This window comes from Callithrix jacchus, chromosome 1 (assembly GCF_049354715.1).
Source record: "Callithrix jacchus isolate 240 chromosome 1, calJac240_pri, whole genome shotgun sequence".
In the NCBI taxonomy this organism is placed as follows: domain Eukaryota; kingdom Metazoa; phylum Chordata; class Mammalia; order Primates; family Cebidae; genus Callithrix; species Callithrix jacchus.
Window position 1 is genome coordinate 198,266,368 of NC_133502.1, and position 243,758 is coordinate 198,510,125.

General features: G+C 50.8%; 1 protein-coding gene and 2 long non-coding RNA genes across 5 annotated transcripts in view; all 3 read right to left on the reverse strand.

Moving 5' to 3' along the window:
* LOC118146318 (uncharacterized) overlaps window positions 1–5,078 on the reverse strand; it is a 7,610-nt gene extending 2,532 nt beyond the window's left edge. The window contains exons 1-3 of the long non-coding RNA XR_004731998.3: window positions 4,931–5,078; window positions 3,970–4,040; window positions 1–1,935 (exon numbers count right to left, since the gene is read on the reverse strand). The exon at window positions 1–1,935 is cut by the window's left edge and continues 800 nt beyond it. This is a non-coding gene — a long non-coding RNA (uncharacterized LOC118146318). The remainder of the gene's footprint in view (window positions 1,936–3,969; window positions 4,041–4,930) is intronic.
* A 6,271-nt stretch (window positions 5,079–11,349) lies between these two features.
* Window positions 11,350–33,474, reverse strand: LOC144579536 (uncharacterized). Its single transcript, XR_013527347.1, has 3 exons — window positions 33,314–33,474; window positions 30,937–31,178; window positions 11,350–11,916 (listed from the first exon to the last, which is right to left on the reverse strand). It is a non-coding gene; the product is annotated as an uncharacterized LOC144579536 (long non-coding RNA).
* Window positions 33,475–69,964: 36,490 nt separating this feature from the next.
* MN1 (MN1 proto-oncogene, transcriptional regulator) lies at window positions 69,965–227,948 on the reverse strand. Of its 3 annotated transcripts, XR_013522043.1 has the most exons (4): window positions 222,927–227,948; window positions 107,460–107,586; window positions 76,512–76,597; window positions 69,965–70,146 (listed from the first exon to the last, which is right to left on the reverse strand). XR_013522043.1 is itself a non-coding variant. In XM_078337095.1 (3 exons), the coding sequence occupies exons 1-3, from the start codon at window positions 226,720–226,722 to the stop codon at window positions 91,795–91,797; spliced, it is 4,035 nt and encodes a 1,344-aa protein (XP_078193221.1). In that variant the 5' UTR covers window positions 226,723–227,948; the 3' UTR covers window positions 91,780–91,794. The 3 variants fall into 3 exon arrangements, 2 of the variants coding, with proteins under 2 accessions (XP_078193221.1, XP_002806601.3); XM_078337095.1 differs by lacking the exons at window positions 69,965–70,146; window positions 76,512–76,597 and adding an exon at window positions 91,780–91,906; XM_002806555.5 differs by lacking the exons at window positions 69,965–70,146; window positions 76,512–76,597; window positions 107,460–107,586 and adding an exon at window positions 175,850–178,700.
* Between the last annotated feature and the right edge of the window lie 15,810 nt (window positions 227,949–243,758).

The window sequence follows — 243,758 nt, forward strand, 5'->3', positions numbered from 1 at the left end:
GGGAAAGAAAGAGCAGGCAATCTTCCAAGCCGCTTTGCTGAAATCCCAAGAATCTTCAATCCACCTGTGGTAGGAAGGTCTGTCACTGAGTAAGCGCCTACTGTATTCCCCTCATGCTGCATGCCTTGCGTGCACTGGCATCTTCACAAGCTCCTCGTGAGGCAGGGGAGGCTTGTATCCTCATTGAACAGGTGAGAACACCAAGGCACAGCAAACCTGAGTCACTTGCTTGAGGTCACACAGCTGACATGTGCCACCATTGGCATTTGATCTAATGTCTACCTGACCCTGAGTCTGTCCCTGTAACCGCTCACCTACATGGCTTCTTGATCATTAACCAAAACCCCCCAAATTATGATTGACACCCATTTGTTCATTCTTAGAAGATGGACTGAGGTCCACTAGACGCCTCGTAGGTGCCAAGCCTCCTGGATGTTGAGCAGTGAACGCTGCAGAGAGAACTCTCTGCCTCCATGAAATTTATATTCTAGTTGAGGGGAGGAAGGTAATAAATAAGTAGGGGATATAGTGGAAGGTGAAGAGTGCCATCGAGCAGGGAATAAAGCAGGGAAGGGTGATGGGAAGTCCTGGGGCCAGGATAGCAACTTAAGAGGCTTGCCAGGGGGACCTCGCGGAGAAGCTGGCAGTGGGGCCACATGGGGAAGGAGAGGAGGAAGACGGCCCTGCAGATGTCTGAACCTGGAACAGCCATGGCAGGGGGAAGAACAGATGCAAGGTCTGAAGCAGAGAGTTCTGGGGAGCCAGCAAGAGGAAGTGGAGGTGTTGGGGCGGGACCCCGGAGATGGGTGAAGGCAGAAAAGTGTGGGTGTCCCAACACATTGGTGCTGACTGTGGGTGAGAGGGAGCTCTGGGAAGGCATGCAGCAGATGACGTCATGTGCACTCATGCCTTGGTCCCTCGTTGGGCTACTGGGAGGCAGGGATGGACGTAGGAGTGCCTGCAAGGAGGCTGCTGCGATAATCCAGATGAGTGACAATGGTGGCTCCAGCCTGGGTGGTCAGGGGCCTCTCCATGTGGCCTCTCCTGCCTCTGTCCCTTGCCCCTGGGAATGGTTTTAAAGGCCTCTCCACTGACACTCACTCACTCTGGCCGCTGCACAGTCCCCTGGGGCTTCCCCACTCTCTGGCCTCCACATGGCATCTGTGATCAAGGCCGCTGCTGGAGTCTCCTCTAGACCTTGCAGCTCCACGGCAGGCACAGAGCAGCCACTTGGCAAACGTTGGCACTCGCTCATGATTATGGAAGGTCCATGCCTGGGCGAGAGACAGAGACACGCAGAGAGTCCTAGTCCCCAGAAGCACTGGAGTCAGACAGGTTTGGGTCCCACGCTGGTTCCGCCCCCTGCACCCTCGCTGTGGGACCCTGACCACATTGTTCTTCTCTCTGAGGCTCAGTTTCCCCATCTGTAAAATGAGGAGGGTCAACTCGGGGTCACACCCTCCACCCAGAGCTCCTCTCTGACTCCTCTTCGGCGATAACCTGACTTACCGGAGCCTACGCTTCAGTGTCTTCCCAGACAGGCCCTGCCACGCGTACAGTGCCCCTACCTCACTCTGGCCAGAGTCTGTGGCTGCCTCGGGGCTCCGGGCTTCTGCAGCTGAGCATCCCGTGAGGACAGGAGATGGGCCTCGCTCCCTCCTCTGTGCAGTGGGCACCGCACCACCTGGCTCACAGCTGTCTCCAGTCATTCCTGGGGATGATGTACACAAGGTGCCTAATCCTGGCAGCAGGTCAGTGAAGCTCCCCGTGAGAAAGCCACACAAAGACAGAGGTGGCACTGGAGTGATGTGGCCACAAGCCAAGGAGCGCCTGGAGCCATCAAAGCTGGCACAGGTCAGAGAGCGTCCTCCCTGAGCCCTCTGGGCAAAGCACGGCTCTTCCAGCATCTTGATTCTGGTCTTCAGGCCCCCAGAACTGGAAATAAAGTTATCTGTGTTACTGTTAAGCCACGTTTTGTGGTCATTTTTTGCAGCAGCAACTGTGAAAGCCCGTTCCCCTGTGAAGTCAGAGAGAATTTCTGATGGTGACTCCCCTGGTAGGGTGAGAGGAGCCAAGCTGGGGCATGCACTCTGCTTCCCTCAAGGTCGTGACTGACACCACCCCAAGCCATGTCCTCTAGAGGACCCAGAGCATGCACTTCCTAGCTGGCCTCCCCACAAGTAGGACCTGTAATCAGGACCTATTATTGGGAAACTAATAACAGTTTTTGGTTCACTTAATATTCCTGCATCACTATGCTTGCGAATTATAGCTGCTGACACATCTCTTTCCCTCTAGACTGTGAATGCCTAGAATACAAGGACCATGTTTGGGAGCCTACAGACTGCCCTAACCACACTGCATTAGAGAGAGTCAGCCCCCGCTGGGTCAGGATGGAAGAGACTTCAGAAACCCTAGGAACAATCCCCTTAGGTCAGGACCAGAGGGTGGTAGGTCTTGAACCCAGAGCCCTGGACCCCACCCACAGCTCCTGCCGATCAGACCTGCAGCCCCCCAAGGGCACAACATCTTTTCAGCCAGCATTTAAGGCCCTGCCTGAGGGAAGAGTCCGAGAGAGAGGGAGAGAAAGAGAGAGGAGACCTGAGGATCTCGATAGACTTGTGGTTCATTCAGTCAAGTCTTTGAGAGCAACTGCATTTTATTAGTACCAAAGAATTGAGTGCTATGATTCATGAGACTCAGAAAGAATTGGCTCCATGCCCCGAGCCTACTGACAGGTGAGCTGGAATTATAGCTGGTGGAGAGAGTTTGCCTGTGGGTTTCTGGGAGGGAAGTGAACTACTTATGCCAGCCACTCTCTCCACCCCCACACACCATCTTCCAAGTGCATCTTCTGATACACACTCCAATCCCTATGCCAGGTGGGAGATGCCTTGCGACTTGTTGCCTCCTGCTTCTTCCTAGCAAAGCTTAGACTAAGGTCTCCAACATGGTCCAAGAGTCCTGTCATGATGGCTTCTGGTAAACCCCAGAATCTGGTAGTTCTGGGGAAATCCCTGGGGTCCCCTCGGATCCCCCAAGAAATCACTCATAGTGATTAAGGAAGGTTATTGCCCAGCATATGCTTGATTGACATTGGATGGATGAATGGATGAGTGGATGGATGATTCGTGGATGGATTGATGGATGGATAAAAGGAAGGAAAAAATGAATGGATGGATAGATGAGGGGATGGATGAATGAATGGATGGATGGGTGGATGGATGGTTTGTTGGATGGAGAGAAGTAAGGAAAAATCAGTGGAGGATGGATGGATAGATGAAGGGATGGGTGGAAGGAAAAATGGATGGATGGATGGATGGATGGTAGGGTGAATGGGTGGGTGTATGGATGAACAGAAGGAAGGAAGGGAGAAAGGAAGGGTGGAAAGATGAATGGGTAGGGGGGTAAGGGAATGCACGAATGAAAAAATGAGTGGATGAGTGAATGAATGAGTTATTTTAAAGTTAAACAACCCCAGATTGAAATTATTTCCCACTAACATCTGTATGACTTGTTCAAGTTACTTCCCACCTCTGAGTCTGAGTTTCCTCAGTTGGAAAATGGGGTCATACAGCCCAGCTGATGATGCTCATCCAGAAAGTGGGAGTGATGATGCTGTGAGTTCTAAAAACATGGTGCGTATAAAGAGACTGGTCCAATTTTCACCATACCCTCCTCAGAGTCTCCTGGAAGTGGTACATCTGGCACACAGTAAGTCTTCGGGAATAATGAGGTAGCCTTTAGTCAGCCTAAGGGGGCTGACTTTTATGACTCAGACCACCTGATTCTCCTTAGGTCTGTGAAAGCTCTTTCCTCTATGAAATGGGAGATAATTTCTGATGCTGACTCCCCCTATAAGGTGAAAGGAGTCAAGCTGGGGCATGCACTCTGCTTCCCTCAAGGTCACGGCCGACACCACCCCATCTTGTCCTCTGGAAGACCCAGAGCATACACTTCCCAGCTGACCTGTCCACAAGTAGCCCCTGTCAAAGCAGCAGCCCTTTTCTTCCACCACCTCGAGAACTGGAGAAGGGGCACTGCAAGAACAGAAAGAGGCCGGTGCTCTACCACTCCAGGGCACCAGAAAAGGTTCCCACCATCCCAACCATCACCAAAGGGAATATGTGGGGGCTTGGGAAATTTTCCAACTGGGCTTCAAATCCACAATTCTTGTGTATATGCCACTCCAAAAGATTGTGTGAGCTGTCATGTGTCACAGAGATGTGAGTTATGAAAATCATTCTACTGCGTAAGGATAGAAATTCTCATCTCATCACCCAGGACACAGGCTGACTGTCCCCAGTGTGAGCAACAGAGGCCACGTGAGTGAGCCTGGTGGATGAACAAAAGGTGTGGAATCATTGTTCTCGGCTCTCTGCCTGTTCTATTACAGCAAGCCTCAGAGGTTCTGCTGGGAAGACCTGCCATATTCTGGGATAAAGCGAAGTCCCGAAGGGTTATCCCGTGAATGGTCCCAGCTCTTCCTATCCAATCCTTCCTTCTAGAATAAAACAGCAGAGAATGTTCTTCTCTTTCCAGATGCATCCTCTAACAGGGGCCCCAGGAAAGGGCTCCCAGAATAATTGAATAATCCCAGATGAGTGTGAACAGCAGTCGAGGAGGTGTGTGGAGGAGGAACCCAAGGTGAAATTTATTTCTGTCAACTGGTGGTCTATTTCCCTGATACCATTTCCTTGTATACAGATAAGGAGTTATCTTAAATGACCATGTCTTTTTCAATTTGTACTTAACAGTCAATCCCATTTTCCTTATATGATACTATCGCAGCTGGATGAAAAATGCATTCAATAATCCCTAAGGATCTTCATATATCAATATCAAATGGTCTGAAATTGACCTGTTATAAAATCCAGTCCTTCAAGCTAGCAAGAGACTAAATCAAAAAGAAGCAAATTTTAGCACTCACCAGGTTTTGCATAAGCTGAATGCTGCAGCACCAAAGCCTGTGTTTTCCAGGGTCTTAAAAAGAATAAATGCTTATCCCTTAAAGAAAAAAAAAAAGGCTGAAATATATATATCTGGATTATTGATACATCTGCCTAATGAATGAAGCTTCTTAGAGGGTCACACCTGGCAGAAATACTAATAAGCAGGGGGTGTTAACAAGATCCTTCCAGTGAAAGTTCATAGGAACCCCAGGTTTGCGCTCCAAGTTGAAGAATGTTGTGGAGCCCCTGGGGAGGGAAGCACCTCGGGCTCAGGAGAGAAGGTGCAGATGTGCACTTCACAGAATTGTCTATTCGTGTGTCTTGATCTCTTCTCAGTAGTAAATATGTAATAGGTATTCTTCCAAAGCTTATCTGATGGCTTGATGTGAGCAGTTAAAATAAGAGGAGTGAGTCATTGCTGACAGCTCTTAAGCTGCTCTTAGCAAGTCATCAGGAGTTCTACTTGGGAGAGCGGTTTTCTTCCTGGCTATAAAGCTGGTGAGCTCTAAAGTGTCCCAGATTCACTCCATTAATAGTTACAGTAAAAGAAACTTCTGGCCGGGTGTGGTGGCTCACACCTGTAATCCCAGCTCTTTAGGAGGCAGAGGCAGGCAGATTACTTGAGGTCAGGAGTTCGAGACCAGCCTGGTCAACATGGTGAAACCCCATCTCTACTAAAAATACAAAAATTAGCCTGGCATGGTACTGCACACCTGTAGTCCCAATTACTAGGGAGGCTGAGGCAAAAGAATCTCTTGAACCCCTGAACCCAGGAGGCAAAGGTTGCAGTGAGCAGAGATCATGCCACTACAGAGCTTGAGTTCAAGCCCAGCCACTCTGAACCCAGAGATTATGCCCTTAACCACTGCACAGTTCACCCCAGAAGGTGCTTAATTAATATTTGCTACTTAGAGGAGCAGGCGCAAATGGAAGGAGGAGGACAATGGTGGCACTAATGATGCCTCAAAGTGTCCGGGCTTCTCAGGGTTACAGACAGGAAAGGAAGGTCCGTCCCCACAGTTGGGGCAATCAGGGCAGGCTTCATGTAAGAGGTGGGTTAACCAGGGTCCAAAAGGGGACAGACACTGGAATGGGTTCTTTCTGCTGCCCTGATGTCTCACCCTTGCTATCAGTTTGGCAACATGCTGAAGTCTGTGGGAAACCAGGATGGAGAAGACACGGATATTGCCCTCAGGCAGGAATCCGATCACTACAGAGGTGGGACACAACAGCAACCTCCAAGCTGAAGGTAAGCTCCCCTTTGCAGAAAGATGGGAGACGGGGGAGCCACACAGGCTGGGTCCAAATTCCAGCATGACCATCCTCGAGTCTGTGACCCTGGGCAACTGACATCACCTCTCTGAGCCTCACGGGTTGGTATCTGGAAAGCAGGGCAACAAAGCCAATCTTGAGTGGTGGCAAGCCCAAAAAATCACATCAGAGAAATGCCCAGCGCTCCTCAGGTGCTCATGAAATAGTAGCCCCTTTCCCATCTGTAGGGAACACCAATTCCATGATGCCAGAGATGGCATCTGCCTTGTTCTCTTCTGGGTCCTCAGTGCCAGACACAGGAAATGCTCAGTGCATGATTAACTAACGAATGGACAGATGGACAGACAGATGGATATGGAGTGACCCAAGCTCCAGACATCCCCTCCAAGGGACAATGCCCTACAGCCCCCATGCCCTCCCAGGGGAAGCATCCTCCCTCCTGTAATTTAACCAGGGAATCAGCCCTGGGAGTTGGGGGCTTGTGCTCCCCAGCCCCCGGTCCTCTCCCGGCTCCTTCTGGCTGTTTCACTATAAAGTGCCCAGGTCACCGCAAATCCTCATACAGATCTCCAAAGCGTCTGAGGACCATCAATCCTGCTAAACATGAAATCCAAGAAACTGGAAATTGCACCAAATATCAAACCTGCCTCATCCCTATCCAATGCTCAAGGATTTGATGAGCCAAACTCCTGTCCGCGGGAGGGTGGGAGTGAGCAGGGGCAGGGTGGTGGGAGCAATGAGAGTAGCGGGGCTGCCCCCAAAACTATATTCAACAAGTATCTTCTGGGCATGGGTTGACAAGCACAGCCAACAGCCATCAGCACTCACCATGCACCAAACGCCGTGGTGTGCGGTTTGTAGGCACGTGCCATCCTACTCATCACAACACAGACCTTGACAAAGACTGCTATTTCTTCACTCCCCATAAAGGGGAAACTGAGGCATGGGCATTAAGGAGCCTTCCAAGGATTCCCAGCCAGCCAATGGTAGACCAGGATTTGAACTCAGTCTGATTTCACCATTGTCCACCATGCTACCCACGCACTTCTCTACGCCAGACCACACTTGGTGTTTGGACGACACAGATGAAAGATGAGGCTAAGCCCTCTTGGAGTCTGCCATTCAGCAAAATGGGCACTGGCTGCAATTCTGCAGATATATTGGTATGTCATGTTGTATTCATGTACCCATCACGAATGTTTTGGTGGTGGTGAATATGAAGCTGTCAGAGCAGAAGCAAGGAGGGCTTCCTGAAGGAGGTGGCATCTAAGGTCTAAGTCATAACAGTAGTAATGGCCACATTTACTGCAAGCTGCCCAGGAAATGGATAAAACATTAACACTTTACTTGCCAAAGGATAGGGATCTGACCCAAAACATGGTGTCCTCTTAGCCTCTTCACATCTAAACTTGTAACACTCTCCGACAACTGCTTATCTGATTCAGAATAAAACGCAGACACTGCTGCAGCCTGTGTGTGGCCTGTCTCCTGCCCATCTCACGATGCTCTTCCCCATACCCACTCCACTCCAGCCACACTGGCCGTCTTCTTCAGTCTCGAACACTTCTGGGTCTTGTCTTCCCCTGGACCTTCACCTGTACTGTTCCTCCTGCCTGGAACGACATTCCCCCACTTCTCAAGTAATCAGCCTCCTCTTATCTTTGGATCTCAACCCAAAAGTCCTATCCTCACAGAGCCCTTCTCTGTCCAGCCCTGTAGTGTAAAGTAGCTGCCCGTCAGGTCTCCATCGATGCTTATTCCCTTGGGAAACTTACAACTTACAGATATTTTTTAGAGTTGTGTCTTGGCTTGTTTAAGCTCTCTCCCTCATTAGACCTAGACTTTGTGGGGGCAACGGTTACCAGATCTGTCTCAGTCACTGCTCTGCCCTCCATGCCTGGCATGCAGCAGGTGCTCAATACAGACTTGGCAAATGAAGAATGAATGAACGAATGGACTAGTGGCTTCTACATTTGAAGAACTGACATCAGGCAGAGGACTCAGACCTCAGGCTCCCCTTGTGTAGTTCTGAGAAACTGAGCCAGAAGAAAAGAGAGGGGTAGGCACAGCAGGGTCATTACAAGTGTGACCTACTGTGTGAAAGAGGGGATCAGGGATGACCTCCTGGAGACACAGCCCAGCTGGGCCCTGACATGACCAGGAATATGCTGGGCCAAGGGAACAGAGGCCACAGGGTCTTTCTTCCACATCCCATGTTTTTTAAAGTGTTTTTTTAAGAGAGTTTTTAAGAGTGTTAAGGACCACCTGCATTAGTATCTCTGTGAAGGGGAAGATGGGTATTTTCTAAATTCAGGTGCCTAGGCCACCCTCCCTAGCCTTATGAATTAGAATCTCCAGGGTTGGGGCCTGGGCATCTGCATTCTCAGCAGCCCTCCTAGGAGGCTCTGAGCACAGCAGAGTTTGAGGAACACTGCAGCTCTAAAAGTCAACCAGAAAACCAGAGCCAAAACTGTGCCAAGAAGCAAGCTGATGACACCCGATCCGGAGGTCCAGTTCGCTTCAACCCCAGAGCTTGCTCCCTCTCTATCCGTAAGAGTGGCACATCCCAGCACAGCCCTTCCTCACTTGGGTCACTGAAAAGACCCCGAAAACCCTTCCCTGCGTGGTTCAAAGGGACTTGGGCTGCCCTTGGGTCTCCACAGCTGCACCCCAGGAACCTGCTAAATCAGAGAATGATTTGCAAACACAAAGCAAACATCACTCATCCTGTTTGGTGGGTGGGAGAGCTTTTCTTTTCTAAAGAGAAAAAAAAATCCCTGATGATTGACTGCGTTTTTGCATCTTCCAGCCATTTGTTGCCATGTAATATAGACATTTGCCTGTCAACAAAAATGCCGTCAGTTTTACAAACACACTTCTTCTACTGGCTTCATCGGGGGGGAGTGTTTTGACTGGCTTCACTTGTTGAGTGTGTACACTGCTCTGCCCCAACCAGCTGCAATACAGACTCTGGCTGCCCAAAGTTTCTCTTCCCAGCAAGCCTCCCTCCCTTTGGAGCAGCAGAATCCAGCCACCATACTTATTGGATCCATGAAAAGCAGGGGCGGGAGAAAGAACTCAGATTTGGAATTCAATGCTTAGGCAAATAGCTTTCCTTCTCTGGGCCTCAATGGAAATCAGCCTTGAATCTTCCTTGGGAAGATTAAAGAAGATCATAAAAGTCATCACAGTTTCCATCCTGCTCTCTTGGATCACACCTTCTGGGGAAAGCCAGCCACCATGTTGTGAGGATGCTCAAGCAGCCCTGAGGACAGATCATGTGAAGACCAAGAAGAACTGAGGCCCCTGATCAAAAGCCAGCAATGAGTGAGTCGCCTTGGAATTAGAGCTTTCAGCCCTGGTCAGGACTTCAGATAACTGTAGCCCCAGACACCTGACTACAGCAGCAAGAGAAATTCTGAGCCAAATCCATCCAACCAGGCTGCTCCCAAATGCCCTATACGCAGAAATTATGAATGATAATAAATGCTTCTAAGTTACTAAGTCTTAGGATTGATTGGTTTCACAGCAATAGATAACTGCATATCAGATATATACCCAAAGATAAATTATCACCAATATCGATTATTTCTTGTGTGGCAGGTACTATGCTCAATAATTTACATAGGTATCTCATTCCATCTTTACCCCACACTGTGAGGCAGATGCCAGTATGAGATTTGTTTTACACATAAGAAAACTGAGGCTCAGAGAGATTCAGCAACCCACCCAAGGTCACACAGCCTGAAATCGGCAGAGGCAGGATTTGAGCCCAGGTCCCTCTGACCCTAGAACCACAATTCTGAATTACTATACTACACTGCATTCCAGATATCCATATAAATTATTATTATCACTAGCATTAACTTTTAAAGGTGTGCTTTTTCCCAGCAGGAGGACTTAGAAAAAAAGTAAATTGCCTTTGGGCCCTTCAATCCTTCATGTTTAATCAGACAAACTCCAGACCTTCTCTCAGGGACTGAAGTCAGGCAGCTGCAGGTGACTCTGAGGAGGAGGAAGGAGGCACAGAATCCCTGGGTGGGGATTCCCAGGGCAGCGCCACAGGAACAGCCTGTCTGCTGCCTGCCGGGGCTGCAGGAGTTAAAGAGAACCGCCTGACTGCAAGAAAATCTCTCCAACGGTGTTAGAGCAGGGGAAAAAGGCAAAATGATTGTAAATTCCGCCAGGGGAATTCTGCCATGAATCCGGCTCACCTTTCGAAGACCCCCCCTCCTGCTGCCACCCCCCCCGCCCCGCCTGAGAGGATAACTGACCTTTGGAGGGAAATAATGAAAAGAAGAAATTCCTTGGAGAAAATAATGTGTCCGGGCCCCAGTAATGAGATCGGCTCCTTTTATGTTGCCATGGAGACGGCAGTCATTTTATAATACAAAATACATGAATGGGTGCGGGCGGGCGCAGCCTCACCAACGCAGGGGGGGTCATGGGCAGTGTTGGGGGGGCAGATTAGCCTCTTGCAGGCTGTGGTCTGGGGGTCGGGCGAATGGCTGGGGTCAGGGGCCACCGTGCCTCACTTCCCCAGAGAAACAGGCCCGGCTCCTGGGTTCTTCTCAGGCTGGGGTCTTGGGACTCAGAGATGGGCTGGGGGCCTGATGGGTGACAGCAGCCTCCATGACTCCTGGGAGAGGGCAGAGAGCAGGCTCTGGCAATTCATAACTTTAACCACAGGCCCACCTCTCATGGCTGTGCCTGCTATGTAACCTAAGACACGGTTTTTCCGCAGCTGTCCTATGAGGGAGAGGATTATAGCCCTATTTTACAGATCAGGAAACTGAGGCATGGAGAGGTAAATCAACTTGATCAGTGTCACACAATAGGGATTTCAGCCCAGATATGGCTAGAGCTGAAGTTTTGAGTTAACACCTGGGACTCTGGATGTCAACTGGGAGGTTGGTACAAGGGAAATTTACCGGGTGCTGAAAATGTGCTATTTTGTAATGGGTGGAACATACATGTAAAAATGCATTGAGCTGCTCTTTTAAACTCTGTATACTTGACAGTTTGTAAGTCAACTTTTTTTTGAGATGGAGTCTCGCTCTGTCTCCCAGGCTAGAGTGCAGTGGCGCAATCTTAGCTCACTGCAACCTCCTCCTCCCAGGTTCAAGCAATTCTCCTTCCTCAGCCTCCCAGGTAGCTGAGATTAGAGGCACCTGCCACCACGCCTGGTGAATTTTTGTGTTTTTAGTAAGGATGAGGTTTCACCACCTTGGTCAGACTGGTCTCGAACTCTTGACCTTATGGTCCACCTGCCTCAACCTCCCAAAGTGCTGGGATTTCAGGCATGAGACACCACGCCTGGCCACTCTCATTTTTAAAGCTTCAGTGTGCGTGTGTGTCTATTACAACATGAAGTCTCTGCTGTCAGCCATATCTAAACTGAGACCCCAGACCAAGCCCCAGCTTCATGTGTGACCTTGGCAGGTGGCTTCCTCCCCCGGGTTCCCCTGTCCTGTCCTTGCCTGTAAAATGGTGCAATACGGTACCCGTCTCCTAGGGCTGCTCAAGGACGTTATGCACAGGATGGACTGGGTACAGGGCTGGGGCGGGGAAGAACTCAGACATGCTGCCGGATCTTATCTCTCTCCTGATGTGTTTCCAATGTTAACATGATGCTGATGGCGACAGGAAAAGCGGGGGGTGGTAAGAAAACTTGTGACTTCTGGAGAAAGACCTGGAAGAGAGGAGAGAAGGGAAACTGGAGCTGAGAGAGGAAGAAGGGGAAGAGGAGGGAGACAGAGAAGAGAAGGAAGGAAAGGAATGCAGGAAGGGGAAGAGGAGGAAGAGTTCAGTGAGCGGAAAAGAGGCAGCCAGGGAAAAGGTTCAGAGGTAGGAGTCCAGGAGAACCATGCACGTTCCTGCTGTGTGTTCTTGGAGAAAGCGCTGTGTCTCTCTGAGCCAGGGCTTCCACATCTGCAAAAAGATTACCCAAGAGGTCCTTGGAGCACAGAGAAGGTACTCAGGCTGCCGACAAAGAAGAGAGAAAGGAGGCAAGGGCTGGAGGTGGTGGGGCTGCCCTTGCTCAGAGCCTGAATTTAGCTCCACCCCCCAGGCAGTGGCCGCCCCTCTGTCTATTCCTTATCCTTGAAAGCCAGCTCTGAGATCTGCCACCAGCCATGGGAACAGCAGGTCAGTTCCAGCAGAGACCCTCGAAGGGAAATGCAGTGACAGCCCTTAAAATAACAGTCCCGGTCAGCTTTTTATAGGGCTGAGACTGGGCGGGTAGTGCAGGCACGAGTGGCAGGATCTTTGTCTGCGAAGAGAAATTAGGAGAGGCGTGGATGGTGTCTGCAGAGAAGCTGAGGTCTTTTCCAGAGGGAAAGAGTGGAAAAACGAAGTCACACATCACCTGGGGGCTGGCCTACAGCCAGAGCCAAGCTGTGGGCTCTGGGGGCCCCAGGCTCTGCCCAGTGCCCACCTTCTAAAGGTGGCCTACCTATCCCTTTGTCTCTCTGGAACACAGGCTTCACCACCAAGCAATTCCCTAGCCAGCCCTGCTGAGCGCTGCACATCTGTTACCTTATTTAAGCCTCATGATGTATGTTCATCCCCATTGTACAGATGAGAAAACTGAGGCTCAGAGAGATCAAGAAACATGCCTAAGGTCACCCAGTTGGTGAGAGGCCTGGTTGGGATTTGAGCTCACACCTGCCTCACTCAGAAGCCCACACTCCCGACACTGACATTCTCCCTCCTTGCCACCTCCCTGAGAAAAGAGGGACAGTCCACACCCAGCCTACAGCTGCATTAGGACAGGGCACTATCATGCCATGTCCTTGCCGTCGACTCCAAGCCTCTGAAATCCCAAAACTGGACTGGGGAGTCGGGGGTGAAACAGAGCCTAGCCCAGGGTTTGGGAGAAGTAAATGCTCTATTTGAGGGCACTGGTATTTGGACCAATTGGATGCGTCTCAGAAAGATTCCATTTTGTTCGTCGGTAACCCCAAAGAAAAATGTCTTGGGGCAAAAAGGAAATGTCAGAACAGGCCTGCTAGAAGACGACGGAGCAATCTTTCATTCCCGTGTTCTGCTACGTGCTGCCAATGAAGAAGCCGGATAAGTTCAACATGAGACGTTTCCAGCCAAGATCTGTAGAAGCCAGCTTCCAAGCTCAGTTTTGCCACTGACTCTCCGCGCGACATGGGCCTTGGTTTCCCCATCAGCAAATTGAGAACTTAAGAGACCTTTAAGAGTTCTTTCCAGCTGGGCGCGGTGGCTTACGCCTGTAATCCCAGCACTTTGGGAGGCCGAGGCGGGTGGATCACGAGGTTGAGATTGAGGCCAACATGGTGAAACCCCGTCTCTACTAATATACAAAAATTAGCCGGGTGCGGTGGAGTGCGCTTGTAATCCCAGCTACTCAGGAGGCTGAGGCAGGAGAATCGCTTGAACCCGGGAGATGGAGGTTGCAGTGAGCTGAGATTGTGCCACTGAACTCCAGCCTGGTGACAGAGCAAAACTCTGTCTTAAAAAAAATTCCTTTTCATTTTATGAGAACACATGGACACAGGGAAGGGGGTACTACACACTGGGGTCTATTGGGGGGAATAGGGGAGGGACAGCTTGGTGGGGAGCTGGGGAGGGATAGCCTGGGGAGAAATGCCAAATGTGGGTGAAGGGGAGGAAGGCAGCAAAACACACTGCCATGTGTGTACCTATGCAACTATCGTGCATGTTCTGCACATGTACCCCAAAACCTAAAATGCAATTAAAAAAAAAAACAGAAAAATATAAAATAAAATAAAATAATTACTTTTCATTTTAAATGTGTTCATTTCCCATGACACCCTCGAGAGGCCAACCTGTCCCTGTTGTCCCCATTACATGATATGAAAACCAAGGCTTTGGAAGGGCAAAGGGCTAGCCCCTGGTCTCATGGTGGCTTCAAGCGGGACTCAGCCTTAGAGTGCCTGCTTGGACCTCAAAATTCCACTCCTGTGGCTAACTGCCCCCTACGCCATGAGAGCCCAGCACCCTTGCAGAGCAATGGGTCCCTTTCAAGAATCTGGCTCCTCAGCCTGGGGCCCGATGGTGTCACGGAGACATCTAGGGGCAGTCTGGCAACTCCCCTCAGGCTCTGGGTCTCTGAGACACTTCTGGCTCTTTGGCCAGGACCACAGCAAACATCTGTGGGAAGGGAAGGAGGGGAGGAAGGAAGCTGGTGCTTCCAGGGTCTAAGAGACAGAGTCCTGGCCCTGCTCCAGAGAGCCAGGTAAGCACTTCCATGGCAGGTTCTGGAATGTGTCTGAGTCCGTGCATGCATGCACATGGTGTATGCATGTGTACGTGTGTTTGTATAAGCACTGCGTCCATCGTGGGTTGTATGTGCATGCCTGTTGTGTATGCATGTGTCCTTGTGCTGCATCCATGTCTGTGTGTGTGTGTTGGTGTGCACACATGTATCGTGTCTGTGCTTGCTTGTGTGTACATACATGGCTAGGTGTGTGTGTGTATATGTATGTAACAGGGATATATAGCAATAGAGACTGGGCCCGAATCCCAGCCCCACCGCTTCCTGGCTGTGTGACCCTGGACCAGTTGGTATACCTCTCTGGGTCAATAACAATAGCACCCACCCCATCCAGCTCATGAGGCTTTGTGGAGCTAACCCACGAAGACCAATGAACACCAGCCCACAAACACAGCAAAAGCCGCATAACTGGCTGCAATTATTCCTCCTCTTTTCCTGCCGGCCGCGTCTCTGGGTGCTGCGAAGATCCAGCCATCGGGGCCGCCCCCTGTAAATTCAGGAATTGCCTGCCGCAGGAATGCCATATTTCTATCATCTCCCAGACAGCGTCAGCCTTCTCGGAGCTGTTTCCCTTTGGCTCGCAGCCAGGTTTAAGAGTCTTGCGAAAATTCCCAAGACCTTTAGCCGTCTCGCCTTGAGAAGACAGGACTGCTGGGCTGGGGAGAAAATGAGAGGCTACCGAAGGCAGGAAGCAGGCTGCATTCCTGGTCCCAAGGAGGTACGGCTGGCGGGAGGCTCAGAAAGTCCAGGACATTCTTCTCCAAGTTAAAAATATGCAGCACGTCAGCTGCAGCAAAGGCCTCTCTCTGCAACCCAAATCTGTTCCAGAAAGCAGAAAGGTACAGCAGCATTGACTTTTCAAGCCAAGAGGAAAAGAAGGTCATTTGGTCCCAAAACTGAAGGCTCCCAGCCGGCCCATGTCCTCCTCAGCGGTGTTTCTTCCACCAAGTCCACGCATTCTTAGCCACATTCTTCAATGTACAGCTCCCAGATCGGGAGGTTCAAATCGCAGCTCCACCCCTGACTCACTGTGTGTCCTCTGAAGACCTGGTCTACCTCTCTGAACCTCAGTCCTTTCAACTTTAAAATGGGAACAAGAAGAGGTGCCTCTGAGGGTTAACAGAGACGGTGTCCGTGAAGCAGAGCCTGGTCTCCTCCCAAACTCAGGTAGGGCCTACCCCCGGGTGAGCGCTGCCTCTCCTGAAATACACACTTGTTTGAGGGGCAGGGAATGCCCCAGGCTTGGGAGTCGGGAGATCTCAGCTGGGTTTGCTGTGTGGCTTTAGGCAAACCACTGAACTTTTGTGTGTGACATTTCCACTTCCCCACCCATGAAATAAGATGGTTGAACTGGATCAGTAAGTCCACAAAAGAGTTTTAAACACCCCAGTGGCTGGGAGATGGTAGGGCATAAAACATTTTTTTTAATTCTCAAATATTTATTTTAATGTGTATTAAAAATATCGTCATCACTTCCAATTTAGGATGTCATGGATATTGTTGCTAAGGCTGAGGCTAAAATTTTTTTTAATTGAGTTAGTGTAAAGTGGATTTAAGGAAGCGCTGGATTAATAATGGGGGAGAAACTAAGTGGTCATGAAAGACCGAGCCTGGGGGATATTCCACAGAGAAGGTAGCTTCAAACCCTGGCTTCTCTCCTTCTTGGTTTTGATATTATGAGTAAGGGCCTGGCACTATGGTTCATGCACTTCAGGAGGCCAAGGCAGGAGGATCACTCGAGGCCGGGAATTTGAGACCAGCCTGGGCAACATAGTGAGACTGCATCCCTACAAAAAAATTTTTAAATAGCCAGATGGAATGATGTGTGCCTGCAGTCCTGGCTACCCAGGAGGCTGAGGTAGGAGGATCACTAGAGCCCAGAGGTTGGAGGCTGCAGTGAGGACCGCACCACTGCACTCCAGCCTGGGCGACAGAGCTAGACTCTGTCTCCAGAAAAATGAAAAACAAAAAAATAAAATTACGGGTAAGTCATAGCATCTCTGAACCTTAGTTTCCTAGTCAGTGAAACGGGGTAATACAAGTGCCCCCCAAGGCCACAAGGAAGATCTAATGGGAAGATGGCTTGCAAAGCACCTGACAAGATGCCTGGCAAATGGTAGATGCCCAGAGGAGTGAGTGTTACTGCAGAATTTGTATCATAAGCCTGAAGAGTTAATCATCACATCCTGAATTACTATTAATTGTACTATTTTCCAGACACTGTTCCAAGCGCTTTATATGAATACAGCTGTGATCGTTTATGAAGCCCTGATTGTGTAACAGGCCCTTACCGCATTTTATCTCATTTAATAGCTCCGTAGTTCACACAAACAGCTCAATAGTTCACGCTTCCAACAGATGTCTATTGAGCATTGACTTGATTCAAGACGGGGAGGGTTCCAGAGTAAACAAGCCGGGAGAATCCCTGCCTGGGGAGGCCTCAGTGATACAAGGGCTGTTTTACCGCTGCGAGGGCTTGGGGATGAGATGGAAGGCTAGGGCAAGGCAGAGGGCAGATGCCGGCCTGAGTCTGTCCGATTCAAGTATCCAGGCTCTTCCCACAGGAACTCTGCGGCCCTGGGTATGGTCAGAGCATCTTCACACCCAGGCAGCTGCGAAGGAGATTGGAGATGCATCCGTGTAGAATACAAGCACGGGGGCCGACAGTTACTCTCAACTTCGATGCTCCCTCCCTTGACCCCACTGGAGGACATGAGTGTCCAGGAGGCTGAGACAGCCCCAACCACCATCATCTGCAAACAGAGAGATGGGATTACTGTCACCCCTTGCCCATGCAAGGGGGATCACCATGGGACAAAGTGACCCCAAGTGCACGTTAATGAACCACCAATGCTGAACTTGACATACTGGAGGCTCCAACTCATTCCTAAGGATCCTGGACCCTAATTTTGGCCCATAATGGGCTCCAGGTACTGTCCTTCCAAAGGAGTGAGTTGATCACTTACAGAGCACTAAGGGTTGAATGAGATGGGGCTGGGTGTGAGGAAGGATAAGAGGAGGTATGGACACCATGCGGCTCCTGCAAATCGGGCAGCAGGCTTGGCCTTCCTACCTAGACTCTAACTTCCCAGCTCCTTGACATGGACCATAAAACCTGAACCTCAGCTTTGCCATCTGTAAAATGGGGATAACCCTATCAGCCTTGCAGGGTCCCGCAGTGAGCAGGCGGGAGTCATAGTCCAAACCCGGACCCTTGGGCCTAAGCCCTCTGGGACCCACTGCCTCAACCAGAGTCTTCCACCAGGACCAGAAGCAGCAGGGGGAGCGCAGGAGGGAGAGGATTCGGAAGGCTCCAGTCCCCTCCCCGCACTTGGCAGCGCTTCCCCACACGTGACAATGGTGTGAACACAGAGATGGAAGTAACAGCTGGTCTCTGTAAAATGGGGATAACCCTATCAGCCTTGCAGGGTGCCATATGTGTGGAACTGCACACAGGGTGTGCATCACAAGCAGCAGCACAAAAGAGGCCCAGGGTCCTGCTACTGCTTTCCCATGCAGCCTCCATGAGCTGCTCTCCACGGCAGCTCAGTTCTGGGTTCTGTTTCAGCAGCAATGGGCCAAGCAGTCTAGCACAAGTGCTCCTCCTCCAGGAAGTCTTCCTTGACTACCTCTTGTCAGGCTGATTGCTCCTACCTTGAATCTACTGCAGGACTTAGAGCAAAATCACAGGTCATTCCACTGCCTCATCTTCAGGTCGTGGCAGCATTTAGTGGCACACAATGGCCCTGCTCACCTTACAGATGAGGAAACTGAGGCCCAACAATGAAAAACAGGGTCATAGTGGCTCTCTCCACCTCCCTGCTTCTCTGGACTCTGCCTCCCCACCTCTCTAAAGAACAACATAAAGCAAGCAGCCGCTCACTGAAATCAGCCTGAGCCAAGGTACCCCTTGACTTCTCCAGCCAGGAACCCCGAGTCTTGCTCTGGCCGCAGCCCTGGTGGCTCCAGATGGGGGCACCGAGGCAGGTCGGCAGGTTGCCACCTCCTGGCCACTTCTGCAAAATCAAAGCACCAGCAGGAAGGGGGTGACACCATATGTGTGCCAAGCAGACATGCAAGGGTGCCCCTCCGTGTGCACTGCACGTGTGCCTGAGAGCTCACTCACATGCATGTTACAACTTCAGCCACACGTGGCTGTGCACAGGTGAGACTAGGTCACACGTGTGTGCCTGAGAGTGTCCCGCATACATGTGTTTAAGTGTCATATGGCGGTCTTAGAACAATCTCTAAGCTCACAGTAGCACATGGAAGAATCTGAACTAACGCCACACCAGGACCCTGAATGTGCTGCCTTACCACTGCCACCATCACTGACCTCATCTCCACCCGCTCCATCCTGCCTTCCTACCACTCCTCAAGGCCTCGTCCCTCTTTGGGAACATTCTACCCCCAGATCTTCCCATAACTGACCCCTTCTCATCCTTCACTATTTCAATATGGCTTTCAATATGGGGCGGGGAGGTGGGAAGACGTCTCTTTGATGCCCCCCTTGGACCCCCCAAGACGCTTACTATCATACCCCAGGTTATTTCCAGCACAGCTCCTCCCCAGCCTAGATGATTTTCTTCTATGTGGTTTGTTTTGGGCTCACTGAGAGTTTGCCTCCCCCATTAGACAAGACATTCCACGAGGATGTGGACCTCTGCCATTCTCAACACGAGCAAGTGTTGCCTAACAGGACCTGCTGGCGATACACTCATTTGGCTAAACTGTAGAGTGTACACACGTGTGTGCACAGGTGTGTGCCCGTGTGTAGGGCTTGCGTGTGCACTCGTGCGCTGGTGTGTCTGCATGTGTCTGTCTGTGTCCATCTCTGAATGGATGTGTGTCTGTACCCTGTGTGTCTGAGGACGCAGGCGTGTGTATTCGGGGAAGATGTCCCAGAATGGAAGACACTGGCTCGAGTCCAGGAAGCGCCCTGTCCCTTGGGTAGCTTTCCCGGTTCCATCTCTGCAGAGCCTCCAGTGTGGAGAAGAAAAGGTGCCCACGGCTGCTGTGGCTTGAGTGTCTGGGTGCGTCGTTTCATTTCATCTTCCCTACTCTAGAAGACGTGGGTCTTACTACTCACTCACAGACAAGGACCTGGGGAAGGGAAATCTTGCACACAGCCCCGCAGTGAGCAGGCGGGAGTCAGAGTCCAAACCCGGACCCTTGGGCCTAAGCCCTCTGGGACCCACTGCCTCAACCAGAGTCTTCCACCAGAACCAGAAGCAGCAGGGGGAGCGCAGGAGGGAGAGGATTCAGAAGGCTCCAGTCCCCTCCCCGCACTTGGCAGCACTTCCCCACACGTGACAACAGTGTGAACACAGGGATGGAAGTAACAGCTGGTCTCTGCCCCAATCCAGATGTGGGAGAGACAGTTTCTCCCAAAATACTCTCACTGTGAAGTCAGAAACCCTCCCAGTATAAACAAAATGTGCTGCTCGATGCTGGGAAGGAACTGCTCACATCTCCGCCAACCGTCCACCTGCTCCCGAGAGCTCACCCGGGCCCCCCGCCCTCCTGCCGTCCCCTCTGAGGGTCGTCTCCAGCTAAACGTCTCTGGGAAGCCCCTGTTAAAACACAAACCCATTCATCCTGGTAGAACCAATTACAAATGCTCCTTGATTTACGTTGGGACTGCGTCCCGATAAACCCATGGCAAATGGAAAATACTGCAAGTTGAAAATGCATTTAATACACCTAATCTACCCAACAGAGCAGCTTAGCCTAGCCTACCTCCAGCGAGCTCAGAACACTTACATTAGCCTGCAGCCGGGCCACATCATCTAACGCAAAGTCTATTTCATAGCAAAGTGTTGACTACCTCATGTAACTTACTGAACACTGTACTGAAAGTGAAAACCAGAATGATTGTATGGGTACTCAAGGTACAGTTTCTATTGAATATGTATCACTTTCAAACCATCTTTATTCTACGTTTGTGCTTAATTATTGAGACAGGCTCTCACTGTTGCCCAGGCTGGGGTACAGTAGTGCAATCACAACTCAACTCCTGGGCTCACGTGATCCTCCCGCCTCAGCTTCCGGAGTAGCTGGGACTACAGGTGCGGACCAGCATGACTGGCTTTTTGCTCTCAGTTTCTGGTATAGACAGGGTCTCACTATGTTGCCCAGGCTGATTGTAAATTCCTTGGCTCAAGCAATCCTCCCACCTCAACCTCCCAAAGTTCTGGGATTACAGGTGTGAGCCATCACACCCAGCCTCGAACCATCTTAAAACCAAAAATGTATATGTTCAGCCAGGGACCATCTATACACAATTGGGTCTAAACAGAGGATGGGAACAGGTGAGAATGGGACGTGGGACAGACGTGTTTTGACAGGGAAGGGGGCCCAGTAGGTGATTCTAAGTTTTATCTGTCCAGCCTCTTTCCTTGACAGTCCCTAACGCTGCCTTTGTCTCCAAGGGAGAAGTTTCTGGATCCCCACCCGTGTCTTGGTCTGCCCCCTTCTTGTTCATGCCGTTTCACCTGAGATTTTATTCAAAGGGAAGATGTTGCTGCCAAAAAAAACAAAAGTTGAGGAGGAAGATAAAGTCTCGAAAACCACTGATCCAACTTAACCCAAATGCTGGACAGGAAACCAAGACCCAGGAAGGAGATGTGACCTGCTGAAAGGTAAACAGTGGATGTGAATAAAGTGGGGCGGCATTCGGGTCCCCCATCTGTGAATAAAGTGGGGTGGCATTCAGGTCCCCCATCTGTGAATAAAGTAGGGCGGCATTAGGGTCCCCCATCTGTGAATAAAGTAGGGCAGCATTCGGGTCCCCCATCTGCTGAGCCACTGGTGTCGGGCCCTCGGATAGGGGGTGGAAGGGACTCTGGGTTCTACAAGGTCCAGGAGGGACAGGGACTTCAGAAGGACAAGGCGTCCTGGACACAAGCCCCCCTCCTGGCCTAGGGTCAGGTGAGAGATGGGAGAGAAATGACGGGGATGTCGAGGGAGTTTTGGGAGACAAGCAGGCCCATCGGTCATCGTGGTCACCCAGCCTTCTGCCTGGAGTCAAAGACAAATCCATGAGGGTGGGAATATCTATCGGGGTGGGCACGCTGGGATCTGTTTCCTCATCCCAAGAAGGCTTCCTCACCACTCAAGCCTGTCCAGGTTCCCCGGGAGAGACTAAGCCTTGTCATCATTGAAATAGACACAGTGAGGCTCTAGACACTCTAGCTGAGCATGTCCACAGGAGGAGGATTAAGGCTTGGGCAGGATTTGAATTCATACAGCCCAGCCACAGAGCCCGAGTTTGAACTCCACCCTAGATAGCTGGGAAGAGGATCTCACGGCTAAAGCCAGAAGGAAAACACAGGAGCTCTTGTGAGCCCAGGGTGCTTGAAAACACCCTCATCGATGGGTTTTCAGCCAAGAGACCCGCTTAGACAGGAGACAGGAGCAGCTGCTGTGTTCAAAAAGCATGAAAAAGGCCAAAAGTCGGTGGGCTCCGAGTGGGGCGTGGATCCAGCGTCGCCCCAGCAACCCTGGACAACAGCCTCATAAACAGGAGGGGCCCAGGAAGAGGCAGCCGGGGAAGGGCCCTTCCCAGCCAGCCCCAGGATCCAGGGGTGCCTGGCAGAACCAGAGAGCTTCGAGGAGCCAGAAATCAGTGTGATGTGAGGTGGGAGCGAGGAAGACCGAAGGCAAACAGGCTCACAGCCATCAGGCTTGGGGCAATTCCATAGCAGGGGAACCTGGAGAGCAGCCAGCCCATAGTCACGGACACCTGGAGCTGGGAGGGGCTTTGAAAGTCTCCCAGGCCAACCCCATCATTGATGCCAGGGGCCCTGTCAAGGAGTTGTCTAGGATCTGCTTGCACACTTCCAAGGACGGGGAGCTCATTCCCCATTTTAGGTACAGACTAATGTGCTGTCTTTCCATGGAGCTTAATCGGCTTTCCACTCATTTCTCCACCCCTTGGACCCCACTAACCAAAGCCTGAAAAATTCCCAAGTCCCATTTATACTGTTTTCTATTTGTCTATGCCTTCATTAAAAAAATACAAACACCATGAGAACTGCATGAGTGTTTTCACTGGAACACTCTTCCCTACTTCCTAGAACAGTGCCTGGCTCGTGATAGAATAGATTCTCAATGCATATTTACTGAATGAATGAATAAATGAATGAATGAGGTTGGGGTGAACAGACAGGGAGCATTCCTCCTTAGGTATTTAGGTGTTTTAGCTAAAGTGCCCAAGCTACACTGGTTCGAGAAAGAGTAATTTACCCAGGGCAGACAAAGACACTCAGAGAAGGGATGCCTAGGTGTGAGTTCCGAGGTAAGCCAAGGACCAGGTGAGAGGGAAGAACCATGGAGGCAGGCAGAGGCCAGGAGGGCTGAGTGTGTGGTCCAGGACCAAGACTGTGGATCAAGTGAGAAATCAGGGTCTCTTGTTATGCCTTCAGGGGGCCATCATGATCCTAAGAGCTTCATGAAGCCAGATGCATGGCCCTTCAAGGTGAGCGAGAAAGACCCTGCAGGATCAGGGATAATAATCTCCCTCCCAAAAATACAGCAACCTTGTGGTTCCTCACAGCATCCTTCAAGGGCAGATATAAACCCAGTTTGCAGATGAGGATGCTGAGGCCCAGGAAGCAGCGAAGGCCGAACTGGAACACGGGTCTTCTTCCCCCATGCCATGTTTCCCTCCCCTCCTCTCCTCCATATTCCTCCAGAGGGCAGAGGAGGCAGGAAGAAGCTGGAAGCACCCTGGCCCTTTGGCAAAGATACCTGGGGCTGCCAAGTTGGCAGGCTGAGGCCAGAATGTAAGGGGAAAGTTTGAGCTCCCTCCTGCATAGGTAGGACGCCACTGGCGGCCTTCCAGAAGCAACAAAGAGCGGTGGATTAAAGCAGTGGCTGAAGCTCAGTCACCTGCTCCTTTCTTGCTGTGTAACCTGATAAGTAAACAAGTCTCTCTGAGCCCCCCTTTTCTCATCTGCAAAATGCCAATCATCAGAGCAGCTGCCCATGGGGTTGGTGTGGACACAGTGAGAGATATGTAAGCCACAGCCCCTTGCATACAGTAAGTGCTCAAAAAATGTTGGTTACTCTTTTTCTTTTTTTTTCACTTTGATTGTCTGTTTGTTTGTTTTGTTTTGTTTTGAGACAAAGAGTCTCACTCTGTCACCAGGCTGGAGTGCAGTAGTCTGATCTCACTCACTGCATCCTCCACCTCCCAGGTTCATGTCATTCTCCTGCCTCAGCCTCTCAAGTAATTGGGATTACAGGCACGCACCACCATGCCCAGCTAATTTTTATATTTTTAGTAAAGACAGGGTTTCGCCATGTTGGCCAGGCTGGTCTCAAACTCCTGACCTCAGGTGATCTCGGCCTCCCAAAGCGCTGGGATTACAGGCGTGAACCACCACACCTGGTCAACATTGGTTATTCTTATCAGATCTCAAGAAGTGGCATCTCTCCAGCCTCTCATCACAAATTGGGTCCTCTAAAGGGAGCCTTGTCTTCAACCTTCAGCAGCCCTCCCTATACCACGGGCACATTTGGGTAGGCGTGTGTCGAGGATGTGGCTGCCTGTTGCTGCACCCCAAGAGTCTTAAGCCAGCGTCAGCAGGGCAAGGTAAACCAACTCACTGTAATCTTCATGACTGCTCGTTAATTCTTCTCTCAGGGACATCTTTTTCCCAGCGTTCTGCCAACTACCTGTCCTGCGATATTTCCTTAGAGTTAAAGGAGGAGCTGCTGGTTTACTAATTTTGGATTTGTTCACACCCAGGACTGGAGAAAGATAGAAGTCCTCGGAAATCATGGCTCACTCTCAGAATTTATCCATCCCTCTAGTCTTCCACTCATCCATCCACCCACTCTCCCATCTACCCACCCTTCCTCCCACCAACCTATCCCTCACCCATCCACCCACCCACACACCCATCTATCCATTTCTTCCTCCATTTCACCGATATTCATTGAGCACCTTCTCTGCGACAGACCACGTGCCTTGTACTGGAGGATACAGGAGTGGACTAGATAGACACGACTCTGCTTTTGTGGAATTCACAGCACAGATATCAACTGAATAGTCAGCTGAATAAATGCATCTCACCTTCTAACTCTTTCCCCACTCTGAAGGCAGAGAGAGCCTTGGAAAACCCAAATCTCTGGTTCCCATTAGCCTGGAAACAATGACCCCCGCTAGACTGGGAAGAAAATACACTCTCCATCATCACTGCTGGAGTTGTAAAGTGTTATAGCCTTTTAGAAAAGCGATCTTGCTACACCTCTGAAAATGTAAAATCTACCTTATGCCCTAGCAATCCCCCTTTTGGGGATCTCTCCCACAGAAACAAACGCACAGCACTTAAAGCCATGTGCTCAAAAATGTTTCCCGAAACATCATTCGAAGAAGCAAAAGAAGAGGAAAGGCAATGCCCAACAGATGCCCTCAGTCAGGGAATGGTGGAAGCATCAGGGCACACCCATGCCATGGAGCATTACACAGCCCAGGACAGGAGGGAATAGGGTTGTACCACTCAGCTCAGGAGATTACCCGGAGATGTCTGGCATGGGAAAAGCACTATGGAGAAATCCTGTGCAATGTGATCCTGTTGTTGTGAAAGGAACATCAATCACGATGCTTCACACATGTGATGACATGAGTATGGGGAGAATTATGACAATTCTGGGAGAATTCAGACTAGGGAGTTAACTGGGCTGACCTGGCTTGGGGGGTGGTCTGCACTGGGAGGAAGACGTGGAGGAAGCCAAAGAGAAAGAAAAAAAAGGAAGCAAAACTGTCAGCACTGAAGAAACACATAAGTGACATGACATTTGTGCAGGTATATAAAATTACATATGTGGTATCTTCGTTTGCACTGCCATAACAGAATACTAGAGACTAGGTAATTTATACAGAAAAGAAATGCATTTGGCTCACGGTTCTGGGGGCTGGGCAGTCCAAGATCAAGGAGTTACATCTGCAGGGACTTCCTGTTCCATCACCCCATGGTGAAAGGCAGGAGGCCAGAAAAAAAAAAAAAGTATGTGCAAGAGAGAGACAGCAGGAGCCAGACTTACTTTTATAACAAATCCACTCTCACCATATGAAGCCATTCCCCACGATAGCGATATTAATCCATTTATGAGAAGAGAACCCTCACAACCTAATCACCTCTTAAAGGTCCCACCTCTTAACACTGTTATATTGAGGAGTAAGTTTTTAACTCACAAACTTTGGGGGGGCACATTCAACCCCATAGCACATGAGTAGTGTATAAAGGAATTAAACCCCCCAAAAATGTCAGAAAAAACCTTAATCTGATTGTACCTCCCCACGTGCTACCCCAACTCCTCTCTTCGGTCACCCTGGCCTCACTAACTGCAATACTGACCCTCCTTCTTGTTACCAACATGTCATAATTTCCTAAACAAACCCAGATTCCATGTGCTGTTCCTCTGCCAGGGATGCCCTTTTTTGCTGCTATATACATCATGGCCTCTTTTTCAGGTTCCCTGAGAGATGTTCCTCAACCCTGAATACTAAGCATGAGCTGACACTGATGGGTGCCTACTGTGTGCCAGGCATGAGGTGGGCTTCAATCTCACACTGGCCTTGGGTTTCTCTTCTCTGCTCTGCTACCCAATATTTGTACCAAGCACAACCACCTCCATCCAACTTTGGCTCTTCTTCTGGAATCTCAGCTGCATTGATTCATTCCAGTTTACAGAGGAAGAGACTGAGGTTGAGTGGCAAAATATAGCACCCAAAATCACACAGCTAATGAGGCAGGATTTGAATCCAAGGCTGATCTGAGTCCTGGCCTTCTCCTCCCTATTCCAGGCTGCTCCCGGAGAGGTAAAACAAGCTGTGAACTGGAATCAGTAATGCAGTTGAGGATTAGTATCTCCCTTTCAGGTGAGTTTGTTGCTCAGCTGCACACTCTGGAGTGAAGGGTAAGGATTGCAGCAGCTGTCACAGAGCCCCTGATATGGTCAAGACCTCTCAGACCTTCCAGCTAGGGAGATACCCTTGGCCCAGCTCCCAGTCTATGGCCATCACCACTGCTCACCTAATATTTACCCAACTCATTAAACACCTTCTTCCTGATACCTTCCTGGCCCCCCTGCCTCCTATGTCAAACAAGTGCAAACACCAGAGCTTCCAGAAAAGGTACATAAATCACCGGGTCTAGCAAAGAACTACTATGTCCATCTCACCTCTGGGAAGCAGTGGCTGGGCCCTGCCAGACTTTAACCAGATGTTCCCATTTTTGGGCTCTGGCCTGGTATTTACACCAGAAGTTTCCCCCAGGGTTTGAGGACAAAGGTTGCATCAACATAGCCTTACCATTCAGAACCTCACCAAAACAGGCAGGGCTAGGAGTCACAGGAGATAAAAGGAAATTGGAGCCCACTAACATCTCCAAGTGGGTGAGTGATCCAAGCCCAGAAAGGGGGAAGACTTTGCCTGAGGTTGCACAGTAATTTAATCAAAAGAACTGGCATTCCTCAGTAACACAGGAGGTGTTCGCTCAACAACAAAGTCACCATCATCATCATCACCATCACCATCATCACCATCACCATCACTATCATCATCATCACCATCATTATCACCATCACCATCACCATCACCATCATCACCATCACCATCATCATCACCATCACCATTACCACCATCTCCATCATCATCACCATCATCATCATACCATCACCACCATCATCACCATCACCATCATCATCACCATCACCATCACCACCATCTCCATCATTACCATCATCATCACCATCACCATCATCACCATCATCATTACCATCACCATCACCACCATCTCCATCATCACCATCACCATCATCACCATCACCATCATCATCACCATCATAATCACCATCATCACTATCATCATCACCATCATCATCACCATCACCACCATCTCCATCATCACCATCATCATCATTACCATCACCATCATCACCATCATCATCACCATCATCACCATCATCACCATCACCACCATCACTATCATCACCATCATCATCACCATCACCATCACCACCATCACCACATCACCATCATCATGACCATCACCATCATCACCATCATCATCACCATCATCACCATCATCACCATCACCACCATCACTATCATCACCATCATCATCACCATCACCATCACCACCATCACCACATCACCATCATCATGACCATCACCATCATCACCATCACCATCACCACCATCACCATCACCATCATCACCATCACCACCATCTCCATCATCACCATCATTATCACCATCACCATCATCACCATCACCATCATCATCACCATCACCATCACCACCATCTCCATCATCACCATCATCATCACTATCACCATCATCACCATCATCATTACCATCACCATCACCACCATCTCCATCATCACCACCATCTCCATCATCACCATCATCATCACCATCACCATCATCATCACCATCACCATCATCATCACCATCACCATCACCACCATCTCCATCATCACCATCATCATCACTATCACCATCATCACCATCATCATTACCATCACCATCACCACCATCTCCATCATCATCACCATCACCATCATCACCATCATCACCATCACCATCATCATCACCATCATCATCACCATCATCACTATCACCATCACCATCATCACCATCACCATCACCACCATCTCCATCACCATCATCATCATCACCATGACCATCATCACCATCACCATCATCACCATCATCACCATCATCACCATCACCACCATCACTATCATCACCATCATCATCACCATCACCATCACCACCATCACCACATCACCATCATCATGACCATCACCATCATCACCATCACCACCATCACCATCATCACCATCACCACCATCTCCATCATCACCATCATCATCACCATCACCATCATCACCATCACCATCATCACCACCATCTCCATCATCACCATCATCATCATCACCATCACCATCATCACCATCATCACCATCACCATCACTATCATCATCACCATCATTATCACCATCACCATCTCCATCATCATCACCATCACCATCACCACCATCTCCATCATCACCACCATCACCATCATCACCATCACCATCATCATCATACCATCACCACCATCATCACCATCACCATCATCATCACCATCACCATCATCATACCATCATCACTATCACCATCACCATCATCATCACCATCACCATCATCACTATCACCATCACCATCATCATCACCATCACCATCATCATCACCATCACCATCACCACCATCTCCATCACCATCATCATCACCATCACCATCATCACCATCATCATCACCATCACCACCATCACCATCATCACCATCATCATCACCATCACCATCACCACCATCACCACATCACCATCATCATGACCATCACCATCATCACCATCACCATCACCACCATCACCATCACCATCATCACCATCACCACCATCTCCATCATCACCATCATTATCACCATCACCATCATCACCATCACCGTCATCACCATCACCGTCATCACCATAATCATCACCATCACCATCATCGCCATCACCATCATCATGACCATCACCATCATCACCATCATCACCATCATCATCATCACCATCATCACCATCATCATCACCATCATCACTATCATCACCATCATTACCATCATCATCATCATCATCACATCATCACCATCATCATCATCGTTTGTAACCACCCACCCTGGAGGCCATGCTGAGCCCTCAGGACGATGCTAAGCACTTCACATGAGCTCCTGATACACTTTGGACATTCATCCACTCTCACTATTTCTGCCCCTTCAAATAAATCCTTCCCCCACTATTTGTCCACCTTTTTTTAACTTTTGGGGACACTTTCTTAACCTTGATGTCATCTGAAGCAATAACATCCACGAAAGTGCTGACAGGATGTGGCTCATTCTATTTGTGTCCAATATACACTAGAACAAATACATGAAAATAGAAAGTTTGCTCATCTCTTGCCCCTTCTGCTGATCAAATTCACACCACCCCTTGGTAAATGCTGTGTCCTCTGGTTTAACCTTCAGGATGACCTTTCACATTCAGGAAGCTGTACCCTTTCACCGACCAGGTGAACTGAGGCTTGGAGGGGTAAAGTAGCTTGGTCAACCAGCCCTAGAGCAGCAGAGCCAGAATTCAGACTAGGGCTTGTGTGATGCCAGGACTTGGTTCAAAACTCCTCCTTCTGCTGACTCTTTGAGTCAAATGTGCCAGGAAACTTTTAGCTCTACCCAGCAACTAAAAAATAGCAGAGGTGAAAGGGACCACCCAAATAGAAGTGCACCCATTGTACAGATCCAAAAACTGAAGTCATGATGGCTGAAGTGTAAAATCTCAAGTGGGCCGAGATCCAGACCAGTGAGAGGCAGACCGAGGTAGCCCAGGAGGTAAACAATGGGCCTCCCTCACCATCGGAAATTCTGGAATCACCATGGCACCCTTTTGGACTCTTAGCTATCCCACCACAGACCTTGGCATGACCCATCTTCTACTGGTATAATCCTCACCCCAATCTGCCTACCTCCACTCAACTTAAATGTACCCTCCTCTGCAAGACCCCCCTCTCCAGATAGGACTCCCTGCTTTTCCCTTGTATCCCAGACTTTTTATTTTTTCTCTTTATAGCCCTTCAACACAATTAATAATCATGACTTCATTGGTGGATTGATTTGATTAATGTCTGCCACTGAACTGTGGGCTCCAGAGGGGCAAAGGCCCTGTCTTCCCAGTGCCCTGCTGTTTACCAGAGCCAGACACAAGGTCAGGGCTGAGTAAATATTTGTTGAATGAATGAATGTGTGGATGAATGAAAATATGCCTTGAAGGCTAGGACCTTATAAGACTTACCTAACTCTTAGCACCCAGCACAGTGCATAACACCTAGGAGCTTTCAAGAAGGTCACCAGGTAGAGGGGAGAGGAGGGAGGGAGGACGAGACGCAGAGAAAGGAAGAGGGAGGGAAGGATAGGAGAGAGAGAAGGAAGAAGAGAAGGAAAAAGAGAAATAATGAACTTCCACATTTTAAAACAAAAAAGACTTAGACCCAGAGGGGAAAAAAGAGGTTCCAAGGACACGCAGCAAGACAGCCTCCAGGTCCCCAAGTATCACAGCCTCTCGGTACAAGTCCATTTGTCCACCTGCACTCTCATCTTCTGTGCAGACACGAGGCAGGCCTGCACCGGCCTTGAGCTAGGGCGTCCGGAGCTGGGGAAGGCGCAGGGCAGGCAGCCAGCCCCCTTGCCGGGTGTCCCCAGGGTCTGGACCTCTCAGAAGCTGGATGATTGTAAGCCAGAGGACTTCTGGCTCTCCCTCCTGTGGGCCACAAGGTTCCAGAAGGAAAACAGGCCCTTCTCTTCATCTCACTAAAGTTCAGTTTCCCCACCTGGAAAATGGGGGTTATAAGCGTACCCGCCTCCTACGGCTGCTGTCTGGATCCAGTAAGATGATCCATGAAACACACTCCGCATCAGGCCTGCCAAGGCGCAGAGGTCAGAGGATACCCACTCATTATCATCATTATTTGTGTCTGTGTCCGTCGTGAATGTAATTCCATGTGCCGTTCCTTTGAATTGTGTGACATTCTTCCTTATCCTCCTCTCCCATCTTATCTGCAGCTTGCAGCTTCCACAGCCCCACTGGTCAAGCTGGGTCTGGAGACAAATGGTGCAGGGGTTACCTGGAGGCATCAGTGACCGTCAAACTCTCAGATCCCAAGCTGCAGCCAGAGACGGGGACCCACAAATGTCAGGGGCAGTGGGGAGGGCTCCTTCTGAGCCAACAAAACCACCATGCACCCCCACAGGAAACTGCGACCCAGGGCTCTCAGGTCCTCAGGGGAAGCAAGAGGGCAAGCTCACAGGGGTGTCCAATATTTTGGCTTCCCAGAGCCACATTGGAAGAAGAAGAATTGTCTTGGGCCACACATAAAATATATTAACATGATAGCTGATGAGCTAAAAAAAAAAAAACGGTCGGGTGGGGGCTCAAAAAATCTCATAGTTTTGTAAGAAAGTTTACAAATTTGTGTTGGGCCGCATTCAAAGTCGTCCTGGGCTACAGGCAGCCTGCGGGCCATGGGTTGGGCAAGCTTGCTCTAGAGGCCGACCCAAGATCAGATTCCAACCTGTCCTCCCTGAGTCTCAGTTTCCTCATCTATAAAATGGGGCTGGTGGCAGTACGTGGGTCACAGAGCTCACTGCAATTCACCATGCTATTTGTGCTCACATGGGGTAAGGGGGAGCAAATGCTTCACATGGAGCTCATATGCTCAGTCAGAGAGACATGAGAACAGGCTGGGCATGGTGGATCATCCCTCTAATCCCAGCACTTTGGGAGGCTGAGGTGGGTGGATCACTTGAGGTCAGGATTTTGAGGCCAGCCTGGCCAACATGGCAAAACCCCATCTCTATGAAAAATACAAAAATCAGTCAGGCATGGTGGTGTGCACCTGTAGTCTAAGCTACTTAGGAGGCTGAGGCAGGAGAATCATTTGAACCCGGAGGCTGAGGTTGCAGTGAGCTGAGATGGTGCCACTGCACTCCAGCCTAGGCAACAGAGCGAGATTATGGCCTATATGGTGGATTTGGGGAAAGGGGCCATGAAGGGAGAGGAAACCAGGGCCCTCAGAACTTGCAGGAATTTTCATCATATCTTTAGATTCAAAGTCCACACTGTGGTGGGAAAAGATTGGTTCCCCCTGGGAACAACTGCAACATCCCCATAAATCACATCCAGCTACATGGAGCCAGCAGAGTCAGGAATGCCTTCCCCATCCTTCTAATTTCCACCAAGTGGCCTCCCAGGCCCCCTGCTCAACGTAGTGCTCAGATTCCAGTGCTGAGAGTGGTGGGGCCCAGCCAGCTCTGGAATGCAAGCTGTAGAGAGCTGGGATCCTTCCAGAGCCGAATGTCTGATCCTCCTTACCTCCCGCATCAGACAGAAAAACCAGAAGCCTCAAGCACAGCCACCCAGAGAGACTGATTTCCCTCCCGTAGTGTCTCCTATTCCCAGCAAACAGCTCTCCATGGGCCCTGCTCCTCTCTTGCTTGAGAATTTGTCATGGCTGCCAGCTGTAATCCAATTCCTCACTGACATTCAAGGCTCTTCACAGTGGGCCTCTTCTGCTTTTCGTGTCCTTTCCTCAAACCCCCACCCTCTCACCACCCACAGGCTGCCTACTTAGCCACACCAGTCTTCCCCAAATGCCTTCCTGTCTTTTCACCTTAAGGCCGTCTCCACTTGCTGCTCCCTCTGCCTGGAATCCCATTCGCTTTCTCTTTCTCTCTCTGGAAAACTCCTATTAATCCTTCAGGGTCCACTTCAAATGGTCCTTCTTAGTAAAACTGACCTGGAGTCAGCCTTCCCTGCTCTGTGTGAGCCAGCACCTAATTCATACAACTGTGGACACACGCACACACGCACCCCTGTCATTACCTTAATGTCACAGCAAAGCAAGCCCCTTGGAAATCATCTAATCCTGGTCCTAGTTTTTAGTGACAGAATCCTGTGTTCAAACAAAATTCTGAAATGAAATTCCAAAGTATAAAATGGACAAATGTAGGTTGGCTGTACATAAAGTACAAGGAGAGAACTGCAACAGATGAGATTCTTTGCCTCAAAAGTTACAGAAAGTCAACTGGAAGTTGCTGAAGCAAAAAAAAAAAAAAAAAAAAAAGAGGAATTTATAGGCTCATCTAACAGGAAAGCTCAAGACATCAAACTGAGCTGGACTCAGGAGCTAAGACAACGACATCAGGAATCTGCCTTGTGTCTTGGCTCCCCTCACCTTTGCATTGGCTTCACTCTCATACATTCTCTTTCCAAATCATGACCAATATGGCCCCCAAAGCTCTAGCCTCCCGTCCTCCCTGCTCAGACATCCCAAAGGAAAGAGTCTCATTCCAGACAGTTCCAGCAGTGGTGCCAGGGAAAAGGTTCATCAGCTCTGATGGCTCGGGCTTGAGTCATGTGATTGTTCCAAACCAATCACAGTTGCCAGGGCAATGTGCTGATCTCATTGGCCAATCCGGAGTCCTGTGACACCCTCTGGCGTCAAGGATGAAATAATCCCTTCAGAACCATGTGGACTAATGACAAGGAAAGAAAGATTCCCCAAGGTAAAGTCAGGGTGATAGCACCCAAAAAGGGAATCTTGGTGGATCCCCAAAACTCATGCCCACTCTGCTGAAACCTCACCCCACCTGCCTCTCTTTCAACCCTCATAACATTTTCTGAAGCCATAGGGTTCTGCAGGTCATGGCTTGAAAACTACTCATCTAGTCCTGTTTAATAGAAGAAAAGTAAAGGCCCAGAGAGGGAAAGCACCTCCCCAAAAGTCACACAGCACGCTCCATCATCAAGCTCCCAATTCCTTGAAAGCACCTATGCCTCATTGATGAGTCTCTCTCCCGCTGGGTCTGTAGCATCTCCATTACCAGGTTTGGCTGAAAGGATTTGTCAGTTGTCAGCCTGCTTGTCTAACTAAATTAATGTTTTACATTTCTCTTCCAGTTTGCAAACTTTTTAAAAATTAATCCCATCATTTCAACAAGTGTAACAACTAAATTATCATCTTTACATGATTAAGGAGCCTGCCGCGTCTTCTCTTGGCAAACACTGCATGCACATAATTTTACTAAATGTAATAAACCAACCATAGAACTATTAATTTTGCCACGGTATTCATAACAATTAGAAACGCATGAACCTTAAAATGATAAAAACTGAATGGAATACTGAAATTGCAGGAAATCCCCAATCCTCTCACTGCAGGCTGAAGACAATGTCATGAGATGCAGATTAAGGTCGAGAAACAGAAATTGGATGTCGTTTGCCTCTTAGCTCTATTGTAGTACACCCAGAATGAGACAGATCAAGATGGGAGCACTTGGCTGACTCAATGAAGCTTTCCCCTAAATCTAGACATCTATGAGGAACAAAGCATCAGGAAAAATTCTCTGTGTTTTCAGAGCTTGAGGAGCCTCTAAGAGTTTCTAGTCCTGGAATAACAAATACGTGGCAAAAGTACCACCATCCCACTTCCCACACCTGTGGCAGACATTATTAATTCATCACAGCACTCTTTGCTGCCGAGTTCAGACAGCTTGACAATCTCAACACAGACCTCCAAGACAGGCACTACCAATCAATCATGAGATGATCTTATTTGTCATTCCAGATTTGGCCCAATCTTGCAAGTTTACAGGAAGAGAAACTTGGCTGCGGAGAGGAAAATGACTTGCTCAAAGTCAAACAGAGATTCAGGACAGAGTTGAAGGTAGAAGCTGGGATGCTGTGGCTTTATTACAACAGGTCAGGAGACTGTACGGTCACCAACAGACATTTTTTCTCTCAACCTCCTAAAAAGGAAGCCAACTCCACAGACCCCTAGCAGGTCAGATACCCTCATGATGCCCTCTTCTCTTCCTCCCCCCAGCATCTTTTATCAAATTTACCTAGGTCTTTTCTTTCCTGCATTAACAGTGGAACTACACGTAGCTGCAACTTTCCTAGAGAAGAATTTGGCAGCTTGTATCAAATGCCTTAAACATCAATTCTCTTGCTTGAAATATACACAATTTATCTCAAAAACATAAAGGACAAATGCCCAGAAAGAATGTTCATCGTGGTATTGGAAGGAAAAATATCACAAACAGCCTAGTACTTTATTCTAAACATTATAAAATAAGATTTGTATTAACACAAAAGATGATGACAGTCTTTTTTAGCAAGAAGTACAGTTTTTTTAAACAGTATATGTAGTTTGGTGTCACTTTTGTAAAGAATAAATATTGACAGACATATGCACAGCCAGAGTTGCCATACACAGTTGCCCAGGCTATGAAACAGATTACTACAGCCAGGCAGAATTCAACATGTATGACAGTTTCCAGAGCTGGGCAATGCAACAACCCTGCATATAGCTTAAAAGAATTGACACGTTATTTACCAAATAGTAATAGTGGCTATGGGGGAGTGGGAGGGTGAGTGTTTAATTCTTGCCCTAATTTTCTAGCATTTCTATAATGAACATGGCTCACTTGTGTAAACATATAAAATAGCCCTGTCAAAGCACTTTCCTGATTATAATCTAATTTATACATACCCTGGCTTACTTTGAGGTGTGTGTGTGCGTGCGTGTATGCATGCGTGTGTTATGATATTAACCAAGAATTGATGGAGGACTTACGAGTCCCAGGCACTGTGCTAGGGATACAGCCCCAGCCTTCATGAGTTTCAAATCTAACAAGACCCCATGAAGGCATCCTTTGGGATGTTCTGTAAGGTATATTACGGGAAGCCTGGCCTTCCCAACAGATCAAGCACCTGCGGGAAGATACTGTGCCTTGTCAATATCCTTAGACTACAGAACTGATGCCCAGACACACGGCAATGGGGGCTGGGACCAGCTACTTTCCAGCATACCCCTGCGGTGAGAACACTGCGCCTTAGTCTCCAGAAGATCCATGACACTCAGAATTTAATCCTTGAGATCTTTGAAGCCAGCACACCTGGGTTGGAATCCAGACCACTGAACCTCCACTTCCTTGTCTGTGAAATGGAGAGAATCACAGATCTCTAACTCCTGAAGATTAAGTGAAGTAAGACGCACCGTGCACAAGGCCTGTCTTAGAGGAAATGTTCAACTGACGGTAGAGATGATCATGTATTTTTATGATAATCGTGTCTGAGCCCCAGCTGATGAAGGGTCTAGACAGAAGCCCCATTCAGCCCTTCTGGACAGGCCTGGAAGAGGATTAGAAAGAAAGCAATTTTCCAAGCTGGAGATCTCCAGGTGCCCTGGCCATGGACAGCAGAGCTGGCCCAGGGGACAGGGGTAGCCGCTGGCAAGAGAAGTGACAGAACTTTGTAAGGTTCACTTCTCTTGCTCCCCCTCTCTCCACTTCAGGCCCCCAAGCATTCAGCCTCAGACCTTTTTCCCTGTAGACAGCAGCTTGTTTCCTCTGTGGAAACTGCGATCTGTGCGTCTACACCACCCACCACCCTTTAAGTAAAATAGAGATGATCTGAACAGGTCTGAGAATTGGCAACTCCCTTCCTTGGCCTCCACATGCTTTCTTCTAGGCCAAGAATCTCCCAGTTTCCCCTAAGAATGAATCACAAGCCTATTCCTAAATAAAGAGAGCTAGACTCAGGGTTGGAAGTCTTGGCTTTCAACACCAGCTCTGCTATGTGACTAAGCAAGTTTCCCTATCAGGGGCCTCAGTTTTTCACCTGTAAATGGAAGATTAGATACAATATTTCTTTTTTTTTTTTTGAAACAGAGTGTCACGCCATCACCCAGGCTGGAGTGCAGTGGCCCAATCTTGGCTCATTGCAACCTCAGCTCCCAGGTTCAAGCCATGCTCGTGCCTCAGCCCCCTGAGTAGCTGGAATTACAAGTGCATGCCACCATGCCCAGATAATTTTTGTATTTTGAGTAGAAACGAGGTTTCGCCATGTTGGTCAGGCTGGCCTCGAACTCCTGGCCTCAAGTGATCCATCTACCTCAGCCTCCCAAAGTGCTGAGATTACAGGTGTGAGCCACAGCACTCGGCCTGCTAGAAATGATCTTTCTATGGGTTCTTTCAGCTTTGACAGTCTGACTGACACTGCACCAGTTGTGACTTTAGACAAGGCTTGGTGTTTGGTGTCTTCCTCCCTGCATCCTGGAGCCATTTCCTTTTCCAGCCTCAGTGCCTTTGCACAAACCACTGCACCTTTCAAAGTGTGCCTTTCCCAGGTGGGGCTCCTTTCCCTGTCCCCCAAACAAGACTCAAACCGCCTTAGCCTGACAATCTTCCCTGAACAACATGTGCTCACAGCTCCCAGATGGCAAGCCCCGTTTTACCCCCAGCCCTGAAGACCACCTCCCCACAGCTGGACCCCATGATACCCCTGTGCTAAATGTCCAGGCCCCTGGAACCCACCAGGTGCCTTGTCAAGCCCCAACCCACCAAGTGCCTTGTCAAGCCCCAGTGCTTGAGACTATCTCTTCTGAGGACTTAATTGACCAAGAAGATGGAGACATTCACTCACTCATGAGCATGCACGCGGCTTCCAGGTTGTGATGGAGGCTGGAAAAGCAAAAGTGAGTGAAGACCCCAAGAAGAAGTGAATACCAGGAAGTCACAGCCTGGGGCAGGAGAGCAGCAGGAAAGCAGATCATTTCAATGTATTGTAGCTTTCCAGGCAGAAAGGGCAGCGGGTTGCAGGTTTCAGGTACAAGAGAGAAGGGACCGAAGGTGGTTTGCTCTCGAGAGAGGTAGGCTATCTGGAGGTGGGCGGGGCTGGAGGTAGGCGGGGCCTGGAAGCCAAAGATGGGTTGTTTGTGGGCGGGGTCTTGGAGGGGTGAGGCTGGCAGTGGGCGGGGCCCAGTCCCTGTAGATCTCAGGGGCTTTAGTGAGAAGCTAGGGCCTGGGAACCGGTGGAACGGCTTTAAGCAGGGTGTAATCTGCATTTTGAAGAAGTACCTCTGGCTGCTGGGTGGAAGATAAGTTGTGGGAGCAAGAAAGGACTCAGGAGTGCCATTGCAGTCGAGGGGAGGGAAGATGGTGGTCTTAATGGAGTGGAGACAGTAGGCGTGAGGAGTGCAGGAAGAAATCAAAAGAGATTTGGGAGGAAGAATCTTAAGGCTTTGAGGTGGTCGTGACTGTGGGTAAGGGGGAGAAGAGTCGAGGGGGCCTCCAGGAAAGACCGAGGTGGCCCTGCTATTTGTGAGACAACCCCAGAGGAGAGCCAGGTGGGTGATGGTGAGCTGAGTTTGGGAAGTGGTGAGTTCCAGACATCAAGTCCCCACAGCTAAACACACAGCCAGTGTTCCAACAGAAAAACGAAAGAGTTGAAAATCGCATTGTTCAGATGACCCAGTAAATGAAAGACCGGAGAGTGGACATTTGCAGCAGAAAAAAGGTCAGGAGGTGTGAAACGAGGGTCCCAAAAGCAGCTGTTGAAGCCCAGGATGCCCTCATTTACCCAGAGACTGCTGGCATCCAGAAGGCACAATGGCCCCAGAACCAGAGGACCTGGGTGGTACCAGGCCAGCCACTGGATGATTGTGCCATCTTGGGCAATTCCCTTAGCCCTCTGAGCTTGGTGAGGTTGCTAGAAGGGTCAAAAATAAGACTGTGTGGGTGGGAGAGAGCAAGACAGAAGGACAAACTTTCTCAATGGGAAAATGGAAAATGCTGGGAAAACTGTGCCAGGTGTGGGTATGAGTTTTATAGCTTATCCCCACAGTGCCTCTGCCCAGCCGGTGCCCCAGGCCAGCAGCCCCCGGGTACCCAACTTGCTTGGCAACTCTCTATGAAGAGCCTGCTTGGCCTCCCTGATTTGACCCCTGAAGATGTGTTGAGTCCCCATTTACTGGGGAATTGGAGGAAAATCAATGTGAACAATGCGGTCAAAACCGTGTCGGCAGGCGTCGCGCTGGGCCAGGACTGAACGTTGCCAGGGACTCGATTGTGCCCCTTGTCTAGCAGTGTGTTCTCAAAAGTGAGCTGTACCCTCACTGCAAACCCAATAAGTCTTTCCGTTTGACTGGAAACTTCACATTTTTCCTCTTTAGAAAAATGTCACCGGCATTTCTCTGTTTCATTACTCTTGGTAGTGGCTGCTCTGGCCATAGGGAAATTGCTCAGGGGGGGCAGCTGCCTATACCAGCCACTGCCGCCAGACTAGGCCCCAGCTGGCTGTGGTCCCAGGCTCTTGCTGGATGCGGACTTCGCTTGCCTTGAGTGTGACACCCCCTCCCGGGGCTGGCACCACCTCAGCTCACAGGCTGCAGACCTCAGGAGCTGCCCCACTCCTGCCTCCCCATACCTGGCCCAGCAGGAGCCCCCCTCCCTACCCTCACCAGGCCTCCCTGCCATTAGACCAGGTACCCTCTGCCAAGCCCTGACCTTATCTCACCAAGTCTGTCTCTCTCTGTTTCCACCTTTTATGTCTCTGTCTCTGTCCCCATCCTTCTGCACATTTTTATCTTTTTTGTATCTGTTTTTTCATTCATCTCTCCATTTAGGTTTTCAGCAAACATTTATTGAGCACCTATTTGAAAGGCACTGTTCTAGAATCCAGGGATATAGCAGTAAGACAACGTCCCAGAACTAATAACACAGACAGTAAACAAAGATGCAAATAGATGCATGTAGACCGTATTTTATAAAGCTGGCCACAATATCTTCCGCCTCTTGTTCAAGAGGTGGAGCCCTTATCCCCATGTTTTTGAAACTGGGCAAGCTTTTATGACTGCCTGACAAATTGAGTATTTTACTTCCAAGGCTGGATCATAACAATGTCGTGTACTTCCACCGTATGCTCTCAGGAGACTCACTCTTGGAAACCAGCCTCTATGCTATGAGGAAGCCCAAGCAGCTCATGGAGAAGCCCACAGGAACATTAAGAGGAGCTCCCAGCCAGCATTCAACCTGTCAATCACGGAAGCGAGCCATCTTGAAAGGGATCTTCCAGTGTCCAAGCAAGCCCCCTGCCCACACTGCTTGGAGCAGAGGAGCCGTCCATGCTGAGCCCTATTCAAATTAAAGATTAATGAGCCAAATAAATGACTGTTGCTGTTTTAAGCCACTAAGTTATGGGGCAGTTTGTTACGTGGCAAAAGATAACTGGAACAGCATATAAAATAGGCATAGTAATGAATGCTAGAAAGAAAAATGAAGCCAGCTGAGAGGAAAGGGCAGTAAAGCAGGGAGGTCCAGCCACTACTCCTCCCTAGGCTGGAGATTATCAGATTAATCGCCAGCCCCCTGGACATGCTGGAAAGGAGAGGTCTTAGAGACAGTGCCTCTCCCAGGGTAGGAATTCCAACCACAAGCCCCCCACCCCCCCCCACCGCCCCCAGCCACTGTTTGCCCACTTCCAGTGATGCAGAGATCACTCCCTGCTCAGCCAGCCCTACTGAACAGCTCTGGCTATGAGAACAAGCTTCCTTTCCCATGAGGAAACCTGTCTCCTTGCATGCCCTCTGGGGCCATGTGGACACATGGCAGGGACACGTGTCTCCGAACCACCTCTAGTCTCTCCCGCATCCATGGTGGTCCTTAGAGACAGGGCCAGTCAGACGGCTGAGACACTATGAATGTATTCAGGAGCAGGATGGAGTCACAGCCAGGGAAAACATCTGCCATCATCTAAGGATGGGGATTCATGAGGACACTAAGAATCGGTATGCCTAAACCAAATTGTAGGCAAAATTGTGCTCCCATATGCATAAGCTTTGCTGAGGAAATAGTCCACCAAGGAGGCCCTGCCTTCACCCCACCCCACTCCAAAATGTTAACAACCCCCGGAATAAAGCATAGGTTTTGAAGTCACATAGCCTGAATGTCAGTCTTGCTGTGTGATCCCGGGAAAGTCGCCGCCCCTGTCTGAGCCTCAAAGTCAAAGCAACACAGATGTACTGGTCACCTCCAGCAGCTTGTCCAAACCCCCCTGGTTCCGATGCCCTCAGCCTGAGGTCTGCCCTATTCATACTTCCCCTCTGTGATCATCTACTTACTATTTTTCTCTAAACTGACCTCCTTCTTTTACCTAAAAAAATGTTATTAAAGTAAATAGATAAGGACATTTATTTTTAAAACTTTTATCATCACCTTCAATAGGAAACTAGCACTGCATGCCATAAATTAAAAAGAACCATAAAAATACAGACAAAACATTGCCAGCTTTAAGACGTCCTCTGCTGCCCACCCTCACCGTGTTGTACACAGGCAGACTAGCAAGTTTGGAGAGGAGTGTGGAAGATACATGAGACTTTCTCCCATGCTGTAAGAAGGCTGATGAAGCTCTAGAAGAGAACCACCTTCTCGCTGCCTGATTTGAGCTATTTAATGTCCTCTGTGTCCGCAGCAGGTGATCCAGCCCTTGGAAAGACCTGAGGTCCCGACCTACAGTGGCCAAGGCGGGGAGGGGGTTAGATAACCTGAGTAAGGGGTCCCTGTACTCAGACACCCAACAATGCCTTTTGACCCAAGCCCACTGAACAGTCAGCAAGAAACACAGATATCAAGAATAAGAGGCACTTGAGCTGGCTTCTGGGAGAGCAGGTGGGTTGGGAATGTCTCACCTTGTGGGCTACCATGGGCCTCAGGACAGGAGACATCAACCAGCATGGCTGCAGTCGGGCCCCAGAAGAACACTGGGGAAGCAGGGCTTTGGGGGCAGATGCAAGCCCAGGGGCACAGCAGGGGTACCCCCATTTTGCTGGGGGACCTTGCAAGCCATATACACACACTACGGGCCTTGATTTTTTTCAGCTTCTTTGCTGACAAGTTGTATGTCCCTAAGTGAGTGGCCTTACCACACTGAGTCTTGGGTGCCTCATTGTGCCTCAGTTTCCCCTCTATAGAGAGCCTATTTCTCCATCATGCATAGTACACAACGTCCTTAGGAACCAATGATACTTTTGGGAGCTTTGAAAACATTTTAAAGGAAAGAAAGAAGGTTTTGAAGAAAATGTTTTCATACACAAAATTAATATTTTCACCTTTATACCCACATAGTCATGAAATATATTTTTTAATATTTTTAATACAGAAAGGGGCCCAGGAAAGGCATCATGTGACCTCTATAAAGTGGGGAAGATAAAAATATTTGCATGGAAGTTGGGCGCGATGGCTCACAGCTGTAATCCCAGCATTTTGGCAGGCCGAGATGAGCGGATCACTAGAGGTCAGGAGTTAGAGACCAGCCTGGCTAGTATGATGAAATGCCATCCCTGCAAAAAATACAAAATTAGCTGGGCGTTGTGGTGCATGCATCTATGTTCTCAGCTACTTGGGAGGCTGAGGTTGAAGAATCACTTGAACCCAGGAGGCAGAGGTTGCAGTGAGCCAAAATCGTGCCACTGCACTCCAACCTGGGCGACAATGCAACAGAAAGACTCCAATTCAAAATATATGTGTGGGGGGTGGGGGTAAACCCAGCCTGCACCCAGCATGAGTTCAACAAATGCTGTTAGCATTTTGTTGGTGTAGTCCTCAGAGGAGGGAGGAAAGAGCACTGTTTGAAGTTGGGAAACAAAGTGTTTTGGGCTCTGTCCTGCTCTGTGTAACCTCTGAAAGCTGTCTCCTTTCTGGCCTCAGTTTCCCCAGTGGCAGAGTAACAGCCTTGGAGTTGGGGGTCTCCTTCTAGCTCGGACCTCTGCCTTTCCACCTGGAGAAGCAATGAGATCCTGCACCTCCCCAGGCAGGTGAGCTGGCAACGGGCTGGCCCACTCTGAAAGGTCATCTCATCTCCCAGTCACGTAAGTATTACAGGTTCAGACAATAACAGTAGCTTCTCTCTTCTCTCTTTTTTTGTTGTTTTGTCTATTTTTATAATTCCCGGATGTTTGGTTAGGCCCAGCCCCAGCTCACAATGTTTTCCCTGGGCTGTCTCTGATTCCCATGCTCCCCGCACCAGGTTTCCCTATAGGGACTGGTAAAACATCTTCCTATAAACAGGTTCCTGGACACAGCCTGGGAGAGGGGAGGCACCTGAATTTGCAGGGTGTCATTGCAACTATCACTTCCCGAGTGCCTACTCTGTGCCAGATGCTGTTCCAGGTCCTGGGATACATGAGAGGCAGGTCTGGGAGCTTCCTCAGTGCACAGTGTGGAGGGTAAGGCAGATAGAGTGAGCGCATGGGGTTGTGGGGAGGGGAATGGGAGGGGAGCATGAAAATGCCCCAAGGAGGCAAGTTCAGATGGGTCAGCAAAAGTTTCTCCTAAACATAAAGTGATGTCTGCCTGGCGCCGTGGCTCATGCCTATAATCCCAGCACTTTGGGAGGCCAAGATGAGTGGATTGCTTGAGGTCGGGAGTTCGAGACCAGCCTGGCCAAAATGGTGAAACCCCCATCTCTACTAAAAATACAAAAATTAGCTGGGTGTGGTGGCGGGTGCCTGTAATCCCAGCTACTCAGTAGGCTGAGGCACCAGAATCGCTTGAACCTGGGAGGCAGAGGTTGCAGTGAGCAAAGATCTCACTACTGCACTCCATCCTGGGTGACAGAGTGAGGCTTTGTCCCAAAAAAATATATTAAAATAAAGTGATGTCTAAGCTGGGCCCATACAAATGAGAGGCAGCTAGGAGGAGAGGGGAGGGAAGGGCCTCTTAGGCAAATGGGATAGAGTATGGGAAGACTGAGTTTGCATACTCAATGCAATGAAGGAGGTCATCCCCATTTTACAGGTGAGAAAACTGAAGCTCAGGGGAGGTCTCAGAGCTGGTGAGCAGCGGTGGGATAACTTACACCCAAGCCTGCCAGGTTCCAAAGTGTTTTCATAATGATTAGGTGATACGCCTCCTCCCCAGCCCCAGCCCCTGCACCCTGCATTCCCCATCCTTCCAGGCTTCCCTGCAGGAAGAACTCAGAACCCACCAGGGAGCCTAGGAGTGGTTTTAGGGTCTCCACAGAGGCTGTCACCCCTGTGGAAAAGGGGCAACACCCCAAATTCCACCATGAGAGCGACAATGGCCCATCCCCTGCACAAGCACCACCCTCAGTGGGAATGGAAGCCTGGGTGCCTGAGGTAGGCAATGCGCCTGTCAGACAGAACGCAGGTGTGGAAACTGAGGCTCAGACAGCTGAAGCCCTTTGCCCCAGGCCAGTGGCCAGGGAAAGGGGCGTGGAGTTCCCAAAGGCTAAGTTCCTAAGCTCCAGCCCTGTCTGTGGGCACGACACCCCTTCCTCGGCCCCTCAACCCGGGCCCCAGCCCCCTCCCGCCCCTTCCCCCAGGACAATGGGGCCTTTCATGACCAGACAAAGGGAAAAGTTTAAAAGGCGAGAATTATGTTTCCACCGCAAATGGGGAGGGGCGGGGAGTGGGGGGAGGAGCGGGGAGGGGCTGCTGCGGCTGCCGAAACTGGCCGGTGTGTATTTATTCATGTCTGACACAACACAATTTGATTTTCCACATAAAAGATCAAATAATATTTCAGTTACAGTTAATTACACACCCCAAAAGCACATCAAAGGATGGCCCGCGTCTGCCCAGCCCACGCTTTGCAGCTCTGCGTGCGCCTAGATTTCATGCCCGGCTTCTTGGGGTCTACGGCCCAGCGGCTCCGCATTCACTCTCACAGGAGCCTTTGAGGCTGGGACCCAGGGCCCAAAGTGCCTCCTAAACCCTGATGCCCCTCATGGATCTTCCAGGACAGTCCCAGTCCCCACTTGATGCCTTGTCTCCCCACCAAAACAATAGTCCTGGAGTCTCATTCCAGCCCATGTCTTCTCCTGAAGGGAACCTTTCCCCAGTCAGCAGCAAAGGGAAGAAGGTGGGCACCATTACCTCGTTTGTTACATGGGGAAACTGAGGCTTGGAATGGAGCCATGACTTATCCAAGCTCATACAGCCTGAAAGCCGTCGAGAAAAGACCTCCTTACCTTGTTCAAAAAAGGTTCTGGGTCATTTTCAGGTCGTTTAAAGGGAAGCCCACAAATGACATAAGAAAGATGGTTTCTGCATTGTGTTTGTTGAATGAATAAATAATGAGATAAAAGAGAGGACTGAGAAAATAAATGTGAAAAAGGAAGGAAGAGGAAGGAACAGGAGGGAAGGGAGGGAAGGAGAAGGAAGGGGGGGAGGAAGGGAGGAAGGAAGGAAAGGAGGAAAGCAGGAAGGCAGGAAGGAAGATTAGGAGAAAAGAATTTGGTTCTACCTCAAGCGTGTCAGCAGAGACATATTTTTCTCATGGGAGCTCTGCTGCCTAGCAAACCACAGTGTACACAACTTTCGGGATGCAGGGGGACATCCTAAGCAGGGTGACACCTCTGAAGCGTGACCTTGGAGGGAATCACTGGACTTGTCACAGCCTTAACCCATCCTGCACTGCATCTCACCTGAGAATACTCAGGTGTGCACAGGGTTGAGAAATTTCCAGAAAAATTTTTGAATTCTGGAGTTGGAGATTCACGGCATCTTAAAACCAAAGTATTTGTGAAATAAACTTGCAGAACCTGAAAGTAATGGGATCTTAAAGACCATCAAGCCAGAAAATTCAAGAGCAAGAATCCCCATGGGTGTCTTCTCCATTAAGTGAGTCGTGAGGCCCAGAGGTGTGTGTGACCCCGAGATCACCCAGGAGGCAGGACTGGGTTTCTCGGGGCAGGCTGGGGTGGAGTCCAGTGTGTCCCCGAATCCCAGGCCCTGGCAGAGCTGCTGGCATCCCACTCCTCTCTGAACTGGCACTTTGCATGGTGCAAGAGGGCAAAACCATTGGGTTGGGTTAAACCCCAAGTCTGTCAAAGCCTGAGAGGGCTCAGCTGACCTTGGGGTGCAAGGAGGATCGTGATATGCACCCCTTGTTGTGCCACCATGCCAGAAATCCCAAGCAGAGCTGCCTGCCTTCAGGAAGAGCCTTTGAAGTACCCTGGGAAGATTCTGTCACTGGGCATTCCCCAGGGTGGCAAAAGTTCCCCAGAGCCCTGGAGAAATGGGGTGCAGTGACAAGGGCTGGGAGCCCCAAGAAAAGGGGACTGAGGCCTGGAATGGAGTCAATGCCCAAGCTCATACAGCCTGAAAACCGCCAAGGAGACCTCCCTTCCTTGTTCAGAAAAGGTTCTGAGTCATTTTTATGTCGTTAAAGGGAAGCCCACAAATCACATAAGAGAGATAGTTAATGCATTGTGTTTGTTGAATGGATAAACAATCAGATAAGAGTGGAGGATGGGCCCCCAAATGCAGCTTCTCTTTCTCCCCTCCCCAGACCCTGAAAGAGCCTGAGTGTAGAGCTGGAAGCGGGTTTAAGTCAGGGGTCACCACATACCCGCTGGGACAGGCAGGGTCAGCTGCCTCTCCTCTCTGAGTCTCCATTTCCCTCTGTGGACTCTGGACTGTGAGAGGCTCAAAGGAAGCAGCCTCCCTGCTTTGGGCACTGGAGGGAGTTGGGGACTGCAGAAAGGCTGGCAGGGGCCAGGCTAGGGGCACGGGGCATGGGGAGGACAGCAGCTATTCTAGGTCCCTCTCCTTCCCCCAACCCGCCCCCCTCTGGCACAAGTGCCCCCTGAGACCTAGGCGACAAACGACCATCCTGTTTGCCAAGGAAAGATGTTTCCTGTGCAGGCCACAGCCAAGCTGAACCTGCCCAGTGCCCACCGCAAGCCCTCCCCAGCAGCCCCCACTCCTCCGCCGCCTTGGGCCAAAGCTCAGCACACCCCACCTGGCTCCCGTTGCACTCCACAACCACCGCATCCCCCCAGCCTCAGTTCCCTATTTCACAGCCAGAGTCAAGATACTCCAGCCTCGAAAGACTGAGCCGACTGGTAAATTAGATCAACTGTGTCAGGCCGGCCACAGGGGAGGCTTTCCCTGGGCTTTTGTGGGAGGACTGTAAGATACTTCTCAGTTTCTGGCACACAGAGGGGAGAGTAGTAGCCATGGAGATATTGGCTCCCGCTAATGCCATGTTCAGGCTCTCGTCATCAGCACCCAGCACGCTGAGACACCCAGGGTGCCTTGGGGGTGTTTGCTAAGCTTGTCCCTGGGTATCTTTTTCTTTCCCTGAGGACAGGGCTGTGCTTTCTCTACCTCTGCACCTTGTATCTAGTCTATGCTTCAAAATGTTTATTGAATGGGTAGGTGAGCGGGTGGATGGATAAATGGGCAGAGGAACAGGGGAATGGATGGATGGTTAGTGGGAAAGAACAATGAGTGGATGAATGGAGAGAATTTAAAAGGAGAAAAACCAACAGTGAAAAAATATTCTTTTGCCATAGGACGCAGGGGTCCTAGATTCAAGTTTACCACCTCAACTTAGTCCGCTGTGCGGCCTTGGTTAGTTGGTTCACCCTCTCTGATCGTTTCCTCATTTGTCAAGTGAGCATGGTAACAGCTCTGCCAGCTCCCTGGGAGATCTGGAAGATTCCTTCCAGGCTAGTGGGAATGACTTCTTAGGCTGTAAAGAACTCTGCCCTGGGCAGGTGGTGGCCAGTCCCGAGTCTCTTGGGGAGGCAGGCAGAGCAGATGAGCCCAGGGCAGAGGGGTGCAGCCTGGCAGGTGACGGGGCTGCTGACGGCTGCCACCCTAGCAGGTTTTAATCTTGTATGGCCTCCGCAGTGGGCAGCAGCTCTCACTCTAGTAAAATTTTACAGCCTCTGAGAACCTGCAGAGAACTGCCAGGGGCAACTCACTGGAGATTTATGACCGGCTTCCCCTCCCTGGCCCGGGGTTCTCTGCCCAACTCAAAGCAAAGCTGAGTAAGGTCCCTGGGCCTGGCCAGAGAGACCTGAGCCCCTCTGCCCGGCAGGGGAAGAAAAGTGGAATCAGAAGGGATAGATGCGGCCTTGTGGTTAAGGTCAGAGTGGAGGCTGGATGACGGGCTTGGACCTCAGGAGCATTGCTTAGCCAGGTTGCGACAGCGACCAAATCACACCCTGTATTAGGTTTCAAAAGTGCCCATTACCTGGGGTCCTGTTGGGGAAGGCCAGAGAATGTAGCCAAAGCAGCCATTGTCTCTTTCAGTCCCTGAGTATACTCGCTCCCTCCCGCCACAGGGCCTTTGCACATCCTGTTTCCTCTGTCAGTTGCACCTTCTCCCCCAATTGATTTGCAGAGTTAACTGGCAGCCACGTGGGCGTGTAGACACGTGGGTGCATATTGCATAAATGAATGCGTGCGTTCGTGGCACCTGTCCCTGGCACACACATGGGCATGGGAAGAGGCCTGGCAGGATCTCACCTACAAGAAAACCAGAGGACTCTCATGGAGGTGTTGAGCACTAGGTGTGGCCACCACACATGGGCTGGGGTGCGGGTGGAGCTCTCATTGCTGGGAACAGGAGAAAGAGACAGAAAAAAAGAGAGAAGAGGCTGAGAGGCCGAAGATGGAGATAAGGAGGCAGGAGAAAGCCGGACCGCCGCCTCCCCGGGCCTGCTCCGCGGTCCTGGAGACCCCCTGACTTCCGAGGGCGGCGCTTTCATCGCGCGGCGGCCGGCGGCGTGGTCAGCACCCGTCAGGCTGATTTACTGGCGCTCGCCGCCCGCCGAGCACCAGCAATCAGCCGCGCCGCCAGATCTATTATTGATGAACTTTCCGAGGCCGGCTAATTAACTGCACGCACCCACGGCGGGCGCCGTGGCAGTGGCGGCTGAAATACGGGCCTTGACGTCCCAGCCAATGTCACGGGCCCTGCACCCACCCCGGGATGGGCCCGAGGGGAGGGGCGGGATCTCAGCCGCTGGCTCAGTCCCAGCCACACCAAACCCCGCCCCAGCAGGCTCTAGCCAGGCCCCTGTGTGGCCTTGGGCAAGTGGCTGAATCTCTCTGGGGCTGAAGCACAGATGATCCCTGCAAACCCCTCCGCGCTCTGCAGACCTTGGTAGGCAGTGGGTGACAAAAACTTCCAGTGACTGGCCCATCCATGGAGCTGGGTTCTAGTCTCAGTCCTGCGACTTCCTGGCTGTGTAGGAATTTGACCTCTAAGAGCTCCAGTTTCCTCATCTAGAAAACTGGAACAACACAATCTGGTGTGGAGACCTGAGGTGAGAATTCAGTCTGTTCCCTGGCTGGGACGCTGGGGGGATGAGGTCACCCCTGAACAGTGACCTTCTGGGCCCCTGCCTGGTATCATCCAGAGATCTGTGGGGAGCTCACTCCTCTGTCCTGCTTCTGAGGTGGACCCTGGCTCATGGGCACTGGAGGGGCATCTAGTCTGTCAAGCTATTTACGGAGTGCCTCAAAACCCAGATAGAGGCTGGGGAAGAAAAGTCAGCATGAGAGAGTCAGGGAGGTCAGGGCGGGGGTCAGATTTCAATTTAGCTTGCTGTCCAGGAAGGCTTTCTGGAGGCAGCTGAAGCACCAGGCAAGGAGTGGTGGGTGAGTATTCCAGGCGCAGGGAGCAGCTAGAGGTAGCAAGGAGGTGGGCAGATGTTCCGGAGAACCTCCCAGTGCGCAAGGGAAGGCGGCTTTCTTCCCCTTCGGTGGGAAGTGACATCTTCAGCCTCTCATAACCATCTGGGGTCTCCTCACTGTGTGGCGGGCAGGGGGCTCAGAAACGTGTGTTCCCCAAGTTCCTGGATGCTGAGGAATTCATTACCACCCCGACCCCCACTCAGTGGGTCCTGCTGAGGCCAGGGGTGCAGGCCTCTGTGGGTCTGGGTGAGATCCTCTGGGACGGTACTGAGGAGCAAGGGGACAAGGACAAAAACAGCTTCTGCAGCATTGTGGGGTCCAGAAACGCTGTGTGGCACTGGACAAGTCACCTGTCTCTCTGAGCTTCCTCTGTGTCCCCAGAGTCCTCTGTGACCCAGGGAAAATTCTCCATATGGAAAGGATATTATTATCCCTGTTAGTGCCATTGTTTGAAAGAAGGCTTCAAAGACTCACCTCAAGTCTCAACATCCGATTTTTTTACTTCTGTTTTCTAGATGAGGAAATTGAGGCTCCCAGAGGTCAAATTCCTGCACAGCCAGGAAGTAACAGAATCGAGACTGGAACCCAGCTCCACAGATGCGTCAGTCGTCACTGGAGGTCAAGATCATAACTTTGGGGCCACACAGACCTGGCTCTGCCGCTTCCCAGCTGAGTGACCTTGAGCAAATGTCTTTTCTCCCCCAGTCTGTTTCCCCATCTTTAAAATGGGTAGCAGTGACAGTTGGTTAATGGGTTGCTGGAAGGAGTTCATGAGTTAGGCTGTCCATGGCAGCTGGTACACAAACAGTAGACAGTAGGTGCTGCTCATACAGCATTTTCCTTTCACTCTGTCCTTCTGAAAAGCAGGCACATCTGGCCTCCTGCCAGTAACAGCTGCCTCAGGGCTCCCAGCTCCCCCCAACAAGAAAACACCTGTGCAGACCCCCCCTTTCCGGCCTTATGGAATGAAAATAATGCAGAGGCCCACATTTCCCCCCTGCAGACAAAAACCAAGAAACAAAAATTCCAAACTGTCCCAGGACGTGTCTGGAGCCTCAGGAATGACTGCAGCCAAGATGCCTCCCCAAGGCATGAGGGATTCACTCAGTTCATCCTCACAGCTGCCTGAGAGACCGGTGATCCTACCCAGATGGGCATTCCCATTTGCCAGATGAGAAAACCGAGGTCCCCAAAATAGAAGCCAGTGGCCCCTCACTGGACCCCCTGGACCCAGATTTGCCTCCTGGAATGTGGTACAGGGATGCCGGGGACTGTGGAAGGGCAACCAGGAGAGACTGGAAAGCTGCTTAGTTCATTCTCCAGTACTGGAAAGTTCTAGGCAGGAAAACATGCTACAGAGTGTGCTGGGGCAGATCACAGACAGTGAGACAAATGCATTGAACATTAGAGCACGACAAGCCTGGTCTTTCTTTCAGCTCTCACGATTGCAGCAAGGAGAAAGCCTCAGCTGGGTGCTGCTGGCTATTAGACTTCTAACAGAGAGGCCACCAAGCCCAGCCCAGGAGGCTCAGAGTGGGCCACTCTACCACACTACATTTGCATCTCTTTCACTTTTTTTTGTTTTTTTTTTTTAGAAACAGTGTCTTGCTCTGTCTCCCAGGCTAGAGTGCAGTGACATGATCGTAGCTCACTGCAGCCTCCAACTCCTGTGCTCAAGCAATCCTCCCGCCCTGGCCTCCTGAGTAGCTGGGATACAGGCGGACGTCATCACACCCAGCTCATTTTACTTTTTGTAGACACGTCTTATTACAGTGCCCGGGCTGGTCTCTAACTCTTGGCCTTAAGCAATCTTCCCACCTTGGCCTCCCAAAGTGCTACAGGCATGAGCCAAGGTGCCTGGCTGACACTTCCATTTTAATACAATAGTTACACTTCATTTACGGGCAGTTTTCAATTCAAAATAGTGATACAAAGTTGCCTGTGGGAATAAAGCAAGTCCCTCTTAATGCACATTAAGTGAAAAACAGTATCAGAGGAGGTGTGTGTAAGGAAAGCATTGGGAAGGAAGGCAGGCAGTTTGAGAAATGTGGTTTGTTTCCGTCTCAATAGATTGGTGGTTTGCTGGTCTTACCTGCCCCCTGGAGGGTGCCCCATACACACCCATTGACCAGCCATCTGCTAACATTTAGTAGGTGCCCGCCATGTGCCCAGTGCTGGGCTGGCTGCTTATAATACTCTATGCAATCAAGCAAGTAACCCCGTCCTCTGGAACTTAGGAACTAGCAGAGAAATAGACACATGAGATCCTCACAGGCTGTAATACAAGTGCTGAGGTCCCAAAGTTGTGTTAGAGAAGATTGAAGGACATGGGTAAGATGAGGGGTGGGGAGATTAGAGAGTGTAGACAGGGAAGGCTTCCTGGAGGAGGTGTCATATCTAAACTGAACCCAAGGGTAGGGGAAATCCCAGCTGCGTTAAGAGCAGATGGGACAGCAGATGCAAAGGCAGGCCCTGAGGCAGGAAAGGGCCACCCTTTGGAAGAACTGAAGGGGGAAATGGGAGTGAGGCCATGGGAGATGAAGCAGAACCTTGGACATCCTGGGAAAGAGTTTGGATTTTGTTCTGGGCACCATAGGGAGTCACTAGGTTGTTTTTATTTTGCTTTATTTTGTTGTTGTTGTTGTTGTTTTAATCAGGAAAGTGACCTGCTTTTTGTTTTTAGTTTTAAGAAGACCCCTCTGGCCACTGCTTGAACCCAGGACTAAAGTGATTACAGTGGGGGAGGGGAAGGAAAAAGGAGAAAGAGGGAGGACAGTGGCTTTGTCTGGAGTAGTGAAAGCTGGGTACAGAGAAGTGGTCAGATCTGAGGGGGATCTGAGGTACGTTGGAGGAAGGGCTGGGGCATTTGTTGATGCATTTAACAGATAATTACAAAGCATCAACTGTATGCCAGACCCCAGGCTGGGCACCAGGAGAACAGGGACAAATGCCACACAGAAGCCCTGTCCTCATGGGACTGACTGCCCAAGGGGTGCACACATCATCCATCAGGTTTCAGTGGATGAGTGGCGCATGCGTGCACACGCACACAAACATGCATATCTGCACAAGCCCACTCTCACCCCTCCCAGGTCCGCATGCACACGCAAACATAGACACGTGTAAGTGCCATGTGCACATACTCAGCCCTACTCGCCCATGTACACACACACGTTCACCAGCTTCGCTTATAAATATAACTTCAGTGGCTGGGCACGGTGACTCACACCTGTAATCCCAACACTTTGGGAGGCCAAGGTGGGCAGATCGCTTGAACCCAGGAGTTTGAGACCAGCCTGAGCAACACAGGGAGACTCCATCTCTACAAAAACTTGTCAGGCATGGTGGTACGTACCTGTAGAGGCAGCTACTTGCGGGCCTGAGGCGGGAGGATCACTTGAACCCATGAGGTCGAGGCTACAGAGAGCTATGATTGCGCCACTGCACTGTAGCCAGGGTGACAGAGCAAGACCATGTCTCAATAATAATAATAATAAAACCTCAGTGATTGCGCTTAATCAGGGCTGACGTTGCCAGTGAATCACTGAGATTCCCTCACTCCCCCTTTACCGGTGATTCATTGAGAATGTGCTGCACCCTCGCCTCAGCCCCATGAACACTGCGAGCACCAAGTTACTTTCCTTTATTGCAGCGAATGACATGTGAATTCATTTTTCCACCTATTATGCACAGAGACAGGAGAGGCTGAGTGATTATTACCCGCCTGCCATTATGTAACATGACAGAAATACACCACAGCTGGCTGCTGTTGGACACCTCTGGGGCCTCCCAGAACCTGCTGGTCTGCAGGACACAAGGCAAGAGCCCTATTCTGTAAGCCAGGTGCCAGCACGGTCACGGTATCACCTTGAGACTTTGGGCAGTTTACCTTGTTGCTTAGGGCCTCAGTTTCATCATCTGCAAAATGGGGCTGAGAGGCATGAGCTGGATGATCTTTTGAGGACTTCTCCAACCCTCCTGTAGATGATTTTAGGGGTCAGGTTGGGCCCTGCCTAGACCTCCTCTCTCTAGGGCATCAGGGTTGTGTTTGTCAAAGTGTAAGAGAGTGAGTCCTCCCCTCTGGGTCCTCCAGTTCATTCATTCGTTGAGCAAGGGTGGTTGAGGGTCTGCATCTGCCAGCCCTGTTCCAGGAACTGGGCAGGGGGCAGTGAGCAGAACAGACAACATTCCTGCTTAACGCAGCTTACATTACAGTGACAATACTTCAGCAACAAATATCTGCGGGTGGAAGAGTAAGCAAATGAATGAATGAATCTGGGCTGGAAATGGAGATTGGTGAAGTGTTAGTAGATGCTAGATACCAAGCCCAAAGAGTGGGTGAAATGTCCCAGGAGGGAGAAGGTAGACAGCCTGAACTGAGCCGCAGGACCTCCAGCCTATAAGACAAAAAGAAGAGGAGCTCACACGGTTACCTGAAAAAAAGTGACAGGGAGACAGGGCAAAGCCGAGGTCCCTGACAGGGGCCAGAGGAATGCAGTGGGGAGCCTCAGAGATAGCAGAGAAGAAGGGACCCAGGTTAGCAGTGGGGCCAGAGCCTTGTGTTTTCACCAGATGCAGGGTCTGATCCTCATGGGTCCCCACAAATGTTGATGGGATGAATCCATTATTGGGACCCACACCCCAGCCTCTGCATCTTAACCTCAGAGCCACCACCTGCCTGGACAAAGCACTGAGCAAAGACAGTGCCTTAAGACCGTCATCCTCGTGCTACTGTGCAGTGGATACTTCTTGGGCACCTACTGTGTACACAGCCCTGAGGGCACTTCGCCTGCAATCCTATCATGCGCCTTTCCCAGTATAATACTCAGTGGGAGGAACTGACAAACCTGCTTTACAGAGTACCCTCAGAGGAAATGAGGACTTTTCCGTGGTCAGCTAGTTTTCAAGAAGTGGGAGGATCTGAATCCCGCAGGGCATCAGAACCCAGAACCACCACCACCACGTTACACTGGAGGACCCACAGGCACTGTGCAAAGCAAAAACCCCTAGCACGCAAGGGGCCCCTCATCACTAAGGCTCCTGGGTGGCGTCCCTGGGCCAGGTTTCTGCTCCTTTGGAGCTGCCCCACCCTCCCATTCTAGACCTCCGCAGGACATGCCCACAGTTGCACCTTGCTCCTGCCGGCTCACCCACCCCAACAATAATTGGGAAATCCCGTTGCCAGCCAACTCCCTGAGCCGGATCCCTGGTTCCCAGCAACGTTCGGTGGAGCCTGCAGGTCCCTTTCACAGCTGCTACTGATTACAGCTACTTAACTGGCACATTAAGCAGGGAGTCAGGAATTAGGAGCCGCACTCAGCCCTCCACTTCACATCACCCATCACTTGACCTGCTGTTTCTTCAGCCTCCCCTCAGCCTCCGCTACATCCAGCCATGGGGGCTTGCACAGTGCCCCACTCAGTCATGCCTGGTGTCATGGGCCCTTACTCCAGCCTTGACATTCCCAAACGACAGCCCTCTGGGGCTCATCAATACCAGTAAGTTTGCCATTCACTGGCAGTTGTCCTATGGGTTTAAGGTACGATCCAGTGCTTCCAGTGCAAATGTCTGGGAAACGGCACACTCCTTGCCATGACTCACAGGGGTGTGTTTCACTGGGTCACCAAGGAGGCCCTGGGCTTTCCTCTCGCCACTGCCCCCAGGCACGGCCACCCAGCCTTGCTGAACTTCCGTCTGCATTTGATCAAGCAGTAACCTGCTTCCCTGCCAGGCCTTTGCCTACGCCGTTCCCTCTGCCTGGAGCACCCTTCCTTCCCTCTGCTTGGAGCACGCTTCCTTCCCTCCTGCGTTTCCACCTGCCCACCCCTCCCTGTTTTCATCGGTGGGTTTAGACCCGTGTCTCTAACTGCTTGTCCTGTCCTCCTCTCTCTCCCCCATTCCTCGTCACCTTCTTGGGAGGCAGGGAATGTGCCTGTTCAACCACACTTTATGATCGTAACGGTGAGTGAAATCATTGGAGCTGTGATGTACACAGCACCTACCATGGGCTGGCACAGTGCCAAGCACATGTGATGACTCGTGGGGATACCAGGTTCTGAGAGGGAAAAATACTCACCACTCCCCCTGGGGGCTCCCAATCCTTCATTGGCGCCAGTAAAGCAAAGCTGCTTCTAGTTCCAGCCCCAGTGGGGAGGAAGGCTCCATGTCACTCGGATCCTGGCAGGGAGGGGTGGGGTGTCATCTTAAGGCCTCCAGCCCCTTACCCAGGCCCTGCCTGAGCCACAGACACAGGGTAGGGCCCAGTGGCCGGTCCGCCTTCCCCTGAGAGCCCGGTGTTTACACCATTACACCCTGGAGAAGGAATTCACTGTCTTCATCCCGAAATAGCAGGGAAGGCATTCTGGCCAGACAAGTCACCAACAGGGCCCTGGAGAGCTGCTTCCCACTTTTATAGAAATAAAATAAATACCCAAAGAGGGCTGCTCCTTCCAGCTGGGAAAAAAAAGCCACCTGTGGCTTCAAGGGAGTGGGGCTGGTGTGTGCGCCAACGACTGGCCGGCTCCCATCCTGCGGGTGAGGATGCTGCGGAAGGCACTCACCTGGGACGGACAGGGATCTCCTGTCGATGTGAGGAACAGCCCTGACCTCCCCGTCGGGGATGTTTGCTGCCCAGGGATGAGGCCAAGTCCTGGGCTAAGCAGAGGACTCCTTTCTGGGCTTCCTGTTTTCCTCGCTGTTGGATGAGAAATGGGTTTTTTCATCTTGGCCCCTCTGAACTCTGCAATTCTGTAGTAAGTGAAGAATCGGAGGCCCAGAGAGGAAAGAAGCAGGTCCACATGGCAAACCAGGGCAGGGCAGACCCTCGGATCAGGCTGAGTCCCGGAAGGGGAGTCAGAGTGCCCACCAGTGGTTTTCAGACTGTCTGCCGTGGAACCCTGGGGGTTCCGTGAAGCCTCCTCAAGCATCCCCATGGAGTATGAATGGGAGGAAGCAAAGAAGGAGGGTTCCCGCCCCTCATCCCCTCGCAGCCAGGTCAACCCTTCTCATCTGTCTTATCGCTGGAATCCCCCAAGCTTTGCCTTGACCAACATTGCCACAGATAACAAAGTAATTGGAATCTCCATGACTGAACCAGCAGGATGGAAGGAGAGAGAACAGCTTCCTTCCTCGATACCTTTCGGGAAACAGCGTGGAGCTGCGTCTTCTCTGAGGTGAGTTTTTTCATGTGTTGAGGATGGATTTCCCGGTTCCTAAAGAGAAGCCAGGAGTCTTTTTCTCCACATACGGTGGGTGTCAGGCCAAGCAATGACACAGGTTCCCCAGCTGTGTAGAACAAGCAAGTTTTAGTGCTGCCTCCCACCCCCTACCCCAGTGGGGAGGAAGGGGCCCCGGGCACTGGGAGGAAGGGTCAAAGGCTCCCTCTCAAACTCTGGTGGGGAGGGTGGGTGTCATCCCAAGCACATCTGTTGAGCCAGGAAGCAGTTGCAGGATTTCAGGGGCTCCCCACCCCCAGGGTCGCCAGCACCCCCACGTCTCTAGGGCTAGCCATCCCACCAGGGGCTCCCCACCCCCGGGGTCGCCAGCAGCCCCACATCTCCAGGGCTAGCCATCCCACCAGGGGCTCCCCACCCCCAGGGTCGCCAGCACCCCCACGTCTCCAGGGCTAGCCATCCCACCAGGGGCTCCCCACCCCCAGGGTCGCCAGCACCCCCACGTCTCCAGGGCTAGCCATCCCACCAGGGGCTCCCCACCCCCAGGGTCGCCAGCAGCCCCACGTCTCCAGGGCTAGCCATCCCACCAGGGGCTCCCCACCCCCAGGGTCGCCAGCACCCCCACGTCTCCAGGGCTAGCCATCCCACCAGGGGCTCCCCACCCCCAGGGTCGCCAGCACCCCCACGTCTCCAGGGCTAGCCATCCCACCAGGGGCTCCCCACCCCCAGGGTCGCCAGCAGCCCCACGTCTCCAGGGCTAGCCATCCCACCAGGGGCTCCCCACCCCCAGGGTCGCCAGCACCCCCACATCTCCAGGGCTAGCCGGGCACATCCGTGGTTCTTGCTGAGTGCATCCAGACATTCTTGGGCTCAGCCACATGCACAGAGATGGCCTTCCGACTCCCTCAAATTTATCACTTGAACCCTGAATCAGTCACGCTCTTAACATTCTAACAGGGCACTGGGACCTACATTCAAACTGCTGCACTCTCATAAGTTATATGGCCCTCTATGGCCAAGGACCCATAAGCTCATATGGAGGGTCAGCCCAGAGACTTGTCACAAGGCCATGATGCGGGTGGGAAGAGGCCAAGGAAGTTTGCCCCCTGTCCTTTAAGGGGAGCCCCATGGTGGGACCCGCATGCAGTGGAGTCAAACATGAGTGCAATGAGACACCACTGTTTCCCACCTTAGTGTATTCAAATCCCAAGACAGGAGACAAATGACAGAAAAATAATATAATTAAAGGACAATGACAAGGAGTTTTCCCATTTCTTTGCAATTTCTTTTTTTTTTTTTTTTTTGAGAGGAAGTTTCACTCTTGTTACCCTCGAGGCTGGAGTACGATCTCAGCTCACCGCAACCTCTGCCTCCCAGGTTCAAGCGATTCTCCTGCCTCAGCCTCCCAAGTAGCTGGGACTACAGGCAGGTGCCACCATACCCGGCTTATTTTGTATTTTTAGTAGAGACGGAGTTTCTCCATGTTAGTCAGGCTGGTCTTGAACTCCTGGTCTCAGGTGATTCACCCGCCTCAGCCTCCCAAAGTGCTGGGATTACAGGTGTGAACGACCCCACCCAGCCTTTCTTTGCAATTTCTGGAGTGTCTGGTGTAGCTGATTTTACCCACAAATGAAGAAAGCCTTCTTCACATGGGGTCAGATCAGGGGGTGCACATCTTTCTCCCTCAACCCCTACAAGCCCACACCTCCCTACCTCCTTTCCACTTTATGCCCTGATGAATTCCTTTAACCAGCACTGGGTATCGTTTCTGTTTGTTTATTTGTTTAACAAATCATTTTCAGCCATGATCGGGCTTAGCCCCACCCCCAACCCACCCCCTGGGCATCCTCTTCTGTGGATCCTAGAGGACCCTCCAGGACATCAGGGGTCTTAACCTCAACCCCAGCCTTTGGAGGATCAAAGGTGGGCAGCAGACCAGGCCAAGCCGATACACTTGGATCCTCAACATCCCATCCAGAATAGATGGCTGGGGGAGGGCAGGCCCCTGGGTGCACAGAGTCCAGGATTTCCACAGTGAAGTACAAGAAAATGTCCTGCTTTGTCATGGATCAAAATTCCAGATTTGACGTCTTGGTCATGGAGCTTTGAACTGGCTGTCAGAGCACAGACCAGAGCCAGACAGCACAGACCTGTGTGTGGCCCCTGGATCTCTGAACCACATCTTCTCAAGCACTGGGATCTCAGAGTTTGCCGAATTTTGAATCTATGCAGTAGAGATGTTTTCATCGAAAGGGCTCAGAGGGCTGCATCGTCACAATCCCACAGGCGATTTCACAGTCTCAAAAAGAAATCATGTGCATTGTTTTCTTATTTCAATGTATCGAATTCAGGTTTTGAATACATTTTAGGAAAGGCCAATAAATGAAATATCATGAAGGAAAATTGCGTAAAATCGGCAAGCCTGGAAATCACCAAGCTTATCATTTTATTACCTTTACATTTTTCTGTATACATACATTATGCATTTTTACATAAAATAGGATAACACAGATAATTTGACTATAGTGAAATGATCTTTCCCTGTCGTTAAGCATTCATTTATTCACTCATCCGCCAACAATTTTTTATTGAGCAACTACTCTATACCGGGCACTGTTCTAGATTCTGGGGATATAGCAGTAAAAAGCAAAAGGAGGAACAAAACCCTTGCCCCGATGAGCTGACGTTCTTTTCCTACATTCTGCTAATGGACAGACTGTGTAATATTCCCTTGTGGGGATGTAGCGTTCCCCATTTAACCAATCTGCTGTGATCGGGCATCTAGGTTACTTCTAGATGTTTGCTGTGACGAATATACTTTCACCACTGAATGTTTATGTGATGTTGTGCTCATTTATCCCTTAAAAATGGAACTCTAGAAGCTGAATGGCTGTGCAGAGAGGTAAATATATGCTTATGACTAATGCTTTGGATGTCTGCTTCTAAACTGCCCTCCAGGAAGAATTGCACCAAGGTGGACTTTCACTAGTAGGGAAGGTGGGTGTGCATGGAACTGGGTTTATTTAGACTAAAGAGGAAAAAGTTAAGAAGTTTCTTAGTCCTAGGAAATAAAAGTGTGATACGGTTTCCAAGACATTGGAGGCCGTTAAAGGCCATTTTCTAGGGAGCAGGAGACGAGCGGCAAGCAGACCTCACTGCTGTAAAGTAGGGACACTTTTCCTCGTGTAGGCTCCTTTGGAGAAGCAAAGTCACTCCTCTGCTGTTTCCAGAACACAACAATGAGCTCTTGAGAATGTGGTCAGCTCATAAATCACCCATGTCACATACACAGGCACACAAAATCCCAGAAAGACAGAAATTATACAAAAAAAGGTGTATATATATATATATATATATATAATTTTGAGACAGAGTCTTGCTCTGTAGCCCAGGTTGGAGTGCAGTGGTGCGACCTCGGCTCACTGCAACATCCGCCTCCTGGGTTCACGCGATTCCCCTGCCTCAGCCTCCTGAGTAGCTGGGACTACCTGGGCGTGCCAACATGCCCGGCTAATTTTTTGTATTTTTAGTAGAGAGGACTTTTCACCATGTTAGCCAGGATGGTCTCAATCTCCTGACCTTGTGATCCACCTGCCTTGGCCTCCCAAAACGCTGGGATTACAGGTGTGAGCCACTGCTCCCAGCCCAAAAAAGATTTTTTATTCCAACTTTGTAAGCATGTTTGGCAATTCCCTTTCCAACGTTACCTTTTTTTTTTTTTTTTTTTTTCTGATACAGGGTCTTGCTTTGTTGCCCAGGCTGGAGTGCAGTCCCATCACCATCCGGGGCTTGAGTGATCCTTCAGCTTCAGCCTCCCAAAAGCTAAGAGTACCGGTGTGCACCACCTCACCCAACTAATTTTTTCATTGTTATTTGTGTAGAGGAGTCTTGCTATGTTGCCCAGGCAGGTCTGGAACTCCTGTGCTGAAGTGAACCTCCTGCCTCAGCCTCCCAAAGGGCTGGGATTACAGGCTTGAGTCACCATGCCCAGAGTCCCTCTCCAATCTTCTGACTCATATCACATGGTGATACAAGACTGAGAAGACCACCCATGGTGGCAGAGGGACATTCAGGCCATGGGCACGTGTCCTTCCTCCACAGCATGGCCTTGGTCCTCAAGTCAATCTGTTTTGAAAGAACATTTAGTATCAGCAGCATATGTGGGAAAGCAATGTCAGTTGTGACAAAACATAAGTAAACACCAAAGAAATGAGCTCAGTGAAGATGTGTTAGGAGGTCCTAGCCACCTATCTTTGCCTGCCACATCTCCGGCCTGCAGCTCGGCCCCTCTTGGTTAAGGAGGTAGATGACTGGGAGGCCAAGGTGGGTGGATCACAAGGTCAAGAGATCAAGACCATCCTGGCCAACGCGGTGAAACCCCATCTCTACTAAGAATGCAAACATTATCTGGGCATGGTAGCATACACCTGTAATTCCAGCTACTTGGGAGCTGAGGCAGAAGAATCACTTGAACCCAGGAGGACGAAGTTGCAGTGAGCTGAGATCACACCACTGCACTCCAACCTGGTGACAGAGCCAGACTCTGTCTCAAAAAAAAAAAAAAAGCTGAGCAGGTGTGAGAGCCAAGATGGCACCCGACTGAGACCTTCCCTCGACAGTGACGCAGAGGACTGATGGGGAACATAAAACAGGAATATACTCCTCACCAGGGCTTGATGCAACTTACTGCCATGTCCAGTGTGCCAATGAACAGTCACCCTGGCCTTGCCACTAGTGCCTATCTCTTGCCCAGAAATGAATATAAGAAAATCAGCTCAAAGGGGAGTTGCTTAGCTCTCAGGCCCCATTCCAAGCGCTTCACATCTATCAGTAAGATCACGTTAATTCCCCTGACAATCCTCAAAGTAGGTCCAATTGCTATCACCAACTCCATTTTGTAGATAAGGTAACAGAGACTCAGAGAGGTTAGGTGACTTGCCTGAGATCACACATCAAGTGCAAAACAGAGATGAGGTTTGAACCGGGCAGCGTGGCATCTGAGGCCTTCTTTACAATCACCTGACTATAATACCTCCTTCCAGGTAGGGGAGATTCGACATGGGGTCTGCCCAGAAGTCCTGGGTATCATTCTTTCCCCAACACCTTTTAGCTGAGTGGCCCTGGGAAAGTCTCTTCACCACTCCTAGCCTGTTTCCCCATCTGTGAGCCAGGATGTGGGGGTGAGGGGAAGACCTCTGAGATCTGTATCCCAGAGAGGGAGGGAGGGCTGGAATCCAGCATGGAAGGGAGGGAGAGGCTGAGCCCTAGAGGAGACTAGTCCAGGCAGGAATGTAGCAGGCTGTGTGGTTTTCTGGCTCTAAAATCACTCCCCAAGAGGGCACAGGGCACATTAGGAGGGCAGCTGTTCCTCCTGAGAATGAGAACCCACCTCCTGAGCCTCATGACAGGATCCACAGTCACTGGGGTACCCACAGACTGACCACCTGTTAAACCCAGAATCAGAGGCACATCTCAGAGCTGTGCCCTTCAATCTAATTTAGGAGGTACTCTCCCTTTTTGCTTTGGACAAATTTGTCTCCCAGAGGTTTAAAAGACCCCTCAGGGACCCCCTAACACGAAAGGGGAGAGGCAGGTCCTATAAGAACAGACGGGGCTGCGTCAGGAAGTGCAGCGTCCAATCCAGGGCCTGCCATCCACAGCCACACACTGTGTGATGCTCAGCGAGTCCCGCCCAGCACTGGTTTCCTCATCTGTGAATTGGGAGCGCATTGAAGTGCTCATTGATTGCTTGCAGGTGCCTGCCACAGATGGGCCTGAGATTGCACTGGATCTCTTCCTCAAAAGGGCCTTGAGAGGTGAAGGCACCCTGAGCCCCACTGAGGAAACTGAGACAGAAATGTGATTCTTATCCAAGACCTCACAGCTGAGAAGTGGCAGAGCTAGGAGGTCTGTCAAGATGCTGGTCCCATGCTCTTTGGTCTCTGAGGAGCAGCTTTTGGAGAGGCTCTGAGCCCTGGTTTCTGGAATCAGGGTTCAGCCCATTCCCTAGAAAGAGAGGTCTGCTGCCAGGCACGGTGGCTCACGCCTGTAATCCCAACACTTTGGGAGGCCGAGGCAGGCCAATCACGATGTCAGGAGATCGAGACCATCCTGGCTAACACAATGAAACCACGTCTCTACTAAAAATACAAAAAATTAGCCAGGTATGGTGGCAGGTGCCTGTAGTCCCAGCTACTCGGGAGGCTGAGGCAAGAGAATCGCTTGAACCCGGGAGGCAGAGGTTGCAGTGAGCCAAGATCATGCCACTGCACTCCAGCCTGGGTGACAGAGAGAGACTCTGTCTCAAAAAAAAAAAAAAGAAAGAAAGAAAGAAAGGGAAGTCTGTTCCTTGGCTCCCTCCAGAGATCTGAAGCTAAGCAAGGAAGGAGGCTGCAGCTGTGCCTCAGGACGCCAGCGAGGTTTTACACCCACCACAGGCGAGGGGAACAACTGGCTGCTCTGCCCTGGAAAAACCTCACATCCAGCCCATGCAGAAGAAAGGACCATCCCATTTTACAGATGAGAAACCAGAGGCCCGGAGCTTGAGCAGCTCATTCAAGTCCACTGTATGAGTTTCTTGTTGCTGCTGTAACAAATCACAAATGTAGTGGCATGAAACACCACAAAGCACCTTATAGTTCAGATCAGAATTCCAGAACAAGCTCTGTGGGGCTCCTATGATTTGGTTCTGTGTTCCCACCAAATCTCACGGTGAATTGTAATCCCCACTGCTGGAGGTGGGGCTGGTGGGAGATGACTGGCTCATGCGGGCAGTTCCTAATGATTTAGCACCACCCCCTAGGGCTGTTCTGGTGAGAGCGAGTTCTCACGAGATCTGGTTGTTTAAAAGTGTATGGCACCTCCCTCCTCTCTCTCCTCCTCTTGCTCCAGTCTTGTAAGACATGCCTGCTTCCCTTTCGCCTTCTGCCATGATTGTAAGTTTCCTGAGATCTCCCAGGAAGCAGAAGCTGCCGTGCTTTCTATACAGCCTGCATAGAACTCTGAGCCAATTAAACCTCTTTTCTTTATAAATTACCCAGCCTCTGGCATATTTTTACCTTTTTTTCTTTTTCTTTTTTTTTCTGAAATGGCAACTCATTCTGCCACCCAGGCTAGAGCACAGTGGCGCAATCTCAGCTCACTGCAACCTCCGCCTCCCAGGTTCAAGCAATTCTCCTGCCACAGCCTCCCGAGTAGCTGGGACTACAGGCACCTGCCACCACACCTGGCTAATTTTTGTATTTTTAGTAGAGACGGGATTTCACCACATTGGTCAGGATGGTGTTGAACTCCAGACCTCGTGATCTGCCCACCTCGGCCTCCCAAAGTGCTGGGATTACAGGTGAGAGCCACTGTGCCCGGCCTTCAGGCATTTCTTTACAGCCGTGCAAGAACAGACTAACACAGGGGCTAAACTCCTGGCAGGACTGCATTCCTTCTGGAGGCTGTCGGAGAGGATCAGTTTCCCCACCTTTTCCAGCTTCTAGGAAAGCAGCTTCCACCAGCATTCCTTGGCTCATGGCTCCCTCTTCCGTCTTCAAAGCACATCTCTCCGTCCTCCTTCCATCTCTTTTTCTGACCCTGACCCTCCTGCCTTCCTCTTATGAGGACCCTTGTGATGACATTGGCCCACCCAGATAACCCAGGATAATTTCTCTATTTCAAGATCCTTAACTTGAATGTCTCTTTGGTCACATAAGGTAACATATTACAGGTTCTAGGGATTGGGACGTGGATATCTTGCAGGTGGGAGATGGGACATTATTCTGTCTACTGCAACCACTTGGGAGGACAGTGGCGAAACCAGACTGAGCCAAGCCTGACTGGCTCCAAAGTTTGTTTCCTCTATCCCCAGATTCACCCAAGGCCCTAAAGAATGAAGGCTAGTGCTGCCAGGTAACACAGAGAACAAATCATTGTTTCTTAGTATGAGGATATCCCAAATAGTTCATGAGTCAAACATACTAATTGTATATGTTGCTTATCCAAAATTCAAATTTAACTGGGAATCCTGTGTTTTTATTTGGTAAATCGGGCAATCAAAAAAAAAAAAATCTCAGGAAGAAAAAGGAGAAAATTTGGGTTCAAGTCCTGGATCCAGCCAGGAATGAACTGGGAAGCTTCATTTTCCCTCTCTGGGCCTCAATTTGCCCATCTGTAAAATGAAGCAGTAATAGTGACCACCCCCACTCCCCCCCAAAAAAATATGCCATCGATAGCACACAACAGCAAGTGTTTGCACGATACAGAGAGCTGTGCCCACCGGAGCAGCCAGCTCCCCACCCCCGCAACCCACAGGGCAAGGACTGAAGAGGCTATTCCCAGGGCCCAGCCCAGATGGGGCTTAAACTCCAGTCAGACAGGAGCCAATTTCCCTGGCTCATTATCCCAAACCAAATTAGGGGCAGCCCAGGCTGTGCCACTCGTGGCTTAATTGGGACTCACAGACACCCCACCCCATGCCTTCTTTCTTTCCCACACCCCCGTCCCCAGCCAGGCGGTGCCTTAGGGGAGGCAGAGACTGCCTGGGCCTTACCACCTGGGCCCTCGCAGACGCCCCAGTGTAATCAATTAGACCTAGGCCAAGCCGGCTCGGGATGGGGGCGCCGCTGGGCAGCTGGGCCCGGCATCGATCCCGGCCCCTCTCGACCCCCAGGGAGGGGAGGCAGCCAAGACAGCCATGCAGATGGCGGTCTCCATGGCCCTCTGCCCCCGCCCCCCGCCCCAGAGCTGCCCGTGGGTGTAGTCAACCCGGACAGGGGACAGTGTCCCTCGTGGGTTCTGCATGAGCCTAGAGGCTGGCCTTTGTTGCTTGGTCCCCAGAAGGGGCAGAAAATATTTAGGAAATACTGTCCTGCTGGGGTCCACATGTCCCCCCCAACTGGAGCATCCTTCATCCCTCTAAGCCACCTGGAGGCCTCCTCAGGCCCTATTCTAACCAGCCCAGGCCCCCCAGGGGGCATCACTCCAGAGGCTCTGAACACAGCAGGGCAGAGTGCGGCCTTTGGAGTGACTCCACGTGGGGAGCCTGGGCTGGTTAGGGACTTGCTTTGAAGAATCTTCTCCTGGGGCCTCCCCCTGCTCCCTTCCCCCATCACAAAGGTTGGTCAGGCGAGCAGGGCAGGGGGGCGGCGGGGGGGTGGAGGGAAGACAGGAGACAGAGCTGCTGGCAGACGAAGGATTCCCATCTGGGGATCATGAGGAGGCCTGGGGGCCCTGGGGGGCACTGCCACCATCCATGCTATCTGAACCCTCACCCACCTCCCACCACCCCAGGCAGCAGGCATGAAAGCTTTGGGACCAGAGAGGGTGGTGTCGAGGGAAAAGGGACTTCCTGCCGGTGTTTTTTCGGGGGACTGTGGGGGGTAAGACTCTGTTTGCAATGATGTGGGTTTCAGGGGGTACATGTGCCTGAGGCAGAGAATTCTCTGCATCTGGATGACTCTGTATTCCCCATGCCAGGCACACAGTAGGTGTTAAGAATCATTTGCAAAATGGGAGGCGTGTGGGGTCTATGTTTCTGAGCTCTTGTAAGTTGGCCTGGAAGGGAGTGTGCATGTGAGGAGCATGTATATGTGAATATATGTACATGTGAGCATGTGTGAATATGTATATGAGTGTGCATGTGTGTATATGTGTGTGTAAATGAATGTGTGTATATGTTAGTATGTATATTTGAGTGTATGTGTGTGTATATATGTGAGTGGGTGTATATGTGAGTGCATGTGTGAATATGTAACTATGTGTATATATGGATGTGTGTATATGTGTGTATGTTATATGTGTGTGTATGTACATATGTTTGTGTATATTTCAGTGTGTATGTGTGAGTCTGTGTATATGTGTGAGTATGCATGTGTGTATGTAAATGTGTGTATATATGGATATGTGTATATGTGTATATTTCAGTGTGTATTTTAGTGTGTATGCATGTGTATGTGTGTATATGTAAGTATGCATGTAAGTATACAGACATATATACACACATATATAAATGTGTGTATATGTATAATGTGTGCATATGTTAGTGTATATTTGAGTGTGTATTTTAGTGTGTGTGAGTGTGTGTATATGTGAGTATGCATGTCTGTGTATGTGTCTGTGAGTCCATGCGGCATTTTTCTCCCTCTGGGCCAGCATGTGTATTTAACAAAGGACGTGGGTGCTTTGTCCCCCGCCTTGGAGTCCTCAGGCCCAGGAATGCCACTCTGTGTCGACCTCAAGCCTCAGCCTTCCTACTTAGGAAGCATTCCTACTCCAGCCCTGGGGTTACACCTAGTGAAAGACAAATTTAGAAGCACGAAATGATGTAAAAATAGTAAGATAAAACTCACCTATGGTGACACCACCTAGAAATACACATGAATCTGAGCCCTTACCCTGGGTCCCCCCAGTAAAGGAAGCATTGGAAGTAGGGAAGGGCAGCTGGAAGAGCAATAGGCATGGAGACTGCGAGTCAGTACATGCAAAGCACTTAGGAGAAACAGTGCTGGCCCCACGCAAGCGCCATCAGAGTGCTCATTAATATCGTCAGTCATCACTATCACTCACTGATGCTTCCTTACCTGAAGATGTGCCCTCTTGGCCATGCATGGTGGCTCATGCCTGTAATTCCAGCACTTTGAGAGCCCAAGGCAGGAGGATCACGAGGTCAGGAGTTCAAGACCATCTTGACCAATATGGTGGAGCCCCATGTCTACTAAAAATACAAAAATTAGCCAGGTGTGGTGGCATGCATCTGTAGTCCCAGCTACTGGGGAGGCTGAAGCAGGAGAATCACTTGAACCTGGGAGGTAGAGATTGCAGTGAGCTAAGATCACACCACTGCACTCCATCCTGGGTGACAGAGCAAGACACGGTCAAAAAAAAAAAAAAAAGATGTGTCCTCTCCTTGTCACTTTCGCTTATTAGTCCTCAAGCAGTCATTATGACACCCACTTTGCAGATGAGAAAACTGAGGCACAGTAACAGATGGCCACTTGCCAAGCCCACCCAAAGCCTCATGAGCAGCCCCAGGACCCCCTGTGCCATATCAGTCCCTCCCTATCTGTCTGAGGCTGAGCTGGAGAAGGCTGGGAGGACAGAGAGGAGGTGTGGAGGCCAAAGCCGCCCTCAGGCCCCACCAGGGCCATGCTTCTGAACTAGAGGGCTGCAGTCCAGCCACCGAGTGCAGGCTGGCTAATTGCCGACATGCAGCGCTGCCCTGGACCGTGACACAGGCCCCTGACAGACATGATTTATGAGGGCCCTCGGCAAAGCGGAACCCACTCAATTGCCTATTACCTCACTTAGCAGACACCTTGTCACCGCCCGAGAGCCGGGTGTTAAAAATACAAACCAGGCGGCCAGTCAGCCCCGAGCGTGGCCCCTCCACCTGCTCCACCCCAGATAACCAGCCTTCCAGCCAGCCAGCTGATCTTGGCTCAGCGGAATTTGGGAGGAGATGCTGAGAGTGGACTCATGAAGTAGACGTCATCAGGCCTCAGTCTCTGGCTTGAGGAGCAGGGCAGCCAGAGCAGGGACGGGACACCAATAACCAGACCAGACTATCCACTGTTAGTGCCCACTGCAGAGATAGGGACAGTTGAGGCACAGCAAGGCACAGTCACTCATCGGGGGTACTGGCAAGGCCAGGAGTGGATCCCAGGGGTCCCACATCCGCACCGTCTTTGCTCATGAACTCACCTCTCGTGGCTCTGAATCCGCAACCGCTTGCTACAAACCGATGTGCAATATCTGGGCTGCCAGGATTTCACAGCCCCAGCCTCCAAGCCTGGCATCCTGCACCCTTCCTGGCTGGGCTCATCGCCTTTCAAACAACCCCACAGAAGTCAAGGTTCACGTGGACTCTCCCTCAGCTTCCTGGCTGCCAGTTAAACTAGGAACACACGCGACCCCAACTACTAACTCGCAGGACTCACGCGCAGTGAAAATGCAGGACCTCCTGTTCAACTACTAAGGACATCAAGACGGTGACAGGAGAGGATGAAACCAAGCATGGGCCCTTCTGGGCTTGAGGTGCCGCATGACTGCAGGGCTCCCATGCCCATGACACTGGCCATGACACCTACTGGGTGCCTGCATGAAGCTGAGCTTTCACCTCCTTTGCTCATTCAGTCTTCACAACAACCTTGGGGAAGACATGCTTCGGAGCTCATGTGCATTTGTGTGTGTGTCTCTGTGTGTGCCCATGTGTGTCTCTGTGGTCATGTCTGTGTGTTTCCATCTATATACACCTGCATGTGTCTGAATGCATGTCCACGTGTGTGTCTCTGGGTGTGTGTCATGTGTATTTGCCTGAATGTGTCCATGTGTGCACGTCTGAGTGTGTATACGTGTGCGTGTGTCTGTGGGTGTACCTGTCCATGTGTGTGGGTGTGTGTACCTGTGTGTGTTTCCATGAGTGTGAATGTGTGTACCTGTGCATGTGTCCATAACTGTAGGTATATGTACCTGTGTGTGTCCATGAGTGTGGGTGTGTGTACCTGTGCGTGTGTCCATGAGTATGAATGTGTGTACTGGTGCGTGTGTCCATGCGTGTGGGTGTGTGTACCTGTGCGTGTGTCCATGAGTATGAATGTGTGTACTTGTGCATGCGTCCATGCGTGTGGGTGTGTGTACCTGTGCAGGGGTCCATAACTGTGGGTATATGTACCTCTGTGTGTGTCCATGTCTGGGTGTTTCTTTTTGGGAACATATGTGTGTTTCCTGGCAGAAGTTTTAAACAGCCGAAGAGAAGATCAGATTAAAAGCAGTTGGCACACTGGATGAAGCCTGGCTTTAAGAGATGGGATCCATTCTCCTGCCAGGTCCTATGTGGGTCCACATGGGATCATCAGCTGGGTCTGAGGGAACTCCCTGGGTGGGGCTCCGTGGATCTTTTGGGCAAGCACCAGGCTCTGCAGGCCTCATCGTAAGCACAGCCAAGTGAGGAGCAGTTTCACCCACTCCCTCACTTACTCAGCTGCTCATTGGGCACCCCGTTCGCACAGACAGGAGCCAGACCCACCCATGCCCTCTGGGAGCTCACAGCCTAGTAAGCAATTCAGGTGGCACAGTGAGTTGTAGGGATCTACAGGAGGCCACCAACCCAGCCAAGGGACAATCAGGCAGGCTTCCTGGAGGAGGCAATGTCTCAGCTGAGACTTGGAAAGGAAGTGGGAGTGAGACCAAGAAGAGGGAAGAGTGTCACAGACAGAGGAACAGACCAAGCAAAGGCCTGGGGGTAGGACAAACCCAATCATCCAGCCCATGGAAGCTTCTCCTGTCCTCCTGCCGCTGCACCCTTGCCAGCTCCCTCTCTCTCCCATCCCTCCTTCAGGTCCCGATTTCAACTTCCCTTCCTCCAGGAAGCCTTCCCTGATTGTGCATAAGTATACACATACACATACACACACGGTGAGTGCATTTACCTGATCTTTGTCTTCAGGCATGTACCAGAGTATAACTAAGCTCAAAAGTCATCGTCATCTTCTCTGCATGGGGCACTTTTGTCCATATCCCAATGCCAAGAACAGTACCTACTGGCTCATAGTAGGTATTCAACACATGTTTGTTGATTGAAGAAATGTGAGAGAAGACATGAAGGGTTGTGTGCACCTGTTGGAATGAAAGAGCTGCAGGGGCTTGAGATTTTAGGGCAGGAGTGCTTGGCACCGTCCATGTAGGGACTGTGACCAACCCAGACACCACCATGGTCAGAGGCACAGAGGCACAGAGGCCCTGAGGCAAATCCTGGCTCTGTCTGGTCCCAGCTCTGTGACCTTAAGAGACTCTTAGCCTCTCTAGGCCTCAGTTGCCTCATCTATAAACTGGGTTCTCAAGAGGTTTAAATGAGGTTATATAAGAAGTGCAATTACAAGAGTGCCCACCGTGTTCAAGCTGCTCAATCGGCATGATTGGCGTGTTATTCTTTTTCTCTATCTCCCCTGCATTCAGCCCTAGGCCAGGCACTCATGGGCTGTCAATCAATGGAGATACTATCATCATCATCATCATCATCATCATCACTGAGAAAGACGGGTCAGGCCATGAGAACCAGTCACCTGATGATAATCATAACCCCTGACCGTCACATAGTCCTGAGAAGTTATCAAGAGCTTTTCCCGGGTGCTGCTCCTCCAGGTTTCAAGGGCAAGTCGGGAACCCTCCATCTTCAGCCTCCCTTTGGAGTTTCACACAGTAGCCCATCCTCTGCTTCTCCGCCCCTCACTCCCTTACTTCCAGCCAGTTCAGTTCTGCTCTGAACTCTGGGAGAGGCGGACAGCTAGGCACTGGGAGAGTCAGTGCAGCCTCAGGCCAGAGAGTGGGAAAGCGGAAAAGTGCAACCGGCCGGCATTTCCAGGCCTGGCAGGAACTGTCAGAGGCCCTGCTCTGGCGACACATCTGTACCCTCCATGCCTCACCCACCTCCAGGATCCTCACCCTGGGTCCTCCAGCCATACTGAGATTTAGAATCAACATTTCTAAAAAGCACAGCTGAGGCTTTTTTAACAAGGTCATGCATTCATTCGACAAACACTTCTGGCTCAGGCGCTGGAGAAGCAGAAATTCGGTTGATACGGCCTCTGCCTCAAGGAGCTCCCACTTCAAGCAGGAGGAAAAGTGGTGGCTTAGGCGAGAACATGGGGCTTTGGGAAAGCAGTCAGGGCAGCCACAGCCCTGAAGCAAAGATGTGGGGGAGGAGGAGTGAGTGAGGGCAGGGGGAGTTTCAGGCTTAGGAGAGAACATTGGGCTTTGGGAAAGCAGTTAGGGCAACCACAGCCCTGAAGCAAAGATGTGGAGGAGGAGGAGTGAGTGAGGGCAGGGGGAGTTTCAGGTAGAAGGAACAGCATGTGCAAAGCCTTGGGGGCTGGAGAAAATGGAGAGAACTTGAAGGAATGCGTCAGAACTGCATGAAAGACAAAAGTGGGGGAGGCAACATGTGGCAAGAGAGGGGTATCTGCTTCCGAGACTTCCCTTCATTGGAAGGCAAAGCCAGGGAGAGATTTGGTCTTATGGGTACTTCATTCATTCATCTACTTGGTCATTCAACAGTTACTGATAACATCCTGAGTCAGGCATTAGGTGGGTCCTGGGGAGAGGAGACAAACAAGGAAAGGGCATGAGATGGGTGAGGAAGTAGGGGATGTGGGGCACAGCAGATGGGGAAGGCATCAGGGAAGACTGCCTGGAGGAGGAGGCTCCAAGCAACCTGAAAAATGCCTCCTCCTGCCTCTAAACTGAGCTCAGGTATCCAGAGGGAATATCAGCCCCAAAGCTCTCACCCCTATCAGTGGTAAGGAAGGTCCAAAATTCTCCAAGGAGCTGGTTATCCACTCATTCATTCATTCATTCATTCATTATTTCACCCAGCATTTCCTCAGACAGAAGACCCAGACCTGCCCTGAGAGGCTCCCAGTGCCACTGGAAGGGAGGCAGAGGTGTGAACACGCAAGCATAAGTCAATATCAAGGGCAGTGGAACATGGACATCCAACACTAGCTGTCAGCACACCCCCCTGGGAGCTTTGTAAAAAACAGATTCCCTGGGCCCCATGGCGAGCCGCTGACTCTACCTCACGGAGTCAGGCCAGGGAATCTGCATCTTAAAATTCCTTGGGGATTGGAGATGGCTCAACCTGGCACTTGCCTGATGATGGTCATTTCAGAATCCATCTGTGCCAGGAGCAGCAAGTCCCCAAGGGACTGGGAGAATCAGGCGGCAGCCAGGGACAGGGCCTCTGCTGACCTCAGGTTTTATTGTAGCCTCTGGCAGGTCCCCAGGAGGCCCCATGGGAGGGGCTGAGGATTTTACAAGAGGGATTTGCAAGGGTGTTTTCAGTCTAGATGGAGGATCAGCCTGGCCGTAGCCAGCCCCGCAGGTGTGGAAACCAGGCACTGAAGTCTAATAGTACCCACCCTGGACAAGCTGGCCTCCCTGGGTCCCAGGGTGAAGACGCACTGTCAGAGATGAGCAGAGAGACCTGTGTGGACCTCTGAGCAGACCTGGTGTCTGGCAGCTTGAAACAAGACTGTGTTTGCAAAAGTTGGGTGAGGGAGGCTGGGGGTATCATCTCCATTTCACAGATGCAGAAACTGAGGCTTGGAGAGGCCAAGGCCACTGCCATACCCTGACTCAACCCAAGTCCTTGTGGCAGTGAACTAGATCTTTGCTCAAAAGGCAGCCCCAGTGCCTAATGGAAGCCATTCCAAGCCAATGATTAATAAATAATGTGAACACTTGATGTTGGCAACAAGCCAACACTTACAGGATCTGGGCTGTGCCAGGCACCATTCTAAGCACTGGGCATATTTTGCCATTAACTCCTTTTCATCCTCCAAACACCTACAGAGCAGGCGCTAATAGTATGCCCATTTGACAGATGAAATGAAGCTGCCACCCAACTTGGGAGTTGGGCGGAAAGATCCTTGGAGCCCCAAGTGCCCAGTGTGCCTTTCCCTCCTCAGGCCACCTCTCTGAACCCTCCCAGCCCTCGTGTTTATTCTGATAACCCCCGCAAACCCAGGGTCAGCAAGGGGATTAACGAGGTGGATGGCAGCCCCCAGGCTCGGTTTGCACCTGCCACTTAGAGGCAGAAGGCAGTCTGGGGTCAATGGGCAAAGCCAGGCACGAAGTCTAAAGCATGGGTTTGAATCCCAGCCCCGCTCTGGCTTTTCTGAGCCTCGGTTTCCTCTGCTGAGAAATGGAAGCACCTATTCCCACCCCAGCTCCCACCCAGCATGGCGGGTAGGGCCAAGAGAGCAGAAATACTCTTCTCCACCTGCAGATGAGGAGGCTGAGGCCCAGAGGGGCTGGCAGATGCCCAAGGTCCCCTGGCTGGACCAGGAGCAAATGAATGCTTGTAAATCACATGCCCCTGTCAGAATAACAATGAAAGGGGAGCCGAGAAACAATGAGGGCCCAGTTGGCTCTGCCCAAGGGGGCAGTAGGCCCAGGTCTGTCTGACTCCTGGGCTGACCTGACCATTCTCAGCAATGGAAGCGGGGAAGGCACAGGCACTGGGGTTTCATCCAGTCTCCTGCTAACCAGCTGGGTGACCTTGGGCTAATTACTAAACCTCTCTGAACCTGTTTCTCAGCCTCAAAATGGGGATGATCACAGTAAGGCGGTTGCAAGAATCCAGGAAGGCAGGAGGTGTGCAGATGCCTTTTTCCAGATGGGGAACTCAGGGTCCAGGGAGGTGAAGGGACTTGCCCAAGTTCACAGGGCACCCCCGCAGCTGAGCACAAGCCTGAGGAGGAGGCGCGGCAGGGAGGCGGGATCGGGAAAGGGTTGCCTGCAGCATGGGCACTGCAAACTGCAGGGCTGGCACTTGCAGGGCTGGCGTTCCAGGTGGAGGAGCCCGCCTAGGCAAAGGCCAGGGGCTGGATGGACTGAGAATGTGTGGAGGGAGCGCGGCGTTTGGATGGCTAGAGAGAAGGGGGCGTGAACATCTGCAAGTAGGTGTGTGAAAGGTGGCTTTTCCATCAGCGTGTGTGCGTGTGTGCTTACACACATGCATGAGTGTGAGTGGGATTTCTTGGCCGCAGATTCCCCCATTAACGCCCCAGTGTTTGTTTGCTCAGTTCTGCTCCCCCATCGGCCCTGCTGCCTCTCCGCACCCCGTTTGCCAGTCGGCTCCCCCTCCCTCTCCTGAGGGCTCCATGGGTCATTAAAACAGAAACAAGCCCCTGCTCTGATGGCTAAACCAGATGCCCAGGCCCCATCCTGCCTGGGCCCCATCTCAGGGTCAGAATGAGCCGTGGAGCTGCTGGGGAGGCCCCGCCCAGCTGCATCAGCCCGTGGGGGGCCTGGGGTCCCAAGAGGGACAGGGCCAGACTAGGGGAAACCCAATCCCTGACACATGGAGATCATTTGCAGAAGGAACAAAATCCGTGACCAACTCCAAACGGATGCAGAGGGGAGGGAAGCGGGGCTGGGCAAGGGGTTCTCAGGGCCATGGGGAGATGGGGGCTGAGGCAAAACCTGGGCTAGCCCAGACGAAGCTCTGAGGCTGTCTCAGCCACTCTCTCTGGGAGCTGCTTGCAAGGCTCCCACCCTCCCTGGGCCCCTGTGTTCTCCATTTGAATATGGTGAGGACTGAAAGAGAAGATTCAGAGCAAACATCTGGATGTGTGCCCAGCAAACAGCCTGAAGCAAACAGATTGATATATAGATGAGAAACTGAGGCTCAGAGAGGTTGTGCAGCTCACCAAAGGCACACAGCAAGTTAGCCTAGGAGTGGGTGTCGAATCTCCCAAGAGGGAAAATGTCCACAGGGAAGGGACTTGGGCAGCCAGTCATGAAGTGCAAAATCAGACACACCGTGGCCTTCATCTCCAGTCAGGCGACTTTCCCTTCTAACCGTTTTACTGAGGGCCTCAGGACCCTGACTCATGAACTCCACTCATTTGGGGTTTTTTTTCTTTTGAAACAAGGTCTGCCTCCATCACGCAGGCTGGAGTGCAGTGGCTCTATCTCAGCTGACTACAACCTCCACCTTCCAGGCTCAAGTGAGCTTCCTGCCTCAGCCTCCCAAGTATCTGGGACTATAGGTGTGTGCCACCACACCTGGCCAATTTTTGTAATTTTTTGCACAGATGGGATTTCACCATGTTGCCCATGCTCATCTCGAACTCATGAGCTCAAGTAATTTACCTGCCTTGGCCTCCCGAAGTGATGGGATTACAGGCTTGAGTCACAATGCCCAGCCCTGGTTTTTAAATATAGCTTGTTGAGATATAATTCATGTACCATACAACTCACCCATTTCAATACAATGCATTAAATCCATTTCAATGCATTATACAATGAACAACTCAGTGGCATTAAGTACATTCATAATATCATATAACCATCACCACTATCTCTCTTTTTTTTTTAGACAGAGTATCTCTCTGTCACCCAGGCTGGAGTGCAGTGCCAGCATGACCTCAGCTCACTGCAACCTCTGCCTCCCAAGCTCAAGCGATATTCCCATCTCAGCTTCCCAAGTAGCTGGGACTACAGGCACACACCACCATACCCAGCTAATTTTTGCTTTTTTTTTTTTTTTTTTTTTAAGAAACAGGGTTTTGCCACATTGCCCAGGCTGGTCTCAAACTCCTGGGCTCATGTGATCCACCTGCTCAGCCTCCCAAAGCACTGGGATTACAGGCATAAGCCACCATGCCCGGCCACAACTATCTATTTTTAAAACTTTTTTTATCCCCCCAAAAAGAAACTCTGTACCTACTAAGCAGTAACTCTCCTATTTCTCCCTGCCCTCTGCCCCTATTAACCACTTTCTGTCTCTGTGAATTTGCCTATTATAGATATTTCACACAAGTGGAGTCAGGCATATTTGTCCTTCTGTGTCTGGCTTATTTCACTGAGCCTAATGTTGTCAAGGCACATTCATGTTGTAGCATGTATCAGATCTTCATTCCTTTATATGGCTGAACAAGATTCCATTGTATGGCTATCCCACATTTTGTTTATCTATTTGTCCACAGATAGACACCTGGGCTGTTTCCACGGCTTGCCCACTGTGAAGAATGCTGCTGCGAGCGTGGGTATACGAGTACCTGGGCAAGTCTCTGCTTACAGTCCCTTTGGGCAAATCCCCAGGAGTGGTACTGCTGGGTCATATGGCAACTCTATTTTTAGCTTTTAAAGGAACCACCAAAAAGCGACTATGCCAAGAGTCTAAGGCCCGCTGGCTCAAAGCCCAGCCTGTGTGAAGGTTCAGGGGCTGCCGCCTGACCTAGCCCTGATCACCTCTCACCTGGACCTTGCAGTAGACTCCTGGCTAGCCCCTGCCTCTGCCTCAGCCCCCTCCGATGGCTCCTCGCAGGCAGGAGATCGTCTGCAGCTCTTCAAAGCCATGCACAGCTCCCCATTGCTTCCGGGATAAAATCCTCAGGCACTGTGCCCTCCATGATGCCCCTCCAGTCCCCTCCAAGACCACACAGCCATCTCTGCCCAAGCACCCCAACACTTACCACGTGGGACAAGCCATGTACAGACTCCATGTGTTGGGGGGCTCCTTGAGGCTAGAGACCATGTCTAATTTATGTCTCCTCATGGTCTGGAATAGAAAAGGTCCTTGGTAAATAAGTGTGTTGCAGAGATGAAGAAACCGGGGCTCAGGGAGGAAACTGACCTGGCTGAGCACCCGGAGCTGGGAAGTGGAGGACCTGATTCAAGAGACGGCAGGTGTCGAGTAGGTGTCGAAAATTAGTAAGCACTGATTCTCTTCTCACCTCTTATCCTGGGGAGTTGAAACGCCCCTGGGTCCAGCCCAAGCCCTACTTCTAACTCACTGTGTGACCTCAAGCAAGGTGATTGCCCTCTCTGGGCCTCAGTTTCCAATCTGTGATCAGGAGGAGCAGGTCCCCATCGTCTCTGCGGGCTAGAATTTGAGGCCTCTCTGGTCACGCCACCACCACCCCCAACAGATTCCTCAGGGCTCAGCTGGACCCCTCAGCCAGCCCCTCCTGCCCACAGGTAATTAGAGGAACACAGCAGGGGTCGAGGGCAGGGGGAAGCCCCAGCAGGCAGCTCCTTCCTCTGAACGGGGCCCCTCAACCCTGCCCGCCCAGCTCCTGCTGTGGGAACAAAAGGCCTGTGGACGTTCAAAGCAAGGCAGCGGGCGGGAGGCCAGCGTGGGCGGCCGCAGAGATGGCCACGGGGCTCGTGGCGGGGATGACCGACGACTGGAAGCTGTCCCCATCCATCAGTCAGTGGTGACAGCTCCCGGGGACCTGCGGCCCCCCTTGGCCCTGCCAGCTGACCGTCCCGGCTGCAGCAGGCCTCCCTTGCCCGCCTGGTGGTTCCAGCCTGATGGCCTGAATAATGGATCTGCTTTGAGCGTCCGGTCACAGTGACAGACACATCTCTGATCCATGCTTCTTGCTTTCCCTCACAACACATTACCCCCTCAGCCACATCCCTGGCCACCAGACCCCAATGTAGAGAGAGAGATGTGGCATATGTCACCCTCATTCTGATGGAGCCATGGATACCAAGCCAGCGTGGCCAAAGTCAGGTGGCCTGGGGAGTCCGGGACATTACAAGAGCTTGACCTGATCTGCTACCAACTCACTGGGTGATCCTGGGCAAGTCCTGGTGCCTCTCTGGGCCTCAGTTTCCCGTCTTGTGAAATGAAGTTGTCATCGCCAAACTGATGTGTGAGCTCTGTGATGCTCAGGTCCCCAGGAAGACATGGAGAGACAATGGTGAGATGGAGCCGGGCAGACCTGGTTCCAAATCCAGCCTCTGCTTTCCTTTGTTGTGTACCCTGGGCAATTACTTAGAGCCTCTGAGAGCAGCTCCTGCCCCACTTCCTCCTCTTCCTCCTTGGTGTATAATGAAAAACATCCCCCGACTTCAAGGGATCATTGTGAGGTGAAATGAGCTTATATCTGCAAAGCGCTCAGCCCAGAGCCTTGCATGATATAAGCACTCTGTCGAAGCATCACTCACTGACCTTCCACAATAGGCTGTGAAGCGCTAGGCACTATGGTTATAGACATAAATGAGATCAAGAAACTGACGTGAGGTGGGGCACGGTGGCTCACGCCTGTAATCCCGCACTGTGGGAGGCTGAGGGGGGTGGACCACTTGAGCCTAGGAGTGGAAGACCAGTCTGGGCAACACGGTGAAACCCAGTCTCCACAAAAAAATCAGAAAATCAGCTGGGCTTGGTGGTGCATGCTTGCAGTTCCAGCTACTCGGGAGGCTGAGACGGGAGGATCGTTTGAGCCCAGGGAGGTTGAGGCTGCAGTGAGCTGTGATCATACCATTGCGCTGGGAGACAGAACAAGACCCTATCTCAAAAAAGAAAAGAAAAGAAATTGCCTCAATAGAACCCACATTAAACCATCAGCTAAATGACTAAGCAGTTACACATCATGAATGCTGGGAAGGAAAAAGAGGAAAGGATCCAGGAAGTGTCTGAGAGGCAGCATTGGAGATGAGATTGGAAAAGCATTCTGGACAGAGGGAACAGCCGGTGTGAATGCTTAGAGGCAGGACCATGCTGAGTGTGTTGAAGGGACATAATGAGGCCACTCTGATGGAGCAGAGCTACGGAGAGAGAGAGACCAGGCAGTGCAGTGTCTACATCCAGAGGGTCCTGCTTTGCATTCCGGCTATCCCTTCCAGCCAAGTGGCCTTAGGGAACCTGCTTAACCTCCCCGTTCTCCGGGCCTGTGTCTGCTATGTGAGAACAATCCTGGAGTTTGCCTTTCCACACATGAGGATGGAAAGGAGGTGGCAGGCTACGGCGACTGCAGTGATCCCACATGAAGGAAGCCCTCAGTCCCGTCCCCGGGAGCTATTTTTTTCATCGTCATCTTCGTCATTGTACACCATGTTGGGCAATTTGACAGATATTGTTGGCTGGCTGTCGCCAGGTGCTTTTCTTTTAGAAAACACTGCAGTCCAGGGGTGTTGACTGGTACAAGAAAGTTCCTACAGCTTGGGTGGTAAGAGAAAAAAAAAATTGGAAACAACCTAAGTGTCCGTCACCAGAAAGATGACTCAATGAGCAGTGACATATTCACACTGTGGAATCGTCTAGCGCGGTGACAGCGTGTCAACTGGAGCATCACGTATCAACAAGGATCAGTCTCAAAATAGGACGTCGAGCCAAGAAAGCAATCACAGAATATACATATGGGATGCTCGCATTTATAGAAAGCCTCACAACATGCCAGGCCACACTGTATACCTTTTATGGACACACGCGTAGGTAGTGTACCCGCCAAGCACAGACCAGGCGTGGAAAGGAGATAAAGTGGTTCCGGATCTTAGTTCAGTGGGGAACTGACTACCCAATGCTCTCTTTTGCTGTCTCTGTCTTATTTTATCTGTGCGTGTGTGAACATAAACTTATTTTTTTCCAGTAAAGTGTGTTTTGTATGTATTATAATTATTATTCTTTAGTAAACTTTAAGTTCTGGGGTTCATGTGCAGAATGTGCAGGTTTGTTACATAGGTATACATATGCCATGGTGGTTTGCTGCACCCATCAACCCGTCATCTACATTACGCACTTGTCCTAATGCTCTCCCTCTCCTAGCCCCCACCCACAGGCCCCAGTGTGCGATGTTCCCCGCCCCGTGTCCATGTGTTCTCAATGTTCAACTCCCACTTATGAGTGAGAACATGCGGTGGTTGGTTTTCTGTTCCTGTGTTAGTTTGCTGAGAATGATGATTTCCAGCTGCATCCATGTCCCTGCAAAGGACATAGACTCATCCTTTTTCATGGCTACGTAATATTCCATGGTGTATATGTGCCACATTTTCTTTATCTAGTCTATCATTGATGGGCATTTGGGTTGGTTCCAAGTCTTTGCTATTGTGAACAGTGCACAGTAAACATATGTGTGCATGTGTCTTCATAGTAGAATGATTTAATCCTTTGGGTATATACCCAATAATGGGATTGCTGGGTCAAATGGTATTTCTGGTTCTAGATCCTTGAGGAATCACCACACTGTCCTCCACAATGGTTCAACTAATTTACACTCCAACTAACAGTGTACAAGCATTCCTATTTCTCTACATCCTCTCCAGCATCTGTTGTTTCCTGACTTTGTAATGATTGCCACCCTGTCTGCCTTATTTTTGTCATTCTGGCATACTACATATTTTAGCCTACTCTGTTTATCCTTCATCCATCTTCTGCTCAAGTGTAAGCTCTACGAGGTCAGGGCTGAGATTTTGCCTGATTCATCCTGTGCTGTATCCCTAGTGCCTAAAACTGTGCCTGGAACGCAGTTCCATAAATAAGGACTGAGTGGATGGATGGAAGGAGGGCGGGAAGGAGGGAATGCACACTGCAGAGAGAAACTCAAGCCCTTCCTTATACTAAAGAACACACAGAGGGCCCCAGATCAAACCAGAGGGCTAGGCTGAGGGACAGGAGAAAGGTCAGCCCTCCCTTACCTCTGCCCCCAAGGGCCCCACTGCCCCACCCCAGGTCGTGGACTCCCACGCCCCCAACCCCCTGCCTGGAGTGGGAGGGGGAGCATCTGCTGCAAGGACAACCCTTGCCCCCCATCTCACTGGGAAAGACGACAGGCGCTGAGGTCCACCCCAGGGCATGCCAAGGCTGCCTATCTGATATACAAGAGATTTTTCACCTCCAAGTCAGGATGGCCAAGGAAAAACAAATGCAGCAAGAGCATGCCCAGCACGACTGCTCTTTCTGGCCTCAAACTCCTGGGCTTAAGCAATCCTCCCAGAGTAGCTGGGACTACAGGCATGCACCCGTTGTCCTAATTATTTTTTTTTTTTTTTTGAGATGGAGTCTTGCTCTGTCGCCAGGCTGGAGTGCAGTGGCGCAATCTCGGCTCACTGCAAACTCTGCCTCCTTCGTTCAGGCGATTATCCTTGCCTCAGCCTCCTGAGTAGCTGGGACTGCAGGCGCATGCCACCACAGCCAGCTAATTTTTGTATTTTTAGTAGAGACCGGGTTTCACCATGTTGGCCAGGATGGTCTCTATCTCTTGACATCATGTTCCACCTGATTCAGCCTCCCAAAGTACTGGGATTACAGGCATGAGCCACTGTGCCCAACCTGTCCTCAATTTTTTTGAGATGGAGACTTACTCTGTCACCCAGGGTGGAGTGCAGTGGCATGATCTCGGCTCACTAAAACCTCTGCCTCCTGGGTTTAAGCACCCACTACCACACCCAGCTAATTTTTGTATTTTTAGTAGAGACGGGGTTTCACCATGTCACCAGGCTGGTCTCGAACTTGAACTCCTAACCTCAGGTGATCTGCCCGCCTTAGCCTCCCAAAGTGCTGAGATTACAGGCATGAGCCACCACGCCCAGCTCATTGTGCTCATTTTTGAAGACACTTTCCACTGGCGGACACTGACACTGTTTTCTCATTATTTTTGGCTTCCTTTTAAAACCATATTTGTGTATTTTAAAGTGAATCTACTTAAAGAAAAACAGTAAATAAAGAATGCAGGCAGTACTTAGTTATGCCAAAAAATCTGTGGCACTCACCTCCCACCTGTCTCATCAGTTCATTACTTGTCGGTCCCAGGCCCTGCCTCCTCCCTGGGGCAAAGTCCAGAGGGCAGGAATTTGTGCCTGCTTAGCTCATGGGTTTATCCCAAGTAGCCTAAAGCAGTGCCTGGCACAGAGCAGGTGCTTGACAACAGTAAAGAGTGGTTAAGTGAAGGGGGCGGTGATCTAGGAATGGGGTATTGAAAACGTGCAGAGCCAGCTCCAAGTCTGTGATTTTGTCTGTGCTCCCACTCTCCAGACAGCATCCTGTTTTCCAAGATTCAATAAGCCTTAATTTTAAAGTTCTAGAGAGCTTAGATCTCAGAATTCCTGACACTGCAGTCCTCTGATTCCATTCTTGTCTGCTCCAGAGGTCCTCTGCAGCTCAGATACCATATAGGGGCACTCAAAGATTCTAAGAATGTGGTATAATGATGTTGTTTTCTGGGAAGCCAGGACCAGCCAAGACTGCAGAAGCAGGTCCTCCATCTAGTGCTGAGCAAACAAGAAGGAGAGGGAGGAAGAGGGGCAGAAGCAAGAAGAGGAGGGAAAGGAGAAGGAGCAAAGGAAGAGGAGGAGCAAAGGAAGAGGAAGAACAAAGGAAGAGGAGGAGCAGGAGGCAGTGAGATGAATAGGAGAAAAAAGACAGAGTTGGAGAGAGAAAGAGAAGTGAATTGAAGAGAAGGGAATGAAAGAGAAAGGGAGAGAGCATAGGAATGAGGGGGGAGAGGAGAAAAGAAAGAGAGGTGGGGAGAGCTCCAGAGAAAAGAGAGAAGTGCCCACATTTACATGGACATCCTGGTCCCTCATGAGTTTCTCCCCATCCTTCACATGGCAAGGGGACAGGCTATCCAATGCCCACCTCCTCCCTTGGGTTGTGGGTCACCTGGGCAGCAGCTCCTCTCCTCCTTCCACAGAGTGATGTCATGTGACTGAGCCCTCTAGGGAGCAACTTGCTGGAGGAAGAGGAGGTGGAAGCTGAAAGAGTACAAAGACTAAAAGAGCTCAATAAAAGATGGATGGATGGATGGATGGATGGATGGATGGATGGATGGATGGACGGACGGACGGACGGATGGATAGATGGATAAACGGATGGCCGGATGGATTGATAGGTGGATAAATGGATGGATAAGTGTATGGGTGAGTGTGTGATGAGTGGATAGATGGATGGGTGAATAAGTGGGTGGATGGAGAGATGGATGGACAAATGAATGAAAGGAAGGATGAATGGATGGGTGGGTGGGTAGGTGAAAGGATGGATGATAGATAAGTGGATAGATTGTTGAATGGAGAGATGAATGGATGAATAGATGGATGGATAGATGGGTGGGTGGGTGGATAGATGGATGGATGGATATAGAGATTAGTAGTTGAATAGATGGATAAGTGAGAGGGTAGGATGGCTGGATGGATGGATGGCTGGATGGATGGATGGATGGCTGGATGGATGGATGGATGGATGGATGGATGGATGGATGGATGGATGCATAGATGTGTGGGTGGTTAGGTGGATGGATGAATGGATATAGAGATAAATCATTCAATAGATGGATGAGTGAGAGGGATGGATGGATGGGTGGATGGATGGATGGATGGATGGTGAAAGGAAAGAGGGAGTATAGTTTGGTGGATGACTGCATGTTAAACAACCTATCCTAGTGAAGTATCCCTCTCCACTCCTCCCAAATCATTCCAACCGTTCTCTACCTTCTTCATCACAATCCTGTCCCAGACATGTCCCTATAACTTAATATCAAGAATAATGACTGCAAGAAAACAAATAATAGGAAGGTAAGAACAAAGCTTCAAATATGAGGAGCCTACCAGCCAAGAAACAAGCAGCCCTAAGAACATGAAGATGGGCCAGAAGTGGGAGCATAGCCATGCTTGGCACGGTTAAGGAGCACAAATGCAAGCAGCGGTTGAGGCCTCATCAGTAAGGAGAAGAGTGAGGCACCCAGGCAGAATGTGAATTTTATCTCAAAAGCCACAGGTTTTAAACAGAGGACTGACAGGGCCATTCACACTTTGCCAAGATCACCTGGTGGAGAAGGAGATGGTGAGAGAGAGAGAAGAAGAAAGGAGGGTCACGCAGAGGTGGCCGCAGGCATCCAGGTGAGACACAGTGGCGAGGGTGGATTTGGGCTACATTTTGGAGGGAGAGTTTTCAGGTTTTGAAATGGGTGGGTTGCAGGGATGAACCAATGTGGGAAAGCAAGCATGGCTCCCAGGTTTCTGAATTGAGGTTTTCAGATCATGGGAGGAACATATATATTGAGTTATGGAAGGCTGGTTGAGGTTTCGGGCATTGAGATCAGAAATTTTTTGATTATTCATATAAAAATATTGATGAAACACCTACTATGTGCCACGTTCTACTATCCTGCAGTGCTGGACTCACAAAGAATGTACCAACTTCCCCACCTCCCAGCCACCCAGCACAGCATGTACCCGACAAGTTACCCACCAGCTCACCAAATCCCCCAGGAGTGACAGGACCAAGTGTTGGGGGTGTCAGGTTCTCGCACCTCCCGAGAGAAGCTGGCCCAATGGCTACAATGTCCAGCCTCCCGGGGGGAGCAGGCAGCCTCCTCGAGTGGCCATGTGCCCCCCGAGTGCTAATCCCCCACCCCCTGTCTCCTGGACCTGCACACACAGGGCTTGCACAACGGCAGCCCATGTCACCCGCCAGGGTCCATGCCCTCACAGCGGAGAGAATAGCTACCAGCTGGTCCTCGCCGGCTGTGTGACCTTGGGTGGGCCACATTCCAAAAATAATCACCCCAGGAAGGTGTCATCCATTCAACTACCGACTGCTTGGCACCTTCTGTGTGCCTGCCAGGCTCCGAGGGAACAAAAGTTACGCCCCCTTCAGAGCTCCCTGAGCATCTTACTCCCCTTCCCAGTGACAAATTAATCCACAAAGATTTCCAGAGCCAGGGCTTCTGGGCAAAGTCAAGAAAAGACGTAAGTGAATCACAGATCACAAGCACCCTCCCATCTGTTGAACCCTCATGGTGCCCTCAGGAAAACCAGGGGGGCAGGAACTGAAGCCTCCATGGATAAGTGGGGAAACTGTGGCTCGTGGAGCTGAAGGGTCTTGCCCCAGGTCATGTAGAGACCCCGAGGTTAGTCAGGTCTCAAATCTGCCTCTTATGACTTCCAGTTAAGTATCCTGGCACCAGCTTCGTGTGACCAAAACAAGAGGGAAGTGGCCAGGTGGCACGGAGGCTCTCGAAAAGAGAGGAATGATTAAGACATGGGATATGTCTCACGGGGAGACTAAGGGGGACTTTTAGGGGTCTCTTGGCCCCTTTCTTTCGTCCCCTGATCATTTGAATTCTCTTCATTTCAAAAAAAAAAGGCTAGAGAGAGCCCCAGATGCCACGCAGGAGCCAGAGTTGGAAAGATGAATCGTTGAGGGTTACGCAAGGCTTCGCATGTGGCTAAATTTAAAACTGCAATGTGAACCTCAGGACAGAATAAAAACACTCAGGGGGAAGGACCGGGGCCAACACCTCCCCTGGCCTTCTTAGTACACCAGAGGGAGGTAGCTCCCCGCTGGACCCAGGAAGAGGCTCCTGAAGCCAGCCTTGAAGATAGCAGGGGAGTTACCAGCCCACCCTGGGTACCTGAGGAGTCCCTACTTCCTGCCTCGGGGGCTGGAAGGAGAGAGAGAAGTCCCTCTTTTTAGTGGGTCTTCGGGCAGATACTAATACTTCCTGCAGAAAGAGCAAGTTATCTTTTCCTACAAACTCATCTGCACGAAGAGTAGAGTTGTTAATCAAGTGAATGAACACTGATATGAAATGTTCAAGCAAGCACAAATCCACTCCTTACAAGGGTCTCTTGTCTCTGGTCTGACCTACTCATCACACGTGCACAGTTCACATGGCATTCACACTGGTGTATCAAACACAAGTGTAATATATGAGTCTGCTTGTGTAAGATTCCAGACCCAACCTGCCACATCCATTCTGACATACACATACTTACAGGTACACACCCCCACACCCCCACACCATTCTCGCCAGGTCTATCTCTTTCGAAGAGTTTACTGCAGGCCAAATGCTGTTCTCGACAGTTTGTATGTGTTATTCATTCAGTTCTTACAACAAGGCTAAGTGCTGTTATCATCCTCATTTTACAGATGACGCTCAGAGAGGTTACATGGTTTGCCTGAAGTCACTGGCAATTAGCAGAGCTGGGATCTGAACCCACAGCAGGCTGGTAGCAGCATTCATGTTCTCAACCACCATGAAGACACAAGGGCCCTTGCACATATATAAACACAAACGGGCACTGAAGCATGTTTTTCCTGCTTGCAGGACACACACAGACACACACACACAGCAACAAATGTGTGAGAAAAGAAAGAAGGACCCCAGGTTGTGTGGACCACAGGGACTCTGCACCACTCACTCATCCAGGAACCTGGAGGATGTGAGAAATTTAGGAGCATAGTGAGAAGGGGGAGTATACAGACCTGAGGTGAAGCCAGGACCAGGGATTGAAGGGCCACAGGGTCAGGGACAAGGTGCAGAATCACATTTATGTCCTTCCCCCACCTCTAAAGCACCTAGACTTCTTGCCCACAAAGCCCAGGCCTACCCTTCCTGAACCAAGGCTCTGCTAGGCACGGTACATCTCTGCTGAGATACGGCAGGGCCTAGCACTCTGGCCCTTCGCCCTGCCAGACAGCTGTCCCTTCCCACTAATGCACTGCTTTAGGGGACCTGGGGCCTGCTCCATAGGCATGAGTGGGGCTTGAGTTCTCCCTGGTGGGGAGGCAAATAGGCAGGGGCTGTGGTAAAGTTCTCTAGGACATGAGAGCTTCGCCTCTCCAAAGCCTGAAGAAAGCAGAGGTGAAGGTCTGAGTTTGAGCCTCTCTGTCTGATTATAAAGTGGAGATCACAGTAAAACATGAGCCACAAGGTGGCTGTATGAACAAAATGAGAAAGTAGGGATCCAGGGCTTAAACAGGTGCAAGGTTCTCCCTTGTGTACTCTGTGGATGTTCATATGATTACCCAAAAGAATGGAAATCAGCCTATCGAAGAGCTATCTGCACTATCATGTTTAGTGCAGCTCTGTTCTCAGTAGCCAAGATCTGGCAGCAGCCTGAGTGCCCATCAATAGGTGAATGGATAGAGAAAAGGTGGAACATATGCATGACGAAGTTATATTCAGCCATAAGAAAGAACGAGACTCAGGCATCTGCAGTAACACGGATGGAACTGGAGGTCATTACGTTAAGTGAAATAAGCCAGGCCCAGAAGGGTAAACTTCGCATGTCTCACTTATTTGTTTGAGTCAAAAATTAAAACAATTGGACCCATGGAGACAAAGAGTAGAAGGATGGTTGCCAGAGGCCGGGAAGGGCAGTTGAGGGGTGTGGGGAGGTGAGAACTGTTAATGGGCACAGAAATGTAGTTAGAAAGAATAAACCACACCTAGTATTTGCTAGCACCTCTGGGTGACTACAGTCAGTAACAATTTAATTGTACATTTTAAAACAACTAAAGGGGTATAATTGGGCTGTTTGTAACATAAAGAATAAATGCTTGAGGGGATGGATGCCCCATTTACCCTGATGTGATTATTGGGTATTGCATGTCTGTATCAAAATAGCTCACGTACTCCATAAGTATATATACCTACTATGTTCCCACAAAAATCTAAAAACATATTCATATCATCATCATCACTCTACCTTGGCTTTTGTTGAAATTCGATAAACACAGGAGTAAGAGGGGAAAACTGAAGGGCACCAGCCTTTGGAGCTGGAGTGCCAGCACCTTGGAGAAACTGAGGCCCAGAGACTGAAAGGGACAGGGCAGAGCCAGGGTGGACACGGCTGGTCCCACAGAAGAGGGTGTGTCAAGCAGTGCCACCAGCTCAGACGTGGCAGTACCTTTGCCAACCGAGGTTGCAGCAGGAATGATCAGGGCAGCAGGCTCTGAGGGACGATTGCATGCCAGGCAATGTCCACATAGCCTCCTGGGGGTTCTCCGAGCAACCGTAGGCCACCGGTGTGTGAGTGCCATGTCCCAGATGGGGAAACAGAGGCATGAGACTCCCAGGCACCTGCCCGCGATCCCAGAGCCAAGTAAATGACGAGGCTGGGACTTGAGCCAGTTCTGACAATTCCCAGATCCTCTGCTCCAGCCAGCCCCAAGCCCCTCCCTCTGTGGCCTGCTTCCCCAGGGTCCAAACTCCAGGCAGTGGCATTTTCTTCCCTTCCTGTTGCCCAGATGGTGCCTGCCTCTTTGTCTTGAGGGTTTTTTCCCCTTTCCTTTTCTTTTTCTCACTTGCTTTCTTTCTTTTCTTCCCCCCCCATATTTGAAGGGTGACAGAACAACTCCCTGGATGGCATGGGAAAACAAAAGGGACTGCTGTCCGCCAGCCCAGTGGCAGCTGTGCCACCCAGAGCTGGGGGATATGGAAATGAGCTGGTGTGGACGCAAATGAGGCTTCTGGGTGATTTGCACAGAACTGGCCTGGACGGGGCCGAGATGGAGCAGGTGGGGAGGGCTGTCTGGAATTTTCCCAACCTTCCCCCAGGTACCTTGTTTCTCCAGGCCAGACTTCCCTTGAGAAGGCCTCCCTAAAAGGTCTGGCCTCTGCAGCAAGAAATACCTGGGCAGCTGTTGGGGTTTCATCATTTCTATCTGTGCACGCAAAATTAATTTTCTGTGTGTTACCTCCTTGTGCAAATAGATGGCTAGTTGGAATTCTTTTAAACCAAATTTGGAGGGTTAATTTGGGATAGTGTAACTTAACAAGGTTTTCCTGTGTGACAATTGAGTAAGAAAGACCACTTCCATGAGGAGCCACGGTGGAAAACTCACAGAGGAATCCCACTGATCCCCGGGCTGAATCCCAAGAGCAGGCTTTGGTGTGCTCTGGGTAATGCTTTAGCACAGAGTTCAGTGTGAGGGTGAGGGCTGCAGTGATTCTCCCCAGAGTGCATGGGTAGAATGGAGGGTGGTGGGTAGAACGAAGGGTGTAGTAGAAGAACAGCTGGATGAGGGGAGGCAGGGAGGATTAACCAGTGGGTGGATAGATGGATGAAAGTACTGAAGCACAGAAGGATTGAATGGAGGAAGAGAGGGAGAGAGGGAGGGAGGCAAGAAGGGCAGAATGATGATGGATGGATATGGATGAATAGATGGATGGATGAAAGGAAGAAAGGATTGGTAGGAGAAAGAAAGGAAGAGAGGAAGGAAGGGGAAGGGAGGAGGAAAAAGGAGGAGGGAGAAAGAGGAAGAGTTGAAGGATGGATGGATGGATGGGAGGAAGGAAGGATGGGTAGGAAGCAGGGTATACTAGAGGAACAGATGAATGAGGGGAGGGAGGGAGGGAGGATTAACTAATGGATGGAGAGATGAATGAAAGGATTGAAGGATGAAGGATGGAATGGAGGAAGAGAGGGAGAAGGGGAGGGAGGAAAGAAAGGCTGAATGATGATGGATGGATATGGATGGGTAGATGGATAGATGAAAGGATGGGTAGGTGGAAGGAAGGAGGGGGAGAGAAGGGGGAAGACAGGGAGGGAGAGAGGGAGGAAGAATTGAATAATGGATGGATGGATGGATAGATGGGTAGGAGGAAGGGTATTCTAGAGGGACAGGTAGATGAGGGGAGGGAGGGGGGATTAACTAATGGATGGGTAGATGGATGAAAAGATTGAAGGATGAAAGGATGGAATGGAGGAAGGGAGGGAGAGAAGAAAGAAGGGCTGAATGATTATGGGTGGATACGGATGGATGGATAGATGAAAGGATGGGTAGGAGGAAGAAAGCAAGGAAGGAAGGCAAAAAGGAAGGAAAGAAAGAAGGGAGGGAGAATCAGTTGAATGACAGATGAATGTGGATGGATGGGCAGATGGGTGGATGGGAGGGTGGGTGGATGGAAGGAAGGGAGGGAGAAGGGAATAGAAGGTGTAGTAACTTACTCGGGCTGTATTATGCACTACATGTTTGTGTGTTCTGCAAAATTCATATGTTGAAACCCCTCTCCCCAGCGGGAAGGTTTTAGATGGTAGGGAGTTGGGGAAGTACTTAAGTCATGAGGATAGAGCAGGCATGATGGGATGAACGCCCACACTAGGAGACAGGAGAGTACTTCCCTGCTCTCTCTCTGATCTCTCCCATGCAAGGTTTTGGCAAGAAGACAGTCATCTTCAAACCAGGAAGAGGGACCCCATCAGAACCCAACCATGCTGGCACCTTGATTTCAGACTGAGGACTAGATTCCTTCTGTTTAAGCCACCCAGTGTATGATCATTATGCAACCCAACTGTCTAAGACAGGCTGCCATGACAAACTACCTAAGACTGAGTAGTTTAAACAACAGGAAGTTATTTTCTCACAGTTATCGAGGCTAGAAGTCCAAGATCAAGATTCCAGCTGATTGGTTTCTGGTGAGGGCTCCCTTCCGGGCTTGCAGACAACCACCTACTCACCGTGTGCTCACACGGCCTTTTCTCGTTGTGTGCACAGAGACACATAGAGAGAGGGAGAGCTCTGGTGTCTTGTCCTATAAGGACGCTAATACTATCAGATCAGAGCCCCACCCTTATGGCCTAATTTAAATTACTTCCTTAGAGATCCCATCTTCAACATATCTACATGAAGGCTTAGGGTTTCAGCATATGAATTCAGGGAGACATATACCTTCTGTCCACAAGTTGACGAGCGAATGGGAAAAACTAACATCCTTCCCTTATTCTTTCATTTCTTCAATAAGCCTTTCTGAAGCCAGGCTATAACAGGGAAGAAGACAGACATGTTTCCCCCCAGACAGGGTCTAGCAGAGAAGCATCTGGCTTCAGGGTCAAACAGTCCTGCCTGGAGATCCAGGCTGTGTGGATGATGATGTGACCTCAAGCAATGACGCCTTCTCTTAATCTGTCATCTCCTCATCTGTAAAATAGTAGTCATGACAGTCCCTGCCTCCTACAGTCGCTGTGAGCTTTCGACGCATTAGGATATAAAACTCCCCGTTAACTTGTTAAGAGTAAGTAGCTGCTGTGGCCACGCACGCTGCCTTTGCCACTGGTTCACTCTATGGTCTTAGGCAAGGCTGTGTACTCTCTGAGTTGAACTCAATCTCATCATCTGCAAAACAGACATCGTGTGCCAGCTCCAATCTACTGCTCGTTGGCTGTTCAAATGAGACAAAGGAAACCGGCAGGCTGTGTAAGCTATAACACGTGTGCTACGCGTGAGAGGCCGGGCATTGTGGGTCGTAAGCCCACAGCCACATTAGTATATGAATCTGGGCTCCCCAATAGATTGTGCACTCCCAGAGTGCAGGGTCTCTGGCAAACTTATCTCGGCTGCTCGGTATCCAACATGCAGCAGATGAGTAGGTGTCCCATGCATTTCTGTTGAATTAACGAAGTAAGGGAAGTGATTACCTTGCCAGGCCCAGAATTCAGAGGAAATGATAAATATGGTCCCTGGTATATTTTAGAGTTATCACCTCTTTCTCACCATGTCCGGCTGCCATTTCAGACCTGTTACGTGACCTCGGACATAGTCCTTTCTGAGCTTCCTCCTCTGGAGAGACCCTGGAGGCTCATCACCCACAAATTCTGAGGGTGATAGGAAGGGGTTGGTAGGAGAAACATTTAAGAATATCATTTTTGTTAATACAGTTATGGCTGGGGTATAGTACGGCTCACTTTGGATTCAGACAGTTCATTTATTGGCAACCTTGGAGGTTGCTTTTCTTCTACAATCCTCAGTTTTCTCATCTGTGACATGGGCACAGATGGCCACTAATTCACTGGATATTGATTCACTGGTAATCCCCAATGGTAAGCTGTATTTTGAGCAATTCCTATGGGCCCAGCAACAGCAAAAATGGACCTGTTTGCCTCGCAGAATGACCCCGGCAAGTTGGTTTTGATTCCATTATTCCCGCTTCAAGATGAGAGGCCCGGGTGACGGGGTAAGGAATGGCATTCCCAGGATCACACAGGACCAAGGTGGCAGTCAAACTCGGAGCAATCTACCTCTGAGCCTTAGCTAGCTGCCGCCATATACCAGCCTCTCCACTCAGCACTCCCATGAGTCCCAAGCAGGAGATCACAGCACAGGCCTTGGAGCCAGAGATTCCAGGAGACCCAGGCTCGGCTGGGTGATTCCAAGCAAGTGCCTTGACGTCTCTGGGCCTCCCCAGGTTCACCTGTAAAACGAAGCAACATGATGATGTCTTGCAGTTCTCCATGGACATGCCCAGTTTACGCCTGGTGAAGAGCAGGCTCTCCTTCCAGCTCCATGCCTCTGCCTGCAGGCCCACCTCCATCCATGGACCACCCTGAGGGCCAATTTATCAGCTCACAGCCAAAGCCACTGTCAAGACAGCAGAACCACATATACCAGCCACAGGTACCACTTACCCTCCCAAGTGCTCAGGATGTGTGAAGCCCCGTTCCTGCTTTAAGTCTGAATGGCCTGGAGACAACCCTATCCCCGCTTTGCAGGTCAGGTGGATCCCCAGTGTGGTCAGAAGGACTGGATACACAGCCAATGAGCTACAGTCCGCAGATGTGACCCAGGTCTGCCAGCCACACACATAGCGTGGCCTCTGTGACAATCGGCTGCTGGCATTTAGGTGACGCTCCCATGTGCACGTGTACTTCCTCCCTCTAGACGGAGGAAGCTGGGCATTGGCCCTTCAGGATTATTCCACGGAGAGTCCATTTTATGGCTTTGGGAACTGAGGCCCCCAAGATGCTCAGAGACATTCGGCTCTGTCACTCCATATTGACTGAGCTCCTTTTCTGTGTCAAGCCTGGGGGATCAGTGAGGCTGAGACACAAGAGGATCCTTATTTTCAAGGTCATTCAGGAAGGGTGTTGGGATAGTCCAGGCTGCCTTATCCTCCAGCCAGGATGAACGCGAGTTTAGGGGTGAACAGAATCCAGCTGCTCCACCCGCACCCCACCTTCCATCCCAGGTGTGGACAGGAATCATCATATTTCCACATTTCTCCCTTTGTCTCTGCCTCTGCCAACCTCCCCTGCATCAGTACCAAGCCAGGCAAGGGACAGGTGGGCTACCTCCTCCCTCCAGATATGCCCCATGGTTATACTTCTGGGTGTAGTTACTGCCCAGCTGCACCCTCGGGCCCTTCAGATGGGTTTTCTGGTGATTTAAGGTGTATTCATGTATCAAAACACAAAGTACTCAGGCCCACATTTCAGTGAAGGACAGTCCTGAGCATCTGGAAGGGAAATATTCATATATACATACACATATCTCATGGCTAAACCGCAATGTCTTGTCATATTGGATTCTGTGACTTACAGTTCTCTCCTCTTCACTGCACTTGAATATTAAATGTTGTATTAATAGCTCACTCTTAATTATCCATGAGTAATGTACTACGACCTGGAAATTAATGAAGGGAAGGGCCCAATCGAGAATATTTCCCACTCCTCTGGGTTCCACCGGGCTGATGGGAGGGGAGAGATTTGCATATGATTTGCATGAGAAGCTGTAGGCAGAAAGAAGATGTATGAACTCCAGTGTAGGGGCTTGCTGGGGACCCAGCCACTTTCCAAATCCCTTCCGCTTCCCACTCCTAACTCCCAGCATTTGCCCATACTGATCCTTCCGCCAGGAATGCCCTTCCCAGCTGGCTGCGTGTGTGGGAGAAGCATGATCACGGCAACTACTACCCATGAAGCACAGCTTTGTGTGTGTGTGTTGGTTTTTTTTGTTTGTTCGCTTGTTTTTTGAGACAGGGCTGCCTCAGTTGCCCAGGCTGGGGTACAGCAGTGCAATCTCAGCTCACTGCAATCTCTGCCTCCTGGGCTCCCGTGATCCTCCTGTCTCAGCCTCCCCAGTAGCTGGAACTACCAGCACATGCCCACATGCCCAGCTAATATTTGTATTTTTTGTAGAGATGAGGTTTCACCATGTTGCTGGTCTTGAACTCCTGAGCTCAAGTGATCCACCTGCCTCGGCCTCCCAAAGTGCTGGGATTACAGACGTAAGCCACTACATCCGGCCTCAGTGGTTTCTAGTATAATCAAGAATTGTGCAACCATCACCACTGTCAAATTCCAAAACATTCTCATCACCCCCAAAAGAAACCCCATAACGTTAGTTATCACCCTATGCCCCTGGCTACCATTAATCCATTAACACTTTCTGTCTCTACAGTTTCCTATTCTGGATATTTCATATAAACAGAATCATACAACATGAGACCATTTGTGTCTGGCTTTTTTTTTTTTTTTTTTTTTTGATTAAGAGTATTACTCTGTCACCCAGGCTGGAGTGCACTGGTATGATCATGGCTCACTGCAGCCTCAACTTCCCTGGCTCAGGTCATTCTCCCACCTCAGTCTCCCAGGTAGCTGGGACTACAGGTGTGTACCACCACATCTGGCTCATATTTTGTATTCTTTGTAGAGATGAGGTTTTGCCATGTTGCCTCAAAAAAGGAAAAAGAAACCATTGAATTGTACACTTCAAATGGGTGAATTGTATGGTATGTACATTATATCTCAATAAAGCAGTATAAAAGTGTATCCACTGTCCATCCAGGATTATGCTGTTCCCTCTGGCTGGAGCACCCTTCTGCATCTGTCTTCCTCCATGGGCATCCCCCAGGAGCTGAGAAGTAGAGCCTAGGGCAGGGCAGGAGGGGCCTGCAAAGAAGCGCCCTACACTCCCGCTGCACCCATGACGGGCCGTGTGACCCTCAGCAGGTGACTTTGTGTCCCCGACTGTTGGTTGAGTCTGAGCCTGTGGGTCCAGTGTGGTGTGCCCAGGCTGATAAGAGGTGCTTGGTTCAGGCTCTGGCCTGACCTGGTTGTCCAGCGAGTTGTAGTCATCGGGCTCCTCACATGGCATGACACTGATGTCGCAGGGAGGCCAAGCAAAGCAGCGCATGGCCAGCTTGGCTTTGGCAGATGCCCTGGAACAGGAGTGGCATGTCACTGGGGCTGTGCAGGGCAGGCAGGCCCCAGCCAGGCCAGGGAAGGGATTTGCTGTTCCCATCTCCCTGCAGTGAGGGCGGGTGCTCCCTGACCCCCACCCACTATCTCCCTGATACAAGGAGGCCTTGGCCTGTGACCCAGCCAGTGGACCTGCCCACTGCATGCTCCCTGGGAGACAGGCCAGAGAGCTGGAGGGAGGGCAGGGTCCCATCAGAACCATGTGCCAGGGGGCTGGACTTGCAGAGGCTCGGCAGAACTCCAGCCTCAGCCCCACGCCAGCCAGCGGCTTTTCAGGACATGAATCCAGTCACGTCTTCCCCTCTCTTAAAACTCTCTGCTCACCTTTTACCATGGCCTCCAGGACCCTATGTGTCCTGCTCCTGTCCAGCAATCTGATCCCGTCTCCTCTCACTCTGCCTTGCTCACACCAAGCCAGCCTCCAGGCCTTTGCCCTGGCCGTTTCCTCCGGCCTTCCCGCCGCTCCCCATCCCTCAGCCCCCAGCTCAGAGGTCACCTCTCAGAGAAACATCTCTCCCCACCTAAAGGAATCTGCTTTGCTCTTTTTTCTTTTTCTGTTTAGAGATAGAATCTTGCTCTGCTGCACAATCAAGCTGGAGTGCAGTGGTGCAATTATAGCTCACTGCAGCCTCCACCTCCTGGGCTCAAGCAATCCCCTCTCCTCAACTTCCTGAGTACCTGAGACTACAGGTGTGTGCCACCAAGACTGGCTATTTTTTTTTCTTTTTGAGATGGAGTCTTGCTCTGTCTCCCAGACTGGAGTACAGTGGCATGATCTTGGCTCACTGCAACCTCTGCCTCCTGGGTTCAAGTGATTCTCCTGCCTCAGCCTCCTGAGTAGCTGGGATTACAGGTGCACACCACCACACCTGGCTAATTTTTTTTTGTATTTTTAGTAGAGACGGGGTTTCACCATGTTGATCAGACTGGTCTCGAACTCCTGACCTCAGGTGATGTGTCTGCCTCGGCGTACCAAAGTGCTGGGATTATAGGCGTGAGCCGCTGCACCCAGCCCTATATTAATTTTTGGTAGTAGTAAGGTCTCACCATGTTGCCCAGGCGAGTCTCAAACTCCTGCCCTCAATCGATCCTCCCCCGTCAGCCTTTTAAAGTGTTGGTATTACCACTCTGCTCCCTTCTGCCTCAATTCTATCTTCATGTACAGATAGCACCTACCCATGATTGTCCAGTTGCCCAAGTCAGGCAGCATAGGTCCTGGCCCCAGGTCTGCCCCTGATTCACTGGGAGACCCTGAACAGATCACACCTCCTCTCCAGATGACCGGCCAGACCTTTATGAAGTGGAGGAATCTCCTGTTTGATTCAAATCGTAGGTGGCCCCTAACACCTGAAGCAGGGAGAGCTGCCACACGTCAACCCTGATGGTTCTGCTGGTGGAAAGGTGAAAGGTGGGGCAGGGGCAGGCTTCTGCTCCATTGTATTTTTATCATTCTTCAAATTTTCCCCAGTGACTAATTCTTTGTTCATCAGAGTGTAAAGAGTATTTGGGAAAAAAATTGCTAAATCTCAACTGAGAAGGTAGGGCGAGATCATTTCTCCGGGTTCCTCCAGGTCTGGAAAATGCAATGGAGAACTTTAGCAGAAGAGAGCAGAGGGGCTCTTGTTCTCAGAGGGGTTTCACCATGCTGGCCAGGGTGGTCTCAAGCTCCTGACCTCAAGTGATCTGCCTGCCTCGGCCTCCCAAAGTGCTGGGATTCCAGGCGTGAGCCACCGCGCCCGGCCTGTACCCCATATTGTTTCTTATTTCTCCAGATCCCTCCTCATCTTGGTCAGTGGCTTCTGATTTCATTCATTCATTCACTCACTTAACTCATGTTCCTTGAGCTCCTGCTGGATGCTTGGAGCTTTGCGGGGTGCTAGAGATCCAGCCAAGCACACAGCAGACAGATCCTGGTCCTTGTGGAGCTGGGGTCTGTGGTCAGTGCCCCCAGGGGTCAAGGTCCCTCTGAGTGTGATGGATGACTGGCCCCAAGTGGACAACTACAGTCACCATCCTCGGCTCCCACTCTGCACTGCTATTAACACAGCCTCCCATGATGGTCATTGTCCCATAAAGACTCAAGCCCAGTAAAATCCTCAAGTCTCCCCAGGAGCTCCTGTCCGGCCAGGGCCCCATCTTGATGACACCATTAAATCTTGAGGGTGGTCACCCATCTTCCGGCTTTCTTTCACTAAAAACTAATATGAGTTTTTTTTCTGATTTTATCAAAATAATACATGCTTATTGTAGCCAATTTGGCAATGTAGGTATTTGTCTACATCACTAGCTGTGGGACTTCAGGCAAGGTGCTTCTCAGAGCCTTCATGTCGTCATCTGTGAAAGGGAGCCAGTCTTAGTGCTCACGTAACAGACTCATTGTAAGGAGTGAAAGAGACTCCAGAGGCATGCATCTGGCACAGAAGAAGCTCAAAATAAATGCACTAATATGAAGACCAAAAAGAGACCTGGAGCCCAGCATCAGAGACAGACCCAGACAACATCTTAGAATAGGTTAGACCCTTCCAGATTTGTTCTTTCTGCACAGATGCAAAAAGAGAAAGAGATAGATGTAAACCAACAACTTTTCATGAAAATAGAGATCACGTTGGAATTCTATTCTCATTTAACAGACTGAGAAGTGGACCCACAAAATGATCATGTCACCTTGAGCCTATAAAGACCTTTCCATCTTTTAATGTCTTTAATGGAAATGCAAAGTTTTAGCAAACTGCCCTTTTACTAGTTATATGTAGGAAAGTGGATTTCCTGGGCCAGGCATGGTAGCTCACACCTGTAATCCCAGCACTTTGGGAAGCTGAGGTAGATAGATCACAAGGTCAGGAGTTTGAGACCAGCGTGACCAATATGATGAAAGCTCATCTCTACTAGCTAATCGGGAGGCTGAGGCAGGAGAATCGCTTGAACCCAGGAAGCAGAGGTTTCAGTGAGCCGAGATCGCGCCACTGCACTCCAGTCTGGGTGACAGAGCGAGATTCCATCTCAAAAAAAAAAGAAAGTGATTTTTCTATGTCAGTAAGTTCCAATTTTGTGGCCGAACTGAATTTCAGCGTGTAGCTAGACCTTCACTGATTCAAGCAATGTCAGTAAAAATAAGTGGTAGTAAGCAAAAACGAACAGCACAGTACATAACAATGGTTATCACTTGAGTGTTGTAACAGTGTTGGTCATGTCGTTTGTTTCTGCTTGTTTGCTGTAAGCAACATTACCATAGACAACCTTGTCGATCAAATATTTGTCCATAAGAAACAAATTCTTTAGGATTTCTAAAGGAATTCATCCCCAAAACAGAGACTGCGAATAATCTTTCCCAAATGTTGTTGCCCTTTGTGATATGCCCGTAGAGAAAGGACCAAGACGTGTTGGGCATTTTTTAAGTGCCAAGTGTTATGCTAGGCACTCAGCCCAGGCATTAAATCTCCAGGCAGTGTCTCACACCCGGAATCCCAGCACTTTGGGAGGCCAAGGCGGGAGGACTGCTGGAGGCCAAGAGTTTGAGATTACTGGGTCACACAGTGAGATGAGAACCCATCTCCACAAAAAATTACAGAAAAAATTAGCCAGGCTTGGTGGCACACATCTGTAACACCAGCTACTCAGGAAGCTGAGGTGGGATGATCACTTGAGCTCAAGAGGTTGGGGCTGCAGTGAGCTATGACTGCACCATTGCACTCTTGCCTGAGTGACGGAATGAGACCTAGTCTTGAAAGAAAGAAAAATAGAAGAAAGAAGGAAAGAAAGAAAGAAAGAAAGAAAGAAAGAAAGAAAGAAAGAAAGAAAGAAAGAATCTCCATAATAATCCTTTTATTGTTTGTTTTGTTACTTGGATGGATATACAAAATTTCAGCAAACTGTTCTACTACTTATGTGTGAGAAAGCCTGTCTCCGCACACCATCACCCACATTGTGCATTATAATTTGTATCAGTCAGCTATTGCTGTGTAACAAACCACCACAAAACTCAATGGCTTAAAACAGTAAGCATGTATTATTGCTCATGCAGCTAGAGGTCAGCTAGCTGGTTCTTCTGATCTTAATCCGCCTTACTTGTGCCTCCCTGGCTGGCTTTGCTGATACTAACAGGGCTCTCTCAAATGTCCAGAGCTTGGCTCTACTCCACATGGCCTCTCATTCTCCAGCAAACTAGCTTGTTCCATGGCAGCAGCAGGATTTCAAGAGAGCAAATGGAAGCTGTGAGTCCCTTATGGCTGAGGTTCAGAACAGGTACAGCATCACATCATCACATCCACCACATTCTATTGACCAAACCGTGTCACATGACCGAGGCTTGATTAAAGGAGTGGGAAACAGACTCCATGTCTTAATGGGAGGAACTGCAAAGCCACATTGCAAAGAATACAGATACAGAGAAGAGAATTTTTGCAACCAATCTATCACATAGTTTTTTTTAATTTTTAATTCAATTCTTAAAGTTTTTGCCAATTATCTAACTTCAGAAAATGTTTGAATGTGTAATCTTGGATTACACCCTGCTTTCCTTCCCTCTGCTACTGACCACTCATCAATTGAGTCTTTGCACCCAAACACTAATCTCTATATTCACCCTGGCCCACACTCAGCCTGGAAGTCCAGCCCATGCTCCTTCTGGAAGCCAGCCGTCACCCCCACACTTCAGCTCCTCCTTCCCGTAATGAATAGCCCAGGAGCCTGCAGGAGAGAGCCATGGCCGACCACCAGCACTTCCCCCGGGCAAGCCCCATGATGACACCATCCATCACTGCCACCCTCAGTGGCTGGGTGCCCCAGGCCCGGCCAAGGAGGAGAGGAAACACTGCCCACAGCTCAGTGAAGCCTTTAATGATTACGTCAAGTGGCAAGCCATTTATTAGTCTCCTTAGCGGCCAAAAAAAATAAGGCCTGAGACGCCAGCAAGCACATCAGGGGCCTGTGGTTTTATTTTTTATGATCACTTCAAGCCTCAGACACCGAGGGGAATGTGGGTCAGGAAGGGAGGCAAGGCTTGGGGGCTGGGGGAGCAGGAGTTCTGAGCCCTAAGCCAGTCTCTGCAGAGTGACGGTGGGCACAGAGAGTTTGTGCGGCCCATGCAAGGTCACACAGCCCCCAGGCCAGCGACCTCCCTCAGGGTGGCAATGTGCCTCCCTTTGCACCTGTGTTAATAGTGCCTCCACTTCACCATCAATTCCTTCAAACCTTTCTTTGGACATTGGTGAATAAAAATGACACCTGAGCAGACATTAAAAGGGAGTGCAGAATGTAGGACACTCTGGAATTGGAATGAGAATACCAGGACATTTCACTTCCCTGAGCTTCCATTTTCTCTTCTGTGGAATGGGCATGATCAGAGCCAGCTTTATGGCCAAGAGATCTCTGCTGTTGCACAGAGCATGGCACTCAGAAAGGCTCCGAGCTAGGTTTAGCTTTTGCGGTTGGCTTCTTGAATTTTTTTTTTTTTTTTTTTGAGACAGAGTCTTGCTCTGTTGCCCAATCTAAAGTGCAGTGGCACGATCTCAGCTCCTCACTGAAACCTCTGCCTCGCAGGTTCTAGCAATTATCCTACCTCAGCCTCCAAAGAGCTGGGATTACAGGCGTGCACCACCACACCCAGCTAAGCTTTATATATTTGGCAGAGGCAGGGTTTCACCATGTTGGCCAGGCTGGTCTCGAACTCCTGGCCCACCTCAGCCTCCCAAAGTGCTGGAATTACAGGCGAGAGCCACCATGCCCAGCCACTATCTTGAAATTCTTAATGTTTGCACCTCTCTCTGTTTTGTGAGTGAAGCCCAGTGGGGCAGCGGAGCACGCAGGTGAGCAGAGAAATGCACAGAGAACGGCAAGCGCTTACTATCTTCATACGTTTACCGCACATTTGTCCTCCTCTTGAAACAAGGAGGACTGCAGCTTTGCTCTCTGGTTTTTGTTTTTTGCTGCCTTCATACTCTCATTGCTATTTATTTATTATACTTTAAGTTCTGGGCACATGTACAGATCGTGCAGGTTTGTTACAAAGGTGTACACGTGCCACGGTGGCGGCACCCTGCAAACGTGTTGCCACCCTAAGCATATCTCCTGGGCCAGGCTGGGCACCTCAGAGACTCTCAGAGAGTGACTCACCCCACCCAGTCAAGGGCTCCATCTCTCCCTTTGCAGGTTCCTCTCCTCCATCAGAACCCAGGTCTGTTCTCCTGGATGACACCCGTCCTCTCCCTGCCACATCCAGGCAGGTTCCAAGCCCCTCCTGTCCACCTCTTTCTCTTCCATTTCCACTCTAGTTTCATGGCCCCTGGAATGACTGCTCACCTGGAATGCCTGTCTCCTGCGGGAACCTCCCGGCCTCTACCCTGTCCTGCCCCCACCCACTCTCTTTACAGGGCCAAGCCCCAAGCTTCCACATGGGGCCACAACACCCCACTCTGGGCTCTAGACATTCCCTACCGACCATTGGCTGGTGGCTCCCATGCTCTACGTGTCCTTCATCCCCCATGCCTTCCTAACAGCTCATGTTTATTGAGCACTACTGTGCGCCAGGACCCATGCTAAGCATCTTGCATGAATGAACTCATTTCGTCCTCATAAGACCCCTGTGGCATACACAGTGTGAATATCTTCAACTTACAGGTGAGGAAACGGAGGCACAGAGTAGGTGATGTACTTGCTCTAAGTCACACAGCAAAGGCCAGAGTGAGGTTGGAGCGCAGCAGACTGGCACCCATACCCTCAGCCATCACAGAACTTCTCCTCTGTACCTTTGTCCAAGTCAGGGCTTTCTCTAGGAATGTTATTCCCTGATGGACTTAATCCACCCTTCAGACTCCAGAAATATTTGCCATGTCAGTGAGTGGATGAGTTTGTCCCTCGCTTGCTGCAACGCTTTGGGTGAGTCACTTCCGCTCTCTGGGCTTCCATTTCCTCTTGCATCCAAAGAGAATGAACTGAGACCCACTCAGTGGGCCAAGTGAAGCCTCAGACCCGCTGGGATTGGCTGCAGCTGCTGTGAGACAGCGAGACAGAGGGAGCCGCCCCAGGGGCCCAGGTTATATCTGGGCCATGACTGAGCGTGCCCGGCCCTGGACCATCTGTCTGTCCACATCCGTCACTGTGGGGAGGGGCCAGGGGGCCATGTCCCTTAGCTTCAGACCCACATGACACCTCCTCCCAAAAGGGCAGAGCCCGGCCTGGAACAGGCAGCACGCAATGCCTACTCCTCCTGCACTTGACCGGCTCACCCCTGCACTGCAGGACTCACACCCTTCCTTCCTGGGCAGAAACAGCCCGGAGGAGCCTGGGCTGATCCCAGCGCACCCTCAGCCATGACCTTGGGAAAATCCTTTGTGCAGCCAGAAAGCAGATAGCCCTTGTCCCACTAATCCTAATAACCCATGTCAGCAGGCTCCATGCACACTGTCTCCTTAGACTTGCCCAACAACGCTGTGAGGAGGGTCCTCATCTTACATCCATTTTACAGAGGGGGAAACTGAGACACGGAGATGCTTGGGACCAGCCCAAGGTCACACAGGCCCAGGTGGTGGCCGCCTGGCCCCAGAGGCTGTGGGTTTGAATCATTGAGCATTACTGCCTACCTGTGCCAGGCACTCAGGGGCATGGGGACAGTAGTGACCAAGGGCAAACCCAACGCTCACACTGGTGAGGCTTCCATGAGCAAGTACATGCATTCGACGGACCACCTGTCATTCCTACTGGCCACGTCGAAGGGCCCACCCTGGGATCCCAGCCCTGTTCTGCCCCATGCCCTCAATGCTTGGCAAACACCCGACTGTATCGCTCCTTCCAAGGTCAAGCTGTGTGGACCTTGGGCAAGTCACTTCACCGCTCTGGGCTGACTTTTTCTTATGAATCAATATGCCTTGCAAGTACAATGGGCCACGTGAGCCCATTGACTTGGCTGGAACCTCCAAACTGTCCATAGAGGTTGACAGATGATCCCCATCATCCAAATGAGGAAACTGAGGCTCAGAGAAGAGGGAGCTGCTTGCCCAAAGTCAGGAAGTGCCTTAGGGGGATGGCAGAGGATGTGGATGTCCACAAGGGTATAGGTGCTTCCTGCCCAGAGCCAGGGGCTGGGATCAGCCAGGAGGGAGGAATGGTAACCCCTCCTCTTCCCCAGCCTGCTTCTCCCTGCCCCCTCCCCCACCCTCCCCCTTCCCCCTCCTGAGGTCTCCAAACAAAGCTGCCTTTATCTGGACTGTAGCTGCATTCCTCAGTGACACATGAGGACAAAGGCGGGGGCCACCGGCAGCGACAGGAAAGCCCTACCCCCCAAGCCAGTTTACAGCCTTCCCACGCCCCGCCCCCACCCGCAGGGCCTCCCCGGGCCTCCCGGCCTGGCCCAGGGGAGCTCTGGGAGGAAGCTTCCCCCAGGACCTGCCTGCTTGTCCTGGGGAGGAGGCTGAGCTTCTGCAGCCTGGATCCAACCCCAGCCCCGCCCGGGGCCCCACATACACTGCAGGGCCTGGGTGAGTGTCCGCATCTCCAGGCCTCTGTTTCCTGGTCTGTAAAATGGGAGCGGACTCCGGAGGGGCTTAGTGAGATCGTGCAGGAGGCAGCTGGGCACACTGAGAGGACCGCCATGCCTGCTGGTGGTGGCACTAGCATTGGTTTTCATTTCCAGCTATCTCTAAGCCTCCTTTGGTTTCTGAGTGCTGCTGTCACCCCAGAGGATTGCACATGTTGCTCCCTCTGCCAGGAACCTGTCCCATCCCTTGGTTCCTCCCCTGGCTAAATCCTGCAGGTGTCTTCCTAAACATCCCCTCCTCCCCTCCTCCAGGCAGCCTGCCCAGATAGCTGCTGACTCAGGCTGATTTAGGGACCTTCTATGGGCTCCTCCATGGCCTGTGCAACCCTATCACAGAGCGCAGTGTCTTGAGTGAACACTACCTGCTGATGGTGGTCACCCCTCCAGGCTCAGAGCCCTTCAAGGGCAAAACCAGGGTGGTTTTGTCCCCTGCTGTGTCCCCATTGCCTGGCACTGGGACTGGCCTCGCTCAGCCATTGCTGGTGGGATGGGTTGGTGGGTGATGTAGCAAGTGAGTATACAGGGCCCTGTTTTTTCTGTCTTGCTAGAAGACCAAGATAGAAGGAATACAGGAGGGAAGGAAGGAAGGAAGGAAAGAAGGAAGGAGAGAGGGAGGGAGGGAGAAGGGAGGAAGGAGGGAAAGGAGGAAGGGAGGAAGGGAGGAAGGGAGGGAGTGAGGGAGGGAGGAAAAAAGGAAGAAAGGAGGAAGAGAGAGGGAAGAAAGGAGGAAAAGAGAGAGAAGAAAGGAAGGAGGGAAAGAAGGATGGAAAGGGAGGGGGAGGGGAGGGGAAAAGAGGGGAGGAGGGTGGAATGAAGTCCCTGGAAGAGGGAAGGGACAGGGACAGGTATGTTTCCAATCCACAGGGTTGGTTAGGGGAGAGAAGAAAAAAGAGGCAGGTCTCTGAAGCCAGAGATGGCACCCTAATCCCACGTCATCCCTCACTAGGAGTGGAGGCTGGGGCTGCAGGAACAGGATAAGGCCTCAGAGGTTCAAAGAAATAAGAACTGTGGCCGGGCGCAGTGGCTCACACCTGTAATCCCAGCACTTTGGGAGGCCAAGGCAGGCAGATCATGAGGTCAAGAGATGGAGACCATCCTGGCCAACATGATGAAATCCCGTCTCTACTAAAAATAGAAAAATTAGCTGGGTGTCATGGCAGGTGCCTGTAGTCCCAGCTACTTGGGAGGCTGAGGCAGGAGAATCGTTTGAACCCGGGAGGTGGAGGTTGCATAAGCAGAGATTGTACCACTGCACTCCAGCCTGGCGACAGAGAGAGACTCCGTTTCAAAAAAACAATAAGAAGAAATGCAACAGCCTCTCCCCTCCCCTTCCCCACACCCCCGGCCCAGCCCTCCTGGAAGAATGATCCACGTTCTGACCACTAGGGCCCTCCAACCAGACCCGCACCATGTGGTGTCCAGACATTGCTAATGACTCACCCACCCTATTTCCATGCTTGTCCCTGGAGCACCTGCTGTGAACCAGGCCGGATGGAAACCACACAGAAAGGGGAAACTGAGTTCAGTTCCCCTAAAAGCTCACAACCTGGACCCACAACACAAGAAAGCGTTCTTGAGATGATCTGGCCAGACCAGAGAAGGCCAGATATTTGCCCAACATCACGCAGCAGGGCCCAGAAAAGTGAGAATTGGGACCCAGGGTTCTAGACTCCTGGCCCAGTGCTCCCCTTTCTATAGCACCCGTCCAGGCGGTGGTGGAAAGCCAGGTGACAGTGACCAGGAGAGATGAGGAGAAGGAGAAAGAAAGGAAGTGGGGCTGTACATTCCTGCACCAAGCACGTCTCTCTCATCCAGGGTGCTGGGAACTCTCCCAAACACCCTCCGAAGCCAGCTTGATCATTCCATTTAAAACATAAGGAAGCTGCGGCATGCACCTGAGACTCAAGCCCAGGTCTGTCAAGTCCCAGAGGCTGGCCTTTTGACAATCAGTTGTCCTACGGATCTGTTCATATAGGCCCAGACCAAGACTGCTAGGCTCTAGTTCCTGGGAGGCGCAAACTTCATGTGAAAGGAAACAGTTTCGGGCTGGACGCAGTGACTCACGCGTATAATCTCAGTGCTTTCGGAGGCCAAGGTGGGAGAATTGCTTGCATTCAGGAGTTTGAGACCAGCCTGAGCAACATGATGAAACTTTATCTCTACAAAAAAAATTGTAAAAGTAGACAGGCCTGGTGACACTTGCCTATAGTCTCAGCTATTTGGGAGGCTGAGGCAGGAGGATCGCTTGCACCCAGGAGCTGGAGGCTGCATGAGGTAGGATTACACCACTGCATGCTCTGGTCTCTCTCTGTCACTCCAGCTAGGTGATAGAGCGAGATCCCATCTAAAAAATATTTTTTAAAAAAAGGAAGAGAAGGGAGAAAGGAAAGATTCCTTCCCGGAAGCTGTTGACAGTATCAAGGTGGGTGAAATGTCTTCACACGGGACACCCGAACAACTCTAGTGTCATCTCGATGCAGGAAGCCTGAGTGTCCCCCTGGGATTCATAGAGTGACCCCAGTGTCCATTCTCAAGTGTAAGAGCCCACAATGGGCTACCACACCCAACCTTGGCACCCAGGTCCCTCTGTCCCTGCAGCACCCCCAGCCCAGAAACTGTCCCCCGGCCTGGCTCCAGCTTAGATGGGTGGCTCCAGGGAGGCTGGTGTCCTTTCAGCTGGACATAAAGGCTGTGTCTAAAAACAAACAAACGGCTTCTGGGGCAGAGGGCAGGGAAGTGGCTCCAGCAGGGTGTTCGGGCCGCACGCCGGCCATTCAATCAGACCCTCGGGGCTGTGAGGGGAGCGGCGGAGAATCAATCATGGGCCGTGTGTGTTTGCAAAAGGACGTGTGTGGCCGTGACAGCAGCGGGAGCCCTGGGGGAGGCCCCCCGGGGACACGTGTCCACCACCTGGGCTTCCGTGCCTGCTGAGCTCTGGGAGGCGGTGGCTGCGAAAATACAGATTCCTAGGCCCCGGCCACCATCCTGCAGCCAAATTGCCAGAGTCGGGTCCAGGACTCTAGAGTGCCTTTGAGGGTCTCCCAGACACTGCTGGTGAGCAGCCAGGCTTGGGAACTGCTGCGAAGCTCACCCAGCCCCAGATAAAGTCCTAAGGGTGGAATGTGAGCAGTGGAGAGTGGGTGGGGGGGGGTGCCGAGGTAGGATCCATGGTGGGAGGAGACGGAGCTTTGCAGTCAGATCTGGCTCAGTTTCTATGACATTCTGTAATGCCCAGCTGCAAACTCCAGCCACCCCTTCCTCCCTCTCTCCCGCCCTCCCTCTTTCTCTCTCTATTGCTTTCTCTCTCTTCCTCCCTCTCTCTCTCCCTTTTCTTTTCCTCTTCCTCCCTTTCCCTCTCTTTCTCTCTCCTGTCTTCCTTTCTCTCACTTCCTTTCCCTCTTCCTCACTTTCTCCCTCTGTCTCTCTCTCCCCAGTTTCTCTCCCTGCCATGTCTCTCTCTCCCCCTTTCCCTATCTTTCTGCCTTCCTCTCTTTCCCTCTCTCTCAGCCCTTTCTCTCTTCCTCTCTCTGTCTCCCTTTTTCTCTTCCTTTCTCCTTCCCTCCCTTTCTCTCTCCCCCACTCTTCTCTCTTCCTCTCTCTCTTTCTCTGACTCCTTTTGTCTCTCTCTTCCTTTCTCCTCTCCCTTTCTCTCTCCCCTACTCTTCTCTCTTCCTCTCTCTTTTTCTCTGACTCCTTTTGTCTCTCTCTTCCTTTCTCCTCTCCCTTTCTCTCTCCCCCACTCTTCTCTCTTCCTCTCTCTCTTTCTCTGACTCCTTTTGTCTCACTCTCTTCCTTTCTCCTCTCCCTTTCTCTCTCCCCTACTCTTCTCTCTTCCTCTCTCTCTTTCTCTGACTCCTTTTGTCTCACTCTCTTCCTTTCTCCTCTCCCTTTCTCGCTCCCCTACTCTTCTCTCTTCCTCTCTTTCTCTGACTCCTTTTGTCTCTCTTCCTTTCTCCTCTCCCTTTCTCTCTCCCCCACTCTTCTGTCTTCCTCTCTCTCTCTTTCTCTGACTCCTTTTGTCTCTCTCTCTCTCTTCCTTTCTCCTCTCCCTTTCTCTCTCCCTCTTTCTTTGCCCAGAGCACAGCATCTGGCACCTAGTAAGCACTCAATAAATATTCACCAAGTAGATGGCCCCCTGCTTTCTCTCCTGCCCCCGGGTGTCTGCCTGTCCCTTGCACCCCTTCCTTTTCATTCTTGCTCTCTGTGTCTCCAGCACCTCTGAATCCATCTGCAGTGGCTGGAAGCCCATTCTCCAATTGCTCACCCCAGCATTCCGAGGCCAGGACTGCGCTGCTTCACCCTTCAGAAAGGCATGTTGGGGCTGGGAGAAAGCAGACCTGCCGTCGGGAAAAGCCGCCCCAGGCCTGTCCCCACCTGAAACCACAGCGTGCTGCCTGCATCTCACCTTGCATCTTGCAGTGTGGCTGCGATCTTCATTCCCAGCAACCCTCCTTCCTGCAGCTGGTAATCACCGGCCTCTTCTGTAGCACCAGGGACCCTAGCTGAGCCCGTGTCCTGCCTCTGTCCAACACCTGCAAAAAGAGAACCACAGGACAAAAATCCCCATTGCTTGCGCAGATGAGGAGGCCAGCCAGAGAAGGGAACAGTGACCTGGGTCACCCTGAGAGTCGATGGTAGCCCTTATGACCTGCATTTGTGGGGTGTTTTGATCTCCCGGAGGGCAGCTTACAATCCCAGACTCTCCAAGCAACAGAGGGCCCAGCTGTGCGAGTCTGCATGGCCCCCAGTTACAGATGAGGATGTTGAGGTCTGGAAAGATGACTTTCCAGAGGGCTCAAAGAGCAGCAGTGGGGTTATTGGGGAGGAACATTTGGCTAATCAAGAGGTAAGGCCTTACTACACTGGTCCCACATCATACATGAATTTAACTTAACTGAGTTAAAGTCCACTTAACTAAACACATTTGCCCCTCGCACCCCAAAAGGGAGATTATATGACAGGGGAATCCCCACACCACTCACTTTGAAGGTGTCTGCTCCAAACCAAGCCCTCTGGTCCGGTCTCACATGTCTCTGAGTAGGTGCACCTGGCTCCTCCCTCTCCCTGTGAGTGTCCTGCCCCTAAACACAAGCCTTTACTGCATCTGGACCTTGACAAGAGAAACAGTGATCTGTCCCAATGCAGGAGGAAAAATGGGCCGTGCTGGATTTACTGAGAAATGGTGGTTGGCCACCTTGAGATACCTCAAGGTATCTAACTGTTCTCACAACAGTTAGAATGGCAATCATTAAAAAGTCAGGAAACAGCCAGGCGCAGGGGCTCACACCTGTAATCCTACCACTTTGGGAAGCTGAGACAGGCAGATCACCTGAGGTCAGGAGTTCCAGACCAGCCTGACCAACATGGCGAAACCCTGTCTCTACTAAAAATATAAAATTAGCTGGGCGTGGTGGTGCATGCCTGTAATCCCAGCTACTTGGGAGGCTGAGGCAGGAGAATCACTTGAATTCAGGAGGCAGAGGTTGCAGTGAGATTGCACACCAGCCTGGTCAACAAGAATGAAACTCTGTTTCAAAAAAAAAGAAAAAGTCAGGAGACAGCAGATGCTGGAGAGGATGTGAAGAAATAGAAATGCTTTTACACTGTTGGTGGGAGTGTAAATTACTTCAACCATTGTAGAAAACAGTGTGTGACGATTCCTCAAGGATCTAGAAATAGAAACACCATTTGACCCAGCAATCCCATTACTGGGTATATGCCCAAAGGATTATAAATCATTCTACTGTAAAGACTCATGCACACATGTTTATTGTGACACTGTTCACAATAGCAAAGACTTGGAACCAACCCAAATGCCCATCAACGATAGACTGGATAAATAAAATGTAACGTATATACACCATAGAATACTATGCAGCCATAACAAAGGATGAGTTCATGTCCTTTGCAGGGACATGGATGAAGCTGGAAACCATCATTCTCAGCAAACTAATACAAGAACAGAAAACCAAACACTACATGTTCTCACTCATAAGTGGGAGTTGAACAATGAGAACACATGGACACAGGGAGGGGAACATCACACACCAGAGCCTGTTGGGGGGAGGGAGACTAGGGGAGGGATAGCATTAGGAGAAATACATAATGTAGATGATGGGTTGACGGGTGCAGCAAACCACCATGGCACGTGTATACCTATGTAACAAATCTGCACGTTCTGCACATATACCCCAGAACTTAAAGTATAATTACAAAAAAAGAAGAAGAGTTAGGTTAAACACTCCCTATTGAAGGATTTTTTCTTATGGTAACAAATATTATGCTGTAATATCTGTATTCTAAATGAAAAATAAAATTTGATGCCTTTGATAAATGAAAAAAAAATGATGGTTGGTTCCAATAGAATGGCTTCCTAAAGAATTTTCAAGGTCATTTTGACTATACGTGATTTTCCCCTTAATCACTTGTCCTCTGCATAAGATGCAATCCCACTGGCTCTCCAGCAACTATAAGAGAAACAAAAGACCTGACATTTTTAAGTCTTTTTACCAGAGTATAAACTACATGCACAAAAATGCACATTTTTTAAGTATACAGCACAACAAATGCTCACCAAGTGAACACATCCCAATGACTAGCCCCCACGGGTCCCCCTTGTTACCCTCCTATTTAGTAACCCCTCAAAGGTAACCACTATCCCATCTTATCTCTCCATAGATCACTCTCACCTATTCTTGTACTTTTCGTATAAATGGCATCTTGTAGGATGCACTCGGCTGTGTGGAGCTTGCTTCACACAGTATAGTCTCAGTAAGGCTCATCCATGTTGTCTTGTGCAGCATTCATTTATTTATTCCCTTTAATGTTTATCAGTCCATGTGTGGCTCTACCACAATTTATTTATCCATTTTACTGTTGATGATGTATCAATTAGTTATTGCTAAGGAACAACACCTCCCATAGCTCAGTGGCTTCAAACAGCAACCATTTATTTAGCACATGCTTCCAGATGTAGATTTGGACTGGGATCCGCTGGGTGGTTCTTCTGCTCTGGGCTGGGCTTGGCTGATCTTGGCTGGGTTTGGCTGATCTTGGCTGGGTTTGGCTGATCTTGGCTGGGCTTGCTCAAGTGTCTGCCTTCCACAGCTGCGGCTGGCTGGTCTCAGATAAAGTCAACTCTGAAAGCTCATCTCTGCTCCACCCACTTATCCTCCAGCAGGCTAGCCTGGACTTTTCACATAGCCACTGCAAGTTCCAAGAGAGCAAAAGACCTCTTAAAACCTAGATTTGGTTCTGGCACATGTTGCTTCCACCACATTCTATTGGCCACAGCAAATCACCTGACCAACAGAGATTCAAGGGAGAAATAGACTCTGCCTCCTAATGGGATGGGCTACATAGAACCATGACTATTTTTGCAATCTGCCAAATGGCCAATTCCAGTTTTCAGCCAAGAGAAATAATTCTGCTGAGAACATTCTAGTATATGTCTTCCAATGACCATAAGGACATATTTCCAAAGGAGATATTCCTAGGAGTAGGATTGCTGGGTTAGAGGAAAAGCCTTCATCCTTATATGGGCCCCATACAGGCCTGTTTGTTGGAAAGAAGCTGCTGTGAGATTTGCAATCTTAAGCAAATACCCCAAAGGGGCATCCACAGATTTTGAAGCCCCTCTCACCTCCAGACAAGCTCCTTCTCTATGCAAAAACTTTCCTTTCCCCTTCTGCACCAGGTGGAATATTCTCCTACCAAAATGTGTCAACCTGGGTCCTCAGAATGTGACTCTGTTTGGAAATAGGGCCTTTGCAGCTGTAATCAAGATGAGGTCATACTGATTAGAATGGGTCCTTACCTCACGAGGTCAAGAGATCAAGACCATCCTGGCCAACATAGTGAAACCCCATCTCTACTAAAATATAAAAAATTAGCTGGGCATGGTGATGCGCATCTGTAGTCCCAGCTGCTTGGGAGGCTGAGGCAGGAGAATTGCTTGAACCCAGGAGGCGGAGGTTGCAGTGAGTGGAGATCGCACCACTGCACTCCAGCCTGGCACCTGGTGACACAACGAGACTCTGTCTCAAAAAAAAAAAGAATGGTCCTTACCTAGTGATTAGTGACTTTATAAGAGAAAAGGGAGAGAGATTTGGATACAGACACTCAAGAAGGCCATGTGATCACAGAAGCAGAGACAAGAGTGATGCATCTAAAATCAAGGACCCCCAAGGATTGCAGACACTGGCAGAAGCTGAAGGAGACAGGCAAGGGTCCTCCCCTAGAACCTTCAGAGAGAGCATAGCCCTGCAGACATCTTGATCTCCGACTTCCGGCCTGCAGAACCATGAGCAAATCCATTTCTGTTGTTTCACACCCTTCCATGTGTGGCGCTTTATTATAGCTACCCTAGGAAACTAATACACCCCTCCTACCATCCCGCTGTTCTGTCCTCTAGTCCAGAGTGGGAGCAAAGGGCAAGCTGCCCTGTGGCCCTTGTAATTGACCTTTTCATGCCGTTTCGTCCCCAGGGTCACACGCGTAAGCACGTTACTGAGAAGATTTATCCCAAAGCACGTACGGGGCTCCGGCCCGCACAAACACTTGCCTGCTGGTTTACAGTGATTTACTCGCAGATTACCCTCTGATGGAGGGGGCCCCAGTCTACGTGCCTCTCTCATATATCAAAAAGGAAATCCTGAAGACATCCCTATAAACGCAGCAGGGAGGAGAACCTGCCGACTCCATAAACTTACACGATGTGGCGAAGTCAGATGGGCCATCTGCTTCACTCCCCAATCCAGATGCACACAGAGGCTCGCTTGTGTGATCCTCCATCACTCCAGACACGCCCCTTCTCTCATGTCTTCTCTGCTGCATGGGCAGCAGGGAAGCCCATGAGAGGGCACATTGGGGCAGGGGGCATCAGCTCCCCCTCCTCCCAAGGCATGCAGTGGATCAAAATCATAAAGCAGAGCCATGTTCAAATGTTGGCTATTCCTGGGCTCCTTCTATGCCTTTTCTGAGTTTCAGTCACCTCGTCTGTTGTGGTGGACTCCAATGAGACAGCATGCCACCTGACCCAATCGATGAGTCCCCACATTCACTCCCTTCTGTGAGGTGGTATTATCAGGACTCCTGGCTGCAGGCGACAGAAACCCAATTCACAGTGGCTTAAGACACAAACAAGAATAACAATCTGTCTTCTTGAATACCTGAAAACTCTTGAAGCTACAGCTTCAGGTGTGGCTGCATCCAGGGTCTCCACAATGCCAACAGGAAGCTGGCTGTCTCTTTCAACTTAATTTTTCTCTCATTCAACTTTGTTGACAGGCAGGCTTTTCCATCAGGGTGGCAAGATGTCCCCTCAAGCTTACACCCTGTGGTTTAGCAAACCCAGCAGAAGAGACAGTCTCTCCGCCCTGGACTGAGTGAGGAAATGCTAATCGATTAGCAGCAAGGATAGCGGGAGGTGTGAACGCATGCCCAGATTCATGGACTAGGGTATTTGTGAGATATTAGCCACTGCTTCCACCCTAGCTAATCTTTGCATCCTCTCAAAGAAAATTTGCTCCTCTATGGGTCTACCCCTCTGCATGTAACATGAGGGTCCCCCTGCCCTCTATGGGGACGGTCTCATCTCTAGACCCTCCCTCTGTCCCCCACTCAGGAGCTGCCCTCCCCGCTGAGAGGTGCCAATACCCATCTCTGACTGATCACCGTCTCCCACGTTGTCTGTTACTTTCTAAGTGCTGTACCCTGGATCCTTCAAAACTCATACTTTTAAGGCTGAAAAGCCAGAGATTCTGGTGACTTAAAATAAGCTTTTGAAATACAAAAACCACAAACTCGACTCTCTCATCCTTCTCTGGTAACATCCATCCCTGAGGCAGAAAATACAGAACGCCCTGTGGTCGCCTGAGTGGAGGAAGGATGGGGGCGGGGAGACATTGGCCCATGTATCAAAGCGTCTCTCTGCCTGAAAGACCTCTCCTAAAAGACACAAGCTATTAGGAGCTCTGGCAACAGCTTTATCTTACTCTCCTTGGTATCCCTGATGACTGGGCAAAACAGTAGCTGCCCTGATTCCATAAGACAGAAAGGGGTGACTTATTTAATCCCAGAGCCACAGAGTGGAAGTCCCCAGGAGGCAATTTAAGGAAGGACTTTGAGGCATCAGAGCCATGCAGAGATAAATGGGCTTCTTCGCCAGGTGGTGAGCTCCCTGTCCCTGAAGGCAGACAAGCAAAGATAGCTTGGCAGAGACACTGGAGAGAGTATTCAGATATCAGATGGGCAGTCAGTCACCTGGAGCGCTAAGAGAATTGGGCAGCATCTATTTTTGCTAATCATTTGGTATTCTTCGATGTTTAGGTCATAAAACACTGAAAATACTCTTGGCGAACATCCAAATCCCTTTGCATAATCTCCATCACCCTGCAAGTCTGATTCCCACCTCCCACGCCAAACCCATTTCCACTTGCCTCCCCATTCCCTCCAGCCACGCTGTTCCCTCCTCAGGACCTTTGCTGATGCTGTTCCCATACCCAGAACCCTCCTTCTGCAGATCTAGGTACAGACAGCTTCTTTTCAGTCTTCAAATCTCAGGGCAGATAATATATTCCCTTCTCAAGGAAACTTCCCTGATGACTCGATTTAAAAACTCCTCTCCAGCCGGGCGCAGTGGCTCATGCCTGTAATCCCAGCACTTTGGGAGGTCAAGGCGGGTGGATCACGAGGTCAAGAGATCAAGACCATCCTGGACAACATGGTGAAACCCCGTCTCTACTAAAAAAAAAACAAAAAAAATTAGCTAGACATGGTGGCGCGTGCCTGTAATCCTGGCTACTCAGGAGGCTGAGTCAGGAAAATTGCCTGAACCCAGGAGGCGGAGGTTGCAGTGAGCCAAGATCGCGCCATTGCACTCCAGCCTGGGTAACAAGAGCAAAACTCCGTCTCAAAAAAATAAATAAATAAATAAATAAAAACTCCTCTCTCACCCCATCCCCCTCTCTGCCGTTAGCCGGCGTTCTTTTTCTTGGCTGCACTGACCATCATTTGAAATGATCCTATTTGTTTATTCTGTCTCTCCAACCAGAATGGAAGCTCCCCAAAGGGTAGGAACCTTGTCAACCTGTCACTACTATATCTCAGGGCTTAGTCCGCTGCCGGGCACATAGTAGATGCTCAGTAAGTACTTGCTCAATGAGCTGTATTAGCTGGGGTAACACTTGATGCTCCAACAGGTAAGCCCCCAGTTCTCAGTGGCTTAACACAATCATTTCGTTCTCTGACTCTGAAGGCCAGGGGTGTTTCCCATCAGTAGGCCACCATTCTAGGGCCCAGCCACCTTCCATTTCATGGCTCTTCCATCCTCTAAAATGTCAGAGTCTCCTCCTTTCAACTGCAGGTGGAGAAAGAGAGAAAGTGGGAGATTTTGTGAGCCAGTGGGTGGTTTATGGGCAGGCCTAAATGTGGCTTATGTCACATCTGCCTCCATGGGCCAGAACTCAATCACACGGCCACAGCTCTGTGCAAAGGAGACGGGAAATGCGATCTCCTTGTGTGCCACGAGGAAAGTGGCTGCAGTGAAGAATCTGTCTCTGCCACAGAGGGAACGGATGAATGAACAAATGCGATGATCTCCAGCATACCTTCCAGCTCAAGATCTCATAAAATTCCAAGTCCCGCTGGTCCAGGAACTCCAATGCCAACTGCTGCCTGCCCTGTTTCATCTCCACTGTTGGAATGACCGAAGGTAAGTGCTCAGGGACCGACAGAAAGTGCTGCCAGGGCCTGCTGGCCCCAGATAAAAGCAGCCCCAGAAATCTGGGCCTTCCTGAGAGACACCTGCGTGGAACAGCTCTCACTCCTGCAGAGCAAGGGAGAATTGAATCCATTCACTCAGATGACTTCACACTGGGTTCTAGCTGGGATCCAGCAGGCTTGGAGGAACTGGGGGCAGCCCTGGGGTCCCTGAAGGGCCTCCAATGGAATTTAGCTCCATAAACATCCGGAAGCTTTTATTTAGTCCCTTCCCTGTGCTACTTACTTTCTCCAGTGGTGGTTCAAACGTGCAAGGGCTAAGAGCAGTGCCTGGCATGCAGTAAGCACTCAATAAGTGTTTGCTAGCCTGAGCTCTTTCACCTTACAGTGACTCCGTGCATTCATTTATCTACCTAACATGTACTGCCCATCCCTGCCCTTCACTGAGTCCTGGGAATGCAGCAATGAGCAAGAAAGAGAGTGGGGAGTGATAAAAGACATCGACCTTGCCCTCACAGAGCACCCAGTCTGGAGGAAGACCAGCATTACCTAGGAATGGCTGCAACAGGAGAAAAACTGCACGTAGTGTGCACTGCTTTAGGAGAAGACTCTGGAGCTCTAGGGAGAGCACCTGGGGGCTTGACCCGGCCTGCGGAGGGCAAAGTCAGAAAGACACTCTGCCTTGCCCTTTCTGATCCTTCACATACGCATACCTTGGGTCTAATCTGGGGTGCCTCTCCCACTAGTACGTTCTCCTGGACAAACCTTTCTTCCTGGTATGTGCCCAGAACCAGCCTGAAGCTGGGAGTCTCCACCCATGCCAGTATCCATGGCCTGGTCCTTTCCTGCTGTGTGGCTGTAGCCAGGCTGGAATGGGGGAGGACTCAACCCTGTGGGGGCTGCAGGTTGTGGGGTAGAAAGTGAGGGCAGGGCTCCATGCTTCCTGAATCTTGATCCCAAGATGAAGATACCCAGTCCAGAGCCTGAGTGAGGACATGTCCAGTGGTCTCTGATTAAAGCTAAGTGTCTTCCTTGGTGCCCTTCTGTGCACATCCCATGTGGTTGCCTCGGCCAGTGGGGACCTTGGCACCTCCCAAGGGGCCCACATTCCTAAACCAGGCTCCCTGAAGCCTCTACATTTGCTGATGCTCTGTAGAGCTTTGTGTCCGATTGTTTGAAAATTATATTGCCCTTGCTTTCATAAAAGTGTTATCGAAATGAGTGAAGACCAGACACCCAGAAGCATTTATCCCCAGAGGAAGAAGGGCTGTTCTCATCGACCTGGTATGTTGCAGACCGAGAAGGAGGCTGCACAGAACAGGCCAGAAGTGGCACATCTTTCGCCTGAATCGGCTACTTACTGGATGAAAATCCACCCAGATGAACGTTCAACCGGGAAGCAGAAGAGCTAACGAAATGGACACGTACAAAATACTGGAAACAGACTACCGACGACCGTGCCCAAATGGTGTACTCGGAGACTAGTTTAGCTCTCCAGGGATTAAATGCTCACCTCTTTATAACATGGGGGACCGATGCTCGATTTCCACACATTTGAATTTCATACCATGCATGCAAATCTGTAATGCATGAAACTGGACGAGGCGGGGGAGTTTCAGTGTGCTCTGCAGAGCGCCTCCTCGGGGCTCACTCTGCCTGGAACCCGGGGACCCCACAGGGAAATGAGCAGGATCAGGACCCGGCCACCAACCCCTGGAAAACCTCCCCCAGGGTGAAGGCCACCAGATTGCAAGGCCCTGAGTCCACCCCCAGGAACGAAGGTCAGCCTGCCTCTCCCTCCAGCCTGCATCCAGCCCCAGGAGCAGGTGATGGGGGCATCTGACCCTCCACAAGCCCCCTAGAAATGGGGGGAGGGGACATCAGATGGAGCGCGGTGCAACCCCATGTGTCCTCGGGAGGCCAAGGGCACCCAGGACGTGGAAATTAAAAAGGAGGAGGGGAGGCCCAGCATATTAACCTCCTTAATCTTTCATTTCTGACACAGACTGTGGTCCCTCATTTCAAAGAATTTCAAGCTAATGTCTGGAGGGCAGAAAAATCTATTTCCCAATACGCGCGGCAACTTTTTCACCAATCGACTGCCCTTCCTGGTACAATCAGCCGAGCATTGATTTTTTTTTTCTTTCTCTCTCTTTTTTTTAATGCTAAAGCATCATCCAAAAATCTATCAATACGAACAACATCTTTGAAGAAAATACCAGGAGGCCCGGGCTGCTTCTTCATTAACCCCAAAGCTGCCGGCCCGAGATGGGGCCAGGGAAGGGACTGTTACTGGGAGATCCAACCTGAGGAGCACAGTTGCGACACTTGCTGGAATGCTGGGCTCTCTCGGGATGTGTGGGTGTCGGGCATCGTTGGTCCTTAGGTTAGAACCCCTTAGAACTGGGGCCAGTGAGGTTATTTCATTGTAAATTAATTCATATTCACTAAGATTTAAAATTCAGTTCCTTGGCCAGGCAGGGTGGCTCATGCTGGTAATCCCAGTGCTCTGGGAGGCCGAGGTGGGACTAGGGCTGGGGCTCAGGAGTTTGAGACCAGCCTGGGCAACACAGTGAGATCCCATCTCTACAAAAAAACTTTTGTTTAATTAAAAAGTTTTGTTTTTGTTTAATTTTTTTTATGTTTCTTTTTTATTATTATTAGCTTTTATCATACTTTAGGTTCTGGGGTACATGTGCAGATCATGCAGGATTGTTGCACAGGTACACATGGCAATGTCATTTGCTGCCTCCATCCCCCCATCACCTACATCTGGCATTTCTCCCCATGTTATCCCTCCCCAACCTCCCCATCCCCCCACTGCTGTCCCTCCCTTGCCAGCCCCAACAGATCCCAGTGTGTGATGCTCCCCAATTAGTCAAGCATGCTGATTTGTGCCTCTAGTCCCAGCTCCTCAGGAGGCTGAGGTGGGAGGATCACCTGAGCCCAGGAGATTGAGGCTGCAGGGAGCCATGATCACACCACTGCACTCCAGCCTGGATGACAGAACAGGACCCTGTCTCAAACACAAAAAGAACAAAAATAATAAAATAGGCCAGGCACAATGGCTCACACCTATAATCCCAGCACTTTGGGAGGCCAAGGCGGGTGGATCACCTGAGGTCAGGAGTTGGAGACCAGCTTGGCCAACATGGTGAAACACGTCTCTACTAAAAATACAAAATTAGCTGGGCATGATGTGTGTGCCTGTAACCTCAGCTACTCCAAAGCCTGAGGCAGGAGAATTGCTTAGAATCCAGGAGGTGGAGGTTGCAGTGAGCTGAGATTGTACCACTGTACTCCAGCCTGGGCAACAGAGCAAAACTGTCTCAAAAAATAATAATAATAAATAGAATTCCTCAGTCAAATGAGCCAAGTTTCAAGTCCTCCATGGCTGTGTGTGACTCATGGCTCCCTTGTGGGACACCATAGGCCTAGAACATTTCCATTATCATAGAAAGTTCTAGAGAACAGGGCTGCCTCAGAACAGGACTCAGCACACTTTTTCTGCAGAGCCAGTATTCTGAAAATGCTTCATATCTTGATTCCGATGATGATTTCATGGGTGTAACATGTAATATTTGTGCATTTTACTGTATATAAATTTTGTCTCCATGAAAAGAAAAACATTTTTAGAAATGTTAGACTATCCTAGGGAGACAGAATGCCTGGAAAGTTCCAGTCCTGCGGGATCCCTGAGCTTATCCTTACCCCAGGGTACCCTGGTGGGGCTTCAGAGACCCCCAAAGAGGGAGGATTCTGGGGAGAGGGCTCTCACTCATAACCCCCTTCCCCAAATCTGTATCCTTTTTAAGGGTTCTAGGGGCTGAGAAAGAATTTAATGACAGCAGCAATGGAAACATCAACTCTGTCTGTTTCAAGCTTTTAGGAATGTGGAAATTCTTGAAAAAAGTAGGAGGTGGAACCCATGGGGAGAGGGTTCATGGTAGGGGTGGGATATATGGGAATGAGTGAGTGTGGCAGTCTCGGCACCTTCGTTCCCGCTTCAGCCAGGGCGGCTCCCATGGTCTGTATTTTGCACTTGGGTTTCTGAGCAGTAAGAATTCACTCGTGGAGAGCTTCAGCTCCGTTTCAGAAGTGTGCACACCACTGCCTTTTAGTCTTGGCTTTTACCCCAAAACAAGCAGTAGAGTAGATGGTTAAAGGCACATGCTGTGATGCCAGAAGGCTGGGTTCAAATCCCAGCCTCAGCTGTGTGACCTTGGGAAAAGCTCATTTCTCTGTGCCTCAGTTTCCTTCTCTGTAAAAATGGGGATAATGATAGGACCCAACATAGGCTGTTCTGAGAACAAGAAGCATTATTCTTTAGAGTAGCTGGGATTACAGGCATGTACCATCACGCCCAGCTAATTTTGTATTTTTAGTAGAGATGGGGTTTCACCATGTTGGCCAAGCTGGTCTCAAACTCCTGACCTCAGGGGATCCACCCGCCTTGGCCTCTCAAAGTGCTGGGATTACAGGCATAAGCCACTGTGCCCAGCCTATTTTATTATTTTTATTCTTTTTGTGTTTGACACAGGGTCTTGCTCTGTCATCCAGGCTGGTGTGCAGTGGTGCGATCATGGCTCCCTGCAGCCTCAATCTCCTGGGCTCAGGTGATCCTCCCGCCTCAGCCTCCTGGCACCTATCAGCATGCCTGGCTAATTTTTTTTTTTAATGTGCTTGGAAGGCACATTGAACTGAGCTAAGCATCTCCTGTTTGTTTCAGGTCTGTCTAGGATGATGCCCTCATTTATTCCTTCAACACACTCACCTGATGAAGACGGCAGGCCTTAGGAAAGAAGGCAGCCAGGCCAAGTCATAGCAAACACCTCTCTTTTCCTGCCCCAGGTGGCACCTGCCTCTCACCTTCCAGCGGCCCCACCAGGTCCTTCCTGCCCCACCAGTCAGGTCCCTAGGGCTCGGCCTGACAAAGGCTGATGACTTATCAGGATACGCAGGCCACAATCCTGGAACGGACTCTGATTCAGCTGATCCAGGAGCCATCAGTGTCTGATGTCCCCATGTCAAAAAGAGAGGCCATGCTGTCCCAGACCTGGACTGGCTGGGATTTGAACCCAGCCTTCTGTTGTAAAGAGCCCAGACTCTCTCTCCAAGAGGTGGGAGCCTATTCCCTGACCCCTTGCACCTGGAAGAGACCCCACTCTGGGACACATAGGCAACCTGAGGCTCTGTCCCCATACATTCACCTGTTCATCCAACCTGGTGGCTTCTGGACCCAGGAAGCCCTCACCTTCAGTTAGTCACTCATTTGACAACTATTTATAGGATGACTACTATGTGCTAAACTGAGTCCCCGAGGCTAGAGACATAGGGAACCAGAGACACAGTCTGCCCTCAGGGAGTTCACATCTAGTTAAAGAAACAAGCAATAAACAAGTAGCGATCATTTCATCTGAAGATCAGTTCAAAGAAGAAAATAACTCAAGAGACTGGAAGCACATGTGGTCAAGGAAGGCTTCCTGGAGGAAGTGACAATTACACAGAAACCCAATAGACAAGAAGGAGCTAAACACGGGAAATTATGGGTGAAGGGCATTTCAGGGAGAGGGAAAGCCATGTGCAAAGGCCGGGAGGTGGGAACAAATTAGAGAATGAGGAATGAGGAGCAGAATAAACTAGGAAACTAGTGGTCAGAGGTGAGAATGGCCATGCCCACCAAGGCCTCAGCACAGCTCTCTACTGCCTGCTCAGTTGAACCCTGCTTTGATCTGGAAACATGCAGCTACCACCTATCACTGACAGAGCCTAGTGGCTATCAGAGCTACAGGGGACTAGGTTCAAATCCAGCCTCAACCTCCTCCCAGCTGAGTAACCTCAGGCCAGGGCATGACCTTCCTGGGCCCCAGTTTCCTCCTTGGAAAATGGGGACCTTGTGGGGTTGCTGCGGGGGTCAGAGCATGCGTGTAAAGGGCTTAACTCAGTGCCTGGCACGCAGTGAACGATAGCCCTTTTCCCGATGTTGGCTGAGACAGAGAATCTGTCTGCCCTGACGTCAGGCAGGGCCTAATTATAGACGCCCAGAGGTCACTTTCAGCCCCTTGTGACTCAGAGGCAGTGCCAGGCAGCAGATAGTGCAAGGCCAGCCCAACCAACACTGAGCCACAGGGAGTGCCTCAGTTTCCCTGTCTATTAATCAGAGATATCAGCAGGACCTGCCTCCGAGGGCTAGGAGAAGACTCCAGGATGGGCCTAGGACCTCACAGGAGCTCTGTCAACCTCCCGAGTCCACAACTGCACACACAAACGGAAAAATCATTGTAATTTAGATAAACGTTCCCTTGAGGCTTTCTTTCTTTTATTCAACAAATATATACTAAGCCCTTTGGTGCATGTGGCTCTATGTTAAATACAATGTGAACAAAAAATGCCTGCGACAGCCACCAAGGGTTTACAGAGCCAATGAAGAGAGTCAGCAAGGTTACAGGGGCATGTTTAATGTGCTCAAAGAACAAACTAGAGGTTCCAGAAAGAACCATTCTTCTTCTGTGTTCTTCCACAGCCTCACAGCAGCCAGGCCTTGTCCAGCAGGCCTTGGTGTCTGAAAACTTGCTGGGGCAGGCAGAGAGTCCCCCACCTTGTCCCTGCATGTGAGATCCTCTAGTGTGACCCTGGCCTCCAAGAGGACCACGTTCACCTCAAGATCTCAGTTCAAGGGCTGGGTCTGCTCATGCCTTGCTGTGAGAACTTGGGCAAGGCATGGAGCCATGCTGTGCCTCAGTTTCCTCACCCGTGCATGGCATGAGTGATGGAAAGAAAGAAAATGCCTGTTGGGGCTGCCTGAGGGGTTAGATGTGATCACAGGGGCAGAGTGCTCTGTATTCAATGCTCCAACTGGAATCATTGCTGTCATTACCCTTTATCTAGGACAAGAGTGCCTAATCTTTTGGCTCCCTGGACCACATTAAAAGAAAATAAAAGTCTTGAGCCACACGCAAAATATGCTAACGCTAATGACAGCTGATGAGCTAAACAAAAATTGCAAAAAAAAAAAAAACTATCATATTTTAAGAAAGTTTACAAATTTATGTTGGGCCTCATTCAGAGCTGTCCTGGGCTGCAGGTGGCCTGCAGGCAGCAGGTCGGACAAACTTGGTCTAGGGAATGATCCAGCACAATTATCACCCCTGGCTCAAGGAAGGGAGGCATACCCTCTATACACTCTCAGCTCCAGCCCACTCTTGGGTCACTACCCCACTTTTGGGTCATTTCAAGATCACCCCCTGAAAATGAGGGTGCTGGGCTAAGTAGGGGTGACCACCACGGACTTTTGTTTTCCTCTCTATCATAGAGTTTTTCATGGACAGCCCGTGATCATGCATGGACTACATTTCCCAGGTTCCTTTGCATCCAAGTAGGCCCATGTGACTAACTCTGACCAATAGACTGTAAGAGAAAGTGATGGCTATGCCTTCAGGGCTAAGGTGACTAACAAGCAGGTGTGTCTCCTCAGTCTCTCTTTCCCCACCTGCCTGCTGAAAGGAACAGAGTTCAAAGTAAGCGTTAATGATGGTAGAGCCACAAAACAGAAGGGGCCTGAGTGCCTGAGTCACCACCTGGAGGCAGATTGCCCAACCAGAAATGCCAACAGGGGTTGTAACATTAGTGATAAATAAACTTATACTGTGTTAAAGCACTGACATGACAACTGCATTTGTTAGAGCAGCTGGCATTGCCTCCTTAACTGTTACATATACATTATACCTTTTTTTTCAGTTGTATATGCATCATCTCACTTAGCACTCAGCAAATTTCTAACACCAATAATGTGAGATACTGATCTTTTGAGCATTTATTTTGGGCCAAGCACTGCGCTAAGTCCTTTATATGCATTTTCTTGTCTTAACCACAATTCTATAAGATGGGCTCATAGGATTATTATCATAGCCACATTACAGATTAGAAAACTAAGTGTCAAAACCTTCAGAATCCTGCCTGGGGTAATCAGCTAATGAGTGGAAGTGGCCGGGCCAGAACCCAGAGTTTACTTTTTTTTTTTAAGACAGAGTCTTGCTCTCTCACCCAGGCTGGAGTGCAGTGGTGTGATCTTGGCTCACGGCAACCTCCGCCTCCCAAGTTCAAGTGATTCTTCTGCCTCAGCCTCCCAAGCATCTGGGACTACAGGTGTGTGCCACCATTCCTGGCTAATTTTTGTATTTTTGGTAAAGACAGGGCTTCACTGTGCTGGCCAGGCTGGTCTCAAACTCCTAGCCTCAAGTGATCCACCTGCCTCAGCCTCTCAAACAGAGTTCACATTCTTAATGGCTGCACCCATGGCCTCCCAATACCCAATAAGTTAGATATTTCAAGCCCTGATCTGTAAGTGACAACACTGAAGCTCAGAGAAGGTCCACAACTTGGCCATGCTTCTGGATATAGTTTGGCAGTGATTGGCTCAGAACCAATCCAGAGTTGTCTGGGTCCTGACCGGTGCTCTTGACCTACTCACATTGCTGCCTTGCTTGCCTTTTCCAGTGGGCACTAAAGCTCTGACCCTGTTTCCATTCCCCAATGTTACAGTGCCACGGCTGAAGGCAAACTTGGCATTCATAGAGCCTGTTATAATGCTAAATAAATTTTTCTCTTGGCAGCCTTGACACTTATTAAGCACCTGGAAGGCTATTAGTGCCTTGTGCTGTCCAAAACACTCTTAATTACTGTCTAATCAAGGTATCTTTCATTCTAGGGGGAAAACAAGACAGAAAACAGGGGGAGATGTTCATGAACACCACTTTTGAGTCCTTTGCTGTGCATTTCCCTTCAGCCGTCACATCCCCTAGGCCTCATTCAGGAAAGGGACTAAAGAGATGAAGATGGAGGAGAATGGTGTCTAAACAAGGCTTCGTTTTCATCCAGCAATCTCACTCTGTGGACTTAATCTGAAGACAAAATGGAATGAATGAATACTTAAGATGAATATAACAGGATGCTGATCACAGTGTTGTTGATAACAGGGAAAAATCAGAAACACTGGAAATGCATGCCAACAGGACACTGGTTAAATGAACTGTGGTGCATTCATACAAAGAAGTACTATGCAGCCATTCAAAAGAAGAACATGAAACCATGTGGACTGATGCAAACCAATCTACAGAAAAAGGGGGGTGCAGAATAGTAAGCCTCCTGTGCACCCATTTGTGTAAAAACTTAAGGACATGCTTTTATTACAATTATCAACATTTATTAAGGCATTAATACACACTATTTTAGGTAGTCAAATGCATTGCCTTATTTACCCCTTGTAAGACTCCTATGATGTAAAAAATATTCTCATTTCCAATTTATAGATGAGGAAACTGAGGCTCAGAAAAATTCAGTAATAAGTACCCAGGGTCACCTCTTTAGTGAGTGGCAAAGCTGGGATTCAGATTCAGGAAGTCTGAAAGCCACTACTAACCATTAAATGACAATGCTTCCCCAGACACAAAGAGAATGATTGACAGGAAAGTCCCATTTCTTTAAAATCAGGGAGAGTTGGAGGTACAAGATATATAAAAGACCACTGGGAATTGAGGGGATAAAGTTTTAACAGCCACATGGGGACAGGAGGCAAAGCCTGGAGCCCTCCAAAGGTGGAATGTTGAAACTGAGACCACTACCTAAAATCTGGGTCCCCAGAAGGTAATATTCTCAAATAAATAATAAAGTAGGGGGAACAACCGTGTGCAGGCAAAGGACAGCAACAAGAAATTTTGTCCATCTTGGCTTGGGTTCAGGGAAAAAACAAAACAAAAACTCCCCTAAGACTGTGTGACTATGGGTGTGTGATCACACCAATTTGGTGTTTAAATCTGAACTATCTGCATAGATGGGAACCCCCAAACTGAGAAAAACATAAACCTCAGACCAGGAGTGATGATATCATGGCAAGCAAGGCAGAAACAAATGTGCAACCAGACACCCTTGACCATGCCATTCAAGATTCCCACAGATACTGCCATGCCTAAGATGAGCTTGCAATCCAAAATTATAAAACACATGAGAAACCAAATCACCATGAAAATACCTGGAAGGTCACATGAGGTACTGTTAGCAGTGGTTGTCTTTGGAAAGTGGTAATGCAGGAATGAAATGGAGCAAGACTGACTTTGTACTGAATACACATCTAAGGCAGTTTGAAGTTTCTTAGAGTAATGAGTTTGTAATGCTTTCTTCATTCAGTTTTAAAATATGAGAATCACTTCTTGGCCTTTTGGCTAAGATCAAGTGTAAAATAAAAAAATATTTGAACTGAAAAGAAAAAATGGAAGGAAAGAGGGAGTGAGAAAAAGAGAAAAATTAGCTACAAGCCTCAGCCCCCACCTCCAAGATCACCTTCCTACCTCATACACAAACTATGTGCTGTGGCCACTGAGTCTGATGATGTGTCACAGAAAAGAGTAGGGGTCCTTCCCGTTTGTCAAGCATGCTTTCACATATGGTAATAAGCCACTTTGTCTAAAATCCGTGATTGGGGTTGGTGCCACTAAATTGCCTCCAGTCGAAGGAAGCCCCAATTTTAATTCTGTGGGCACCAATCTACCAACAATCTCATTGTCTCTACCTCTTCGGTATTCTTCAAGTCTCACTACATTTGCCCATCCCCAGCCCCCTCCTCTGTCCCAAACGCATCTCATGCCAGGCTCAGGACATAGACCTCCTGCCTCTCATGCTCACTCCACTAACCCATCCTCCAGGCAGCAGCCAGAGTGAGAGTTCCAAAATGCAAATCAGATTACCATCCTGCTCAGAAGCTCTGCACTCCAGCCTGGGCGACAGAGCAAGACTCTGTCCCCAAAACAAAAAACAAACAAAACAAAACAAAAAACAGAAATGCAATCTCAGCTCATTGTGACCTCTGCCTCCTGGGTTTAAGTGATTCTCCTGCCTCAGCCTCCCAAGTAGCTTGAGACTACAGGCGCCAGTCACCATGCCCAGCTAACAGTCCTGGGAACAAATGGCTCTGGAAAGCTGGTGTATCAATACCTCAGCTTCCTCGCCTCACAGGGCACACACCTCTACATGCTCTCCCTGAGGTCTTACAGGCTTGAACTCCAGTTGTACATCATGGTAACTGGCTCGACCCACACTCCCTGGATTAGCTGCCTCCCTCTCCCTGTCTCACTGCCCTACTCCCCTTCAAGCACTTCCTGGAATCATTTATCAGACAAACCACTTGCCATTGAGTCCTTGCCTCTGAGCAACCTGAACTAAGACCCTTCAGAAAAGGTTTTTTCTACACTGCACCCAGCACAGCTGTACCTCTGCATCTCCCCCAATGGGAAAGGCAGTCCCTCGAGGACAGGATGGTGCATCCAGGCCCTGGCACAGGGCCTGGCACACTGAAAACACTGGGTAAATACATGTTGAGTTGCTGACTGAATAATTCGGCCCTGTAAAGAAAACAGAACATCTTCTGGAAGATGCACAGGCGCTCATATTGCCAGCAGGGCTTCCAAATTAGTGGTGGAGTGGGTGCTGCTTTAATGGAGTCCAAGTTTCTACTGCATTTAGTGGCCTCCGTTTGCATGTAGAGAATGGAGAAGCCAGAACACTGGGGAAGAGTTTGTTTCCCTAAGTGGATTAAATGTGCCCCCCAGCAACCAGTACCCGCAGGTAGAGATCTTCTTGATATGCAGAGTCTTCCTGAAGGCCTCTAGAAAGAGCCTGACCGGTTGGGCACAGTGGCTCATGCCTGTAATCTCAGCACTATGGGAGGCAGAGGCAGGTGGTCACTTGAGCTCAGGAGTTTGAGACCAGCGTGGCCAACGTGGTGAAACCCCTTCTCTACTAAAAATACAAAAATTAGCCAGGCAAGGTGGTGCCCACCTGTAATGACAGCTACTAGAGAGGCTGAGGCAGGAGAATCGCTTGAACCCAGAAGGCACAGGTTGCAGTGAGCCGAGATCGTGCCATTGCACTCCGGCCTGGAGTGACAAGAGCAAAACTCCATTTCAAAAATAAATTAAATTAAAAAAAAAAAAAAAGAAAGAAATAGCCTGACCCTGCTGCTGGGTCACCGGACACTCTCAGGGAAGTCTCTTAGCGGGGCCAAGTCATTTTCCACCTTCATGCCTTTGTCCAGGCCGTGGGTTCTGCCTGGAATTCCTTTTATCTACCTGCAAAACAATGGTTTATCTTCCAAGATTTGCCCCAAGCAGCACCTCTCTGGGGTGGTCTTTCTTCTCTTCCCTTTCTAGGACTTCCCAACCTGAGCCCTGCTTTTCATCTCCATGGACACTTTGGGTGTTTTTTGGATGTTGCTTCTGGGGCAGGAATCCTGTCTGTTTCTCTCCATGCTCTGATGCCTGGTATACAGTAGGTTCCCAATGCTTGCTGACATGTACAGCTTTTCCTCCTTGGTTCTCAGCCTGAGAAGCTTGAGGCTCACCCCATGCCTTCACCATACCTGGTCACAGCTGGGATCTCAGAGGCCCCAAGTGAAGTGCCAGGAGGATTCCTAGACTTCTGGAGAAGGAGAAAAGAGATGTGGAGGGAAAGCCAAGGACCTGGGGTGTCTGGACAAGGGGCAACCCCCCAACCCACTCCTAGATCCTAGGGTGCCACGTCAGCACTGGGCCCCCTCATTCCATCACCCATCAATACTGCAAAAACCTGGAAAGAACTCTCTCCATCCTGGTCACAAGATCCTACTGGGAGGCAGATTTCTGAATAGAGATGGAGACAGAGACTCAAGGTTCTGGATTTGGGGCAGAAGGTCCAAAGCTTAGTCCATCATGTAGCCTCAGACAAGTTCTGTGAGCCAAGGTGGAAGAGACCAACAGACAGGTTCCAAATGCCCCTCCTGGCTGTCCCTCCTTGGCAGGACCCGGCCTGTCTCAGCCTTCCCACAGGCAGCTGTCATGATTCAATAAGATGTGTTCAATGAGATGTGTTCCAATCTGCACCCAGCTAATGAGCACCTACTGTGTGCCAGGCACTGCGCTAGGCCCCCAGGGTTGGGCAAAAAAACAAAATAGTTGGGGACTCTTCGTTCATGAGGAAGAGGAAGATGAGGCATAGCAGAGTGGACAACAGTGGGAGGGGAATAGGAAGAGGAGGAAAAGGTGGGCAGGACAGTCCCTCACCAGTCTGGCAGATCGCTGAGAAGATTGGGTTTGATTCTAAAGACAACAGGTCTCAAGAGGCTGAGGCAGGAGGATCACTTGAGCCCAGGAGAAGTTCGAGGTCAGTCTGGGGAAGGTAGGAAAGGAAGGAAGGAAGGAAGGAAGGAAGGAAGGAAGGAAGGAAGGAAGGAAGGAAGGGAGGGAGGGAGGGAGGGAGGGAGGGAGGGAGGGAGGGAGGGAGGGAGGGAGGGAGGGAACAAAGAACAAAAGAATAATGAATGAAAGAGAAGATAAGGAAGGATGGAGGAAGGAAGGAAGGAAGGAGAGAGAGAGAGAGAAAGAAGAAAGAGAAAGAGAATGAAAGAAAGAGAAAGGGAGAGAGGGAAGGAAGGAAGAAAGAAAGAAAGGAAGGAAGGGAGGGAAGGAAGAGAAACAAAAGAAAGAGAGGCAGAGAGACAGAAAACAGGACACCCAGAGAAAATTTCTAGCACAATATAGCCTCCCCCAACTTGCACCCCTCCAAGGTGCCCAAAACAGGTATATTTGGGTCGGGTACAGTGGCTTATGTCTGTAATCTTAGCACTTTCGGAGGCCAAAGCAGGTGGATTGCCTGAGCTCAGGAGTTTGAGATCAGCCTGGGCAACATGGTAAAACCCTGTCTCTACTAAAAATACAAAAAAAAAAATACATATATATATAATATTATATATATATATATATATATAACTGGAAATGGCAGCATGCGCCTGTAGCCCCAGCTACTCGGGGTGCTGAGGCAAGAGAAGTGCTTGAACCCAGGAGGCGGAGGTTGCAGTGAGCCAAGATCACACCGCTGCACTCCAGCCTGGGAGACAGAGCGAGACTCTGTCTCAAAAACAAACAAACAAAAAAAATAGGTGTATCCTTGTCTGTCATCCATGGGCATCTGGCCTTTTCCCCCAGTAACCATGCCTCCCCTTTCTACAGGCAGCTGCTTGCAACCTTTGAGTGTTCCTGGCTCAGTCTCAAGAACTAGAATCCTTGGCCGCCCTCTCAAAGGGATTATATCACTCCAAAACAAAGTTAAGCAAGTTAGAGAAAGCAGCAAGAACCACACCAAGGTGTAACAGAGACTCCGCAGCCATCGCACTGAGCCCTTGTCGCTGTCTGGGTGGAAGGCACCCTGTTCTGCCCTGCCCTTGTTCTTTTATATACTCCCAAGGGGAGCTCGTGCATCCGATAAATGCGTCGTCTCTGTTTGGGTCAGCTCGGCTTTGCACTTTCCCTTCTTCCCACATTCTTTCATGAGGTGATCCTTGCTGTTAACAAAACCTACTCAGTACATGCCATGCTGGTATGAAGCTCAGGTGGCTATAAGGAGTGGGTGATCAAAATTTAGAGGCTGAGGCAAGGAAGATTGCTTGAAGCCAGGAATTCAAGACCAGCCTGGGCAACAGAGCATGACCCTATCTCTACAAAACTTAAAAAAAAAATAGCCAGGTGTAGTGGTGCATGACTAGTAGTCCTAGCTACTCGGTAGGCTGAGATGGGAGGATCTCTTGAGTTCAGAAGTTCGAGGCTGCACTGAACTATGATTGTTCCACTGTGTCACAGCCTGGGTGACAGCACAAGACTCTGTTTAAAAAAAAAAAAAAAGGCAGCCTCCCAGGGAAGGGTTTCTAGCCATCTGTTGATGATCACTGACCTGGGAATCATGGGGATTCCTGTTCTTCCTCCATCCACACCCCCGGACTCAGGCATGTGAGTTGCTACCAGGCCACCTTCTCACCAAGAGTTAGAAGATCTGCCCACAGGGCTGGGGAAGAGTTGGAGCTGTCACAAATAGTGAAGACTGGTGCACTCATTCTTGAAGCATCTTATTGACAAATGAATCAGTGGTGTAAATAGAGCAGGCAGCCTTTCCATCAGACTTCTCCTCTCAGCCAAACTCCTTGGCTTGCCCTCCAGGGCTTTTCATGTCTGATCACATCCCTCCATATCCCAACTTCCCCTCTTTATTCCAGCCCCATCACACCAGCCAGCAGTCCCTTTTCAGCCTCTGTACCTGTGCACATGCTGGTTCTTCTTTCTGTGCTGGGTAAATTTGTGTGCAATACCCAACTAAAATGTCCCTTCCTCCAGGAAGCTCCTCTGGTCCTGAGTCTGTCTCTCACCTTAGTCTGACATTCTAGTCCATCTCCCCCATTGGACTAGAAGGTTCTTAAGGGTGGGAACTTTGTGTTTTCTACCTTTACAGATGGCCAGCACCCAGTACTAGATGGTCCTATGGAGTCACGTACCTTAAGCTCCAGACCCTCGGTTTCCTCAGCTAGATAATGGGATTCTCATGTCAACCTCCTAGCATTGTGGGGAGGAGGAAATGAGCAAGGTGTGTGAAGCTCCACATAGAAGCTGCCCCTCACAGCAGCCCCAGGGGTAGACAGAACAGAGCCAGCCCCCACCTGAGGGGAGTGAGGATGATGACCTGTATGCATTAGTCCCCAGCTGCAGAGGTGCAGACCATGGTTCATTTACTCCTGCGGCTCAAAGCCACCTTCGTCTCCTGTCCTCCCCGTGACCCTGCAGAGAGAGCAGTCCCTGCCAGGTTAACACTCACTGACCTCATACCATGCCGGTCAAGAGACCAAAAGGAGAACTCATTTCCCAGCCAGGGGCCAGCTGTCCTCACAGAAGTCACGAGGCTCAGCACAGGTGAAAGCTGAGCCTGAGTCATGAAGTGCCTGCCTCCTCCCCTTGGCCTGAGCAGGACTCAGACAGAACAGGGTGAGGCTCTCCCGGTTCCCAAGGACCTCCTGATGCCAGGAGCTTCCCAGACGTCATCTCAAATCCCTGCACCACCCTGGTGAGGGGTGCACCCTTAGCATCTCCACTGTACAGATGGGAAAAATGAGGCTGAGTGTTGAGTGACGTGCCAAAGGTCTCACAGCTGCTAAGTGGTGGAGCCAGGATTTGAACCCATGTCCCTAGGACATTCCCATCTTCTCCACTTCCTGACGTTGGTCAGTTTCTGCTTTGGGTATTTTCATCCTGGGAATACCATCCCCACCCCAACATGCACACTCTTTATTCCATATGTGCAACTGAGTGGGCCTTTGAGAAACAGCAGATAAAGTTACAAGTTCTCACCCAAAGCTCCAGAATGTTGTCTCCACTGAGGGTCAGAGGGTTGGGAGCCTAGGTCAGCCAGCCCCGTAACTCACAGCCTGGATGAAGGGGGCTTGTGCCAAAAGATTGATCCCCCTGCTGTGTGGAGAGGGTCAGGAAGAGGCCCAGATCCACCCTCCCACCTGGCAACTGCATTTATTGAGTGCCTGCTCTTGTCAACACCCAATGAGTGGCTTTCCTTCACTTCCTTACATGTGTCCCACATGGTCCTGCATGGTCCTGACTCCCGGTCTTGATGCCCACAGGCCCTCCCTCATCTACTCAGCAGACATGCGTTGAGCCCCTACTGTGATAGGCACTGGGAAGAGAGCAAGGGAGAGGATGAACACAGAGTCTCTGTTCTGTTATCACGTGGAGGAAACAGACAATACACAGCAAGGTGAACCAGTCGCTAAATAAGTCAAGACTGCATGGGGCAGCAGAGGAAATGAACTGAGCACTGTGCATCACATGGAGGGCAGTCGGGAGGGCTCCCTGGAGGAAGAGGCACCTGAACTGAATGCTCAGAGATAAGAAGGCAAGGGTCTGGAGGAGAAGCGTGGATTAGGGTTAATGAAGCAAAAGAAGCATTTGCACAGTTCCTACCATACAGTGGGGCTCCCTCAATGTCATCCTTGGTGTCTCCCTAATATAACACCACATAGCCACACCATCCTTCAGCCACCCAGCACCTTACAGTTTATGTAGTGCAGAGCGCTTCACAGTTTATATTGCATGTTCCCTTGCAAGACCTTCTTAGCTCCTCACATGGGCCCTGCGGTGCAGAGATGAGGACACTGAGGTTGAGAGGAAAATGTCACCCAAGGACACACAGCCAGATGTCTCCTCCTAGCCCAGGTCACCCGCCTCTCTCTACCTGCCTCTCTACCTTGCCCTGGAAGGCAGCAGCTGGAGGACCCCTGCCTTGGCCTTCTCCCAGGCCCATCAGCCTCCTGGGAGGGAGGGCGGCTCTGCACCAGCCCATATATAACCCACTCCACGCACCTTCTCCACATGAATAAATGGGGAACAGTAGGGTCATAAATCCTGGGACTGCCAATGTCCCCGGGACCAGCTCTTTCTCTGGCCACGCACTAGTACTTTTTACAACCCATTAATTAGTCCCTCTAATAAAGTTTGACAAAATGATAACTTGCCCATGAAAAGTGTTGTAATAAATACATTTTCCCTAACTTTTGACCATTCGAGCATAGCCGCCTCATAAACCCTCTGCCACGGTTCACTGCCTTATTGTCTCTCTATATTTCTCCATCACCGTGGAAGTTCGGGGCCTGGGGCCTCATGGACTCAGGACAGGCCTGGGCCTGATTCTGGGACCCCAGCATCATCAGGGAGACAGCTGCGGGTGGTCCCTCCCCTGCTCACAGACCTGCAGTGGCTCCCACCCCCCAGGATGGCTGTTGCCAAGCTCCACTCTCTCCTTCCTGAGCCGTGTTCTAGCCAAGTGGCCGCTGAACAACCATTTCTGGACATGATGTTTTCTTCAATATGATTCTCTTAAATAAGCTTATTTTGCAAGGAAGCTTTAGAGCATTGTTATGGAAAACTGGAAAAGCTGTATAACCATCATTGAAAAGGAAATACAAATAAACAAAATGAAAACAAAAAGATGTCACGAGGCTGGGCATGGTGGGTCACACCTGCAATCCCAACACAATGGGAGGCCGAGGCAGGCGGATCACTTGAGCTCAGGAGTTCAAGACCAGCCTGGGCAACATGGCAAAACCCCGTCTCTACAAAAAATACAAAACTTAGCCAGTCCTGGTGTCGTGTGCCTGTAGTTCCAGCTATTGAATGGCTGAAATAGGAGAATCACTTGAGCTCAGGAGGTCAAGGCTGCAGTGAGCTGTGTTCATGTTACTGCACTCCAGCCCTGGGTGACAAAATAAAACCCTGTCTCAAAAAATAAAATAAAAAATAAAGGCACCAAATCCCAAACAACCAGTACTACTTTTTCTCTGGCACTTTGAGCCCCAGGCCTGCCTTCCCCCTTTTTGTTGTAAAGGAAGAGCAGTGAGGTTAGAGAGGTGTTAAAGACACATCAGCACCAGGCCGAGACTTCCTCCTCAGTGTGGACAGAGGGTCTGAAGAGGGATTTCAAGAGGCAATGATCTCCCTTGGAGAGGCTCCGAGTTGAATGCCACATCCCTGCACGCCACCCAGGAGAGTCCTGCGCAGCAGCTGGGATGGTACCCATGGCCTCGGGGTGGGAATCTGGTCAGAGAAGGGGCTGAGGCCCCATGTGTAAGCCCCAGGTACCTCGCCAGCCCACTGTGCTCCACAGAGGGGCACGAGACAGGGTTATTCCCGCTGCACCGCAAGTCAAGAGAGTGACTATTGTTCATAAGAAAGAATCAAAACTCAAGGGCTGTGTGTGGGGAGCAGCCTGGAAAAGCATCAGTGTTCACGCCCAGCCATCCAAAATCGTTTGTCCCTTCCCCTTCCCATTTAGGGGAAGGGGAATTTACAACCAGTCCTTGGCTTAGCATCTGATCAGCACTGACCTCCTGACCCGTCTGGGGTTCCCCGATTTCAGACCCAGGGTCTCTTAGACTTCTCCACCCTCCTGGACTATCCTAGCTGCAAGACCAGGTCACCTCCCCAGGCTCATCTGGGACTCCCGACATCCTTTTTTTTTTTTTTTTTTTTTTATTTGAGACAGAGTCTCACTCTCTTGCTAGAGTGCAGTGACAAAAACTCAGTTCGCTGCAACCTCTGCCTCCCTGGTTTAAGCAATTCTCCTGCCTCCATCTCCCGAGTACCTGGGATTACAGGCACCTGCCACCACACTCATCTATTTGTGTGCGTGTGTGTGTATTTTTAGTAGACATGGGTTTCACCATGTTGGCCAGGCTAGTTTTGAACACCTGACATCAAGTCATCCACCCTCCTCAGCTTCCCAAAGTGCTGGGAAGACAGGCATGAGCCACCACACCCGGCCCGAGCTCCCAACACTTCTGTCACCTAATGTAATGAGTACGTTGTAGTGTTATCGTTCTCCATCTGTGTTCCAGCGCCAGGCTCTGCACAGAGGAGGGGCCGAGCAGTGAGGTGTGAACAAGTGAGTGAGTGAGAATCGGAATGTCTGATGATGTGCCACCCCACTTCACAGATGAATAAAGCAAGGCCCAGGAGAAGAAATGATGAGGCCAAGTGCCAGCAAGTCTGAGCAGAACTAAAACCCTGGAATGCTACCTTTAAACCCTGCTCAATGCTCATTCTTCTGCAGCCACAAAAACCCAGAGAGATACTTTTGGCTGCAATCGCTGCCCACCGGGACAGATATGTGTTTCCTATTCCTGTGCCAACCTCAAAAATGTGAAAATTCCCAAAACCAACTGCTTGTCATGATAGCTGACATGGGGCGTCCAGTCCCAAGCTCTGGCCCTTGCCCACCAGAGTTGGCCTTGAGCTCTGTGGTCCTTGTTGATGGAGGGTGTGCCCAGGCCCGACCCAGGTGTCCCAGGTAGCTGCTGCCTGTCCATCACTGCCAAGACTTCCAACCGTGCTTCAAGGATGGTTGTTTGTGCCCATCTGACAGGTAAAGGGACTAAGGTTTCATGAGCAGAAGGCATAAAGCCCAGCCTTAAAACTGCTTGTCCTCAGCCAGGCGTGGCGACAAGCGTCTGTAGTCCCAGCTACTTGGGAGGCGGAGGCAGGAGAATGGCTTGAACCCAGGAGGCAGAGGTTGCAGTGAGCTGAGATCACAGAACGAGACTCTGTCTCCAAAAATAAATAAATAAATACACCTCTGAAGGGTGATCACTGGAGCTGGTCCTGTTCTGAGACCGCAGCTCATGAGGAGTGATGTGTCTGCCACACAGTGCCTAAAATCCCACCACTAGTCTCTCTCACATGAAAAAATCAACGTATTACTAAAAGCCTCTTTAGAATAGCAGCAAGGGAGTCTAGTACAATGGAAAGGGCAACGAGTTAGGAACAAAAAGATCTGAACTCTAGCTGTGGTTGTGCCATCAGCTCACTTTATGGCCTTAGATGAGTCTATCTAACACCCAGTCCAGACCAGTTTTCCAGGAGTATGGATGGCGGAGGAATGGGGGAAGAGTGTGGGGCTGGAACATTGTTTCCCATAGCGTGGGGTGTGTGCCCTGAGAGATTCATTTAGGGGGATACATGGACTCAGCATTAATGATTACATAATGAATGCCTAATTCATTATGAGAAACTATGAGTGAGAATTGAGTGAGTGAGTGAGGCCAAGTGCCAGGCCAATCCAGGTTTGGTGGATTATGCCTGAAATCCCCGCACTTTGGGAGGTTGAGGCAGCTGGGTTGCTTGAGCCCAGAAGTTCAAGACCACCCTGGGCATCATAGCGAGACCCTATCTCTACAAAAAGCTTAAAAAAACTACAGGTGTGTGCCTGTAGTTCCAGCTCCTTGGGAGGCTGAGGCAGGAGGATGGCTTGAAGCCAGGAGTTTGTGGCTGCAGTGAGCCATGATCACACCACTGCACTACAGCCTGAGTGACAGAGCAAGACCCTGCCTCAAAACAAAAAAATAATTGTGTAAATGAAATCACTGTTTCCCTTCTGATCACCTTCCTGATTACTAACAGGAAGAAAGCCTCAGTTTGGTGCTGATGCGTCTTTAACGCCTCCCCTTTTGCTACCTCTCTTTTTAACAAAAACCAAGCAGACCTCAGGCTGAGAGCCCTGGGCAGACGGTAGCGCCTGGCTGGACTTTCGCAGAGTCCCTCTGCTTTGGTTTCACGGTACTTTTGTTTAAGGTCACCATCTTTTCAGGGCAAGTGGAACGTGCTTCCCATTTACTCTAGCAGTATAAAGTGTCCTTTTTAAACACGCTCATTTAAGCTGAAAGAATGAGTTGATTTCATGAAAAGTACCGAATCAATATGAGCATCAGTGGAAGTGAAATTAGGAAAAATGGCAAAGTGGAAAGTGGATGATGGGCTGGAGGGGCTCTTTCGGGGCCGATGGGGGCTGCCAGGTTCACGGACTGCTCACCGTAAACAGCAGCCCCTCACTTCACAGTGTGCAAAAGCCTTTTCCAAGCAGGGTCTCAGTCAGTGTATGCGACGCCTGGTGACCCTGTTTTCCAAGGCCTACCCCACGGCCACGTCTGAGAACCATCCCAGCTGCCAATCACAGGCTAACACGGGTACTTTACAGACATCGCCAAACCACGCCCTTTACCTGGCTTGAGTGGAGGGCACGACTCGAACCCCACACTCCAGAAGAGGAAACTGAGGCTCCGAGGGTCACATAGCAGTGCTGACAACAGAAACGCCTTGTCTCCCAGTTCCGGAAAGCGGAAGTCTGAAATCCAGGCATCCACAGGGCTATGCTGCCTCCAAAGGCTCTCGGGTGGAATCCTTCCCTGTCTCTTCCAGCTTCCAGCGGCCCCGGCATTCCTTGGCTGGTGGTGCATCCCCTCCAGTCTCCGCCTCCAGCCTCCATCCCCACATGGCCTTCTCTTCTGCAGCCTCCTCCCTCCTTCTCCGTCTGCAAGGACACCTGTCATCAGACTTTGGACCCTTCCTAATCCCGGCTGATACCATCTCAAGATCCTTTACTTCCTTCCATCTGCAAAGACATTTATCCAAACAGTGACATTCACAGTTTCCGGGGGACATCTTCTGGGAGGTGGGGGTGGGGTCACCACTTAACCCACTACAAGCAGTATCAGGATTCACGCTTAGGATGGATCCGAGTTTTCTTCAGTGGACACACAGGCACAGCCCGGAGCCCACCTCCCCTGCCCATACCACCATGGGTTGTCCACCCTGCCCCCTCTGACCCAGAAACCCAAGAACAGCAGGCACCTGGTGTGGCAGGGACCAGGCCTCACACAGTCTCACGCTCCGATTTAATTAGGACAGAAGACTGAACTCTGCTCAATGATACTGGCATCAGCCCACCCACCTGCCTGGGGACCCATCTCTTTGAGGAAATTTATAGCCACAATTTAGTAGGTGAATTATGGCTGCTGGCACCTGAGCCATGAGAATTGCCCAGGCACATTAAATGCACCCTCTAACACCCCTTGATGCTGGAACCACCCTCACAGAGCCTGTAAAATAGGGAATGGCAGAGAATGGGGACCCTCACAGGAGCCACGGGAACCCCAGGACTGCAGCAGCCTCCTGAGCTGGGGGCAGAGAACTGGGTTTTCCTCCCAGCACTGCCTCGTTGGGTGAGCTGTGGTGGGTCCCTGGCCCTTTCTGGGTGCCAGTGGCCTGGCGAAGCCAAGTGTGGTGTGCAGGCCAGCAGCATCAGGGAGATGATTAGGAATGCAGAAACTCAGCACCGCACACTCAATCCAGACCTGCACGTTAACAGGCCCCACTCCTGGGGTGTGCAGCCAGAGTCACGCTTGGGAAGCTGTGGTGGAATCACAGGGCGGAGTATGCCTTGGTCTGTGGGAGGTGCTATAACAAAACGCCATAGAGTGAGTGGCTTATGAGCCACAGGAATCACTGCGCACAGTTCCAGAGGCTGGAAGTCCAAGATGAGGGACCCCTGGGCAGGTTCAGAGTCAGGTGAGGGTCCCTTTCCTGGTTCCTAGACTGACTTCTCACTGCATCCTCACGTGGTGGAACAGGCAAGGAAGCCCTCTGGGGCCTCTTTTATAAGGGCACTAGTCCCATTCATAAGGAATCGACCCTCATGATCTAATCACCTTCCAAAGGACCCACCTCTTAACACCAACACCTTGGGTGTTAGGTTTCAACGTACAAACTTTAGGGTGACACAAACATTCCTACCATAGCAGAGTACAGCCATGCAAGCCTGGGACACCATGAAGCCAGTCCCCAACATGGCCCATGCACATGCTCACAGTCCCCACCACCCCTCAGAGACACTACACACTGCTCCCCCCACAGGTGCGCACACACCTCACTTCACACATTCATGGAAACACATGCTCCAACACACAACACGTACTCATATATGCACCTATGCACAATCTGTGCCCATTCCCATGTATGTCGCTGCTGGTAGGACTGCAGGCAGCTGAGAAAGACAGCTTGGGGTTCTTCGTTTGTCCATTCAGCATATTTACTAGCCAATGACCGAAACCAGGCATGCACCAGGCGTCCGTGTGTGAAGCTGAAGAAGGAGGAATCCCCGGTCCTCAGCTCAAGGTCACGATGTGATCTGATTGATGCAATAAAAGGGGGCTCTGCACAGTAATGGGAGAGGGGAGAAGGAGGAGATAGATCAGCCCATGGGGAGAAGGCGGACCAGAGAGGCTTTCCAGACAAAAAGACCTGGCTGGATCCCAGCAAATAAGTATGAATGTTCTTGGCAGGCAAAGTGAGTGTATTCGTCTGTTTTCACACTGCTGTAAAGAACTTCCTGAGACTGGGTAATTTATAAAGGAAAGAGACTTAATGACTCACAGTTCAGCAGGGCTGGGGGGGCCTCAGGAAACTTACAGTCATGGCAGAAGGTGAAGGGGAAGCCAGGCACCTTCTTCACAGGGCAGCAGGAAGGAGAAGTGTTGAGCAAAGAGGGAAGAGCCCTTTATAAAACCATCAGATCTCGTGAGAACCTCTCACCGCCATGAGAACAGCATGGGGGAAACAGCCCGCATGAGTCAAACACCCACACCTGGTCTCTCCCTTGACATGTGGGGAGTATGGGGATTACAATTTGAGATGAGATTTCGGTGGGGACACAGAGCCTAACCATATCAGTAAGAAAGGACGTTTTCAGTAGAGAGAACAGAAGCAGCAAAGTCCTAGAGGCATAAATAGGTGGCTCAGGGCAGGCAAAGGTGCAGAACGTAGGCCACGCCTGATACCAAGCCTCCCACAGTTGGACTCAAGCCTTTTTGTCCCCTCCACTCCCCTCCCAGCACTCCAATCAGGCCACCCTCACAACAGCATCCTTGCAGAACGCCTTGCTGGGCTTAAGTCTTACTCCTTCCAGACCCACTCACCTCCCTCTACAGACACAGGGACCTTCCTACCATCCAAACCTGATCATATCGCCCTCTCGAAAAGCCCTGCCTTGGCTCCCTAGTGCCCTCAGACTAAGGACTAAAGTTTTCAGTTCCCTCAGGTTCTGTCCGACTCTCATACCAAGTTGCATCTGCAATGCTGTTGGAATCTCGCCCAGCTCCCTCACACTGCCTTACCTTTACATGCACCATTTCTTCTGCCTGAAGGTCCCTTTCCCAATGCCTTTCTCTACCTGTCAAACTCCTACTCATACTGCAAAACCCATGCCTCAAAAGGTCTTTTCCTCCAAAATGCCTTCCATGAGATGCTTGGAAAAGGGAGACATAATTACGTGTTGGGGTCAGGTCTTCGGTGGTTTCTCAGAAATTCGGGCTTGGGCATGAGACAGGAGCAGGAATGTGCAGGGGTTTTAAGGTCCAAACACATCCACAAAGCAACCCCAAAACATGTTGCAGGGCTTCTTTCTCTTTCTTTGTTAAATTAGATTTTCATATTTCAGAGATCAAGAAGCTCAAAACATGTTCCGTGCTAACTTTTCTTAGTGCCGCAAGACAGCCAGACTCGTTTTATTTTCATTCCCTCAGATCTGAACTTTTTGAACACTTAGGACAAATGAAGCCCCCTAGTTCACAAAGAAAGAAAACACACAAAACCCACCCCCTCAGGGCTGGGGCTAGATTGAGGTAAATAGCAGCAAGAATGATAACAATGGCTCTCAGGGCTCTGGGAAGGCGTATTATAGACAAGGTCTCTGACCACGAAAGAGGCTGCACGAATCCACATAAAACAACTTCAAACCAGCGAGGCAGTAGGTCATGAGCTGAACTGGGATGTGAGGAGATTCCAGAGGCGGTCGGAGGCACGTGTGGCAATCCGGGAGGGCTTCACGGAGAAGGGAAGTTTCTCCTCCCACCGCCTCAGTGACCTAAATCGCCCCCAACGAAGACAGGCCACTGGGGCCTGGCCTGGGAGTGCCAGTCCCCTGCAGTTATTTCAGGCACCTGTGCTCCACCGAGGCAAAGATTCACTCCAAAGTCGCTTTTCAAATTAGATTGTTTGGAATTCCTAGTCAGTGCAATTAACGGACCCCCAAACACTGTTAATTATGTTTTCTGTGGCCAGTGTACACAGAGGCTGATCGATCCACCCTGAACTGCCAGTTACGGAGGCGCTGCAGATGAAGCGCCCTGGGGAGGTGGGGAGGGCCAGCCCGGAAGCAGCGGAGGCTTTAGAGACTTTTCACCAAGCAAGGCTCCATGCGGACCCACCTGACTGCCTTTTGGGGTCTGGCACCTGCAGACTCAAGCCGGATGGAGTTGAACGCTCACACCCAGAGAGCAGAAGGCCCTGTGACTTTCTCACTTGGGAGGGAGCAAAGGGGCCTGACTTCTGAGTGTGCTACTGTGTGTGCATGTGAGGTGTGTTTGTGCCAGGGGTGTGTGTATGTGTGTGGAGAGGTGGCCGCAGGTGCCTGTGTGAGTGTGTGCAGGGGCACGACTGGAAGCGTGTGTGATTGAAGAGCTGAGTACGCACGCTTGTGTCTGAAGCTGCTGTTACTGCAAGTGTGGGCGTGTCCGAGTGCAGTCAACCTGCTGTAACAAACACCGGACTGTGTGGCTTGCAAACAACAGAAACCTGCTTCTCACGGTTCTAGAGGCTGGGGATCCAAGACCAAAGCTCCGATAGACTCCATGTTTGGTGAGGGGTGGCTTCCTGGTTCAGAGACGGCCCCTCCTTCTCGCAGTCTTCACACGGTGGCAGGGGAGAGGGAGCTCTCCAGGGCCTTTGTGTTTGTTTATTTATTTTTATTTATTCATTATTTATTGCCACGAGGTCTCCCTCTGTTGCCCAGGTTACAGTGCAGTGGCATCACCTCAGCTTACTGCTACGTCTGCCTCCCGTGTTCAAGCAACTCTCATGCACCTTCCCCCATCTTGCACCTTCTCTGTATCTGGGGCCCCAGGCAGGGATTGCACAGTGTTCCCCCACTGCCCACGCTGGATACCACAACGCCTGCACTCCTTCCTCTTTACCACCAAAACTTCTCTCAACTCTCGCAGCTTCTCCACTTCATCCTGCCACCTGCTAACCTAACCTAATCTCCTACTGCCGGCCCCTGTCATGTCCATCTGGGATGCACAACTACGCCCTCCAACTACACCCACACTCCCAAGCCTTCTCTGCATAAAAATCAGAAGGCTGTTTCTAATCCCAAGTCTGACTCTGCCTTTCCCTTCCTTAAAACCCTCCATGGCTCCTGTGGCCCCATCACCCTCCTCCCCACAGCCGAGTCCTGACTTAACCTGTCTCTCTCAGGCTCCTGCCACACTGACCTCCATTCAACCTGTCAAAGAGCCCATGCTTCCTAGTTCATATCTCAGATGCCACTTTCTCCAGGAAGCCCACCCTGGTACATACTCTCATCACAATATGCCTGTGTCTCAAAGCACTGTGTGCTTTCTCTGTGAGCTCCCTGTTGGGGAGTGGGGACTGCGTAGGGCCAGGACCTGCTCTTGCTCACTACTGTGTTCCTAATACTGGCACTGTGCCTGGCACACAGTAAGCACACAACAAATGCTTGTGAATAAGCAAGTGTGTGAGTGTGTGCGTGTGTGCATGTGTGTTTGTGGGTGTGATGTGTACATGGGTGTGTCCCTGTGATGACAGCTGCTGGAACCCAGCCTGGCCCTTCCTCTTTCTTCCCTGCCTCTCCCTCCCCAAGCAAGTTTGGCCCAGGGGATGCGGCAGCCTCCCCATCTTTCCTGCACATCTCAGGGGCAAGCATCAGTGACCTAATGAGAGAGAGGGGCTGCAGGACTCAGGCAAGGAAGGAAAGGTCTGGCTGTAACCAGCAGGGCAGGCTTGGAGGGGATGGCATGCCCTAACCAGACCTAGAGAGACAGGGAGGATTGGAACGCAGGCTCATGGGCACTGAGACTGGCGGGGTGGACAGGGCGGTCCAGGTGGAGGGCAGAGCAATCAACAAGGGAGGCAAGAAACGGACTTGTTCAAATTTAAGCTTCATCAATGCAGGGGCCACAGCTGTAGTAGTCACCACTGTAATCTCCAAAGCACAGTACCTGGCACATAATTAGTGCTCAATAAATACGGGGCAGAGAAAAGAAGGACAGTTTATTGCTCCCTAGGGCTTTTGGGGTTTTTTTTTTAAGAGATGGAGTCTCACTATGTTGCCCAGGCTGGTCTCAAACTCCTGGCTTCAAGAGACCCTCCCTCTTCGGCCCTCCAAAGTGCTGGGAATATAGGCAGGAGCCACCGCGCCTGGCCACCCTAGGGCTTTTATGTCACTCCTGAAGTCCTGAGCTCCAGCCAAGATTCTGCCACATATCAGCCTTGTGAGGCTGGGCAGCCACTTTCCTTTTTGTAACTCTGTTTCCTCATTAGTAACATGAAAGTGAGATTCGCAGGCTCCTGTGAGGGACAATTGTTTCTGCCTGTCCACCCCGCTCCTCCCTCAGGGACCATCCATGACTCTCCCACCTCCCTTGGACTGTGATGTTAGTTGTTTTTGGATTTTTTTTTGTTTGTGTGTGTGTGTTTGTTTGCTTGTTTGTTTGTTGAGACAGAGTCTTGCTCTGTTGCCCAGGCTGGAGTGCAGTGGCATGATCTCAGCTCACTGCAACCTCTGCCTCCCAAGTTCAAGCAATTCTCCTGCCTCAGCTTCCCAAGTACCTGGGATTACAAACATGTGCCACCATGCCCAGCAAATTTTTGTATTTTTAGTAGAGATGAGGTTTCACCATGTTGGCCAGGCTGGTCTAGAACTCCTGACCTCAAGTGATCCTCCTGCCTCGGCCTCCCTCTGTGATATTTAAGAGAGACTTATCCCAGTCCCCAGCTCTTGGAAGGGCACATGACCTGTACTTGGCCAAAGTGCTTCATTCCTGGTCCTGTGATTGGCTCAGAAATATGCACATGACCCAAGTACCACTGGTGAGAATGAATCCTAGAACTTGTGCTGAAACTATTAATAAAGAGCTTTCTACTTTTTTTTTCCTGTCATCGTTCTGACAAGAGAATAGAGTTCTGGAGTTACTCTGGATTCTGTAAAAAGAGCTTGCCTGTAAGAAGAAAATGGGACCAAATCCTGCCCTGCAGACATTGTTGGAGCACCTGGATCCAGCCATGCCTGAAGCCAATCCTGAGCTTTTTTTTTTTTTTTTTAGGTGGCTGGCACATAAGTAGAGGCGATACAAATGGTAGCTATAATTAGCAGAATAGGCTATGGCACACAGTTAGCACTTGGTAATGTTAGTGCCTGCCTTCTTTCATTCCCCTGCCGTTGGATACATTGTAGCCTTACTGCCATCCCTCTTTCTGTTCACTATAGATGCTTCCAGAAGGATTGTGGGGCCACGTTCAGGGCATGAGAAAAATGTGTTAATGGTAGAATGTCTGTCAGAGTGTTTTCCCATCAAGCTGTTCTTCTTCCCCACTGAAGATGCTTAAGGGATAAGACAGATGCCAAAAATAATGAGGCTGGGAACTGCCGTGATCCTCGCCTGGCAAATTCACAGCTGCAAGCCATTCAGGCCCTGGGGCAGCCACAGAGAGGGAAGGAGCAAGCCTGAGGGGGTCTGCAGGGTATGGGTACCTCTGCATCAGGCCAACAGTGGGGTCTGGGCTTTGAGAGCTGAGTGCAAGTTCCCATCAGCAAGGCTGTGAGAGCATTTAGTGAATGCCTGCTGGATGCTAGTCCTGTGTAGTAGTGAATAATAATAAACGAGGAAACTAGAGCAGAGAGAGAAGACCTACACTTAGTAGGTGATTTTTAACTGCTTACGGCTGAATGAGCAGACCTTCAGAGATCCAATCCGTGGAGAGTCTTCATGCCCCAAATAGCCAGGGTCAGCATTCGCAGGGGAGGCATTAACCTGGCTGAACGTGGGGAGAGAGCAGAGAAGTCTTTCTTGGGGTTGCTTGTGGACCGAGTTGAGCCTTAAAGAATGTGGTCTGGGCTGGGTACGGTGGCTCACGCCTGTAATCCCAACACTTTGGGAGGCTGAGCCTGGTGGATCACAAAGTCAGGAGTTCGAGACCAGCCTGACCAACATGGAGAAACCCCGTCTCTACTAAAAATACAAAAATCAGAGCCGGGCGTGGTGGTGTGCATGCTACTCTCCTCTCAGCTACTCAGGAGGCTGAGTCAGGAGAATCACTTGAATCCAGGAGGTGGAGGTTGCAGTGAGCTGAGATTGTGCCACTGCACTCCAGACTGGGCGACAGAGTGAGACTCCATCTCAAAATAAATAAATAGATAGATAGATATGAGGTCTTAGCAACGAGAAGTCCCATGAGATGGGGTGGAGAGAAATTCCTGGGAGGAGCAAAGGAACAACATCTCCCCAGAATACACAGGGAAGTGGGGGCCCCCAAGTGCAGCAGGACTTAGAGATCATGCTAAGGAGCTTTGGGCTGGAGTACTGGGGAGCTATGGAAGGACTTTGAGCAAGGGAGTGGCCTGACTTAGGTTTGGGCTTAAGAAAAACCTTCCAGCCACTATGAGCTTAGAAGGAGAAACCCTGGCGGATGTTAACATTGATCAGGTGAGCGATTCTGGGGGCTGAGACTGATGCCAATGATTTCAGAAGCAAAATCAAAAAGTTTGGCAGCTTTTGGAGTCAGATTGAAGGTGGCGTGGAGAAGGAGACCCTGGGGGGAAAAACAGGATGCTCAAGTTCAAGATCTGGCCTTCTGGGGCTGGGCTGCAGGTCCTTCTTCTGAAAATGGGAGCTCATAACATCTGCCCTGCTAAACTCAGAGAGTTGGCATGAAAAGCAAGTGAGGGGATGACTGGGAAAATGCCTTGAATTGTCTACAGCAGTGTCGGCAAAGTCTCTCTGTAAAGAACCGGATAGTAAATACTTTAGGTTTTGTGGGCCATAAGTTCTCTGTCCCTCCTGGCACTCAACTCTGCACCACAGATGATACATATGCACATGGGTGTGGCCATATTCCCATCAAACTTCGTTTGCCCGGGGATTGTGGTTTCCCAACGCGATTTAAGGTGATGGCAAATACTAACACCTTCTTCTCAGCACTCCTGATATGGCTTCTCTCTTGGCCCTGCTTTCTTCCTATTTTCTCTGTCTCCAAAGATCACAGCCCAGAGGAAAAGCAAGTACACTTGGCCCTCCATATATGTGGGTTCCAGATCCATGGACTCAACAAACTACAGACTGAAAATATTTGGAGAAAATAAAATGGATGGTTGCGTCTGTACCGAGCATGACTTTTTTTCCTTGTCATGATTCCCTAAACAACACAGTGTAACAACTCTTCACGTAGCATTTACATTGTATGAGTACTATAACTGGTCTAGAAATGATTTGAAGTATATGGAGGATGTGTAGGTCATATGCAGATAGTACTCCCTTTGTATGTAAAGGACTTGAGCATGGATTTTCACACCCATGTGGTATCCTTGCACAAATTCCCCCTGGATATTGAGGGATGATCGTACTTCTTCCTAGGTACTCATTGTATAAATGAGGAAACCAGATCAGAGCGAGAAGACCTACACTTAGTAGGTGGTTTTTAACTACTTATTGGTTGAATGAATGGACCTCCGGAGATCCAATCCATGGATAGCATTCGTGCCCCAAATGGCCAATCCTGTACTCGTGGCAGACATCACAAATCAATCCCAGCACGCTTCTCCATGGGGCATTGATTCAGCTTCTAAATTCTCAAGTCAAGGTTCCAAGCAGCCACCTTTGATTGACATCAGCACATAAGAAGAAATGGAAACTAGTTCAGCCCTTCTATTTTGTAGACAAGGAAATGGAGGCAAAATAAGCTCTCATGGGGAGTCTGTGCAGACCAGCTGGTGCCCTCTGGCTGCCTGTTTCATCCAACCTGTCCAGCAGCTCCAGAGAAGCCCTCGTCCAGCTGGGCAGGCAGGGGGTGCCAGAGAGGAGCACAGCTGGGCAGCTGGCAGGAGCTCATCCCAGTGCCTCCCTGCTCAGCCACGTCCCCTCTGTCCCCCGCCTGCCTGCTCCCCACAGCTGCTCTTTTGAAAGCCCTGCATGGGAAGCTGTTGATGCGTCTCTCTGTTCCCTTTTCAGACCATTGTCCCCTTGCTGGCGCCAGCCGTGTTCTTCTCTTGGCTGCTTAATTAACAGTATTATTAAAGCCTAGAGGAAAGAGTCACCCAGATCCTCCCTGAAAGACACTCACGCTTGGGAAGAGGAGCTGCAAGGCTGCAAGCAGACAGGAAGGAGGGGCTGGTGCCAGGAAATGCCCCCTCCCCACCTCCAGGGCTCTTCACTTGCCAATGCCCAGTGGGACCACTTTTCCCCACCTTCCTGGGGAAGCCATTGAGGGCCCGTGAGGGAAGAGGCAGGGAGGAGGTGGCTTGCAGCAAACTTGTCTGGAAGCACCCAGGCCTGGTTGATAAACCCTGCTCTCAGCAATGGGTGCAAGTCTTTGGGAAGAGGGGCTAGGCCCCCAGCCCTGGGATCAGCTCAGAACTCAACAGTCACATCCTCACTACCTCCACGCAGAACAGCAGAAGTAGTAGCTGGAAATCATGTCCAGTAGCTGTGTGACCTTGGGCCAAAGCATCACTGCCTCTGTGCTCAATTTTCCCTGTGTAAAATGTGCTTCTAGTGCACCTGGTCTGGTGCTAAGCACTTCGTGTGCATTATCATACCTATCCTTGTTCCACGACTCTACTGCTACATTGCAGATCACCCCAAAACATGGTGCCTTAAAGCAACAACAATCACAGTCTGTAATTTACGCGGGGTGTGGTGGGATAGCTCATCTCAGCTCCACACAGCATCAGCTGAGACAACTCAACTGTAGGGTGGAGGACCCACTCCCAAAATAGCTCTTTCACATGACTGGCAAATTGGTTCTGGCTGTTAGCGGGGAGCTCAGCTGGAGCTATGCACTGGGGGGCATAGAGGTGGGTTCTCCATTCCTCTCCATGGGCTTCTTGGGCTTCCTCACAATATGGCGTCCCAGGTTCTGGAAAAGAGTAACTTAGGAGAACCAGGCACAAGTACGTAGCCTTGTTCTGACCTAACCTCAGAAATCATAGCATCACCTCCATGGTACTCTGCTGCTTGAGGCAATTCAAATGCCCACCCAAGTTCAAGGAGAGGAGCTACACTCAACCTCTTGATGAGGAAATGACAAGATTATACAAGGACTTAAGGAATGAGAGATGTGTTTGTGATCATCTTTGAAAAATGCAATCTGCCACATTCTTCAAAACAACTGGAAGGTCGCTACAATTATTTCTATTTTACAGACTAGGAAAATGAGAATTTAAGTCATTCGGAGAAGTTAAGTAATTTACCCTCAGCCACACAGCTTTGTGGCTGAGCTGGGTCATGAACATAAACAGCCTGACTTCAAACTTCCTTCAAACAGCCTGGTTTACAAACTTCTTTTTTTGTTTTAGCTGTAAGACATATCCTCCTAACAAAATCTCCTGGGAGAGATTTGTGAAAGGAGGTCAAAACAGAGGGAGTGGGGACTTGGACCCCTACATGGCCTCCAGGATCCTCTTAGGAACTCAAGTTTCCAAAAAAGTTTGACAACCCCAGGGTAAGCTGCTCTCCAAGTCCCCACCTGACAACAAGGAAAAACCCCCTCCATCATCTGGATGGTCTAACCTGGTCTAGACTCTGCTCCTATTATCTTATTTTACGGGCTTCCTGGATTGCTGCCTATATTTGCCCATTCTCACACTGCTATAAAGAACTACCTGAAACTGGGTAATTTATGAAGAAAATAGATTTCATTGACTCACAGTTCCACAGGCTGTACAGGAAGCATGGCTGGAAGACCTCAGGAAACTTACACTCATGGCAGAAGATGAGGGGGAAGCAAGCACCTCTTTGCCATGGGGAGCAGGAGAGCAAGGGAGAGAAGGAGAAAGTGCTACACACTTTTTAACAACCAGATCCCACGAGAACTCCCTCACTGTCACGAGAACAGCAAGGGGAGAATCCTCCCCAAGGATCCAATCACCTCCCACCAGGTCCCTCCCCAAACGCTGGGGATTACAATTCAACATGAGATTTGGGTGAGGACACAGAGGCAAACTTTATCGCCGTCCCTCCTCTGAGTGGATCCCAGCAACCCAGGTAGCTTCTCCTTACCTGCCACCCTCATCCCAATTCCCAGTTAGTGTTGGAGGTGATGTTTAAAATAAACAGCACTCTGCCAGGTAAAGAAAGTTGGAGAAAGTGTGGTCCAACAGAGGGCCCACCACATGCCAAACCATGGAATACGGGGCAGCCAGGGGAGGGAGTGGGCAGGGAGTGATATGAGCAGGGCTGGCAGGAAGGCAGGATTAGAGAATGCAGGGTGGAGAAGTTTGTTTTGAAGGCAATGGGGGTGGAACCACGGAAAGGTTTTGAGCAGGGGAGAGCTGTGATTGGATTTGGGTTTTGGTCTGGCCAAGGTGTAGACAATGGCTTGTGGGAAGGAGGCTGGACTGCCAGGGCTCCACCATCCTAAGGCTTGTGGAGGGAGGACAGCACCATCAGCTCTTGGTGCCCAGTGGAGGTAGAGAGAGGGCACCTGGGACTCAGGTTAGAAGACTGAGTGAATGGTCAGTTCTGACTAGACTTACTGTCCCTGTCACTAGGAAACTCCCAATAAGACAGCTCCCAGCGACAGAGGAGCAGAGAAAAAGAGCAGAGTGACTCATCAGAGCCCCACCCGGGCTGCCTGCTTGTCTGCTCCGACATCAGCCCCAGGCTCCCACCCAGCTCTGTCTGCCTGAACGCCACTTCCCAGGATGCCTGACGTATTCCTTACGTGGTGACTGACATGAACGCTATAAAAAGACCGGTTTAAAAATAGTCACCTTGTCGAGGAATAGGGAGGAGAGATACCCCCTCCCCACGCAAAGGAACGAGGTGGAGAGTCACCCAACATTTCTCGGAGCTGTGCCCATCAACACCACTCCCTCCTCCACACCTTGCACCTGATCAGGACAACTTCATGGAGATTTATTGACTCCCCATGCTCAGGAGCCTTTCTGCTACTTTAATCAAATCCACTCTGTGCATCAGGTGATGTATGCCTGCTTCGTTCCCTCTCTTTCCAGGACTCATCAAAGCTGAGAACAGCAGCTCACGAAGCTACCTGGTGACCCAGGAGACCCTGCCAGGGCATTGCTTCCAGCCTGGCTCTGTACACATGTGCACCTGGCTTCAAATCTTCTCTCTCTCCCTTCCTTGCCGGGTGATCTTGAGCAAGTGATTTGACCTCTCTGGGCCTCAAGTCCCACATCTGTAAAATGGAGCCCAAAACAGGAAGAATGGAGAGGCATGGGGGGCGGAGGGGTGGGGGCAGCACCTGGAAAGCTGGAGCTGGAATCTCCCACGTCCACTAGACAGGTCCATCGAGTACCTACTTCCCATCCAGACACTCGGCAGAGCACACAGCCCATGGGGACAGCCTGAGTGCCTTCAAGCAGTTTGACTAATGTTCCATTTAGTGCAATAAACAATACAATGACTCAATCCCTGCAAACTCTGCTCTGAGTGGGGTGGGCAGGTGGGGTGTGCAAGCTAAGATGGGGCTTTGGGGTCATCCTCGCTATTAATTACAGGTACTCAAGCACAGCCCTAGAAAACCAATGTCACACCTTCTCCGTGGCTGAAAGGGTGGATGCGGGAAGTGGCCCAGAGGGGGTCTCAATTCTCCATTGTGGCATCCCGCAAAGGACACACAGAGATGGCTTAAGGAAGATGTTTTCTCCCACTTTCTCTCCCACTGTCCCTGCCTGTTCTCTTTGTCACAATAAATCTGCATGGCAAATAATGACATGTCCTCAGTGCTACCCACAGTGAGGATCTAGGATGCTTGACGAGGTTGTTCTGCAAGCCTTGGCTGCCTTTCCTCTCATGTCCGGGGCTCGGCTGGCTGTCGGCTGGTCTAGGCTGGCCTCAGCTGGAACCACTTGGGTAACTAGATCTGTCCCACATGCCTCTCACCCTCCCGCATGCTGGCCCAGGCATGTCCTTCTCTTGGCAAGGGCAGGAGGAAAGAGTAAGCGAGCTCAGTCACAATAGACTTCCGAGTCCTATTGCTAACATCCCATTGGCCAAAGCAAGTCACGTGGCTGAGCCCAAAGTCAGAAGAGGAGGGCCCTGCAAGGCCACGTGGCAAAGGGTGTGGACACAGGGAAGGGTGGAAAATGGGACCATTTTGAAATCAATCTGCCAAGCTGCCTAACCTCTTCCTGGTCCCAAACACAGAGCTGAAAAAGGGAGAATAGGCACCAGAGAGAAGCCTTCCCAGAGAAAAGCCTTTTTAAAGGGGGATAGAATGTTTTATGTGTGGTTTTTGTTTGGTTTGGTTTTTTATTCTTATTTATTTATTTTTTGAAACAGGGTCTTGTTCTACCACCCAGGCTGTCACCCAGTGCTATGTCATCATCACAGCTCACTGCAGCCTCAACCTCCTAGGCTCAAGCCATCTTCACATGCTGAGTAGCTGGGACCACAGATGTGTACCACCACACCCAGCTAATCTTTTTTTCTATTTTTTTAGTAGAGGGAGGGGTCTCCCTATGTTTCCCAGGTTGGTCTCAAACTCCTAACTGCAATCTATCCTCCCACCTTAGCCTCCTGAGTAGCTGGGACCACAGCTGCACACCACCATGGCTGGCTAATTTAAAAAAAAATGTAAGGCCAGGCACAGTGGCTCACACAATACCAGCACTTTGGGAGACCGAGGCAGGTGGATCACAAGATCAGGAGTTCAAGATCAGCCTGGCCAAGATAGTGAAACCCTGTCTCTACTAAAAAAAAAATACAAAAATTAGCTGGGCATGGTGACAGATGCCTGTAATCCCAGCTACTCAGGAGGCTGGGGCACAGACCTGCCTGAACCTGGGAGGCAGAAGTTGCAGTGGGCTGAAATTGAACCACTGAACTCCAGCCTGGTTGACAGAGTGAGAGTCCGTCCCCAAAAAAAAAAAAAATGGTTTTAGTAGAGATCTCATTATGTTGCCAAGGCTAGTCTCAAACTCCTGGCTTGAAGTGATCCTCCTGACTTGGCCTCGGAAAATGCTGGGATTACAGGTGTTGGCCACCATGCCCAGCCTGGAATATTAACTGGCAGAAATATATTAGGACTGTGTGAAGGACGTGAAATCCAGCATCTAAAGGGCAGAACTGATGGCTGGTTTTCTTTGTTCTGCAGCAGCTTAAGGAGCAGACATTCATTTCATCACGTTTGAAAAGCAAAAATATAGGAATGTTGGCTTTGCCTTTATTCAACCAATACTGAGATTTCAATCAGGAAAACTCTGGCAATCTAAAGCAAATGGCCCGTTAGGAAGTTGTTACCTGGGAGTCCTTACGGAGCCTCTGGCTTGCCTCTGCGAGGGTCTCGTGCAGAACACTGCCTTGGGCCCAACCCATGGAGGAGTCTGCACCTCTCCTGAAATGTGAATCATCCTAAGAGGGGGCATGGGTGACCCCCATTCCAGGGAGGTTAATTACAAGATCTTGGACCCAGAGCTAGAACTCCAGCTACCCCCCGACACACACAGTAAGAAAGCCAACACTGACAGAGAATCTCCTTGCATTCTCCCCACTTTGGGAAGTAGATACTATTTTTGTCCACTTTTTATTGGTGGTGAAACTGAGGCTGAGAAAGGAAGATTGGCAACGGGCAATAAAGTGGGAGCCAGGACGCAAGCTTGGGGGGCCTTTGCTGCTGTGTTCCAATGCCTCCCTTCAGTGGGAATGCACAGGAGATGCCAGGACTAAGCTGGCTGTTTAAGCATCTGGCCCAGTCCACAGTGGGTCACAGGAGACCCACAGAGGAACCCACCTGCAAAGACCTAGTGTCCCTGGACTACAAGCCCTATCCACCTGATTCACTGCTCAGCTCATCAACACAGACTCATACTGTCTGGATTTCTATCTTTTCCCAGGTGTCTTTTCCCAGCTTGATACATTAAAACTATATTCTCCAGATTTTCAACCCAAGCCCCTACCATTTCTCAATTCTCCTTGGCTTGACTCCATGCCCCAAAATTTCCTATATATATATATATATATATATACACATATAAATATATATGTATATATATATGTATGTATATGTGTGTATATGTATATGTATACGTGTATATATACATATAAACATGTGTGTATATACATGTATATACATATGTATACATGCACATATATACATATAGACACACATATATGTGTTTATGTACATATGTATACACACATATATATACACATATATATTTGTTATGGCAGCCTGGGCTTATTAAGACATCCACGTTCAAGATCTAGGGAATAGACCCCATCTTTTGATGGAAGGAGCTGCAATGTCACATCATAAAGGGACATCGATAAGGGAAGGAGTGGATAAGGAGAAATTGAGGCCTTTCCCAGTCAGTTTAACACCACAGAGCCCACAGTGTAGAATTTCTGTGCACCAGCTTTGAAATAACACAGGCATGTGGTTCTGCCACTTTCTCGACAGTTGGTATTTAGTAAGCCACCCAACCTCCCTAAGCCTCTATTTATTCATCTGCCAAATGGGAATAAAAATAGTGTCTACCTCCTAGGGCCATCATGAGAACTAAAAGAGACAACATGTTTGAATGATTGCCACCCTGTGGGTGCTCAATAAACCTTTGCTCTTCATCATCAATACCACTTTCACAGACCACTAACATGCAGGTTGAAAACTGGACCTGACTTTAAATTCTGCCTCTGTCATTTGTCAGCTGAGTGACCTGGAGTGTGCCAAGTGAGCCATGTGACCTTGACCCTCTGCACCTCTATTTCCTTATCTGCAAAATGGAGAAAATAATAAACACTACCTCCAGGGGCACTGTAGGATTCAGTATAATAATTTCTATGAAAAGTTCAGCTCAGTGGCTGGCACAGCATTGAGTACTTGGGAAATTGAATGCATTATGATTATTGGCATCCGTAAATAGGAATACCCATCTAAAGGGTGGCTCTGAGGAACAGCAAGGGTAATGAACCACACAAGTGCCTGGGAAGCCAGGAAAGGCTTGCATTTATCAATGTGGTTTTAGTCACATTAGACAGATACACAAATCCAGTTAGTTTAAGCAGAACAATTGTTCTTAGCTCTTGTTACCAAAACTTCTGTGAGAAGGACAGGTGTGACACAGGCTTCCAGCATGCCAACCTCGTCTAGACACTGCTTTTGACTTCATCTGCATCTCTTTTTACTGGTCACTTTCTTTCTTCCTTATCTTCACAGTTGGGGGCACAGCCACAGACAGCTCAGGACTCACCTTCATGGAGGAAAAGGGGCTGCTGCCTTCATCCAGGCCAAGGGCAAATATCCCAGAGAAGGGCTTGATTGGCCCAGTAAGAGTCACATGACCATCCTTAGCCTAATCACAGCAGTCAAGAGAGTAGGATAGTATGATTGGCAGCTCCCACCAGAAGCAAATATCAAACAGAGGAAAAACAGATGCTTGGAAGAAAAGGAAGTTTGTGGGATTGGTGGGGGTGTGCTCTGTGTAGATAAAAGCAAGAGGCCTGCTTTTGATGCAGGACAAGTGAGCCCCAAAATTGGGGCTTAGCCTGGGAGGGTTCTTTGCTTTGCCTAGGAAAGAACTCAAGCCCAAGCTCATGGTGTTAAACAGCAACTTTTATGGAAGCAGCAGTGTACAGCAGCAGCAGAGGTACCGCTCCTTGCAAAGCAGGGCTACCCCGTAGGCACTGTGCCCACAGTAGCAGCTCAGAGGCAGCCCTGCAGTCATATTTATACCCACTTCTCATTACATGCAAATTAGGGAGCAGTTTATGCAGAAATTTCTAGGAAAAGGATGGTAACTTCTGAGTCGTTGGGTTGTTGTCATGGAAAGGGGCATAACTTCTAGGTGTTGCCATGGCAATGGTAAATTGACATGGCACACTGGTGGGTGAGTCTTCTGGAAAGCTGCTTCCGTCCCAACCCTGTTTTAGCTAGTCCTCAGTTTGGTCCAGTGTCTGAGCCCCACCTCTGGAGTTGAGTCCGCCTCTCACTCCATTTTGGCTCTGCTCAATATCCTCCAAATCTGCTTGCCCCATTTACCAGAAACCTTTAAGACTCAGCAAGGTTGGGAGACTCAGGTCACAAAATAGGAAAATGTAAAAATATATTTTTAAACTTCACTTTCGACACTATGTGATGATGTGCTATCTGGAAGAGTCCCTTGTGCCTGTGCAGCCCTGCTCTGCACGTCCCCCAGCCTGGCCCAAGTTCCCTGCATCTTGGTCCCTGTCCATGTGTCCTTGGCACACGTACAGAATGAGCTATGGCATTCAGTTGCTCACTCCTGGACCGGTTGCCACAGCCCAGTACTGCAGGCCCATTCAGCTGACTCTTGGAGTTGTCAAACATCTCGGAAGCAATCGCCTGCATATTTCAGGTCTGGCCAATGCAGCCTGCCTTTGTCCAGCACCATTTGCTGCATATTCCAAGAGAAATTGGATCCATATGACCAAATTCCTCCACACTCATCTACTCAGGCCAGGGTTTGGCATAAAAGGGCTGTGGGCTGTGGAAAGGTTTTCCTCCCTCCCGCCTGGGGCCAGGGCACAGCTACTGATGCCAAGGGGATGACAAGCCCCCAGCTGAAAGTGCATTCGGCATCTTCAAAGGCTTAGCCCGCAGGGTCAGAGCAGGACAAAGGCCTAGGAAGAGAGAAACCTGACATCTCAGCGCCCTGGGCACAGGGAAATGCTGGGACACAGCCTCCCCCAGCTGCTGGCTGGAAACAGGATGCATGCAGTCCAGAGCTCAGTGCTCAGAAGTCAGGCCAACCTGGCACCCCATCCCCACTCTGCCACTCTGTAGCCAGGTGGCCACAGGCAAGTCTCAGTTTCCTCATGTGAACAATGGGGATTATAGTGGTGTGGATCCCTAAGAAAGTGGTCTCATAATGACATTGAGATGAAGATACAAAAGTAAATGTTAGGTGGTGCTGTTATTATATTGTTACCAACATCATCATCACCACCTTTATCAGCATCACTATCATCATCATTGAAATCATCACTATCATTATCACCACCATTACCATCTTCACTATCACCACCACCACCATCAACACCATCACCACCACCATCATCATCACCACCACCATTATCACTATGACAGCCACCATCAACATCACCAACATCAACACCATCACCACCATAATCATCATCATCATCACCACCATTATCACTATGACAGCCACCATCAACATCACCACCAACACCATCACCACCATAATCATCGTCATCATCACCACCATTATCACTATGACAGCCACCATCAACATCACCACCAACACCATCACCACCATAATCATCACATCATCACCACCATTATCACTATCACAACCACCATCAATATCACCACCACCATCTCCATCATTATCATCACCATCACCACCATCATCATCACCACCATTATCACTATGACAGCCACCATCAACATCACCACCAACACCATCACCACCATAATCATCATCATCACCACCATTATCACTATGACAGCCACCATCAGCATCACCACCAACACCATCACCACCATAATCATCACATCATCACCACCATTATCACTATGACAGCCACCATCAACATCACCACCAACACCATCACCACCATCACCATCATTATCACCACCATTATCACTATCACAACCACCATCAATATCACCACCACCATCTCCATCATTATCATCACCATCACCACCATCATCATCACCGTTATCACTATCACAACCACCATCAATATCACCACCACCATCTCCATCATTATCATCACCATCACTACCATCATCATCACTGTTATCACTATCACAACCACCATCAATATCACCACCACCATCACCATCATTATCATCATCACCATCACTACCACCACCATCTTCATCATCGTTATCACTATCACAACCACCATCAATATCACCACCACCATCATTATCAACACCATCACCACCACCACCATCATCACCACTATTATCACTATCACAACCACCATCAATATCACCACCACCATCACCATCATTATCATCATCACCATCACTACCACCACCATCTTCATCATCGTTATCACTATCACAACCACCATCAATATCACCACCACCATCATTATCAACACCATCACCACCACCACCATCATTATCATCACTATTATCACTATCACAACCACCGTCAATATCACCACCACCACCACCATCATCACCACCATTATCACTATCACGACCACCATCAATATCACCACCACCATCACCATCATTATTATCATCACCGTCACTACCATCACCATGATCATCATCACTGTTATCACTATCACGACCACCATCAATATCACCACCACCATCACCATCATTATCATCACCACCACGATTATCACCACCATCATCATCATCGTTATCTTTACCATGTCATTACCGTCATCACCACCATTATCATTATGCAAAACTTAGTGGTTGGGCCGGGTCTGATGGCTTCATCCTCAAAGCTGCTGTCCTCCTGCAGGTCACCATCATCTTTAGGCTGGAGCACTGATAGAATCCTGTCACTAACTGCGTAGCTGTCTCTAGTGTGACTCCCTCCAAAACCCTTGCTCCTGCTCAAAGCCCTTCCATCATCCATAGAGTAAAGCCCAAGTCCTTTCCCGTGGCCTCTGAGGCCTTTCCCCTTGTGCCCCTTTCTGCCTTATCACTCACACCTACAATCACATCAAGTGGTTCCCCTTTCTACAAAATATGCCTCGCTTCCTTCCCTGTGTTCCCAGGACTAAATACCAGCTGTTACCGCGCCACACAGAATATTCTTCCCAGTTGCCTGTCAAGCTCCCAGTGACCTTTCAGGGTTCAGCTCAAATGGCTCCTCAGCAGAACTCCACTCCATCCTAGCTGGACAACATTGCCTGTAGAAGCCTCTGGCCTTCTTTGTCAAAAAGGGAGACCAGCAGGAGTTGGAGACAGGTGTTAAAGAGGTATTCGCACCAACTGGAGCCTTTCCCTGATGCCGTGAGAGACATTGGGAGGAAATAGCTGTCTCGGTGGGAAATTCAAAATGATTTATCTCATGTCCCACTGAAGGGAATGCACCCGGCCCTTCAGGACACACTGGTACACGTGACCTACCAGGGAGGGGCTCCCCACAGAGGTCTACCTCCCCCACGATCCTCTCTGAGCAGAGCCAGCCCCACATTTGCAGGGGACGTGCCTATTTTATGGCTGAAGTTATGTAACGTATCCTTCTCTGAAGCAAGCATTCTTAAGTTCAAACCCTGACCCCACCCCTTCCCGTCGATTTGAAGGACTTAGTTTCCTCGGCTATACAATGGTTGGTTGTGCCGAAGGACCTCTGGAAACCCTTCCTGTCCTAAGCAGGGAGACAATAGCCTGTGACTCTGGCAGACCTGTATTCCGTCTGACAGATCTGTCCACCCAACGTAAGAATGGGAGTCACCCTGCAAGTGCTGGAAGTCCCAGCCCTCTTCTTGCTGTGAGCAGGCTCTGAGCCTCACTGTCCCTAGCAGAGCAGATAATGGGCTCTCCTCCTGTGCAGGGCTCTTGGGAAATCTGAATGGCACTTCTGAACATGGAGCCAGGCACAGGGGACATCCTGCAGCCTTAGTTGTGCATGACTCACAACTCTTATCCACTCTGCCACAAGGGCCCACCCCCCAACCTCCATTCCCCCCCCCCACCTCTACCCCCACACCCTGTGGCCTCTGGCTGGGAGGGGTTGGAGAGTGAGCTCAGGGAAGCTAGAAGCCAGGAAGAGCCACACCCAGTGCCTATTGCTCTCCCCCAACCCCGCTGCACTCCCCACACACACTCTTTTAAATCTGCAGCCTGCGTGACAGTGCATTTGGCTGGATCCTTAAAAAAATAATTTCAGAGAAAATGCAAATGACACAGGAAAACAAGCTGCAGATGGTGCCTGAATCCCACAAGAGTACCGTCCTGGCCCCTCCCGGGTCCTGCAGCAGCACCCCTCATGCTCGTCCCCCACCAAGCTGGCTTATGGGGCCCCTTAGGTGGTCCCACGGGAGCCAGCCAAATGGGAAGGGCCCAGCCACCTTCCCAAACAGAAGAAAGCAGGGAGTGGGTGGAGCTGTCTATCACCTGCTGGCCGACCCTGCTTCAAGCCGCCTCAGCTGCACACCTGGGCATCAGGATGTCCCTGGCGACACCACCAGGATTTGATCTGACCCCTCTGCCCCAGGAAGGAGGCAGAGACCTTAAAGCTTCAGTGCCTTAGGGAATGGCGCTAAGGGGGGCTTGCCTGCTTCATGGATTGCCTTCTACCACTCTTTCCCTTCTCTTTCTGCTCCAGCCTCACTGGCCAACTTGCTCTTTCTTGGCACACATCAAACTCTCCCTACCTCCAGGCCTTTGCACTGGCCAGCTCCCTCTGCCTGGAAGAAGTTCTCAAATCCCTCCTCTTCCAAAGACCTTCTCTGATCACCCAGTACATAGCAGTCCCACCCCTCATTCTTTATGAAAGCACACGGTTCATGTCCTTCATGACTGTTTTACAACTAACAATACATTGGACTGGACTGTGTTTCCTTGTCAACTGGTGGCACCAAGTCAGCGTATTCAGCAGTGTTTCCCCAGGGTCTACCTCGATGCCTGGAACAGGAAGGAGCTCAAATATTTGTAGGAGGGAGAAATGAAATGTCCCTTGCTTGGGTGCTTCATAAAACAAAGGACCATTTGAGCAGGGTTCTGAAGGGGAGTTAGGAGTCCATGGGCAGGGGGAGGGTAACACAGGCAGAAAGAGCAGGGAAACGAGCTCTCAGTTTGCACACGAAGTCCAGGGCCCACAGGTGCGCTTCAGATGGCATGGGTTGAAGCCCAGCTTCCCATTCACAATGATCCTGGGGTTGTGACTTCAGCTCCCCGAGCTCTGTTTTCTCATCTCTAAAACAATAGGGTTGGGTGAGGATTCGTAGAAAAGATACACGGGCTTGGCACGGTACTAGACACGTAGTCAGCTGGATAAACAAAGCAGCTGCTGTTTTCATGCAGAGATTCGGCTGAGGGGCTTCTAGGCCCCACACTGGGAGAGAGAGAAGGGAGGGAGGGAGAAAGAAGGAGACAGAGAGAGGAAGGGAAGGGAAGGGAAGGGAGAGGAGGGGAGGGGAGGGAAGAGAGGAGGGAAGGAAGGGAAGAGGGAGGGAAGGGAGGGAGGAGGACTGGAGGAAGGAGGAAGGGGAAAGAAAGAGAGAGAAAAGAAAGAAAGAAGGAAAGAAGGTAGAAAAGAAGGAAGGAAGGGGAAAGAAAGGAAGGAAGGGAAGAAAGAAAAGAAAGCTGACACATCTAGGCCATGAGGCAGGGCTGTCAGGAATTCCTTCGGCTTCATGCAGGGAACCAAGTTCCAAGTTGAAAGCTTGGCTGGGGCCTAGGCCAAAGAACTGGGGGGGGACAGAATTTGGAGTCATGTGGCCCTGGAGCAACGCTTCGGGAGGCTCTGGCTCAAACCTCCGTCTTTGCCTTCACCTGTCCTCAAGGTTCCTGGCCCTCGTAGTTTCCGCTGCCCTTTGCCCAGGCTGCACCCTCTTCCAGGAATGCCCTTTCTCCAGCTGTTGAAACTCCCAGCAGATGTGCAGCCCTCTCCAGTGGCACTGCAGTCAGGCACCAGCCCTAATGCCCAACCCTCTGGCCACTTACAGCACAACCGTTGTCCGGACCTTCGGTCTCAGGATCTGAAAGTTTCCAATCAGTGCACTTGGCAAGGAATAAAGTGTCCTTTCCATCAAACTAGAAGCTCCTCAAGGAGTGGGATCAGGTTTGCTCTGCCCAGCACACAGGAGGTAGTAGTCAGCTAATGTTTATTGAATGAATAAATAAGCAAATGCTTGAACTGCAAGAGCCGGGGGCATGAGCTAAAAACCCCCCTTCTGCCCCCAACAACACCCCATCTCCATGCCTTTTTTTTTTTTTTTTTTTGAGACAGAGTCTCCCTCTGTTGCCCAGGCTGGAGGGCAGTGACTCGATCTCGGCTCACTGCAACTTCCACCTCCCAGGTTCAAGCAATTCTGTGCCTCAGCCTCCTGAGTAGCTGGGACTACAGGCGCCCACCACTGCACCCAGCTCATTTTTTGCATTTTTAGTTTCCCCATGTTGGCCAGGCTGGTCTTGAACTCCTGACCTCGTGATCCACTCGCCTCGGCCTCTCAGAGTGCTGGGATTACAGGCATGAGTCACCGTGCCCAGCCCGCAAATCTTATTTCCAATCAAATCAGGAGGAAACTGAGGTTGGGGAGTCCCAGTTTGGCCATCTCTGATCTCATCTGAGTCTTTGTCCCTTTCCGAGCCTCAGTTTCCCCATCTGTATGGGAAGTCGCACCCCTGGAGCAGGGCCAGCTCCATGAGGGTGTGATTGGAGCAGTCATAAGCAGGCTGTGTCTAAGACCAGGCAGCAGTGGTGACGTCCACAGAAGGTCCCGTTTTCCATACACTTTTCTTTACCTCAAAGGCAGAAAGAGTCAATGGCTTCCTAAGAAACGCAAAGGAGCAGTGTTTAAAGGACGTGTGTTTACTTCTGCAGGAAAAGACGGAAGGAAAGAAGACAGAGAAACCCACAGTTCCTTTTTCCTTCAGCCTTTCCTCACTCTTCCGTACACCGAAGGCAGAGGGTGTTAGTACGCTGTGCCTGCAGCAATGAAGGGAAAGAAAAACAGCTGAGTGGGTCACGTGCGGTGGCTCATACCTGTGATCCCAGCACATTGGGAGGTCAAGGCAGGAGGATCACTTGAGGCCAGGAGTTTGAGACTGGTCTGGACAACATAGCAAGATCCCCATGTCAACAAAAATTTAAACATTTAGCCCAGGTATGGTAGCGTGTGCCTCTAGTCCTAGATACTCAGGAGGCTGAGGGGCAGGAGGATCTCTTGAGCCCAGGAGTTCAAGGCAGCAGTTAGCTAGGATCGCACCACTGCCCTCCAGCTGGGGCAGCAGAGCAAGGCCATGTCTCAAAATCACAGTAACAATTCTTTTTTTTTTTGAGATGGAATTTCGCTCTTGTTACCCAGGCTGGAGTGCAATGGCGCGATCTCGGCTCACCGCAACCTCCGCCTCCTGGGTTCAGGCAATTCTCCTGCCTCAGCCTCCTGAGTAGCTGGAATTACAGGCACGCGCCACCATGCCCAGCTAACTTTTTGTATTTTTGTAGAGACGGGGTTTCACCATGTTGACCAGGATGGTCTCGATCTCTTGACCTCGTGATCCACCCGCCTCGGCCTCCCAAAGTGCTGGGATTACAGGCTTGACACAGTAACAATTCTAACAGCAGTTGAGTGAGTTTTGAGCCGCATTTCTACCATTCTGGTAATAATGAAATATCTCCGTGTGTGCACCTATAAATAAGAATTTTGTCATTTCAGTGTTTCTGCTTCCAAGTTAAATGCTCTAATACTTGCACTTAACACAGCCATTGTACCATATAAAGATGAGTGGTAAAATTCACGCTACTCACTTATAAAAGTTTAATTTTTCTTTACTTAGAAGGATATTAAATAGCAAATAAAAATATTAAGACAAGGCAAGAGAGACAACAGAAAAAAGTCTTTATATTTCAGTACCTTTCTTAATGCCATTTTTTTCTGCTTTTTGAACAGGGGACCTGGAATTTTTTATTTTTATTTTTCTTAGAATCAAGGTCTCGCTTTGTCACCCAGGCTGGAGTGATGTGGCACAATCATAGCTCACTGCAGCCTCCACTCCTGGCACCACGCCAAACTCCTGCCTCAACCTCCCGAGTAGCTAGGACTACAGGTGCATGCCACCACATCCGGCTAACCTTTCTGTTCTTTGTTGGGCCGCAGTGTTGCTGTGTTGCCCCAGCTAGTCTTGAACTCCCGCCCTCAAATGATCCTCCTGCCTCGGCCTCCAAAAGTGACCCATGACACCTGTAATCCAAAAGCCTGCGTTTTTTATTTTGCACCAGGCCTGGCAAATGGTGTGGCCAATGTGCCTTGAAATGCCAAGAAGCCCAGCCCAACCAAATCTGAGCTCACAGCTCACAGCCCTTGATCCCCCACCCCCATGTGACACTGGTCTGGCCACCCCCCCACCTCCAGAGCAGGACAGTTGGGTGGTCAGGGGAATCTTTCCACCTGGGATATGCCACCTGCCCAGAAGTCCAACTTCCAGAGCCTACATCCAGTGGGGCAAGTCAGAGGGTCTGAACAAGGGCCTGGGCCTCTGGGGTCTTTTAAGTGTCCGCATGTCCCCAGCCCTGAGTTATATAGCTGCTTTCTGAAGGGGAAAATCCCTGCTCCAAGCTTCAGGGAGAAAAGCCACTTCACTTTGGAGCCTGAGAAGCTCTAGGTCCCTTCCACGCCCATCAGCGAATTCAGTCCTTCCAGAAGGCCTTGAGTGGGAGCCACCCACTGTACAGTTGGTGAAACTGAGGCCTCCAAAGCCCCCTGGCTTGCCTAAGGCCACACAGTGAGCAGAAATCCGGCAAAATTCCATCCAGCCTCATCCAATACTCCAGAGTCACACACAGCATTTTTCTCGCCCGGGGCAGCCAGGCTCTGGAGCTCACAGACAACTCAGGCTGTGGGCACCCACCACGGGTCCCTTCATGGCCCTGGACTGTTCCCTCATCTTTAAGCCAGCCATGTCACCATCCCATCCCATGCCCACCTTTAACTCAACACAGGGAAAAGATCTGAAGAAAACGCAGGGGTTGTGGATGGGTAGCACTGGTAAGATCCTGGCTCCCTCTCCACACTGGCTTCCTCCTGTGTAAGCATGGCTTGATGCTGCCACAACCCCCCCAGGCCCACGTAGACACAGGTGTAAACATCACCCTCCACACCCCATCATGAGCCCCATGGGACAGGGTGTTGCTCTGTCTCCCAGTGAATCCCCCAAGCCTGAAACAGAATCTGGTACATAGCAGATGCTCAATAAATATTTGCTGAATGAATGAATGATGGCAGTAAAGGATCACACTCTATTATGTGCAACCCTGAAATCTACAATGACTCTCAAAACGGAAAGCTCTCAGACTCACAGGCCTGAAGGTATGTATGTGTCCAAACGTAATGTGAATATTCCAATGAGTTCTAATAGTTGATTTCAGCCTCCCGGGGGTATCACAGACCACGCGGTCTACAGCCCTGGCTTGCTCACCTTTCTGAGTTCTCTAAAATTCTGAGTTTTAAGATATAGCTGGCCACAGCGGGGGTTCCAATACACTGAGATGGTCTCTGTACCTATATTAACAATATTCAACCCCTCACATTATGACTAGAACAGTTAGAGGTAATAAACAGCCCCTGTGAACACAGTGCACATTATCTCACCGTCCCCCAGTCATCCCCATCTCACAGATGGGTAAATCGAGGCCCCCAGAGTCAGTATCCTAGGATTCATGCCAGGTTTGCATGGTAGAGGCAGGATTTGAACCCGGTCCCTGTGGGCTCCTGCCGTATCCGCTCCTGTCTGTTGCTCTGCCCACCTCCTCCCTCCTGACCTCTGTCTGGCCTTTGTGCCTCAAAGAGCCTTTTGTTCTCTAAAAAGCTCAGAGCTCCTATGGGTCCCTCCCTGGGACAAAGCCATAGAGGGGTGGGGGCTGCTTGGGGTGCCCGAAGGGGACTCCAGAAGCATTTAATCCCCATTTTGCTAGTGAGGAAACTGATGCTTCCAGAATGGGCACTCAGCTAGTGAGCAGGATACAGAGCTGATGAGCTGTCTACCACCCAGACCCTACCTTGGTATAGTAAGGTTAATGTCCACTGGCAGAGGCAGGCTCCAGTCTCTCCTGGGTCCTCCCTCCCTGTAAGAAAAAAACAAGGTGGGCCAGGAGCAGTAGTAGCTCGTGCCTGTAATCCCAGCACATTGGGAGGCTGAGGTGGGTGAATTGCCTGAGGTCCGGAGTTCGAGACCAGCCTGGCTAACATGGTGAAACCCCATCTCTACTAAAAATACAAAAAATTACCTGGGCATGGTGGCAGGCACCTGCAATCCCAGCTACTCAGGAGGCAGGAGAATCAAATGAACCCAGGAGGCGGAGGTTGCAGTGAGTCACTGCACTCCAGCCTGAGCGACAGCGCAAGAAAAAAAACACAAGGTGACCACCACAGGGCAGGCCTTGCTGGGGAGGGGCAGGGGCAGGGTTTTCCCTGTTTGCTCACATCCCTACAAAGGTGCCAACAGGAGATGCCCCCTTGCCAGGCCACAGGCTTGGAGCTCAGAGTTTCTCAAACATGCTTCCGGCCAGTCATTCACCTCCTGGGCAAACTTGGCCAACAGATGGCACATCCCAGAGCTTCAGTTTCCCATCTGCAAACACAGAAGGATTCTGAGGCCTTCGCCGTGCATGGCTGCCTGAGCAGTGATGGTGCCGGGTGGGCGGCTCACCAGCCCTTGGCGCATGGTAGGTAATCGGCAGCCCCTGGCTGCACAGGTTCTGACACTGACCAGAGCGACCAAGAGTGTCCTCCCACGCCCAGCTAAGGTTCACCATTTTCAACTCCCTCCTTTTTATCTTTTTTTTTTTTTTTTGAGATGGAGTTTTGCTCTTGTTACCCAGGCTGAAGTGCAATGGCGCAATCTCGGCTCACTGCAACCTCCGCCTCCTGGGTTCAAGCAATTCTCCTGCTTCTGCCTCCTGAGTAGCTGGGATTACAGGCATGTGCCACCACGCCCAGCTAATTTTTTGTATATTTAGTAGAGACGGGGTTTCACCATGTTGGCCAGGCTGGTCTCAAACTCCCAACCTCAGGTGATCCACCTGCCTCAGCCTCCCAAAGTGCTGAGATGACAGGCTTGAGCCACGGCTCCTGGCCCCCAGTTTTTCTCTTTATCTCAAGTAAGTCTTGCCATGAGAGGTACCTGGGACAGGTGCCAGTTTAAGGCCATCTGTGAGATCATCTGTCCAAACCCCACCACATATCCTGCTTTGCCAGGCCAGGGCCTCCTGGTGGCTGCAGAGCAACAGGCAGAGGTTTGGAGGGGGAGGTGGATGGACCTGGGTTCAAGTCAGTTTTGAGCGTGACCCCAAGGCAAATCACTCCCTGTCTCCAAGCCTCTGCTTCCTTCCCTGGAAAATGGGGTTGGTGCATGAGAAGTCCCTGGACATGTGCTCCATGAGTGGCAGCTGGTGTCAGAGGCAGCACTTGCAATCCCCTCCCCATCCCAGCAAGCCAGGAATGTTAGTGGAAACCTCGGACGCTCCATATAGTGGACCTCCCAGCTCAAGTCAGGGAAGCAGCACAGTCATTCCCTCGTGGGTCTGAGGGTCCCTTTCTGCATCGCTGACCCCAGCACTGTCCCCTCGGGCCCGTCCACTTCTGCACACACAGATCCTTGTGTCACCTTCCTTGGCAAAATGAAGTGAGGTGAGTGGTTGACACCTAATGAGGTTTGATGAATGAAGGCAGAGAACCTGGGAAATAGATGTGGTCCAGGTAATGAGGCAGTGGGTACTTCAAGGGGACAGTCTGGGGTCCCAGGAGAGGGTGATGAGGGAATGATGGAGCTAGGAAAGCATACTTCAGCTTGGGTTTTTTTCTTTTTTTGAGATGGTTCAGTTGCCAGGCTGGAGTGCAGTGGAAAAATCTCAGCTCACTGCAACCTCAGCCTCCTGGGTTCAAGCGATTCTCCTGCCTCAGCCTCCTGAGTAGCTGAGACTATAGGCAAGAGCCACCACACCAGGCTAATTTTTGTATTTTTAGTAGAGAAGGGGTTTTACCATGTTGGCCAGGGTGGTTCCGAACTCCTGACCTCATGATCCATCCGCCTTGGCCTCCCAAAGTGCTGGGATTACAGGCGTGAGCCACCGCACCCAGCCCCGAGCTTGGGTTTTCAAATGCACCAAAGTAAGACATTCAAGGGATGGAGACTGGATTGTAGAAGCCCCTTCCTGTCCTGCCCCTTTGCAAACTCTGGGCCTGGTGGAATCATTATCATCAAGGCCACTTCAGTGGCCCTCCAATTTGCCAAAGATGCTCCCACCACGGGAAATTTGAACTTTGGTGCTCCTGCAATTTTGATATCTGCTTAGCTCACTCCCCTGCTTCCTCAGTCTCTTCCCACAGCTGTCTTCAGGGAAGTATCTCTGAGAAATCCCCTGTCTCCCTCTGTTGCCTTCCCCAGCTGTATTAATCTTCACAGCAAGGTTCACTCTGCACCTGTTGTGTGGTTTTGTGAGCAGAGCCATGAATGGCCCCAGGAGTATGCAGAAGCCAGAGTCAGCCTAAGCCGTCAGCTCTGGCTCCCCAGCCCCAAGCCTCAGGTCTCCATTCATTAACCTCATCAACAGCCAAAGGTGGGGAGGGCAGCAGGCATCCAGGAAGCAAGGGGAAACCACCCAGTGGCCCCTTTCATTCCACCCACATCTAGTGAGGATCTAGTGGGTGCCAGGACCTATGTCACCTGCTGTGGACCCTGACGTAAACAAAACAATGTTCTGCCACGTGGAGTGACTCTCCTCTCCACTTACCCTGGAGCCAAGCCACAGGATAAGGAACAGTGCAAAGGCGGAGGCAAGGAGGCTAGGTATTGCATTCTGGCCATTGCTTGGTTGCTGACGTCTAGCAAGACACGTGATTCTCTGAGCCTCTGTTTCTTTGCATGTGAAATGAAGAAACTCAGCAACGTTTCTCGGACGTCTGGAGGGTGCATGATGCCCAAATGCAGTCTTAGCAATTCCCAGCCTCCCAGCGATTAAGTCACTCCTTTTCCAAGTCTTTCCCAGACTTCCTCTTGCTATGTGGGGAAGGTCTCAGTGCTGCTAGGTCTTCACTCTCTCAAATGCGTTGATCATGTAGAGAGAGTAGATCTCAGGCCAGAGACCTTCAGCAGGCAATGGCGACGTTGCCAAGATTTCAAGGTGGTCATTTGGGGATCGCAGCAGGCCACATTGGTGTCTTTTTTCTAGATTCCTTCTCTCACCCGTTCTCCAGAGGGAACATACTAAAACTCCAATGTAATGCCAGCTTAAAAGCTGTTCTGTGGCAAAAGGATGGGACAAGCAGATGAGTAGAACAGAGAGGCCAAAACAAATGCCCACGTCCACGTTCAAATGATTTTCAGCAAGCTCACCAAAGCTCTCCAACTGGAGAGCGAAAAATCTCCTCAACAAGTGGTGCTGGGACAACTGGATATCACCGAAATATTTTAAAAATCGCCTTTGCCTCACACCCTGTAAAAACCTAAGTCAAAATGTGTCATAGAGTTAAACACAGAAGCTAAACTTAAAAGCATAAAGTTATAGAAAGGCGCAAAAGAAACTTGATAAAACAAACACTGGGAAATTTTGAAACTTTTTCTTTTCAAAAGACACCATGAAGAAAAGACACAGACTGGGAGAAGCTAATTGTAGCACAGAGAAAGTGCTTGTATCCAGAATAGATAAACTTTTACGACTCAATCATAAAAAGGCAAACAATGTAATAAAAAAAATGGGCTAAAGATTTGAACAGAAAGTTTCACCAAATAAAATATACTGATAAAAAATAAGCACATGAAAAGATACTCAATATCATTAGAGAAATACAAATTATAACCTCAATGAGACAGCACTTCACACATACCAGAATGGCTGAAGTTTAAAAAGCAGACAAAACCAAATGTTGGCAAAGATGTGAGAAGTAACTGGAATTCTCATATGTTGCTGTTGGGAATGCAAATGGTACAACCACTTTGAAAAACAGTTTGTCGTTGTCTTAAGAAGTGAAATGAACACCTCTTATATAACTCAGCCATTTCAGAAAGGTGTTTAACTCTACCACAGATTTTGATATCGATTTTCATATGGTGTAAGTCCACAAAGTTTTTGTCCACACAAAGACTTCTATACAAGTATTCATAGTAGTTTTGTTCCTAGTAACCAAAAACTGAAAGCAGCTCAAATGTGTATCAACAGACGAATGGATGAACAGAGAGTGGTATGTCCATACAGTGAAATACTACTCAGCAATAAAAAGGAACAGACAAAGATTGATACACACAAACTCTAAAGCATTATACAGAGTGAAAGAAACCAGACCCAAAAGAGTGCACATCCATTTATATGACATTCAAGACCCAAGAACAGGCAAAATGATTAATAGTGACAGAAATCAGATCACTGGTTGCTTTGGGAGTTGAGGGGCTGAGTGGGAAGGAGCAATGGAGCAGTTTCCAAGGAGCTTGTCATGTTATATCATCTCAACAGTGGTTTAGGTTACACAGGTGTATACATTCGTGAAAACATATCAAGTTATACACAAGATCTGCGCAGTTTATTGCATATAAATGAAACCTTCATTTATAAAATGTGAAAAAAGGGGGCAGTTCTGGGTTAAATCAACAGAGGAAAAATTACTTGCAACATGTAAAATGGTGCAGCACTGTAGAAAAGACAATGGCAGTTCCTCAAAAAGTTAAACATAGATTTATAATGCAAGTAGTAATTGTACTCCAAGAGAACTGAAAACACATGTTCACACAAAAACTTCTATATCTTCATAAAAGCATTATTTGTAATAACCAAAAGGTAGAAACAATCCAAATGTCCATTCAGTAACGAACAAATAAACAAAGGTGGTCTCTCTATGTAATGGAATAGTATTCAGCCATGAAAAGGGAGGAAGTACTGATACACACTACAACTTAAATGAGCCTTGAAAACATTATGCTAAGTGAAAGAAGTCAGACATTAAAGATCACACATATATGATTCCTTTCCTATGAAATGTCAAGAATAAGCAAAATCATAAGAGACAGAAAGTAGAAGGCCAGATGCGATGGCTCATGCCTGTAATCCCAGCACTTTGAGAGGCTGAGCTGGGTGGATCACCTGAAGCCAGGAGTTCGAGACCAGCCTGGCCAACATGGAGAAACCCCATCTCTACTAAAAAAAAAAAAAAAAAAAAAAAAAAATTAACCAGGCATCATGGCACATGCCTGTAATTTCAGCTACTCAGGAGGCTGAGGCAGGAGAATCACTTGAACCTGGGAGGTGGAGGTTGTGGTGAGCTGAGATTGCGCCATTGCACTCCAGCCTGGGGAGCAGAGCTAGACTGAGTCGCAAAAGAAAAAAATGTAGATTTCCAGTTGCCATGAGGCTGGAAGAAGGGCAGGAGAATGGGGAGTGACTACTAATTGATACAGGGTTTCTTTTAGGGGTGATGAGAATTTCTGTAATTGGATGGTAATGATGGTTGCACAACATTGTGACTATGCTAAAAAGCCACCAACTTATATATTTGAAATTATTAAAGTGATGAATTTTATGTTATATACATTTTTATGTACCTGTTATATACATTTTTTTCTTCCATACATTTTTGGAAAAAAAAAAATATTCTTCCAAGGTTCCTGGAGCACCTGAAGAATTTAATACTTATCCACAATCACCTCCAGGTCAGGTGAGGTCAGAATGGAGGCAAAGGCTTGGCAGCTCCCACACCTTCTGTCTCTGTAGCTCAACTGTAGTGGCTCCAGTGTGGAGTCCTCTCAGCTGGAACTCTTGTCAGTTAAGAAAATCCGTGATTCACTCTGATCTTGCGATCCTTTTCTAATCTTTGTGAAAGTAAACTGGGATGAGCATCCTTCCTTGAACCTCCTCCAACTCACTAAGGACAGAACGTCCACCTGATTCCTCTCCCATCCCCTCCCATGAGGCACTGGGATACGCTGGGGATATTACCTGGTTAGGTGACCTCTTTGCATTTTCCCACTCCCTTTTGTGGGTGAGCATTCTCTAGCAGCCTGTGGCCACAGCCCCGCTGGACTCCCTACCCACCTTCACCCTGCCCAAAGCACCCGGAATGCATCTAATGGCTGTGATTTTAGGAGATCACATGGCTTGACTTCTTCATTTCACAGAGGAGGAAACTGAAACCCTGAGATATGAAGTCCTTCAGCCTCACAGCAACAAGTAGCAGAGCCAGGTTTCAGAATGGGGATTATTGAGCACCTACTACACGCTAGGCATTAGGCTAAGAAAAACTTTACAAACAGTACCTCTTGGATCTTTCAAGGGGTAGGCGCCATCATCCCTTATAGCTTATCTTATAGCTGAGGTTCAGAGAGGTACAGTAACTTGTCCAAGGATGTCCAGTAGTTATCCAAAGCCCACTCTACTTTTTTAATTTTTTACAGATATTGGGTCTTGCTCTGTAGCCCAGAATGAAGTGCAGTGGCACAGTCCTAGTTCCCTGCAGCCTCCAATTCGTGGTCTTAAGTGATCCTTCTGCCTCAGCCTCCCAAGTACCTGAAACTACAGGTGCATACCACCATACTCAGCTGAGTTTTTTTTTGGTGGATATTTTGGAGACAGTATCTCACTATGCTGCTCAGGCTGGTCTTGAACTCCTGGACTCAAGAAATCCTTCTGCCTCAGGCTCCCATGTAGCTGGGATTACAGATGTGAGCCTAGCAGTTTTCTCTCTTATCCACTCTGCTCTCCCTCCCCAGTCAAAGGCTGAGTAACCCTCAAGGCACAATCTAGTAGAGCCTCTGGACTAGCACTGTCCAATAAAAATAAAATAAAAGTCACATGCATAATACTCCAATTCGAATTTTTGAGTAGTCTCTTGTGTAGGTGTACATACCCTAAGATGACCCCCTGTGAGTCATGTCCTAGTATAATCCTCTCACCTTAAGTGTGGGTGGAACCAGTGACTTGTTTCTCACTGACAGAATATGGCAAAGGTGATGGGATGTCACTCCTCTGATTAGGTTGCCTTATATGTCAAAAGGTGATGGGATGTCACTCCCATGATACATTATGTTATATAAGACTCTGTCTTAGCAGGCTAGAGTGAGAGACTCTCCAGCTTCCCTTGAAGAAGCAAGCAGCTGTGCTGTGAACAGCCGATAGCCCACATGATAGGGAACTTTGAGGATGTCTTAAAGCTGAAAGCGGCCCCAGACATCAGCCAGTAAGAAATGAAGGCCCCCAGTTATACAGCCTCCCAAGTAATCCTGCCAACAGTTTGGATGAACCTGAAAATGGACTATTCCCCAGTTGAGTCTCCAGATGAGAACACAGCCCACCAACATCCTCGTTGCCACCTTGTGAGTCCCAGAGCAGGGACATGAATATGTCAGGCCTGGATTCCTGATGCACAGAAACTAGAAGATAATAAACGGAGGTTGCTTCAAGTCGCTAGGTTTGCATAAATTTGTGATGTAGTAATAGAAAACTGTGCTGAGCACAGTGGCTCCCACCTATAATCCCAGCACTTTGGGAGGCCGAGGTAGGCAGATCACTTGGGGTCAGGGGTTCGAGACCAGCCTGGCCAATATGGTGAAACCCTGTCTCTACTAAAAATGCAAAAATTAACCGGCGTGGTGGAGTACACCTGTAATCCCAGCTACTCAAAAGGCTGAGACAGGAGAATCACTTGAACCTGGGAAACAGAGGTTGCAGTGAGCCAAGATCATGCCACTGCACTCCAGCATAGGTGACAGAGCTAGACTCCATCTCAAAAAGAAACAAAACTAATACAGCACATTTTTAAAGTAAGAAAAGGAAGTGAGATTATTTTATCAGCATTTTTAAAGTTTATTCAAAATATTATTTCAACATTCAATTGATACGCAAAATTTTCACTTCAATTAATGAGATACTTTACGTTCTTTTGTGTGTTTCATACTAAATTTTGGAAGCTGGCATGTATTTTACACTTAGAAAACATCTCAGTTTGGGCCAACCACATTTCACGCACTCAGGAGCAACATGTGGCTAATGGCGACCACGTCGGGCAGCGCAGGTCTAGACGTTTACTGGGATGTGACCACATGCCCGCACCACCTCCTCTTCAGTACCCGCATACGGTGGGTGCTCAAAGGAATCCATGATTCCTAAAGCCGCAAAGGGTTGATAGTCACTGAGCACTTACGGTGAGCAAGACCTGTGCAAAACCCTCATTTGAGACTCACAATCTCCCTATGAAGCAGTCATTCCTATGAACCTTCTCCCCACTTTACAGTTGAGTAAGCTGAGGTGTAAAGAGGCAAGGCTCTGGGATCCAGACCCTGGGCTATGACCTGCTCATCCAGCCACCCTGGGAACCTGAGGCCCACCCGGCCAGATCCCACCACAGCTAAAAGCCCTCTCTTCACACACACAACCCAGGTGACCCCAACCCAGAGTGACTTCAAAAAGCCCTACACAAACTCTCATGAAAATGGCTCTTAGGCCTCAAAAGGCGGTGATGTCATTACTTCCCTGCCCGCCCTTTTCTCCTTTCCCTCCTAAGCACTGGCCCATCTCTAACCAGGGTCCCCTCTTCTTCTACATCCCTTAAAAACAACTTGATCTCAGAATGAAGCTTCTGATAATTTGCAATTGAGGGCATAGGGCCACAGGTGTCCAAATTTAATGGGGCCTTGGGCCGCCAGATCCCTCTCATCTCGGGGACCATCATGGTGCAACCCTACTGCAGAGAAAGAAAAAGAGAGGCCCAAAGAGTCTCATTCCAAGATACACTTTAAATTACCTGTGGCATTTCATCCAGAATCTTCCTTCAGATAATGTGGCCCCTTCTGAGCCTTCAAAAATGGAATTCACTTAACTTCCATCTGCCACAGATGGACAGCGCACCTCCCACATACTCTGCACGATGCATGGGACCTGTCCAGGTAGGGTTTTGAAGGATGAATAGGAGAATCACCACCCTCCTACCTCAAGCTGGGCCAGAGTCCTCATCTGCCTTCTGCCCCTTCTGCCTTCATCCCCCAAGTCTGTCAACTCAGGACAAAGAAGGCAGTTTTTCCGAAGTGTGAGATGGGTGTTTCTTTGTCAGCATGGAAAGGCCCACCAGCAAGGTGGGCCAGCCTGCTGCTAGACCTTTAGCTACCCCGCTGGGCCAACACATACCCCAGTGTCATTATGCATGACTACACAATGTGCCAGTCCGCGCCGTGGTCCTTTGGTTCTTCGCCTCTCTGAGGGTTCATCCATTCTCTCATTTGTTCGTTTCTCACCCACCTGCAGTCTCCCAAATGCCCATACCCAATATTCATCATTCTTTCACATTTCTTCCTCCTTTCTTGAGTTCTGATTGTGATCATATACCACTGTCACTCTGAGCAGGAGACCTTTAAAGGTTAAAGAGATTTTTTAAACTCCAAATTTAGGTGGCTATAGAGGCTTCATCTGTAAAACCTTATATTCTGATAAATATGCCATCATCCGTATGAAGAAAACTTAAAAGTTGAAAGAAAAAATTACAACAAAACTTCTGCAAAATTAGGCTCAGTTTATGTGCTGGGATGAACAGGATGAACTCCTATTCATCCTTTAAAACCCTCTCTAAATACGCCCTCCTGGAGAAAGCCTTTTCCAAACCTCCCACATGGGGTTCATGAATCTCTTAGTGGTATCCATGTCTTGTGCCACCATGGATTAATGGGCATATTCCCCTCACTTTTAACTATCAACGTACTTCTCCATCCACTCCTATCCCCCCATTCTAGACTGTATTTTAAGAACGGGATGGGCTGGGCATGGTGGCTCACGCCTGTAATCGCGGCACTTTGGGAGGCCAAGGCCAGCGGATCACGAGGTCAGGGGGTTGAGAGCAGCCTGGGCAACATGGTGAAACCCCGTGTCTACTAAAAATACAAAGATTAGCCAGACGTTGTGGTGTGCACCTGTAGTCCCAACTACTCAGGAGGCTGAGGCAGGAGAATCGCTGGAACCCAGGAGGCAGAGGCTGTAGTGAGCCAAGATCATGCCACTGCACTCCAGCCTGGGCAACAGAGCAAGACTCCATCTCAAAAAAAGAAAGAAAAAGCAGGATTATTCATGATATCCATCATAACTGAACGCAAAGCCACTTTCTGACTGCACATCCATGTACGCCTCATCTGCCCGAGCCCACTGCCTCGTCTGTGACATGGGATGAATCTGCCCTGACATGAGGTTGTGGTGAGAATTAAATGAGATAATATTAGTCTATAAAGTGCCTGGTACTGAGTATGGCTCTCGATTCATGGCAGTTTTATTACCTGGATGCTCCATTCCTGCTGCATAGTACGAGCTGAATAAATGTGTTGAGTTGGAATGAAATGGTTTGAATTGTCTGCACCTATATGTGTCCTTCGGTTGCCGGTGAGGGGTGGGAACCCAGGTCTCTGAGTCAGTCCCGGGAAAGCAAATTTCCTCCACGGTCACTCTTCCCTGTAGATGGATCACAGGAAGTAGAAGCACCATGTCTAACTCTGAATGGTCTGGAAGGCTAATCCTACCAGATGCCAATGAAAAGGTGTCACCACGTGCCAGAAGGGAGCTGGCACTGCCTGTTCCCCTCTGTGCCTGGCACTGTGCTCAGGGGGTTTCCCATAGACAGCTCTGTGGGGTCATGACACTCTTTCTGTCCACTCTACAGCCAAGGAAACTGAGGCTCAGAGAGACTACACTGCCTACCTCCCAGAGACCCAGTGACTGCAGAGGTGTTCCCACTCAGGATTCCAGCCCCAGCAACAAAGCAATCATGGCGATAGTCGTCCTAAATGTGTTCTTTGCTCCTAGACGGGGAGTTTCCTGGATGTAATTAAAGGTTTTGCCAGCTTCACGCCAGTCTGGGGAGCTTCTTCTAACACGCTGCCTGAGTGTGATGTTTTCCAGGGTAGAGTGATCGGAGACATGTGTAAGCTGTCTGCCTCCACGCTGAATGGCCGCACTGCAGCTCTCAATCTGCTGCTATCATTTCTGACTCATCTGCCCGCTCCAACCTGGCGTCAGGCCCACCTACATTAGCCCTCTGATCTGCCGCAGGCTGCAAAAGAAGGTAACAGCACCTGTTATAATTATGGGCAAAGTAAGAGTTCAGAGGTTTTGATTCAGTCGTGAATTTGATTCAGTTGCGCTAGCACAAGGCCAGGAATGTGGAGTTCCCAAAAGCCCCACAGTGTCTCTGCGGCCAGGGTTCTTTGGACCACGCTTTGAGAAACACTGAGAGGAAAAAGCGCAAAGGGGAAGGACAGGGCGGGTTCGGCAGCAGCCTCCGGTCTGAGGCTGGAGATGCCAGAGTAGAGCCGGGTGGCCCACAGGCAAACTGATCCTTCCACAGGGCTGATGCTCACAGTGACCCTCCAGCTAGATGCTGCTCCTTCTACTTTAGAAACAAAAAAACGGGGGCTGTAGTTAAACTGCTTGCCCAAAGTCCATGGCTATAAGCGGAGGAAACAGCATGCTCCCCAGGTCAGTGCGACTCCAGACTGCCATCAGCTCCCCTGTGCTCAGTTGGTGGCGCTGATGCTGATGCTTCATGCCTACGAAGCCCTTCCTATGTGTCATGTCCAATATGTTGTCTCCTATCATAACCCCAGGAGCTAGACCCCCTTCAAAGATGACGAAAAGGTAGAGCTGAGAAGCTGGGTAACTTGCAGGAGATCCCAGGCTCACTGGGATCTGAAACTGACACCGGAACCCAGAAGCATAAGCATCACCCTACACAGCCACCTGGGGGGCGCTTCCCTTGCTCCCCTCCTACATGAGTCAGATGCAGGGTTCTTGGCCCCCGAGGGATCTTTACCCCAAGGAGACACTGAGCAATGCTCAGAGAGATTTAATTTTTTTTTTTTTTTTTTGGTTGCCACAAGGGTAGGAGGTGCTCCTGGCATCTAGTGGGTGGAGACTAGTTGCCACCCTTACACCCCAGCAAAGAATTATCAGGTTGAAAATATCAACAGTGCCAAGGTTGAGAAATACTGAAATGACCCAACTTAGAACAGCATGCACATACACAGACACACTCACGTGCACGCACTCGCACACGCACATGCACACACTCACACACTCATGCACGTGTGCGCACACACACACACCCCACGACAGCATCCAAGCCTACACCCCCCACATCCCATAGAGACCGATGGAAAAAGAGGATGGAGTTGAGAAGGGGCAAAGAAAGCCAGCCCCACCCACAAACACACCACATTCACCATTAACGTCATATTTATTGTTATTTGACTGCTCAGGAAAACATATACAGGTATATACAATATGCAGGAATACAGAAGACTGCACTTTACATATTTTTTTAAAAAAGAAAGAAAAAATAACACTCAATTTCATGAGCTATTGTCACAGTCTTCCAACCAAGCATTTCAGAAATGAATTTCTTTTAAGAGTCAAAAAAGATTACAGGATTGCCTAACACACAGCAGAGTTAAGTTTTCATATTTTACATGTGCAATAACGTTTTTGTTTTCTTTCCCGAAGAGTTTGCTATGCAGTACTGATTACCAGTGTTCGGAGTCTCGTGTGTTGGGTGTTTTTCATTTACTTTTAATTCTTTCCATTAAACCCAGTTTAATGAAATAACATCCTTTTGCTTAAGGCTATTTTTAAAGCTGTTTCATTCTGGGGTCATGGGGAGCGAGAGAGTTTTTAAAACTTCAGGGGTTTCTGAGGTTGCCGGGACCATGAGCTAATTGGAAGAGTGTTGATGAATCAACGCTGGGAAAGTGGAAGACAAAAAGTTAAGACACTTTGCTCCCCGGCCTTAAGCAATTAAGGAGAAATCATTCCTGTTTCAAAAGTAAAATGAGGAAGCTCTCAAACAGCTGTACACTGCAGAATCAGAGGGGATGTGGAGTTTTGCCCAGAATACGGTCAATTCTCCCACAGCCCGTGGTGGGGGAAAATTCCCTTCCCTTTCCATTCCCTTTGTGGCAGAACGCAGGAACGCAGGAACTGCCTCGGCTCACACCTTTTCTCGCTGATCAATTCACGCCACCTGCTTTATCTGCCCTCTGCAGCCGGGGTTTGCCCCTGGTCAAGACTGCCCAGGCAGACAGCCAGGGACTCAGACCCCAGCCCAAAGGGCCGGCAGAAGGAAAGAGGGGAGAAGGGAGGGGAAAGAGTGAGGGTTTTTCTGAAAGCTCCTCTCCCTTTGCTGAAAAGTTCTTTGAAATAAACCATGTGGGTGTTGTATGGGGAGCCCAGAGCCTTCCGGTCACTTGCTAAAAAAAGCTCGGATCTGCAAACTCTGAGGACCCGGAGCGGGTGGGGGAGCTCCAAGTGGAGCGTTTTTTAGTAAGACACGCGCGTTGACAAAAACTGAAATTAAAAATAAGCGTCACTGATTTGGGTGAAGTAATATCTGTCACTTCTTGTCTGACCCGCCCGGGAATCTGTGTCCCCCACCACAAGCCATAAACGGCTCTTGCAGGCAAGGACAGCACCCAAAGGTGTCCGTCCCTGCCAGTCACCACTCATCTCTGCTCACAGCAGTTCTTCTGTGAGATACTTGAGACATGGCTCTGGTTTTGCAACAGGGTGAGACTGCATCAAAAGTTGGGGAGGGGGCAGAGGAATTCCAGGCTTCCGAACTAAAAGGCTCAGGAATCAAAATCATCTTGTTATATTCTCTTTCCCTGTCCTCTAGCCCTCGGGAGTCTGCAGATCCCTGCAAAGAAAGACACCCAGGCTCAGAGAAGGCTGGGCAGGCTGAGCAAGAGGGTGCCTCATCCCTCCCAACAGGGGTGGGGTGGGGGAGGTGGCTGCCCAGGTTGGACTGGGGATGGGATGAGAGAGGTGGAGGAGATACGCACAGTCCCCACCTTCTTCCCTGGTACGCCTGGCCAGGAACAACAGCTTTTGGAAAAGGGAAAGGGCTAAGAACTCAGCCTCCTCTAACTCTAGCGCCCCAGGCACAGCAGAAGCAGGAGCCTTGCCCCAAAGAAGGCAGGCTGGGAGCGTCCCATCCCCCATGCAGACCAAAGGCTGCTTAGCACAGCCTAAAAATGCAGGGCTTGGATGTTTGTGGGGAGGCCCAGAAAAGGAGAGAAAACACCACTCTCGAACATTCTGACTCCCTCCCACAGAGCAGAGCCGGACACGTCCGCACGTCGACGGCTTCCCGCAGGAGAAAACAGAACCCGCGTGGAAGGAAACGGAAGGCTAAGCCCTGTGTTTGCAGGAATGAAAATATATCTATTTTCTTAGGGAACAGACAAAACAAAATCCCAGGCGGAATACCTAAGGGGGGCATCATTTGGCTCCTGCCTGACTGATGACACTGGGTGTCAATACATAATAAAGTGATGACAATCTGACTTTCACCCGGCCATATTCCAGAACTGCTGTTCTCCAGGACTTCCATTTTCATAAGCAGTGAACAAAGCAAAAAGAAAATAAAAGGGGATGGGGGGAAAAGAAAAGGAAAAAGAATTAAAAAAAGGAAAGCAACTCTTGTCTTATCATGAAATAACAATACTTGGACATACAGCAGCATGAAAATAAAACAAGGAAAGAGGTCATCTAAAAAATGTATGCCAAGATTACCGAAACGTGGGGCGCAGCTAGAGGAAAGGCTGAAGCAAAAGTTTGCTAACTGCAGAAGGGTTAACACTGGTAACATACTGTGGCAGACAAGTTTCTTTTTTTAAAAAAACTTTTGAGGTTTTCCTCCCCCCCCTTTAAATTAACCCTTTCCGGTCCATATGCCACTAAGCAGGTACCAACCTAGAGAAAAAAAAAAATTCATTCACTCAGCAATAGTGGCCCTTTCAAATTAACAGAGGGTTGGGGTCAGGTTGAAGGGGAGGAGATAGAGATGGGGAGGGGAAGGGCCTTGCAGGAGAGGGGGTCTTTCTTCTCATTCAAGTTAGGGCGGCCACAAATGTCCCAAATCTGTTGGAGATGTCAGAATGCAGGGACCGCCAGGTGGGCACGGAGGCCCGAGCCTTGGCGTCACCCACGTCGTCTGTGCAGTGGACAGACAGGCACTGCAAGTGGCTGCCGGGCTGGGTGGCTGAGGCCTTGTTTGCAGGGAGGTCATGGGCTGTGGAGAGAGAGGGGAGAAGGACATTAGTGGAACGTTCATCTGTGAGGGGTACCATAGTAGCAGAGGCATACAAGAGAGGCCCCCCATATGGGGGCCACAGTGGCAGAGGCATACAAAAGAGGCATCGTCCACGCCCTCTTTCCACGGCTAAAGCTGGTCCCAGAGGATCTAAAAATGTTTCAAATCCTCTTGCTGTTACCTCTGATTCATCTGTGAGATCTCAGCCAAGGGAAGACCCCCCCACCAATACGCCCCATTGGGCCTCAGTTTTCCCATTGGGAAATGAGGCAGGATAAACCCAAGAGTTTGCCCATCTCTGAGGCACCAGAGTTCCCAAAAGATTAACTGGACATGAGGTAAGTCAGGAATGCTTCCTGGAAGAGGAGCATCTAAACTGGGCGTCACAGGAAGTGTAGGAGTTTGCCGTATGCAGTGAAAGGGTGGAGGGGAGGACTGCCTGAGTCCAGAACACAGCCTATTTGTGTGTCATCCTCTGGACAGACATTTGGTCAGGGCCTGCCATGAGCTGGTAACTTTCTTAAAATGTGCCAGACTGCCTACCAACCCCAGGGGGTAAGGATGATCACCTCTACTTTATAGCTAAAACAACTGAGACCCAGAGAGGGACAATGACTTGCCCCAGGTCACACGGGAGAACAGGAAGGATGGAGAAGGTGCCTGTAAATACCCAGCCCAGCACAGCTGAGCCACAGAGATTAGAGGCCCACAGCACCCCAAGCCTCAAGCACACCCCATGTGCTTTCCAAAAGCTCCCCTTTCAGCCCCCCTCCCACCTCTGAAGGTTCTGCCCCTCATTGGTGTGCAGGGCTGAGGCTCCATGGAAGAGGCTTTGAGAGTGGGGGCTTCATGGGACAGAAGCAGCTCTCCAGGGCACCTGCCTGTATCTTTCATTCCCTCCTACCCTCTGGCCTGAGCCTTCTCATACTCCATGTGACAGATGAGAAGTCTGAGCCCCAGAAAGGCACGGAAACTTTCCTGGGATCAAACAGCTCCAACCTAACAGCTGAGAGACCCCAGGTCTAGGTCCACAAAGGGACCCGAGTCCAGTCCCCTCCCCTGAAACTGGCAGTGTCCACCCGGCTCATGCACCTCCATATGATGGCCAGTCAACCAGGCTGCTGATCTGCACAAGGTGTCTATATAAACTGTAAAGTGCTGTCCTCACAGGGACAGAGGGTGAAGTGTTCAGAGTAGTAAAGACAGAGGATCTGGGCTCCCCAACCAGACCAGCACAAAAGCACCATTCTCAGCTGCTACATGAAGGGACTCTGGGTGCCTGGGGTGGGGGAGTCTATTCCTCTCCCGTACCCTTAATGAAAATCCCATGAATCCCCTTCTCTGAGTCACACGATGCCAGAAAACACCACAGATCACAAGGGTGCCTGTGTTAGGCATGTTTGAGGAGAAAGGGTCTGCCAACCACTCACTCCTTAGTATAAGTTAGACCAGAGCAGGCAATTTCAGACTTCTCATTTACAGCTGCCACGTGACATTGGCTCTGTCCTGGGACCTGCCATATGTCAGTGAAGAGTCTCATTATTCTCATTTCCTAGAATCTGACTTTAGTGTGCCCAAGGTCCCACAGCCAGGAAGGGGCAGAAAGCTGGGTTTGAATATGGCCTGATGTTGGATTTCTGCCTCCGTAGAAGTGAGAAAAGCTGAAATTGGGGTCGGGGGGCTCTGCTCCAGCTGAGGGAGCACACCCAGATACTGAACTCCACGACCGGCCTGCCCTCAATCCTCTGTGCAAGCCCAGCCAAGGGCCCTGTGCCAGGCAGGAGTCACCCGCCCGCCCTGCCCTCTGGGATTAAGCAGGAGGCCTCCCCCAGGAACTGAGCTACAGCCTGCAGAGAAAATCCTCCCAGAGGGATGGGCCCAGGCAGCTGAGGACAGGCCATGACTAACTGGGCTTGGGGCCCCCACCCTGGAGGCCCAGAGACACCCAGCTTTGGAACCTGCATGCTGGGAGGAACCGGAGCTGGGGAGAAAGGAGCCTTCCTTGGCCCCTATCCTCATTCATGCAATTAACATGCAATTAACAGCTCCTCCTGGAGCTGAAGGTGAGGCCAGGAAACTGTCTCTTTGTGACCAAAGCATGGTCACTTTGGAGTCACAGCCCCACTACTGTGTGGCCAAGGCTCTACCATGTTCCCTCTCTGGACCTCAGTTTCCCCACTGGTAAATGGGGATGATGTCATCTCCCTTGACGGCTTGTAATGGCCTGGCACACAGAGAGACCCCCAAACTGTGCTGCCAGGACTAACATTCATATCTGGGAGGGTCAGGAGGGTAGGAGGGCTTTGCAGCCACTTAGAAGCCCCTAAAGTCCCACTATTTCCAGGGGCCCAGCCAGGAGGGCATGATCCTGCCTGTGAAACAGGAGTCTCTGCCCCATTTCACAGAAGGAGAAACTGAGGCTCTGAATCCCAGGTTTCAAAGCTGGTTAGCAGTGGTGAAACCTGGATGCTGTTAATACCCCACCCAGGCCTTTCTGGGGAGCAGGTACCCCAGTAAGCTGAAGGCATCAAATGCAGGGTCTCTACGAAGATAGCAGGCCCCGGATTCTGGCAATACTGAGGCACAGTGCCCCAACGTTTGCTCTTGAACCCATGCTGGCCTTGTTCCCAGTGACCCCCGCCCCCATCCTACCCCATTTAGAGCATCTCCAAAAGGAATTTTATTCCAAGCACTGCAAGATCTGTATTGGGGTGGGGTGGAGGAAGTAGTATCTGCCACAGAGAGAGAGAGAACATCTGAAAGGGGGTTACTTCCCCCACTTTGCACACATTATTTCAAGAAATGAACACAGCAATGCTTGTGCCCACTTTACAGATGAGGAAAGAGACTCTGAAGGATGAAGCTCCTTGCCAAAGGAGAGATGAAATCTTTGCTCCGGGGCTGCAAACACTCAGAAGGCGAAAGGAAGCCTCACCCGGAAGGTGAAAGAAAATTCCTGAGCAACACACCAGGACAGAGGAAGTGGAGTCTGCCAAGTGATGGGTAGGACAGACCCAAATGGCCAGATTTTCTAAAGCTGTTTTCATCCCCAAGTTACAGACACAAGCCTGCAGTGCTCTAACGCCAGAAACCAATGCTGTTCTTATTAGGGGTGGATTTAATGAGGCCTTGCCAGGCACACTACCGAACACTTCCACGTGTTATCTAATTCCACCCCCCAGCAAGCCCATCAGTGGGGGTTCCCCTTCTCCCCACTCTGGCAGGGCCACCCTGGGCTCAGAGAGGGTGAGGGGCTTGCCAGATGTCACAGAGCACGGGTGCAAGACTTCCCAGCCTCCGCCTAGGACGAGCAAGAGAGCCAACCAGTCTGGTATCCACGGGGAGCATTTTTAAGAGAGAATATTATTCTTCAGTTCTTGACAACCCAAGCATGACCAAACTCATCCTCCCGCCGGATTCATTCCAGCTAGGGGGACCTAACACACCCTCAGACCGCGGCTCCCAGGGCGGCAGAGTCGCTGCCGATAAATCAGTCCCACGGAAGCCGCCTCAAGTCACGGCCTGCCCCAGCTCGAGAGAGGCCCTCCATCTCTGCTCCCTGGGGCTGCACGCATGCCAGCCCCCACGCCAAGACCCATATATAAAACCACCCCCTCACTGAGCTCCTAGGGTTGGGGGAGAGACCCTGGAGTCACTCAGCACCTGGCACTGGCAGGCACCACAGAACCTGGTGAGTGCTGCTCTGCTTTTCATTTGATCGCCAGCCTCCCCCATTGGGCTGTGCCCACATGGAGCGGGGCAGGTTTGGCCTGCTCACCTCCAGACCCTGCACATGCCAGGCCCTCAGTTGGGTCCAGTGCACTGGCTGTGAAGCGCCCTTCATTCCCATTAGACAGATGAGAAGACTGAGGCTCCAAGGGGCAGGAGCTGGCCAGGGGTCACCCGGGTCACTCTCTTCTCAGTCCAAGATTCCCAGCTCGTCAGGCCAGGGTCGAATCCCAAATGCCCTGTACCTGGGCAGCTCCTATCTGCAAAGCCACAGTTTTTCTCATCTGCAACTAGGGGGTGGTGATTCCTGCTGAGCCCGGCTAAGAATAGCATGGGGGACCTCATCAGAGAGACCGGCGACACCATGGGCATGCTGGGGGGTCAGTCCCAGAGGCAGGGCACTGTCCTCTCAAAACAGATAACCCTGTGTGTGCCTTGCCCAATTCAGGCAGCACAGGGGGTCTGGGGGGAGGGGCCTCGGGTTCTTGGGGACCGATGGACATGCCTGCCCGGCAAGGAGAGACTGCAGGACAGTTTGTAAGGACAGCTATGGCCAGAAAGAACCGCCTCATGCTTCACGCCCAGGGTCAAGGCCCAGAGCTGAGACAGACACCCCTGCTGTATCTCCACCCAAAGGCCGCTCTCAGCTTTTCTCCACAGTACAACTCATCGCCAATCCTCCAGCCTCTTCCCACTACCCCATCACCCCACCCTGAACACCGCAGCACTTCATTTGGTCATCATGCCACAGAGGTTCAGGCTGCCCCCGGCTCACCCCGCTGCGATCATGAGACCCACGTCAGATTCTGTCTTCCAAACTTCTCCGTCCACAATGGAGACAGTCAGTTCCATTAACGGAAGGAGAAAACCAGGAGCAGGTGCCAAAAAGGCAATTGTGTGAATAACTCCAGTCACTCCGTTTCTCTTACAGGGTTCAACCAGGATAGCGGCCACTGTCCGTGGAGCAGGGAACCTTTGCGCATATCACCGCAGTTCTCATAACCTTGGTCCTAGGAAATGCGGGAAATAATAGGACCGGCCGTCATGGAGGTAGCTGGAGAATGAAGTGAAATGATCCATGCAAAATGCTTAGCACGTGGGTGCGCCTGCCAGCGCTGGCTATGAGTAAGTACGGCCTGTCACCATTGTTGGCCAGCCTGCAGGTGACAGTGGAGACCTGCAGGGCCGGGCCCAGAGAGGGCTGAGGGACCCTTCTGCAGGCTGTGTCTAGGGTGAAGGGAGAACGGAAAAAGAGGGGACGTTTACCTGGGGATGTTGCATTTTAAATTTTGCTTCTGGAGATGCCACCCACCCATAGAGGGGGCCGAGTTTTCTTTTTTTTCTTTAAAGTCAGCAAAACAGGCCTCGTCATGCTCTGAGCTAAAATCCCCAGACCGGGTTCCAATGTGGGTGAGCCACGTGCTCCGGCGTCGTGAGCCGGGCGGAGGTGGCTGCCACCTCCCACCGCAGGCAAAGGGCTGCCTCAGGGGTTTTCCCAGCCATGGTGTCACCACTGAGCCCCAAGGAAAAGGAGACTTCTGACCTTGCCACCTCCCGCCCTGCTGCCTACCCAAGGGAAGGCCAGGGGTATTCAGCAGGGAAGGACAGAGCCCAACGACCGCCCATATCAAGGGCTCTCTGGGATGCTAACCTCCGCTGTAATACGGGAACAGTAAGAGAACCTGCTTTGCAGGCTGCTAGGAGGATCGTGTGAGATGATAGCTGGAAAGCCTTCAGCATACACTGAGCCCTCAAGAGAGGGTAGCTGCTCAGACGCTTACCATTCTGTTCTCGTTGTTTTTCTTTTAGAGACAGTCTCGCGCTGTCGCCCAGGGTAGAGGGCAGTGGCACGATCATAGCTCACTACAACCTCGGCCTCCTGGGCTCTAGCGATCCTCCCACCTCATCCTCTCAAGTAGCTGGGACTACATGTGCATGCTACCACACCCAGCTAATTTTTTTGAATTTATTTTGTAGAGATGGGGGTCTCGCTATGTTGCTGAGGCTAGGCTCGAATTCCTGGGTTCAAGCAATCCTCCCATCTCAGCCTCCCAACGTGCTGGGGTTGCAGGGGTGAGCCACCATGCTTGGCTACATTTTTCCTTCTAATCCCCTAACTCGGTACTACTGTTGCTCTTTACAGATGAACTGAAAGACGGTCCAGAGAGTCAGAGCCTGATCAAGGTCACATGGACTCAGAGGCAGAGGCAGGCCTACCATCCAGCCCCAGATTTTTGTTCTGTGTTTTGCAGAGAGGGGGTCTCACTGTGTTGCCCAGGCTGGTCTCAAACTCTTGGGCTCAAGTGATCCACCCACCTCGGCCTCCCAAAGTGCTAGGATTATAGGCGTGGGCCACCGTGCCCAGCTCACTCCTACTGTTCTAGGCACAGGAGGCAGCCAGAGCTAGGAGTGCCATGTGCTAGCTTTGTGCCATGGGGCAGTTTCTTCCTCCCTGTGGGTGCTGGGAGCCGCCAAAGCTGGGGGTCAGGGTGCAATCCCAGGCAGAGCCGAAGAATGAGAATTCCGGGCGTATTTTTAACTCGGAGCTTATGTAAGAAGCAGTGTGGGCCTCAGCACACAATAGCGGATGACTCTCGCCCAACTCACCCTCGCCGGATTCCAACAAAGGGAAATGTATTTTTGTTTTTCCTTTATTTGGACCTGGTGTGGGGAGACACTGGTTTCTGTGACAGCTGCCACTCAAATGGGGGCCTGGGCCACTGGGCCTGGAAGCTGAGGCAGGTCTGGTGGCCACAGGCCTGAGCCACCACCTCTTGGGGCCTTTGTGCTACAGCCTGGGAGTCCCTTATGCCCCCCACACACTCATGTGTGACCCCCAGACCTTGGGAGCTTTTCTGTTCCCCATCTCCTTAGAAGGGCAGGTCCACTGCATCCAAGACAGCCCCAGGCATTCCAGGCCACCCTTCACCCTTCCCCGCCCCCACAGTCGGCCCAGGCACCAGGGAGGGAAGAGGCTGCCTCCAAATCTGCCCACTTCGCTCCTGCGCACACACCCACCGTCTCCTGCCTGCAGCTGCCACCTTTCCTGGCTCTCTGCTTCCACACTGCCCTCCAAACCTGTGAGCTGGGGGAGTTTCCTGAAGCACCAACCAGAGCAGACCTCTCTCCTGCTTGAACCTTCCACAGCTCTCCAGTGCTCCCCCCGCAGCTTTGCATGCCCCTAGCCTGATTCCCTCTGCGGCCTCCGACCTCTTCTCTCAGCACTCTCTTCTCCACTGCAAGCCCCAATTAGACATTCCCTCAACAGAGCCCCGATTCTTCCACCTCCACACCGTGCTGCTGAAGTTTCTTCTGCCTGGAGCACCGCCCCCCCTCACCGGTGCTGACTCCTAGCATCTTACCTGGCTATCAACCCCCTGGTGATGTTTCTCTAACACCCCTACTCTGAGATGTGTACCCTTCTGTCCCTGCCGGCAGATGGCACTCCTGGCCCCGGCCACCATGATGGTAATGACACCACCAGCTGAGGCCTGCCTTGGATGCCGGGGCACCCTCACACATCTCGCTCTGGTGGAGGGGTGTTCTGAGGCCAGGGACCCTCTCCAACAGGCCACTGAACACAGAAAACACCATGGGGGACCTTGGAGTCAGATGACCAAGGTCTGTAACCAGGTCCCTGGCATTTTTCCCAGCAGCTGAACCTTGGGTAAAGGTTCACCTTCCCTCTCTGAGCTTCACCTTTCTTCTCTGTGAATGGGAAGAGGATGGAAATTGCTACCGGTTCTCAGGGCAGACAGAAGTCACAGGAGTAGAGGCTTGCTCAGTAGAAAGTATAGTCACAGGCTTTTTTTTTTTTTTTTTTTTTTTTTTTTTAGACAAGGTCTAGCTCTATTGCCCAGGCTGGAGTGCAGTGGCGTGATCACAGCTCACTACAACCTCCACCTCCTGGGCCCAAGCAACCCTCCCACCTCAGCCTCCCAAGTAGCTTGGACCACGGGCATGTACCACCAGGCCCAGCTAACTCTTGTATTTTTTTGCAGAGATGGTTGCCCAAGCTGGTCTGGAACTCGTGAGCTCAGTCTTCCCCAAAGTGCCTCAGCCTCCCAAAGTGCTGGGATTACAGGCGTGAACCACCACACCTGGCTAATTCTTGTATATTTTTTGTAGAGATGGGATTTCACCATGTTTCCCAAGCTGGTCTCGAACTCATGGGCTCAAGCAATCCATCTGCTCGGCCTCCTAAAGTGTTGTATTACAGGCATGATCCACCGTGCTCGGCAGTCACAGGATTTTTACTGAAGCGCTAAGACCTGTTTCCAAGAACCCACCACTGAGAAATGCGGGGGACTTGATCCCTGTGGAGATGACCCCCATGGCCCAACGAGAACCCATCTGCGGGGACCCACAACCCCAGGAACGACCCCGCCTTGGCTGCCTGTCCACACTTGATCCCTGGGCCACGTCCCCTTCTCCAGAAAGATAGATGGGGCCTGGGAAACTCAAGGAAACAATGGACTCAGGGGCAGGAACTGCAAATCTCAGCCAGCATCAAGGATCAGAAAGAGGGTCTACATGGCCAACTGAGCAGGGAAACAACAAACCTGAAACTTCGCAGTTGGTTCCCATCCCAGCCCTCCCCTGGCAGCTTAGAGGTTGTCTGTCCCAACTCTGAGCTTGAAGGCCTAAGTTCAAAACCCACCACAGTCTCAATCTCAACTCTGCCCCTCACCAGTTCTGTGATCTTGGGCAGGTCAACTTGCTGAGCCTCAGTTTCCCTATCTGTAGAAGGGGATAACAATCCCTCCATGGAAGATGGCCTGGAGATCCTGAGGGCAAACATGCCCATGTGCCCCCCCCTTCCTGGCACACCATAGGCACCTGATAAGTATTTGCTAACTGTTTTAATGAATGACTCACATTTTGATGTCTGCTCTGTCACCTCACTTGCTGTGTGACCTTGGGCAAGTCACTCCCCCTCTCTGGGCCTATCTGGGCCTCTCTAAAATGACTGGTGGTTTGGGTAAATGTACAACGCTCCCCCTGAATCCCTTCTATCCCTCTGGAGCAATCAGATTTCACATTTGGGCTGGGCCAGGTAGCTCACATGGGTAATCCCAGTGATTTAGGAGGTGGAGGTGGGTGGATTGCTTAAGGCCAGGAGTTCAAGACCAGCCTGACTCCATCTCTACAAAACCATTTTTAAAAATTAACCAGACAACAGCCGGCCATGGTGGCTCACACCTGTAATCCCAGCACTTTGGGAGTCCGAGGTGGGCTGATCACTTGAAGTGAAGAGTTCATGACCAGCCTGACCAACATGGTGAAACCCTATCTCTACTAAAAATACAAAAATTAGCCAGGAGTGGTGGCGTATGCCTGTAATCTCAACTACTTGGGAGGCTGAGGCAGCGGAATCACTTGAACCCAGAAGGCAGAAGTGGCAGTGAGCTGAGATTGCACCACTGCACTCCAGCCTGGGCGACAGAGAGATTCCCTGTCTCAAAAAAAAAAAAAAAAAATTAACCAAACATGATGATGCATGCTGGTAATCCCAGCTGCTTGGGATGCTGGGGCAGGAGGATCTCTTCAGCCTAAGAGATTGGGGCTGCAGTAAGCTGGGATCATGTCACTGAACTCCAGCCTGAGTGACAGAGCAAGACCCTATCTCTAAAAATAAATAAATAAATAAGCTTACGCCTGTAATCCCAGCACTTTGAGAGGCGGAGGCCGGTGAATCACAAGGTCAGGCGTTCAAGACCAGCCTGGCCAAGACACCGAAACCCCATCTCTACTAAAAAAATACAAAAATTAGCTGGGCGTGGTGGCAGCTGCCTGTAATCCCAGCTACTCGGGAGGCTGAGGCAGGGAATTGCTTGAACTGGGGAGGTGGAGTTTGCAGTGAGCAGAGATCGTACCACTGCACTCCAGCCTCGGCAACAGAGCGAGACTCTGTCCCAAAAAATAAATAAATATAAATAAATTTTAAAATAAATAAATAAATAAAGATTTTACATTTGATATAGGCAAGAGGCTGGGGCAGGAGTTCTCCCTAAGCAAAGGCCACTAAGACACTTTGACCTGAGCTCAGGGAACCACCACCCATAACCCCAGGGATGAGGGGATGGAGGGACAGACGCCGACAGCCTGAGCGACACCCTAGGTATCTCACAGGGGCCACACAGAGCCCGAGACAGGCCCAGGGGACCAGCCACTCCTCAACCCAGCCTTGTACCTGTGTCCCCTGCCCCTTCTCTGCCCTCCCATCAATAATTACTTCCAGCAAATAGGGTAGCCGTGGCAATTGAGAAAAGGAGAAAGGAAAGCAGATCACAACTCAATGCAGATCGGCTGCAGGGCATGACCGTGAACATGGACTGCAGGCTCTTAAGTCTCAGTGAATGACTCCAACACCCTGGGGGAGAGAGGGCCCAACGCACTAGCCTATTTCACAGCAGAGGACACTGGGTCTCAGGGAGGGGATGCCACAGGCCCAGGGTCACTCAGCCAGCCAGCCACAGAGCCAGGGTCACACCCAGGGATGTCTGATGTCACAGCGTGTGGTTTTTATCAAAGTCGCATGAAAAGGGAAACATCTTTGGCCAAAGTGACTGGCGTGACCTCTCCCACCCCACCCCACCTCCAATTTCTCTCTTGCAAGCATTCTCCTCCTTTCTCAATCTGTCTCATTCTTTCTCTCTCTCTCTCCATCTTTCTCCCTCAAGTCTTGCTCTTGTCACTCTCTCTGTCCATCATCCATCATCCTCCGTCTCCCTCTCTTTCGCTTTCTCCCCCTCCATCCATCTCTCTCTCCCTCCCTCTCTCCTTCTTCCCTCTCCCTCTTATTCTCTATTTCTTATTTCCATCTCTCTGTCACACACACACTTTTTGGGGGGAAAAAAAAAACCCCAGAGGCTCACAGATGGGATGAGAACTTCCCAGGGTGACACAGAAGCTAAGGACAAAACCTGACACCCCCACCCCTTCAACGCTTCTTCCCTCACCACTGATGGTACCCAAGTTTCAGCTACAACCCTCCCCTATCTGACAGGAGGCAGCATGTGGCGGGGAAGGGGACTCCTGGGGGCAGGGAGGGCCTGCATTCCCCTTCTGCCCTGGGCACAGGGCCAGCTACAAAGACAGCCCCCCAACTAATGATCGGGGGAGGGCCCTGCAAGGCCCCCCCTTTCCAGGCCCCACAAGGGTGAAGCAGGGCCCTCGAGCTGGCCGCTGCAGCAGTGCAGTCTGGTGAGAGGCTGGGCCAGGCCCCTAGAAGCCTTTGGAAATTAATTTGAGTTGACTTGGCTGAGGGCAGCTGTCATTTAGATTGAGAACTGGCCGAGGGCTCCACGGAGGAAAGGCTGCAAGGGCATCATCGGAACTGGGCTGCCAGGAGCTGGGGGCAGGACTAGGGAATGTGGGGGCTGCTGAGTCCTGGGGACCATCCCTGGCCCTGAAGGAGGGGATGGGGTGGTGCAAGACAGCCGCAGACAGCAGAGTGGACAGAGCTGGCTCCTCAAACCGGGCCCGGGCATCTCTGATCAGGCTCCTTGTCCTGCTTGGCACCTCCGGACATGCAGCCAGTGACCTGTGACAGATGCAGACCTGTACACCCCCAGGCCATTCCTGACCTTCATGCTGCGAGATGTGACAGGCCCGGGGGCCGGAGGACCAGTCGCTCAGCCTGCACCTTCCTACTGACGGTGGCGTCGCCAGGGATCTTAGGTAAGAGCACAGCCTGTCGGTTCTGGGGAAATTCACTCCTCTGAGCCTGAGTTACCTCATCTGTGAAATGGGGATGGAGACAGTTTCATTCTTATAGGAGGGAGGAAAGTGCTCAGCACAGGGACCGACTACAACCCATAAATAGTAGCTGCCATTCTGAAGAGACTCTCAGATAGAATCATAAGCACTTGCTGGTAGCACTGGAAATGCTGGTAACAGTATTACCAGGAAGTGCTATGATTCTATCTGAGATTCTCTTCAACCCTGTCCCAGCACAGCCTCTCTGCTTTCTTGCCTTCTTGCCCAAGATTCACCCACATAGTGTCAGACCCCATGCTGGGTGGCCCTGGGCGGCACGCTGCCCCTCTCTGAGCCCCAGCATGTTCACATAGAAACTGGAGCAACTTAACAAGAGGACTGACACCTCGCTGAGCTCCTAGCATTTGCCTGGCAAGTGGTAAGCCATTCAACAAATAATGATTTTTATTTATATAAAGAAACACGCCAGGCGGGGTGGCTCACGCCTGTAATCCCAGCACTTTGGGAGGCCGAGGTGGGCGGATCACAAGGTTGGGAGTTGGAGAGCAGTCTAGCCAACATAGTGAAACCCTGTCTCTACTAAAAATATAAAAATTAGCTGGGTGTGGTGGTGGGTGCCTGTAATCCCAGCTACTCAGGAGGCTGAGGCAGGAGAATCACGTGAACCCAGGAGGTGGAGGTTGCACTGAGCCGAGATTGCGCCATTGCACTCCAGCCCAGGCGACAGTGAGAGACTCCATCTCAACAAAAAGAATGAGTAGCAAGCTTTTCAGGAAGAGAAGGGGAGAGGAGCACTTCAAACCCAGCCGTGACTCCTTCCAAAGAACAAGAGATTGGCCCAGGGACCCTGATTTAGGGATGGGTGTGAAACAAGAGAAGAGGAGGCTGCAAAATTCAAGTGAGGTCAGTCACGGAGACCCTGGAAGAAGGCAAGCCTTGTTCCTGCCAGCAATGGGGAGCCTAGGAAGGCTTCTGAGCAGAGGAGGAGCATCTAGAATACATCAAAATTAATAAAGACGCTTACACCTCATCCATCTAGCCTTGCCACAGAACACTTGACTTAGAAACACCCTCCCTTACTGAGAACCGAGTCCCTGTGTTCTCCAACTCTGAGCAAGGTGAGGGAAAAGAGTCCCACTCCCAAGGGAACTGTACCTTCAGCTGTTGACCCACCCTCTCACTGGACTGGCCAGGTGCCCAATGCGCTTCCAAGTCAGATGCCTCTCACTTGGGGGCCCCAAGAAATTCAGCTTAGTTCCTAATTCCAGCCCTGCCACACCCCAAGTGGTGACCTCTACGAGAGGCTCCACCTGCCTGTGCTCCTGCTCCCCCTCTGCACAATGGATGTGATCATCATGTTCTGTGCATGGCATCACCAAGTCCTCTCTGAGGCTGCAGGTAGGGAGTCAGAAGCCTGAGAGGAATGAGGACCGGTGCCAGGTCACCCAACAGTGAGCAGAAGGGCTAAGGGCAAGTCGCTTAATCTCTCTGTGCCTTGGTTTCCCCATCTGTGAAACAAGATCTTAGACTTACCGGGTAGGGCTGCTGAAAGAATGACATATGATAATGTTCACAATAACATAACTACCATACCTATCACATGATCATTCTTTCAAACTCGCTAATTCCGCACTGTCACCCTGGAGGAAGCACCTATTCTCCTAGCCCCATTTATCAGATAAAGACCCTGCCAGAGTCAGCCCACTACAACCCACAAGTCAAAACTGGCCCACTCCTTGTTTTTGTAAATAAAGTTTTATTGGAACACAGCCCTGCTCATTTGTTTACATTTTGTTTATGGCTGTTTTCCTGGAGGTGCATCAGATTGTACACATTGGGAAGGGTTCTCCAGAGAAATGGTGAACCAAGAATCTGGGCACCTCACGACCCAGTCAAGGTAATGCCTAAAATTAACCATCACAGCGTATAAGCCACAACCTAAAACATTTGCTATAGATAGGACCCTTTGCAGACAAAGTATGCTGACCTTTGAACCTGAGGCTCAGAGAGGTGATGTCACTTGTCCAAGTTCATGTAAGAGGAGGCTGCAAGCCAGGCACCCAGTAGGTGCTCAGTCCACGCGTCTGTTCTATGAATATTTGTGCTGTCACTTTTAGGAAGTCAGCAATGTCCTTGTCATTTGCTGTAGCCCTCATCTTCCTTCGTGAGCTACAGCAGAAGCCTCTCTGTCTTTCTACTTAAAAATCAATAGCACATTATTAGGAGCAGAGGGTTGCTGTTAAAAAATAATCATTCCAGAACACATCCACAGAAAAGGAGAAAGGTGGGTTTTCTGAGGCCGAGTGAGTCAGCCACGTCAGGCAAGAGGGGGACTTGGGCGGGGCTCCCAGCACTTACCCCTGCAAGGCCTCCGAGGACCCCCGTGCGGGCTGCATGGCCTGCCCAGCAAACAGCAGCTTGGCCTCAACTCTGACAGCGTGATGGGCAAAGCGGACAGTGACCGGCTGGGTAAGTGGGAACCGACTGGACAGTGCTGGGCAGAGCAGCGACCTGGGGCTGGCCCGGATTCTCTCGATGACAGCCCTATGAGAACCAAGGCCACCCAGCGACAATGGCGGAGCCTGGATTTGAACTGGGTTCTATGTGAGTTCAGAGACTGTGTCTTCTTGCCCACCCCTTGGTGGGTGCCTGGTGCAGCGGGTAGAGAGAGACCGGGAGCAGCAGCGGGTGGTCTGGGCTTAAAAGGAGCTGGCTAGCCTGTAATCCCAGCTACTCGGGAGGCTGAGGCAGGAGAATTGCCTGAACCCAGGAGGCGGAGGTAGCGGTGAGCCGAGATTGCGCCACTGCACTCCGGCCTGGGTAACGAGAGCGAAACTCCGTCTCAAAAAAAAAAAAAAACAAAAAGGAGCTAGCTAATTATTTCCATTAAAAAAACAGGGAACAAAGCCCCTGGGGTACCTGTGTCCGGCACAGCCATCCTCAGGGGCAGCCACCCTAGGGTTCCTGCAGATCCAGCCTTTGGCTTTCCAGAAAAAAGTGTGCTTGCCACAAACAACCCTCAACCTGCTTTCCCTCTGGAATGGGCTCCTCTCCCCAGCTCAGGAAGCTGAAGCCAGGCTCTGCCGGAAGCGGGGCTCTGCTGGAGCTGGGCTCTGCCGGAAGCGGGGCTCTGCCGGAAGCGGGGCTCTGCCGGAAGCGGGCTCTGCCGGAGCTGGGCTTTGCCGGAAACTGGCTGTGTGATTTCAGGAGCATCACTTGTCTTCTCTGAACCGACATCCCCTTTGAAAGTGGCAGGAGTGTCAGCTGCCAGGACTGTGACTCCGTGACCTAAAGATGCCACCCAAGTGGGTGTTCCCCACCCCAAATTATCCTGTGGACTGCTGGAAGATATTTGCTGGTCTCCAGCTTGGGGTGGGAGAGAGGACTGAGCGATGCTGACTGGCTTGGCTTTCCGTGTTCCTGCTGGGCCTGCAACACCCAGTGCCCTGTGAAGGTGGGGTGTGGTCTCTGAGGGGAAGGAGGGGCCGCCACACTCATTGCAGCAGGAAATGTGGGAAGAGGCAGGTACAGGGGAGTGAGGTAAGTGACTAAGTCAACCCTGGCCTCACCTTCTGTCAGATGTTCTCCAGACAAGACAAATTTTGCAACACCTATACCCCATCTCTCAGAAGGATTTTCTGGATTTGGCCTGTCTCTGGTATAGAGAAGCAGGATTAAGACCCAGTACCTCTTCTTTCAAGGGCAGAAGTGACAGACCCTTGTCCCTGTGGTCTTCTGAGGATGGCAGACCCAGACCTAGGAAGACTAGGCTGGCAGGTGCCATTTATTAGGGAAACCAAGGCCACAGAGGGATAAGTCAAGGGCAGAAATGTGACTAGATCAGAGGATTACAGCCCTACTGCTGAAGCCAGCGCTAGACCCCCTCCTCTTCCCAAAGGCTTGACCATGGAGTTTGTAGTACGCTGTCACCAAGGAGTGGCTACACTATTGCTGTCATTTCTCTCCTCTTGCTGGACCACCACTTTCCCTTCCCTCTTCACCTGGCTAACTCTTCTCCCTCTTCCTTCACCAAGGAGGTCTCTTTAAGTCCCTTAGTGGGCTGAACTCCCCATCCTGTGACGTCTCACACCAACCGTAATTGTGCTAAACTTTTCCTGTTTGTCCTGCTCTCTGCCATGGCCCCAAGAGTATGAGTTCCATGAAACCTGGAACCTTGTCTCATCTATTTACTTCCTACTCTGACGCTGGCACCTGGCATAGGGTAGGCCCTCATGTACTGACTACATCAATTCCTGGGAGCAGAAACAAGCCCTCAAGAGTCCCTAATATGAGAAAGACTCAAACCACGTCACCTGGGCCTCCAGACAGACCTGAAAAGGAGCTTTTCAAGGCTTTCTGGGTGCCCATAATATAACGCTTCGTAGGAAGGCTTGTCAAATGTACTGAGAGGGGCCACGCCCTCTCACACACCACCTAGAGATTGAGGAGTTACAGCCACTCACTTCCCATAACCCCAACCTAGCCAAAAGACTTCCTTCGAAGTTTGAAGGTCAGGCTTCTTGTTTATTTTAGACCCTGCCAGTGTGTGCAACCCCAAAATGGAGGTGCCTGTAACAAAGACAAAAACACTAGCATGAGCTAACCAGTGCCAACAATTTCCTCCTGTCGGGGTGATCACCTGGAAAGGCCACTCTCCCAACCAACACGCCATCAAGCCTGGAGACTGGACCGCAGGGATAATCTCAGATGAGTTTTAAGTCAATTCCAAGCATGGAAATCAGTGAAATTACCCTCCACCGCTCCGACATCATCTCTGAGCAGGAAAGGTGGGGTGGCTGGAGGTGCTGTTGGTTGAGGGTATTGGGGGGGTTGGCAAGAAGGAAAAGAAAAAAGAGAAGGAGAGAGATGGTATCAGCACATTGGAGGGTAATGTAATTGATTTTTCCCAGGGAAGAGGACCAACCGCATGCCAGGCACTATTCTAAGCATTTCGTATATATTACTTCACCGGGTCCTCCCTTCAGAGGCAGAGGCTGTTGTTCCTTTTAAAAGGATGCAGAAACAGATTCAGAGACATGGGGTGACTTGCCCAACACCACAGAGTGAGGAAGCAGCCAAGTCGGGATGAAGCTGTATCAGTCCCCAAAGCCTCTTCTACTTTTGCCCCACGCCAGAAAGAGAGAGATAAGGAAAGGAGGAGGAAAGAAGGGAGAGAAGGAGGGAAGGAAAAAATAAAACATGTCTCCCATTCTCCCAAATGCCCATCATCATGCCATCCCCCTTGGCCCACTGACTTTGCATCTGGAAACACCTTCCTGTTTCCTGGATTGCCACAGGTGGTAAGAGATGGGCACACTCATCCAGGAGTTAGGGAGGGGGGTCTGATCCAAGCCAGGCCTCACTCACTCACAGGGTCTAAGCCTGGAGAACCAGCCCCAGGAAGGCATACAATGCAAACGAGAAAAGCATTTACCCTCCTAGGCAGAGCTCACCCACCTGAGCAAAACTCCTGCAGACATGGTTTCCAGCTGCCTGTGGGTGGAGCTACAAGAGTGTTGCCTGGTGTCGGTTGCCAAGCAACAGGCCTTCACCCAAGGACCCACCCAGAGTTCATGCACACTGGGGTATCACAAGTAGAAGCCTTGGAAGCTCCTACAAGCTCTGTGAGTCTAGAGAGTTGGGCTGTTCACCATGGTAGCCACTAGCCACATGGGGCTTTCACATTTTTAAATAAAATTTAAAAACAGGCCGAGCATGGTGGTGCACACCTATAATCCCAGCACTTTGGGAGGCCAAGGCAGGAGGATCACTTAAGCCCAGGAGTTTGAGGCTATAGTGAGCTATGATCATGCCACTGCATTCCAGCCTGGCCCACCCAGTACAACCCTGTCTCTAAAAAAAAATTAATTAATTAATTAAAAATAAATTCCTCACTCATGACTAGCAATATTTCAGGTGTTTGACAGCTGTGTGTGGCCAGTGGATACTGCATAGGACAGGGCCTGTGGAGGACATTCCCATCATCGCAGAAAGTTCTATGGGACAGTATTGATCTAGAAAAATAATCTACAAAGTCTCTCCCCATGTGTATGACAACTGGTTCTCTTACAAAAGCCAAGCCCCATCAGTTTCAAGTAGGCAGATTCCATAGACAGATGTAAATTCGGGGCTGAAAGGAACTGGTCATTCTTTTCTAGGATTATCAACCACCGAAACAGATTTCACCTTGAGTCCATAGCAGACATTGCTAATCAACTACAGCACTCCCTCCTAAGGAACCTGGTCACAGCTTTAGAGTCTTTCTCCATGCAATGCTCCAGGTAGCCAAAACGAATCGATCCAGATTAGCACTTGATCTTAAATCTGTAATCTGATCTATTGTAATCACAAAGAGAGAGAAACTAAGGCCCTGTGAAATAAGTGAATTGCCTGAGGTCAGATGATCAGTCAAGGTTGGACAGGATTAAAACTCACACCCCCAGCCTCCTATTCTCCCCATCATGCCTGCCTCATTAAAGCACTGGATGGCGGAAATCCACAATCCTCAGAAATGAGGCTTGGAAATGCAGTGACTGAGGATGAAGTAGAATGATGGCAATAACAGCAGCAATAATATCAAGGATGCCCATTTTTTAAATCATCTGCTATGTGGCCAGCCTCGAGTGTCAGTTTTCACCAGTACCTTCCTTTATTCTCATGCCAGTATAAATGTATGCATTAGACTATCCCCCAGATGATGAGGAAAAGGAGAGTCCAGGGTCCAGAGAGACTTGCCCAAGGCCACACAGTCACTAATTGGCAATCATAATCCAACACTGACAATGAGCATCCAGGTTGTTCAGCACTGACCACGCACAATTTCACAGTCCTCATCCTAACCTAGAGAATGCGGTCTAAGCTTCATCTCACAACGTTCCCTCCCAAATCCTTTCTGGCCAGGACAGCAGATAGCTCCCATAATCCTTAGCCACGAGGCAGTGTAAATGCTGGCTGGGTGTAACCTGGATTTTAAAACCACTGAAAGGATGATGGAGAGAGATTCTCATCACTCCAGATTCACAGCCCATAAACAGATGGGGGTTTGAAAGGCAGCTATTTCCAGGTCAAAGAACTGAGGCTCAGGGACGAGAGGACTGAGGTGGCTCCCAGTCCAGCGCATTTTTCAACACATAAATTTCTGGAGAGGACTCTGGGACCCTCCCAGGCAGAAAATCATGTGAGTTCAGGATCCATCTCTGCCTTGTCCCAGCTGTGTGACTTTGGACAAAGCACTTTCCCTCTCTGGGCCTTGGTCTCCCTGCAATGGAAGTAACAGTTCTGCCTTGATCAAAGAACAAACAAAAAATTTAAAGATACAAGCAGAAACTGAAACAAACCTGTATTTTATTTTTAGAGACAGGGTCTCACCTTGTCAACGTGGCCTGAGGGCAGTGATATGATCGCAACTTACTGCAGTCTCAACCTCCCAGACCCAAGCACTCCCCCACCTCAGCCTTCCCAGCAGCGGAGGCTACAGGCATGAGCCACCATGCCCAGCTATTTTTTTTTTTCTTAAGTAGAGATGCAGTCTGGCTATGTTACCTAGGCTGGTCTCAAACTCCTGTCCTCAGGCAATCCTCCTACCTCAGCCTCCTAAAGTGCTAGGATTATAAGCACCAGTCACCACACCTGGCCTTTTTTCATTTTTTTTTTTTTTTGAGACGGAGTTTCACTCTTGTTACCCAGGCTGGAGTGCAATGGCGCGATCTCGGCTCACTGCAACCTCCACCTTCTGGGTTCAGGCAATTCTCCTGCCTCAGCCTCCCAAGTAGCTGGGACTACAGGCGCGCGCCACCATGCCCAGCTAATTTTTTGTATTTTTAGTAGAGATGGGGTTTCACCATGTTGACCAGGATGGTCTCGATCTCTTGACCTCATGATCCACCCGCCTCAGCCTCCCAACTTTTTTCATTTTTAATGGTTGAAAAAAATCAAAAGAAGGTACTTCATAGCAAATGAAAATTATATGAAATCCAAATTTCAGTGTCCATAAAGTATTATCAGAACATAGCCATGCCCATCCATTGGGACACTGTGACTGCCTCTGCATGACAAGGACAGGACTAGGTAGTTAAGTGGAGACTTTATGGAAGGTAGAGTCCAAAATATTTACTATCTGACCCTTTATGGAAAGTGTGCCAACTCCTGTGTTAACTCATTCAATGGTCAAAGTTACCGCCATTTTAAAGATGGGGAAAACTGAGGCTCAGAGAAAGGAGGTAACTTGCCCAAGGTCCCACAGCTGGGGGAAAGTGTTATTGCTGGGGCTTGTACTCCTGGGGAGGAAATCCTACATGCTGGATTTCATGGCCGGATATTGATTATTGGAATCTTCCAGAGATTGAAACAGACACATGTCAGGCCACTCACCTGCTGGAAAAATCAATCCCAGTATTATTTGCCAAGGCTTCTCAGATATAAAATAAGGATGGAGGACAGGGGCTTCGGTGTGTGTCCTCCCGCCCGGCCCTCCCTAGTGCTCTCTGCCTTGGGGAGAAGTCGCTGCTGTGGATTTAAGTCCTGGCGACAGGGCTTTCTTGGGCAGAGCACACACAGCTGCCAACAGACTCAGCACCCAGCCCAGCAGAGGCTGGGCCAACTCAGCCCCTTTTCACCCCACTGCCTAGCTGTGCCTCTGCATTGAAATTGCCCAAGACTAACTGCAAGTAATATTTATCAGGGATGATTACATGAAATTAATCTGGCTTCTACCTGGAAGCACTTGGTTACCATTTGCCTTTGGAGGGAGTTGGAGTGGAAATGGAGCAGCTAGGGTGTGGGGAGAAGGGATACGGTCATGAAATTTGGACTGAACAGGCAACAGGTGTGACAGAGTACAGTCATGACAGTGTCTAGCATGACATCAAGTCATGACAGAGGCTAGCATGTAAGTACTGCTGACCGTATGCCTATAGGCAGTGCTCCACAGCTTGGCATCACATGACCAACCCCAAGCAACCCTGCAGTGCAGACGTCTGTGGGGCACCAGGACAGTAGCGTGGTGGCGAGAGCCCAGGTGAAGCCCTATTTGGCTACTTCCTAGCTCCACAATCTCTCACGCAGCTGCTTCCCTTTGGGCCTCAGTTTCCTCACCTGTCAAATGGGAATAAGGATAGTAAACTGCTCCCAGTGGTTTCTAGGAGCCAATAACCTAGCAAGACAACACACACACAGGGTCTGGTACTTAGCAATTACTCCATGCATGCTGCTGTCACTATCACCATCACTATCACCATCATCATCATCACGCCGTGTGGCTGGCAGGCGGCGGCTTCCTGCCTCCATCAGGTCTAGTTTGAGGCTGGGGTTGGGGAGGATTAGGGGAAGAGTTTGAGGAAGGCCTAGCTTTCTCAGCCTCCCCAAGGAGGCCCCACACACAGAACCTCTGAGCCAAGAAGCACAAACAAGGCCCCAAACAGGCCGGGAAGCCCAGGCAGCCCCTCCCCGGACTCCCGTCCCCTACCCAGCCCCTGAGGAGCCCCATTTGCAGGTCAGAGGCTCCCCCGAGACACCAAGAAGAAAAGGGGGCCCCTCTCCCACAGCTGCTGCCGTTGCCAGCCTCCCCGAGGCCCAAGGGGGGTCTGGAGCCACTCTGAAAGGCCACCGGGCGCCAGGGGGTTCATTCAGCTGTTTTCGGGTGGCTCCAATGAGTTCATTTTACCACGGCAGAATATTAAGCAGCTCCTGGGGAAACAGATGCTGGGCTTTGGTTTCCGAGCAAGGGAGAGAGGGAGGCCGCAGGCCAGCGAGGGGAGGATTCAAGCTCTGCTTCAGGCAACTCCAAACCTTTCAAGGCTCAGCTGGGCCTGAGTTGTGGGGGTGCCATGTTCAGGGCCCAGACGGGGGCCTCGCTGTACTCTGTCCTCACCGCCTCACTACGCCCGTTCATAGCCAGGGAAACTGACACATAGCGTAGCGCTGTGACTCGCTCAAGGACATACAGCAAGAGAGGATTCTAGGATCCAAAACCTTGCCCCAGACATCCTTTTCTTTATTTATCTATTTGAGGTATAGGCTCGTTCTGTTGCCCAGGCTGGAGTGCAGTGGCATGATCTGTGCTCACTGCAACCTCTACCTCCCGGTTTCACGTCATTCTCCTGCCTCAGCCTCCCAAGTAGCTGGGATTACAGGCACATGCCATCATGCCCACCTAATTTTTGTGTTTTTACTAGAGACAGGGTTTCACCATGTTGGCCAGGCTGCTCTCGAACTCCTGACCTCAGGTGTTCCACCTGCCTCGCCTCCCAAAGTGCTGGGATTACAGGTGTGAGCCACCGCGCCCGGCCTGGATCCTTTGATTTACATGAGTATGTCTCACCACTCCCACAGTGCCCTCTCAGTGGTAGGGGCTCAGGGGCAGACACAGAGCAAACGAACCCCTGGTGAGACCTGCAGCTGCCAAATTCTTCACCTCCCATGTGCCCAGATTCCCCCGGATTCTACAGAGAAATTATCCCACTTTCTATTATTCTAAATATAATCCCTGACGCCTGAAGCACTCTCTCGGAGGCTGCGAAACACGTCAGGGCAGATTGCTTCCTCTACGCTTCACCACCGTGAATGGGGACATTCCAGACAGGGCAACAGAGGCCTGGCCAGCAAGATGGGTTCTGAGGTCACTGCCCAGTAAAGGGCAGAGCCATGAAGCAGATCACCCTCCCCTCGCCCTGAAGACTTGAGGTCCAGGCTCGTCCCACCACCAACCGAGGAAGCCGGCATTTCCTCCCACCAGTGGGGGCACAGAGAGGTGAAGCAACTCGCCCAGGGCCACACAGCCCCAGGTCGGAGGCCCACCCCACGGGCCGGACTAGGGCAGGGCCTCCTGCTTTCACCTCCCACCGGGAAACCCCCACCCTCCTGGCTATCCACGCAGGTTATCATATGGGGCTTCTTTCCTCAGAGACTTTGTTGGTGCCTACATTTTTTCCTCCGCTATTAGGAATAAATAATAATAATACCAAGTGTGCACTGAAGCTTACCAGGGGCAAGTCACTGCTGTTAGCCTTCCTGTGCATGAATGGGTTTCGTGCCTGCAGAACCCCAGGGGGTTGACACTGCCATCATCCTCATTTCACAGATGAGGAAACTGAGGCTCAAACATAACAGTGGTGACAATTCCATCAGGGCCCTGTGTGCCAGGGGCAGCTCTGCCAGGGACCAACCTAAGCCGCTGGCAGACTAGACCCCCTGTCACCCTGACAATACCCAGGCCACGTGCACCCCCTCCTGAGCCCTGTATCACAGACCATCCAGCTTGCACAGCCGCTGGGCAACTCCAAAGGCGATGGGGACCCGGTGGCTGGGAGGCACAAGTTTCGTGCTCTTGTTCCTGCTTCCAGGGACTGGTGATGTCTCCATGCTGAGGAGCAGCCAGGCCCGGCAGGCAGAAAGAATGGGGTATAGATCAGGCTTTGCCTTATGTCGGCTCTGCTCTCAGGCAGGTCCTTTCTTTCTCTGCACCTCGCCCTCCTCATCTCTAAAATGGGTCCACAACGGTAGCTGCTTTGTGGCAGCTAGAGGGCGCTTGGGGGTGATGTGGCACATGCTCCACCCTCCAAACTGGCCTCCTGCCCTTTTGATGGCTACAGAAGGATGGAAGGAATCCAAACACCATGTGTGAGTCAGGCTTCTCCTCTTACCGGACTCCAGGGGGTGGGAGTGGCAGGGGGTTCTTGGTATGCAGGAATCAAGGGTTCAGAACAGGGACTCCTCTCCAACCTGTTAGCAGCTGGGGGACTGAGCACATCACCACCCCTCCTGGGCCTCGTTGTCCCCATGTGTAAATGGGGCTATCTCCTGGGACGCTGGAGGACACAGCAGTGCCTGTGGCTGTGGCCCAGCCCGCTCCGTGCAACCACGTCCATGCGGGCGGCATCTTACCCCGGTCCCGAACACACCACAGGTGTCCAGGACATACTGATGGAACCAAAACTCCCACTTGGCGCCCTCCTAGGTGATACCGCTCTGACTGCACTATCCCACCCCAGAGGAGATTTTTAGCTTAAAATCCTAAAAAAGGAGTCCAGGTGCCAGAGCCCCCTCCAACTCTAGTGAAGAGAGGGGAGAGAATTGCCCATATCCTTGAACCCACAGGCAGGGTCTGGGCCCCAAAGGGTTAAGCTCAGCTCTGCTCTCTCCCGGAGTGGCACCAACAGCAGCTGAGGCTGCCCCTGCCCCGCTGCTCCCTGCCGCCTGAAGCCTGACCCCTGACATTTCTACTCCCAGCCGCACTTGCATTTAAAAAAGGGAAGGAAAAAAATTTAACCATCCACACAGACAAACAAGTTGGGCAGAAGAGAGGGGGAGCCATGAGGAAGAAGTGGGGGCTGCAGATTTCCTTTAGGGGAGTTCAGTTCACCCAAAAAAAAAAATTTTTTTTTAAGACCTAGAAGGGAGGCAGAAGGGGAGACAGAGCATTCAAAGGTGGCAGACAAGTTCTCCAGAATCACCGGGCACCACTAAATTTTCTGATTAATTAACCCTGAAAGGGGCCTCTCTCCCTGCCCTTCCTGGGGTAGCCTCCGGCTGGAAGAGTCTGCAGTGGGGCGGCCTCTCTGGGGGGATTCACTTAGAGGTCCCAGGGGAGCTCAATCCCGTCTCGAGGACACGCTGTAGTTAAAGCCAAGGCTGATAAGGAATTTATCAAATGAGATTTACACAGGGAAACCCTAATTAAGAGGTTAGTCTCCAGTTTAATTGCCTTCAAACCTAGGCAGGCAGGCCCCGGCAGATGGATTTTCAGTCTGACCTCATTAAAAAATAATAATAATCAAATAGAATACAGAGTACAATCCAAAGTCTACCAAGGGCTAAGAAGGGTGGAGGTTTGTGGGGGTGGCTCTGAAAGTTGGGGAGGGCCTGGCCTGACCTACAATCTGCTGGTCACCTCGGCTTGGCTGTCTTCCCCCATCCTCTCCCTCTTTCTCCTCTCTTGAAATTCAGTGGTTCTGGCCTCCCCACTTTTTGAGGTTTTTTCTTTTCTCCCCCAGCCCCATCTTGCCTTGAAGCTGGCATGCTGGAATATAAATTGGAAGCATGCATGCCCCCCCCACCCGCTCCAACTCGGGCGGACGCCACATACCAGACAAAACGACTGTAGGCCTGGTCATCTGGGGTTAAGAATGGTTTTTGTTTTTGGCAAAGAATGTGGAAGAGCCCAAAGGAACTGGCCAGGCCGATTGTTCCAGGAATGAAAGGGAGAGAAGAAAAAGAGAGGAGCGGGAGCCGGTGGGAGAGAGGGACACAGAGCAAACACCTGGGGAACCGCAGCCTGGGAGATTTTCTGTCCCCCAGAAACTGGCGTGCAAAAAGTTTTTGCCCCGGTCTTTAAATTGCAAGGGAGGGCCTGGGTATTCCCCACTCTCCACAAATAGGGTTTTGCTCCCTACAATCCCTTCACCGCCCCACCTTTGTTTGATTAAACCATAAATGAACGTTTGAGGCAATCACAAGAGATTTCTTCCAAAAGCAAAATGGAGAAGAAACCTCCTATCAAATGGGCTTGCTCGCTGTAGCTCACTGTGTTTGGACAGAAACACAAGCAAGAAGAAAAGTTCTGGCCGGGTGCAGTGGCTCACGCCTATAATGCCGGCACTTTGGGAGGCTGAGGCAAGAGGAGCCCAGAAGGTCAAGAGCAGCCTGGGCAATATGGCGAGACCCCATCTCTATAAAAACATAAAACATTAGCCAGACATGGTGGCGCACACCTGTAGTCCCAGATACTCCGGAGGCTGAGGTGGGAGGATCGCTGGAGCCCAGGAGTTGGCAGCTGCAGTGAGCTATGATGGTACCACTGCACTCCAGCCTGACTGACAAGAGCTAGACCTTGTCTCAAAAAAAAAAAAAAAAAAAAGAGAGAGAGAGAGCAAGATAGAGAAAGAAAATAAATCCATCCTGGTGCTGTGGCTCATGCCTGTAATCCCAGCAATTTCGGAAGCCAAGGCGGGTGCATCAGTTGGGGTTAGGAGTTCGAGACCAGCCAGGCCAACATGGTGAAACCCCATCTCTAATAAAAATACAAAAAAAATAAAATAAAATTAGCCAGGCATGGTGGCTCTTGCCTGTAATCCCAGCTGCCAGGGAGGCTGAGGCAGGAGAACTGCTTGAACCCAGGAGGCAGAGGACACAATGAGTCAAGATCGCACCATTGCACTCCAGCCTGTGCGACACAAGCGAGAATCCATCTTCAAAAAGAAAAAAGAAAAGTCCTACAGGGTACATCTTTTTTATCCTGAGTCGGTGACCCAGGCTGATAACAAAGCAGCGGGAACAGCTACCCAGGACTCCTACCCGCCAGGCGCAGCTTTTAAGAGCTGCACATGGTTTGTCTGGTAACTGCCCGTGGAGAACCCATCACCGTATATATGCAGAGTAGAAGGTGTGATTAATGTGCTCTTAAATATTATTAGCATTGTTGCTGTGATTTTGAGGAGTTTCCCAGCACTAAGGAGGGACCGATTTTTCAAGTTCTACACAAACGGGGAATCTAAGAACTGGGTATATGGGGCCAGGGTATTTAAAACTCTAAGGAGTTCTGGAAAATGCACAATTTTTGTCTCAGATTCATTTCTCACTGGTTGGCGGTATAACACATCTAGCCGTTGAGGGAGTTTCTGACAGCTGCCGTGGCCACTTTCTCTTCCCTGAACAGCACCCAAGGCCACCCTTCTAAACTCTGCAGGCAAATCTCTCACTACCCACTAGAGAACGAGCCATCCCACAGGGGGACACTCACTCCTCTCCACTTCAAGCAATGTCACCCCTCTCCTTGCAGGTTCCCGATGCCGCCTGTGCAGGGGGAGAAGCATCTGTATTTATGCCAAGGCTTAGTGACATCTGTGATGTGCCAGACACTGGGCGGAGTCCTTCTCATGATCTGTCTTAATCCTCACCACGACCCCATTTGACCCAAAAGACAGATAAGGAAACTGAGGCCCGGGGCAGTGAGGAGATGATCAGTCCAGTGGAAGGCTGTGGGCCTGGCTTCTGCACTGCCCTCCTCCCCGAGCTCTGGGACCTGAGGTCTGACTCCAATGCCTAGCCATCCAGTGACTGATGGAGGACATGTGCACATCCTCGTGGGGCCCACCACAGTCAGGTCCTGTCATCTGTAACAAGCCTCCGTCGGGTGGGACGGTGGCTGTGGCCCAGACCACAGTGGCCCAGGCAAATGCAGCCCACAAAGGGAGAAGCTGGCTGGGACCAGTGTTCTCCAGTGGGGGCGATGAAGAAAGGAGGTGGGCAGGGCTGGGACAGGAATTCCCATACAGAGGTCCCTTCCTTCCCTCCCCACCCATGCCGAGGTGGGGTGAAGATCCCTGACCCTGAACCAGCCCCATCCCGGTCCCCCTGCAGGAAATCCCCATCACCCTTCCTACACCTCAGGGGCCAAATGCAGCAAGGTGCCAGGGTGACCATGATGAATGCTGTCTCTGGATGGGGCCCTCACCCCCCAGGCCTGGAACCAGGATGGGGTGCACTCCCATAGCAAATCCTGTGCTCCCTAGCACTCAGCAGGTACCAGCTACACCAACAGGCGTTTCCTCCCCACACAGGTTCCAGGAGAGGCCAGAATTGACCCACTGGATAGACCAGCAGACTGAGGGTCAGCGAGGTGGCACGGCCTTGTCCCCATCGTGTCACCGTCACCTCCAGGCTCCCAGGCTAGGGGTTCTAACCACTGTCCCTTCACCTGTGGGGAACAAATGGGGAAGACCTGAACTGCCAATGACATGACCTGGCGGTGGCTGTGAAACCAGAGCTGGCTTTTATCCCCAGCATCTGTCGGTAGGAAATACAGCTCCTCATCTCCGTGCCCGGACGCGGTTCTGAGCACGGGCTCAGAAAGGCCTGGATATGAATCCATACTGCAGCCCTGGGCAGGGCACTTGGCCTTTCTGGGCCTCAGTCTTCTCATCTGTAAAATGGGGCTTGGCATGATGGGTGTTTAATAACTGCAGCCTGCTAAGATTCCTTTGCCACTCAGGGAGCTGGGGAGGAATGCAAGAAAGGAAAAACAAAGCTTCCAGAAAGTGAACACTCGGCCCGGGTCACCCAGGGGCCCAGGCCTCCATGCCTCCTCGGGCTGGCCCCAGCTGGGCCTGCGCCTTCCTGTTGGGGTGACCTCTGCAAGGCCTGGATAACAATGACTGAGGGAAGAAGGAAACAGGGTCTCCCTGGACCAGGACATAAATCGTGGCCTGCCTAGCCAGGGAGCCACTGACATCCCCCGTGGCCTCCCACCTGTGGCAGGCTCAACCCTTGCCTTGGGACCCCAGCACCCTGTCCTAGGGGACAGGCCTAACTTCCCTAACCTATGGCCCCAGGAGTTCCAAACCACAAGAAAAGTCACTGCTGTTTCAGAAAGGGCCAGGACGTAGGGAAGGGAGACAGACATTTCCTCAGACACCCTGGGCTCAGATGAAGCACCGTTAGTTGCACATCTACTGCATGCTGTCGGATCCCAGCCGGTCCGTGCTCCTGGCCACACTTCAGAATGGAATCCAAACTGCTGGTCTGAGCATGCCTACAAGCCCTGGGCAGCCGGGCCCCTGCCTGCCTGAACTGCCTCTCCCCTCTCATCAGCAATGTCTGGTTCCTAAAATAGGCCCGCTCCGTCCTGCCTTGGGACCTGCCCTTGCTGTCCCCTTGCCCAACCCACTTCCTGCAGAGCTTGACACAGCTGGCTCCAGGGTGCCGGAGTCCAGTGTTGAATGTTCAGGAATTTTGCAATCCAGCTGACGGCTGACATCACTTTGGTGGTTTGAAATCGGGAGTATTTACACCATGGGAATCAGCAGATGCTGCACGTCAGAGCTTTCATTTTTCTCTCCCCCACCCCAGAGAGCCAGGTGTTTAAAAGTGAAGTCCCCAGAACACTACCGGCTCCTCGTCATCACTCAGGCAGTTCACCGTTTCACAGAGACCTTCCTGGTGGCCCAGACGAGGAACTCTTACACATGTCCCCTCTTCTCATTAATTCTCTGCGTTCTTCTGTGTTGTCTGTCATTCTGGCCCCTCTCTAGAATGTAAACTCCATGAGGGCAGGGCAGTTGTCTATCCTTTCCCCCTACTGCATCCCAGCACCTAGAACAGCACTGTCATGTGGTTAAGTGCTTGGGAGGGTTTGTTGAATGAATAAATATGCCAGCACTCTTGAATACAGACTATACTGCCTAGTAAGTTTTGAGTATTATTTTTTTTTTCTTTGAGACTAGGTCTTACTTTGTCACCCAGGCAGGAACACAGTGACACAATCACAGCTCACTGCAGCCTCAACCTCCCGGGCTCAGATGATCCTCCCACCTCAGCCTCCCAGGTAGCTGGGACTACAGGTGTGTGCCACCACACCCAGCTAATTTTTTGTAGAGACAGGGTTCTCACTCTGTTGCCCAGGCTGGTCTCGAACTCCTGGGCTGAAGGGATCCACCAACCTTGGCCTCCCAAAATTCTGGGATTAGAAGCATGAGCCACCACACCCAGCCCTGAGTATTATTTTGAACCTAAACTCAATCACTCACTGTAGTTCAGGGCTTCTGAGTCTTGGCGCTATTGACATTTGGGGCTGGAAAGGAGAGGAGTGAGGCCCGTCCAGTGCACTGTAGGATACTGAGCAGCATCCCCAGCCTCACTCATCAGGGGCCATAGCATCCTCCCCCCTGCAGCCATGGCAACCAGAGATGTCTCTACACGTTGCCACCCAGGCAATGCTGCTCCTGGCTTAAAAGCATCACCACTGCCCTGTGGGAAGGGTGTTACTCTTCCCAGTTTGTAGCCAGGGACACAGAAGCCCACAGAGGAACCAGACGTGGCCAAGAGTCCCACGTGAGAACAGACAATAGCTACCTTACAGCTGACTCCAGAGCCCACGCTCTCACCAACCTGTCCAGATACTCAGGCCCCATAGCCACCCTCTGAGAGGCTCCCAAGAATTATACTTGTGTTACAGGTGAGGAAACCAAGGCTTAGAGAGGTGAATCACCTGCCCAGAGCCACACAGTACACAAGTGGCAGTGCCAGGATTCAAACCCAGGCTCATCTGCCTCCTAAACCCTCCCACTGTCTCCTGGGGCAGGGATGCTCACTCACTCTTAAGCTCTCTTTCTCTCTCTCTTGCTCTTGCTGTCTCTGTTCAGCCCAAGCCTGCCAGGTTCCTGAGGCCCGCCCCCAACCTGAGGTGCCAGATGCAGGGGTTTAATTTTTCTATTGCTGGCTCCCAGACCATTTATGGTTGACTCGGACTCCTGGTAAAATGATCAGGGGCCGGGGACCAGCTCAGCTCATGAATTCCTACATCAAGAAGGCTGACCGTTATTCATGCATATTAGGGAGCTGTTCCTTAGGGGCAATGGGAGAGCTGTCAGGTGACAGAAAAATACCTTGGTGCTACCATCCCGCTGCTAGGAACCCATGTCTGATGGTGACAGGCTGTGACCAGACCACAGGGTCTGACTGCCCCGAACAAGGAGAAGGTCTCACATAATCCTCCCTTCCCTTCGCTGGCCACACACCGCCCCAGTGGTGAGGCCTGAAATTGCTGATGCAGGGGTTGCAGGTTCCAGCCGGGCCCCGCCCAATGGCACTGTGACATTTACTGAGCAAGTCCCCAGTGCCAGGCCCGGGGCTGAGTGGCTGAAGTACAGCCTGGCATTGTTCCCCTCCAGGCTGTACCACTTGCTAGGCAATCTGTGCCTTTCATTTCCTCATCCCTAACATGGGACAAACAATAGCACCGATGCCACCATCCACTGCCTAGGTTCACTGACACCCTACATATGAACCACCTGGCTTAGAGTCAGTGCTCAGTTAAGACTGGTGCTGGCTTAGGACTTTCTCCGTGTTAAGCAGGCTTCTGAGTAGCAACTCACGTATATATGTAAACAAAAGTCGCTGAATCCTTCTAGCTCCATAACGAAGGAACTATTACTATTCTCTTTCATTGATGAGGAAACGAAGGAACAGAAAGATTAAGTAACCTGACCAAGGACACACAGCTAGGAAGTGGAATTGCTGGGGTTTGAACCCACGTAGTCTGGCTCCAAAGCCACATAATTATAATGCCAGCTAAAACATCCCATTTGGCCCTTGCAATATTTCTGTGAGGTACACATGATTTTTTTTTCCTTTTTTCAATTTTATCTATGAGTAAAGAAAGTTGGGAGCAGTGGCTTGTCTGAGGTCACCTAGCTCAGAAGAATCAAAACGCCAGGCCTGAAATCCACAGCAACATCTGCGGGTTCCAGTGCCACCGTGGCTAACCCCAAGGTCAAGAGTTCTCTCCTGCACAATGTCCACCTCCACAAGAGGAAGGGGACAAGTGCTGCCGTCACCAACACAGGATGTACATTGCGGTACATTATTTTTTTTGAGACAGAGTCTTGCTCTATTGCCCAGGCTAGAGTGCAGTGGTACGATCTTGGCTCACTGCAACCTCCACCTTTTGGGTTCGAGCAATTCTCCTGCCTCAGCCTCCCAAGTAGCTGAGATTACAGATCCCCACTACACCCCACTCATTTTTGTATTTTTAGGAGAGATGGGGTTTCACCATGTTGGCCAGGCTGGTCTCGAACTCCTGACCTCAGGTGATCCGCTCGCCTCGGCCTCCCAAAGTGCTGGGATTATAGGCATGAGCCTCCATGCCCAGTCCTGTCGTGGTGCTTTTCAAAAAGGTTTGGAAAACTCTGGTTTAAGAAGACCCAGCTCTGGTCTGCACAAGGCTTAGCCAGATAAAATCATATCCTAGCTCTCAGGTAAAGGGGTTGAGGGGCAGGAAGGGAAAGCCAAGGCCAAGTGTCAACTGTAGTCCTGTCCCTGCTCTGCGCCTATGCTGTGTGACCTTGGCCAAGTTGCCTGCCCTCTCTGGGCCTTTGTTATCTCAACTGGAAAATGTTGTAGGGGAGGGCCACAAAAACAGGAGAAGGTCTTTCCCATTCTAGAATTGTACCTAAACTTTCACGTTAGTACCATATTGATAGTGAAAAAACACAAGTATGTGTTTTCGACGTTCATCTACTACAATGTCACAGGGTCCGCCACCATCAAGTCTGGATGCCTCAGCTGCCGAGGCAAGTCGGAATATCTCCACGTACACACACCCAGGCCGAGAAAACTGGGTCAGCAGACACTGGCCCATGGCAGCCGGTACAAGCTCTCAAACACTCCATGATGATGCTGCCGCAGGCTTCTGCCGGTCTGCGTGAAGTCAGCCTTCTAAGAAGTTCTGAATTTCCATTCCTCCCAGAATGGCCACAGAGGCCCTGGCAGAGAGCCGGCCCCTGAGAATGGCCCCTCAGAGAGTACTCAGGAGCTGGAAGCTACCCCTTTCCCAGATGTCGCAAAATGGGGAGCAGGACTGGGGCACCTGGGCTTCCCCTGCAGTTGTACAGAAGCCAGGAGCAGAAGCCACCCAGGGGATCACAGGCATTCCTGGGGAGCAGGGAGGTGAGCCTCCTCCAGGCCAGGCCAGGCCAGGGCTGAGCGCACACAGCTCAGATTTCAGGACCAGTTTCTCTGTTTGTTGAAACCACCAAACACCCCCAAATCCACCCAAAATGTGGGCAAACCCAGCCTTTCTATCTCAGCCTTAATGTGAATGGACTGTCAAAAAGCAGAAGCACCATTACCATCCGCTGCACGATCTAACATCAAAAATCTTGGATGCAGAGGAGGGAAGGTAGGGGCCTGCTGAGGACGGGGACACCAGTTTTTGCAGGCTTAAAAACAGATCAGTTTTACTCTAAAGTTTCAAATGAAACATGCTCCTGTTTGGGAAAAGAATTTCATTAGGGGGAAAATATAATATAAAAATACCCATTTAGAAAGAATGTGCTATTAATTCTTAGCACTCTATGCAGAGGGGAAAATTGCATTTTTATCTAAATGGTTTTTCTGCATAAGCCATTTACAATATTCTTTGCCTCTCTGTAATAGGCCCTGCTACCATTAGCACTGGGACAACGAGGCTGAGGGCTGAAATCGCCCTCAAACACATTTCATACACAACCTCTGAAAATCTATTCCAACAGGGACCTTAGCAAACAAGCCGGCATTCCTTTTTTAAGGAAGAAATAAATATTGCTGAGTTGGGGGTAGGGGAAAATTTGGGGAGTGGTGTGCTGAGCGGGAGGAAGGGACAAGACGGTTTCAGTTAAAAACAAATGGTCTGAGTCCCTTTAGCCAGATGTAAACTTGCAATCGGTGTCTGGCTGGACGATTGCAACCATTTGACTGCCTGCATGTATATAGATGTGTGTGCTGGCATCCGTCACACACACACACGCACACACACACGGGTTTCCATCAAACAAGCAAACAAGGAAAGGACGAAATTCGAGATATGAAAACAAACTATTTTTAAACGTTAAAGCAAACACACCAAGATAGTAATACTGCTATTTTCCCATTAAACCAAGTTTCTCTCAATTTGAAAAGCGAGAATAATCTAAACAATACTTCCAAACAAACTGCTCGGAGTCTGGGTGCTGCGGCCTCTGCCGTTCCTACCAACGGAAAAATCCCCTGTCGAGAAGCAAAAACACAGGCGGGAATGGGGCCCGCCGCTTCGCCACGTCCGGCCACGTCGCACCGAGAGAGTCCTCCCCCAGCTCTTACGCCTGGACGCCAAGACGTCTCAAACTTCAAAATGCAATACTTTTTCTTTCTTCCAAAAAGTTTTCTTTTAAGTCTTCCAGCTCTTTCTCTCTTGGATTCCCAAAATAACTACTTACTTAATACCAAATGTTGGGGAACTAAATTAGTTCATTAAGGAAATGCAGGGGCCGTGATGGGCACCGAGCGTGGGGGCTCTTGCAATTTCACTGCCATGAGCCAGAACGCCTCTGGCGGCTCTATTCCGGCGCTACCTAGCCCATAAATTCTTCCTTTAAAACCAGGAGTCTAGAAATGTCAGAATTATAGCTGATACAGGTAACAGGTGTGCCCCCCCCCACGGCCCCTCCCAGCCCCACCAGGGCCATCCAGACAAGCCTCAGGAAGATTTAGTGGTCTTGCCTAGGGTGCCGTAATTACCGGAAACGACTCTGGTTTTAAGGGTTAGATAAAGACCCTCTCCAAATTTAAGGCCAGACACCAATGTCCATTAGACTTTAACGGGCCCACATAAAAAAAGAAATTGTATCCTCATCTCTCCAAGTGCCTGTTTCCTCAGCGCCTTTGGTTCACTGCAGGCTGGCTCAGTGCCGAGGAGACTCCGTCCAGCCCTCACTCTGCAAAGCAAGGCCTTGGTGGGAACCGACGAGATGAGCGAGGAATTTAAGCAAATGGTGGAGGTGCTGAGGACACCGTTTCTCAGACACTGTTATGGTTAGACCCTGGTGTTTTGATGGTTGTTTACTGAGTGGAATTTTAGCCCATCATCTAGAAGCAGAAAGACAGGAAGGCTGTGGGGAGCCCAGAGAGGAAGAGGGGGCCCCCCAAAGAAGCTGGGCTGAAGTGTTCACACCATCAAAATGACGCAAAATGACTTTAGAGACTCGGTGTTAGGAAAGGCCAAAGCTGCGGGCTGTTTTGCTTTGTTTTTCCTTTTCTCTGCTTTCAAGACTTATGCATACTTTTTCTTCCTTCTTTGGAAGTCAAACGATGCATTTCTTAAAAGTTAAACACAGACACACACACACACCCCCTCCTACCACCACCACCATTTGTCAAGGAAGCAGCATAAAAGGTGCTGCAAAGAGGTGGAAGATTCCCAACTGTCCACCCATGTGCAGAGACCTCTGGCCCACACGAGCGCTCAACTCCCAGTCAATTAAGAATTAATGCTCGGAAACTCTCAAGGTCCAAGGACCAAGGCACCAGAAGGAAGCCCGTGTTCTTCAGCCGTCTTCGAGGCTCCAGGAAGCTGGGTTTGCTCAATGACTTGGCTTTTTCTCCCTCCTCCTGGACGAGTGATGGTGAAAGGCACCACTCGCCTTCTCTTCCTGTCCTAGGGAGGTGGTGGGAACCCAGACTCCTGGTGGCCATTATTCTATGCCAGGCAATCAGGTCCCTATTAATGCATGCCTGCACACACACACACACACACACACACACACACACATTCTAATCCCAGCAAAATGCTTCACAGGCGCTGAGCACAAAATAAATGCTTATTAACTAAACTGACCTAAAATAGTGAAATGTACAAGTAAATTAATCATGCCTTTCCCGGAGGCCTAACAGGATTACAAATTCGGCAAAAATTGACTGCACGGAGATCAATACGTGTCTACTTCAAACTGAATGACGACAAAACTTTGTATGAGATTCTTCTTGGGGGAAAAAATTATTTTTTCATCTCTTATTAAGACTTCTCAGGCCTGTGTGGTATGCGTGCACGTGCACGTGTGTGTGCGCACGCAAGCAAAATCCGGCAAAAGGCATTCCAAGCTTTCTGCCCAGACCATTTAGAAACAGTCATGGCATTAAGGATCGGGAAATTGCTCCTGTTCTGAAAAGCCAAATTTTGATCTGCAGCCTCCCTTCCCTCAAACACTAAACAACCGCCAAAAGTTACATTGCAGGAGATGAAAAAGGCCAATTTGGTTTTAATAGGTCTCATTGCAAAAGCATTAAGGGCTTTTGAAGGCTGGACCTGGGGTCTCCTGGAAGAGAGGAAAGAGGAGACTGAATTTCTCCAGCTCCTTTCCACACTTGGCTTATCTCAATTCGGGGAAATCTTCCTCTTGCTGGATTTGTCACTTACTTTGGTTCCCTTTTTGTCTACCATTCAGAAAAAGGAAAAAATATATATATTGTGTGGGAGGGCATCTCGGGGCATGCTTGTATATCAGGCATTGGGACCTGCCTACAAGGCCTGTGAAAGCCAAGAGCATACCTGAAGGGTCTTGTGAGGAGGGAAGCCTTAGTGGCCACCTTACAGGATCACCAGGGGAAAGGTCACTCCCTTTTCCCACTCCCATCATCCCTCTTTCATGGAAAGATCTGGGCCTTAAGGGACCAGCTCCTCTGCAGAGATTGGCCAGAGGCACAGCTGGAGCTCGACCTACCCGGGGCTTGTCTGGGTCTTCATGCCCCCTGAGCTTGCCCGGGCCACTAACTCAACAGCAACAGGTCCTGACTGCTAACAGACCCACAGTGCGGTCATCCAGTCTCAGGCTGGGGTCTCCAGACCTATTTCCCCCATACATGTGCAGTGATGTGGGAGCCCCAGGCCCCAAAGGGAAAGCTTGGGCAAGAACTTTCTGTCCTTTGTGACGGTCAACCCCAGCCACCAAGTAATTCACACACCCTCGGCCTAGCCCAGGTGATGTTATAAATGACGCCCACGTGTATAAATTAATTTCCACTAGCAAACCCCAAGAGTCAGTAAATGTCACTTCAACTCATGTCGACCCATTTCTTTCTGCCCAGTCCTTCCCTTTGCCGTGCCCCAACCCTGAGAAAATACACCGCACCCCAATTTCCACCTAGTCTTCCTAACTGGGGGTGCTTCTCTCTCTGCCTTCTGGTTCATCCGGAACTGAGGACCCAGAGTGTCCACATCAGGATCGGGGCCCGAAAATTTGCAAGGACTTTTTCAAACCGCCCACAAGGACCAGGAAGAACCCACTAACTTCTCAGCAAATTCTCAACCAACCCTTGCTTTCTCTGGAAGACAGAGCTTTGGGGATTTCAAAGCAGGCTAGGTTTTCTGCCGACTTCCCTACCCCTTCTCTGATCATAAGATGGTCCCTCAGAAGTATTTTATTCCTGGTGGTCGCTGCCAATCACTCAACAATGCTTGTGTTCCAAGATCCAAGGGCATCTGAAAACACTGCTTCACAATCACTGAAAAGGGTCATATCTTTTTTCTTTTTTTTGACACCTCACTCTGCCCTGAATGATTGGATGAGCAAGAAGCCGTGTGTGTGTGTGTGTGTGTGTGTGTACGCATGTGCACATGCGTGGAGGGGTTCACTTATTAACTATCACCTCACATTCCAGGAGTTCCCAAATACAACCAAGAAAACCAGAACAGGCACACTGGTGCCCCCAGTTTTGATGCAGAGAGATTTCTCCCAGTCATACCATGTAAAACCAGTGGCATCAGAAAGACCCCCCCCCAAGAATTTCCCTGGAGTAGTGTCACTCCAGGGAAATTCTTGTCCCAAGTATTGAGATCAAACAGAACCATCATGTCCAAAACTCATTAAATTCTTCTCAGCACTGAGAAGAAAAAACTACTTTTAAATCCTCACAATTGAACGAATCGGCAGGCCACGTAGTCGCGAGTCAGGCTGCTCGAGGAGAGGGCAGGACAAACCAAGCTGAAAGAGTGCCTCAGCACCAAAGTTAGTCCACATTTCCTCCCAAGATGTGACCGTGGCCATATACTTCTGAGTAACTACGGAGATCATTTTCCAGGCATGCAGCATAAAAGCAAGAACCAGTTCTCTTGTGGGTGTCTTTGAAGTCTCCAACTTTCCAAAGATCTTCCATAGCAATGGGTCCCAAATATGCCTTCGCCCAGGGGCTTCCCTGTTTCCCTACACTATTTCCCAACACACCTTGTGTCTCCCAAACCAAAAACAACAGCACCGATAAGTCAGACTGCAACCCAGGAAACCAGAGACGGACAGAAGGAGCAGAATCCTAGGACAAACATTTTGGAGGTAGCCCAAGATTTTCCACAGATCGATCAAAGACGGGAATAAGATGGAAGCTTCTGGTCACATAGTTGATCCTACAAAGTCCAGGGGAAGTAGGGCAAGATGAGTTCGCTGGGCTCGGACCTTTCAAGATGAGAACACGGAAATGTGATTTCCCTCAACGATGTGAGTTTATATGGGAATGTTTATCGGGGAATTTTTTTCTCCCTTTTTGGACAAGTCCATTCCATGGAAGATGTTCCTTCTGGGACATTCACAGAAAGCCAGCGTGTTATTACGAATGCTCAAAGACCTCCGAACTGCTAGATTCAATTGCCTTATGTTTAAAGGGCATTTGGGTCCTTATGATGATGCATCAATCGTGAAAAGATACACACGCAGCTGCTGTAAAGTTCTCTCTGCTCCAGCTTCACAAGGAAGCGGTGATTATGAAATCTCACCAGCTTTCTCAGCTGAGAGAGAAAGACAACGTGGGGTGCTGTGTCTGTGACAAGTCGTGACTCAGGAGGTACCCACAGTGCCATTACAGTGTGGTCAACTATGGGGAACCCCGCCTCGTTCCCTTGGATTTCAAGTCTGGGAGAAACCTGTGGCCATTTCTTCCCTCTGTGCCCTTTTGGGCAACACTATGTTGGGAGCAGAAACTCCACTGACTGTTCAAACCTCGGAGGCTGCTGATTAAAATGCAGGCCAGCATACAAGGCGGGTCTCAGCATCCTATAATAATTACATCCCAAGAAAATGATGCCTTTCAAAAGTCCTCCCCATGCAAGTAAATGAAACTTAACTCTGCTTCTCTATCCTGGTCACAAAGTAAGTTTGGGTGTTTTGCCCCCTATAGTGCACACTCACAGGGTATCATCTCATCCACACTCTGCAAAGCAGCTGATCACCCAGGTGAGGCTGCATGCTGTCCTGTCATCAGAAGATGGCAGGAAATGACCAGGGCCACCTTCATGCAGGGTGACCCATTGAGCGCAATGTGCCAGGATTCCAGAACTATCTTTCTCTTTGGGTCCTGTTCACAATTTCTCGGGGCCCTGGGTGGCTCTGAGCTGGGGACTCTGGCTGAGCTGTTGTTCTGCATCAGGACACAGAGGGTCCCTGCAGACAGGACCGTGACTAATTCAAAAGCCCAGCGTCGTCTCCGCCACATCGTTGGTACAAAAAGATTACAATGAAGGCAAGGAATTTCCATAAATGAGAAGCAGCGTCCACTTCCCACAACTGGTGGGGGTAGGTGGTGTAGGGGGAGTAAAGAAGGGGAGGGGGCACTGATTCAAAGATTCCTCTCCTGGCAGGAAACTGGTGTTAGCTGAATTCAGCCGGAGAGACACCTCCACGCACGCTCACGCACAAAACTCAGCGAGGGGCGACGTGCGTATGCTACTGAAATACTCCAGATCAAAGTCACCCACAGCCCAGGAGGCCTGGGAGGCTGAGATTTCGTAATTAGGATCTTCAAAATCCTCCCTCTATTTTTAGGACTCACGCTCATTCAGTCCTTTACAGAATCAGAACCTGTCAGCTAAGGCCATTGAGACTGAAGGGTGAGATCCTTTCCCTGCTCGCCTTTAGAAAGCAGATTAAGGGTAAACTGGAGGAGTGACTCCAGATTGGATGGAAATACACTTGGCCATGCATATGTATATATGCGGATGCTGGGATGGGGTGAGGGGGAGAGAGGGGGGCTCCTTCACACACTGAACTGCAAGGGGCCCTGCTTTGCCCCCCTGAGATACAGACCCAGAGCTTCCAACCCACCTCAGCTGTACTCTCTCGAGCTGGCCCCAAGACCACTTCATTTGGCTTCAGTGTGTGTGAGAAGGCGAGAAGGCTTGAAAAATTTCCTCCAAATGTCCCTCTTCTCAATCACGCACTCATGTATACATCAACATCTCCACCAAGAGCGATCAAATCCCACACTCAAATCTGTCCACCCAAGATGCGCCTAAATATAGACACCATCCTAAAACAAACACATCCTGGGCAAGTCAGAATCCTGACTTGAGTCAAAATGAGGAGGTTGGGCGATCCTGGCCCCTCCAGCCCAAAGACCTGGGTGGAACAAGCCGTGGGTGGTGAGAAAAGGATAGAAGGTGAACCCACTGGTTGCAGCTCCCCGCCACCTCCTCCAACAAACAGAGGACCCCTCTGGCATGAGAGGATTTGTTGTTTTTATGTTGCGGTGCTCTTGGGAGGCCTGCTTGCTCCCACACACTCCCCAGACATTTGATCCTATTATATAAAGCTACAGCCTTTTAATCTCTAAAAATAACCAAACAGAGGTAAATACGGTATTCCTTACCAAGAGTATTTATCTCCTAAATGCTTTCGGCAAAGCTGATCACTCCCTGGGCAAAGAACACAATCCGACGTCATTGTCATTCAAGTGGAGAGAAACGGGTCACAAGTGATTCTGCTTCATTTTCCAGCATAGAGTGAGTCTAGGAGATCCTGTGAAATCCCAGGGACTCACTCAACTTGGCCCTTCCACAGCGGGAAGAATTTTCCTCCTCTAATTTCACCTGATCCTGCCGGACTATTTATTAAAAATGTATATTTTATATCAGCACAGGGTATCAAGTAACTTCTTGGCAAGAGTGGCCGCATTTTCAAAACCTATTAAGATTCTTTGTGGAAATTTAAATACTTCTGTCAGGCAAACAAAATCACATCAGGAATCATAGAATTTCATTGCTAGAAAGAGAAATTAGATTAACCAACTCTCACAGCTTTCCTAGAAATCTCAATAAACTAGAGGTACATTTCAACAGTTCCTTATTTCCGGTCAGAAGGGGCCTCACAAGAAATCTAAATGAATTTATATCAAAGAAAGCTTTACTTGAGGAAAGCCCTTCAATATACAAAAATTGCATATATATATGAATATATAAATATAGTTTGCATATTAGAAAGCAATGGCTATTCAAAATCAAAACAGTCAGGAAAACTCAGTGGTAGAAAACCATGACAAGTTCAACACTGCCAGGCTTCAGCCCCCTTAAAACATCCTTGTCCTTTATTAATATTTAGTGGAAATGTATGATTGCAGATGTGTGTTAGGTTGGGGTTTTATATCGGGAGGAGGGCAAAGTAGACAGGTTTATTACAGCCATGAAATATTAAACAAGCACCAAGGAACAGTAGTTTGATGTCCTGGGATATCCAGGGAGCAGCCAGACCCAAACGTCAGCTGCACAAAGGCGACCCTATCTGTTTACATTATCCTTTATTAACACCTGCGAAGTTTTGGGTTACATCTTCCGGAGGCGCCAAAGTCACATGAAGGCATGCAACTTGTGCTGGGTAATTTCACAGAGAAACAGGACTGCAAAGCTCTCTGCCTTCCCCCAGACAAGTCCGAAGGAGCCTGAAAAATTCTCTCAGGAAAACAGTGCTTTGCTCTGAGGCTAGGACCTACCCGGCCCCCACCTGCCCCAAGTCTGCCCCAGGTCTACAGAAATCTTGCCTGCCTAGGATTGCACAGTGCTGCTACCGTGTTTTGACTACTGCACTGAGAGAAGCAAGAAATTCCAAAATTTTCTCTGGCATCACTGTCAAACGATCATACTTCCAAAAAGGGCAGGATTGCATGCAGGGTGTGTACCGAGACCGCTCCCATTTCAATGTATGTGAAAGAGTACTTCAAGGCTGCCCTGGGTTTCAAGATAGAGCTACCAGGAGAAAGGAGGTTTGGCAAGGCTAGATGTATTACAGAACACAGTTAATTCAACTTTTGAAAACTGTAAAGGGCAGAAGGAGAGAAAACGTCCTTTTTCCAGCTGAATATGCTTTATGTATCATCTCTCATTATCGCTCCTTCGCTGTGTTGAAATTCTTCCATGGCCACACACCTATTTCAAAGATAGGTGGATGATTGTGCAAACCCTTCAAATTCATGGAATTCTCACCAATTCTACTGATGTTTGAATAGGCCCAAACTCAGGCTGGGTTTTGTTTTGTTTTTTCCTTTCCATGACCTCGCCCCTCCCCCACCGCAACTTCGTACACACAGAGCCTCAAGAGCAGAGGTTAAGTTGCATTATATAAAAGTTGTTGGGTGGGTTGATTAAGAAGTCAAGAGAAGCGCAATCTGGAGAGACTAGCTAGATTTCCTGGTTTAAAAAGTCATCCTCCCAAGTGATGCTGGCCTAGACTTCAGGAGAAAGACAACTTCCCAGTCAAGTTCCCTCCCCTCCAAAGGACATAAGACAATCTGGGCACGTCCCAGTGGCTGCATGCCTTGTGCTGTTCTGAAGACTTATTCGTTCCCTCCAATCCGAGCACGGATCATTTTGTTAAATACCGACTAGTATTTTGTCATTGGAGCGAAGAATTTCAGAAACGGTGTTAATATTTAATCACATTAGTACTGGCATGTTTTACGGCGTGACAAAATAAAATATCATTACAAAAATGGGCTTTGCCTGCAAGGGGGGTATAGGGAAAAAAAATGCTTGCCGGGGCTAGTACCTAGAGAAGGTCTATTCGAAGCCATTGGACACCACTGCTCAAGGCCAATGGGACCAGGAGCATGTTTTTTAAGGAAATGCAGAACGTTTTGCTTTAATTTTTTTTTCTGACTCTATTTCTAAGTGGCACACTTCACTCTGATTTTCAGCCAGAGGACTCAGGGGCCTGTAGAAAGCTCTGTGTACCCATTTAAACAACGTGTGCAGATGGAACTGCAGGGTGTTATCATAATGAAAAGTTTAATCATCCTTATTTACTACCAGCGAGGGAGCAGGATTCAGATGTGGATACCTTATAAAGCCTTAACTAGCAACCCCAAGGCTACGGAAGCTTTGAGTGACCTCAATTCGCTGCTGTATCGAGGAAACTGTCCTTCCCACACCACACAGTAGAAAACAAAGGAGGTCAAGTGGGTGTCCCTACTGGTGCTTATAAAACAGCCAGCCCTGCTGGTCCCTGATGGAAGTCCCTATCGTCCCGCGTGCAGGGGAGGTCTTCCTTGAGCTTACAGGGGAAATCAACCCAAAAGTGACTAGCATCTGTTTCCAAAAAAATATTTTCATTCATCTGACTGTGATGATGACATAAACAAAACACTTCTTTGGTGACATTTCTTCATTCACAGCCTGCATCTTCGTCTCTAAAGGAAGGACTGGAAAGTGGATGGAGAGAGACATCTAAAAATCTCAGTAAAACGGCCCTGTCCACCTAGTCTTCTAAGGCCCTTTAAAAGACTTGAAGGTGAAGTGCTACTGTTTTTCTCTCAATGAATTCTTTATATCAGGGTGTTTTTTTAAAAAACTTTTCTCACCTCATTTTGGTCAGTATGTTCTTAATTACTTGGGGAGGAGGGAGGATCAGGAGGGGAAGGGGGAGGGGCGCCAGGCCAGGCCAGGCCAGGCCAGGTAGAAGTGACAGGGGCTGAGATTTGTGCTAACCAGCTATCGATCCAGCCAGATCGAGATGTTGCGTACAAGAAAATAAAGGGGTGGGGGAAGCCAGCAGGCTGCCATGTCCAACTCCATTTTAAAAAGGGGGGGAAGGGGAGAAGAAGCTGAGGGTCCCAAACTAACCAATTTATGGCCTTGCCTGGGAGAAGCCTGGAGAATGCTGATGCTGGCCGCAGTGTCTGCTGTGCATGCTAAACACCCGGCTTCAAATGAGAGTGCGTCCCGGGCGTCCCGGGCTGGGCAGTAACCGCGGAACAAAGAGAAAAAGCAGAGAGGCCGCATTCATGAATTAGAAAACCTAAGGGGGAAAGCTACCCGGGATGGGCGCCTGGAAAGCCCCAAGTTCTGAACCACCCAACTCCCAGTCCACTCCCCTTTCCTCTCCTCTTGCCTCTTCCAGCCCCCCTGCCATTCTCCTAAAATCTACCCTCACCTTTAATCCGGAGTCAAGACAGGGCAGGAAGTGGGGAGGATGAGGGAAAAGAAGGCAGAGGAGGAAAGAACTGTAAAAGAGGGCAAGAATGGAATTGAGGGGGGACACGTTTTTAAAGACAGGGTTAAATTGCCAGCCACTGGTTCCATGGTGCTTGTCTAGGGAAACCAAGGGAATTCAACTATAGGTACCTGATATTAAGAAGTCATTAGAGATATGTAGATACATAGAGACACACACATATCTATATACACACCTATATATATATACACACACACACACACTTTATATATATTTATATATATATATACATTTTAAAGCTCCATTCAAATAAAATAAATATCTACAGCAGCCCAGTCATCCTTAGGTTAGAAAGAACTGTTATTACTTTAACTGGAAAGGCCTCCAGGCCTGGTAGGGAGGGGTGTTTAGAATGCAAACGAAAGCTGGGACCGGACATCTGTCACCAAAGCCAAGCGAGATATTGACAAACCCAGATCCTTTGTGTCTTAAGAATCTATATCCATATCCGCATACACAAATGATGTCCTGACTGAGTGGTCTGGTCTCTGCCAAGCCAACGCCACCCCAGCACACCCCCTCCCCAGCCCCACCAAATGTCAAGGAGATGCGCCCTGAAAAGGTTCCCCGCCTCCTCCCACCCCCACAGGTCTCCGTTTTTCAATGAAACTCTAATAGTTAAGAAGAGACAAAATAACTATTCATTAGGAACAAATGTCAAATTAGGCGTTGCCTCTGAGTGATGCCGCCAACACCAGGGCTGGTAACTTTTTTTTCTAAAGATGCTGGCACCTAAAAGAACTAGAGCTAGAGGCTGGCTAACCAGGAAAAGGTGGGAGGCATTCACACAACTTCCCAAGTGTCCTGCCGGGGAGGCCTGCACACAGCTTCTAAAAGTGGAAGCAGCCTGAATGTTGGGGGTGGGGAGGGGTCTTGGTGTGAAAGGGAAAGGGCAACTCAGCTAAAACTGGGGGTGTGGGGGAGGCTCAGTGGGGTACTCTACAAGATTCCCAAAGGACTGCCAACTTCGTTTTTACCACCCTGTGGCACTAGAATCTACCTGGCAGCATGTGGGGGGCTTAGAGGGGGTGGAATCTGTCCTCACAGCCCTTGGTGTAAGCAAAGGTGTGAAAACCAACTCTGATTGGGGATAAGGAGGGCCAGTGCCCTACAAACCTCAAGGGACCCCAAGAGGCGGAGGCTAAGGCCTGTACTGGGGATGGGGCGGGTCACCCGGGAAGTAAGAGGAAAACGGGTGCGCATATACCTTCTTTGCTGTTGGGGTTCTGGGGTTTGGCCTTCTCCCAGGGCGCCAATGCCTTGTCGTCGTCTGCGCTGTCCACCAGGGCTTTGTCAGCGGGCATGTACCAGGCAGCGCTGTGCTCTGCCATCAGCGAGTCCAGGTCGATGGTGCTCATGGCGCTCTTGACCGCCTCGGAGCAGCAGCTGCCCAGCTCGCTGTCGCCATTCTGCGCCCCTGAGGCCCCGACGGCGCACTCACCCTTCTTGCCACCCTTCAGGCCCAGAGGCTGGTCCTCGGAGATGCTGAACTGCTGCCTCTGTAGCTGGATCTGCGCCTGAAGGATCTCCAGGGGGTGGATCTCGTCGGGTGGCGGGGCGCCACTGCTGCTCGTCGGGGTGCGGACCTGCTCGAGGCTCGGCGTGCCCGGATGGCCCGGGCCCCCACCGCCGCCGTAGCTGTCAGGGGTCGAGGTAGAGTTAGACATGATGCCCAGGCCGAGCGCGGGCGGGGGCGCCTTCGGTCCGTGCTCCCCGGCGCCTACCCCACGGGGAGGGAGTTTGGGCGAGCCCGTCACCAGGGGACTTCTGCTCGCCTTAACGAGTGCTGGGGGGTTGTCAGAGCTGGACGACACCTCGTCCTCATTGGCGTAGCTGGTGCTCACCTCGTCCGAGGCGAACTCACCCACGTGCGGCGAACTACCTTCCGACTTGGCCCCGCCGTCCAGGGATGCCATGAGGTCCGGTTGATCCCCCAAGAGCAACTCAGCCCCTTTCCCCCACGACGGCGACGTGAGCGCCTTTTCGTGGGGCGTCGGTGCCCCGCGCGTCTCGCCCGCGGAGCTGCCCCCGACGGCTGCGCCTGACGCTTGCTGCTGCCCTGGGCTCACCCCAGGTGCGCCCCCGCTGTCCGGAGCCGCAGAGTACTTGTCAAAGAAGGTGCCAGGGCTCACGTGACCACTGTCCCTTTTTCTGCGACCCCGTCCTCGGCCGCCGCCCCCGGGGACCGACTTGCCGTCATTCCCCGACGTGGATTCCAGGGTGTAGTTGGGGGAGAGGCTGGTGCCGTCCCCCTGGGCGGGCGGGTTGGGCGGCCCTGAGGCTTTGGAGCCGCTGCCACCCGTTCCGGACGGGCCTCCGGGTCCTGGGGCCCCAGGAGCAGTCCCTCCTGGGAAGTAATCCGACCCCGGGTTGCCGGCCACTGCTGTGCCGTCGGTCTCGTTCTGGCTCAGTTTCCTCTTGCCCTCGGGCGGGTTCTTCTTGTTGAAGGTCACGTTGAGGTTGGGGGCCCCGAGGCTGGCGATCATGTTCTGGCAAGCGGTGGAGAGCGCAGCCAGGCAGCTCTGGCCAAACAGGTTGTCCTTGGAGCTGGGCTTGTTGAAGGAGCCCAGCGAGAGCGCACCCAGTTTACTGGCCGAGGTGCGCTGGCTCGGCTGGAAATCAGGCTGCGGCGGGTAAGCACCCCCGCCACTGCCGCCACCGGAGCTGCCACCGCCCCCTCCCGCGCTGGGGGGCGAGTTTACGCCTGGACCGCTGTGCGGCGTGGCCTGCCGGCTCGCCGCTCCAAACGGAAAGCCTTGCTGGCCCCCGAGCGCAGACGTAGAGAAGTCCGGCGGTGGGGGCCGGCGCTCGGAAGCAGCGCTGGGGAGCCCCACGCCGGCCCCGGGGGACTGCAGCTGACCCAGGCCGCCCAGGCTCCCCCCGAACTGCAGGCCCGGTGAGGGCAGCGCGGGCACGTGGCCCTCTCCGGGCATCCTCATCGGATCCTGCAGAGGGCCCCGGAATAGCACCCCTGAGCCAGGCGGAGGAGGGGGCGCCAGGCTGGGGTCGTGCGGGCCACAGTCAGCGGGCAGGCCCGAGCCGCCCATCCTACGGGGCAGCAGGTCTCCGGGCGGCGGGTGCGGACCTGAGAACCACGCGCTCTCTTGTGCCAAATGCGGCGCCTGCTGCTCGAAGGTGCCCAGACGCCCGGCGCCCGTGCTGCCGCCTTCGCGCTCGAAGTTCGGCTGAGCCAAGCCGCCCACCGGGCCGCCGTGCACCAGGCCGCCCTGGCCCACGTCCCCAGGGTGGCCTAGCTGAGCCAGGTTGGGCTGGCGCAGCCGCTGCTGCTGGTTCCGCGACGCCATCTGCTTAATCATGAGGGCCGCGTTTTGGCGCTGCTGCTGTTGCTGCTGCTGTTGCTGTTGCTGCTGCTGCTGCTGCTGCTGCTGTTGCTGCTGCTGCTGCTGCACGGACTGGTGGTCCGGGGTCGGATGCTGCAGGGGCGGCCCGGAAGGGAAGCTGTCGGGCACAGGCGGTGTGAACTCGCCGGGTAGGCCTGGGTAGGCGGAAGGGGAGAGGTGGTTGTCCAGAGCACCGTTGTGCATGCTGCCGTTCCACGAAGCGCAGCGGTCCACTCCCGCGCTGCCCGGGAAGTCGAAGCGCGGCCTCTTGGCCACGTTCATGTAGGGGGGCGCGTCGAAATGCTGCAGCCGCTGGTTGGGCGCCTGCTGCGGAGGAGGATGCTGCATGTTGAAAACGGGCTCGGAATAAGGGTGCATGCTCCTGTTCTCCAGCCGGTGGATGGGGTATTCGAACTGCGCGTGCTGGCTGGGCAGCATAGGGCCTCCGTCCTGCAGGCCGCCGCCGCTGGGCGTGCCCGCCTCGCCCTGCTGGGGCCGCGGGAGCGCAGGCGGGCACGAATTTTGTCGGACTAGAAGCCCGGGTGGCGGCGGCGGCTGCTGTTGTGGCGGCTGCTGCGGGGGCTGCTGCTGAGGGGGTGGCGGGGCCTGTTGGGGAGGCTGCATTAACGGGTGCCTGGAGCCCACTGAGGGCTCCAGACCCACAGGCATCTTTCTGGCCCCACCGAACCTCTCAAAGAACACACCATGCTGCTGTTGCTGCTGCTGCTGCTGCTGCTGCTGCTGGGGCGGCTGCTGCTGCGGCTGCGGCTGCGGCTGCTGCTGTGGTGGCTGGGCATGCATTTTGGACAAGCCCACCATGCCCGCAGCTCTGGGCATGGCCGAGGCGCCCGGGAAAGCGCCCCCGGGAACCTGGCGACCCGCTGCATAATGAGGCAGCTGCCCTTCCGAGTCAGAGGGCGAAAACATGTCAAAATGTCCCGAGGGCGCCTCGCCCGGGTAATTGTATTCCAGCGAGTCGACGGCTCCTGGGTTCGCCACCCTCCGGGGCTCCAGACTGTGGGAATCGGAGCCGCTGGAGGAGGGCAGACCGTGAAAGGAGGCGGCTCGGTTAGGGCTCTGGTCCAGCGGCAGGCATGGGGCCGGCACGGCGTGGCCGGAGGCACCCGAACTGTGGAAGTCCGGGAGGTTCCCCGGTCGCTGGGGGCCGAAGCTCTCAGGCCCCTGGCTCTCCGCCATGTGCTCATAACCCTCGGCGAAGGGCGGCTGGCTGCCCAGGCCGCCGGCTGCGCCGCCGTAGCCCAGCAGGCGACCCCCGTGCAGACATGAGGCTCCCGGGTCCGGGCCGCCGAAGTTGCCCCCAAAGTGGGGGTGATGCTGGTGGGGATGGTGACTTCCCGGGTGGCCGTGGTGAGGCTGCTGGCCGCCAAAGAAGCCGTGCACAGGCTGCGCCTGCAGCCCCCCTGCGTGCAACTCCGAGTGGCCGCGCGCGTGGAAGCCGTAGGGCTCCATGTTCATGCCCAAGATCGGGGGCTCGCCCAGCGCGCTCAAGGCAGGATCCACAGGGCCAGGGGGCCCCCCCGTGTGGAAAGCCGGGGCCTTAAAGTGGGTGTTCATGGTCAGTCCGGTCTCGTTAAAGTTCCTTTCGCCCTGGCCAGCGTTCCTGCTGTTGATCTGGGGCTCGAATTGGTCCAGCCCAAACATACTTGGCGGGGGGCAGAGGGGATCAATAGGGCATGACAGCCTGCTCTCCGCGGTGCGCCTCCGGCCAGCTACTCGTTCCAGCCCAGGATTGGGCGCTCCGCGACGCTCAGCACCGCGGGGGCTCAACGTGCACCTCCACCTCGCCTGATATGAGGGACTTGGGGGTGGGGGGGGTGGATCAGCTCCTCTCCCGAAGCTCGGGCTCTGCCCGGGGAGGGCCTCTCACATCTTACGAGGCCGCGCGGCCTCTAGGAGCCGTGTTGGGGGTCCCATGCCCCGGGCGGTTGTCACAGCCGCGGGTAGGTCTGCGGGGAGGTGACGAAGCCGCGGATGAACAGAGACAAAAAGTTAAGTGGGGGGAAAGGGGAAGGAAGGGGGATGGGAGAGCAGAGCGATCACCTTCTCAAGTCCGACTGGGTCTGTTGGGGAGCCCCAGGACGCCGCCCGCAGCCTCCCGGAGTCCGTGGCAGAGCTGCTAAGGGCAGGGGAGGGAGACCCTTCAAAGCCGCGGCTAGCGCCGGGCACCGACAGAGCGGTCCCTCCCCCCGCCCCCCGGAGTCCCCGCGCCCCGCAGCCGGAGCCTCCACCGAGCACGATCCGCTCGCACAGTCCCCGTAGGCTCCGGGCGAGCGGCTGCTGCTTCTTCAGCGGGTCGGAGGACTGGAGGCTCCGCTCGGCATCGCCGGTGCCGGCCCCCGAGCCGAGGTTGCAGAGGGTCTGGGAGGCGACGGGCGGCGGGCGGCGGGGGTCGGAGCAGAGGGTCGGGGGAAAGGCGCGGCTCCTCTGCTCGACAGCGGGTGCGTTGCGTCCGGCGCGCAGCTTCGCGGCCACGTCCGCCGCCTGCCGCTTCTGTCCTCCGCCGTTGGGTGTCTGAGTTCGCTGGAGTGTCGGCGCACGGTTGCAGGCGCGGGAGGGCAGCAAGGCGAAGGGTTGGGTTGCTCCGAGGCTCCGGTTCTCTGCCTCCGCGCCGAGGTGCTTCGCGAGTCCCTCTCGGACCCGAGGGAGGGGCGGACGCGGGTCGGGGGGCCACGCCAGGCGAGCGAGCCCAGGCGTTCCGGCTGCGCTCTCCGAGCCTGGAATCGGGGGGGCGGGGGCAGCTCTGGGGGGTCTGCGCTCTCCTCTCCCGACTAGCGGGGGTGCTCTGCGTGGGGCGTTCCGAGGGTCTCGGCTCCCCTCTCTGTGTCTGCCTCTCGCCCAGCGCCGGGAGAAGCAGCAACAAGTTTTGCATTTCAGCAATCAATTTCAGCCATTACATTTGCGCCAATCAGCGCCGCCCAAGCTCAGGGCCCGGGGCGGGGCTCGCTCTTAAGGTGGTCCGGGGTCCTGGCTGCCAAGGCCCCAGCCACGAACCCGCACTACCCCGACTCTGGGGTCCCCCGCGCCCGCCTCGCCTCGGGGTCCGGCGTCAGTGCGCTGGGGGCGCGCCCTGGCCTCCGGGCGCAGCGAGCTGGAGAAGGTGCAGGCGACGGAGAATGGCGGGAGCTTGGCTTTGTTCACCCCCTTCCCATTCACACTGTTCCCAACTCCCCACCCCCAACTGGAGCGAGACCCGCCGGGTGGGCAGGGGGCGGGGAGGTGGGCGGTGAGCGGTACGGGGCGTTCAGACAATGAGGTCGCCAGGCAAAGCCCCTGGACTCGCCACGGAAAGTCGCAAAACCCCTGGACTCGACACGGAAAGTGCGCTCCAGCTCCGGGACCAAAGCTCCTCGGTTCTCCACTAGCGGCGCCCAAGTTAGCCGGCCCCGGGATTTTCTTGGAGGGTAAAGCAGACGGGAAACCCCGAAGTTAGGGTTCTCCTCGACAGACCTGGGCGCCTGCTCACTCCTCCGTCACTACGGCGCTCACGAGTGTTCCCCATCCCCACTGCCTGGGGTTCCCGGTTCTCACCCGCCGGCGTAGGGGCTCCAAGGAGCCCTGGTCACTCAGACACTTTATGAGGGAGCACATCGGTTGAGCTCAGTAAGCGGAGCGACTAGCGAGGCGGCTGGGAACCCCCGAGAAGACACGCGCGAAGAGGGGGCAACCGCTGGCCTGCACACCTTGCCCCCTGGGCCACCTGGTCCAAGGCCCAGGCCCTCTGCGGGTGCGAGGTCGGCCTCCTTAAGAGATCAATTAAACTGAAGAGGCCGAGGAACGGAATTGGTCTGCGATACTAAAATCAATAGGAGTAATTTAATATCTGCCCTGCTCTTTATGAAATATTTATCCCAATAATCTTAGTTAAAATGTTTAGATCTTCCTGATCCCCACCGAGGCTGAAATCTATCTTGCAATTAGAAGTTGGAAGTTAGAGGTGATGGAGGATAGAGGAGGTGTTTATTCTGTGCGCCTGTGTGCGTGTGCGCGCGCGTGCGTGTGTGTCTGTGTGTGTGTTCCTCCCTAAAGAGAGTGTAGGGGACGAGGGGGGAGAAGGCCTTTAATTTTCCTTGCCATAAAATAGCACGAGGCGATTTTGCTAGCAGATTCGCCTTCTTAGGAGTAGGGCGAAAAAAGAACTTTCTTTGAAGTGCCCCTGATATCGCTATTAAATCTAAATAAAATTAAGCATGGTGTATAAAAATGCCTTTTCCCCCCACAAAAGAAAGTGTTTATCGCCCGAGTCCGTCTAGCGTTTGCTAAATTGCGCATGAAATCTGAAATGAAATAAACGTTATAATAAAACCAACCCCTGAGCCCTTTTTATTTAAAAACCTTAGATTAAGCACTCCACCGTTGCGGGCAGGAGTTTAAAAGTTACCATGTCGTACGCGCAGATTCATTGCTCCCCGGAGTTGTGGCTAGGAAGGCAGCGCTAAGTATGCCAGAACCGACAAAGTCGGTGGATGGACTCAACTTGGGGCTAGCGGCGGAATTTCTAAGAAATTGGCCCCCACCAAAAATATTTTTTTAATTAAAAATAAACAAACTATAAAAACCAACAACTTTAAAACTCAGCCAGAGCAAGCTAAGATCCAAGACCCTTCCCGGGGCCTTCTTGTTGTGGATGTCTAACAGAAATATATATATTTTTTTTCTTTTTGAAATTAAAAATGAAAATTACCCCCACCAAAAATGGGGTCCATAAATAAGCATGGGGAAGAAGTATTTGTACAGGGCGGTGGAGTTTTTAAAGGATTTTTCTGCAGGATCAGGTTGTTGGTCTGTGATTAAATATTGATTTTGTGTAATTAGTTTTCATGTGAACTATCCTCTTGCTGATAGCTTAGAGGTTTCAGAACTAGAAAAGAAATGGAATTGGACATGGAAATTATTACTTAGCAAAGTGACAGGGAAGTGAGAGCCAGAGAAAAGACTAAGACTTTGCTGATTTAGGCACAAAGAAATAAAGGCTTGGGCAGGCCTCCAGTGACACCCTCCACCCAGTGGCCTGGGACCCTGGAGGCACTGGGGCTCCCGGGACAGAGCAGGGGGATCTTGAACCTCCTGGACAAAACGGGGGAGGCAATAGGGAAAAAATGGTTGTAAGGAAGAGGGCCCCACATGGCCAAAGGCCTGGGCATCATCCACAACACTGGGTCCCATACTCAGTCTGCTCTCCACTACTGGTGTCTCCCGAGGCACCTATGAGCATCTGTGTCTCTGAGTCTGGAGGAAATAGGGAAAAGTGGGGACCTGTCTGGAGCCTGGGGTGGGCCAGGAGGGTGGTAAGAATGGCTCACAGGCCTGGAGTCTGGGGAGACCTGGACGGGGTGTGTGCAGAGCTGAGGCATGACTTCACACAGGGCTGGGGTGGGGGGGGTCTCCAGCACACCTGGGCAGGTTTCCTGTGGAATAATTCCGTGTGCTCCAGGGAGGGGGGGTGTGGGAGTATTTTTCTGGGGCTGTTTCCAAGAGTTAGCTCTACAAGGTGTGTGAGTGGCTGAAAGAAGGGAGTGTTCGGGCCTGGTGGAGTTTCTGTTCAGGATGTATGTCTGGGTCACCTTTCTTAACACTGCAAATGCTGTGCGGGTGTGTGGCACACGTCTGCATTTTGTGCTTTGTCTGTGTGCGGGTGGCGGGGCATCAGCCTGTGCTTCTGTCCATGGCTGTGTGGGTGTGCGTGCATGGATCTTTGGGTGTCCTGGCGCACATGCAGTGCCTGTCCCCCACCCCGCGTTTCTGTGTGTGTGAGCCACCGCGTTTGTGCCTGTGTGTGCAGCTGCCTCGCCCCTTCTAAGCCTGTATCTCTGCTCGAGTGTATCTGTTTTTCCTGTGAGTGTGAGGGCGTGTGCCTCACAGCCTGTGCCCATCTGTGCCCGGGTATGCGCCGGCGTGTGCGCCTCCACAGTGTGGGCGCCCCTGCGTGTGCCTGTGTGTGCTTTCTCCCGAAAGGTCCCGCCGTGTTGCTTTGGAACAGACACATTGCCCCCTAGCGCTCAGACGAATTCAAAGTCCCCGCAGGCGCAGAGCCGGGAGCAGCAGGAGCCTCAGGGCCCTCTGCCCACTAGGCGTTTCTCCATCCTCCTCCCTCCCCAGGTTCTCCTTCCAGGGACGCTGAGTGTGCGGGCAAAGGCCAAAGGAGGCCCCCTGGGCAAGGGAAAGAGGAGACACAGCTGCATGGGGCACCAGAGCTGGACAGGGAGGTTTTAAGCTGATGACAAGTGGGGAACTGCCTGGGATGGCCCTCAGGGAGCTGCCCAGAACACTCGCCACTGATGTGGAGAGCCTGGCACAGGAGCCCCAGCCCAGCCTGCAGCCCCACCAGCAAACTTCCCACTCTACAGAAACACAAAGCAACCCGCACCCAATATCCTTCACCTGGGAGACTTACTAGCATATGGATTGGAGACAATGCTTGCAGAGTGGCTCAGGACAGACATCTGCCCAGTAGGCCCCAGCACCAACACAGACACACGTACACACTCACCTCCATAGTGTGTGACTGTGTCAGCAAACACACGCACTCACACACACAGAGCACTATCAGCATGTACTTACACACATCTCCATGGTGTGTGGATGTCAGCACATACACACACACAGAGCAGTATCAGCACACATGTACACACACACATACACCTCCATAGATGTGTGGCTATCAGCACACACACACACAAACATACATCTCCACAGATGTCAGCACACACACTCAGACACACACATACACCTCCATAGTGTGTGGCTGTGTCAGCAAACACACACACACAGAGCAATATCAGCATACGTGCACTCACACACACACATACACCTCCATGGTGTGTGGATGTCAGCACACACACACACACAAATACACCTTCATGGTGTGTGGCTGTGTCAGCAAACACACCTCCATGGCGTGTGGATGTCAACACAGTCACACATATACACCTCCATAGTGTGTGGCTATGTCAGCATACATGTGCTCACACACACATATACCTCCATAGAGTGTGAATGTCAGCACGCACACACACACGCGCATACACCTCCATAGTGTGTGAACGTCAGCACACACACACGCATATACCTCCATAGTGTGTGAATGTCAGCACACACAGACATATACACACACGCATACACGTCCATAGTGTGTGAACGTCAGCACACACGCATATACACACACATACACCTCCATAGTGTGTGAACGTCAGCACACACACATACACACACACGCATACACCTCCATAGTGTGTGAACGTCAGCACACACATATACACACACACGCATACACCTCCATACTGTGTGAACGTCAGCACACACATATACACACACACGCATACACTTCCATAGTGTGTGAACGTCAGCACACACATATACACGCACACGCATACACCTCCATAGTGTGTGAACGTCAGCACACACACATATACACGCACAGGCATACACCTCCATAGTGTGAATGTAAGCACACACACACACCTCCATAGTGTGTGAACGTCAGCACACACACATATACACGCACACACATACACCTCCATAGTGTGTGAACGTCAGCACACACACATATACACACATGCGTACACCTCCATACTGTGTGAACGTCAGCATACACACATATACACACACACGCATACACTTCCATAGTGTGTGAACGTCAGCACACACACATATACATGCACACGCATACACCTCCATAGTGTGTGAACGTCAGCACACACACATATACACGCACACGCATACACCTCCATAGTGTGAATGTAAGCACACACACACACCTCCATAGTGTGTGAACGTCAGCACACACACATATACACGCACACGCATACACCTCCATAGTGTGAATGTAAGCACACACACACCTCCATAGTGTGTGAACGTCAGCACACACACATATACACACGCATACACCTCCATAGTGTGTGAACGTCAGCACACACACATATACACACACACGTATACACCTCCATAGTGTGTGAACGTCAGCACACACACATACACGCACACGCATACACCTCCATAGTGTGAATGTAAGCACACACACACACCTCCATAGTGTGTGAACGTCAGCACACACACATATACACACACGCATACACCTCCATAGTGTGTGAACGTCAGCACACACACATATACACGCATACGCATACACCTCCATAGTGTGAATGTAAGCACACACACACACCTCCATAGTGTGTGAACGTCAGCACACACACATATACATGCACACGCATACACCTCCATAGTGTGTGAACATCAGCACACACACATATACACGCACACGCATACACCTCCATAGTGTGAATGTAAGCACACACACACCTCCATAGTGTGTGAACGTCAGCACACACACATATACACACACACATACACCTCCATAGTGTGTGAACGTCAGCACACACACATATACACACATGCATACACCTCCATAGTGTGTGGACGTCAGCACACACATATACACACACACGCATACACTTCCATAGTGTGTGAACGTCAGCACACACACACACGCACACGCATACACCTCCATAGTGTGAATGTAAGCACACACACACACCTCCATAGTGTGTGAACGTCAGCACACACACATATACACACACACAGGCATACACCTCCATAGTGTGAATGTAAGCACACACACACACCTCCATAGTGTGTGAACGTCAGCACACACACATATACACACGCATACACCTCCATAGTGTGTGAACGTCAGCACACACACATATACACACACGCATACACCTCCATAGTGTGTGAACGTCAGCACACACACATACACGCACACGCATACACCTCCATAGTGTGAATGTAAGCACACACACACCTCCATAGTGTGTGAACGTCAGCACACATACATATACACACACGCATACACCTCCATAGTGTGTGAACGTCAGCACACACACATACACGCACACGCATACACCTCCATAGTGTGAATGTAAGCACACACACACCTCCATAGTGTGTGAACGTCAGCACACATACATATACACGCACACGCATACACCTCCATCGTGTGAACGTCAGCACACACACATATACATGCACACGCATACACCTCCATAGTGTGAATGTAAGCACACACACACCTCCATAGTGTGTGAACGTCAGCACACACACATACACACACACATCCCTCTCCTTAGTGGACAAGTCTGCCCACTGGCTTCAGGACACTGAAGGCTCCTTCTGTGTCAGGCTTGTACGGCAACCCCATGAGGTGGGGACTTCAAACCCATTCTACAGATAAGGAGACAGAGGCTCACACCAGTCAAGGGACTTTCCCAAAGTCCAACAATGGCAGAGCTGAGATTCTAATCTCCCTGACACTGAGGCCTGGCTCTTCACCACTGCCTGCTTTATCTGAATATGATCCTTCAGATAAAACACTTAGCACAGTGCAGGGGATGTGGTAAGTGCCAAGAAGTGTTAGCATCCTTTATTATCACTGCCATTATTACCAGATATTATCATAATTACGATTCCTATTATTCTGTCTGCCTCATCCACACAAACACGAGAAACTAGTACAAACACACACAGATCAATATCCTTAGCCTTCTTCCTCCAACCCCCATTTCCTTTGGAGCTTGGAAACTCACTGCGATCACAGCAGTTCAGGTCTTTTTTTCAAGCGGTGTTCCTAGAAGGACGGGAGGTGGGGTTACTTCTCCTGACGCCTAGATGGCCGGAGCAAGCCCTCCAGTGGGCCAATGGTGGAAAGGGCAACGACTTGGGCGTGACAGATCCAGGTTCCAGTCTTGTCTTCACCACTTACGAGCTGCGTGACCTTAAGCAAAATACTTTTTACTTGGAACCTCAGTTTCCCCTGTGGGAAAGAGACATCACGGCCATTTGATATAGAACACAGGGACTGGAGACAATGCTTGCAGAGTGGCACAGAGTATGGCTCAGGACAGACATTCATTAAATGGCAGCCCCCTCATGACCATTATTATTTCTTCTGTGTTTGGATGGGGGGAGGTGTCGAACAGAGCCACAATCGCAGGAAGCCCCAGCTGTGGCCAGGACAGAGAAGAGGGCAGGTGACTGGAGTCAGAAGACATGAGACCTTCCCGGAGCTATAGTCTGCTTTGGCTAACCAACGGCACCTCATCTGTCTCGCTACACACAATATCTATCTTTCGGGGTCTCTCCTCGATATGCCAAATGTTTATGGTATGCCAGGGCCTGGCCAAGGAGCTCAAAAAGAAACTGTAGAAGACACAGTCCCAACCTTCAAGCCAGAGCAAAGGAAACCTAGTATTTGATGTGAAAGGACTACATTATACACCTGTAAGGGATAAAATAACTGTGCCAGGAAAGAGGGAAAATAGAGAAGGATTCCCAATGTTGGGTTTTGAAGGTAAAATAGGAGTTTGACAACCAAATAGGATCACAGGACCTTCCAAGAGGAGTAATCATGTTAGATGGGATGCAGGAAGGTCCAAGCAGAAGTGAGTTTAGAGTGGGATGAGGAAAGGGCAGGATCAGTAGGACCTCAAGGCCAAGTAGGAAAGTTTGGACGTCGTTCTGGGGAGCTGTGGGAAGGTTTAAAGCAAGACCAAGAGACATATTCCAGGGGGAGCTTTAAAAGATCCCCGGAGAGCTGAGGGTCTCCCTTTTCTTTGCCTTCAATGTGGCCCCAGGAGCCATCTTTACCTGGTTTCCCTGGAAACGGGACTTGGGAGAGGAGAAGTCTCAGATTTGCACCCCAGCAGCCAGCACAGAGCAGGACCATGCCTGCTGGCTCTCCCACCTCAGTCGCGTGCACAGACAAGAGTCCCCTCTTGGCTCAGTGACTGTAGACGCTGTTCTCTGCAGAGTGGGACCTCCTGCCCATTTCTCAGTTGGGGTAGGTTTAGGGGCATTTCTATGTGAGAGCCCAATCTCCTAGGTTCAAAGCCCAGTACCACCACCCCCTGACCTGTCTCCAAGCAAGTGAGGGAGGCAAAACTGTGAGAAAGCACCCAGTCCCCACGACATGATTCATGTAAATTATATATATACGACATTATGTTTTATAGTGTTAGTGTATCACATAGCTACCCTGTGAGGTAGGTTTGATTCTTTTTCCCATTTTATAAAAGTGAAAACTGAGGCACAGAGAGGTGAAGGAGCTCTCCCTAGGTCACACAGCAGGTAAGAGTCAGAGCCGGGACTCAAACCAAGCCTGGCACGACTTTACCATTAGCCCACATGCCCGTCACAAAGCCTCGCCTCTCTCAAACCCACCGCTACCGTCTGGAAAGAGGAAGCCTTGCCCGCCGTTCTGCTGCTTGGCTCTGGGTCATTCTCAGCCCCCAGAGATTCCCAGCCCTAAAGAGGGGTCCTGCCTTCTCTATTGTTTTCTTTACTTCATTGCTTCTCGGTCTCTGAGGTCTGATCACAGGGTTTCAGTATAGGGAGCCACTGAATTTCCCTTTAAAAGATGCCTGGAACGCTGGGCGCTGTGGTTCATGCCTGCAATCCCAGCACTTTGGGAGACCAAGGCGGGCAGATCACGAGGTCAGGAGTTCAAGACCATCCTGGCCAACACAGTGAAACCCCATCTCGACTAAAAATACAAAAAATTAGCCAGGTGTGGTGGCAGGCACCTGTAGTCCCAGCTACTCGGGAGGCTGAGGCAGGAGAATCGCTTGAACCCGGGAGGCAAAGCTTGCAGTGAGCTGAGATCGTGCCACTGCACTCCAGCCTGGGCAACAGAACAAGACTCCATCTCAAAAAAAAAAAAGATATCTGGAACAGGAAGTGTTCCTTGAACTTGGCCTGGCAGGGCCACCTGCAGAGCAGAAAAGCTGTGACCATCATAGGGCATTTCAACTTCCCACATGCCAGACACATGGGGCTGAGGCTCCACAGCTTGCCTCCAGCCTCCTGATCTCCTGGACAACCCAGCCTTCCTGGGGGAACGCTCCTTTTTCATGAGTCTAGCTCAGAGCCAGAGCCAGTATCTCAACTACACAGCAACAAGCTTCACTGTGACATGGAGGATCAGAAACAAGACCCTTGCTTGGAAGCACACATTGCCACAGTGCTATGAACCTCCCCTTTTCTGTGCACAGAAACTCTCTTAGACCTGGCTGAATCCGGAAAGCAACCTAGGAAGTAAGCATCTCCATGATCCTCTGGAATGAAGACTGATTAGTACAACCAGTGACTCCTTCAAAGCCACTCCACGCTGCAGGGCAGGGCCTGGTTTCATGCTGGGATTGTAGGGTCCTAAAGCCATCCTGCCCATGTCTCCATCTACGTGGGTTTCTCTCCCGCAGCCGGCATCCAGCTATGAGCTTCTATTTTCCATTCTCTAAGCGAAGCATGCTGAACCCAGGGCCTGCTCCCAAAATAACTCAAACCAGCCCCACAGGCTGGAACAGAGGCCCCAGCGAACCCAGGGCCCAGTTACCCTTCCCTTGAAGAAGTCCCTATTCAGCAAAAAAAAGGGAGGGGGGAATAAAAACAGGCATCACACGTAAAGCATCACACACGACACAATTAGTCAGAAAATGCAGAAGTTCAGCAGGGTTTATAATTATTCAACAAACGTATTTAGCATGCTCACAAGCCCCTCCCTCCCCACCTCTTCGTTTTCCCTCTCTGCAGCCATCAGCAATGCCGGCTCCTTACCACGGAGAACCTCGCTGGAAAGCCAGCCTCATAAACAGAACCAAGCAAGCATCTATGATGGCGAAATTTTGGATGGACCAGTCCTTAGTCAACGCCTTTCAAATCACATTGTCAGTTGTCACCCTAATCCCTCGTCCCCTACCCTCTCCGACACCCACGGCTGCAAGCCCTGTCTCCACCGAGATTAGGAGCAAGTGCTGGAAGAAACCACCCCCAAGGCCAAGACCTGGGCTGAGCTTATCTTTCAGGAAGGAGCTCTGGGTGCAGCTGGAGTCTGAAACCGAGTTCTTCCCAGTGTTAGCAGCGACAGCAGCCAGCATGTGGCAAGACATCCCTGTTTGCTCCACAGTCCCCCATTCTTCTTCGCTTTCCTTACAGAGGGGTGTGCTGGGGTGACTTCAAGCATCACATAGATCTGAGATCTGTGACCTTGATCGGGTTATTCCCTTCTCTGTGCCTCAGTTTCCTCATCTGTAAAATCAGTTTCCAGCAGTACCTACAGCACAGGATGTGTGAGAACGGAATGAAATGGTGTAGGTTAAACTCTGCAGCCACGCACCATCGCTGGGAGGTGAGAAAAGGAGCCTCCTCTCTAGGGCTCCCTGGAAATATGCCCTGGTGTAAGACATGGGGTGTGCCTTGCAAGTATCCTCCAGCGATCAGGATAGGAGGAGAGCAGCCAGCCGTCTCTGAGCACTCACCATGACGTGGGCACCTCTCCATAGAGTATTTCTAATTCTCGAGCCAGTTGTACTGCAGGGATAGATGTGTGCCCATTTTATGGAAGTGATCCTAGAGGTGGCACACTGCTTTGAGAAGGAGCTTGGGGAGAGTTCCTCCAAAAGAAGAACCCGCACTTATTGCCGAAAGGGATGAAACAAAGGGAACCCCCAGGGAACCCTTGGGCACCGTACCACCCACCCCCACCATCAGTCATGCTGTCTAAGGGATTATAAAGTGATGATGATGGGGCTGATGGGCTTTGAAGGGCCCTTCCCACCCAGCGAGGAAGCGGAGCCCAGAGGGAGTGAGTAATGTGCTTATTCGATCAGATCCTTGGAAAAGTTCACAAATCATCACTGCTTGTCCTGTGACAGTGTTACCAGCTCTTCCTCTAATTGTTGTTTTGTGCATAGCAGGAAGGCAATGTGGTCCAGAGGTGAACAGGGTTAGCCTCAGGCTTGGCTGCACATAGTGAGCCTCCTCGAGCCTCAGTTTCCCCAGTTGTCAAGTGAGAAGGATACTCTTCTCTGGAGTTGTCAGGGGGGTGAACAAGTGCAGAGCACTTAGCACGTAGTTAACACTCAATAAACAGCAGCTACTACATGGAGCCAGGCCCCTGCTGGGTGGTGGCTCCCTGCGGGGCAGCCTGAATTGATGAGGTGCCTGCTCCCTTTCCTCCTCTCCCCTTAGACCCTGATTTCGAGGTCATGAGACTCCTGGCTCCGGTCTGGAGGCCTTGCCATGCCAAGGCACTGCCAGCAAGGAGGAGGAGTGCTGAGTGCAGGACTCACCCCTGGGTTCTCTGGGCCTGGCCCCAGCTGTGCAGGACCCACCCTCTGTTGGCCACCTCCACCCCAGCTGAGGCTCAGCTGCCAGCCTCTGACATTTGCCACCGGGCCACCTGGTGAGCTCTGGGCAGGCTGCAGGCGCCAGCTGCCCCCACCTCTGGCTCCGATGAGCTCATCTGCGTTTCCAAACTTCCAAAGCAGCCAGGAATGTTAGCTCAAATGTTCCAAGCCCAGAGAGCATTAAGAGCAAACGGGTGCCCTCCACCCCCCTTCCCCAAGCAGAAAGCAATCTGCTATAACTCAGACAGGCCGGCCTCACCCAGCCCAGGAGATGGATGCTGCATTTTGGAATCTATATCACCCAAAAGGAAAATGCCTCTTAAATCACAGAGAGCCGGGAGAGAGCAGGAGCAGGAGGCACAGGGACCCAATGACACTCCAAAGGGCAGGCCCGGAGGAGGGGAGTGCCACCAGGCACGGGGTCACCCTGGCCCTCGTTGGGATCACTGCACCTTCTTGGCTCAGGTGGAGAGAGGGAGGCCTGGGGGCGTTCCCCCGACTTGAATGCTCGCCAGGTGTGCACACACATACACGCACACACACGCACACGTGTCCACATGCACACGCATGCACAAAGTGCCCACACTGATTCAGCCCACTCCCAGCTCCTGTTGAAATCTCTCCCCAGGCTGGGCGTGGTGGCTCATGCCTGTAATCCCATCACTTTGGGAGGCCGAGGTGGGTGAATTGCCTGAGCTCAGGAGTTCAAAACCAGCCTGGGCAATATGGTAAAACCCCATATCTACTAAAATACAAAAAAAAAAAAAAATTAGCCAGGCATGGCGGCATGCACCTGTAGTCCCAGCTACTCAGGACGCTGAGGCAGGAGAATCGCTTGAACCTGGGTGGCAGAGGTTGCAGTGAGCTGAGATCACGCCACTGCACTCCAACTTGGTGACAGAGCAGGATTCTGTCTCAAAAAAAAAAAAAAAAGAAAAAGAAAAGCAAACAAGAAAGAAATCTCTCCCCATGTTATCCCTCCTTCCCTGGCCCTGGCCCCCACTCTCCCGACCTGGGCAGCAGCCAGGCTCTAAATCTGATAAAATCAGGTCACAGACATCCCCTCACTCATATCCTTAGGATATTCAGTGGATCTGTCCTTTGAGAATAAAGATCACACTCCTTACAGCAGTCTGCAAGGCCCTGCGTGCCCCGCCCTGGTGACCTTGTCATGCCCCAGTCCCTGCAGCAGGGCTGCTCTGGCCCCTCCTGCGCCCTTCTCTCCTTCTCCCAACACAGGCCATGACAGTGGATGTGCCCAGGGCTGGAGGGCTTCCTGCTCAGTGAAGGCACACACATACCTCAGCTCAGCCACCACATCCTCAGGGAAATGCCCTGCCCCCCGCCCCCAGCCACTCCCACCAGATCACCCCCGCACTGGGATGCTCTTCCACCCCGCAGGTCTGGGGACCGAAACAGCCAGCAGTGTTATCTCCTGGAATCCTTAATGAATCTCAGTCCACCCCACTCTATCAGGAGCATCCTGCCAGGAGGGCTACTTCCTGGTTTGGGCCACTTCTGTTTGCATTTCATTCATTTGCTGAATGAAGGAGTGAAGGGCCCTTGCAGTCCAGTCTTACAAACTCCTACTCATCCTGCAAGGCCCTACTTGGTGCTTTTCCAACGGCCGATGGTGACCAGTTTATAGATTAAAAAGCCATTTAGGGAGTGTGGTATATACACACAATGGAATATTCATCAGTTGTAAAAAGAAATGAAACTCTGGACAGGCACGGTTGGCTTATGCCTGTAATCCCAGCACTTTGGGAGGCTGAGGCAAGAGGATAGCTTAAGCCCAGAGGTTCGAGGCCAGCCTGGGCAACATAGGGAGACCCTGTCTCTACAAAAAAATATATATATATTGCCACACACCTGTGGCCCCAGCTACTCAAGAGGCTGAGGTGGGAGGATGTCTCAAGCCCAGGGAGTCCAGGCGGCAGTAGCTATGATCATATCACTGAACTCCAGCCTTGGTAACAGCAATACCCTATCTCAAAAAGAAAAAAATGAAATTCTGACACACGCTACAACATGGATGAGCATCGAAGACATTGTGCCAAATGAAATAATGCAGACAGAAAAAGACCAATAGCGTACGATTCCACTTACATGAGGTAACTAGAATAAGCAGACTCATAGAAAGTAGAGTTAAAGGTGACCAGGGGCTGGGGTAGTGGGGGATGGGGAGTTGGTGTTTGGTGGGCACAGAGTTTCTGTTTGGGATGATGAAAAATTCTGTGGATGAATAGCGGATGTACTTAATGCTACGAGCTCTTAAAGATGGGGAAGTGATACATTTTATGTTATGCATATTTTACCACAACAAAAACAAAACCTAAGGTATTCAAGTCAGTACACCTTATATTACAAGTAAGAATTATCTAGTGAAACTTTTGTTTCATTGTGTGTGAATTACTGCATTTGTGAAAAGTATATTTCCAACTTTGAATCAAGGCCCACTTTTTTTTTTTTTTGAGATGGAGCCTCACTCTTGTTGCTCAGGCTGTAGTGCCCTGGTGTGATCTTGGCTCACTGCAACCTCTGCCACCTGTGCTCAAGTGATTCTTCTGCCTCAGCCTCCCGAGTAGCTGGGATTATAGGTGTCCACCACCACACCTGGCTAATTTTTGTATTTTTAGTAGAGATGGGGCCAGGCTGTTCTTGAACTCCTGATTTCGTGATCCACCAGTTCAGCCTCCCAAAGTGCTGGGATTACATGCTCAGTGAGCTACCATGCCCAATATATCTTTTTTTATTTTTATTTTATTATTTTTTTTTTAGCACCTGCTATGTGCTAGGCATGGCCCTGGGCACTGAGAAAATGACAGGGAAAAAGCTAGAAACCTGCTCATCCTTCTGAGCCCTGGGTCTGTGTGACAAGGCATGAGTGAGCCAGGTGGATTGCACAGTGTACGGCCTGCTGAACAGCCCCTCTATCAGTTCTCATCAAACTCGACTCAACCAGTACTGGATGAATGAATGAGTGAATGAATGAACGAACCAATGTCTTTACTTCACTCATTACTGGATCCCCCGTGCCTGCAGAGGGCTGACACATGATAGATACTTAGCATATTTCTGCAGAACAATTGGACCTAAAACCCAGTGCCTGGTCCCACAGAGGAGTTCAGGGCTTACATTTAGATCCAAGTTCAAATCCCAGCAGTGCCACTCATGTGACTCAGTCCATCCCCTGCTCCCTGCTCCCTGCTCCACGTGGGGAAATTGAGGACGGTGCTAGTGCCCCGACACAGCCTACTGTGATGAGATCACCAATGCCAGGAAATATCAGGGAAGGGGGGTTGCTGGCCTCGGGGGTTGCTGGCCTCAGAGCCTGCAGAGTTAAGCCTCCCCTACCACCCCCACCACCACCCCATGTCACATGGCTGGTGGCCCTTCCTGCCAGGACAAAAGGCCCGATTTAATCCAGCCCACCATCACCACTGTCGCCATTGGGACACAATGCAGCAGGTTTGTGGCCAACGTCTGCCGATCAGGTTTCAGGTAACATCCCTGCCAGGCTACCCCGGCCCGGCAGACAAAGACCTCTTTGTTGCAAATACATTTTTTAAATCCCTGAAGATATTAGCAGTTCAGGGGAACTCACACTGTGAAACAGTTCAGAAATTGTTGAAGGAACATGTTTCAAACTGGGGGGTGATCATTTAAATGGAATCTGCCCTCCTGCTTTCTTATCGAGAGCAAGATTTCTCAGGGCCAGCTTGAGCCCCGGGAGGGGGAGTTTCCAAGGCCACATAACCCTAACACTCGTCATAACAATGCCAGCAGCCATCTATGGAGTTCGAGAGGCCGGGCACCAACCAGCTTGTGCGTTTGTGCATGTGACCGCCAAACCTCAGCATTTAGAGAGATTCAGATGGGCAGTCCCATTCTGCAGATGGAAAACCTGAGGTTTAGGGAGGTGTTGGCGCACGTCACAGCTGGCCTTGAAGCAGGTTTGTTGGATCCTCCACGCTGCCCCCCGTGTGCCCTCTTCATGCTGGTAGGGCCACAGGCATGGAACACATGCTCACCTCAGAACTCCGTCCCATCAGGCACCCAGGAAGGCGTCCGACGGCCACCCGGTCCCATCACACCCTGTTCCTTCAAGATTACACAAGAACACCTCCTCCAACACATCTCTCCACCTACTTCTCTGTCACCTGGGCTGAGCACAGGGGCCAAAATGATGGCTCGCTGAAGCCTCAACTTTCCCAGGCTCAAATGATCCTCCCACCTCAGCCTCTCGAGTAGCTGGGACTACAGGCACACACCAACGCACCCAGCTAATTTCTGTATTTTTTTGTAGAGTTTCACCATCTTCAACAGGGTTTCATCACGTTACCCAGGCTCGTCCACTGACTATTCTCACCTCCTCTGTGCAACTCCGTTATTCGCAGACTGTGCCGTAAACTTGAGGTTTTAATAAATAACCGCTCTTCAGAGCTGTGTTGGGGCCTAGCCTAGGCGTGTATTTCCGTCCCCCTCAGAACCAGG

Excerpts from the sequence above, each read along its gene's own strand:
- MN1 (XM_078337095.1), bottom strand. The coding sequence starts at position 226,722 with ATGTTTGGGCTGGACCAATTCGAGCCCCAGATCAACAGCAGGAACGCT. Across the intron at positions 107,587-222,926 it reads GAACCCCAACAGCAAAGAAG|GTGTTGGACAGAGGCAGGAC; the intron begins GTATATGCGCAC and ends CTCTTTTTGCAG. Across the intron at positions 91,907-107,459 it reads GCCACACTGCAAGATGCAAG|TGGCTTTGGCTGTGAGCTGA; the intron begins GTGAGATGCAGG and ends CTGTCTTGACAG.